This window comes from Chlorocebus sabaeus, chromosome 25 (genome assembly GCF_047675955.1).
Source record: "Chlorocebus sabaeus isolate Y175 chromosome 25, mChlSab1.0.hap1, whole genome shotgun sequence".
NCBI classification, from domain to species: Eukaryota; Metazoa; Chordata; class Mammalia; order Primates; family Cercopithecidae; genus Chlorocebus; species Chlorocebus sabaeus.
In genome coordinates, this window is record NC_132928.1 from 49,605,895 (window position 1) to 49,870,866 (window position 264,972).

Sequence of the window (264,972 nt, forward strand, 5' to 3'; positions counted from 1 at the left end):
TCGATCCCCACCCTCCCACTTCCTGGCTTCCCATCCTTCAGGTCTCATAGAAGCCTCCCCAACACCCTCCCTGCTTGGTCTCTATTCTTCAGAGCCCTCATCATAACCTGTCCTTGCCTCTAGAATGGAAGCCTCACAGCAGCAGGGACCGCATCTCTGTTTCAGCTTGTTTCTAGCCCAGTGCAGCACTGTGAAAATCCTTAATAACATTTTTTAAAAGTTTTTGTTAGAATTTCTTGAATTTTTGTTTGCTGACTTGGCAAGTGCTTTCTCCTCTGCCCGTAACCCTTGCTCCTCCTTATTTCCTTGCTAACACCTACTCATCTTTCAAAGCTCTGTGCCACTATCTCCTTGAGGAAATTGTTCCTGAGCCCCCAATAGGTTAACACACCAGACAGGCGAGATTCTCTGTCCTGCCCCAGACAAGGAGCCTTTGCTATGCAGGGCTCCCCTTGGGACCCTCTCTTGCCAGGGGAGCCTCTAGAGAAGCCTTCTAGAAGGGCATTCCAGACTCAGCAGGCCCCAGCTCCCAGCCTGGCAGACTGGGTGGGGGGAGGGCCCAGCTGGCGGGCGAGGCTAGTTTGTCGATGCTGCGGAGAGCCCTGGGGAAATCAAGGTGAAAGGCAGCCGCGTTGCTGAGGAGGCCCACCCATTTATCAACCAGTGGGGCTGGGGCCGGGCGAAAAGAGGCTCGGCTGCCAGAGGCAGCTGTGAGGTGGGAGGTCCACACCACTTTGTGGGCCTGGAGAATGGGCTACACACTGTGCCGCCCGGGTTGCTGCAACAGCGTTTCCAACGTAGCCCTAATTCTAGGTGACTGAGTTTGGCTTTAGAAATAGGGTCACTGGAGCCACAGGGCTTGCTGACAGAAATCCCCTGCACTTGGCATTGGGCGAGGAGCCCTTAGGGGGTGAGGGACAGGCTTATTCAGTGGCCTTGGTCCAGTGGGCACACAGGGCACTGGCCCTGGGAGCCTCTGTCTCCCTCTTGCAGGCCAGGGTTGGGTCCTGATTGTGGGTTCCCATCTGTCTCTCAGGCCCCCAGCCAGGGCCAGCCCAGGGGAGCAGGAGGTGCAGAGCACAACCAGGAGGATGGACCCGGTGGGTGCCTGGAGCAGGAGCCCAGCAAGGCACTGCAGCTAAAGGGGTCCAGGGAAACATGTAGGGAGACTGCTGTCCCTCCCCCTCCTCAGCTGCCCCATAGCGGGAGTGGCCTTGGCATCCCACCTGCTCCACACAGCGCCCAGGCCATCTGAGCAGAGTGAAGATGTCAAAGAGAAAACCTCAAATCGGATTGAGGCTCCTGCTCCCCCTTAATGAGGTTCATTATCTGCGGCTCTGATCCTTGTAAAACCCAGTAGGCCGGATTAGGGGCAGGCTCTCTAATCCTGGCTGACTCCTCCCCACCGAGTGGCCAGCCCGGCAGCTCTGACAAACAAGCCCTTCCTTCCTAGAGGAGCTGGAAGTAGGCAGGTGCAGACAGGCTCCTCCCTCGCCGGCCCAGGGCGCTGAGGCAGGAGCTCTCAGGGAGGACTGGGGCAGGGGGTGGCAAGGCTGCACATCCAGAAGCCTGTCCCCGTGCAGGAGGAGGCCGTGGAGTTTGGGTACGGACAGCTCTATCGGCAGTCTGTGGCCAGGAGCCGTGTGTGCTGAGGGACATTGAGTCTGGCTGCATTCCAGGTGGGGTTGGTCTCCATGCACTCTGTCCAGACCTGGACACTAGGTCTCCAAGCAGCAAGTTAAAGAACACACCAATGCTTGCCTTAACAAAAATAATTTATTCCACACGCCGCCCAAGCAGGGGGTAGCGTGGGAATCAAGCATGTGTAAGGCACTGCCCCCTCCCTCAGACCCTTCTAACTTCTGCATGCTGGAAGGTGAAACCTGGAAAGAGAAGGCACTCCCCTCCTTAGCTTCTACCCAGCACCCTCCAAAGATGAACATTTATCTTAGAGACCAAAATAAAAAAGGACAAAAGACCAGGCTCAGAGAGGGCAGAGCTCAACGGGGAGAAGCGAAAGCCCCCATCTTCTCCTGCAGCTAAGCCAGGGCCAAGGCACTAGAGACCCACATCCTTCCCATGCCACCAACTCATCAGGTCCCGCCAAGCAAGCCACTCACCCTACAACCCAGCAACCATGGCTTGCCTCACCTGGGAGACCAGCACGACTTCCAGAAGCTTCTAAACCCCACCCTGAAGCCAAACCCCACCCAGGAGGTCTGAGGAACTGGAGGCTGGCCAGGCATAGAGGGCTCGGGGTGGTCCTTCCTCCCAGGGTGCAAAGGCTTCTTCATTGTCCGGAAGGGAGCAGGGTGGGCGGAGCCCAGCAGCTAGTGAGGAGTTCCACTCCAGCCCACCCAGCTCAGGGCACCCTCCTCTGGCTTCACTTGCCCCAATTTAGGGCCAAGACCAAGCAGGAGAGACTGAGACTCCAGTGAGAATGAGGCAGGACTTCAAATAAGCTGAAAAACAGGAATGTGGTGCTGAGAGGCCAGGGACTGAGCTGCCCTTTGCCCGCTGCCCGGGGCTGCCCTCCCTGTGCAGCAGGGAACCTGGACCCTGCTCCTGTCTTTTGTGTCAAAGGAGCTCTCTGTCCTAGCAGCCCCAAGAAGCTTCACTGGAGCAACTGGTTTTCCTGAATTTCCCACACTTCTAGGCCAGACAAGGAGCAAGGGGTGGGAGGGGAAGGAACGGGGTCAGGGGGCTCAAGGAGCCTAACAGATGGCAGCTCCCTCTCCCGCCTCCTCCCCAGGTGGTTCAGGCTGCAGGGTGGCCAGCATGACCCTTCAGGGCCCTTATCTTGGCCCGGAAGTAGGTGTACATGGCCAGCAGGCCCATGAAGGACAGGGAGTAGAGCCCCACACAGAGGCTGATGTCCAGGTGGGAGAAGCCCCCTCCCAGCACCTGCAGCCACTGGCCTCGGCCCCGCCCAGCTTGGGCCTCCAGCTGGCCCTCAGGGAGGTCAACCAGCTGCTTGGAGCTGCGGCCCACGCGCCTGACCTCCGGAGGGCCCCAGAGGCGGTTCTTCTCAGCCAGGGACTCGGCCAGCAATGCAGCCCCTGTGTCTCGCTTGCTCAAGTGCCACTGCCCACGTGGCTGCTCCCGCTCATTCCTCTGAAGCTCTGCCATGTGCTCAGGAGGCTCCTGGCCTGGTGCAGCTCCGAGGCCAGGGCGCAGCTTCGGGGGGCGACTTGCCTCAGGTCTCTCAGCTGGCACATCTGGGGTGGTGTTTGCAGGGGGCTTCATCATCTCAGGCTTCCCAGGGTCCAGAGTTGAATTCCGGCCTTCCAGCTCCAGGGCTCCCATTGCCAGCTCTGGGGCAGCTGCCACATTCTGTGCATCTCTCCGGGCAGCCGACCCAGCTGCAGGGAAGTCCAGGATGATGTTGCTTGGGGAGAAGTGGGCCTTGAGGAAGTTAAGGGTGGCTTCCACGTCCCACACGGGCACATCCAGGCGTTCATTGTGGCAGGCAGAACAAAGTTCACGGGGCGGCCACTGCACCTTGGGGAACTGGGGGTCCTCGCTGGGGGCACCTACAGAGGGAAGCATATATAGGCTGGCGGTGACATCAGTCCCACCCAAAAGCCCAGACCACACTCCTCCACTCAGAATGCCAGCTTCCTTATCTGCAGAAAGGGCTTGCCACTGCCCTTCCAGACGATGGGAAATGAGGAAATACAGATTACAAACACTAGCTCACAGTGGGAGCTCAACAGATGGCAGCCTGGAGGAGGAGGCGGATCCACCTACCCCTCAGCCCTGGCCCTCCGTTGTTTTCCAGGGAAGCGCAAAGAGCGACATCTCAGTCACTTCCCAGTGTTGGCCAGACCCACTGTCCTGCTTTGTGGACTTTACAACCAGCTTGTACCCCAGAACCAGACATGGAAAAGGGCAAGAATACTCATTTTGATCTGTTTTGCAGTCTTTGGTTGGTCGGCTTGTGTTTGTCTTTTTTTTGCCTTTTTCCTACATTTTCCAAATTACAAACTGTGCAAATAGGTTACTTTGTCAATTCAAGGGAAAATGTGTTTTAGAGCAAGAGTCAGCTGCTTATGGCAGTCCTTGCCTTTACCCAGCAGCAGCCCTCTGGGGTAAGGGTGGGCTCCAAGGGGTAGTTTGGGGGAGACCTGAGGGGTACTTGGAAGAGTCAGGATGCTGCTGGGGCTACAGGCTGTTGGTACCCCAGGTGGGGCCAGCCCTCTAGGCAGCCTCTGGATGAGTCCCAGAGGGTGAGCCATGGCCACCAGCCCCTCACACAGTGTTGCCCAGGGAATGCATCAGCCCATCCCTTCTATAGAAGCACCTCTCCTAAAGGTTTTGATAGGGGGACAAGTTGTTGACTACAAGGAAGCAGGAGCAGCAGCAGCAAGTGGCAAGCAAGTCAGAATGGTTACTCTGGGGAGGGGCAACAAGCAGAGTGGAAGGTCCGGTCATGAGTCATAGTGATCAGGCCTTGCGGAGGGGGCTCTCAGCCTGTGCCTGGCAATTTTGAGTTTCTTCTGAAAGGACCCCACCAGAGAGGGGAGGGAACCACTCTGCTTCTGGCCCCTCAGGGAGAGGGCCTGGCTCCTGGCCCTCCAGCAGCAGCTGGGAGCCTGATGAGGTCAAGGGGCTGAAGGGTCAAATGGAGCATTTGGTGGCAGGGGTGGGGCGGGGCAGGGGGAAGGAGAAGACAGGCACGTGTCTTCCTTTCAAAGTTCGATAGGAGGCCCCAGGAGACCACGACCAAGTGCCGGCGCCTGCACCACCACCTGCTCCATTCAGCTCCTTTAACCTCGGCTCCGCCCCGGTCTCCCGCCCCTGAGAGGCTGTCACAGCCACGTGCACCACTCTCTCCCGACACACAGGCTGCCTCCTGTCCACAGATGGCTCCCTCCCCACCCAGCTCCCTGGAGTTTAATGCGTTTGCCTGTTAGAGCCATCAGACTCGTGCGCATAAGGAAAAGGAAGCACCGTAATGAGGGAACGCAGAGGGCAAGGCTCCCTCCTGGGAGCCGGTACCTGGTATTTCCAGGAAGGACCTGGTCTCCTCCAGCCCCTTCTCTCATCAGACCCTTCCCAGGGTGAGAGAACCAGAGCTCCCTCCACCCTAGCAGTTTGAGTAAGGGGCCAACAGCCAGAAGGCAGAGCAGGCGAGGCGGGAGAGGGACCCCAGCAGGCTAGAGAGCGGCCCTAGATCAGGGAAAGTGAGCAACGGCATGGGAAGACCAGGGTCTTACAGTGTTAAAGCCTTGGTTTCCTCATCTCGAAAATGGGGCTGATGATACTGGCATTGGTTAACAGGGCTGGGCTGTGACTGAGGGGACAATGAGTGTCCCTTCCCCAACTTTTGGCCTAAGACTCCAAAGTATCCTCACCCTGTCGTCTCCCACAGGTGACTCCAGTCTTAGGGATGGCCCTCCCTTACCTGCAAGGCGAGCGTTGACCCTGTTGTGGCTAGACCAGAGCCAGAGGACAGCAGCGTTGGGACTCCCCACCCGGTGCATGGAGGCAGCAGCCATCTGCTCAAAGTGGCCAGCGCAGTCTCGGCAGCCAAAGAAGTAGTGCACGTAGCCTCGGATGGCTGGGAGGACCTCCTGGGCCTTGGCTACAGGGGAGAGGAGACATCATGCACCAGCCCTTCAGGCTGCCAGTCCCACAGCCGTTGCCTCCCCAAGCCACCCTGCTGTCCCCTACCCTGCCGTGGCCACCCCTGCACAGGTGCCACACACCCCAGCCTATGCCAGCAGAGGCCCAGTGTCCCCTTGTCTACTTCTCTACCTGCCAGGGTCACTTTACAGGAGACCCCATCCCCCTTAAGCTCCTAAACCTGGATCCCCTTCCCTGCCACTCACCTGGGCGCTTGTCACTCACACCCAGGATAAAGTCCACACTCTTTGGTAGGACACTCGGGCTCTTTGTGACACTGGTGGGAGAGGCCAGCAGGGGCCACAAGGCCACTGCCCTAGCCCCAGGCCCCTCCTCCCCGCCCACTCATGCTGCCTGTATGACTTGCTTCCACCATGCCTCACCTCCCTCGGGCCTGGACCTGGCCTGCGCATGCCCTAATCTGTCTCCGTCTCTCCTCGCTCTCCCCTTCCACTCCCCCCACCCCGCCCACCCACTGGGTCCTCTGGACTGGCATGAGCAAAGGCCTGTTGACCAGCCCCACTTTCTTGCTCTAACTGAAACCAGGCTCCCCGCTGAAGACACCACTCCTACTCAAACACGCCCCTCCTAAGTCCTTCACCCTCAGGCTCCAGGGCTGCTGGTGCCTGCCTCCAAGCTCACTCCTTCCTACCGCAAACCTCCCAGGCCTTTAGAAGCCAATCTCCTGCTTTTACCCCTTCATGCAGCAGGACACTGACACCCTTACTCTTTTGTCACTCCTGGCAAGGTGAGACCCGCAGCAGTCCATGCCTGCCTCTCTCTCTCTCTCCTCTGCCTTCTCAGCTTGGTCTTCCGCACCCAGCACAGGTGCCCACCTCCCCACCACAAGGCCTCACTACACGGCCCTGGTGGTCTCAGCCTCTGTCTCCTCTGCTGCTTGGGCTGCCCTACTCCTCACCTCCTGCAGGATTTCACTCCCGTTAATGTTTTCTTTCTTTACTGTGTCATCCATTTCTCCCCTGATAAGGGATCATTCCAACTGGGGAAAAGGATGATCATAAAGAAGTTCCCTCTAACCCAGTCACACCCCAGTTCCTGCTCACTATCTCCAGAATTTTGCCTCCTGGTCTCTCTTCAGCCAAATCCAACCAGGCCATGACCTCCACTACGCCACTGACACAGCCCTTGCTAGAGATGTCCTCATCTTGCGCCACCTCCAGCAGCCCTGGCCCCAATGACTACACCTCTGTTTGAAACACTGGACTCTGGGCCCCCCTGAAATCACCATGGCCTCTCCCTTTCAGCCTCCTTTGCTGGCGGTTTGATGCTCAGGGCTCAGTCCTCAGCACTCTTCTCTACCTCCCTATCAGGGAGCTCATCCAGTCCCATGGCTTGAGCTCTGATGCTACTAATGACTAAAAGCTGATCTCTCTACCCCAGACCTCTCTCTGGAACTCCAGACTCAGCTGTGCACACCTCCACTGGGAGGTCTACTGACACAAAGTGGGCCATTGATTCCACCCTCCCACCCCGAGCCCCTGACTCCTCAGCTGACAGGACCGTCATCCACCAGAGGCTCAGGCCCCACAACCCGGGAGTCCACCTGAGTCCTGCTTCCCACATACCCTTCCTCCAATCTATCAGTAAGTCCCTCAGCTCTGCCTTTAACATATCCCCAAATCTGACCACTTCCTCCAGGGACACACTGACAACCCCAGTCCAGGCCCCACCACCACTGCTGGGCGAGCTCCGCAGCTCCCTCCTCGGCCGCCCTGCCTCCCCCTGCCCCACAGGAGCCCATCCTCCACCTTTCTAAAGTGTCAACCATCTGTCACTTCTGTTAGACTCTCCAGTGGCTTCTCAAAATGCCAACACCAACCTCCAAACCCTGCCCTCACCAAGGCCTCTGAGCCCTTGAGTGCTCACCTCCACCCCCGGCCTCTCTCTGCAGCCTTGCCTCCCTCCCTCTGGTCACAGCAGCCTTCTTTCGGTGCTGCCCACACACCAGGCTTGTCCTCTGCACCTGCTGGTTCCTGGCCTGTGCTATGGGCCCAATTATGTCCCCCCAAATTCCTATGTTGAAGCCCTAATCCCCAGCCTCTCAGAATGTGGCTGTATTTGGAGACAGGGTCTTTAAAGAGGTAATGAAGGTAAAATGAGGTCATTTGGGTGGGTCCTAATCCAATAGGACTGGTGTCCTTGCAGGAAGAGGAATTTGGACATGGATTGGGAGAGGGACAACTGCACAGAGACACAGGGAGAAGATGACCACCGCGCAGCCAAGGAGAGAGGCTCGAAGAAACCAGCCCCGAGACCTCCACCTCGCACTTCAGTCTCCAGAACTGAGACAACAAACGTCTACTGTCTGAGCCCTAGCCTGACATTCGTCAGCACAGTCCAAGGACACCAATACAGCCTGGGAGGCTCTCTTCCCAGATGTCCCACACTGCCTCCTCCTCTCTACCTGGGTCCCAGCACCAGGCCCTCCACAGGGAAGCTGTTCCCAGACCCCTCTCCAGACAGCACCCACTCCGGCGCTGCTGTGCTTTGTCTTCCTCAGCGTTTGTCATCATTGAAACCATCCCTCTGTGTCTGTCTCCTGCCACTCAGATACTGGCCCTGGGGGGACAGGGACCTGTCCCATATGCTGCTGTGTCCCTGGCTCCTGCAGTGCCACACGGCATGGTGAAGAGGCTCCATACACACTGGCTTCCCACACCACTGCCCGGCAGTTCCTCTGATTCATGGGGCTCTGCACAGGCTGCTCCCTCTGCTGGGATGCTCCTCTCCTGGCAGAATCCCTACTCACCCATCACCCCTCAACTCATCCCGTGAGGCCTGGGGCCCCTTCCCAGTGGCGTCAAGCCCACCCTCTCTTCACCCCCACATCCTTCTCTCTGCCATGGCCCCAGCCCTGGTGCACTGCAGGCCTCTCTGTCCCCGAGCCTCACACTAGCGGTCCACCAAGAGCAGGCACTGTCACCCTTTTCACCCATGTATCTATCCTCCAAGCCAAGTCACAGCCTGATAGAAACCTGATTCCTGAATCAGTGTGGATGTGTGGATTGAATTGGATGCGCACCCTTTCAGTCTTCAAAAGCAGGGTGGGGCAGCGTGGCCAGAGAGTATGGTGGTGCAGTTTGTGGACAATACGAGGCAGTGGGGGAAATGTGTTTCCCCAGCTTCCCCCACGAAATTGTTTTCCAGTGGGAAGCGCAATAAAATTGCTCAAAGTGCCTGCTATGTGTCAGCTATGTAAACTGTGAAACACACATTTCTTTCTTTGTTAAGAGTATAAAAAAACAGAATCACAAATTTTTCATGAAGACTTAAAGCAAAGCAAACTATAAGCCCGGAGAAAGCCAGAGAGAGGCCTCAGCCCCAGAGCTCCCGGGGCCGAGGACAGGACTGGGTGAATTCCCAAAGTCTGTTCCCTCCCGAGATCGGTGCTATTCTGGCCATGTGGGGCTACCTGCAGATACAGCAATCCTGCCGGAGCCCCAAAGCTGACTCTCACCACCCTCTGGCAGTTGGGAGCCAGTGGGGAAATTCAAGGGAGATGCCCTGCTGCCTCTCCCCTTGGAGGGTCGAACACAGCAGGGTCGGAGGCACAGTGGGGTGAACAGGCCCTGGACGTACCTGCTTCCTGTGAGTGATCTACATTTTGCCGAGCTGCCTGCACAGTCAAGAAGTGGAAGAGGACCCACAGGGAGCAGGGAAAGCCCCGGAAATGTGGCTCACTCCCCTGGCAGCCAATCCAGTTCACCTTCTTGGCGAGAACAGCACCCTAAGGGACACACAAGTGTGAGTGCACATATGGAGAATGAAAAGGATGCGAGAGGCAGAGAGAGAAGCTTCTAGGAGACAGAGCCCTAAGACAAATGAGGTCCCTCAGTCTATCACCTCGAAGGTGGCATTTCCCTTTCACCAGCTCCACCCACTGAAGCAGCAGCAGACCTAAAAAGCTGTGACCCAGATCAAGTTGCATCCCGTTTTAGCCTCAACTTCCCCAGCTGTAAAACAAGGGGGTTATTTCTGAGGTCTCTTCGAGATTTGACACCCTACAAGTCTGTAAGGATTTACACCTTTGCTGGCTGCAGTGACCCACTTTTGCAAACAGCAGCATGAGCAGGAGCCCAGAAGGTGCCCTGGAGAGGGCCAGGGAGGCCATGCTGAGCAGCACCACACGCTAAGAGGCAGCACAGGTGTCTCACCAAGTTTTCATCCCAGCCCAAACACTTACTGGCTGCATGATCCCAGACAAGTTGCTTAACCTCTTCAAAGTACTGTTTCTTCATCTGCTAAATGGGGAGAATATCTACCTTCCACTAACGTTATGAGGATTAAATGAGATGTGTGCATAGACAGCTCAATCAATAGTCATTTATTAATTATTAATGGAAGGACCCAACCAAGACCACTGACTCCCTGGTGCAAACTGGCGAAGGAGGTTGGAGATAACAGGGTTACCCCCTTGCACTCTCATAAATATGAAGGATGGAGACATCTTTATTTGCTTCCCATACTCACCTCTTTCCTGTCATCCAGGGCAGTTTTAAAGAAACTGTAGGGAATTTTATTTCTCTTCTGCCTCTTGAGCCATTCATTCACAGAGTGCAGGAAGTTCTGGACTAAGGGCTGGCCAGGGAAATACTGTGGGGAGGAACAAGCAGAAGCTGGAGAGTGAAAAGCAATTCCCCAAGTTCCCCGTCCTGCAGATGGTAGGAAGCTATGCAGAAGCAGGCTGGAGGGGCAGGGACTGGGGGAGATTGTGGAAAGTTCCAAAACCACCAGGAAAACATTCTAACTAAGACACAAATGTGACTTCTGTACTACCTTTGCTCTGGGACACCTGGTAAGGCTAGAAGATGGGGAAGGGAAGGTGCTCACTCTAAGTGGGGTGGGGTCCTGGAAGTCTCCCTCTCTCACACCGCAGGCTCCTGTGCAGCATCCCCCAACCATGTGCCACCACTGGGAGAAAGGCAGGAGTACTTGTGCCCCTTGCCAGGGCTGCTGGGAGCCCTGGGCCACACAGTCCTGTCTTTGGGTGGTCCTCGGATACAGCTGACTTGCCAACTGACTGGCCAGCTGGGCTAGGTGGGCACGAGACCTTTCATTTGGATTCCATGGGCTGCCAGTGAGGACCAGCTAGGCCAGGGGCTCACAGCCAAGATCCAGATCTTGATGGTAACTCCCAGTGGTCTCTGAGGAGCATGAAAAGCTACTCTGACAATAAGTCAACTCAAATCTGATTAGTATCAGCACTTTAAAACCACAAGGACTCCCGGGAGGAGGACGTATGTGTGTATGTGTGTGTGTGTGTCTGCATGCGCATGCACAGCACAAGGGGAGGAGGGCAGGAAAAAGAGGGGCACAGTAGCGAGCTGGTCAGATAAAACCACAAGGCTGGCTGAGGGGATGAGGACCCTGAGAAACTTGCAGCGAAGACAAACATTTGAGAGGAGAAGGGTATATGAGATATGAATGGTAACTAAACAGGAAAACCTGCTAACAGAGCCATTCCTCTGAGAAAGCCATTAAATAGTCCTATCACACGTTGGGCTGGACACCTTCCCCCAGAGTGAGAAGTGGCCGGAAAAGACCATGCTTTGACACGTGCCCTCCTGGTGAGCCCACACGGGCCTCTGGGACTCACACACAAATTTATAGCTTGAAGTCAGCACTTCTCACTGACCTTCACCATCATCCCGACTTGGAAACTTCCCATTCTAAGGCGACAATGCCAGAAGGAAGGATGAATTAAGGAGCTCTGGACAACTGGGAGCACGGAAACTCTGGCGCCCACACGCCACCCAGTGGCCGCTCCCGCCAGCTGCTCACAGGAGGGAGCACAGGCTGGGACAGGCAGGGTGGGAGGGCACCGCCAGGACATGCAGAGGGCCTCCTGACTGACCGGGCACCTGCAGGGCTGGCAGCTCGCCAGGGGGAGCCAGCAGAGTGTGCGCTCGCATCCTTAGGCGTTTGGGCCTGTGAACACCGGGCACTCGGTGGTAATGGGCATGGGCTGGATGCGAGTGGGTGTGGCTCCCTGCCCAGCCCCTCACCAGCTGGAGGACCTTGGCAAGGTGCTTTAGCTCTCTGGGGCTTTGTTTCACCTTCTATGAAACGGAGATCATACTAGAAGCCATGCTGTGGAGTCTGCTCTGAGAAACAGAATGAGGAGCTAATATACAAAGAACACTGCAGGCACCGGCAGGGCTGAAGAAATGGTAGCTGCTAGGATACTACTATTCAGGAAGAAGCTACCCAAGCAAGGCAAGGACCAGAATACTCCGCAGACCCCAGGGGATGTGCGGGCAAAACCCAAACAGAGGGTCTCCAGGCCCGTGCCCCAGGTGCCTCTACTGCTACTGCTGGGCATCCCCGGCTTCCCTCTGTCCTACACCCCACTGCCAGCCCTGCCCTCTCTGAGGGCCCTAGCTCTGGCAGGGCAGGCATCTTCATTTCAAGCTCATTCCCAGCCCTTGCTGAAGGCGGAGACTCAGCAAGCACAGAGAGGGTGATGCTTACGCCTCTACCCAGCTCAGGGACCTGTATCTCATTCTTTCCCCCCATACTGGCTGCAAACAGCCCCACTGGGGACAAAGAAAGTGGCAAGTTTGAGCACAGCTGAGAGATGTGAGCGGTACACAAGCCGATCTTCCTGGGGGTACTGGATAGGGTGGTGGGGTGTCTGAGGCATGCCGGGAAAGCATGCTGGGGGCTCTCCCTCATGGTCAGGAGGAGGGACCGTACATGGGACCGTTCTGGACTTTTCCCCTCTGAGTCTTTAGGTTGACAACCCCAGGTCTCTGCACTGTGAAGACCAAACAGCTCTCAGCCTTGGAGGAAAGGTCTTTATTATGGCAATGGACTGAAGAACAAGAGCTCGTTCTGCATGGGACTTCTGTGAGGGGCAAATGACTGTCCTACCTTAGGCTGAAACGTCCCTGTCAGGCCCTCTGTGTCACCGTGCATGCATGCGACCAAGCCAGGGGGTCAGGACAAGGAGGTGGGAAGAAGGGATCAGGCTGGCAGAAAGTTCCCAAGGAGAGGCACAAATCACCCCGAGGGCAGCCCCAGCTTCCTACAGACCCGCACTGAGGAGGGCGGGCTCAGATCTGGGCCCCAGGGCCAAGGGAGGCTGAGCCCACGGCCAAACCCGAAGCGCCCAGAGCCACATCTGACTCAGCAGTACTGAGCAGCAGAGTCCCGGGTTTCCAGCAAGGACGCACTGGCCAGGATCTGGAACCAAAGGAAAGGGGGCAGAGAGAGAGTGGCAGCCACCTCTCACCTTCAGAGAGGGAGGAGCACAGGCTCAAGGCCTGACCAGAACACCTCCGGGCTGGCAGAATGAAGGCATGGCACTTGAGCTCCCTGGGCCTCTTAAATCGGGGTGGACAAAATAAACCGCCCACCTCACAAAGTAGTTAAGAGGATTAAATCCTAGACAAACATCAGGTCCTCAATAAATAGGAGTTACCCTTCGTGGAGTAGCCACCTTCCCGGGGAAACTATAAAGGAATAAGGCAGGCATGGCCAGGGCCAGAGATCGGGTCAGACTGGGAGGAAAGCAAGGAGTATCAGAAGAGCATCCTCTCCTTCGCTAGGGTGTCCTCAGGGTCCTGCTTTTCCACTGATCACGGCAAGGGGTGGGAAGCCACACTGGGGCTCTGACTGAGGACTCAGGCAGGCAGAGCCACAGTTGCTGAATCAGCTGGAAATATCCCCAGGTGGGAAGCATGGGCCCTGTGTCCCACCCACACTGCTGCATGCGGCAGGGTTGTCCTTGGCAGTGTGCGACTGGTGTGGGGTATGGCTGAGGCTGGAGGGTAGCACCTATGGTGGACAGGGAGAGCTGTGGGTCCAGGTGTCCAGCTAGACCATGGGCTTCTGGAGGGAGGGGCTAACGGGGTGCCCAGCTTACAGGAATGCACACTGACCATCTGTGGAATTGCACAGACAAGGGAGGCCACGGCCCTACTCACCTTGGCCAGCACTGCCACAAACTTTTTCAGGGCCACCAGGCGCTGCCCTTCCAGGACCGGGAACCTGCCCACTTCTATCCGCAGGATGTAGTGCAGTGCAGATTCCAGGTCAGCCATGTAGATCTTGGAGCTGAGGACCCAGAGGGAGGTAGAGAAAGAAAGGGGTATTAACCATGGTGCAGGGGCTGCAAGGAGCATCCAGGGCTAAAGGGAGAGAAGAGGAGGGGCACTGCTGATGGTCACAGTCTTATAAGTTACCACTGGTTTCTGCCAGAAATGTGCTGTGTGACCTTGGGTAAATAACCTAATTTTTCTGAGCCTCAATTCCTCATCTGTAAGATATGAACAATAACACATTGCTCACAGGTAAGTTGCTGAGAGGATCAAATACAAACACAAATGTAAACAACTCTCCGCAGCTCCTGGCAGGGAGTAGGAGTTTTCTCTCTACAAGCCCACAGCCAGCGCCCCAGCAACTCACTCATCAGGACAGCTGAGCCAAGCCCACTAGACACAGTCAGACCAGCAGGTTCAAACACACGACATGGTCTGGAAAAACTGGGCCCTCTCTGAAAGACCAGGGTTTAGCTGCCCACCAAGGCTGGGAAATGGGGGCTGGGGGCAGCAGGGAAAGCAGGGCCTGTGTTTCTTTCAGGGCTGATGTACTCACAGCTGCCAGACCTCATGTCTCAGATGGGCCCATCTCACGCCTCTCCGCAGCCCTCAGGGAAGGGACAGAGGCTCCATGCTGGCTGCTCCGCCCCAGGCCCATCATGCTGGGGTCCAGGCTCAGGGTTCAGATGGCAGGGGCCAGGAAAGTTGGCTGCCTCCTCCCCAGTCTCTTGAGACCTGGGTTCTGGCCTCAGGTTGACCATGAGCTAGTTTTGTGAGCTTGGGCAACTCAGTTGACTTTCCTGGGCCTCAGTCACCTCGCTGTAAAACACATGACTCGCTCCTGCCCCTGCTACCTCCTGAGGTTGGAAAGAGCCAATAAGGTCAACTCACAGGGTACGCACTGTGGCTGCCTATGCTCTCCCTCAGGGCAAGGTCTCCTCTGTGCTCCACTTTGGTGTCCTTGGGCCTCAGTTTACCTCTCCATTCATGTATCCTGCCTCCAGAAGTGGCCCCATGACTGAATGAGGTAACACATGGAAGGTGCCCAGCACACAGCCTGCCACATACACCAGCCCAAGCTATTACAAGTATGTCAATGGTTTGCATAATCGTAATGATTGAATGATTACAATGATCATTCATAACGACGGAATGATCATAATGATCACACCACCTCTCACTCTCTCCTTCTCCCTTGATCTACTAAAAGTCTCTCCATTTGGCACTTTCCACGCTTAAAGTCCCTCATGCTAAGATGCAAAGTCCTTCTTGCCATCACCTTTCCCCCACTGTCTCGTGCATCCCCTTGTGAGGGGCACCGTCCTGACCAGCTCTGAGAAACCTGGCCAGATGTTTCCACCTGGTATGCAGCTGGTACCAGTGCAGAAGGTCTACAGCTCTGTCTCACTGCCCAACCCCAACAGAAGAGCCAAGAAGCCTCAGAGAGAAGAGGGGCGCTCTCATGCTTACGACTGTGGACACACACAGGAGACCTGAAAAGGCAGTGAGCTCACCGACACCACAGGCATTCAAGTGAGGTTGGGTGCCTGCCTAGAAGGGATATGCCGTAGGGTCTGCACAAGCAGGGACTGCATCTGCCTGTACATATCTGCATCCACAGTGCCTAGCACACAGGGAGTACTCAAAAATATTTACTGCAGAAATAACTGCTCGGATGGGAAGCTGGTCTGGAGGCCTCAGAGTGTCCTTCCATGCAGATTCCCTGTCTGTGAGTAGAGTTAAGCTGAAGGAGCATGGGCATGGAAGGTGTTCATTCCCTCGTGAAGGATGGCTGGCAGCGCCAGCCAGCATTCATCACAGTCAGCCCCAGTCCCGCAACAGACACCAGTGGGACCGCAGCTAAATGCCGCTCCCACACATCGAAGGCCCCTGAGCAGGGCCAGCCCCCAGGGTGGGGGACAGCCTGGCTCAGAATGTACACACTAAGCGTATGACAAGGAAGAAGAATGAGCAAGAGGGTGTGGGTGTGAAGGTGTGGTGGTCTGTGACAGAGGAGGGAGAAGATGTGAGGAGAACCAGGCGTGGCCTTACCGATCGGCAAATTTCCAAACAGTGGGAGCTATCTTGTTAGCAGTGGTTGGTGCAACTGTGGTCTGGGCAGCCTCCCTGGTGAGTCCAGAGAGCCTCTGCAGGTAAGCGGTATAAAAGGACCTGGACTCCATGAGCCTGTGAGGGCAAAGAACCAGGGAGGAGAGGCAGTGAGTGCAGAGAACAAGATTAGAGCTAATCAAGGTCAGAAGAGGAAGCAGGGTGGCTCATCAGACAGAAAGTTTATTAAATCTATGAACTAGATTCCATCTTGTCCTCCGTGAGGCCAGAAGATGGCACCCAGGCCTCGCTTTAACCTTTCTAATCACTGCACATGCTCTGGAAAGCCTCTTTGACACCAGTCTGATGTCAAACCTCACCCGGTAAGGCAATTGGGCCTGAGAATTCCCCCAGTGGCCCTCTGGCTCCAGGCAGGGCATGGAAAGGCACAGGACAGCCTGGTGCCCACGGACAGGAACGGCGGGGTGTGACTCCCTTCCCCAAGGACCCCGAGGTTCAAAATGGCAGCTGCCCTTTCATAAGCCTGCCCTGTGGTACTATGAGTGACATTACCCCCTAACAAGTCCAGGGAGTTTGATACGCGATTTTTAAAAAAACAGGTACCAACAATGACAAACAGCCTTCAGAATTCTCTAAATCTTTTTACAGTCCTTTTGGTTTCTTTCTTTTTTCCGACAGGGAGGAGTCCTCTAGGGCACAAGATACCTCCTGAGCACATATTCTTTCTCACCCACGGCTAGGGCCCCTGCAGAGAGAGACGCCAGGCCCAGCAGCAGCATGAGGGCCGCCCCGGGGGAGCTGGCATGGGACGCACAGCTTCCTTCCACTCCATCCTGGCCCAGGGTTTCTCAGTGAGCAGATGGCTTGGGAGGCAGCATCGTCACAAACAATTTTCCCCTCCACCAACTCTGAGAGAGGAGACAATGCCTTCTCTCCCCACCAGCACTGGCACTTTCTGGGCCCGCCCGGAAAGTGAGCATCTCCCTGTCCTCAGTGGCATCGTGCCTCCTGGGCCCTCTAGCAGGTGATTTGGGCCAGGGTGAGGCTAAGTGGCCATCCTGCCTGGCACCGTGTGGGTCAGCACTGAGGGCCCCGAGGAGCACCTCACCAGGCACCACAGGCAAGTCTTGCCTCCCTGGCCCAATGCTCCTGCCTGCAGGGCCTGGCTGACATCAATCATCTGCCCAGGGAGGGCACCAAGGCACCATCTGGTGCCATTAATGGGCCATTCAGCAGTGGGAGCCTGGCAGAGGGGCTGAGGCTGGCCTGATTGTTTTCTCTCGGCATTTTGGAACTTGCTATTGTCTGGCTGCTAATGAACTTTTCTGCAATTAGAAAACCAAAGAGAGGGAGGGTCAAGCATATCTGAGTGCTTGCCGGGCCTGTAGCCTGCCAATGAGTCTGCCTGCAAACAGAATGGGGGGGGGGAAGAGGGCCAGGGCTGTGGTGGGGACATAATGGGGGTGCAGACAACACTGCGTGGGGCGAGCTGAGGCCTCTGAGGTCTCTGAGCTGCGGAGCAGGGTCAGGGTTCCAGGCCCAGGCTCCTGACGGTGGAGGCGCTGGCCCCGCAGACAGCAGACTGCAGTTTCTCCTGCAGGGGGCTCCTCAGAAAGAACATGTTAGCCACTGTGAAAGGTGGGCAGCCCCTCTGGGCAAGAAGGAAGGATGAGCACAGGGAGGGAGGAGAGGGGACACCAGGAGACAGGATACTCACACGGGGACTCGGGAGACAGAGCCGTTCCGGAACAGCAAATAGCAAGAGGGGAAGTCAGTGACACCAAACTTTCTCACCACATCGGCTTCTGTGTTCAGCACCCTGCGCACTGCCATGCCTTTGTGCTGGGACAGGTCCAGAGCCACCTGCAGGGACAGCAGGACATCTGGGGGCCAGGCCACTGGGTGGAGGGAGCCAGGGCTGAGTCTCAGCTCGGTGCCCTGTGAAGGCACCCAGATGGCAGCTGTGCTCCTTCCAGACTCTAAATCTGCAAACAGTGGGCCACAGTGATGCATGAGAGACACTCACCATCAACGGCGGCTAGCCGGCAAGTAACAAGTGCCAACCACTGCCCACGAGGGGAGGCCTTGGAGCTGTGCACAGCACACACGCTTTAATCTCCCACCACAGTCCCAACTGGGTAGCATTTTCCTTCTAATGAAAGCAATTTGTAAAAAGCACAATAAAATGTGGTTTCATTTTAATTCTTGTTTGTTTTTTGTACTGAGCCAGCACGTTCTTGTCCTTAAGACCTTCACACCCCAAGATCTGACTGCTCTCTGATGTCCAGGATTCCCCAGGGCCTTCTCATAACATTTTTCTAAAAGGAAAATATCCCTTTAGAAATTACTAATCATTGTTTGTTTGAAATATCAATTGGTGGGGGCAAGAGCAGTCTTCCTCATGGAAGCCTGAGTCACAGATGTTTAAAGAACTGTGATTTTATTGTGTCCAAATACATATGGTAACAAACTTCATGGTTAGGATACAAACAAAATAAACCTTTGGAACTGGGCAAATTTCTAAACAGCAGGCTAACTCTGAGCGCAGTATGTGCAGCAGTCAGAGGGGCCCTTTGGTCAATGTGTATAGTTATAAGATCTGAAAACGCTTCTTAACGTGGGGCTCTCTGAAGGCAACAAGAGGCCTTGTTGAGAATGACAATGTCTCCACATTAGAAATGGGAAGAGAAGTTCTGAGCATAATCAGACAGGCCAACTGCAAATGGCAGGCACGAGCTTCTATTACTGACCTCTCACGCCTCACATGGCCCCCTAGCCTTTATTCTTATATTTATAACGCTTTCTATCTAGACTCCAAATTAGAAAAATACACTTCTCAGTCATCATTATTTTTTTTAGAAAGAAATAAGAGAAAGCACTAGCTAACACATATTGTGTAGGTATCATGTAGTATCCACACGGATCGCCTCATTTATCTTCAGAGAAACACTGAAATAGCAGCTATTCTCAGGAGACTAAGAGATGCGGCGCCGTACGCTACAGTCGCCTGCATTGGAATCCTGGCGCCACTGCACCGAAACACTCCCTGACCCAATTTCCGTACTTGCAAAATAATAACAACAACAATAATAATACCACCAACTTCAGGGGGGCTGTTCTGAGAACGGAAGGGGTTAACTTTACTAAAATGCTATAACAGTGACTAGTACATAGTAGGTACGTTAAGTGTTTACTTAAAAATAAAGCTCCCAGGCCGGGCTTGGTGGCTCACGCCTGTAATCCCAGCACTTTGGGAGGCTGAGGCGGGTAGATCACGAGGTCAGGAGATCAAGACCATCCTCACCAACACAGTGAAACCCCATCTCTACTAAAAATACAAAACAATTAGCCTGGCGTGGTGGTGGACGCTTGTAGTCCCAGCTACTTGGGAGGCTGAGGCAGGAGAATGGCACGAACCCAGGAGGTAGAGCTTGCAGTGAGCCGAGATCACGCCACTGCACTCCAGCCTGGGCGACAGAGCGAGACTCCATCTCAAAATAATAAAAAAAAGCTCTAGTTGGGCTCAGTGGCTCACATCTGTAATCCCAGCACTTTGGGAGGCCGAGGTGGGCAGATGACCTGAGGTCAGGAGTTTGAGAACCAGTCTGACCAAAATGGTGAAACCCTGTCTCTACTGAAAATACAAAATTAGCAAGGCATGGTGGAACATGCCTGTAATCCCAGTTACTTGGGAGGCTGAGGAAGGAAAAACGCTTGAACCTGGGAGGTGGAGGTTGCAGTGAGCCAAGACAGTGCCATTGCATTCTAGCCTGGGCAACAAGTGAAACTTCATCTCAAAAAAATCAAAATAAATAAATAAAGCTCCTATCTTGTAGCTGCAGAAACGGAGGCTTAGAAGTGAAACCATGCCTCCAGCTCACACAGCTTGCCTATGTCTGAACTGTGCTACAAATCCCAGCTTAGTGTGGCTCCAGAACCTGGGCCCTTAGTCACTGGTCCCATGCTGAGCACCCCTGTGTGGACATGGGGCACTTGGCTCCAACCACTGGGACCCCTGCCTGTAGGTACTCAAGGGACTGTGGTGGGAGGGGAGGGAGAAGACCTGATTCCAATCACAATTTATCACCTCTACGTAACATGTATGACCCCAGGCATGAACTGGGACCCTAGAGGGACAGGCACTCCTTCAGCCAAGCTGTCTTTCCCCTCCACAACCCCTGTGCCTCCCCTCTCAGGGCTGAGAGGCCTGGAGACAGCATCTGGCTTCCGCTCAGACTCTCAGCTGTGCTTGATAAGTTTCAGCAGCAAAATCACTCAGGCCGACAGGGCAGTTTAATTTCCTGCCTACTCTCATGCCTGTTTCCCTGCACTGCCTTGGAGCATCTCCCGTGTACTGGCACATCCCACCTTTGCAGCTGGGAAAAGCTCACAAGTAGACTATGGAGAAATCCATGAACCAATGGCAGAATGGTGAGCTCTCTGCGTTAGGCGAGGGGAATGGATCTTTATAAAGCACCTACTATGTGTCAGCTGCAATCCAGGCCCTTTACATAAACTGCTGCATTTGACTCTCCCAACAATACTATGAAGAAACGTCATCATCCCCGCTCTCTAGACAGGGCACTGCAGGAAGCGCCAGGGAGATGGCTCACAGACACCCCACATGAGACAGAGCAGCACCTGGGTGAAGGACCCCATTTCCTCTGGTGGCACTAGTGCATCGCTAATGCTCCCTCCCTCCCAAATATTTCACTCTAATCCCATGGGGTGGGACATTGTGGAAACAACATTGGCTTTGGAGCCAGAAGGACCTGGTTCAAAGCCGCCTTCTACCAACTTACTAGCTGTGTGATCTTGGGCATTCTATTTGATCACCTTCATTAATTTTGGGGATTAGCAGCTACGTGTGTCAGCAATCTGGTCCAATGCTCAATAACAGCAGGTGTTACATTTGGTTTCCATGAAGGAGATAAGAATAAACAGAAAGGTTTTTAAATGTGAAGGTCCAGCCCCTGCACTTCCCACGGCTCCCAGCAGGGGTCAGGCCAATGCCAGGCTAAAAGACCCAGGCAGCCAACACCCTAGAATTGGCAGGAAAAGCCCTTTTCCCAAACTGGGGCTCTCTCTCCATGGCTATCCAGGAATTGCAGGGAACTTCAGGGCAGCTCACCTCTCTACCCAGGTAGGAGCCTCCCTTTTCAAAGATCAGGGCCAGGTACTCTTCCTTGTTTCTCGCAAAGAATCCATCAATCTCCTCCAGCCTGCAAGAGACAACTCTGGCAGTCACTCTGCACAGCCAGCAGAAATAAGACAAAACCGCTGGCAACGCCTGCTGGTGATGCAGTGCTGCTGGTACGGCCATCCCACCCTCCTCCGCTTCCACACAGGGCCCTCCAAGGAAGTCAACCAAACCTTTAGTCCTAAAAGATGTTGCCCTTGTTATCTAACCCTGGCTCTTCATCTGACCTACCTTGGGTGCTTGGTTTTGTTTTTGCTTCCTGTCTCTTTTAAGAGTCAGGAGTGGGCCGGGTGCGGGGGCTCACACCTGTAATCCCAACACTTTGGGAGGCTGAGGCGGGCGGATCACCTGAGGTCTAGAGTTAGAGACCAGTCTGGCCAACATGGTGCAACCCCGTCTCTACTAAAAATACAAAAATTAGCCGGGTGTGGTGGCGGGCACCTGTAATCCCAGCTACTCGGGAGGCTGAGGCAGGAGAATCACTTGAACCCTGGGGGTGGAGGTTGCAGTGAGCTGAGATCGTACCACTGCACTCCAGCCTGGGCTACAAGAGCAAAACTCCTTCTCAAAAAAAAAAAAAAAAAAAAAAAAAAAAAAAAAAGTCAGGAGTGGGTAGGAGGCCCTGTGGGGAGGGGGACTGGGAAGGGCTGCTTTGAGCCAGTTGTCTCCATGTGCTGGGGCAGGCCCAGGCTGACTGGATGTGGTTTTTATTGCTCCCCTGACAGCTGGGGGTATTAGAACCCAACAGCTGTAAGTCTAAACTGTGACAAGTCACGACCAAGTGGGAGATGGGCTCTTTTGATCCTAAAGCAGGCATTAAAAAGGAATGAAAGAATCAGAAAGCCTTGGGTTCAGGAGACCTTAGGAGCCATCTATATATCTAACCCAATCTCCTTATTTTAAGATGAGGAAACTGAGGCCCAGTTTCCAAAACAAAACAAATGAAAACATGGCACTGATGCTGGAGCCCAGCCAGTGACAGTCCAAATGGATATGACAGACAGGTGATCACCTGAGTGCACCCCACTAGGGTGGAGGGAAGGAGGCACTGAGCCTTTAGGGTGGCATCAGGTAGCCAGCCTTTCAGACCACTTCCCTAAGCTGGCAGAAGAGCACAACCTTCATGCGGGCCAGTACCCCTTTCCCCACTCCCACCCTCAGATTTCTGAAAGGGGCAGCTCACCTTTCATCACACATCTCTGCCTCCTTCCTAAAGTTCTTTAAAAGGATAGCTTTGGGCTGGGTGCGGTGGCTCACGCCTGTAATCCTAGTACTTTGGGAGGCCGAGGCAGGAGGATTGCCTGAGCTCAGGAGTTTGAGACCACCCTGGGCAACATGGTGAAACCCCATCTCTACTAAAAATACAAAAAATTAGCCAGGCTTGGTGGCAGGCACCTGTAGTCCCAGCTACTTGGGAGGCTGAGGCAGCAGAATCGCTTGAACCCAGGAGGTGGAGGTTGCAGCGAGCTGAGATCACGCCACTGCACTCCTGGCCTGGGCGACAGAGCGAGATTCTGTCTTCAAAAAAAAAAAGGATCACTTTGAGAGACCTTGGTAGGTTTGCTTGATCTGTTGCTTTTGAGATACCCCATTGAAAATGTGCCATGAGGGATGTACATGTGTGTGGAAGGAGGGAGATGGAAACACAGTCATTGAGAAATGGAAGAAGCAAGGGCCAGGACACAGGCTGACATGGGTGTTTTCTGGAGAGACAGGGTCTGGCTGCAGAATCCCAAACCACATAAAGACTATGCTGCATCCAGGGTTCCCCGAAGGCCCTCTGGAGGATGGAAAATTGGGAAAGATGACAAAGGAGTCATTGTGAGTTGGATTCAACCCCAACTGACACTTGGAAACACAATCTCTCAGCAGGGCCATGGCTCTGAGAGCACCTGCACACAAAATTTTAAGAGAGCCTCTGCGCACCAACAGTGGCCTTGTGAGGCCTTCTTAGCACCTGGGGCCTCCACTGTGTTCAAGACTGGGCATGGATTTGTTCCTTCTTGGCAAGAGTCCTCTGAGGTGTGCATTATCCTATCTTGAGTTCTGATCCAGAAGTGGGGGGCCTAGTGTTTTTAACCTAGCTGCCTCCTTCTTTGGGAGAGTATGGGCAAGACCCCATGCACCTTACTGTCTTCATTTTCCTGGAAAAGAGGCAAGCTGGGAAGCTTGCCTGGTCGACAGATACAGAGCACCAGCCACTGCACCTGACGCTCTGCCGTACAGTCAGGGGCCACCCCCATGCTCCAGGCATAACCACCTTCTCTCCACCTCCCCTCCATTTCCCTCAAAATATTTGATCTCCTTTTTCCTCCTCATGCCATTCTGACTTTCAGTGGCCTTTCCGGGGATAGAGCATGTGAAAATCTGCTGCGTCCGCCAAACATTTTGAGGGCAGGAGGCAAGAAACAACAGCAGGTACAACCTGGAGAAACCCCACCCATCTTTTCCTTCCCACCTGTGGGATGGATCCTTGCACCCATCAGTCAGCCCCAGGACAACAGGGCTCTTCAGTAGGACCTGCGCGGTAGGAAGCCCACCACCAGCCATCAGCTGCCACTTGGTTCTGGAGTAGCTCCAGCAGACTGGGGTGTGAGCCCCACAGGCAAAGGCAGCAAAGAGAATAAACTGGGGTCCCCGCCCTGCTATTCCCACCACCCTCTCACTCCTAGGCCTGGGATCCTGGCCCACTATGCACTAAACCTGCCCCAGCCCAAAGTACTTGGCAGGCTCCAGTGGTGGACAGGCTGGGGGCCACATGTCATGATGGGACTCCAGGGCGTCAATGAGCCTCTCCCGCAGCGTCTGCACGTCAGCACCAGCCACTATAAATGAAAACAGGCGTGAGCGGGGTGTCAGGAGAGCAGAGCTGCTTTCACAGCACACTTGCCACCTTCACTCTCAGAAACAAAGGGCTGAGGGCACAGCCAGCTCTGACAGAGACAGACGAGGCATCAGTCCTTCCCTGTGCTAGAAGAATGGGGCTTGAGGGGTCCTCCTGTGGCCCCAAGCAATGCAAGGACACCCATCGCTCAGACAGGAAAGAATCTCTCAGAACTGGGAGCCATCAAGACATTCCCCAAGGGCTCTGGTCTGGTCTCTGGGTACCAACCCCATTGTGAGAGGAGAGCTCTTCTGGGAATATGGTGCCCTTGCCCCGACCCTAGGGCCCTGGATACGTCCAACCTGAAGGGCTTCTTCAACCTGCCTTTCCCTAAGGCTGACTGAGAGAACAGTTGTAGGAAGACACAAGTTAGACTTCCCGTGGGGAGCACCTCACCCTCGACCCTGCCGACTGCCAGGGCTTTCTCCACCCCAATAGAAACCCAGGCGAAGAGGGAGGTTGGGGGAGGAAGATGCTAACAGGACAACCAGAGTTGGGCACCCACCTGGAAATACTGCTCCCGAGCCGTTCTTGGAAAAGGCCTTGAAGAACTAGAAGCAAACACACAGGCGGGCATCAGTGATAGATAGTGGCCAAGAATGCAGCCACTTACTGCTCTGAAAATCTGCCTACTTATTCAATGCGGTAGTTGGGCAAATCACTTAATGTTGTTGAGACTATCTCTTTTTTTTTTTTTTTTTTTTTTTTTTTTTTTTTTTTTTGTGACAGAGTCTTGCTCTGTTACTCAGGCTGGAGTGCAGTGGCATGATCTTGGCTGACTGCAACCTCCGCCTCCCGGATTCAAGGGATTCTCCTGCCTCAGCTTCCCAAGTAGCTGGGACCACAGGTGCCCGCCACCACACCTAATTTTTTTTTTGTATTTTTAGTAGAGATGGGGTTCACCATACTGGCAAGGCTGATCTCGAACTCCTGACCTCAACCTCCCAAAGTGCTGGGATTACAGGCATGAGCCACTGTGCCCAGCCGAGCCTGTTTCTTCATCTGTAAAATGGTGAGTTGGGGGGAGGTTGCTCTAGGAGCTGGACACTGGCTCCCTCCCATTACCCTCCCATCCACCCCTCGGAAGCATCCAGGGATCCTGTGGGCAGCAGTTCATACACTTTTCTCCACGAGGGCCATTTCTGGCCAAACGTGGTGACATGCACCTGTATCCCAGCTACTCAGGAGGCTGAGGCAGCACAGTACCTAGCATGTAATTATTGACAAATACTTACCATATGGATGAGTGATGAAGTACCATTGCTGTTTTCCTTTGCAGACCCATCTGAAAATATGAAGTGCAGGCACTTCCTACATCCCTTGGGAAATGTCAGCTTGCTTCTATGTCAATGTGCCCTTGCTCCTTACTTGGGAAAAGGGGCTTAGAGGCTGGTGTGTCTGTCCACTGAGATGTCCCAGCCCAACACAGCAGACACAATCAAGGAAGGGATCTCCAGAACAGATCCTCTTGAAGGGAGAGCCTGAGTCCCTGGAAAACATGCCTTGCTACAGACTAGCTGATTTAACACATCACTTTGTCCTCTTTTCCCACGTACATGACACTCCAGGCCTAGTCTGTCACCTCCTTGGGGCACGAGGACAGAGAGAACAGAGCCTGACTCCTGGCAATCTGGGCTTCTGCCCAGGTGGCAACACAGCTGCCAAGGCTTTTGCCTGCACTCTTCCGATTCAGGAGGGAACACAGTTGAGTTGTCCTGGAAGCCGGCCACTGAACTGCCTAGGGGAGAGCCTGCAGGCTGGGAAGAGGCTTCTCCTGTGGGACCCTAGCCTCAGGGCCACTTTTCACTACCTTGGGCTTCTGCCTCCAACAGCCAAACACTGGTTTCCTTCTCCCTCCTTGGGATAGAGCTGTTTGGCCTTATCCTAAGCTGGTGGCTGAGAACAGGCCCTGGGCTCCGGCAGACCTGGTTCAAGGACTGGTTCTGCTTTTCTCTTGCTGTGTGACCTTAGGCAATGCATCAACTGCTCCGAACCTTCGCATTCTCATCTTTGAAATGAGGATGACGCCATCTACCTTGAAGACTTGTGAGGATTCCATGACCACATACCTAAAATGCTTAGCACGGTACCTGGTGCACACCACAAGGAACCGGTAAACGTTAACGGCATCATCATCACCCACCATCAGCATCCCCTTCCCTCCTTCATACCTTTTAAACACTAGGAACCATGATCAGCTAGGACTTGTCTGTTACAGCCATTTGTAGGCAGAAAATCTGGAAGCCACCTGCTACCCTCTCCCACATGAGGAACAAAGGCTGCAGAGGAGCCACCTGTCTCTCCCCACCTGCAACCTTCTGCTCCCTGTGACCTCCCCTGGCCCCTTACTCCTGCTCACTGCTTTACTCTCTCTTTTCAAAACATTAATACAAACTTTTATCGTGGATGAAAACCATCCACTTATACATACCACACATATTTAAATAGTGTTCTTTACAGTTATTTAATTTTATTTGCCTAATACAATTGTTATTCTAATACTTATGAAAATCATAAATTTCCTTGATTATGAGATATTGATAATGTAAGTTACAGTATTTATGGACTGATACTTTTTCATAAACAAAATTGAGGATACATCTATTTGAGGTTTGGTTTGCCGACAAATAATAAACCAGGTCAGGTGCAGCGGCTCACACCTGTATTCCCAGCACTTTGGGAGACCTAGGAGGGAGGATCACTTGAACCCTGGAGTTCAAGACCACCCTAGGCAACACAGTGAGCCCCCATCTCTACAAAAAGTTAAAAATTAAAAATAAGCCGGGCACGGTGGCTCAAGCCTGTAATCCCAGCACTTTGGGAGGCCGAGACGGGTGGATCATGAGGTCAGGAGATCGAGACCATCCTGGCTAACACAGTAAAACCCCGTCTCCACTAACAAATACAAAACAAACAAACAAACAAAAAACTAGCTGGGTGAGGTGGCGGGCGCCTGTAGTCCCAGCTACTTGGGAGACTGAGGCAGGAGAATGGCATAAACCGGGGAGGCGGAGCTTGCAGTGAGCTGAGATCCGGCCACTGCACTCCAGCCTGGGCGACAGAGCGAGACTCCATCTCAAAAAAAAATTAAAAAAAATAAAAATAAAAATAAAATAAAATAAAATAAAAAAGAAACCCGAGGGAGATGTTGTGCTGCAGTTATTCATAATGATGGTGCTCTTGTTTATTTACAGACAGGTTACACTTTGACTAGCTTCTACACACGAGAACAACACTGACATCATGAAGCCTTGAACTGGGTGGCTTTCCCACAGCTACAGCTGTTATTTTCACCTCTGAAAAGTAATATGGTCATTTTTTGTCATCAACCATCAGGTCACCCACATCTGAGCAGGTACCCACATTAAAAGGGCCTTGCATTACTTCCACCAAAAGGCAGCCTCTCCAGGCTGGGTGTGGGGGCTCACACCTGTAACCCCAGCACTTTGGGAGGCCGAGGTGGGTGGATCACTTGAGGTCAGGAGTTTGAGACCAGCCTGGCCAACATGGTAAAACCCTGTCTCTACTAAAAATACAAAAATTAGCCAAATGGGGTGACGTGCACCTGTATCCCAGCTACTCAGGAGGCTGAGGCAGGAGAATTGCTTGAACCTGGGAGGTGGAGGTTACGGTGAGCCAAGATCACGCCACTGCACTCCAGCCTGGGTGACAGAGAGAGACTCTGTCTCAAAAAATTAAAAAATTTTAAAAAGGCAACCTCTCAAGATCCCAGCAACTACATGCAGCTTGGAGTCTGACCAGGAAGCTCGGTCAGCCAGAGTGGCCCAGCGGGGTGCAGGGACCCCAAGAGCCTCTCCCCAGGACACAGGCTGAAGGGAAGGCCCTGCTGCACCTCAGCTGTTCCCTCTGTCCTCGGAAGCTTCGCACCCACCTCCCAGGCCAATGTCTCCTCCAAGCTCTGGCTCCCACGCCTCACACTCCTCAGGAACTTCTTCCTAGCCACCTCACATCATTCCTCTTTTCTACCACAGCCCCCCCAGGCCTACAAAGAGATTAGAATCCTTCTAGTCTAAACCTTAAAAAAGGAAAGGATGGGAAGGGAAGGAGGATGGGGATGAAGAAAGGCCCTCCCTCCTTCTCCAGCAACCGCATTTCCTTCCCGTGTCCCCATGCTGCCAACATTCCTGGAACAGTGTCTGCCCTTGCTCCTTGGACTGCTCTCTCGCTATCCCCACGACCCTCAGCTGAAGCCGTTCTAAGGAAGCTCTGTGGTGACTTTCTCTTCAGCCACTGCAGTGATCTCTCCCCACCCTCCCGGCCTCTCTGTGGTAGTGTTATTACTGCCTGCTTTGTCCTCCCATGGCGAGCATTCGTCATCTTTTGTGCCACATTTCGTGGTTGCTCTCCCTCATTGCCTTCATGTTGCCACCCTTCCCTGGTTGGCTTGACACTGACCAGCCCTACTTGGCCACCCTTGCCCTGGTCCTAGCTTCACTTTCGACTGCTCTCCTGTGCCCACTGCCCACCCCCATCTCCTACCCCGGTCTCTCCTACAGCCACACGTCAGGTCCTGACACTCTTCTATTTAAAAAGCTGTTGAAAGCAGTGTCACAAAGAAGTTGCTCAATCTTGTTTCTAAATGAATGAGTGGATAAAGGGATCAATGAACAAACCTATCATTTCTCCCTTGCCAAAGCCAATGACTTTGTTTGTCCAAATGATTTGCCAGCTAAACCCTCTGCATCTCAGTGCTCCCCTGTCCTAGACTCCTGGTTCTTTCTGGTGGCCTCCACCCAGATGTCAGGATGCATCCCCTTCCCCACCATCCCCAAGACTGAGTCACCCCTCTCCCAACCTGCTTTGCCACCTGTGTTTACCTCACCCAGCGACCGGTCCTCCTCCCTGCCACCCACACCATCCCCCTCTTCAAAAACCTGTCATCCAGTTAGCTGACAAGTTCTGTGAATTTGACCTCCGTGTTACCTCTTCAAAAGTCCTCTCCTCCACCTGCCTTGTCTAGACCAGGCCTGACAGACGATGATGTATTTTTGGGTCACCACATCAGTCTCCACCTTTAATGCTCTCAGAAGTTTTAGTATACTCAATCTTTTCATTCTCCAGCCATCTTCCTCACTGCTACTAAGGTTAGTTTTCTAACGCACAGTTCTGGTCTGAACATTTTGCTCCTCCTCAAATTTCTTCCATGACTCCCCACTGTCAATGAATAATGTCCAAACTCACTGCATTCAAGGCCGTCCAGACTCCAAACCCAAACTAACCTTACACTGCCCTCCATTCCCACCACTCCAGCTGCAATGAACTTCAACCTGAATCCACTACCCACCCATGCACCCACCTTTGACCAGGAGGCAGGATGACATTTTATTTATCTCTGCAAGCTCCACAGTGTCTGGCATCTCTCAATAGACATCTGTTCAGCTGAACAGAGAATCTCTGCCCTTTGATCACCCTGGAAGCTCATGTGGAAATCAAGTCAGGGCACATTTTTGTCCTCTGATGAAAATGTATCCTTATTAAGTCAACCATGGAGGTGTGTGCCCTGCCCAAGGGAAACCACCACAGCTCCCTGGAAGCAGACAATTAAGACTTCGGGAGTGTGTTTCTTTTCTCAGGAGCAGTCATCACCCATCCCTTTTCTTTCATCACTTTACACAGGAGCTTCTGGAAGACCTCCAGCCGCTCCCTAATGGCAGAAAACCAGGCAACACCCAGCTGGTCTTCACGAAACTACGGAGTGACTGCTTTCTTGGGGTCAAAAGAGCTCAAGAGAAAGCACACTTCCCAGGGGTGACACCGATGGCATTCAATTCCAGCTTTTATAACATGTTTTAAGGAAAATGGTCTAGCCTCCAGATATTTATGGTAAGCCCATGAGGATCCACCTTAACCACTTCCAACACTGTGGATGATCCTTGGAGAAGACCCCAAAAACAGCACCTGACTGCTGAGAAAGGGGCCCACTTCCTTTTTCCAGAGAGAGACAGGAGACATCCTGGAGTCCTGCCTTCCTCCCCGACATCTCACCTTCTAGCAAAAGCCACAAAAGGTAACAGCCCAGATTCTGTACAGGGCATCCCCGCTCCCAAACCTGCATTCAAGGACCTGCCATTTCTGGGCTCCCTCCTCCCCCAGCTCTGCCTGATCCTTCAACATGAGCCTCTGCCCAGCTGGACAAGTCTCCTCAACACGCCACCTCACCCTGCCCACACAGGGCCTTGGCTCTCACCTTCTTGCCTGTGAGGCCCACCTACACTCCTCTCTCCTAGCCAAACCCCAATACCAAGTTGAAGTCCCCTCCTACACGAACTGCTTTCTGACGAGTGAAAGAGCTCCGTGAGCCCAGCAAACTCCTGTGGCATTCCCTGGGAACCTGTTGCTGGCTGCCTCTCACTGGCCATGGGCTCTGGGGATCTCACGCTCCTGGCCTCGCCTGCAGTGGTGAGTGTGGTGCTGGGCACCCAGCAAGCATGCCCGCAGCGGCTGCTGACAGACAGATGGACTGCCACACAGTCCAGCAGCGGCCACAGAGCAGGCACCAGCAGCCCCATGGGTGGCCCAGGAGGGAGATGGGACAACACGAAGGAAGCAAACTTTTACTGAAGTCCAAATCACACCAGCGTGGTGTGGTGGCACTTTCATATGGAAGACCTCACTTCACACTTGGCAACGGTCCTCTTAGGTGGATGTTATCACCCCATGTTTACAGACAAGGAAACTGGGGTCCACGGCTGGGGCACTGATAAGTGACTTTCCAAGCCACATACAGTAAGCAGTGAGGCCAGGATTTGAAACATCACTGATCTCCTCAGAGCCTTGAAGAGGCAAGATCCGCCCTTCCCCACCCCTATGCTGCTGTGCTGTGTACCCTTTGTTCCGGCCAGGCCTCCGGCCATCAAAAGTCCCATTCTATACCCACTGAAGGGCACTCCTAAGGCCCAAGGAGAAGTCCCTTGACTCGGAAGTTCCAGCCTCTAGGTCACCAAGCTCCAGTCAGAACCTGCAGCCAACCAGCCCCTCCCTCTCGCACACCTTTGTTTCCTTCCAGTTGGACTCTGGCTCCAGCCTGATGGGGACCTGACACAGCCAGCCTGCCCTTCAGGCCCAGGTGTTTACTAAACAGGCTGGGCTGGTAGAAGCTCACTGTTTGCTCATGTTGGCAAGTGGCCGGAGGCAGGTCAGTCACACATGCCACTGGGGGAGGCCAGACTCTTGTGTGTGGGCCTGTCCCCATACCAAAAGCACTCTCTCCTCCCCCTGCTTCACACGGGTCCTCACCTTTCAGCTCTTCATGGGCAGAGTGCAAGGACAGGCTCCAGCCCCCAGGGGGCAGCAGGCAGGGCAACAGGGCTATGTCTTTGCCCACCAGCGGTCCCCAGGGCAGCTCTGCTACCTAAGGATCTGGCCACGATGCCCAAGGGCACCCAGGCTCTTCAAGGACCCGAATCTCTGGAGATTGGAATCTGTTTGAGTAGTGTTTTCCAAACACTAGAAACAACCTTGTAATGAGCTGTCAAATCAATGTATTTAATCACAGCCGTATTAAAAAAAATAGAACAGAAAATATCACAGTTTAACTGCACTCAGGAAGAATTCATCTGAAACTTGTGTTCTAGTGATAATAGACACATACCAACTTTGGGATCACAATGTAAAAATGTGTACTGCTTACAGTTGGTCACAGTAAGAAACTATTTGAGAACTGCTGCATAGGACCTCAGAGCAGGGACCTGCCAGCTCAAGCCATTTGGCCTACGGACTGGGCACTGAGTCCCCCCTGGCCAAAACTGAGCTGCAGGTTCCTCAGGAGAGGCAGGAAAGGCTGTGCCGGGTGAGGCTACCGTGTTGGTCTGTGGACAGATGACTACCAGACTGGCCCTGCCAGGTGCTGCCCGTCTGGAGACAGGGGAGGGCTGAGGAGCGCAGCGAGGGCCCTCCCAGCGCCCCTCCCACAGCCAGCCAGGCAGTTCAGGAGATGGTGACTCTCACCTGAGGCATCCAGGCTGCGTGCGCTGCGTGACATGGGGTGGCGCTGAGGAGCCTCTGACCTGCTGAGCCTAGGCCACCTCCTTCATCCCTGCTGTGCCCAGCTTCTTCCAGGCAGAGTCAGAAAGCCCAGGTATCAGGCCCTGGCTGTCAATTGGTCATCCTGCCCCGGCTGCTGTACCAGTGTCAACCCCTCCCCTGGGGGCTGGGCAGTGGCTGTACCCCTGTGCCCCACGCTCACTGTGAGAAAAACATCAGCCTGTGAATGATGGTTCCTGCTGCCACACTAATTTGCCCACAGCTTCCCATTGAGGGCTGCTCACCTGGTTCAGCCAAAGGAACAGAGTGCCCTGTTTGAATATTTTCAATTATAAACCTTAGGGCCAAGGATAGCGCCATGTCCCTGCCGGGAAGGCCTTTTATTTCAAAGGGATGATTGGCATGCACTCTCTCTGCTGCCACTTTTCAATGATGTGGCAGTAGCTGTTGGTTCACCACACTGTCTGGAGACCAACCCGGTCTCAGCTAAACCCGGGGCCTGGGGGGCCCTGACCCTATGTGGTAACAGTTTAGGAAGGGACTTCTATTAGGTGTGGAAACCCTCAGTCCAGGGGGCGTTGCACTGGGCTTGAGGAACAGAAAGGTCACGTGGAGTTAGAGCTGGACGTTCCTGGTGGAGCCACAGCCTTACTTCCCGGATGGATGCTGCTGGGGTAATTAAGCTGTGTTCTGGCTCACAGTTCTGTTTGAAACTTGGCCACCCCCACCCCCAGCTCAGAGGTATCTTGTTCCAGGGACAATCCTTGGCATTTCAGCTTTCAAAGGCATTTCCTAATTATTCTTAATGGCTACAGAGGAAACTGCTTTTCTAGATGCCATTCTGGTGGAAGGGTACATATTATTTATAGCTGGTGATACAGAGACAGAGATTTGAATTTGGCTTCTCTAATCTGGAAGAAAACTAATTGGATTAGAGCCAGGCCTCAGCCTAGGGGAGGGCCCTCACCATAACTGCAGCAGCCTTGCTGCCCTGGACTATCCAAGGCCTCCTATTTGAAAGCCTTGGAAGCTGTTCAGACATTAATTAAGCTGTTGATGCCCTGCGGTGGGCAGGCTGGCAGGTAAGGCATCATCAGAGATCTCGTGCCACTTTCCACCAGAGCTGGGGTGACAGAGCCCTCATGCCTTGGGTATGATAATTCCCGTGCTGGGGATCCCTGCTGCCTGAGGCACTGACATTCTGACAGTGGGGTGAAGCTATCCTGACAGGTCCCTTCTCAGCTACCTGTGGTTCAAGGCATTTGCCTGAGGAGGCTGAGGCTTGCCAGAGTGTCTGGGGTCCCTTTGTGGGGAACCACTAGGCTCCTAGAGTCTGACCCTGCCCACAGATGGGTCAGAGCCTGAATCCTGGTTTTATAGAGTTAGGTCAGACCTCCAAGGCTTGGAGGTCAGGAGGGAGAGCAATTGAAGAGGACCTTGGGAGCTGGGAGCTCTCACCAGCCCAAGTGATGATCACCTCCCAGCTCAAATCAGAGCAGCCGAAATCTGCCCATCCAGACACATCCCACATGGCCCCTTTCCCTTATAAAGGGAAACAAAGCAGGCCTAGCCTGCCTTCCCCTCCTGTCAGTCACACACCCTCACAGTCGGGAAGCCAGGGATGTTGAAGTCTCTGCAGACTGCGCTGTTGGTCTCCTCAGCACAGTCCAGGGCGGCGAGATTCAGGGCCGGCCTCCAGGCTGAAAAGACAAAAAACCCAAGGGTAAATAAGAGGGGCTGGCACCCCCTCTGCCCACCCATCTCCCCCAGTGCAATGCCTCACCCCTGCCAACCCCACAGCACCTGATCCCAAAGCTCTTATGACAAAGGTCACACCTTCCTTGGAAAAGGACCTCTGAGATATTCCAGCTGGTCTGCATTACGCTAGCATCTCACAAAACGGAACCTGTGTTTTGGATGATTAGCATAAGTAACACTGCCTCACAATGGTATCTGTTTCCCCATTACTACTATGTGAGGTCAGGGATAGGGGATGAGAGATGTTGAAGGAGTCTGTCCCGCTCCTCGCCACCCCCCACCCTCCCCCCACCCAGGGAAAAGCCCTGGTATTGCCTCTGTCCCTGGGGCCCTAAATGGGATCAGTTCAGAAGGGTGGAGAACATGCCTTAGGGGATTTGGAATTCCCCAGGGGACCCTTGGGGAAGGTTCCTGGGGCCAGAGGTACTGGTAGTGGGCAGAGCTTGAGTGACTGGGGTAAAGGGTATCAGGAACTGGGTCCCCAGCCAGAAATGAGAGCATCTGGAATCCAGGAACTGCAGGGAAAGAAGCCTTGAGGCCAGAGTCTGGCAAATTAACCTTGCCCCTGCATCAGGCCCCAGGTCACAAGGCTGCTGGCTGCTGAAACATTGGCAGAGAGAATAATGGCACCATTCTGGGCCACAGCCCAGGATCTGAGAAGAAACAAGCTCATATACCAGGCAGCTCTCCTGAGCTCAGATTCCAGGTCAGGTGCCCCATGAGCATCTACCAAAGTTCCACCTACATGGAGGCTGCTCCAGCTGGAAGCCAAGGTGCGCACAGAGGAAGTCACACAAGCCGTGAGAGGGCAGTGACAGGGGCCAAATCACGTGGCACAGAACTCTCAAGTTTGGACCCAGCCAGGAGAGGTCGGCCCTGCAGACCAAGGCATGGGCTCAGCAGGAAAGGTGGAAACAGAGCTGAACCTAGACCGTCGGTCCAGGGGGAGGGAACTTCCTGAGCAAGGTGGAGGAGGACAGGATGAGCAAAGACCATGCTGCCTGGACAGGAGGGTTTTTGGGAGGCACGGGAGCCAGAATAGAAGGGAGCAAGAAGGGGCCAGACTTGGGAGTGTTTGCCTGGACAGTTCAGGATGACCTCCATGGCAGCTGGACCCACCTGCGTCTCTGCGGCAGATGAGAGGAGAAGGAGGCCTGCCTGGTGGCAAGCGCAACTCCCATTTGAAGCTCATGCCCCAGGGGCAGGGAATGGAATTTACACAGGCAGCCCACCTAGCACCCATTACGTACAGAATACTAACATCTGAAAAACACTCCTGATGGTCACAGTTTTAGCAGGACCTCTGACCCTACCTGATATGGTTTGGATCTTGTCTCCTCCAAATTTCATGTTGAAATGTGATCTCCAATGTTAGATGAGGTGAGGTACAGTGAAAGGTATTAGACCATGGGGGCAGATCCCTCATGAACAGCTCGGCACTGTGCCCTTGGTAATGAGTGAGTTCTCACTCTGACTTCTTGTAATATCCGATTGTTTAAAATAGGGTGGCACTTCCCAACCCCCTCCTGCTTCCTCTCCTGCTTTGCCTTCTGTCATGAGTAAAAGCTCCCTGAGGCCTCCCCAGAAGCTAAGCAGATGCTGTGTACAACCTCCAGAACCCTGAGCCAATTAAACCTCTTTTCTTTATAAATTACCCAGCCTCAGGTACTTATTTTTAGCAATGCAAAAACACCCTAATACTCCACCCTAGAACTTAACTCCTTACAATGTCTGAGAAGAACACAATTGCAGAAGGTATCAGAGCTCCTAAGAACACCTTATGCCTGGGGAAGGAGTGTTACCCTCACCTCCATGAGACAGATGCAGGAAAAGCCTGGCACACCCTGATGCATCCCTGGAAAGAAGGTAACTAAGTTGGCCCTTCTTGGGGCTGATACAAGGGAGGGGGCTCTGGGAGCTTGAAGGAAGGCCTGTGGCCACAACACCCCCTTCTTTCCCCACCTTTTTTGCTGGTAGTCTGCTTTTGGCATTGCAGCTTCTGGACTCCTTGGTAAGAGGGAAGTGGCTGGGGAGTTGGGGAGAGGAAGTGGATGGAGGTATTTACCAGAGTCAGACTTCAAAAGTATTTAGCAGAGTCAGGTGAGCCACATCCTAGGATGCCATTTCCCCAACTTCCTCAACACACCCCCACCACACACTTTTTGGGGAGCTTTCTTGACTCCCTTAGCACACAAGGATAGCAACCTGAGCCTATCCAAGTATCTGCAAGCTGGGGTGCATCCTTTGGCTTTAAACCTCACCTCCAAGGTAGCCTGCACAAAGGCAGGTATGGTCAGCGCCTGCTGCATGCCAGGCCCAGGATGCAATCCCTCTGCCCCTACCATGGAATTGCTGATCCCAACCTGCCTCCACATCCTGTCCACTCTACCTGTGAAATCTCTTCCCCCACCCAAACCTCCATCTCCTCATGCCTGTCCTAGGTTGGCATGAACCCATGATCTGGTTTTTTACTGACCTCACCTCCAACCTACCCTCCGTGTCCCATGAGCTAGTACACGTTCTCACAGCAGGGCCTCCAGAGAAATATCAACATATTATTTCTCTCCTGGTGAGGTTCTAATGTGCTCCACCCCTCACTGGCCTCTCTAGCCATCAAATGATCTTTTCTTTCTGTGGATCTGAGTATGTCAATCTCTATTCAACAGTCTGTGGGGGCTCTAACTAACTTTAGAAGAAAACCTACAACCAGAAGGTGGTTCTTCATTTGGCTGCTGTCCACATATCCAGCCTCTTCTTACAGTTATTTTACATTAAATTAAGTCACAGATATTCATAAAATAACATTTCCAAGTAAATTAAAATACTGAAACATTAATTGCTGAACATAAGTTTAAAGTATATATGCTTTGGCATCTTGTTTTTGTATGGCATAGAGAATACAATCGGGTCTGTAATAAGCATGAAAAGTTGAGGAAACATGTTTCTAGAAATTATGAAATGGTGAATGTTAATGGAAGACAGTTCACAATGCTTGCTAGTTTTCATTAGAAACTAAGATTACTAAGGAGTAAAAACTAATTAATATAAGCAACTAAAACTAGAAATAATAAGGAACATAATTCCATATGCAAGGGAAGTATGGCGTGGTTTACAAAGGAAGTCATAAAATACAAGGATGTATTTTGATTAAGGGAAAAAGAGTCATTTTGTTCTAGAGTGACTGGTTATTTCACAACGAGAAAGAGGAAGAGTACAGGACAAACTAACAGATACAAGGAAGTTGTGAAGAGAAAAGAACTTCAAGTGTGGTCAAATGGGCTAACTTATAGTTTTTGTGTGTTTTTTTAATGAGCCTTAATATCAAAAGTACACTGATGAAAAATCAGAATTTGGTCCTCTCTGTTAAAACAAGGTTTTCTTGAAGTATTGATCTGTTCTTAAAAGGAAATAGTGAAAGGTTTTTCTGTACCTTGTAGGTAATTATCCTAAGAAAGAAGGATCCTTTGTTTTATCAAGATGATTCCCTGTGCTTCATGTTGTCTTTATTAGATCTTTGATCACTTAAGAAAATGGAGTCCTCCCTATAAAAGAGCTAAGATTTTTTTCTGCAACAGTGTAACATTCTATATTTTCCTTTTGAAGTCTTTTAATTATCATTCTGGTTAGATAAATGACTGTGACTTAACAGTGACCTGTGATCCAGTTTGATCAAGTGATTTTTTTTGTTTTGCTTCTTTGTTTTTGTTTTGAGATAAAGTCTCACTATGTCATCCAGGCTGGAGTGCAGTGATGCGATCATGGCTCACTTGTCCGCCACCTCCCGGGCTCAAGTAATTCTCCATTTCAGCTGCGTAAGCAGCTGGGACCACAGGTGCACACCACCACACCTGGCTAATTTTTTAAAATTTTTCTGTAGAAATGGGGTCTCCCTATTTTGCCCAGACTGGTCTCGAACCCATAGGCTCAAGGTATCCTCCTGCCTCGGCCTCCCAAAGTGTTGAGATTATCATCATGAGCCACTATGCCCAGCCTGATTAAGTGTTTTAATTTTAAACCTTCGATATTTTGTACAAACTTCCCAAAATCAAATTCTAAATTAAGGCTTTCTGAACTTGAAGTAACTTTGAAACATTCCAGAGGGCCCTGGAACATCTCAAAGATTCTGCAAAGCAGAGATACTAAACTAGTTAGGCTCATTTGATGTATTAATTATATGCGAAGCATTGTCAAACAAGAAATGATGTTTAATCTTCTTTGAGTTATATTTATTAATGTATATTTACAATTGTTACTAATGTGTATCCCCAAAATTATATGATATGCCTAGAAATATGATGTATTATCAGCCTTAATTTCAGTTATTAGGTTAAAATGTTGTATGCACAGCAATAACCAAATTTCCTTGTCAATTGTGTCATTATTATTATGAACTCTCATCAGATTTTTACCACAAACATTTTAAGTCTTATTGTCTACAGTTAATTGCTTTATTCTGTTTTTCTAAAAGCTTTTTTCTAAGCAACTATAATCCTAAAGTGCTTCATCTTCAAGGAGATCCACGGAAAAGTCTCTGATAAGTACCATTTCTGATAACTTCGAGATAATATGATTGGACTGTCAAAGAATTTCCAGAACTCTAATGAAAAAAACCGATGGGTCTGCAAAACTGATAACCAAGATCAAGCAGAACAAGAATTAATTACATGAGACTAAATGAACCAATGAAGAATTATGGGTTGTTATGGTTTTTAAATTTGAAATGTTGTTGGTTCTTTCTAATGTTTTGTTGTCCTTATTTAAGAAAACTTATTTTCTTTTAAGCTATCTATAGTTTTCAGCAAGTTGGTAAGTATACTCTTGTGAACAAAAATGGAAACATTTTCTCCCTATAAGACCTCTCTGGAATTCAGAAACTATTTGTGAATATTCTTATTTTTATGGCAATACTGTTATCTGCATAAGTTCAATAAGCATCTGCTCTCTTTAAAACAGGATACAATAGGAAACACTGGTGATGTTACCGAGGTTTTGAGTGTGATGCCATACTTGAGAATATACGTACGATGAATCTACAGGTACTGCAGGTGAAATCTGAAGTTGGGCTTGGTTTGGCTTCCTAGCCTTGAGAGGTTGTTAAAAGTCCAATCTGAGATTTCCTATAGATAAGTTCCAGCAAAGCAAACTTAAGATGAGCCTATGTGATCAATCACTATTCTTGCCACACTTATGTAAATAATCAGGCCAAGTTTGATGAGACTAAACATATTCTGCGAGCAAATTAGTCTTACCCTGACTATTCTATTCTATTCTATTCTATTCTATTCTATTCTATTCTATTCTATTCTATTTTGGATGGAGTCTTGCTCTGTCATCTAGGCTGGAGTGCATTGGCGCGATCTCGGCTCACTGTGACCTCTGCCTCTCGCTTACCCTGATTATCTTTGGTAGAAATGGGGGTGACTACAGAGAGAAAAAATACATTCCTGAAGACAAACTATAGTACACCTGTTATTAGATTGTAGCCTTGTTGATCATTTTCAAGTTTTTATCATCTACCTATAAGACGGATTGCATCCTGAATTCTTCCAGTTTCTTCCAATAACTAGCTACAATTCTCCAACTAAGAACAAGAACTCTTCTGTGCCTAGAGCCCTAGAAGCAGAAGCTGAACAACTTCAAGGGACAAGTCTCATGCCTGATGTGTAAGCCACACAAAGAGTTCACCAAAATGCCCAATGCCATAACCAGAGACAATCAAACTGCAAACTAGGACAAGAAGTTGACAATTTCATGCTTTCCTAAAACATCTGAACAAGAGATTCATTGGAATAAGTCTTCCACTTTATCCTTGATTACGTCTACCTTTTTTTGTCTGGCAGGATAATGCTGTGGTCAGAATTTCACAATCAGTGGCTTCTGGGGGTAACTTCATGAAATGTTGGATTTGTAACGCTCAACCCAGATCTTTACATAACCAAAGGGATCCTTTAGTCCACCCAGGGGGTAACTTCCGCAACATCCCTAACACAACTATTGTTCAAACTGTACTAGTGGTCCCTTTTATAGAGTCAGACTTTTAGACCCATGTGTTCTTACTCCTTGCTTTAATTTAACCCAGTCATGGGATGCTAGATAATAGAAATGCTACCTATTAGCTGAACAGGGAATCGGTGCAATTGCTGACACTTTTTGTTGCACATGGATAGATACATAGGGTATTGAGACTCAGTCGCAAAAAATGAACAAATAGTACTTGGTTAAAAAGGGTAGATTCCTCATCTGGCTCGCTCTTTCATCTGTTCGATTTTAGCTGGTTTGCTTCATGGGTCCATGGCTAGGCGACATATTGTAAACTCTCAGTATCATCCTGGGGAGAGTCATTATAGTAGTTTCCCTGTTATACTATATCCTCTCAAAAAGTCTTAAACATCTTTATGCAGCCATCTGCCGAATGCTAAATGGTCTCTCTCCAGAGTGAATGATCAAAACTCCAAGTAACATGTGATAATGAGCGTACCTTAACCTATAAATGATGTGTTAAGACTGAAAACCCAAAATGATGATTACTGAGAGTAGTGCTGATGCCCTGTTTTAGTAACACTCTCACCTAGGTGAGAACCTGACCAAAAGGGGAGAATTGTTAAATATTTCTAGGAGGCCATTGGTTGGGACTGAGTTCCTGCACAAGGCCCGAGACCAAACCACGATGGAGTCCCTCAAGCTGAAGTCCCACGCCACCAAGCCAAAACTAAGCTGTTGATCTGACCTTTCAAGAAATCAGGAGAGAGTGAGATAACAGCCAAATCTCCAAACAAGCCAGTTTCAGCCAACATAAGGAAGTCTCCTCTGCTTTAACCTTTAAAAGCAACCGAAATAACCCATCTGATTTTTGATCTGTTTCTGCTTTCTTCAGCCTTTTTCTGTCTATAAAGCCAAACTCTTCTGCTCAGCTCATCAGAATACTCATTTTGTAAGACAGAATGTGCTGTTGCCTGATTCTAGAATCACAATAAAAGCCAGTTAAGATTTTTTAATGTGGTGTAATTTTGTCTTTTGACAAGTAACAGGAGATGGAATAGAGAAGGTCCTTATCTGAGTGCTCCATTGTTAAAGCAAAGCTGCATTTAAGCTTTACTGTCAAAGCAAAGCAGAGTTGAGTGACAGAGACTTTCTGAAGTGTCAGGTGACTCAAATGCCTAACACCAAAATGATCACTAGTATCAGTCCAGCTCTACCAGTGGGGAGAAAACCTTTTCCTGGTGCAATTATTGCTCTGAACAGGGTAATTTTTGTACCAACAACAGAATAAATGGACTAATGGAGAGGGGAAGGGTGGCAAGGCAAGAGAAGCTGGACAGCTGTAAATTTTGGAGTGATGGGTGAGAGGATGCCCTGTAGTGAGGGTGTTGTGGGGATTCTGCTGAGTCCCCACCGGGGGCTTGGTCTGGAGTCAAGGGCAGCATCCCCTGCCCCACTCACAAGCTCAGGGAAGGCACTGGGTGGAGTAGGAAGCCTTGCTTGGAGTTTAACTGGCTGCAGCACCGTGAGCTCCACATGTCTCTCTGGGCCTCTGCTTCCTCCTGGATCAGCAAGGGCCAGGATGAATGATCTCTAATGCCCCTTCCAGCTCTGACAGCCATTCAGGTGCTGGATGGCAAACAACTCTTAACAAGAAATATGCAGCCTCCGAGTGTTAAGTGGGTCTGGGCTTCCGTGAAGGCAGAGGCACAGATGTACCCAAACCACAAAGAGCCAGCGAGACCTGGTGGTCTAGTGACCAGAAGCTACCAACCCTCAGCTCTGGACTCTACACCGAAGTCTTCAGGAGTTCTCCTGACACAGAGTTGGTTTATGCCCTGTCCAGCTAGTCAGCACTATGCGGTCACCAACTCATGCCTTCCTTCCTCCTTGCTGACAGTTTCTGGGCAGTGACATCACTGGATGGACAAAATGCCTTCCCTACCCCTCACACCTGGCTGACACCCCCAGTCTGAGTCAAGATGATCCACGGCACCAGCAGAAGGTTCTACACTCACACTGTCATTTGGAATCCTGTGAGGCTCAGGCCACTGGCCACCATGAACTTGCAGTGGGCTCCTACTCTGTACCAAGCTCTGGTGCTGGGAATCACAGGTACACATAGCAGATGTGGCCTGTGGCCTGTGCCCTGGAAGAGAAGGGGGACAAAACCAACACTGCTCACTGTCACTCAAACACACACCTTACGAACCTCACCTTCATAGCTTGGCACACACTGTTTTTCCACCTGGAGTATCCTTCCTCCTCCACCCACCTCTCTACCTGCCCAGGCTCCAGAGAGCCAAAAAGAGCTGGAGTCAATGGCCTCCTCCAGCATCTGTGTAAACCTGGCAAGTTACTTATCTGTTTTAAAAAAAGAGGAAGACAATATCCATAGCTCAGATATTTTCCGGGGTAAGGATTGTCATAATAATGGCCTGTGAAGGCCCTTAGCAAACTGCTGGCATAAGGCAAGCGTGTAATAAATAACTACTGGCATGAAGGCCTTTGGTGATCAGATTAGCCCTCTGTGACTTTCCTCCCCTGAGTTCCTACAAGAAATGGCTGAACCACTCCTTTGGCCTTTTTCAAACACAGCTTTGTAACAATTGCCAATTTTCCTTCTGTGAGTAGTTCATTTCCCCAACTGCAATGCAAACAATGCTTATCACTCAACAAATATTTGCTGATTGATTAGCCAGTGAATAGCAATGAAGGCCTAAATTGGATACTACCAATTTCCCAAACATATGGTGGGAGCTGCTCTGTAATAGAAAGGGGGTGAACCAGGTGCTCAGAAACACATGCTCTGCCCCAGGGCAGCACTGCCCTAGAGAATCTACTGCCCTAGTCACTGAAGAAATGAACCCTATTCAGTCAGACTAAATGCCTGAAGCCAGCCAAGTATGGCTGCAAAATTCTTCTCTCTCCCCGTGACCTTCACTCTGTCTCTGTTTCCGCCTCAAGATACAGGTGTTCTCAGCAGAGAGCATGGGCCATACTCACACAGCCCACGGTGGGATGAGAGCAGCCCTCTGTGGGCCCACAACCAATCTTTCTCAAGAAACCTCAGGACAGAGATGAAGCGAGACCAATCCGAGCTTCTCAGCAGGGCCTTACCAGGGAATACCCCTTTGGGTTAGAGTGGAGGACATTCTTCATTGCAGGCTGACAGCAGATTCTGCCAGTGCCCTCCCAACACGATCTGGCTCAAGGGCTGACACACCAACGGCTCACAGGAGACCTCCAGCTTCCAATGAAATCTCCCACCTCCCATTTACCCTGGATCATCCCCACAGACTTTGACCCTTTCATTTCCTTTTCAGAGGTTAAATTCTGATTTCACTTTCTTATTTTAAAGAAAGGCTCCATGCACTGGGGAATACCGTTTGGAAGTGGTAACCCTCATCCAGGAGCAGACTGGGTTAGTATCTAGATATGCAACTCATGGGAAAACTAAAACTCTGCATTGCAAGAGGCTAAACATGTGAGTCAGCTGGAAGCTAATCTTTCCCTCCAGCACTCTCAAGAAGGAAGAAATTCAAGACGAAGTCCATCTGCAGCCATTGAACACCTCTTGTAGCCTCAAAGTGGAACATGATCAGGGAATTTTTATGATGTTCATGCCCACAATGTCCCCTGAGATTTACCTTCTCTTAGGTGTTCCAGTTCCATGATCCGTGTTCTTTCTTCCTCCTCCCCTGACCAGATGTGTTGACATCACTCCTCCCCTGACCAAATGTGTTGAAATGGTGTGAAGCACTGCTCAGAAAGGCTGGTTCAGCTAATGGGACCAGTGGGTATGTGGGCAAGTGTAAACTGGAGGTCAAAACAGCTTATAAGTTTCATTTAAAAATAATTTTCCAGGACCATATGGCTAAAAGACGTACACATGGTTCCATCTAGCCACTTCAGAAACCAATCTGCAAGCTGCTCAGGAAAAGAAGGAGGGTGAGTCTGAAAACTAACATCTACAAAGGCATTATCCTACCACAAAGAGTTGAATTTATCAAGAAACACCAACAGCAGAGAAGGGGAACAATGGTTCCAGTTCCGCTTTCTCTAGAAAGAGGCCTATTTCCAAAGATGCCTACAGTTCTCATTCAGTGACCATTTCAGGGCAGGAGCCCGTGCTAGCGACCTAGCACCAGAATCAGGAAGTAGCTCCATTCAGAGGCAGCAAGTCAAGAACAAATCACTATCACTACACCACTCCTGCCTGCCAAACGCCCACTGCCTGGGTTAGATGGATGTGTGACACCACAGGAATCTTTAAATTGTGGAAAGGAAACTATGAGACAATGTATGCCCAGTACTTAGTAAGGTGCCTGAAATGACAGGTGCTCCGTAAATATTAATTACTATTATTACCATATTTCCTCGACTCTGTCTTAAGTGTTTCAAAATTTTAGCATTTCTGTAATAGAGTTCCCCTTAAAATCTCTATACATGTAGTGGTTTTTTCCTATCCTTCTACCTCTTGGGCTGTCACAAAATGAACAGTGTGTCTCACAGCTGATGTCTTGGAATCCAGGAAATAGTTTTGATGCCCCAACCTGTGATTGGGAACACGGAGCAAGAGCCAAACACACACCAAAGGCCTCTGGGTGCATGGGGTTAAAACATTAGGGTCTGGGCGGGGGAAGAGAGAGAAGGATGTGGCCCGGAAGCTAAGGAGCTGGAGGCGGCAGGTCAGGAGAGGCCCAGAACAGAGATACCCCCAACAAAGACAAAAATGAGAAAGGAAGTCTATGTATCACTTCGGTCAACCAGTCGAGGGAGTGGAGAAAGGTGGTGGGGAGGCAAAATGAATGCCCGTTCCCTTTTCTCCCCAGCACTGACCCACAGCAGCTAAGGAACCTGGCAGGAAAGCGACATGGGTCCCTGGACGAGAGGAAGAGGACTGCCACAAGGCTGGACCAGGAAGCCGTAAGGTGTCAGCGGACCATGCGGAGGAAGGAACAAAGGAGACCCCTCTCTGGGGAGGAGGCAGTAACCTGGCGGGGGATGAACCGGGCAAGCAGGGCAGGGCTGGCAGACCAGGCCGCGGAGAGGGGAGAGAAGCTCGGGATGAGGGCCAAGGGGAAAAGGCAAGGGAGCGGGAGCCAAAAATGGAGATGAGAAACATGAAGGTGGGGGTCGCGGGATGCGCGGAGAGGAAGAGGTGGGCGGAGGTGACTGAAAGAGGGACGTGCTCCCGCAGTAAGGGGCTGCCCGCGGGGCAGGTGGAGGTGTCGGGGCGGCGGGGCACGGGGTAGCGGGCCGCCGCCGCTTCTCACCTTTGACGTCTTCGGCCAGCGCCTTCCACGTCGGGGCGAAGGCGATGCAGTGGCCGCACCAGGAGGCGAAGAACTCCACGGCCCAAGCGCCGCGAGAGCCCAGCACCGCGCCGCGCACCGTGTCCGCCTGCAGCAGCGTCAGCGGGTCGGAAGGCGAGTAGAGCGCCGAGCGCGGGGCCGCGCCAGCGCCGGGAACCGCGAGCAGCAACAGTAGCAGCAGCAGCAGCGACGGCAGCGGCCCGGAGCCGCGGCCGCACCTCCCCATCCTCGGCGCTGCGCTCACCACCACACGCAAGTACCGGATGAGTCGGGTCCCGGCGCCGCGGCACCGCCTGCCTCCGCCCGCAAGGAGGAGCCACGTGGCCCCGCCCCTGAGCCCCCGCCCTCCGTGGCCGGCCCCGTCCCCCCACCCCCTGCCCCGCCCCTCCGGCCGCGCCTGGGCCCAGGAGCGGGAGGGGCTGAGCTTGCTGCCGGGGCTGGCCGTGGCCGGGTGGTGAGCCATCCTTTCGCGGTCCGCCGAGGCCTCAGAGCTGCGCAAGCCGGGTTCCCGCCTCAGGCCCCAGGAGGCGAGGTGTACAGTCCGGTCCCTGGAGCTCCATCCCCAAGGAAAGGAATGGAGCGCCCGCTGAGCAGTCGCTGCGGGGGCCTCGCGGAGGTTGTTTGGCCTGTCACGGCCCCCGTATCCAACGGAAGAGGAGTCCGTTGGAATAGACGACCTGGATTTCTGCTGTTTTAGGGCAGTTCCTGGGCTCCCGCAAAGCGATGAGACGTTGTGAATTAGATGCAGGTGGGAGAGAAGAGGGACGCGTGGTCTGCGACCACCAAGACCCCACAGGATCAGATGCACCCACCCCTGCTGATGTCCGTGACCATCTAAAGGGGAACATCATTTGAGGGGCCCTACTCATGGATCAGAAGCCCCTTCTCTACTGTGGGGTGTGCTGGGTTGGCGGGCTGTTGCCGTGGAATCAGTTTCCTCAGGACCCACATCTGGCCACCTTCATAAGGTTGTTAGGGCGATTCCAAGATTCGGGGTTCCCGGCAGCCCAGATCCCCCACATCCGACTCTTCAGCCCACTCAGAACTCTCCACGCTGACTCACATATCCCTGTCACAGGTAGCCTGAACAACTCACCTGGTGTTCATGGGCACTAAGGTGTTAATGGATTTTCTCTAGTTACCTTTGCAGCACCACTGTTTTGAGTGATTTATTTTAAGGGGAGAAGGTACTCCTCAGAGGGTTGTCACGGTAATATTTTTCCTTTGTGTCTGCCAGGTTAGTCCCCTTCACCTGTAAAGGGCTTTGAACTTAGATTTGTTACTTATACAAGTTTTACTGAGTGGTGTCATGCCAGGCACTTGTTTAGGTATAAGGATAAGGCAGTAAACAAAATATAGACTCTAGGGATGTGGAACTTACATTCCAGTAGGGGTAAAGAGATGATACATAAGTAAATGTAAATCAGATGGTGACCGATGTTATGAAGAAATGTAGACTAGGGTAAGAATAGAGTGGCAGAGGAGGTGCTATTTTATACACGAAGATCAGGCACAGGTCTTCCTTTAATATTTGCTAGAATTGAGTCAGTAGTACAAACGGAGGCCCACATACCATGTCTACATATTTTAAAACTACAAATTAAACTGTAATGCAAAATTCCTATCTTTTTATCTTGACATGTATACCTTCATCATAATCTGGAAAGCCACATTTAAGTTTAGGATTCTTGGACCCTTCCGAGATATGCCCTTGAATGCAGTGCTTTGGAGGGGGAACATGTCCTTGGCCCTCAGCCTTCCTTCTCTTGGCACCCCAACACTGTCCCATACTTCAAATGGCCTTGTGCCCACACCTATAACAAATACATCTGCACATCAAAGTTTTGTCCACACCTCCTACAAATAGCCTCCCCTTAACCACCCCTTGCTCCTCAGGAGGACAGACCTTGGGAAAGGCTGATGTAGCCCGTAGCTGGTGACCTGTTGCTATTGGGGCACTAGGTTCTAGGGTCCCAGGTACTCACAGTATGCTATAAAAACGGGAGAGGGGCAAGACCTTTCAGTGAGTACATCCCGTTGGCCTGTGGGCTTCTTGCTCTATGTAAAGGAGCATGGACGAAAGAGAATCAGGTGCTCAGAGCCCTAGACTGGAGCTCCTCTTGCCCCAGTCTTAAGGCAGTTCTAAAGAGGTAACATTTGAGCCAAAGACCTAAATGAAGTATGGGAGGAAGCCCTGTGGAAGTCTGGGTTAGGAGCATTCCAGGAAGTGGTCCAGAGGTTGGAGTTTTTATTACCTTCATGTGTTCATATTCTGTCTTCCCAAAGTCTTAAGCTGCGTAAAGAATTATGTGTTAACCAATTGGAGTGTTAGTACCTTGCTGACTCTCCTCCCCATGACCCAGCCAATTCCAGTTGCTGGGTACTCCTCCCTGGTACTCAGTCCCTGTACAGCTTCTGCTGTCCAACTTTTCTCACTCCTAGCAGCCTCTGGGACCAGAATGGACAGTCCTCTAGTAGCGTTGGATTCCATGGGTTGGAAGTACTGCAGCGGCTGGATCCGGTACCAGTAAAGTTTGGTACCTTCAAATGCCTCTATTGTTAAACAGTGTTGTAGTTATCTTTCCCATGGGCCTAGAAATTAAGGAGATAATGTCTACTGAACATGCTGAGTGCCTGAGAAAGACACCCCAGATAAATACACAAAGACTTGCTTGTTTGAATATGTGTTTCAGAGCATCAGAAATGGAAAAGAATACAAACTATTTGAATGGAATAGAGAAAAGGTTGTTGGCAGTGGTGCCAAAGAGGGTTAGGACTGAGAGTTTTAAAGTCTGAGGTTTCTGTATTTCATCAGAAGAGGGATTTTCAACTCTTTAAAGTCTTGGAAACCTTTTTTCAAAGAGAATCTTGAAACTTAAACAGATAAGAGCAATAACAAAGATATAACCTAGAGCAAAACCCACTTTCTGTGGTCAGTGGGGCTCCCTAGGCCTCTATTTGACAATCACTGGTTTAGAATTAAGAGCAGAAAACATAAGAATCAGAACTTGCCCTTCTTGCACTTCCTGGAACTTCCTGGGATGAAAAGATTGCAGAAAAGGAAATCTACTCAGAAGTGGGTGTTGAGAGAGGAAGGTGTGCTGAGGAAAGCCCCGGAAGCTGGAGGGAGCACTTAGAAATTCTTATCCAAGTCCCTTTTTCCGCCTTCCTACATATAAATTGTAGGAAAGGGGGCTGAGATGAATCAGATGAGCAAATACTCATAGTATGAGCTAGCACTTTGCACCTGCTGCTCTAAGCATTTACAGCTGGTACTCATTTAGTCCTCACACCAACCCTCAATCTGAGGTTGATATTATACCAACTCTCAACCTCAACATGAGGTTGATAAACCATTTTTACAGATGGGGACTGAAGCGGAAGGGGCCCTGTTGACTTTCCCACTTGTGAATCGTTCATGTGTTATACATGAATAAAGGAGAGGGAATTTGGAAGTCTGCCACCCAAAAATGAAATAGACTGTGAGAGGAACGCAGCTTATATACAATTCACATAATTATAGTGAGCAATAGAAGAGTGTTTGGTGAAATATGTCACCCAGTAGCATTAGATGACTTTCCCCTTAATCATTCACACCAAGGATCAGAGAAGATGTATGCAGCTGGAGGCAAGTGCCCAGCAACAGAAAAGAGACCCTTGCTTTGTCCCTTCAAAACTCTAGGTCTTTCAGATGAACCTTTCCACAGCTGGGAGCAGTTAGAACCCTAATTCTGAAAGTTGGAAGAAAAATAGCAAGAGTCTGTATCGGTTAGATATGGCAGGAAAGAGAAGGCACATTCCAAGGGTCTACTGAAAATGGTTTACTGGAAGAACTATTCACGGGGGTGTGTGCAGGGCAGAGGGAACTAATCTAGGGACTGGCAACAGCAAAAAGCCTTTCTAGCACTCCTGGACTAGAGCAGAGAAAGGGAGGGAACTTTGTGATGAAAACCAGTGACCGCAGGAAGTGAGGGAGAGAGGCTGCCCAACTTTCGTTGCAACCACGCAATGCCACCACTGCCAGAAACACAGGGAGGCACTGGGAGAGTATGACTTACACTTTTTTCTCCTCCAGTCCTCCAGTTTCTTGCCATTGTCTCCCACTGGCCAAACCCAATCAAAACCAGAGGGTGAATATGCCCTCATTATATAGTTTGTAGAAGTTGGCTTCCAAGACAAAAGGCAGGACAGTGGAGGGTGGAGAATAATGTACCTAGTACAGGGTCCCCAAATTTGGGCCCTTCAAGGCCTTAGAAATAAGAATGGAAAACACAGAAATCCCTAAACATCCTTCTGTGAGTCTCCCAAGTAGGAGTTGGGGGTAGAAATCTATCTGACCACTAGAGAAAGCAAGGCGGAGGAAGAGGGTAACAGAGATTCCTTCCCAGCACCTCATCCTTTCCTATTCATACTTGGTCTAATTGCCCTAGTCTATATCTGTGAAGGAAACTGAGGCCCAGAAAAGTGGAGCGTCTTGCTCAAGGCCATTTACCAAGGTAATGGTAGAGCCATTTTTGCCAGGCTTTCCAATACAGTCAGAAGTATTGAGAAGGGGACGTCTGTGAAAGGGATATGTGGGGCAGACTCCCATGTTCAGGTCAACCTTCCTGGGTCCCCAGGTCACCTGATGGCACTTCAAAGGGCATAGGTACACCCCCGCCACCCCCCCCCCCCACACACACACACCACACACACACACACAGCTAATTATTTAGAGCAGAATGAAGGTACGAGACTATAGACTCAAGAAGACCTTGTTGTCTGTGGTCTTTAGCTTAGTATCAGGGGTGAGGCCTTTTGGGAACCTGCAAGTCATCAAATGAGGCCTAAAGTCAGAGGCAGGAAGGCCACATTGTTGATTTGCTAGGATACAGGGTGCCAGCCTTCCCCAGAGAAGATTTCTGGGGACCTTGGCAACATTGTGATGGTATGATAAGATTTATTTGGGGGAACTTTAAGCTTCTGGAGTAGATGTTCTAATTTGGAATATTGCCTGCCGTGACTTAAGGGTGTATACGGCAGTTCTTCTATAACAGATAAATACCTACAACTCTAAATAAGATACTATACAACACTATGACTGCAAAAGGACAGAATTTATCAACTTTTTAAATAACAAGGGCATTCTCAGAATTTCACTGAAGAGAAGGTAATAATGTTATCAGTACATGTTAGAAGCTGTATTAAATGTGTGTGTGGAGGGAGAAGGGTGGGAGGAGCAGGCACAAGTTGAAAGAGGGCAGTCAACTGAAGCTAGGTTGGGGTCACCCTCTTTCTTCCCCAGAGCCACCAGTTTAACTCTCGTGGTAGATGCTGGGGTATGGTAGATGAACACTTGGTCTTTGAAGTCAGGATATTTGGGTCTCAGTCCTTGGCAACTCTCTGAGCTTCAGTTCCCTCATCTGTAAAATGGGTAAGCAGTCATTTTAAGTGGGTAGTTCCCATCTATGAGTGCTGTGGTGATTGTTGTGTGTTCAGCTCTGGCTCTACTAGTGGTTCCCGTTACTAGTCCCTAGCCTAGTCTAGATGCCTGACAGAGTTTACCAGTACAAGGGTGGTGAAAAGCAGTTTTCTTTTCTTTTTCTTTCTTTTTCTTTTTTTTTTTTTTTTTGTTTGTTTGTTTTTGGGACAGAGTGTCACTCAGTTGCCTAGGCTGGAGTGCAGTGGCACAATATTGGCTCACTACAACCTTTGCTTCCGGGGTTCAAGCAATTCTCATGCCTCAGCCTCATGAGCAGCTGGGATTACAGATGTGCACCACCACGCCCAGCTAACTTTTGTATTTTTAGTAGAGATGAGATTTTGCCATGTTGGCCATGCTGGTCTCGAACTCCTGACCTCAAGTGATCTGCCCATCTCCATCTCAGCCTCCCAAAGTGCTGGGATTACAGGCGTGAGTCACTGTGCCTGGCCTGGAAAGCAGTTTTCTATTTTTCCAATTTTTAGAATATTAAATGTTTCTTTTAAAAATACAGTGATGGAGAGAAGGGAATGAATAGGTAGAATACAGAGACTTTGTAAGGCATTGAACTTAACTGGCATCACCTTGTGTTATCTTTGGAGAGGTTGTGTAAAGAAGGAAAATTTTAATTTTCTGACTCTGTTTCATTAAAAAATTTTTTCATGCCCATATATTACTTTTAAAAATCAACTTTGTTAATGTATAATTTACATACAGTAAAATTCACCCACTTTAAGTTCACATTTCCATGTGTTTTGAGAAATATGCATACCTATATAACCAACAGTGCAATCAAAATGTAGATCAGGCTGGGCTCGGTGGCTCACTCCTGTAATCCCAGCACTTTGGGAGGCCAAGGCAGGTGGATCACCTGAGGTCAGGAGTTTGAGACCAGCCTGGCCAACATGGTGAAACCCCATCTCTACTAAAAATACCCAAATTAGCCGGGCATGGTGGCGCAAGCCTGTAATCCCAGCTACTTGGGAGGCTGAGGTAGGAGAATTGCTTGAACCTGGGAGGTGGAGGTTGCAATGAACCAAAATTACACCATTACATTCCAGCCTGGGCGATGAGCACAAAACTCCATCTCAAAAAAAAAATATATATATATATATACACACACACACACACACACACTTACATATATTTATATATTATATATGTTATATATATTTATATGTGTATATTATATATACACATATATATGTAGAACATTTCTGTATCCCATATCGTTCCCCCATGCACTTTGAAGTCTATTGCCACCATCACCCCAGCCCCCGGCCAGCACTGACCTGCGTTACCTTTTGCATGTGGCTGTTTCTGTGAAGCATAAGTTTGAGATTGATACAGGGTTTTGCTCTATTGTCCGGAGTGCAGTGGCATGACCTCAGCTCACTGCAGCCTCAGTTTCCTGGGGTCAAGTGATCTTCTTGCCTCAGCCTCCTGAGTAGTTGAGACTGCATGTGCACAACACCATGCCTGGCTATTTTTGTATTTTCTGTAGGGACAGGGTCTTGCCATGTTGCCCAGGCTGATCTTGAACTCCTGGGCTCAAGTGATCTGCCCACCTCAGCCTCCCAAGATACTGGGATTACAGGTGTGAGCCACTGCTCCTGGCTGAGATGAAATTCTTTTTGTTGGAGGTCCTTGAAAAGTTAAACATCGTTTATCCGTTCATCAGCTCTGGGCATCTGGATTGTCTCCACCTTTTGACTGTTATGAATAATGCTGCTATGAACATTCATGTATAAGGTTTTCTTTTCTGAATGCATGTTCCAGTTCTCTTGGGCATATTCCTAGGCAAGGAATTGCCGAATTAAAAATTAAATGATAACTCTATGTTTAACTTTTTCAGAAATTGACACAGTAATTTTCTAGTAATTCTTTTTTATTAGATAGTATTCCATCCTATAAATATGCCACAGTTTGTTCTCCTGTTGATGGACACTGGGTTGTTTCCAGTTTGGGGCTATTATCAGTAAAGCAGTTGTGAATATTCTTGTACAAGTCTTTTTATATGTACCTTTGTTTTTTTTTTATCTTACAAACATACCTAGGAGTGGAGTCTCTGGGTCATAGGTTTGGTGTATATTTAGTATTTGGCTGGGCGTGGTGACTTGCAGCTGTAATCCCAGCACTTTGGGAGGCTGAGGTGGGCTGATCACCTGAGATCAAGAGTTCGAGACCAGCCTGACCAACATAGCGAAATCCCATCTCTACTAAAAATATAGGAAATTAGCTGGGTGTGGTGACGCATTCCTGTATCCAGTTACTCAGGAGGCTACGGTGGGAGGATCGCTAGAACTCCGGGAGGCAGAAGTTGCAGTGAGCTGAAATCATGCCACTGCACTCCAGCCTGGGTGGCACAGGGACACCCTATCAAAAAGAAAAAAAGAAATCATCAGACCTTTTCTTGAGGTGATTATGCCACTTTATATTCCTGCCAACAATGTAGGAGAGTTCTGGATGCACAACATGCTTGCCAATATTTGGTGGTGTCAGTCTTTAGTTGAGTGTTAATCATTCTGGTAGGTGGGTAGTACATCTCATTTAGGTTGTAATTTGCATTTCCCTGATAACTAACAGTTAAACATCTTTTCATGGCTATTCTTTTTTTTTTTTTTTTTTTTTTTTTTTTTTGAGAGGGAGTCTCGCGCTGTCGCCCAGGCTGGAGTGCAGTGGCCGGATCTCAGCTCACTGCAAGCTCCGCCTCCCGGGTTTGCGCCATTCTCCTGCCTCAGCCTCCCGAGTAGCTGGGGCTACAGGCGCCCGCCACCTCGCCCGGCTAGTTTTTTGTATTTTTTAGTAGAGACGGGGTTTCACTGTGTTAGCCAGGATGGTCTCGATCTCCTGACCTCGTGATCCGCCCGTCTCGGCCTCCCAAAGTGCTGGGATTACAGGCTTGAGCCACCGCGCCCGGCCTTCATGGCTATTCTTAAATATTTGTGTGTGTGTGTGTAAAGTATCTGTTGAAATATTTTGCTGCTTTTAAAAAGTTGGTTGTCTTATTACTGAGTTGTAAGAGTTCTGTATGTATAGGTATGTTTGTACTTATATTTACATATATATATATGCTGGATGCAGATCCTTTGTCAGATGTATGTTTTGCAAACATTTTCTATCAGTCAATAGCTTGTGTATTAATCTTCTTCCTTTTTTTTTGAGACAGAGTCTTGCTCTGTCGCCCAGGCTGGAGTGCAGTGGCTCAATCTCGACTCACTGCAAACTCCACCTCCCGCATTCAAGTGATTCTCCTGCCTCAGCCTCCCAAGTAGCTAGGATTACAGGCACACGCCACCATGCCTGGCTAATTGTGTATTTCTAGTAGAGATGGGGTTTCACCATGTTGACCAGGCTGGTCTCGAACTCCTGACCTCAGGTGATCCACCTGCCTCAGCTTCCCAAAGTGCTGGGATTACAGGCATGAGCCACCATGCCCAGCCTTTTCTTATATGTTTTCTTTTATAAATTTTATAGTTTTAACTCTTACATTTAGGTCTTTGAGTCATATTAAGTTAATTTTTGTGTATGAGGGTAAGGGTCAAAGTTCATTTATCTCCAAAGAAATATCCAGTTGTCTTAGCAACATTTGTTGAAACGACTATCTTTTCCTTGTGGAACTGCCTTGGCAGATTTTTCAAAAAATAATTTACCATATATGTGTGAACCTATTTCTAGACACAGTTCTGTTCATCTAAAATACATGTGTATGTGACACATATGGTATCCTTGTGCTGGTATCACACTGCTGTGATTACTATAGCTTCATAGTAAGTCTTTTAATGAGATAAAATTTATATACCATAAAATTTACCCCTTTAAAGTATACAATTCAGTGATTTTTAGTATATTCACAAAGTTGTGCCACCGTCATCATTATCTAACAGAACATTTTTATGACTCCAAAATTGCTAATAGGTTAGCAATTACTCCCTACTTCCCGTTGACCCTTGAAAACCACTAACCTAATTTCTGTGTCTATGGATTTGCCTATTAGGGACACTTCATATAAATGGAATCTTAGAATGTGTAGCCTTTTGTGTTTGGATGCTTTTACTTAGCATAATATTTTCGAGGGTTATCCCTGTTGGAGCACGTATCAGCATTTCATTCCTTTAAGTGACCCAGTAACATTCCATTGAGTTTTATTAGTTGAGTTGTTTTCACCTTTTGGCTATATAAATAATGCTGCTATGAACATTTGTGTATATGTTTTTGTATGAACATATATTTCAGTCCACTTGGGTATATTACTAGGCGTGGAATTGCTTTTTTTGTTTTTTTTTTTTGAGACAGAGTTTCATTCTTGTTGCCCAGGCTGGAGTACAGTGGCGCAGTCTGAGCTCACGGCAACTTCCGTCTCCCGGGTTCAAGCGATTCTTCTGCCTCAGCCTCCCCAGTAGCTGGGATTACAGGCATGCACCACCACACCTGGCTAATTTTTGTATTTTTAGTAGAGACGGGGTTTTGCCGTGTTGGCCAGGCTGGTCTCAAATTCCTGATCTCAGGTGATCCACCCGCCTCGGCCTCCCAAAGTGCTGAGATCACAGGCGTGAGCCACTGTGCCTGGCCTGTAATTCTTTATGTTAATTGCTAGCAATCCTCTAGTTTTATTTCTCTTTTTTGAATTGTTTTGGCTACTAGTGTTCTTAGTATTTCCATATGAATTTTAGAATCAGCTTATTGGCTTCTTTTAAAAAATAGGAAGCCTATTGAGATTTTGATTGGGATTGCATTATATTTATAGATCAATTTAGTTTGCTACATTTTAATTTTTTAATTAGTTAATTTTTTAAACCATGTCCTCCATGTGGGATCAGACTCATAGTTAAGAAGCCAGGAATCCAGACTGGATTGCTAAAATATTTTGCCACATCTTCAGGATGACAATAAAGCAATTTTCAGACAGCTCATGAGGTAGAATAGGCCCGCAGGCCCCAAAGCAATCTAGCTGAAGACTTCTCTATCATCTTGTCTGTTTTGTACGTTTGTTAACTCATGTTGTTTGTTTCCTTGCTGTTACTCCTCAGAATTTTAGTCAGTTCTTTGATAATCTACCCTGTCTTAACAGTGCTAACATGGATATTTGGTTCAGAGCTCTGAGCATTTGGTTCAGAGATCTGTGCTGGAGCCAGTGTGGAGGGGGAAGCTAAGGAGGAAGCAAGAGAACTTCAAGGGCATGTCAGACTCGGGAACAAAAGTTGAGCCTCTTGCCAGCTGAAGGGGCTCCCTGAGATTCTGGGATTTGTCTGTATAAAGGAGTGTCTTAGACAGGACTCTCCGTTACACTGAAAAAGATGCTAAATTGAACTAACTGAGGAGGAAAGGGGAATCGATTGCCTCAAAGAGTCAAATAGAGGGTGGGGGAAGGCTGTGACACCATCTTTCCTCTCTGCACTTTTAGTCTCTGTACTTTGGCTTCATTCTCTCAGCCCAGCTGCTTCCAGAAGGCTAGAACTCTGGTCACATGCTTTCATTTTTGAGGTCAGAGAGAAAAGACAGAGCTTCTCGGCTGACCCTAGTTAGAAAAACACTGGGGGGAACTGATTGGCCAGGCTTGGGTTATGTGTTCATGCCTAGATCAGTCGCTATAGTCAGGGAGATGGCTCATCCGGGGCAGTGTGCTCATTCCTATAGGTAGGAGGTAAGCACTGTAATTGGCAGCCTTCACTGGTACTGTATGTTTGGAGTAAGGAAGGTGTACTGCTACCAGAGGAAGCGGTCACGTGGGGCTGTGCAGATCAAAGTGGGCAGTGACCACCACTGGGAGGGATAAGGTTGTAGGGATCAAATATGAGAATGAAAGAGTCTAGCACAGGGCCTGAGACAGAATAGGGCTAAACTCATAGGAAAGGCTGAGGTATGAGTACATCTGGAGGCCACAATACCCATGTTAAGATGCGTCATGAATGTAGCTGAGATTTCCAGGTGTTTAGGAAAATTTGACGTAAGCCACTTGGGTGCAAAAAAAGGGGAGAGAAGTATACAGAGAAAAAAGAATATCTTGCAAGAATTTGCCTCGCCCACACAGGCATTCAAGTAATGCTTGCTGAATAATCGCCCAAATGAAATATTGAGTGTTTTATGGTTCCGGGTAATGACCACATTAGCATCAAAAAAAAAAAAAAAAAAAAAGTAATGACAGTTGTGATTGTCTCCCTTACCATTCCATTCACTGATTGTGTGAGACCAGACCTCTTTTGTCCTTGCTTGTCTTTTCACGTCCTTGTAGATGCTCAGGAAATGTTGGTTTAAAATAAAAGCTATCATAATAGCCATGAATCACTGAGCATCTGTATAACCAGCGTGATGCCAGGGGCTGGAAATATAGTGATGAACAAAGGTGGGCATATTGAGCGGCTAATGAAGATGAAGCTCACCCGCAAAGCCCATGGGAGTGCTCGGAGGTGTAGAATTAACAGGTAGAGAGAGGAAGCCTGGTTACCGTCAGAAAACGCTTCAGTGTTTCTGCTAAATTGTCTAATTGAACTCCTCAAAGGGGACCTAAACCTCTTAAGATCTAGGAATTTGTTGTGATCTTGATTCTCTAAATGAATACTCATTTATATTTAATTTTGTATTTGTAATTGTGTGTTTATTTTCTTAAAGAGAGCCTCCCTCCCCACCAACCCCTGTCCCCCTGCTTCCCCAGTGGTAAAATATTCAGGCGCAGAAAACCCAAATCTGCCCCGGTAGTAAATGCAAGACATGATCCTTGCTCTCAAGTAGTTTATAGTTTAGAGGAAGAGACACTGATCAAAGAGTTGCACAAACAAGTATATCATTGTAAAGTGTGAGAAGGTAACGAAGAACTGTGGAGTGCCGGGCGTGCAGTAATAGAGAAGGAGTCAGAGAAGCTTCCCTAGGCTGAGAGCTGAAGTTGGGGGAGTAGGCAGCAGTTAGGCAGGGGAGGGGATTCTTTTTTGAGACGGAATTTCCCTCTGTTGCCCAGGATGGAGTGCAATGGTACGATCTCGGCTCACTGCAACCTCCCCTCCCGGGTTCAAGCGGTTCTCCTGCCTCAGCCTCCCAAGTACCTGGAATTACAGGCATGGGCCACCACGCCTAGCTAATTTTTGTATTTTTAGTGGAGATGAGGTTTCGCCATGTTGGCCAGGCTGGTCTCAAACTCCTGACCTCAAGGGATCCGCCGCGTCAGCCTCCCAAAGTGCTAAGATTACAGGTGTGAACCACCATGCCCAGCCAGGAGGGGATTCTTAATTTTTCTGCTGCACTGTCACCGGAGTTCTGTGCCCAACTCTGATCTGAAGTGGGTTTCTAGGACACAGAGAGGCAGAGAGGCTGTCCTAGCCTGTTGGTCCCAGAATTCTTCCTGGTCTCTCCCTCTAGAATCTTTCCCAGAGCGCCTCAGTCCCTGCTTAAAACTTTCCAGTGACTTTCCATCCACTTAGAAAATTCACATTCTGTGTAGACCTACAGGTACTGCCTGCCTCGCAGACAGGGTCTCCCACTCTCCCTGCCCTGCTCCTCGCATGCCACACCACCAACCGTGACCACTGGGGTGGTCTTAAGACTACCATTGGCCCTAAGTAGTTTGAACTTCGTAGCCCCTCCCTCATGTCATATTCAAATGCACTACCATCTTTCAATTTTTTTTTTCCGAATTAAATAAACTCTTTGGAAGCATTGTTTAGAATTTTGCTTTGGATAACTTTGAGAAACTCCTCTATTTTATAATTGGCTATGATTTCTCAGCAGTTACTTTGCACATGGAGAAGTTACTACAGAGCCAGAAAGTCTAACGAATGAATTGTGCTCAAATGTAATGCAGTTTTTTAATGATTAATACATGTAACAGGTAGTGAAGACTTAATTACATCTAGACCATTTAGATAGACATTTATTAATATGAATTTTGTGAGATCATTCCCTCTCCTCATCTGCAGGTATGTTCTGAAGGCCTAGGAAAGCCACCGGCCCGGGTGCTGTGGCCGCCATGCCTACAGGATGTCTCTGCTGGCTCCTGCCTCCGGCCCCTGTCCCCACTGTTCTTTCTGCCTGCATGCCTTTCCTGTGGCTCCTTGAAACAAGTCAGGGAAGGGGAGTCCCAAGTTGCCCACTCTCCTGATTTACTCCCTTACTCAAATAGTTTTCTTGGGCTGCCCTTAACAAAGTTCCACAAACCGGGTGACTTCAATGAGGCCAGAAGTTCAAGATGAGTGCTTTGAAAATATATTTGCTCATAGGTCTGGAGCCAGAAGGCCCAAATCCAAGTGTCTTCAGGGTTGGTTTCTTCTGAGGGCTGCGAGGGAGGGTGTGTTCAGGCCTCCCGGGTAGCTCGGACTCTCTCTTCGTTTCAGCCATTCCCTGGCTTGCAGATGCAGGCTCCTGGTGCTTCCAGAACTTTGTCTCCAAAGTTCTCCTTTGTGTAAAGATACTGTCATATGGGATTAGGACCATCCCAATGACCTCATCTTAACTCGATTACCACTATAAAGATCCTATCTCCAAATAAGGTCACATTCTGAGATATGGGGTGGAGTTAGTACTTCAGTTTTGTTTTTTATTTTTGAGGCAAGGCAGGGTCTTGCTCTGCTGCCCAGGCTGGAGTGCAGTAGTAAGATCATGGCTCACTGCAGCCTGGAATTCCCGAGTTTAAGCAATCCTCCGGCCTCTAGCTTCCCAGGTAGCTGGGACTACAGATGTGCACCACCACACCCAGCTTATTTATTTATTTATTTATTTTAGAGGGGATATTTCACCATGTTGCCCAGGCTGGTCTGGGCTCAAGTGATCTACCCACCTTGGCCTCACAAAGTGCTGGGATTACAGGCATGAGCCACCGGGCCCCAGCCTAGGACCGCGACATCTTTTGGGGAAGTCCGATTCAACCCCTAACACGTTTGTTTATTTGATTTTATAATTGGCCTTCTGTTCTGTACCCAAGGATTCAACCAACCATGGATTGCAAATGTTCAGGGTGAAAAAGTTCCATAAAGTTCAAAAAGTAAAACTTGAATTTGCTGGTGCTGATTACTACACTGACTCCACATAAATGGAGTGATGTGGAGGCATTGTAATAGGTACTATAAGCAATCTGGAGATGATTTAAAGTATATGGGAAGATGTGCATATGTTATGTGCAAATACTATGCCATTTTATATCAGGCACTTGAGCATCTGTGGATTTGGATATCTTCAGGGGTCCTGGAACCAATCCCCCATGGATAGAGAGGGACAACTGTATACCTCCTCATTAATTAGGTCTTAGTTCAAATGTTCTCTCCTGAGAGCTTTTTGTCACCAGCCTCTTTAGAATCCCCTGCCTCCTGCCTTACTATGTCTTTTCTTTAGCAATGTCACGGTGACAAGAAGCCTCTACATTGGTACTTATACACTTCTAATTCCATGTTCAAATAAATATATTTCCCTCCCTACACTGGCTTAAAAAATGTTTATTCTGATTTTCTATGTGTTGTTTTCTTTGAGCCGTGAATTATTGAGAAATAAATTATTTAATTTCCAAATGTTTGGGATTTTCTTAAATATTTTAATGTGATTAATTTCCAATTTTATTGTATTGGGGTGTTATTTTATTTTGTTAATTATAGAGTCAGAGTCTCACCCTGTCACCCAGGCAGAGTGCAGTGGCATAATCATAGCTCACTGTGGCCTCAACCTCCCGTACTTAATTAAGCGATCCTCCTGCCTCAGCCTCCCAAGTAGCTGGGACTACAGCAATGCACCACTACAACTGGATAATTTTTTAAATTTAGTTTTTATAGAGATGGGGTCTTACTATGTCACCCAGGCTGGTCTTGAACTCCTGGCCTCGAGGGATCCTCCCACCTTGGTCTCTGGAAGCATGGGGATCATGGGCATGAGCCACTGCATCCGGCCTGAAGTTGTATTTTAAAATGTGTATAGTTTTAACTCTTCTCAATTTCTTGAGCTTGGTTTTTGTGGTCCTGCATATGGTCACTCTTGGTAAAGATCCCACACTGACTTTAGAGTGATGTGCATTCTACGATTGTTGAGTGTTGTGTTCTGTAATTATCAGTTAGGTCAAGGCAGTTAACAGTGTTGTCCAACCATCTTGTCTTTACTGACTTGTTCTATCAATTGCTGAGAGAGAGAGAGATTAAAAATCTCTTACTGTACTTGTGGGACGGAATTTTTCTCTTTGGTTGATTTTTTTTTTTGAGACGGAGTCTTGCTCTGACGCCCAGGCTGGAGTGCAGTGGCATGATCTCAGCTCACTGCAACCTCCACCTCCTGGGTTCAAGCGGTTCTCCTGCCTCAGCCTCCCTAGTGCTGGGACCACAGGCGCGTGCCACCATGACTGCCTAATTTTTTGTATTTTTAGTAGGGACAGAGTTTCATCGTGTTAGCCAGGATGGTCTTGATCTCCTGACCTTGTGATCTGCCCTCCTCGGCCTCCCAAAGTGCTGGGATTACAGGTGTGAGCCACCATGCCTGGCCTTTCTGTTGACTTTTGCTTCATGTATCTTAGTCTCTGTTATGAAGAAGAATGCACACGTTTATAACTGTTATGGCTTCCTGATGAATTGATCCTTCTATCATTACAAACTGTCTGTTTTTATCTTTGGTAATATTTCTTAACCTTGAATTCTATTTTATCTGTTATTAATATATCCACTGTATTACTGCTGATAAAGGAGGATATATATAGGAGGAGTGTGTATATATATACACACACACACACACACACACACACACTGCAGTCTTCTCAATCTTTTACAGTTTACGTGGCATAGCTTTTTCTATTCTTTTACTTTCAGGTTGTTTATGTCTTCATATTAAAAGTATGTCTTTTGAGACAACATGTAGTTGGGTCTTGCTTTTTCATTCATTCTCACAATCTCTGCCTTTTAATTGGCGTATTCAATTAACTAACAATGCAATTCTGATATGGTTGGATTTATGTCTTGCTTTATTATCTTCTGTTTTACTCTTCTGTTGTTTGTTTTTCCCTTTCCTGCCTTCTTTTGTACTATGTGAATGTTTTCTAGAATTCCATTGTAATGTATCTATTGGCTTTTTGGTTATGCCTCTGCAATTTTCGTGGTTACCTTAGGGTGTTGGTTCTTATGAGGGGGCAGTGGACATTTGCCCCTCCAGTGGACAGTTGGCAATGTCTGGAGGCATTTTTAGTTGACACAACTGGGGAGAGTGGCACTACTGGCATTTAGTGGGTAGGGGTAGAAGCTAGAGATGCTGATAAACATCTTTCATTACTCAGGACAGTCCCCCACCACAAAGAATTATCTGGCCAAAATGTAAATAGTGCTGCTATTGAGAGACACTAACTTCTCACAGTCCACTTAGAGTTAATACTATACATAAACTCTTCACAGTCTATTTAGAGCTAATATTATACTTCACATAAAATGCAGAAACTTTCACAATTGTGTAAGTCCATCTGCTACCCTGCTGCCTGTGTTCTTTATAACAGTGGTTCCTGTTATAAAGAACAGTTCCTGCCTGCTGCATATTTTGTACGTAAAGTTTTATTGGAAAACAGCCAGGGCTATTATTTTTGTTTTTTATATGGCTACAAGTGGCAGAGTTGAGTCCTTATGACAGAGATTCTATGGCCCCAATCCAAATATTTACTATCTTGCCCTTTACAACTCCCACTTTATATTATAGTTGTCATATCTATTAATTATATCTACTTATAAAACCACCCACAAAAATATTAGTTTTTAAAATTCAAATTGTAGTCATATATTTTTAAAGGAATTAAGAGGAAAAATAGTCTTTTCTATTTATTTAGATAGTAAAAATTTTCAATACCCTCTATTCTTCCTTGAAGATCTGAGTGTTGATCTGGTATTTTCCTTTAGCATGAAGAAAAACTTTATCATTTCTTGTAGAGCTCTGATGGCAATGAGTTTTCTCAATTTTGTTTTATCTGAAAATGTATTTATTTGCCCCCATTCTTGAAGGATATTTTCATTAGCTATAGAATTGAATGTATTTTTTTCTTTCAGTACTTTAAGGATGTTTTTATGACTATTGATGAGAAATTAGCAGTCATTCACATATTTGTTCCTTGTATGTAATATGTTGTTTTTCTCTGACTGCTATATCATTCATTTTGCTTTTCAATAGTTTGACTATGATGTGCTTAGACATGGTCCTGTTCATAATTATTCTGCCTCAGGTTTATTGAGTTTCTTGAATCAATAAATTTATGTCTTTCATCATATTTGGGAATGGTTCAGCCATTATTTCTTCAAATATTTTTTGTTACATTCTCTCATTCTTCTCCTTCTCTGACTTCAACTATAAGTATGTCAGACACAGGTTCCACAAGTTCCACAGGTCTCTGAAATGCTTTTCAGATTTTTTTCAATTTTGTTTTTCTCTCTGTTCTCAGACTGAGTAATTTCTGTTGACCCAACCTCAAGTTTATGGAATTTTTCTTGATTCATCATCATTCTGTTAAGCCCATTCCATAATTTTTTCTTTTAGATATTGTAATTTTTAGTCCTAGAATTTTATTTAATTACTTTTATGATGTCTATAGAAACTCTCGTAGATTCTTCTGAGATTCCCTACTTTTCCATTTATTGCAGGTATGTTTCTTCTTACATCATCAATCATGCTTATATAGCTGCTTTAAAGTTGTGTTTCTTGATTCCAGGATCTGAGTCATTTTGTGATTCTTTTCTGTTGAGAATAGACCACATTTTCCCGGTTCTTTATATGTCAGATATTCTTGGATTTTTTCCTAGACATTGTCAGTGTTATGCTGTGGAGACTTTGGATTCTGTTGTTTTTTCCAAAGAGTTGGCTTTTTGGTTTGATTTGGTTTTAGGAACAAGCAAGTTAACTTGGCTGGATGTTAGCTACAAATGCTGTATCTTGGGCGGCAGCTCAAAATCAGTTCACGTCTTCTAGCTCAAGCTGGGCTGGTTTGAATCTGTACCACATATGTGTGATCCAGGGGCAGCCAGAGATTCAGGCAGTTTATACACAGAACTTGAGACTTTCCTTCTCTGACTCTCACTTCTGGGATTCCGTCCTCATTTTCTAAATGGCTTTAGGTGCCCTAAACTGTGTCTCCTGGTCTTCAGGCTAGAAAATATTGCTAATTTCCCACCATAGTTTTAGCTGCTCTACACACAGTACCAACTGCAGCCTGCCTTCAAATTAACTGTCATAAAAATGGTACACTTTATTTTACGCTGTTTCCCTCTTCCAAATGTTGACTCTGCTTCAGAATCTGCCTGCCTTTTTCAGTCTCCAGTGTCTGTATGCAGTGTGTGTGTGTGTATTTTCCAGAGATTATAGTTTGTATATGTGAGAGGATGAATTCACAGGAAATTATTTGGTCATAGTGAAAACAGAAGACCAGCTTTAAACATTTTAAAAATGTGTTTTTATATAAATAAGACTTTAGCAATAAGCAGAGCTTGAAATTAAAAAAAAATTTATCCACAATCTTTTTTCAGCTCATCTATAGTCCCTTCCATGTCTTATATTTATATTCATTTTTCACATTGTTATGACAATGGTACACTTATAACTTTATATCTTTTTTATATATACCACTGTACCAATGGTGTGCTGGAAAATGTTTAACAACTTGCTCTCTGAGGATGAGGTGAGCCCTAATTGGGAGTGTTTGCCAATTTCTCTGGTGTAAATACTCCCACCATGGCTGATTTCATGCTACTGACATGACATCATGGAATGCAGAGTTGGGAAGAATGCACTCAATTGGCTCTCTCAAGCCAGTATGGGCTGAGTCCAGCACACCACTAATTATAGTGGTTGTAAAATATTCTGCCATATGAGTGGGTAACAGTTTACTCCGTTATGCCTATAACATTGAATATTATGGTTATTTTTAATGTTTAATAGTCATAAACATTTATGCATATCTTTGGTGTTTATCTCTTTTTCCTCAGAAAGTTCATTAGGTCAAAATATATATGAACAATTTTGTGGTTCATGGTACACATTGTTGTGGACAAGAGTGACTTTTTTTTTGAGACAGGGTTTTGTTCTGTCCCCCATGCTGGAGTACAGTGGCGTGATCTTAATTCACTGCAACCCTGACCTCCTGGGCTCAAACGATCCTCCTGCCTCAGCCGCCTGAATACCTGGGATTGCAGATGTGTGCCACCATACCCAGCTACTTTTTAAATTTCTTTTAATAGAGATGAAGTCTTGCTATGTTGCCCAGCGTGGTCTCAAACTCCTTGGCTCAAGTGATCCTTCCACCTCGGCCTCCCAAAGTGCTGGAACTTACAGGCATTAGTCATTGTGCCCAGCCAAGAGTGACTTTATTTTAAATGCTAATCCACCTGACTAACTTCAAGTCCAGGAACAAAATGGCTAGTTGATGTATTACTCTTTCTGTGGGAATACCTATTCATTTCAAGTTTTGCTTTTTCTCCAAAGCAACCCTTGATGCTGTTGCAGAAATAGGCTGTGATGCCGGTAGCCACCTACACTTCCCAGAGTACACATACTTCCAGATACATTATATTCCACATATACTTTCAGAGCACATACACTTTTCCCCCAAGATAGGAGCCCTGGGTTTTGGGGGTTGCAGTACAGAGACCTACATATCTTGTGGCTGCCCAAGAGCATGCTTCTGTCTTTAAGTTGCCCTTATAAGTGACCTAAAACCAACAAACAGGATTTGACAGCCTCCTGCTTTGGTTTCTGGACTTCTTTGGCATTTGGGCATCACTTTGCATATATGGCCCTTTCACGGAACAATTATAATTTCCAAAAGTATTGTGCCAATTTATAGGACCACAGCTCTGTACAAAGGTACCAACAATTTTTTAAAAGGGTGCCAACACCTTTTACCAGGATTCCACTGTAAATATAAAATAAATATTATCAGTGTATTCATTCTCTTCTCATTTCTTTATTAAGATTCTAACATAAAACTGTGCCAGAGGAAAGTTCTGAGCTCAACATTATGTTCTTCCCTAGCTCCTTTTGGGAAACTTGGCCTTGAACAATGCAACAGTAAGCTCATAGAGCTGCCACATAACCAGCTTACGTCATCTAGAAATATCACAAGTGGATAAAGAGCAGAAGTGAAGTGTTTGGCAAGATCCCTTGGAGGGGCTGTCTGCTTGTTTCTCTTTATATACCTTATCCAGTTTCTTTCATGTGCCTTTCTCCTCCACTGTTTGAATGTTTCTGTGAGACCTGAAGGAGTTCCATTTCACTTTCATCTCCCTAATAGTATGTGTGTATGTATGTATGTATGTACTTATTTATTTATTTATTTATTTATTGAGACGGCGTCTTGCTCTGTTGCCCAGGCTGGAGTGCAGTGGTGTGATCTTGGCTCACTGCAACCTCTGTCTTCTGGGTTCAAGCGATCCTCTGCCACAGCCTCCCGAGTTGCTGGGATTACAGGCGCGCACCACCACACCTGGCTATTTTTTGTATTTTTAGCTGAGACAGATTTTCACCATGTTTGTTAGGCTGGTCTCAAACTCCTGACCTTGTGATCTGCCCGCCTCAGCCTCCCAAAGTGCTGGGATTACAGGTGTGAGCCACCACGGCCGGCCTCATCTCCCTGATAGTTATCTCCTATTTTCCATTTCGGGGGAAAATGGCATTAGGGGACTGAGAGGAGGAGGAGGAGAGAAGGTATTTGGAGAGGAGAATGTACTATCTACTTGTGTTGTTATTTTCCTGATCCTTTTATCTTTGGTGACAGGATGACATGTTGAACTCAGCATGGCTTTCAGTGAGAGCATACCTGCTTCCCATAAACCTCGGACTGGCAGGGGTTAATCATGAAACAGCTCTGTCATTATTAGACTGAGAGGTTCTCGGCCATCTAGGGGTGCTCCTTCCCCCACCGTGTCCTGCAAAGAGCAGGACCCCTGGTAAGCGAGCGCTTGGTAAATGCTAGCTCCTTCCCTCCTCTTCCCTTTGGTGGGACGCAGGCAGGCTGGTTGGATCCAGGGAAGCAGTTTCGTATGGTAGAATAAAACATGAACTTGGAGTCAAGTCGAACTAATTGGATTCCCGGGTCCTCAGCTGACCTGTGTTTGATCCTGTACAAAGTCCTTGAGCTCCCTGACTCCTGCTTTTCACTGGAAGAACGCCACCTCTCTTTGGTCACAGTGAGGCTTATTGATTTATTTTTGTTTTGTTTTGTTTCTAGATGGGGTTTTGCTCTGTTGCCCAGGCTGGAGTATAGTGGCACAATTACAGCTCACTGCAGCCTTGACCTCCCAGACTCAAGTGATCCTTCTATCTCAGCCTCTTGAGTAGCTGGGACCACAGGCACAGGCTACCAGGCCTGGCTAATTTTAAAATTTTTTTTGTAGAGGTGGGGTCTTGTTATGTTGCTCAGGCTGTTCTTAAACTCCTGGGCTCAAGTAATCCTCCCACCTTGGCTGTCAGGAGTCCTGGGATTAGAGGCATGAGCCACCTGCACAGCTTATCTGATTTTTGTAAATTTGCCCCTTCCCAAATCAAATACACAAAAGGCCCTACGTTGCCAAAGAGCTTTTACAGGGAACTCATATTGGAAGACTTATTGCTTCTTCTTGGGCTACCCTGGAAGGTGACATTCAGCAAGTGGCAGGACAGCATCAGGCCCTGTTTTCCCTTCATCTAGCCAGATGACAGCTGCAGACACTATGGCTGGAGGAGCACCCCATGGAGACCAAGCCTCGATGTGGATTCATATGACTATTGCTCCAGGAAAGCAAACCCAGGCTGGGAATCTGTCAGGCCTGTTGGGGACTGGGTGGAGGTGGAAGTTACTGCTTGTGCTTAGGAAGGAAGCTATCTCAGAAGGCAGAGGCCACTGCTGCGAGCTAGACAGACATGCTCCCTCCCTGCTCATCTCCGGCCTGCTGGGGATCTCCTCACTGGCCAGCTATTACAGGATGGACCCCATCTATAAGGAAAAAACCACGACTCCCACTCAGACAGCACCTGACTGTCCATGCAGCACTTGCTGCCTCCTTTGATGGAAGTAGGTGGGGCAAGCTTGACTAAGATGATGGTGGTGAAGAGACCAAGGCTAGAAAAACTGCTCGGGTTACCTGCCTAGTGAGTAAGAACATATTCCACAGCCGAACCTGAACCCAGCAGACCACCCCCAGGCCCGCGCCAGGAAGGAGAAAGAGACGCAGAGGCCGGTTCCCTCCTGGGGCAGCGCTGCTCCATTTCTATCATCAGGCTGCTTCCCAGGCTCCACGGTGAGCCAGTTTATACCCTTTTCTCACTCCTCAAGCCTCCAGCATGCTTTGTTCCCCCTTGAACCTTTACGCAAGACCTCACTTCCGTCACTGTGATGACAAAATAGAAGCCATCAGACTGGAACCCCTTTTCCTCCCACCATCAAGCTAGAAGCCACCTTGAGCCGGGACTCATCTTCTTTCATCCCCCCTGCCCCCTCCTCCCATCAACACCGGCCCCTCTACCTGTGCTCTGGGTCCCACTTTGCTGCTGACCCCCCAACCCCACTCGCAAATCTCACTTTTTCTCCCCAAAAGGTCCATTCCTTCAGCAAACAACCTGCTCTCGGTCTCTCACTAAAACAAAGCAGAACTCTTGTATGAACATACACCCTTCTCCAGATACTGCCCCATTTCCTCCCCCCTCTTCAAACCTTGACAAGAATTGTCTGTCTGCACTGCATCATCACCCTAACCTCCACGGCCTGCCCCACTCCCGTCTGCGTTCCAACCTCACCATTCCACTGAAACTGCTGGTCGAGGTCAGCGGCAGTCTCTGTGTTGCCCCATTCGAAAGTTATGTCTGTCTTCCTCTGACTCAACCTCTCAGCAGCTTGTGACACAGCTGATGGCCCCCTCCTTCCTGAAACACGTTCTTCCTTCAACTTTTAGTTTAAACCACATACATTCATTGGCTTGCTGCAGTAACAGATTACCACAGATTTTGTGGCTTACAATGATGCAGATTTATTGTTTTACAGTTCTGTAGTTCAGAAATCCAACATAGGGCTCACTGGGCTAAAATCAGAGTGTTGGCAGAGTTAGATTCTTTGCCAGAAGTTCTAAGGGAAAATCCATTTCCTTCCTCATTTGGCTTATTGGAAGAATTCAGTCCTTGCGGCTGAAGGACTGAGGTCCTGTGTCTGGGCTGGCTATCAGCTGAGGGCCATGCCCAGTTTCTAGAGGTCACCTGAATTTTTGGCTTCTCCATCTTGAGAGCTGGCAGTGGTGGGTCAAGCCTTCCTCATGTTTCACATCTTCTGGGCCCTTCCATCATCACATCTCTCTGACACCCACTGGTGCCTTGTGTATTTGTAAAGAATCAGGTGGTTAGATTGGGCCCACTGAGATATCCAGGATATTTTCTCCATCCCAAACTCCTTAACCTCAGTTGCATCTGCAAGGTCACTTTTGTCACCTAAGGTAACATATTCACACATTCCTCAGATTAGGGTATGGACATTCTGGCGCCCACTGTTGGGCCTACCATGTCATCTGCTTGTTCTCTTCCTACTTCCCCAGCAACTCCTTCTCAGTCTCCTTTACTGGCTGTTAATCATCCCACAGCTCTAAATGTGAGAGGCCTTCAGTCCTCAGCCTTCAGCCCTCATCTCCTACACGTTGTCTGTAAGCAATCCCATCTGATTTTGTCCCTTGAAAATACCATCTGCAGGCTGGCATGGTGGCTCATGCCTGTAATCCCAGCACTTTGGAAGCTAAGGTGAGTGGATTGCTTGAGTTCAGGAGTTTGAGACCAGCCTGGGCAACATGGAGAAACCCTGTCTCCACTAAAAATACAAAAAATTAAGTGTGGTGGCATGCACCTGTAGTCCCAGCTTCTCAGGAGGCTAAGGTGGGAGGATGGCTTGAGCCCAGAAGATGCCACTGCACTCCAACCTGGGTGACAGCAAGACTCTGTCTCAAATAATAATAATAATAATAAAATAAAATAAATAAATGCATCTGTGAACCAGTGCCCCAAAATTTATATTTTTAACCCTAAATTCACTCTTGAGTTCAAAATTCATGTATCTGACTCAATATTGCCATTGGAATAAATGACTGCCATCTTGAAGTTGACATGTCCTAACTGAAACTGTGGGTTTTCTTTACAAACTCTGTTTCTCCCTTAGTCTTGACCCATTCAGTAAAGACATCACACCAGTTTGCTACTCAGGCCCCAAATGTAGGAGTCATGCTGGAGCCCTGTTTCTTTTTCTTTTTTCTTTTTTTTTTTTTTTTGAAATAGAGTCTCGCTCTGTCACCCAGGCTGGAGTGCAGTGGCATGATCTCAGCTCACTGCAAGCTCTGCCTCCCAGGTTCATGCCATTCTCCTGCCTCAGCCTCCCAAGTAGCTGGGACTACGGGCACCCGCCACCACGCCCGGCTAATTTTTTGCATTTTTAGTAGAGACAGGATTTCACTGTGTTAGCCAGGATGGTCTCGATCTCCTGACCTCGTGATCCACCTGCCTAGGCCTCCCAAAGTGCTGGGATTACAGGCGTGAGCCACCGCGCCCGGCTGATAATACTTATTTCTTTGCTTCCTTGTTAAATATCTTCCTTCTCACCTCCCACCCTGACTCTTGCACCAAGAAGGTGAATGAAGGCAAGAATCACCATCTGTCTTTCTCACTCCTCTTAGACCGGGGGCCTAGAAACGTGCCTCCCTAGTGCATGTTTTTCGAGTGGCTTTGCAGCGAATGCCCCACGTTCCCTCTATCCCACTGCCTTCTGCTCCCTGCTTTCCCACACTTTCTCTTCCTTTACAAGCTCTGGCCTGAGAACGGATGAGGTTTTTTTTTTTTCTCCCAGCACTCAATCTGTTAACAACTTTGAAGATCCCTGACTAAAACCAAATTAATAATTACACTAATTACACTTAATTGTGAGCATTTATATCACACTTACTATTTCCGAGCACCGCCGTAAGCACCTTACTCATCCTGAATAGGCACAGTGTTCCCAAGAGTAACCAGTCATGACATGGTTATTCCTCACTGTCATCATCTGCATTCACAGAGGAGGAAAGCGAGGCACAGAGAGACTAACGTGCCTGAAGTTCCACAATAAGGAAATGGTGGCAGCAACCTCCCGAGAACCAGGCCTGAGGGGCCTCTGCCAGGGCCCCACGCTTTAGATGGCCTGCTCTGGCCCCTGTCTGGCGGTGCCCTCCCCACAGGGCAAGGAGTCCTTGGAGCCAAGGGGAAGGCTCACCTCCTGCTTGTGGACTGCACTTGGGGAGCATACACTGTGGAATTCCGGCCCACACAGCCGTGAGGCTGCTGCCAGGGCCTCTCCCCAGGCCTGTCTTCCTTTGGGTGCACACTGCCACCTCAGTGGGCCCAAATGGTGGCTGCAGGGCAGGTCTTTATGAAAAGTGTGGACAGAACTTGAACCGGCAGTCTCACTGTCCACATGTGGCCCCTTTGAAGGTGTGACAGAGCAGGGCATGCGAAGAGGAGGGCAAGCCATGGCTCCCCACACTTCCTCCTTCAGACACAGAATTGTGTGGAACCCCAGAGTTCTACGTTCAAACCTGGCCTTCCAGGTCATTGAGAAGGTTTATGTGTCAAGATGGGAGGGTGGAATGTATTCTCCTTATGTCTGTTGGCTTGACTGACAGTTAAAATATTTGAAATATTTAGACATGTGGTCTGTGGCCTCCTTTCACCCTCCCCGCCGGGCCCACAGATACTGGGCCCACAGATACTGGGGTGGGTCTGAGTGGCAGAGCTCGGTGTGGATCCCAGAAGCCTGGCCTGGGCTCCCTGCCATGCTGCACCCGGGAAGCCTCTGTGTTCCAAGCCACGCACCTTCCCAGAGGACGCCCCGCATGGTGGCTGTGCAGTCCTGTCCCCCACTTGCTTCTCTCCTGGGAGCTCAAATATTGGTCATTTCCACCATATCCAGCAAACTCCGCGATGGCCTCTCCCGGGAGACTTGCCCTCGCCGGCATCCTGAGCGGGTCCCCAGTGATCCGTAGAGTGGTTCGAAGTGTATGTTTTGGATTTGAATGCCAGTTCCACCACTTATTAACTGTGACATGAGGTCAATTATGTAACCTCTTAGCCTATTTTGTGTTCTGTTTCCAAGGATTAAACGGGAATGTCTACGCACTCAGTAAATGCTTGTCACCGTCATGGCACTCCACCGTTTGCTCTGTGATCTGGGGACAATGCCCTGTGGCTCAGCCGTTTCTCCAGGAAGCTGCCTCAGGTGGATGCCAAGCACAGAGCTGGCAGGAACAGGGACTAAAATAAAGAGCCACAGAGCCCCCAGTGGGAAGTCCTAGGCCCTGGGCACAGCTGAGCTGGAAGGGATGAGGTGACCTGTTTTCCCTGCAGTGCTTAAAGTGGGATTCTTTTTTTTTTGAGACGGAGCCTATATCTGTCGCCCAGGCTGGAGTGCAGTGGTGCGATCTTGACTCACTGCAACCTCCGCCTCCCGGGTTCACTCCATTCTTCTGCCGAGTAGCTGGGACTACAGGTGCCCGCCACAACGCCCGGCTGATTTTTTGTGTTTTTGGTAGAGACGGGGTTTCACCGGGTTAGCCAGGATGGTCTCGATCTCCTGATCTCGTGATCCGCCCGCCTCGGCCTCCCAAAGTGCTGGGATTACAGGTGTGAGCCACCGCGCCCGGCCTAAAGTAGGATTCTTATGAGCTGCTGGGAGCCATGAGGTCCTGCAACATGGCAGGCATGCCACCACCTTAAGGATTCTCTGTGTACTTCCCTGCAAAATTCTTCTGCCTGTGACATGTGCCACCTGTCACCTTCCCCTTTGCTAATGATGATTGCACCACACACTCAGACACAAACACACATTCACAGACATGCAAATTGTTTTCGGTTCTTTTTAATGGCTAAATATAAAGCATCCCTTGACAAGAGTTTAATTTGTCATATTGAGAAATGAAGGCTGCCTTTCAACTCACTCTGAAACCTACCTTGAGCAAGTATTACAGTGGGTGGGGCTGAGGAAGAAAGCAGCAGGGATTTCTAAAGAACAAGATGTTGAGGCTGACATTCTTTTCTTTACCCTATTTGGGAAGAAGTGGGGTCTGAATTCATGTGGCAGAACTGAACCTGCACCGTCCTAACCTGGGCCCGTTGGCTCTTGGGAGGGCCTGGTCCCACTGCAGGCTGCAGACCCAGTTGGTCTTCTCGCTTCTCTGCTCCAACACCTGGAAATCAGGCCTGAGTCATCTGTTTTCAGCAGAGAACAAGCTTTAGATCCGAGATGTGAACCTGCTGGGCGTCTGGGGATAGACGTGACAAATGGTTTCTGATCCAGCTCCACTACTTACTAGCTGATGATATTGAGCAAGTTAATTACCCTCCCAGTGCCTCAACCATCTTGTCTATTAACTATGTCTACTAACAGTATCTGGTTCTCAGGGCCATCTGTGGATTAATTGAACAAATACTTGTAAAACAAGTGACTAGCAAGAGTAAACAGTCATGTTCTTTTTTTTTTTTTTTTTTTTGAGACGGAGTCTTGCTCTGTAGCCCGGGCTGGAGTGCAGTGGCTGGATCTCAGCTCACTGCAAGCTCTGCCTCCTGGGTTTACGCCATTCTCCTGCCTCAGCCTCCGGAGTAGCTGGGACTACAGGCGCCCGCCACCTCGCCTGGCTAGTTTTTTGTATTTTTTAGTAGAGACGGGCTTTCACCGTGTTAGCCAGGATGGTCTCGATCTCCTGACCTCGTGATCCGCCCGTCTTGGCCTCCCAAAGTGCTGGGATTACAGGCTTGAGCCACCGCGCCCGGCCCCAACAGTCGTGTTCTTTATCATCACTATTAACAATGCCAAGAGACCAGGCCAGAGGCTGGGGAAATGGTGCCACCATATTTGCATTTTCAATAGCCCTCAAGTGATCCCAATGCTGGCCTGAGGAAGGTGTGTTGTGGGGACACGAACCCAGGCTCTAGGGGACGCCTTGCAGCCCGCTAGGGCCTTGGCTTCTATTCTGAACAAACGAGGTGGCATGTAAAGATTCTAGTTTTGCCATGGAGAGTCCTTCGGGTCTTTCTAGGATGCGGTGGTCTGGCTGGCGACTGAGGGTGTCCTCTCAGAAGTGCCAAAGGAGGAGGTGGAACGTGTTCTGAGGCCCGAGGAAGATGTTCCAAGAAACAATGGGTGAATACAAACAGAGGAGTAAAGACGTCTGGAGAGGGCCTGGCTGTGGGAGCCAGACAGACCCAGGTGAGGCCAGGTTGTGTCACTCACAAGCTCTGTGTTCTTGAGCAAGATCCTTAACCTTTTGAACTTCAGTTCCCTCACCTGTAGAATGGGGCTGACCTCAGAAGGTGGTCGTGAGGGTTGCAGATGATGACGTAAGCCAAGGGCTTCCACGAGGTAAGCTCAGCGGGCAGCCCTATCTGTTGTGAAGGTTTTTTTTTTTTTTTTTTTTTTTTTTTTTTGAGACAGAGTCCTGCTTTATTGCCCAGGCTGGAGTGCAGTGGCAAAATCTCAGCTCTCTGCAACCTCTGTCTCCTGGGTTCAAGCGCATTCTCCTGCCTCAGCCTCCCGAGTAGCTGGTATTACAGGCACGTCCCACCACATCTGGTTGATTTTTGTATTTTTAGTAGAGATGGGGTTTCACCATGTTGGCCAGGCTGGTCTCGAACTCCTGACCTCAGGTGATCCACCCACCTCGGCCTCCCGAAGTGCTGGGATTACAGGTGTGAGCCACCGCACCCGGCTTGTTGTGAAGGTTTTTCCTGGGCAGTTGGAAAGGCGAACGCGGCGGCCGTGAGGGTCCGCATCGTCCAGGAGGGAGAGAGGTGGCATGGAGACAGGAGCAGCCCAGGCATGAGTGGGAAGAGAGGATTTCCCGGGCCCACCATGCCTGGGTGAAATACTCCTTAAGACTTGACTCCATTTCTGTGCTCACCAAACTTACCACTAATTATTGCTGCAGCCTCGGGGGATGGGCAAGGAGAGGGGTATGGCTGTGGAAAGAGGATGGGGCAATTGGGATTCACTCTGAGTTACTAACGTGGCTTTCTGGCTCATTCTTCCAAGTCACACGACTTACTCTGACTTCTCCAGAACGCCTGCTCATCTGTGGGAGCACAGATATGTTCTGGTTTCTGGTCTCTAACCCTATCAGGCTGGGGGGCAGACCCTGGTGGTGGCAAATTGTCCCAAGTAGTTAAGGCCCCTCAGTGAGGCCTCTTGACAGTGGCTAGTGGACCCTCCCCCAGCCACCTGCCTCCCACCACGCAGACGCTCTTCCCTGCCAGCGCAGTTGTCACTGTGGGGTTGCTGAAGAACTGACGGGAGAAATCGTTTGTTAAATGAAGCTTCAAATGTCCATGGTGTGGTCCCATCACATCTCTTCAGCCCCATCGCCCCAGACGTCCAATAAAAATAGCCTGCCTTTCTGCTTCTGCTCACACTTCCCTTCGCATGAAACACCTCCTATGCCTCCTCTGGAAAGGGCTCTTAGTACCACAGGCCACAGTTGTCTTTCCCACCGCGGAAGAACCTGAATCTATACTTATTAACACGTGTGTGTTTTGTCTCCACACCCTGATCTTAAGTCATGCCAGGGCAAGGGCTGTCCTCCTGGGAAATTTGAAGACCTTCTGGTCAATGAACGAGGTCAAGAAAGATGGCTTCTTCCCTGGTGCTTTAGGCTGGAGAAATTGCTCCATTTAGGGGCTGTTTGACATGCAGTTGTGCCCAAGGGTGGAGGGATGGAAAAGATGAGTGTTCAAGGCCCTTCTGGTCATAGTAGAACATGCGGAAGGGTGTTGGTGTGATGATGCCACAGGTCGGCAATGACTACTCAGTTACACCTTTATTTATTCATAAACTCATGATTTTGCCAAGAAAGTCAGCAGCTGAGGATACATTTATTCACTGGCAGACACTGCTGGTTGTGAAATTGACAGCTGTTTCCCCACCCTTCTTCCTTACCCAAGGAACCTACCTTCTACTTTACAGACCAGAGTTCTAGACACTTGCTCTCTGAGTCTCCCTTACGATTCGTGGTGGTCATTGTGGGCCCCACTCCTGGCCAATGACACATGAGGGGAAGTTTGCCAGGGACTCCTAAAAACTTTTTTTTTAAATTTAAAATAATTATTTTTTAAGCTTTTTTGCTCTTATGAATACTTTCCTAACACATTAATTTTCTAATGTTATTTTCAAAATTGTCCATTTTAAAAAAAATTATGTGATTTCTTTTTAAAGGTGTAATTTCTCGGAATAACTTTACTCTCTGATGAAAGGAGGGAATAAGGTAATGAGAAGTCCCCTCCCTCCGTTCTCACCTTGGACCTTGTGTGAGGACGGGACCCTGGAGCTGCTGTGGCCACCTGGGCCAAGAGAACCAAGGAGGTGCTGACCCAAACCCTGATGCTGCAAAGCCCCTGACCAGCGCTGGCGTTGTCTGCCTCTGGAGTCCTTGGTACAAGAGAATTATAAACTCCTGTTGTTAAGACTTTGAGGCAGGTAATTTGTTTCTTACAGTCAAATGCATATTAGCTTGCCTCGGGTCTTCTGAGTAATTTACTTTTCATAATGGTTATTTCACACACTGAGATCCTCAGCTTATTTATTATTTATGTATATATTTATTTATTTTTAGAGAAGCAAAGAAACAAAAGAATGGCTACTCCATAGGCAGAGCATCCCTTAGCTCTTTTTATAAACAAAGATGTAGAAACCGAAATGATCTTGTTTCCATTTGCTGGCCCCTCTTTGAAGAGCAAAACCCTTCAAGGGTTCAGCTTCTTCATTGGAAACCAGCAAATCCTCCCGTCTTCTGTTCTGGGTCTCCCCAAATCATAAAAATCCTGCAAACACCTCTTAAACCCTCATGTTATGTATAGTTTGGGAAGTAGAATTAACAAGATAATGATCCCTCAGGTCAGAAGCAGGGATAATACAGTCTTGCAGCTCCCAAGGAATTCTTTATTTTCGATTTTTTAGTTTTTTGAGGCAGGGTCTCATTCTGAGACCTCATTTGAGGCAGGCTGGAGTGCAGTGGCCTAATCGCAGCTCACTGCAGCCTTGATCTTAGCACCCACCGACCCCAGTAGCTGGGGCTACAGGGACACTCTGCCAAGTCCAGCTAACTTTTCTTTTACTTTTAGTAGAGACGAGGTCTTACTATGTTGCCCAGGATGGTCTTGAATGCCTGAGCTCAAGCGATCCTCCCCCCTTGTCCTCTCAAAGTGCTGGGATTACAGGTGGGAGCCACCACTGCCAGTCAGAATTCTGGAGTAAGTGCCTTTTCTACTGCTTTCTCTAAGTGAAGAAGTTCAACTTTGAGACTTGCAGTAGGAATTTAAAGTTCTAATTCCATTTGGCTCATCTAATTGTTTGAATTAATTTTTTCAAAACAGTAGCAGGAGCACTGACAGACCAGTTGGGGAGGTTATTTAGATGATTATTATTTTAAAAAATATTTCCACTGTATTTAAAATGGGTCATCACACATACCTGTTTGTGTTGTGGAAACTAAGAATCCTGGAATGCATTTAGAGTTAAAAGAGTGGTTTTGAGTTTCCTGACATGCATTCTTCAGGTGAAAAGATAAGTTGCATAAAACATATTTTCACGTAGTACCCCCTTTTTTTTTGTTTGTTTGAGACAGAGTCTTCCTCACTGCAACCTCTGCCTCCCAGGTTCAAGTGATTTTCCTGCCTCAGCCTCCCGAGTAGCTGGGATTACAGGGGCATGCCACCACACCCAGCTAATTTTTATATTTTTTAGTAGAGATGAGGTTTCACCCTGTTGGCCAGGCTGGTCTTGAACTCCTGACCTCAAGTGATCCACCCACTTTGGCCTCCCAGAATGCTGGGATTACAGGCATGAGCAACCGTGCCCAGCCCATGTGGTATTCTTGTTCAAAACAGAAGCACAAGAAAATGTGATATATACTCGCAAAAGATGCCAGTATCACAACAAAATATACTTTAATAGAAAATAGAGTCACAGGCCGGGTGCGATTGTTCACACCTATAATCCCGGCACTTTGGGAGGCTGAGGCGGACAGATCACCTGAGGTCAGGAGTTCGAGACCAGCCTGGCCAACATGATGAAACCCCATCTCTACTAAAAATACAAAATTATCCAGGCATGGTTGTGGGTGCCTGTGATCCCAGCTACTCGGGAGGCTGAGGCAGGAGAATTGCTTGAACCAGAGGTGGAGGTTGCAGTAAGCCAAGATCGACCCATTGTATTCCAGCCTGGGCAACAAGAGCAAAACTCCGTCAAATAATAATAATAATAATAATAATAATAATTACAGAACCAAGAGAAAGAAATCTTGGCCTCCCTAGTGTAGTTCTACACAGATTGACACACGGAGGCTGCTGGTTAGTGACACAACCTGACAATTCTTTTCCCTATACTGTCTGCCTACCACCAAATGCACATCTTTTTCTTTTAATACAAAAAAGCACTAAGAATGCTTGAATTGTGTTAAATATACCACTTAAATTATGCGTGACAGCAAAGCTTTTTAATTACTTTGAGTCTAATTTATACTTGAAATAAAAAATATTTAAGTTAAAAAGCCCCAACCCAAATTTAACTTCTTAATTTCAGCAGATAATAGAATTGGAGTAGTTTTTAGGTTATAAAAGGGAGTATAATTTTATCTAAATGTACCCCCTGCAGCACTTAGCAGAGAGGGAAATTAAGACATGTGGAATATGTCCTCTTTGGTGATGCTTTGTTATTTGGGAGAGAATATTAATTTTTATTATCAGATGATACTTGTACATAGCAAAAAAGGTTTTTACACACACACACACACACACAGACACACACACACACACACACACAGACACACACACACACACACAGACACACACACACACACACAGACACACACACAGACACACACACACACAGACACACACACACACACAGACACACACACACACAGACACACACACACACACACACACACACACACAGAGCCCCATTCCTCTCATCGTCATCACCCTACTTGCCAGGGCGTGCATTGTTAACCATTTCATTTAACATCTTTGTTCTGGTGCTCACCTCTGTATTAAAAATATATATATACTGGCTGGGCTCGGTGGCTCACATCTGTAATCCCAGCACTTTGGGAGGCCAAGGCGGGCGGATCATCTGAGGTCAGGAGTTCAAGGCCAGCCTGGCCAACATGGTGAAACCCTGTCTACTAAAAATACAAAAATTAGCTGGGCGTGGTGTAATCCCAGCTACTCGGGAGGCTGAGGCAGGACAATTCGCTTGAACCCGGGAGGTGGAGGTTGCAGTGAGCCAAGACTGGGCCACTAAACTTCAGCCTGGGTAACAGAGCAAGACTCCCTCTCAAAATAATAATAATAATAAATAAAATAAAAATAAAAAATATATATGCTGACTCCTGAGTCATTAGCTTCAGACTTTAGCTACTGACTTCCTGTATTACTTAAGGTTCCCCAGATAACAGAACCAGTAGGATTTGTATGTGTGTATACATATACACGCATTTGTGTGTGTGTGTGTGCACGTGTGAATTGGCTCCTGCGGTTGTGAGGGCTAGCAAGAAGCAAACTTGCGGAGCACGCTGGCAGGTTGGAGACCCAGGAAAGAGTTGATGTGCAGCTGGAGGCTGCAGGCAGAGGCCCACCACATTATGGAGGGGAATCTGCTTTATTCAAAGTCTACCTGTTTAACTGTTAATCTTATCTGAAAAATATCTTCAAAGAGACATCTGGACCGATGTTTGACCAAATAGCTGGGTATTGTTGTCTGGCCAAGTTGATACGTAAAATTAACCGTCATGCCTCCTAATAGGGTGAACGCAGACTTAGCTGATACTTCTCTTCCTCCATCTTCCCAGTATAGTGACACCGCAGTGCTCAATGTTTATATTACTGTAACTATAAATATTGCTCATTGCTGAGCCAAGAAGTGCACTAGGATTGTTCCTTACTTGTATGGTGCTTTGTTTTTCCTTTAATTATTATTTTTGAGACAATCTTGCTCTGTCACTCAGGCTGGAGTGCAGTGGCGTGATCTTGGCTCACTGCAACTTCCACCTCCTGGGCTCAAGCGATTCTCCTGTCTCAGCCTCCCGAGTAGTGGGGACTATAGGTGTTTATCATCATGGCTGGCTAATTTCTGTATGTTTTGTGGAGATGGGGTTTCACCATGTTGGCCAGGCTGGTCTCAAATCCTCATTTTTTCATTACTTGCTCTTCTTGGAACCTATTATTCTTTCCTCACCCTTTTTTCCTCATGTTGTTAAAAAATGAGTATTTGCTCCCTTCTCCCTTCTTGTGGGAGACCTTCCTTCCTGTTCTGGACTGGACTGCTGGCTCTCTAGGCCTGCCAGACAGCAGTCATCCTGGGAATGCCCCTCGTGCTTTCCCTGGGTTGGATTCCCTGCTTCTAGACCTCAAGTCTTTATGCTTCATGGTTGATGCCCTCTGAGAAAGGAAGCGTGGGGAGCAAGGGCCCTGCATTTCTGAAAAAGCCCATATTCTACCTTTACACTGGATTCGTAGGTTGGCTGAAATTATTTTTACTGTTTTTGAAAATGTTGCTCTATTTTCTTAAGCCTCCACTGCTGCTCTTCAGGACAGGAAAGACATTTTGTTCCTAACCTTTTACATGTGGTGTTTTATTTTTCCTCTTCAGAAACTTTTACGACAATTTTTTTTTTTTTTTTTTTTTTTTTAGATAGAGTGTCCCTCTGTCTGTCACCCTGGCTGGAGTGCAGTGGCACAAACTTGGTTTGCTGCAACCTCTGCCTCCTGGGTTCAAGTGATTCTCCTACCTCAGCCTCCTGAGTAGCTGGGATTACAGAACTGCACCACCACGCCCGGCTAATTTTTGTATTTTTAGTAGAGATGGGGTTTCACCATGTTGGTCAGGCTGGTCTCAAACTCCTGACCTCGTGATCCACCTGCCTCGGCCTCCGAAAGTGTTGGGATTACAGGCGTGAGTCACCGCGTCCAGCCAGATAATTTCTTTACCTATGGAGTTGACATTTCACAATGAATGTCCTAGTGTGGGTTTATTTTCAGCATAATAGCTGGGTACTCATTAGACCATTTCCAACTGGAAAATCACATATTTAAGTTCTGGAATTTTTTCTTTTATAGTTTCGTGTTTTCTCTGTTCTTTTTAGATATCCAGTTAATTTGACATTGGATTTCCTGGATTGGTTCTCTAATTTTATCTATTTTTTGTTGTTTTACTTTCTAGATTTCTTCAATTTTATTTTCAGACTTTCTATTGAATTTTAAATTATGGTTGCTATACTTTTAATTTTCAAGAGCTTAACCATGTCTTCTGACTCATTAATCTCTTAGAGCATCCTAATCCTATTTCATGATGCAATATTATTTGAGCTGAGAATTTTATTTATAGTTTTTAAATCTCTTATGAGATTCGTCTTCTGTGCCATGCGGTTGTTTCACCAGAATCCCTCTTTTTTCTTTTTAATTTGGTCTATTTCATGTTGGTGGCGTCCCTCCGAAGTCTGGAGACGGGTTCACTTGTTCACTTACGGGTGATGTGCTAAAAATGTGATGAGCAACTCCGTGCGCATGGGTGGGGCTTTTTGGCTGATGGATTTCATGGGAAGGGGATCGAGGGCAAGCCAGCTTTTTCTGTGGAGGCCTCTCCAAATGACAGTAACTATAGGCCTTTCCTCTGTGGCCAGTTTTTCCAGAGGAGGGTCCTCCAGTCTCCTTCCTGTGGGAGAGGGTTGTGGCTAAGCCTGGCTGGGTCCCTTACTCCGTCCATCCACTTTAACTTCATCCTTATCTTCAGTCTGTTGCCTGACTTCCATGCTTCATTGTGTCTGGGTCCTCAAGTTCAGGGCCTCTCTGGTTCAACTTCTCCAGGTAATTACTCACCTCCTGAGAGCACTGAAGAGAGCACAGGCAGTGCCTGGATCCACTGGGAGGGGTGGCTACCTGGGTGGTCTAACTGTTCCGATCAGACTTGCCATCAACTTCTCTATTTTCTTCCCTGTTGGGAAAAGCAATCATGTCCAGCTTCCTGCTCCTGCACAATCACGTGAGAATGGGCCTGGAAAACTTCCTCACTGAGATGTAAGAGCACTACAGGCTGTGCGGGGCTTATCTCCATGAGTGGGAACATCTTGCCCTATTGCAGACTCAGTGTGTACTCCTTTGTTCTGCTTAAGCTCATGTGTCAATGGCCCTCATACACACCCAGCTTTCTGCCTTTCAGACCCCCTGGCGGAGGGGGAGGGTCCTTCCACTGCAGCACTAAGTGGGGCACTTGCAGTCACATCGCCTTTGTTCCCTGTGGAGCAGATCTACTGCCCTTGTAGGGCTGATGCATTGCAAGGGGCTGAACCTCCTGCACTGTCTCCTCTTGGTGTAAGTAAACACTGTGCCACCTGAGCCTGGTGTGTGTGTTGTCTGTCCTCAGTGACCTTGAGTCATGCACTGGTCTCTTCCCTGGGAGGCACGTATCTGCCTTTTGACCTTGGCTGCACAGCCTGGATACCCAGCAAACGGTGAAACAATCGCCGTGTTTCGCACCTTTTACCGTGGCAGCCAGTGCCTCCAATTCCTGAGCTTTGCTGGGATTTTGTAGGGCATTAGCTGTTTCTCCTCAGTAGAGTCATGCATGCTTAACCACTGGGATATGTTCTGAGAAATGCATCGTTAGGTGACTTCATTGTTGTGGGAACATCGTAGAATGCACTTACACAAACCTAAATGGTACAGCTTGCTACACACCTACGCTACATGGTGTTGTCTATTGCTCCTAGACTACAAATCTGTACAGCATGTTACTGTACTGAACACTGTAGGCAGCTGTAACACAAATGGTAAGAATTTGTGGTATCTAAACAAACTTAAATATAGAAAATAGTAAAATCACAGTATAAAAGATAGAAAATGGAGTGTGTATATAGGGCACTTACCATGAATGGAGCTTGCAGGACTGGAGGCTGCTGTGGGTGAGTTGGGAGTGAATGTGAATGGCTAGGACATTACTATATACTTTTTATACAACTGGCAGCACAGGTTTGTTTACACCAGCCAGCGTCACCATAATCTCGTAATGTGCCACACTACAATGTTAGCCATGGCTATGACCTCCTTAGGTGACAGAACACTTTCAGCTCCATTATACAGAATCTTCCGGGCCCACGGCTGTACATATGGTCCATTGTTGACCACTATGTGGGGCATGACTGGCTTCCCTTCTGTAGGCACTCACCACTGTACTTCTCCCCAGTGTAGGTCTCATTGTTCTTGGCTCTGCCGTATCAACTGCCATCCTCTTGACTGCCACTTTCATATAGTTTGATTCAAGGTTACAGGTATTTGGTCTTTTTTCCAAGAGTCTATTTGTTATTACTATTGTACTATTGTGTCCTCAGCACCAACCACAGTATCTGGCACATAGTAGGCACTCAAATAATCTGATTTCCTTTTTCTGAGACAGGTTTCACTCTGTTGCTCAGGCTGGAGTATAGTGGCATGAACACGGCTCACTGCAGCCTTGACCTCCTGGGTTTAAGCGATTCTCTCACCTCAGCCTCCCAACTAGTTGGGACCACAGGTGTGTGCCACTGTGCCCCACTAATTAAAAAAAAAAAGTTTTTTGGAGAGATGGGGCCTCGCTATGTTGCCCAGGCTGGTCTCGAACTTCTGGGCTCAAGGAATCTTCCCGCCTTGGCTTCTCAAAGTGCTGGGATTACAGGTGTGAGCCACCATGCCCAGTCTCAACTATCTGTTTTATGAGAGGAAGAATTTCTTAGGACCTATTGTAATTTGGGGCCAATTTTTTTCTGAGAATTTCCGCAATGTTCATGGTTGTGGTAGGGGTTAAAGATATAGCAAGGTGGCCATCTAGGGGCAACTAGAAGAATTTAGGTAAGATGAATTCTTCTAATTTGTTGGACCACAGACAATTCATTATCCTCAGTGCTGTGCATTTCCATCCTTGGATTGTTTTTATTCTTCTATCACTTCAGCTCCATTCTCCTCCAAGCTCGTATTTCCAGAAATAAGTTACAGCCTCCACACCTGGGCATCAGCTGGTTGCACTTCTTTGTGGTCCACTTGAGTATGACTTTTCCATGTGTTATTTTGCAAGGGTTATCAAAATTTAGGTCATTTGGGAGAAATGGCATTTGCCATGAATTAGAAGGAAGAAACTAATAAAAGTTATTATTATAAGTTATAATTTATCAGAGAACTCTTCCCTGACTCACTCCTACCCTTATTGGGTCCTTTTATTAAGATATTCTCAAATCCTACGTATGCTTCCTGTGCAGCACTTGTTAGAACTTGTCACACAGGTTTTCAAAATATCTTTTGGTGGCTTTCATTAGACATTAAGATTCTTGAGGTCAGGGACCATGTCTGTCTTTTTTGCTATGTTCCCAGCACTCAGCACAGTACTCAGAACATGAAGGTGGTGGTCAGTGGCTATCTGCTGAATCAATGAGTGTGGGACCAAAGCCCAGGCTGCTCAGATGTATGTGCTGATGGCATTTCTGTGCAGGTAAACAGCTCTTATCCACAGCTTACCTTATTCTACTGTCCAAGTATCAGCATCCTGTGACTAAATAAGAAATCAGAAATAAGTGAATTTTATGGGGACTAATTTTCTGAAGTTGGCTCAGGAGGGGAAAAACGGAGACCTGACATAAAATTAATTTATAAATCAGTTTATTTACAGATTTTATCTTTTCTTAAAGTATATTTCAGTTAACAAATCTATTTACACAGGTATACATGGGAATTCATCCCAGTTATTTTACAGATCATACTTACAAACCACACCCTTAAGTGTTCGGTGCAAAATTGCACTGGATGTGACTATTGGCTGAAAATGGCCTGATGACCAGGCTATTTACACGCACACAGTAAACGGGTTTATTTTTTCATGTCTGCACAGTACAGTACACACAAGGAGGCTGAACCTCCCACAGAATGCTTTGCAATGTGTTTACCAAGAAGGCTTTGCAAAGTTCAGAAGGAAAAGCTATTAAACATAGATTAATTAAAATGACAGTACCTCCTTTACATCAGTTTACATTTTTTCTTCACATTTTTATAATACAAAGATATTTTACTGAATTGCTGCACAACCAGTTGAAGATGATTTGTAAACATGTAAATTCCTACAATTTGCATTAAACGTCATTGTAGTTTCTATAATTTGCTCTTTGAATTAATGTTTTACTCACTAGTATTCTTAAGGTAGTAAAAGGAAGATGTAAGTTTGTATTTCTTGCAGAAAAGTTATGAGTCTCTAATGCTGTGCTACAGAAATTCTTTTGCGAGTACACACTTTATTCAAGTATTGCAAAAAGCTAAGGCCACTTTTTTTCAAGACAAGAAAGTGAACAAAATTGTTTTTATCAATAGGCCACAACACTCTTATGAGCAATGAAATCTCTTTTGAAAGATAATTTCTCAGAGACCTGTAGTCACAGAAGGAATTTTATTTTCTTTTAGGTAAAAGAAAAACAAATTACCTTCCTTATTAACTACGTTTGAGCTCTCCCCACTTTTCCCTACGGTAAAAATTCCTGTGTAGACCTGAAGAGGGAATCTATACCCTGTACTTGTTTAACCCAGAGTTAACTACTCTGGATAGCACAAACTGTTTTGGACTCAGAAGTAAATCTGAAGCCTATATGTTGGTTTACTACTAAATTCTGATAGTGCTATTCTAAAAGATATTACTGCTGATGCAAAGATTTTTTTTTTTTAGAGGAATTATGAAGGAAGAGTGAAAGAGGACAAGGATGTAGGGAGAAGGAACAAAGATTAGAAAGAGGGAATATTTAGGTTCTTGATTAAGAGGCAGAGCTGATTTAAAAGATACCAACATGGAACGAGTGGCTGGGTATCCACATCTATCTTTCTTAATCCTAAGAATAAAGCCATTTCAATTAGGTCCAAATAGTTAATAAGAAATCTGCTAATTATGTTTTTTTTTTTTTTTTTTTTTTTTTTTGCTACCAAACTACAGATAATCATTTCTAGCAAAGAATAAGACTGATCCATTTCTGCCTCTCATGTGGAGCCTAGGATTCTTCAGATAGTAAAGACAGTTGGAGTCTGTCAGGACAGCTACTGCCACATTCTTGGCAGCACTTCTTACCAGATTGCTGATTCCATGACTTGTATTATTATTATTTTTTCTCTTTCTGAAGTCATAATGTCATAAAGAATAAACTTTCTTATTAAAAACTGGTTTTAGGTCCAAATAATGAAGATGTAGAAAAACAACCTACAGTCCCATTATAACATTTTGAGATTCATTTATAAAAAATTTACAGCAGCTGTAAAGTTTCAGTATCATAAGGACAACGTGATCCCACAAACAGCCAAAGGATGCAGACAAGATGTTTTTCTGTCTTCCAAATAACACAAACTGAAAAGAAAAGCCTTTGCTTTTCCTTGACCACATAAAAATAGTATTTCCACACTACTGGTTAATAACCCCAAGAAACCTTTGCTTTTCTTAGTCAATATGCTCATTATGGCTACAAGACTACAGCTCAACATCACAAGCCCAGAAGAAATGCTGGTAAGACATCAATCTGAGCATTTCCCGAGACCCAATCACAACATTTCAGTGCTTTCCTTATTTGTCAAGAGCTATCATACCAGTCACTGTGCAAAATGCAAATATTCCAATGATTATTTCAGTACGTTTCTAATAACGACAAGATGAAACCCAAGAAGAATGGGAGTGTGCATAGTGAAATATTTAAGATGCAAAGGCAAGTTTGGAGGGAAGATGCAGAAATGAACGAACGTGCACACTTAAAGATTATACCATCTTTGGGGTTTTTCTAACACATTTTGAAGCTATAACATTCCAGGATATTTGTAAATATGAATCCAGTGGATGTCTTGGATCATGCTTCTAACCAGGACCTTCAATATTAAGGCATTTACATTCACGCCTAAGAGTTTCCACATTCTTCTAGATTACTTGAAGAGGGACAGGACTGATGAACAGAAACCAGTCAAGAAGGCAGGGTACTGAGGTCCCAGGAGAGCATCTCTTATGCTCTAATGTAGCAGCTGGAGTCTATAGATTTTTTTTTCAGATGCAGGTAATAGTTGTGAGAAGCAATGCTGCAAGAGAGGCAGAGTTAAATTGTACAGTGTCTTTAAATCATTTTATCCCATCCTGCTACTGCAGGTCATCTTGGAAAAGCCCATCTTCGTTTCACTGAATTAAAATGACTTCTTCAATATGTGTATTGGTTTGTTAAAACCATAGGTTCCTGTGCAAAGACTGAACCACAGAAGCTTCAAGATGGAGGTTTAACTATTACAAGAAGAATCTTTCACTTCTGAATAGGGACATACATTTCAACTTAATAATTTATCTTAAAATAAATTAAAAAATGTTCCATAGCACAAAACAAGCACACGAACTACAGACAATATCTTTTTGTCTTTGGTGCACACACTCATTTCCTAAATCATTCAAGTAACAGCATCTCTAACTTCTTGGGGAAAGATGGGAGTTGAAGGTTTGAAGGCCAAAATGAATTATTTCCACTTTGCCATGCCTGGATGCCTGAGATGGTCCTGAGTATCTGTGATTCTGGGAGCAGCTGGTAGAGATTCAGAACGAGTAAGAAAAGTGCAGGAGTAAACCAAGGGGTAGAAGAACCAGCCCTGCATTGGTCCTTTTGAGCCCAGTCTTCAGTAGGGGCATTTCTTTGTTTTTACGCCCACACAGAGAACACTAAACATAATGCAGAGGTTTAAAATTCTTTAGATGGTGCTCAGAAAGTAAGGCTACCACTTATTCCTGTTAGCCTGACAGTCCACTTGGTGCTGCTCAACTACAATAATGGAAGAAAATGGTCTTCAAAAAGAAATGAAATAAACTCCAGAATGTGAAGTTGGCAGACATTATTAAGCTTGCCTATTTTAGAAGCGGTTAAGGGTTTAATACTGTTTAGAGACTATAATGTCCATTTATGACTTCCATGGTATAGACCAGAATTACATTTCAAAAGTGATGTGATGCATTGATCTATACCTCTCTCACTTGACTTCAGACTCAAATAAGTGATACCCTAGTCTAAACTCAGAGGTAAGTCTGCTGTTTTTGGCCCTCTCTGAGACCCAGTGGGGTTGCTAGCGAGAGGTATACAATCACACTGTACAACTCTGCCCACCGAAAATAACCAATTAATCCAGTGGATAGTCTCGAAAGGCAAAGGCTGTAATACCAGATATACCACATTGTCCTATGAACTCCATACTGGTAGTCTTTAAGAATAAGTACAAGGTCCAGAAGCACTCTTGCTATGATGGCGATGGGGTGTACAGCAGGAGGCAGAAAGGCCCAGGACTCACATTAGCACTCAGTGTTCGATTTATTTGCAAGATGTCACACAAGTAGCATTCTCCCCTGCTTTTCACTGATCTGATTCAGAACATCAATAGTATCTTTGATCAGGGTCTCAAAGATCCCGTCGGCGAGCTGCATCTTCACACACAATTCATCCTCATCATAGTTCACCCACTGTGCCTCCTCCTCATGGAGCTCCTGAACCTAGGATTTAGAAGACAACAAACTTAGAAAATTCCTGTCACACAAAAGCTAGAAAATATAATTGCTGACTTTGTAGTCCTATCCATAGGAATACAGCCCAAGGAAATAAACCAGAGAAAAAAGGTAATTCATATGACATCAATACCCCTTTTAAAATTGCAAAAAGTTTTAAAAACCTCAATTGCCAAATAATATCAAGATGACTTCAAAAATACATTTGACAATTTTGGAGTATTTCATAGATATTAAAGATTACCAGTATGTTGTCTATGTCAACGTAAGGGAATATGTATTCCATAAGGAATTCCATACCATAAGGGAATAAGGAATTTAATGGAAGGAGAACACAAAATATTAGACAGAAATGTTCCTCTACTTACAATGAAGTTATGTCCAATAAATTCGCTGTAAAGTGAAAATATCATTAAGTCAAAAATGCAGTGAATACACCTAACTTACTGAACATATAGCTTGGCCTAGTCCATCTGAAACATGCTCAGAACATGTACATGGACCTAAAGTTGGGCAGAATCATCTGCATCACAGTCGACAGGAGAGTACTGGTGTTCCCTCATGATGGTATGGCTGACTGTGAGCTACAGCTCACTGCTGCTGCCCCCATACCACTTATCACTAGCCCAGGAAAAGATCAAAATTCAAAAAATCGAAGTACTGTTTCTAGTGAGTGTGTGTTGCTTTCATACCATTGTAATGTTGAAAAACAGTTAAGTCGAACCTTCATTACGTAGGGGACATCTGTATATGGATTTACAATTATAAAATGCATATATTAAAATATTGAATGTGATTTTGGAGTATTATAATAAATGAATAACACTTGTTATAAATAAGTTTATCCTTATGGTAGTTTTCAAATGTAATATTGCTTAAGTTTATTTTTCGAATCACTGTTATATTAATACAATACTTGCTCTTTTTGCATTTTAGGATTCTTAGGTAAATAAAAACTAATCAAATAGAAATAACCTCCCCAGATTTATTGCTTGTTTATAATACATGGAAAAAAACCTACTTTATTCTAAAAGAAATACATTAGATTGGCTGGGTGCGGTGGCTCACGCCTGTAATCCTAGCACTTTGGAAGGCCTACGTGGGTGGTTCACCTGAGGTCAGGAGTTCGAGATGAGCCTGGCCAACATGGCAAAACCCCGTCTCTACTAAAAATACAAAAATCTGCCAGACATGGTGGCACGTGCCCGTAGTCCCAGCTACTAGGGAGGCTGAGGCAGGATAATCGCTTGAACCCAGGGGGCGGAGGTGGCAGTGGGCCAAGATTGCACCACTTCACTGTAGCCTGGGCGACAGAGTGAAACTCTGTTAAAAAACAAAATAAAACAAAAACAAACAAAAAAACCACATTAGATTTGCTATACAAAATAACACTGTGAATGGGATGGAGGCCAGATAGGGAAGTGAACCCTGATCTAGTCACAAATTCAGCAAAATTAATTGCAGTGACAGGGGTCTCTAACTAGAAGTCTTACTTGGCAAAAAGCCAAGTGACAACATGCTCCTGGCTTGCCCGGATCATAGTTTCATCTTTAAAAAAGCATAGAAAGTGGGCCGGCGTGGTGGCTCATGCCTGTACTTCTAGCACTTTGGGAGGTGGAGGCGGGTGGATCACGCGGTCAGGAGTTCAAGACCAACCTGACCAACATGGTGAAACCCTGTCTCTACTAAAAATACAAAAATTAGTAGGGTGTGGTGGTGTGAGCCTGTAATCGCAGCTACTTAGGAGGCTAAGTCAGGAGAATCGCTTGAACCCGGGAGGCAGAGGTTGTAGTGAGCCGAGACTGTGCCACTGCACTCCAGCCTAGGCCACAGAGTGACTCCTTCTCCAAAAAAAAAAAGCAGAGAAAGTGAACAGGGGAACTTGTACTCTGGTTTGCCGTATGAGGAAACAAGAAGACTCTAGCAAAAAAGAGACTACATCATCCTGAAGCTTGAGAGAGTAAGACAGGGCAAGAATAGTATTGTCCAACATATGTCCTTGGCTGGAGTTGACAAATATGTAACAGGGTGGCTGCCACATTCTTTCTCTTTTAGAAAGGTTGTTTGGGGGATATGTAAACATTCATTCCTGTGTTCCCTAACGTACCACCAAAAAGGGTTCTATGGCCAAATAAGTTCTGGAGAACTCCCTCTGGGACAGTTACATTGTAATTAAGCCTATAAGACAGAAGCCCACCAGTAAAGAAACTTGTCTTACTTAGCGTTTCCTATATTTAATTGACCACAGAATCATGGGTATCTACGAAATACTTGTCAACCTACCATGGAATTGGTGTTCCTCTCTTATGAAGGATGCTATAATAAACAGCCTCATATAAGACTTCTTGAACTTGTGCTGAGGGATGGTCTAGGTGTGTGCACAAAAAATTTCACATCTCCAATGAATTTGTTATTCAAAATTGTGCAGCATTCCTTTCTACAACAGTTCTTGCAGACCCCCCCACCTGTTTTTTTGTTTGTTTGTTTTGAGACAGGGTCTCACTCTGTCACCCAGGCTGGAGCGCAGTAGCACAATCTCAGCTCACTGTAACCTCCACCTCCCAAGCTCAAGCTATCTAGCCTGCCTTGGTCTTCCAAAGTGCTGGGATTACAGATATGAGCCATGCTGCACAGCCTCTCTTGGCCTGTAATATTATATCTGTTCTTTGAGCAATTTCCTCCACAATAACAAAATTTAGGAAACACTAAGGAAACCTTTTGTGCGCCTGCAGTAGAAATATATGCTCATGACATTTTTTATTCTTTCTCTCGGTGTAACCTCAATGCAGCCCCCACTGAAACTAAGATTTCAGTGTTGGCAAAAGCTTTGTTTCTACGTAAGAACAGGAACTATTTCTCTGTCACTCAGAAAGAACATGAACTTTTCCATTTCTCTTTGGCCTTTAGAAAGCTCAGAGTCTAATCTGGAACTTCAACTATAACAACTGAGGGATCTCATAGCCTGCAAATTTGCCTCTATTTTTTTTCTTCTGATCTTATTATATTCTATGACTCATTTCCCCGATCCTGCTCCTGAAGATATATGTATGCATATGTAAAAATTAACACATTTAAAATATAAACAGCCTAATTAATTACATCTAAAAGACTAACAGTTTTTTTGTTTTCTTTTGTTTTTTGGGAGCGGGGAAGGAGACAGGGTATTAGGCTAGTGGAATAGAGAAATGTAGTAAATAGAATGTGGCCCAATTTCAGCAAGCAGATGCCAGGGTCTTTCACTGTATCCTTGTGAACAAGTTGGGAAAAAAGAGACAGGTCAGTTAGGTAGATTTACACTTGTTTGAGACAGAGTCTCGCTCTGTCACCAGGCTGGAGTGCAGTGGTGCGATCTTGGCTCACTGCAACCTCCGCCTCCCGGGTTCAAGTGATCCTCCTGCCTCAGTCTCCCGAGTAGCTGGGATTACAGGCATGCGCCACTGTGCCCAGCAAATTTTGGTATTTTCAGAGAGATGGGGTTTTGCCATGTTGGCCAGGCTGGTCTCAAACTCCTGACCTCAGGTGACCCAGCTGCCCCGGCTTCCCAAAGTGTTAGGATTAGGTGAGCCACTGCACCTGGCTAATTTACACTCTTTTGATTAAAGGACAGCCCTCAACCTGGAAGGAAGTTTCTGACTTGAAGACTCAGGGAGTTTTTCCTCTACACTCCCATTCTATTTTCTTCATATTCCATTATAGCAATTATCATGCTAAATTATATTCTGTGTATCTGTTTTCCCACTAGGCTGTGAGCTCTTAAAGGGCTGTTTCTTTTTATTTATGATTCCCTCGTGACTAGGACAGTCCAAATAGAAGGTGCTACATAAGTATCTGGTATATAGAATAGATCATTTTTGTGAATAGTGAAAGGCTGTCTTTAGCTCTACTTCATTGTTTTTAGCAATGACCTAGATGAAGGCAGGTACATCAATTTTAGAAATGACATGAAGCTGGGAAATATAATAACTACGTTCAAAGAAAGAATCAAGAAATGTGGTGGTAGCCTGGAACAATGGGCCACATTTAACAAGATGAAGGAATAAATAAAGTTCTGTAATAGGGTCCAAAAACAATCACTACAAAAGCACAGGTTGAGCACAGGTTGGTCTTGGGGTTTCCTCAGCTCCTGTAAGTACTCTAAGTATGATACAGGTAAATAAACAAAAGAAATATGTTCATAAACTGCACTAATCAAAATATAGTATCTAGAAAAAAATAGGTTGAATGACTACTAATTAAATAATACACAAGTCTGGGCGTGGTGATACATCCCTATAATCCTAGTGCTTTGGAAGACTGAGGCAGGAGGATCCCTTGAGCCCAGGAGTCCAAGGCTGCAGTGATCTACCATCATGCCACTGCACTCCAGCCTGGGTGACAGAACAAGACCTTGTATCTAAAAACAAAACCATGAAACATTATAAGGCTAATTCTGAGCACTGTATTTAAAGAGGGACACTGACAGAGCTACAGTTATGTTGAAGGGCTCAAAACTATATCAGACAACAGGAGACAATACTAATGTTTTATAAGGAGAAAAGACTTGGGTGAAACATGATAGCTGTTTCAAAAGGGTGTAGAAAAATTAAAGTTGTTACGTAAAACCCCAAAGCTGTAGAAGCAAATTGTAATTAATTGTGTGAAAGCCAACTTAGGCTTAATACGAGAAAGAACGCAGAGACAGGAGGAACTCAGAAGTGCTGAGTATCCTTCTTATCAGCTCCCAGGCTATAAACTATAAAGGAGATTTATCATCTTAGGTGCAATTCTACCTACAGTACAGAGATTTTTCAAGGCTACTGTACATAAAGGTTATACAAACAGTGCTCTAATTACTTGCTACTCATTCCACAGCATCTATACTTTGAGAATGTACTGCTAAAAATAGCTTGAATTCTTAGCTAACCTAAGATATAAATTAATCAATGCCTTTGTGAAGGAAAAAAAGGGCAGTGAATGAGAACTAGAGGTGAAAGATTTCTCTTCTTGTTTGGCTAACAGAAGCCTTTATGTCTAAAAAATTATTTGCATTTTATTCACCTGAAATAATGCCTGAAGACACAAATATAGTTAGATTGATTAGGGACATTCTCAGTCCAAGCAACAGCTAAAATATACATTTTCTTAAATTGGAAGAAGCAACTGTTTATTATGAAATGTTTAGTAAGATAGTTTATCATGCTACAAATATTTTAAAATGGGGTAATTAAGATTTGATAAAAGAATCACCACGATCAAGTGGGATTTACTGCATACACAATCAATAAATATGACACACCACATTAACAAAATGAAGGATAAAAATCAGAGGATCATTTAAATAAATGCAGAAAAAGCCTTTGATACCCTTTCATGATAAAACTCTCAACAGATTGGTATAGAGGAAATACACCTCAGTAGAAAGGCCATACATGACAAACCCAGAGCTAACGTAATTCTCAGAAGTTGTTTTGAACATGTGAAATTTGAGATGTCTAACAGACATCCAAACGCAGATACTGAGTAGGGAAATGGCTATATGCATCTAGAGTCAAGCAAGAATCCTAGGCTGGAGATATGAATTTGGGAGTGGTGAACATACAGATCGTAGTCAAAGCCATGAGACTGAGAAGGAGTGTAGACAAAGAAGAGGTCCGTTGGCTGATTCCAGGAGCACGTCAATGTTTCAATGTGAGGATGAACCAACAAAGGAGACTGAGGAGCAGCAGCCAGTGAGGGAGCAGAGAGTCAGGTTTCAAGGAAAAGGGAGGGATCAACTGTGCTGAATGCTGCCAATGGTTCGAGGAACACAGGAAGTGAGATTTCCCACTGGGTTCATCAATCCAAGCAGTTTTGGTGGCATGGATGAGGTAAAAGCTTGACTGGAGTTGGTTCCATAAGAGAAAGACAGATTAGGGAGAGTAAAAATGGACATGTTAAAGGAGTTTTATTGTAAAGAGAAAATTGGAGGGGGAAGTGATGACAAGAGAGTTATTTTAGCTTTAAAGAAATATGCAGTTTGTATGCTAATGGAAAAGACTCAGTAGAGAAAATGTGTAATGCAGGGGAGGTGATGGTCTATGCTTATTATTAGTCCAAGTGCTTTTGCCTTCAAGAATGCTGTATCAGGTGGCAGATTAAAAATGCTACATCTGAAATAGCTTTAAGTGCAAGGAAAAAACTACTGTGTATCAATGAAAATAATTACATTAATAATATCTAATATTTTTGAGAGCTTCTTATATGCCACTTAATACATATTAGATCTCGGTTAATCATCCCAACTCTACAAGGTTGCTACTTTAAAGAGGGGGAGACTGAGAAAGACAGAGAGGTGAGAGAACTCACCCAAAGTCACATTGTTAATAAGTGGTAAAGACAAGACTGGACACTTACAAGCTGTCTGATTCCAGAGACTTTGCTTGTTATATGCCATTCTCTTCATTTATAAAATAATCCCCATGAGAGAACTTTGGGGTTTACTACATGCAAAAATACTGAAGGAGGCTCAGGAAGTTTCAGAAACTTTTAAAACTAGAGATCCTAAGCAAAATTCCCAATAGTCAAAACTCTAGAAAAACAATAAAAAACATCAATTTTATAGGGAAAGATGACTTCCTTTTATCTATAGTATTGTGTTGTCTAAAATATTAACCACTGTCTTCTCCTGCTCTTTTAAACTACAATATCCAAATATTAATTACAGATAAAATTGGAAACACTCTTGGAGTATATCAAAAAACAACTCTATGAGAAAACTACAGTTGTCAAGATTCAGTTCCAGCAAAAATGGTAAAGTAAGATAATGCCAAAAAAGTCCTCATATAAATATGTAGACGTATTAGATAAGATATAACATAAACATCTGTAATGTATAAAGAAATTTTGAGAAAGGAGGGAAAATCCTAAGTAACAAATAGTGATTTAAAAGAGGGGCAAGTGCTATGACTACCTAGGGGAGGAGTTAAGAGCCATGGAAAGAGAATAAGGGCAAAGATGTCTAAAGAAGTTTCACAGAGAATTGGGAAAGTTGGGAAGAAGCAATCTTTTTTAAAAGACAATAGCTGAGAAATTTCCAAAACTGAGTAAAGATATGAATCTATAGATTCAATAAGCACAATGAGTCTAAAGCAGAATAAAAACAAATCCACATTTAGACATATCCAGAAAAATTAGAGAACAAACACACACACACACAATCTTAAATGGAAAACAGAAGAGACCAATTCTCCATAAAGAACCGTCAGCAGACTTCTCAAAAGCAACAAGAGAGGTCAGAATGATATAAAAGTTAAAAAAGAAATTACTTAAGCAGATAGGGTAAGGAAGTCCTTGGAAGTCCTTGGTAAGGTTTTCCTTTTAATGAAAAGCAGCCCCCAAATCAGTTTCTTTTCTAATGAAGAACAGCCTGTAAAATCAAGCTGCAGACATAGACAAGCAAGCTGGAAGCTTGCACAAGCGAATGCTAGCAATTGTGACAACAGAAAAAACTACCTGTGGAATAGGCATATTCAAAATGGCGGCTCCATTCTCTCTTCTTTTTGCCACGTGTACAGTAAGGAGCAGGCAAGATGGCACTGGCCAAGTAGAAAATCCATTTGCCTAATAAGATTAGGGTGGGGTGACCAGCCTTTCCCGCACCAGTAAACATCACACCTGGTGGAACCAATCTGTGGGCCCCATGTAAATCAGACACCACCTCTTGAAGCCTGCCTGTAAAATCTGCTGTGGTCCACCGCTTTTCCTTTTTTGGAACACCTCTCTTTCATAAGAGAGACAGATGCTCTCCTCTCGCATTCCTTCTGCCTATTAAACTTTCCACTCCTTAACCCACTTCATGTATGTGTGTGTGTGTGTCGTTAATTTTCTCAGCTCGAGACGACGAACCCTGGGTATTCACCCCAGAAAACAATGCTGCTTCAAAATTACAATGAAATATCTTCAAACTGCTTAGGTAAAAAGAGTACCAACTTAAAATTTTATATAGAGCTAAAATATAACTCAAAAGTAAGAGCTGAAATACAGACATTTTTAAACAAAGACTGAGAGTTTACATTAAAGGCCTGAAGTTAATGGAATACTAAGTGTGTACTTTGGGTAGATGCAACCAAGCTCAGAATGAAGGACAAGGATGCAGAAACAATGCACTCTATAATATTTTCTACTTTTTTATACTTTAAAAATATTTCATAATTAAACATGTAAAAGACTTAGAAAACCAATAACGGGTGAAAAGTGTTAACAAAATCATAGAGCAAAATAAGCTCATTCTTTTAGTAAAAACTTAAAAAATGGCTAATAATTCCCATAGCCCTTGTTATAGTCTTATTAAAATGTGGGGGGTTGGCCAGGTGCAGTGGCTCACACCAGTAATCCCAGCACTATGGGAGGCCGAGACAGGTGGATCACCTGAAGTCAGGAGTTTGAGACCAGCCTGGCCAACATGGTGAAACCCCGTCTCTACTAAAAATACAAAAATTAGCCAGGCACGGTGGCATGCGCCTGTAATCCCAGCTACTCCAGAGGCTGAGACAGGAGAGAGGAGAATCGCTTGAACCTGGGAGGCGGAGGTTATAGTGAGCCGAGGTGGCACCACTGCACTCCAGCCTGGGTAACCGAGCGAGACTGTCTTGCAAAAAACAATAATAAATAAATAAAATAAAATGTCAAGGGTGTTAGGCCTCAGCGGCAGGCCTGCCCTCCTTCCATTCTAATGTTCCCCTGCCTTTCTGATTGTAGGTCTTAAGGCCCTCCCATGAGAGGGTCCAACCAAATCTTGGGGCAAGGAATGCTGATGTCATGAAGCTTCCAGAAAAACCCAAGAGCAAAGAGTTCAGGGAGCTTCTGGATAGCTAAACCTGGAGGTTCCTGGAGGGTGGCAGCCCAGGGAAGGCATGGAAGTTCTGTGCCCCTTCCCCATACCCCACCCTATGTGTCTCTGTATCCTTTGCAATATCCTTCCTAATAAACCAGTAAACCTAAGTAAGTGTTTCCTGAGTTCTGTGAGCTGCTCCATCAAATTAATTGAACCCAAAGTTGGGAGCCCCAACTTGAAGCTGGTCCATCAGAAGTTCTGGAGGCCTGGACTTGCAACTGGTATGTGTGTGTGGAGGGGACAGGGGCAGTCTTGGGGACTGAGCACTCAATCTGTGGGATGTGACACTATTTCTGGGTAGAGAGTATCAGAACTGATTCAGAGGACACCCAGCTGGTGTCCACTGCTTGATGTGTATGGGAAAAGTCCACACACATATGGTCACAGAAGTTTTCTTGTGTGGTGATGATTGTTGTGATGTGAGAGTAGAGGGAAAACGTGGTTTGAGAAAAATTTTATGTGTTATTTAAAAAATTGTTGTTTTAAATCTCAATCCCCCTAAAATGTAAAAACATTAGAATCTGAAAATACAAGGTTGACCAAATCTAATCATGGGAGAGGAGACTAGTTCATTTAGCATTTCTTGTTAATAATTAGCTCAAGAAGCTGACAGTATCATTTTGTTAAAAACAAATTAAGAAGAATGAGCTCATGCAAAAAATTATATAGGTCAGGTCTCTCTGTAGGAAGCTAAAAAACATTTTACAACCAGCAAAGGGGAAAGTCACATAATATATACTTTATTATTGTTGTTTACCAGTTGCTAAATTGCTTCAATTCTTATGTACAGTACTCCCCTCACCCAAACTATAATAACCTTACCCCTGAAAAACAAATATTTTGTTTAGTATTTGAGAATTTCTGATAACTGTTAGAGAGATGTCTCTGCTTAACTGACCCTATTTGGCACCTACTGGAAGCCTCTGCTGTCAGGGTACTGATATGGTTTGACTGTGTCCTCACCTAAATCTCAACTTGAATTGTATCTCCCAGAATTCCCACGTGTGTGGGAGGAACCCAGGGGGAGGTAATTGTATCATGGGAGTCTTTCCCCTGCTATTCTTGTGATAGTGAATAAGTCTCGTGAGATCTGATGGGTTTACCAGGGGTTTCCACTTTTGCTTCCTCCTCATTTTCTCTTACTGCTGCCACGTATTCATCTTTAAGATCTGAGCTCAAATGTCACTTCCTCAGAGAAGTCTGCTCTGACCATCCTCATTCAATCAGCTTCCTGTGGTTTTAACAGCTCCCTATTCTTCCATTTGTATGCTTAACTTACAATTATACACTTGTGTGTAAATGATATATTAATGGCTAGTTTCTGCCATCAAACTGGAAATCTATGAAGGTGGGGTCTGTGTCTGTTTTGCTTACTATTGTAACATCAGTCCTTAATTAGCACAATTTTTGACTCAATGTATACACAGAGGTGATATATAAGGGATATCAGCAAATTTAGCTGATAGGTTAGATGAATGCCTCTTAATATGCTTTTTTCTTTAATTCCTAAGAAGTAAAGGAAGTAATAACTTGGAAATTAATAACAATTCAGACTTTAAAACATGATAGAAATATGAGAACAAGTTCACTTTCTTGAGATGCGAAGATCTATGAAGAATTAGTTGATTAAAATCTTGCCTCTTATTTTACTGGGCAAATCACTTGATATTTTTGAATCTAAATTTCCTCATTTGTAAAACAAAGAGCAACATTAGTCCTTCCTACCTCATTTAATTATTGTGAGGATCAAATAAGGCATAAGACACCAGGCGTAATCCCAGTGCCTGTAATCCCAGCACTTTGGGAGGCCAAGGCAGGTGAATCACTTGTGGTCAGGAGTTTGAGACCAGCGTGGCCAACATGGCGAAACCCTGTCTGTACTAAAAATACAAAAATTAGCTGGACGTGGTTGCAGGTGCCTGTAATCCCAGCTACTTGGGAGGTTGAGGCACGAGAATCACTTGAACCTGGGAGGCAGAGGCTGCAGTGAGCGGAGATTGAGCCACTACACTCCAGCCAGGGTGACAGAGAGCGAGACTCTGTCTCAAAAAAAAAAAAAAAAAAAAATCAAATAAGGCATAAGAATGATAAACTATAAAATAGTAAGTAAATGTTATCTAGTACAGTTATTACTGAGTAAATGAAACACTAGAGAGGTACATACATGAGAACGGTGATAAATTTAAGTATTACACTTTTTTCATTATATAAATGTCAATATAGATAAGATAAAAGGTCCAGAATTAAAATGTTTAGAGTTAAACCTGAATTTTTTTTTTTTTGATAAACACTTTTCTAATGTTACAGAAATATACTGCAAAACCAAATAAATCCTATCCAGGGAATGTTCTGGATAATGATAATAGTGATGAGGTAACAGCTAATATTTACTGAATTATATATGAGGAACTATTCTAAGGGCTTTACACATATACTCATTTAATGTTCTTAATAACTTTATCAGGTAAGTACTATTATTGTTACCTTCACTTTGCATAAAAATGTTAGATAAATTTGTCCAAGATTACACATCAAGTAAGTGGCAAAACAAAGATTTAAATGTGGGCAGTCTGGCTCCAGAGTCCACACTGGTCTCTTTTCAATTCACTACCTTAAACTTTGCTTCCATTCGAGTTAATTTCTCAAGTTCTACATAAAATACTACTGATCAAGTTAAATGTTCATCTACTGAGTACAAAAGAAAATAATCAACAAAACTGAGGGGTAGAAATGCAGCAAGTAAAGGCTTTAAGATTTTAATACCACAGACTTAAGAATAATTCTATCCCTTTTCCTTTTAGAATCTAACTACATTCTGAGTTTAAAAGATATGGTCAAAATAAAAACAGTTTGGTTGTACACACTGACCAGGATATGATCCACTCGGTCTCTTTTCTTTCTTCCAAATTTCATCATTTTCTGCCAATCTGTTTTGTGGTTTGGCTCCTTTTTAAGACTGAACAACTTGAGTACTTCACTTGCTATGAAGCTCTGTGGAAATAAGACAAATACACGAAACACAAACAGAATTCCTGAGTTTCATGTGTTTACAATGCAGTAAACAGATTCGTGCTAAGAATATAGTATTTACAATAAAATATCATACAAATTTCTTCCACTTACAGTTCCACATAGCAATTTGAAGGGAAAAGCATTCCAAATGCTGAGACTTTATTCACTTACGAAACATAAAAGTAAAACCTAGCTGGGCACGGTGACTCACGTCTGTAATCCCAGCACTCTGTGACGCCAAGGCAGGAGAATCACTTGAGCCCAAGAGTTGAGACCAGCCTAAGCAACATAGTGAGAGACCTCATCTCTACAAAAAATATATAAAATTAGCTGGGCATGATGGTACATGACTGTAGTTCTGGCTACTCAGGAGGGTGAGGTGGGAGAATTGATTGAGCCCAGGAGGTCCAGACTGTAGTGAGCTGAGATTGCACCACTGCACTCCAGCCTAGGTGACAAAGTGAGATCTTGTCTAAAAATCACAACAATAAAGTAAAACCCGCTGATTAATCTGCAAAGAAAAATTACTTTAGAGTTTACTTAAGAACTACCATGCTGGGTGCGGTGGCTCATGCCTGTAATCCCAGCACTTTGAAAGACTGAGGCGGCGGATCACCGGAGGTCGGGAGATCAAGACCAGCCTGATCAACATGGAGAAACCCCGTCTCTACTAAAAATACAAAATTAGCCGGGTGGGGTAGTGCATGCCTGTAATCCCAGCTACTCGGGAGGCTGAGGCAGAAGAATCGCTTGAACCCCGGAGGCGGAGGTTGCAGTGAGCTGAGAACACGCCATTGTACTCCAGCCTGGGCAGCAAGAGTGAAATGCCATCTCAAACAAAACAAAACAAAACAAAAAAACAAAAAACCTACCATTAGCTAACTTCAAGCTGGCAAAACTACTAAAGAAAGCATAAAATAAATCTCTGAATTGGAAAAATCTCAAAGAAATTTTTGGGGACAATGTAATGTGAGAAAAGCAAAGACTTTATCTGGGATAGTTTATTTTGAAGCACCAAAACTCAAATATGTTAAATTAAAAAATATCAACACTTCAGTATGAGAAGCATAATAATTTTACTACTAACAATATTTGAACTATCACCCTTAAAAACTTTACAAAATGCTATGTCAATACTAAAATTTGTGGGCATTTATTGTACGCTATATTGATGCATGTAGTTTGATTGTTGGTATATATTATGTATCTTGTCTCACCTCAACTTATGTTATTAATAATTTATTTTGTTACTTTTATGGTTGTTCTGTTAAAAAAACAATGTTCTTAACAGGGGAAGGGACACATTTATGAATCAGAATCACCTGGAAAGATTCTCAAAGTACCAATGTGCCTGCAAATTCCATCACTCCCTACCTGTTCACAGACACACATAGCATTCAAGCATTTATCAATTGTGGAAAGGTAGAAGGAATGGAGTATACAGTGTGTTTTTAAAAAGCTACTTACTTTAAGCCAGGGGCTGGCCAACTTTTTCTGTAAAACATCAGACTGTAAATATTGTAGGCTTTGTGGGCCATGTGGTCTTTGTCACAACTATTCAATTCCACTGTTGTAGCAGAAAAGCAGCCATATATAACATGTAAACAAATAGGTATGGCTGCGGTCCAACAAAGCTTTATTTATAAAAACATACAAGGGCCTGGATTTGGCTCAGGGGCCATAGTTTGCCAACCCCTGAGGTAAGCATACATCCCATCTCATAAATATCTGTTAGTGTTCTATCAGTATAAAATATTTTTAAAGGCTTTCTGTGATCAACTAAGTTTGGGAAATACAACTTTAAAGCTTTGTTACTCAGCGTGGTTCTGGGACCAGCAGGACCAGCATGACTTGAGAGCTTGTTGGAAATGTAGAATTTCAGGTCCTACTCCAGACCTACTAAATCAGAATCTCCATTTTAACAAGATCCTCAGATCATTCACATGCACATTAAAAGTTGAGAATCACTGCTCTGGAAATATAACCTTTCCTGTAAGGAAACATGTGACTAGGCAGAACAGATTGCCACCAATGTGACTTTAAAATTCGCAGTCCTTGTAGCTTCTGGGCAAGGGTCTACAACGGTTTCTTAGATAACAAAATAAATATTTTTATGTATTATATTATTATCCTACATAGTTCAAAACCACATTACCAATTTGAAACCTCCAAAGTCAAAGATAGAGAAGTAACACCTATGTGTCCAGGGCTGGCATACCGAAAAGACATATATATGACATGTATTCACATGTACTTTTAGAACATTATACCTGTCTCTAAAGCCCCCCAAACTTACCTAAAACTCCTATGAGTTGCAATAATTTATCTCCCTAGGTATTTCCTAATTTTTCTTAAATATTATAATTATGTATATAGAGAAAATGACTGGTAAATTTTTTTTTTTTTTTTTTTTTTTGCACAAACTTGAGGATTCAGCCCTTTCACTCACTCCAATCTTTCCACTGTTCATGGATTCAGTGAGTCAACAACTCTATTGAATACCCACTATGGAACAGGTCCTGAAGACACAAAGGTTAATAATACAGAAGAGTACCTGCTTGTACAACATTTATAGATATGTGTAAATGAACAGCAAGTCAAAAAAGAAGACACTTTATAGTTTGCAGTTTACCTTGATTTCACCAAGGTTATTTGGATTTTTCACTCGTCGGAAATAACTAGAGTTGATTCTACATGGCTTCATCCAGACAGGCTGATTTAAGTTGGGATCCTCAGCAAATATTTCCTCAAAAATCTCTTTTGTTAAATCAAAAACCGCCTTGATAAAGAAAAACAAAACAAAATGGCTAAGAATCAAATTTCAGACAACGGGCAAGAAGTTTAAAAACTAAAATTATCCTTTTATTTTACCTACCTGTTTGTAGACCCTTTTGCTAGTGCTTTCTATATCTAGACCTTTACTGGCACAGCCAAGCAGTTTTGTAGGAATACTGATGCTATGAAGATCATGGCCTAATTCTTTCCATTTCCAAAGTTCTTCTGCTGCATTATGTACAATAATCTCTACTTCCTCTGCAGTATGGGGGACTGCCAATAATGTTTCACATGGTTGTTGGGTTACTCTTTTAGATTCTGCCATTAGAGGTACAACGGTTGCGTCTGCCTTATTTTTTTGGATCTTGTGAGAAGAGCTCAAACCAAAGTCTTCATCAAACCAGTCTTGATCATCTCCTAATGTGCTCAGGAACTCCCGGCTGAGCTCAAGTTCAGCAAGTCTCTTAGCAAGTTCTTCCTGCCCACTGGCACCAAATACTGGACTCTCCTATAGAAATGGAACCATTCAAACAGAGCACCATTTAGGGACCTCATATCATTTTTGAAAAAAATAAAGACAGAGTAAATGTACTATTTATATATTTAATATTTCTCTGTAAGTAAGCAGAATAAAAAAAATATGGTGGCTACTCATAAACAATCTTAAGAAAAAGTTATCCTGTTCCCTCAATTCTACTTATATAAATCTTACACATAATTGAATTTTTATAAAATGCTTATTGATTAGGGCTCTCCCCGCTTTTTGTATGATCATTATTCTGTTTCTAAACAACTGTCCATCTATGGGATATGGAAATGGGATATAAAATTTCTCACCTCTGGTGACCATCTGGCTCAAGTTACTCAAAGTCATTACTTTTGCTCAACTGTCCATGGGCAACATAAACAAGCTGATGGTCTGAGTGCATGTCATAGTGGATATATTTCATTTTACCAGAATCAACATCACAACTACTAACCTCTGCAGGCCAACCATGACTGAGTAGATATGTAAACAAACAATTTCACAGGCAAAAAAGAATTGGGTGGTGAGCCACTGGAAAACTCCATGGAATGAATTTGTTCAGTGAATCTGGAAGGAGATGTAATTTGTGGACAGTACAGGGGTTGTCAACTAAGCAGTTTAAATGGATATTTTAGTTCCCCAAAACCTGCCAGTGCTTGTGACAACCCTATATTGACTACTCATGACATAATAGAGGACAATTACACTTCAGCCAGGAAAAACAGCTACAAGGCCTTTAAAAACTTGTATAGTGATCCTTCGCTAATAAACAACAAGTCAAGGAAAAAAAAAAACCTATTAGGAGTTACAGAATTAAAATGTACTATATAGGCAAGGTAAGTTGCCTTGTTAAAAGTGTCAAAAGGTATACTGATACTTTTTCTAGATGAAATACTCACCGGTCTGGGACACATATCTGGAGAGGAAATCTCTTCTTTCTCATCTTCCAATTCAGATCTTAAGAAGCAACTTGAAACACTTGGTGACTGTTCCTCAACATTTTGGGATAGGTCTTGGGGTATTACTTTCTTTTGGTCATCACCAAGAAGCTCCTGATTGCTAAGCTGGATTTTCTCATCTCGGGTTTTTTTGATTTGTTGTAGTTGATTGACTGTGTCCTTTACAAAAACTTTTAGTAAACTGTCTGTCAGTAAGCTGATTGTTTCCAGTTGTTCTTTTGACTTTTTTTCCTCATTTAGTGATGACTTCAGTTGGGCTTCCAGCTGGTTTTTTTCTCTTGTTAAAAGATCCAGAAGTGGTGTAGAAAGCTTTTCTGAAGTTTTAGCACATAGGTTGTCGTCCTGTTCTGTAAACTGCTGTTGCTTCTGCAATTCTTCAGAAAAGGTATTGTCTAAAGTATCGTCTTCTGCAGCAATGGAAACCTTTTCTGTGGCATCAGAAATGAGGTCTTTGTTTTCCTTTGAAGAAATCTGTGAATCCACTGAAGACTGCTGGTGAACATGGGCTTCAAGTACCCCAGAAATGTCCTGTACGTTGTCTGTTTCTATTTTAAGGCTTCTATTTCTATTAACTGAGGCTTCTATATCATTCACACTAGGTAGGGATTTCTCATAAAAATATTCACTGGCATCCTTCTCTCTGTCTTTTGGACCCTCTGTATCATTCTGCTCTTGATTATAGTACTGATATTGTTCATCTGAGTAAGAGTCTTCATCTTCATTAATGTCTACATAGTCATCAAAGTTTTCTGGAATGTGAGATATTTTTTGAGGAGGAGCAAAAATACCATGCTTTTCTTTGCACTCAAAATATGCAATGCCATCATATGTTCCATTGTTATTTCCTTCAGGTTTATCTAACTCCACTCCCGCCCAAAATCCTTTAGCAAAACTAGTCTCACCTTTGAATCGAAGAATTCCTGGCTGAACATTTCCAATCAACACCCTATCACCAATGTGGAAATCAAATAACTCATCTGCAGTAGGAACTGAAGCCAAGGAAGGGGATTCAGTAACTTGCTGTTCATGCTCCACATCGCTGCGCTCCTTACTTTTCATCAGCTCAGTAGGGGACTTGAGTTCCAACAGCCTGTCAGAGTGAACACTGCTATGGATAGAAAGGCTTTTCTCACTTAGGCACTCACTGATTTCCTCATTACTACCAAAGCTAGTGGCTCCACTTGTAGAGCTCCTCATTGGCTGTGGCTTATCTCTGCAAGACTGAGAGTCTTTCCTGAGTGACAGCAAAGATGACACCTCAAAATCATCTTTGTATAATTCAGCTGAAATTTCTTTCTTGAAAGAAGACACTTCAAAATCTTCAGAGTATGGTATCTCTTTAGGAGCAAAAAGATGTTCTGACCAAGACAAATCTTTCTCCTTTGTGTTCTTTTGTTCATGAATGTCTTTTCCTGATTGGATGTTTGGACTATGATTCACATCTTGATCTGACTGTCTCTCTTTCAACATTTCCTCACTTTTATGGAGATTTTCAATAGCTAATCCAACTAGGTCTTTCTGAACATTTTCAGAATCCAAAGGAAGATCTTTCTTTGAAAGAATTTCAGATGAGTCTCCCTGTTCTAGGACTAATTTCAGTAAGACACCAGATTTACCTTCTTTATAAAAGGCATCTTCAATCTTACTCTTCCTCAATTTTGTATATTCTATTTCTTGTATTTCTGATTTTTTACTAGATTCTTCAACCTTGCCATCTGACACATCAAGAATTCTACTAGCGGCATTTAATTCTTTGAGAAGATGTAATGCAGGTACATTTTCTAGAGAATCTCCAGATTCTTCCCTGATTTTCCTTGATGATCTGAGAACTGGAGATGGGGTCTGAAAACATTCTGTTCGACTGTCCCATTCATTTACTCTCTTTGCATATGCAGATAAAGACCTTTCTGATACGGATCTCTCAGAATCTGACAGTGAAGCATCTTAAAGAAAAAACAAATCACCACATCAAAATGATTTAATCACAATCTTTCAATTTTGTGGACCAAAGTTTAGAGAAAAGCCAAATTTTAGTGGGGGGGGGAACCCTCTAGTCAATAAATATGACCTGTTTTGGCTACTTTGTAAGTTTTTCTTTTAAGAGAATATCATCTGTATCAACATTTAAAATTGCTTAAAATTCTAAAGTTTGGAATAATTTCTTAAGCATTGTCTTAACTTATAAAGTGAAGAAAAATATATTTAAGTTGATGGAGCCATTGCTTTGCACATTCATCCTCAAATCATGCAAAAATAGAACTGTATGATGGTTATTACAAACATTTTTCAAACAGGAAACTAGTGAAGGAGAAACAGACTTCCATATATACTTCTAAAAGAATACATTTTCCTAGGAGGTTCAACTAAGCTCTTGAATTAAAAAGAAAACAGATCAACTATTTCTGCAAATATAGCACTTTAAGAGCTAAACTTGCAAAATATGATCAAAGTACAATATAATGAGCTAACAAACCAAGAGTTAAAAGTGTTAAATTCAAATATCTTTTTTTTTTTTTTTTTTTTAAGAGCAAGAATCTTGCTCTGTCACCTAAGCTGGAGTGCAGTGGTCACAGCTCTGCGTAGCCTTGAACCTGGGCTCAAGCAATCCTTAGCCTCAGCCTCCTAAGTACCTGGGATTATAGGCACAAGCCACTGTGCCTAGCCAAATCTCTCTTTTGTCACTGATGTTTCTTTGCGCCTCAGTTTTATTTTCTCACTGAATTGCATTTTATTTTTTTGAGATAGTGCCTCACTTTGTCACCCAAGCTGGAGTGCAGTGGCTGATCACAACTCACTTCTTGGGACTTTTTGGGTGTAAGTGATCTTCCTGCCTCAGCCCCACAAATAGCTGGGACTATACATGTGCACCACCATGCCCAGCTAATTTTGTATTTTTTGTAGAGATGGAGTTTCACCAGACTGCCCAGGCTGGTCTCAAACTCCTGAGCTCAAGTGATCTGCCTACTTCAGCCTCTCAAAGTGTGGGGATTATAGGCGTGAGCTGCTGCACCTAGCCTACAACTTTCTTTTGGTTAAACTGAAAAAATGTATACAGCTATTTACCTGAGAAACAGTTAGGCTGAAAATATACATAACCAGATAAAAAATCTGGTTAGGGGAAATTTAGAGATGTTGATGATATACTCAGCTATTTAATCATTATGCTTTGGTTTTTCTAATAAATTTTGAACAATAAAGACTGATTCAGCTGAGTGTGGTGGTTCATGCCTGTAATCTCGGCACTGTGGCTGAAGTGCTGGTAATTTTCAACCAGGCTGAGGTGGGAGGACTCACCAAGAGTTTGAGACCAAGAGACTCTTGAGCCCAAGAGTTCGAGACCAGCCTGGGCAACAATAGTGAGACATCCATCTCTTAAAAAAAAAAAAACAGATGAGCTGGGTGTGGTGGCATGTGCCTGTGATCCTGGTCCTGGTTACTTGGGAGGCTAGGATGGGAGGACTGCTTGAGCCCAGAAGGTCAAGGCTGCAGTAAGCTATGATCATGCCATTGTACTCCAGCTTGGGTGATAAGAGTGAGACCCTGTCTCAAACAACAAAAAAAAAAACCCAAAAAACCAAACCAAACAAACAAAAAGGATTCATATAATTTACACGTAGCCAATAAATCACTTTAAAATATAAAAGTAACTTTAAAATGTTAAATAATGTAATTAAGAAATTCACTTTTTAATAAAAAAGCTATAGAGGTAGAATTTTGTAGGCCTCTGCATAAATCCTTAGACTATGTAGCTACAAGTTAATTATTTTTTCTAGTTACATACCAACATGTTCAGCAATAGACTCCAGGGATCCTCTAGAACGTTCTGAGTCTGTCAGTGATTTCCAATTCTTTGCCGTTTCAGATCTGACGTATAAAAATTAATGAGCAGAAATAAATATATTACTATAATAACTGGTAACAAAAAGCAAACATTCTTAGACAACTGCTTCTTTCCTCTTCTCCACAGTAGGTATGTCAATCTATGCCACTTTCATCAAGCCTATTTCTAATTCTCATCACTCTCACTAAATGAGCTTGCCTTTGTCACTAGATGACAAAAACAGAGGCCATCAGGCATGAACTTTACCTTCAAACTTTTACCTACAAGTTTATCCATATTCACAGCCATCCTAACTGCCTTTCCTCCTGTCTGCAGGATGAAAAGTTGTCTCTCTCTCATTTGTTCAAAGCTATTTGTTCAAACCACTCCCTATTACTGCCCTCTCTTGTTCTTTATAGATAACAGAAGAGGCTACATTCACTCTCTTTATTTTCTTGACTTCATTTGCTAAACTGTAATACTTGGCTTTTACTTCCTACCTTTTTATAATGCCCTAAAATGTTGCTATTTTATCATCTTGAGTACCTGGCTCCCATTTATTCCCTCTGAATGCTATCTCCTCTGGGTGATTTATGGCTTCAACCACTATCTATGTGCTTATCATCCTCATATTTCTAACCCTGTTAACTTTCCACATAGTTTCACTTAAACAACAGGCACTTAAAATTAACACTTAAAACCAAAATCATAAGCCTCCCACAGAAAACCACCTTTTCCATTTACATTAATGAAACCTTGACCCAATCAACTACCTAAGAGAAACCTGGGATTCATCTTAGACTTGCCCTGCTACCCCATCTAGCACTTTAACTAGTCAAGTCTACGTTTTTTGTTTTTTGTTTTTCTTTTTAATCCTTCACTATCCTAAAATATGTCTCCTATTTTCTATTCTTAATACTGGTTACTTGAGGTCTGGCTTCAGACTATTTTTCTTCCTGTTTGCAAGCTTACTCTTTTCTATCTTTCCTCTATATTGTGGTCAGAAAGATTTCTGTAAACACAAATATGACTGTGTCACTCTCTGGTTAAAATCCTTCAGTAGCTTAAGAAAATTACAAAGCCATTCAATAACATATTATGTAGAAATTAAAATGTACACTTCATAATATAATGGAAAAATATATATGTAACAAAAACACACACAAAATCTGAGCATAAAAAATCCTAGAAGGAAACATATCTAATTGTTGACATTTGCTATTTTGGGATACTTAGGTATGATATGATTTAAACTCTTTTCTTTTTACTGCTTCCCTAGAAATAGTAACACCAATAATAGCAGCAGCTAATGCACGATGCTTACTGTGTCCTATGCCCTGTTAAGTCTTTTAACCCTCATAACAAGTGTATTAATCAGGTATTATTATTATTCCTTTTTAATAGGGTATGAATCCCTATTAAAAAACTGAAGCACAGAGGGGTTAAATAACTTGTCCACAGTTACAGAACTAGCTAGAAATGGAGCCAGGATTCAAATTTAGGTAATGCTAAATTAATTGTAATGAGCCTGCAATACCTCTCTAACAAAAATGTCCCAAAATACTTTTTAAAGAAACCTTCAAAGGCTCCACATTTTCTAAAAGGTAAAACACAAACTGCTAAGAACAAATGAGTACAAGGTTTTCAGTTTGGCTTTTATTTATTGTTCCTTCTGCTAACTCCAGCAATATCCTATTATGTTCAGCTTCTATGATATGCCAATCTGTTTTTTTTTTTTTTTTGCTTTTAGTCATTCATGAATAACATTCTTTCTGAAATGACCCCTATTTCTCAATTGAACTGATCTGTCTAACCTTTTTGTTCAAAATTTAGTTTAAATATTATAACCTGACTTCCTAATACACAATATTATATATTCTAATGTTGCAACTTAGTATCTTCTGTATTTGCTTACTGACTGCATACCATTCCATCACTTGCAGAGAACCATCATTTACTGAGTTATTCATCCATTTTTGGACATAAAAATTGTTTTCAATGTTTTATTATATAAAGAATGTTCTGATAAATATATTCATGCAAATAGAGATTTTCAGTACCCCACATTTTCTCAATTTAGACTTCCAGAAATACATTACTGGGTCAAAGGTTACAGATTTATTTTTGACTTTTGAAACATAGCCAAACTGTTTTTTTCAAAGGTCCACATCAACTTATGCTACTACTAGCAATGTCGGAAAGTACCATTTTCATTGTACCCATCAGACTGCAGGATTAAAAATGTATTTTAAAATCCATACCTTACGTATGTAATTTTTAATTGTAATACATAACAGTTTGAATTTACTGACACTAAAAATAGAAAATAATATTTTTACTTCTATAATTTCAGTTACTTAAAAGGTAACTTCTACTGAAAATATTCCCTTATTCCTTTTCCAAACAAGGCAGAATATAGACAGTTATCAAAAATTTCTACCTGTGTAGTGGTGTGAGGGGTTTGATCTTGGGTTTTTCAGAAGCTGAGGAGAGTGTTTTAATCTGAGGCTTGGCTGTTGGTGATGTTTCCAAATCTCGGCTAAGCTCGGCTTCAGTTTTCTTAATAAATTCATCATACGACTAAGTTCAGAAAAATCAGAGGAGTCACTAGGCATAATTTTTAAAACTTATTTTAAATTATAAAATAGTATATTTTAAGGTAAAATACTCAAACAATAAAGAAGATGCAATATAAAATCTCCCTTCTTGCCCCCTCAGCGTCATTCTCCAGAACTCTATAGTTATTTGTACATCCTTCTCAAAATAATCTATAAGCAAGATATATAATTGTAATTCCAGTATCAATTAAGAAACAACATTGTGAATCTACAGAAATTTAATACGATGAAGCAATAATTCATACCTTGCCACATTAAAAAACTTCTTTGACTATATTTGCTAAAGAGTGTACTATTACTTTCATGATATTTTTAAGAAGTTAGCCATTCTGTTCTGAGTTTCAATGGCAGTAAGTTTCTTATGGGCTAAGTAAGGGATACAAATTATAAAAAGAGAAAGGTAGAGTTGACAGTATGATAGTTCAGAAATATAAAGAAAAAAAAACCAAAACTTTCCTGGTTATTACCCATTCTGTAAACAAAACTTTACTAATTTATAATTTGTATGAAATATAAGGGAATCCCTCCATCTCATATTATCATTCTTTAGTTTTCTGGGCTGAAGTCCTTACTTTTACAGCTCTCACTATTTGAAATTAGTGTTTTGTTCAGAACTGTATGTCTGGTACGTAATGTCCTATTCACAATGTCTGGTCCAAAAGCCTATCAATACATATTTATAGAATGAACTAATGGATGGATGGATGCTTGTCAACTGCTACGGATCCCTAAAATCTGGGCTGAAATCACTACTTTTACAACTCTCATCATCCATGTTACCTTCATCTGAATTGTCAACATTTTGTTAAAGTAACTCCTAGTATTAAACCTACACCACAGCTAGGTGTTCTAGCTCAGTAGGTACACCATGAGGACTATGACTACTAAGATCTGAAAGCTATACATTTATGAGTACAGTCCATTTATTAAATCTGTGATCAAATAAAATCCAATAGATTTTTTATATTAACTGCTATGTATTATGTATCTCTCTCTCATATACTGTAATTTTAAAAGTTAAATACAGAATTTTCTTTTGTCTTTGTTTACGCCATTAAGTAGAATGCTGGAAGAGATGGATCATATGGCACTTCTCTAGAGGGCTCTTTTCTGACTGACATAGTTATTAAGGAACATTTTTGAGCAATACTATTCATTCTAATAGTACTTTATCTCCAACAGTTACTTCAATGACTCATTAGTTGACGTATAAGATGAAATCCAAATTCATCAGTTTTACTTCTAAGGTCCTGAATATAATCTGTATTTTTAAATTTTATTTCCACTTCTTTCCAGCATGAACTCCCCGGTATGGTCATTGTATCTTAATCACTTTTCCTACTCTAACCATTGTGTAAGTTACAATCCCTATTCCATCTGTGTACTGTGTACCTGTTTAAATGTTTATTTTCTCCAGATCTATTAACAGGCCTCTTTTCTATGTGGAAGACAATACAATGGTAAAGGCACAGAATTTAAAATTAGAACTAGATTAAAATCCTAGTTTCACCATTTATGAGCTGTGTATCCTTGGATAAATCATTAATCTCACTGAAACTCAGTTTCCTTACCTGTAAAAGAGGGATAATAATACTCACACCTTGTTGTGAGGATTAAATGAAAAATATGTGTAATTAGCTGAGCTCTTGGCACATAAATAGGCATCTGAATATTTGATGATTAAATTAATAGCGGTAGGAGAAGCATGTGTTTGCTGTTATGTAACAAGGACCAAAAGGTGGAAATTGAAAGGACAGAAATTTTGGCTAAATACAACAAAGAGCTCTTCTAATACTTAGAGCACTTAGAGTTTAACATGGAAACCAATTAGCTCGAAATTTTGAAAATTCCTATTACTGGAAGTGTTCAGGTAGAAGTTGAATGATGTTCTCTGGGGATGAGATGAGAAGGGATTCTTGCAATAAGTAGGAGATTCAGTCTGATTCTACAATGAATGTCATGTTCTAGGAACACGGGGCTGGCAGAATGTGTGTAATAGAAAAGCAGAATGTCTGTAATAGAAAAGCAGTGTGAGGCAGAACATCTAAGAGACTACGCAGACAGTAGAGGCAAGAGGTCATAAGGGCCCCAACTAGCCTGGAGGCAGTAGGAATAGAAAGGAACAAACAAGAAACTTTATAAAAAAATCCATGAGAAGTAGTGACTGAATGGACAGGGAAAAACAGAATAAGGAAGACATCCCAGCCTGGGACAGAATCAGGAAGGCTGCTACAGCTTGGGGGAAAATTCAAGTTATCATTTAGAATCTATTCAAATAGTACAAAGAGTTGTACTATTTAATAAGTTGTGTGGCATGAAACACTGTTCTGTGAAATAAGGGAAGAGAAGGGCAAAGGGGAAGGGAAGGGGAAAAGGGAAAGGGGAAGGGGAAGGAGGAAAGAAAAGGAGAAAAAAAGGGGAAAGGGAAGGGGGAAGGAAGAGGAAAGAAGAAAGTTGGGGAAGGGAAGCAGCAACAATTCCAAACGCTGAAATTATTTACCTGGTAGTTCTCTGCTTACAAGGGTATAGATACCAATCTTTCTTTCAAAGGCCTAATCTTTCTCATTTAGGAAAAAAAAAAAAATCTAATACTTTATTTTAATATTTATTTTTTAGAGGTGGGGGTCTTGCTATGTTACCCAGGCTGCAGTGCAGTAGCCATTCACAGGTGCAATCATGGTGCACTACAGCCTCAAACTCCTGGCTTCAAGTAATTCCCCTGCCTCAACCTCCTGAGTATCTGGGACTTCAGAACACACCACTATATATAGCCAATTTTAATATTTATTTTAATACTTATTTTAATATTTAAATTTAAAATTTAATGTTTAGGCCGGGCACGGTGGCTCATGCCTGTAATCCAGCACTTTGGGAGGCCGAGGTGGGTGGATCACGAGGTCAGGAGATCGAGACCATCCTGGCTAACACGATGAAACCCCGTTTCTATGTATTGTATACTAAATATACAAAAAATTAGCCAGGCATGGTGGCAGGCGCCTGTAGTCCCAGCTACTCAGGAGGCTGAGGCAGAAGAATGGTGTGAACCCAGGGGGCGGAGCTTGCAGTGAGCACAAATTGCTCCACTGATCACTCCACTGAACTCCAGCCTGAGCGACAGAGTGGGACTCTGTCTCAAAAAAAATAAAAATAAAAAACAAATAAAATTTAATGTTTTAAGCAAGAATGTCCTTAGACACCCTCAGATTTTCTTTTAAGAGAATAAAATGTGGCACCACACTAATAATGAAGAATCCTAATCCATTACTTTATTAACAACATTAAAAACATTTTAGACGTCACATACACATTAGCCTTGACATTAAACCCCTTTCTTCCTATGTCTAACCTCTAACTGCTTGATCAGACTGGCTTCTTGGGCTTTCAGTCTTTCCTTTTGCCTTTTTTTCTGTTCCTTCTTCAACTGGTTCACAACTGATTTTCTTTTCCGCAATTCATCCTTCAGAGCTCTGATCCTACCTTCAATGTCACTCTGGTCAGATGTAGTTTCTGAAAGAGATACAAAATCTTTTATTTATAATTTTGACTTAAGCATAATGTTAACTCAGTAACTACTAAATAAAAAGCTGTAATATCCCATTTAAATAAAGCCAATCTAATAATTAAAATATGAGCTTCTGAAAAAAATGTATTACTAAAATGCATCCCTATAATTTCCCCCCCTGCCACACACACTTTATTTTTGGCTTGGTTCCTCCTATTTATTTTCACTTTCTAATTGTACTATTTGAAATTATAAATAAATCTTGAGATACGCTGTCTTGGTAAGACATGCAGCTGGAAATTGAGAAATGTTTAGACTGATGAAATTTGGATATTCTGCAAGAAATTACTTCTGGTGACAAGATAATCATATTTAACTGTCTCTTGCCTTGGTTATTAATACATAATTTAATAGTTTTAAAGTCATATTAAAATCAAACTAGAGTTTTACCACTTCAAATTGCTTGTGATTCATTAGCTGATGGCTTAATATCACATTAAAAAGAGAGAAATTATAAAGAAATAGACTCTGCTGTAATCTTTCTTTGAAAGCTCTCAAAATATTTAAAATAAATGAAAGGAAGCTAGTTAAATCTTTCCTCTCCAACAGTTCACATATACAAGACGTCTACTCATAGCAACATCATGAAAAGGATATTTCATTATAATGTGTCATACACATGCTATGAAAACAAACAGGTATCATTTAAAGACACTGCTTATTTCACTACACATGGAAATTACATAGCATAGGAATTACTGTTCCTCACACCTCCCCCAATCACACAATGGTGTCATTTTCATACACTAATGTTGAGTGAGACATTTAAAAGTCTTACAATGGAAATAATATCATACACAAATCTTAAGACTCAGACTTAACATTACGTCAAAGACCAGGATTCTACCAGTTACTTCAGGTCAAACTGCATAAGAGCTAGTTATAGAAGTTATTTAAATGCAAAAAGATTACAAATGTCTTTTTAATAGTGTGGTCGGTCTAAATATCTGAATAAGAAATAATAAAATGTGAGTTCCTGTCACTTCTATGACACTGAGTTAAGGCATACTAGCAAAGTTAGGCTGTTTTATATTAGTGGTGGCATCATACTGAGCCCTTAGCATAGGCAAGGCTCAATTATTTACTTATGTACTTCCAAAATTATTATTTTGATAAGATTTTGTAGACCACTACATTCTTACAGGCCTAGTTTCAATTTTGCCCCCAAAATAACTATTTTAAATTAATATTTAAAAAAATTGTATACACCAGCAGTGATTTTCTAATAAAAAAATATATTTACCATCTATGGTTGAAGATTTAATAGCAGGTGATGAAAAACCTGGGGTTTTTAGATGAAAGACCTTGGAAAATGTTTATGTTTTTAAGTACTAAAGAAACCAAACACAGGCCGGGCGCACTGGCTCACGCCTGTAATCCCAGCAGTTTGGGAGGCCAAGGTGGGCAGACTAATGAGGTCAGGAGTTCGAGACTACCCTAGGCAGCATGGCAAAACCCCATCTCTACCAAAAATACAAAAATTAGCCGGGTGTGGCACCATGCGCCTGTAGTCCCAGCTACTCAGGAGGCTGAGGCAGGAGGATCATTTAAGCCCAGGAGGCAGAGGTTGAAGTAAGCTGAGATCATGCCACACATTCCAGCTTGGGCGACAGGGCTAGAGACTGTCTCAAAACAAAATAACCTGCTAGAATAACTTGTTTTTAAAAAATGAGTTTCTGATTATTTGACACACACTGATTATATTAGCTTGGTTGATAAAACTCTCCATCATTTAAGTAAAGGTATTAAAACTCTACTACATTAATATCTGCCACTTCTACAAATACTGAATATAAATAATGTCATCTTGAATAGGTAGTGAATCTGTTGTTTAGAAACCTCAGAGCTTATCTTTTTTTTTTTTTTTTTTTGAGACGGAGTCTCACTCTGTCACCCAGCCTGGAGTGCAGTGGCGCGATCTCAGCTCACTGCAAGCTTTGCTTCCTGGGTTTACGCCATTCTCCTGCCTCAGTCTCCCGAGTAGCTGGGACTACAGGCGCCCGCCACCTCGCCCGGCTAATTTTTCATATGTTTTAGTAGAGACGGGGTTTCACCGGGTTAGCCAGGATGATTTCGATCTCCTGACCTCGTGATCCGCCCGTCTCGGCCTCCCAAAGTGCTGGGATTACAGGCTTGAGCCACCGCGCCCGGCCTAGAAACCTCAGAGCTACTTTTCTAAAACCATTTATTCTTACTTAAATAAGCGTCACCAATAAAACAGGATCTTACAAACGTTATTATTAATCCTTGGTGCATAACTCATGTAAGGATGGTTGAAACATTATTCCATTGCTAACAAACGAAAAAGATAAGCCAGTTTTGGCAAAGAAACCTGAAAAAGTCACCAGTAAGTAAGAGATCCAGGATAAGAACGCACGTTTCCAAGTATTCAAGTTTATGTCTACTGACAAGTTATTCTCTTGGAAGCAATTTTTCACCAACGTACATAAAAGCAAATATATAAAAACATTAATAAATTTCCACAGAGAAATATGAGACAACATTCTTCAACTGGCCTGACTCAATTATTCTATTCCTAAGAATCTATTCCACACTGAAATATACAAAAAGAATTTTTATCATATATATGATAAACACACATATAAATGACATATGGTATTACACACACACACACGAGTCATGCACCACATATGATGTTTTGGTCAATGACAGACTACATAGCAGACTACATATCATATATTATAAATATATGATAGTGGTCCCAAGATTATAATATTTTTACTACACCTTTTCTATGTTTAGATATACAAATACTTAACATTGTGTTACAATTGCGTATAGTATTCAGTATAGTAATATACTGTACAGGTATTACACTCTAGGAGCAAGAGGCTATACCATATGGCCTGAGAGTGCAGTAAGGCTACACAATCTAGGTTTGTCTAAGTTCATTCTATGAAGTTCACATAATGATGAAATTGCTTAATGACACATTTCTCAGAGCATATCCTGGATGTTAAGTGATGCATGACTACATATATGTGTAAATATTTACATAAAGATGTTTATTATAGCATTATTTGCAACTGTGAAATATTTGAGAAAATCTAAATGGCCATCACTAGGGAAACAGTTAAATAAATTACGGTACATCTACTCTTTGAAATATTATATAGTTACTCAAAGAAGAAAGAAGAACTGTAAATATGGGTGTAGGAAAATTCCATGATTTATAATTGCCTGACACATGGAAAACAAAAGGGTACAACACATAATCAATTACGAAAACAACAACAACAAAAAACAAAGAATAACATTTTTCATGTTTCCTTTACTAAATGTTTACTCTCAAAACTAAAACTGAATTCAAAAAGCAATACACTGGGCCGGGTACAGTGGCTCACACCTGTAATCCCAGCACTTTGGGAAGCTGAGATGGGCAGATCACCTGAGGTCAGAAGTTCGAGACCAGCCTGGCCAACATGGTGAAACCTCGTCTCTACTAAAAAAAAAATACAAAAATTAGCCGGGCGTGGTAATGGGCACCTGTAATCCCACCTTCTCGGGAGGCTGAGGCAGGAGAATCGCTTGACCCTGGGAGGTGGAGGTTGCAGTGAGCCAAGATCGCACCACTGCACTCCAGCCTGAGTGACGGAGTGACACTCCATCTTAGAAAACAACAAAAAAAAGCAATACACTGAATATGCCTAACTCAATATATTCAATATGGCAATACTCAATATGGTATTAATCTTCTTCACAATCCTACATAAACCCACCACTGTCTGTCTACATATGCTTCCTAAAGTCAACAAACTCCTTGAAGCCTTTTAGAGTAGAGGTTGTTCAAATACAACACAAATAAAAACTCCTCATGATTAGTCTTACCTGACTGTGTCATAGATAATGACTCATCTGACCAACTATAACAGTGCTGATGGGACTTGATAGGCAGATGACATTGTCCTCCAGTCCTATGACATCCTTTGCTAGACTCCTGCTTTGACACAGATGTGCAGCTTTTGGGAACTGACTGTTCAAACAGAAAACCAAACAGAAACTATTTTGTGATATAATTGTAAAATTCTATTTAAAATTTGAGATATTAGCCATATAAAGATAATATTTACAAAGAATTTAAGATAACTGTTAGGACCCAAGTGAAAAAAGTTTACAAATTATTCAACCTGGGAAAGCTGATTTTTAAAAAAAGTTTACAAATTATATAAAGGATAAGACCTCAATTTTTTTTTGAAGACATAGAAAAAAATTATAAAAGAGCATGCTTTTAAAAAGTTTTACAATCAATTAGAAGTGATTATTATGTCAGTGATATTTACCCCTCCCCCAATTCTTTTAATTTTGAAAATACTCAGTACGTACTTTTACAGAAAGGAGAGAGGAAGGGAAGAAGAAAACAGAGCATAAGACGTTTGCCCACAAGAGAACAAAAGACAAAATTTCTACCCTGACATCAGGTGGAAGTGAGATGCCTGATTTGATTCCTAGCTACTATCCCTGTGACTTTGGGCAAATTTCCTAGGTTGGGGATTAGAACAGTATCTATAGGATTCTTTCAAGGGTTAAATGAGATAATCCATGTAAGGCACTTGGTAAATACTTTGTAAATAAACACTTAATAAATATTAGCTTTTATTATAAAAACTACTTTAAGATATACTAGTTTTGATTTCCTTGATATATTTTCTTGTGAAAAAAGCTCTAATTTTTAATAGTCAATCAGTTCGTGGCTACTCCGAGCCTCATCAATAATGATGCTAGGTAGAATGTAATTGATTTATAAGAGCTAATAAACTTTTAAGATTGTATAAATACAGTTTGGTTGTAAGTTCCTGGAAGGCAGAAATTTACAGAATAATAGATAATGCTACAAGTAAATTATCTATATAAGTCTAATATTATCATACAATAAATAAGAGACCACTAACATAATTATTAAAAGCCTTTAATAACCTAAAAATGCTGATTTCAAGTATGTGCACAAGGACACTGAAATATTTTTTAACATAATATTGAATAGGCTCTTCAATGAATAAAAAATGTTCTTCTGGCCGGGCACGGTGGCTCACGCCCGTAATCCCAGCACTTTGGGAGGCCAAGGTGGGAGGATCACCTGAGGTCGGGAGTTTGAGACCAGCCTGACCAACATGGAGAAACCCTGTCTCTACTAAAAATACAAAATTAGCTGGGCATAGTGGGCATGCCTGTAATCCCAGCTACTCAGAAGGCTGAGGCAGGAGAATTGCTTAAACCCACGAGGTGGAGGTTGCAGTGAGCAGAGATCGTGCCATTGCACTCCAGCCTGGGCAACAAGAGTGAAACTCCATCTCAGAAAAAAAAATGTTTTTCTTCTAGATCTTCTAGGTGCTGTAACATAAATGAACCTGATTGACTTTTCAATGGGGAAATAAAATTAATTCTTTCCATCACAATAAAAATGGAAGACTCTAACAAAGAATATTCCATTCTGAATTTGGGCAGATCTTTTTTTAAACACAAAGAGGCTTTAACAATGTCTGTGTATACTTTAGTATACCACAGCATACTAAATATTTAACATTGTTATGCTAATTATTTGCTATATTTAAAAAAAACAGTAAAGTTTCTACCTTGAGTTTTTACCAACTAGTTTTTTTTTTTCTATAAAGTACACAATTAAGGACAAGGTAGAAAATCTTAGTCTAATAATGGCCATTATCTTAATTTAAAATCAATAACTATTTCAGACCTGCCTTTAAGAGGTTAAACCATTACTTTTATTCTATGAGTTATACAGAAGTTATTAATTCAGTTACAGTAAAAGTACTCTGGTGTGGTTTAAGATCTTACTGTTTTTGTTATGTGAAAAAACAAACTTCAGAAAGAACTTGTGTTGTTTCCACAAATTGTTTTTCATAAAGACTTTAGAAGTTCCTATTCACTCAATATTAACAGACTTGATAGCAAATGATTTTATAACCTCCACTAATGCCAAAATTCATATATTTGTAAATGAGAAGCTTTCTTTCTTTTCATTTTAGACAGCTTTTTTCCAGAGAATCTTTAAGATATAAATACACATTAACTTACATGTTTACTAGGAGAGGTAGAAGATTCTAGTTCCTGTGAACAAACCATTTCTTCAGTAAGTATACTGTGATCTGGAGTCCCTGGCTGTTCCTGTCCAATAGACTCGGATGGTACATATTCAACAGCAGGGCTGCCTAATTCTTCTGGAATGGAGCTTTCACTGTTTAGATGAGAGTACAGAGGTACTGGAGATTCCTCTTCACTTGCTATTTCTAGAAAGAGAGGGCGAAAACAAGAAAAAAAATATACAATCTTGGTCAATGGGAAAACTATACTGATAAACATTGTTTTTAGCATATTATTACTCGTTGCATTTTTGCCTCCCACAAACAGGAGAGTCATAGCTTCCACAGATGCACAGATCTATTTCTGGGTTATCTGTTTCACAGTCTATTTGTCTCTCTCTGTGCAAATGTATTATTTTAATCACTACAACTTAGAAGTCTTGATATATGGTAAAGTAAGTTTCCGCATTTTGTGGTCCTTCTTTACTAGTGTCTTTGCTTTTTGGTCTTTGTTCTTTCATGTAATATATATATATATATATATTTTTTAGATGGCGTTCCGTTCTTGTTGCCCAGGATGGAGTGCAGTGGCATGATCTCGGCTCACTGTAACCTCTGCTTCCTGGGTTCAAGTGATTCTTCTGCCTCAGCCTCCCAAGTAGCTGGGATTACAGGCACATGTCACCACACCCAGCTAATTTTTGTCTTTTTAATAGAGACGGGGTTTCACCATAGTGGCCAGGCTTGACTCCAACTCTGACCTCAGGTGATCCATCCACCTCGGCCTCCCAAAGTGCTGGGATTACAGGTGTGAACCACCATGCCCGGCCTCATATAAATTTTTTAATGAGCTCGTCAAAGGTTTCCTATGAAGAAACCTTGCTGAGTTTCTGATGTAAATAGTCTTGAATCTACAGATCAGTTTAAGGAGAATTGGTATCTTATGACACTGAATCTGTGAATATGGAATAATGTTCCGTTTATTTTGGCTTTTTTTTTTTTTTTTTTTTTTTTTTACTTTTTGAGACAGGGTCTTGCTTTGTCACCCAGGCTGGAGTGCAGTAGCATGAACAGGGCTCACTGCAGCCTCGACCTCCCAGGAACAAGCAATCCTCCTGCCTCTGCCTCCTAAGTAGCTGGGACTATAGGCCTGTGCCACCATGCCTGGCTAATATTTCTGTAGAGGCAGTGTTTGGTCATGTTGCCCAGGCTTGTCATGAACTCTTGAGCTTAAGCAATGTGCATGCCTCAGCCTCCTAAAGTGTTGGGATTACAGGCATAAGCCACAAAAGCATAAGGCTGTTTTGGTTTTCTTTAATGTTTCCTAATAAAATTCTAAATTTTTCTATATAAAGATCTTGTACACTTTTTGTTAAACGTATTCCTAGGTACTTCATATTTTTTGTTTCTATTATATATTGTTTCTATTTGTATCTTTTTTAAAAAATATTTTTCTAATCAATTTTTGATCTATAGACATGCAATTGAATTTTGTATATGAATTTTATAACCAGAAACCTTGTTAAGCTCACTTATTAATTGTAATAATTAACATGTAAATTCTGGATTATCTATGTGTGTAGCTTTATTAACTGTAAGTAACAAGAATTCTGCTTCTTCTCACTCCTTATAGCTTTTAATTCTTTTTCTAGCCTTAAATGTACTGTGTAGGACCTCTACGCAATGCTGAACAGAGCTAAAAATAAGCATCCTGGTCTTATCTCCAAATCCAAAGGAACTTTCTGTATTTTATCATTAAGTATCTATTATAGGTTTGGTTTTTTGTTTTTGTTAACACCCTTTATCGGGTAAAGAAAGTTCCTTTCTACGGCTACTTTGATCTGAGGTTTATTTATTTTATCACAAATGCTTTTTATTTTTATGTAGTCATTTTTTTTTTCTTTGAGACAGAGTCTCACTCTGTCACCCAGGTTGGAGTGCAGTGGTATGATCTTAGCTCACTGTAACCTCTGCCTCCTGGGCTCAGGTGATTTTCGTGTCTCAGCCTCCTGAGTAGCTGGGACCACAGATGCGTGCCACCATGCTCAACTAATTTTTTTACTTTTGGTAGAGACAGGGTTTTACCATGTTGCCCAGGCTGGTCTCAAACTCCTGGGTTCAAGTGATCCACCCACCTCAGCCTCCCAAAGTGTTGGGATTACAGGCGTATGTCACTGAGTCTGGCCCACAAATGCTTTTAAAATTTTATCAAATGCCTTTCTGAATCCATTGAGATGATCAATTCTTCTCCTTTAATCTGGGTAAGGTAATTCACCACATTATCAACTGTTTAATGTGTGCTAATCCCACTCTGTCATTAAGTATTAGGATTTGCATATATAGTTGAACTTGGTGTGCTAATACATACTTCAGGATAGGTAAGATTGGCCTTTCGTTTTCTGATACTGTCCTTCTATGGACATAATATCAAACTTATATACTAGCCTCATAAAATGAGTTGAGAAATGTCTCTTTTTTTATTCTATGGAAAAGAATTATAATACCATGTTTCACCCCCCCCCCCCTTTTTAATCTAGTATACTGGTAAAGATGGATGAGGTCTTTGTAAAAGGATGCCTAGTTACTGGGGTACAATTCCTTTACTGGTGAAAGAATCAGGAGGGTTCTCTTATCTTACTGAGTAAGCTTTGGTAAGTTGTATTTTTAAGAAGAATTTAGCCATTTCTTCTAAGTTTTCAAGTTTGTATTGGAATAAAGTTATTACAATTTTTTTTTTTTTTCTTGAGAGACGGAGTCTCGCTGTTGCCAGGCTATAGTGCAGTGGTGTGATCTCGGCTCACTGCGACCTCCACCTCTTGGGTTCAAGCAATTCTCCTGCGTCAGTCTCCTGAGTAGCTGGGATTACAGGTGCGTGCCACCACACCCAGCTAATTTCTTTTGTATTTTAGTAGAGACGGGGTTTCACTGTGTTGCTCAGGCTGGTCTCGAACTCCTGAGCTCAGGCAATCCACCTGCCTCAGCCTCCCAAAGTGCAAGGATTACAGTCGTGAGCCACCATGCCTGGCCACAATTTTTTTTTGTCTAATTTCTCCAGCATTTGTGGTTATATCATCTTTCTCATCATTTGCATCACCTCAATCATCTGCATTTTAATTACAATTTTATTTTATTTTTAGAGACAGAGTCTCACTCTGACACACAGCCTGGAGCACAGTGGGGTGATCACAGCTCTCTGTAACCTTGACTTCTTGGGCTCAAGCAAGCCTCTCGCCTCAGTAACTAGGACTATAGGTATGTACCACCATACCCAGCTAACTTTTTAATTTTTTGTAGAATCGGGGTCTGCTATGTCATCCAGGCTGGTCTTGAACTCCTGGCCTCAAGCGATCCTCTGGCCTTGGCCTTCCAAAGTCTTCGGATTACAGGCATGAGCCACTGTGTCCAGCCTCGCATTTTTAAAAGTAATGAAATATATCTTTCAATTATGTTAGGCTTTAGTTTGTAGTGTGAACAGAGTTAGTATTTATTACCTTTCTGTTCTGTTCTCTGGTCCTCCAGTTCTTTCTTAGGAGTTTTGGGTTTTATTAATTCTTTGTCCCAGGCAGCCAAAGCTTGTTTTTCCATTTGACGAATTTCTGCTTCTTCTGCATCTAAACGTCGCTTCCACTCTAGGAGCTCCTCTGCATGTTGTCGCCGTTGCATTAATTTTTGCTCCCGCTTTGTCAGAAACCTATGGTCACACCATGAAGAACAGTTTGAGAGAACAAATCTATAGGCAGAGATCACTATGAGAGCTCTATCACTCACCACCTTATCAACAAGCTGTGCAAAAGCAGAACATTCATACTACTCTTCTTTCTGAAAAAGGCTTGAGATAATATAAGCTTTCATGAGTCAACTTATTCAGAAAATGAGGGAATTTATGTTTTACTCATAATGGTTTGTAAAGTTAGCAAAGGAAAAATAGCAGTATATTGAGAAAAAAAACCCTTCAGAATATCTAGACAACCATAATTGATAATGTTCATATTTATATATTCATTTTTTGTAGGTTATTCTTTTCTATAACAGAAGAGGTAAGGAATTTATTCTGAAGGCTCAGACCAGAAAACACACAAAACCCGAAACAACAAATACCAAAAATAATAAAAAACAAACCCAAAAGCCCCAAAACAAGCAAGCAAACAAAAAACATGTTCATGTCCCTTTTTTACTTTTATTTTAAAGTTCTGCCTGGCTTTGTTTCAGGTCTAATGAATTTTGTTTCTTCCATTACCTAAGAGATGCAATGTGAAGTGGTAAATCTTTTTTTCATGGAGAGAACATTGAGTACCACAGTCCATGTTTTATGCATATAAACCTATTTATTTACTTAAGTAAAGGTATGCATCAAATTCTCAATTTAACCTGATTTCTGAACTTAAATAGCCAATGATATCTTAGGCCCAAAGGGTTAGGAGAAATTACTGAGTTAGGAAAAATTACTTAGTTTAGAGGCTACTAATAAACCATCTTCGAATGTAGATGCCACGACTAAATAAAATGTGGGCTGCTCACATTACTAGTGTTATATCTATAGTGGTAGCTAACCAACAAAAATGCATACATGTATCGCACAAACACTAAAAAGCACAAGAACTGTCACTCTACTTCTTGAGCAATCATCATGTCAAATTAATGTGGAAACAAAAGGTAAAATTTATGGGACATTTGACAAGAGGCCTCCAGGCTGTTAAAAAAAAACAAAAGAGAGAGAGAGAAAAAAAAGCAAACAAAACAAACAAAAAGAACAGAGCATGCTCTATCAAAGAGTGCACTGAAAAAGGTGCAAAGTTACCTGACCAACTGGTTGTAGATATACAGCTGGAATTTGGGATGAAGGTTGGGAAAACAGACACTGAGAGAGGCCCAGTGATGAGACGTAAAGACAGAGAAGAAGTAGTGAACAGGAGAGCAGTGTCTACAAAATAAGGAGGAAGATTTTAAAACCAAGAGATCAAGAGGCAGAAAGAATGAGAAAGGGAAAGCGTGAGCTGAGTAAAGAAATTTTAATATGCTTCCTGAAGAACATTATAAGCGACTCAGTTAAAGCAGGCATTACACTCTGTGTGACATTTTTTAAAGTGTATTTTTATAGATCTTACCAATAATTCCTGAATAAACATGCCTTTCTTCTCAAATGTTGCTTAACTACCATCTGTATTTTCAGTTAAATTTACTTATTTGTGAGTAAATTAATAAGAAGTACACTGTGGGACTAAATTAGTTTTCAATTAAGCTTTAACAGACAGTACAACAATTATGGCCACGAACCTAGTATATCAACAACTCTACACACATACGTAATCCTGAGCAAGTGATTTTTAATCTGTACCTCGTCATGTATTTTAAAATACTACATTTGCCTTACTTAACCTTACCATCACAATCTAGCTTGAAAATAATACAATTTAGTAAACTGATTTACACAAAAATACCTTGTTCACCTCTACAATATAAAACTTACTGCTAAGAGGACCTACTGGAAGTATCTTGCTTTATATCTAACAAAGGCCCACTTAATTAATAATATTGAAATACAATACCCATTCTATAAGATATCAGGATGCATAATTAATAAAGTGAGTTACTCTCAATAAATACTGTCAGTAGAAAAAAAAAACTGATATGGATAGCTCAAGCATAAGGTTAAAGGTAAGAAGAACATTCCATTTTATAGTTATAAAAGCAGGAAAAAAACCCCACATTTTCTTCTTTTGTAATAGTAAATAGATCTGTGCGTGTGTGAATGGATTAAAAAGTCTAGTAGTACCTTTGGAAAGGTTAATTCTCTTTGACAGAGCATGCTCCTGTTCACATGCACACAACAATAACTTGTAGATCAAGGCAACATTTATTGCCTTGGAAGGGCAAGGAGTAATATAGTATGTCATAGAAGTGAGAAGATCTAGGTATAAATCCAGCAATTCATTTGGATTTTAAAAATTATGTATAATCTTGCCTATGTGTATTTTTTGATAACAGACTATTTCATTGTCTGTTTCATCACATATAACTCAGCATTTCATTTCCCCTTCACTTACACACACACACACACACAGACACACGCAAAAACACACACATTCATACCTGGATTGCCTTGATTTTCTGCATTGAAGTTCAAGAAAAACATTTTTGCTAAATTTCAAGTTAAGACATTACAATCTTCCTTGCCATTCTTTATGAACATACAATAAACTTATTTTGATGCCAATTATCAAAATATTATGCAAAACAAAGGTACTTGGCAAAAGGCTCAAAAATCTATTCATAACATTCAAATATTACCCACCCTCTTAAGTGTATAACTGCTAAATGCATGCATGACCTAGTACAAAAAGTAAAATAATATTGGAAAATGTGAAATAAACTTTAAAAATATGCAATTTAAACTTTTCCTCTAGCCCAATACAGAGAACAATAATTTTCCTCTACTAAAGATTAAGCACATTCAAAAGCTCTAGTTTAGGAATGAGGAACGAAATAACTAATTAATAGAAAATGAAAATAAAATAGTTTAAAAAAGTGTAAGAAAAGTTTAACTTAAAGTTAGAACTTCTTTCCATAAACACGTTCCTTATTAAATATAAATACATTCTATAAGGAGTGCCCTTTAAACGTTGAATAAAGTTGAGATAAAAGAGCATTACTTCACAATAGAATAAATAATCCTTCAAGATGCTACACAGAAAAGAAATAAAAATTGTGAATGATGCAGACATAAATGCCGACTAATACAAAATGCTTTTGATTGATGTCAACGCATTGCCCCAACAAGTCCTCTGATGGTAATGGAACACTGGACAAGAATAAGATATACAACAGATTTAGTCTAGTATGGAAATCATTAAGTTTTTTAAATGTTTGAACTTAAGGAATTAATGAGTACTTAATTAGCTCTTTTTTTTTTTTTTTGAGACAGAGTCTTGCTGTGTTGCCCAGGCTGGAGTGCAGTGGCACCATCTCGGTTCACTGCAACCTCCACCTTTCGGGTTCAGCGATTCTCCTGCCCCAGTCTCTGAAGTAGCTGGGATTAAAGGCACCTGCCACCATGCCTGGCTAATTTTTGTATTTTTTTTTTTTAGTAGAGACTGGGTTTCACCATGTTGGCGAGGCTGGTCTTGAACTCCTGACCTCAGGTGATCCACCTGCCTTAGCCTCCCAAAGTGCTGGGATTACAGGCCTGAGCCGCTGTGGCCAGCTTAATTCACTTTTTAAATTTTTTTTTTTTTTTGAGATGGAGTTTCACTTGTTTTGCCCAGACTGGTGTGCAATGGTGCAACCTCAGCTCACTGCAATCTCCGTCTCCCGAGTTCAAGAGATTCTCCTGCCTCAGTCTCTTGAGTAGCTGGGATTACAGGCATGCACCACCACGCCCGGCTAAGTTTTTGGATTTTTAGTAGAGATGGGGTTTTACCATGTGGACCAGGCTGGTCTTCAACTCCTGACCTCAGGTGATCCACCCACCTTGGCCTCCCAAAGTTGTGGGATTACAGGCATGAGCCACTGTGCCTGGCTTAATTCACTTTTTTTTTTTTTGAGATGGAGTCTTGTTCTGTCACCATGCTGGAGTGCAATGGTGTGATCTTGGCTCACTGCAACCTCTGACTCCCTGGTTCAAGCAATTCTCCTGCCTCAGCCTCCCGAGTAGCTGGGATTACAGGCACGTGCCACCACGCCCCGCTAATTTTTATATTTTTGGCAGAGACGGGGTTTCACCATGTTGGCCAGGATGGTCTCGATTTCCTGACCTCATGATCTGCCCACTTCGGCCTCCCAAAATGCTGGGATTACAGGCGTGAGCCACCGCGCTTGGCCTTAATTCACTTTTAAAGTCACACTTTCACATTCTGAACTTGCTCTGTACAGCTATTCAACTCCAGTAATTAGCCATCTAGCACTTTGCTAATTTCAACAAAATACTATTTAGAAGGATCAGTTTCCAATGAAGATAACTTTAAGTCATCAATTTAGGTTTTAAAAAAATCTATGAGGTTGAAAGCAGATATGCTAACTTAACTTTGACTTTAGCTAGCTGAACTCTGGAAAACAAGGTTCTAGTTTCAGCTCTGCCATTCTGCTGTGTGTGTGTGTGACCTGGGGAAAGTTACATAAACTTTGTGGGCCTCAATTTCTTCATGTAAAACAAAGGGACTATATTTTTACGGCTTCCCTAAGAGCCCTTCTAATTTTAACATTTTATGACTCTCCGTTGGACTATTTCCACTTATTTTGTACCTCAAAAGACTGTCAGACCATGTGACTGCTAGACCATGTGATGTAGGTGAGAACTTTTGTTGCCCACTGAGCTGATATAATTGTGGCCACATTCTAACAGATTATAAAATCATTCTATAATTTGAATAAAATTATAATCTAAATTTTAAATAGAACTCCTATGTCTAAAAATCCTTTCATTATAAAAGATATCAAAAAGAAACAAAATCTTAATACCTTCACAGAAGAAACATTTACAGTTCTGTATTTGTTTAGTATGTTACTGTGCTTCCATTATCATTAGTTACTCCACTAGAATACCAAGGAGTCCATGGACACCCTGGAATTGCATGTAAGATTGTATACATGTGTATATATGCATTTTTCTGAGGCAAGGTTCCAAAGCATTCGTCTGATTTACAAGTGAACTCAAGATCCCCAAAAAGTTAAGAATCATTGCTGTATTTGTACTGATCTTGAAGAAAATTACTGCTGCTTTATTAATGAATCCTTATGCAATGCTATGTATCTCCAAACTACTGAGACTACCTAGCTAAACTAAAACATTACTTTTTACTCTTCCCAAAACAAAACTCACAAAAAAACTTAATACCTTAAATCATTTTATTCCTTCTGGGTTTTTAATTCTATTACTGTTATAATTAAAAATGGAACATAGTGCTTTACATTTTAAAACGGATTATTTTGAGTATTTTAGCATCTTTAATAATAAAAAAACAGGAGGACAAATGAGGATACAGACAGTTTTGACCAAAAAGAAAATGTAGCTTAGGTCTGATTTTCTTTTTTCTTTTTTCTTTTTTTTTTTTGAGACGGAGTCTGGCTCTGTCGCCCAGGCTGGAGTGCAGTGGCCAGATCCCAGCTCACTGCAAGCTCCACCTCCCGGGTTCACGCCATTCTCCTGCCTCAGCCTCCTGAGTAACTGGGACTACAGGCGCCGCCACCACGCCCGGCTAATTTTTTGTATTTTTAATAGAGACGGGGTTTCACCATGTTGGCCAGGATGGTCTCGATCTCCTGACTTCGTGATCTGCCCGTCTCGGCCTCCAGGTCTGATTTTCTATAGCAAAATCTATCCTATTACTTAAAATTATCTAATAATTTACATACACCTAAGTAAACAAAATAATACAGCACATTACTCCTGACCTAGGAATTCCTGCAGAGAACAAAAACAAAGTATCAGACTATCAGGATTTATTCAGCTACTATAAGTAGACTAGAATGTTATCTAAGAAAATTCTATTCAATTTAAGGCAATGCTATTTAAGATTATTATTTAAAACAATCTAATTAAAATATCTCCTTTAATGGAATATCAAAAGCCTTCTCTTGAAAATCTTTCATTTTTAAAATTCATATTAATGGTGAAGATTTCGACATTGATCAGACAATAAATTTGGACAGAGACATTTGGACAGAGAAATGTCATAAAATATTTATCTGCTTAACTTTTTGATCAATCATTTAAAACCAAATACATTAATTTTTCTCCTTTAACAGTTTTGTAAGCCAACTGGGAAGTGTAAAAAGAGTATTTAAAATGTTGTGACTAAAGGTTTCATCTTTCTATGCTACCATGGTCTGCAATGAATGACCAAACCAAAAAATAGCTATATACTTTCTGCCCCTTCTTTTGATGTTTGAAAGTACTTACTAATTCAACAATATATTTAACTCCCTCAGGAGGCTGAGTGGGGAGGATCACTTATACCCAGGAGTTTGAATTCAACCCTATTGTGGGCAACATAGTGAGACTCTTAAAAAAAGTACACTCATCCATGAAAATGTCCTTGACATATATCACACTGTCAGTAAGAATTTCTCTTTTCTGAACTTCCTTAACAATTGATCTAGATATACTTCTCTATATGAACCTGCCCCTCATTCTTTTTTATGTCTACACTCCAAGCTTGAGACCAGGGTTTAAGTCTGATTTATCTTGGTAACCCTCAGAACTTAGCATACTCACACAATAATCAATAAACAATTGCTGAGAGAGTAAGTGTATAATTAATAAATAATGTGGAAGAAGCAGCTACTGTTAACGAATGAAAGAAAAAATGCAGTGTCCTATTTTAAGTAATGAAACACTTAAAGATGAAGAAAACACCATTCTTGCAGTGTTTCGCTTGTTCCATAAACAGGAAGAGTCAATCGGGGTGTTTTTTCATGAATATCTGTTTCATGTTTATAGGCAATCCACTTAAATTGTAAATAATATCCCTTGCAGTAATAAAACTCAGATTTCACTTATCAATATAACCAAAAACACTGAGAGATATTCAGTTCATGGCTTATATCTATTGTATGTCTTTTGCAAACATGTTTCCATTATTATTAATGTCTTTCACATTTTGAATATTATTTTTTCCTTTTAATATGCTGATAAATGGAAATTATATGACATTTATAAAATGTCTACTCAACGAAGAGGTCAACAAAAGCCATGTTAGGAATATAACATATGGCTTTTAATATTCAACAAAGGCATTACTGTCTCAGTAAAAAAAAAAAAAAGGAAATCTTTCACTATAGCCAAAAATGATATGATCACTTCAGAAAAATATCTGTCATAAAATCAGAGTTCAGAAAGTTACCAATAAGCAATGACACAAAATGAAAAGGTTTCCCCTAAAAACTAGCTAAATTTACTGAGAAGGATGACTACTCTTTGGTGATTTATAACAATAAAATAGGAATGACTGCCTTTGCAAATCTATGGAACAAATAAGTTCCTGGTCAGGAAGTAGCAGAGGTTCAAATGATTTTGTCGTTAGGTGTCTACTGTAGCAAATGACTATGAAATTAACTGACTCTGTATTTATTGAGCTGACATTGAAGGAGATGAAACTATGGAGCTCTGATAATATAAATGGTATTTAAAAGCTAGTTTTCACATTACTTTGTTTCAGAGACTAAAAAACAGTGCATAACAATACTCTTCCTTTTCTATGCACCACCAATTTTGGAAAATACTTTAGTTCATCCTCAGATTTCTTTTTTTCGAGATTAAGTTTTGTTCTTGTTGCCCAGGCTGGAGTACAGGGGCGTGAGCTCAGCTCACTGCAACCTCCACCTCCCAGGTTCAAGTGATTCTCCTGCCTCAGCCTCCAGAGTAGCTGGGATTACAGCCATGTGTCACCGCGCCTGGCTAATTTTGTATTTTTAGTAGAGATGGGGTTTCACCATGTTGGCCATGGTTGATCTTGAATTCCTGACCACAGGGGATCTGCCCGCTTCGGCCTCCCATAGTGCTGGGATTACAGGCGTGAGCCACCAGGCCCAGCCACATCCTCAGATTTCAGCACCATCATTCAAACATTTCTTTGACACTACTGTCTTTATTCCTATCACAAACACAATTTCACTGCCTCAAACAGATCAAAAAGTCACTGAATGCTTCAATGCCTATTCTCCTTGACAAATCTCTCAAAAATCAATTGCCATAGTTGTCAAGGAAAGGTAGAGGAATAATACACACTCTAGGTGATTAATATTTTGGAGTATATTAAAATAATTAACAAAATTTGGAACAAAGTCAATAAATCCAAACTTAAACTTGTTATTTAGGATTTTTAAAGCTTTAACCAAATCTGAAATAAGCAGCCCAGAAACAGACTGACCTCAAGGGCAGACTAGAATTAACAGCTTTTTTCCTACAAAGGTGGTCAAATTAGGATATCATTCGTAGACACTGGCAATGAAGATTTTACTGAAATAGAACAGCAAGGGATCAATGAAGAAATCACCCTGACACTGTGTTCCCCCAACATTTACCACTCAAAGACATTTGTGGCAGATATAGAATGTCAAATTAGTGATAAAAATAGGAGAGATTATTCTAATTTTTATTTCAAAAGATTGCTGGAACAATACAGTATGCCCATATAGGCTACTGGAAATTTTTATCAGGAAAGGAAGAAAACATGTTTAATCTAAATTTTAATAAATTCCTACTTGAAGAAGCCTTTATCAGTCTATCCCATGGAAATCATCCAAAAGGAACATTCATTCATATATTTGTCAATACTTGGTTTCACCTCTTATATTTTTAATTTTTTAAAGCTATATTTAAGACATTTTCATAATCAATTTAGGTATTTTTAAGTTATGAAATGCCTTTCTTGCAATGAAGTGCCAATATAGAACTGCACCTACAGAAAGTAAGGATTTCACTTACAACTGCTTGACTGTTGCAAAACAAACTAAATCATAGATTGATTTAACATATAAATAGAGCATCATTAAATTTGGTGATGTGTGGTATACTGCCAAAGGTTATCAAATTAAAACTTAAATTCAATCTGTAGTAGTTCAAATTGCGAACTTAAAATGGGTAGTCAACAAAAATTTCTAATGAGTCTCTTTCATATTTAATGGGTTTCGAGGAAGCTAGATATGGGGTGGAGGTTACAGAGGCAAGAATACAGTCCACAAGCAGTTAATTTATAACCGTATTTAATTAAATATATACCCCAAAGAGTAAAAGTCTCACATAAATGTCATTTTATATGGTCAACACTGATGTACACCTGAGCTATATCTAAGTTGGAGTAGCTTTCTTTCAGAGTCTTTACACATTAATTCTTAGAACTATTTTAGAAGAAGGTTAGACTGCCAAATCAACATTCCTGGAAATTTTCAGCCTTTCTGCTTTTAGCTAAGGAACTCATACCTACTCACCAGGTTAAAATTTCATCTATTTGAATAAGCCTGAGAGGTGCCAGAGAGCCACAGGATGAAATGTCAGGATATACCATTAGTTGCTTCCCCAAATTATTAGACATGCCTTTCTTTTAGTAAAAGAAAGGGGAAAACTTTGTTATGGGTACACGTGCAGATACTTTTTTTTTTTTTTTTTTGGAGACAGGGTCTAGCTCTGTCACCCTGGCTGGAGTGCAGTGGCACAATCATAGCTCACTGCAGCCTTGACCTCCTAGGCTCAAAGGATCCTCCCACCTCAGCCTCCCACATAGCTGAGACTACAGGCACATGGCACCATGTCCAGCTAATTTTATTTTTTTGTAGAGACAGGGGTCTCACTATGTTGCCCAGGTTGGTCTTGAACTCCTGGGCTCAGATGATCCTCCTGCCTCAGTTTCTCAAAGTGCTGGGATTATAGGTGTGAGTCACCACTCCGAGCCTTGTTTTTTGGTTTTTTAAAATAAGAAACCTGTTCGTATTAAAATTGTTTTATAAATAAGATCTACAGTTAATTGGCTTCTAACAATTCTGCTAAAATGCTACTGAATCCATAAAATATTTGTCTCAATCTAATGAAGTATATTACAAATGTTATTTGTTGTACTACTTTCAATGTAACTAAACAAGAGATATTTATACAAAACAAATTACTTTTCATCCATGCGGCTTCTCATTTTCTTCAGTTTCTGCATAATGCTGCTAGTTTCACTGCTGGAGATTGAAATGGGAGAAGGACTGCGGGTCTCCAAGTCAGTTGGACCAGGACTGGTTGCCTTATTATCCTTTGTATCTTCATCACTATGAGAGTCCTGCAAAAAAAAAAGAGGCAAAATTGTATTGGACTTTAATAGGACCTTGAAGTCATCATAATACTGTCAATTCAAAATTAAGTTTATCCACAATACAATGTTTATAACAAGAGTTGAAAATAAGATAATAAAGGACAAAATATATCACACACTTAAAAATGGTTAAACTAGTACATTTCACATTATGTATATTTTTACCACCATTTATATATAGAGAGAAAAAGAGAATATCACGTAATATTCGTAAAATATCATGTAAAAAAGAGAATATCATGTAATAATTTTAAAGAAATGTAAGAAATCCAAAAAAGCTTCTGCTATTAGTAATCTAGTATCTACACATCCTCTCTGAGATTTCAAAGTTGAACCACTCAAAAGGAATAAAAAAGTTAGATCTATAACTATATAAAACACACATGTACAGACACAAAGAATGACTGGAAGATGTAACATTTATTTTAATCATATGAGGGCAAGGGTTTTTTCCTTTGAATATTCCTTATGCAAAACTAGGTTTTCAAAAATTAAAAAAGTTTGTAAAGAAAACATCTGGAAACTATTAATCAATATATTATTTCTGATGAGCAAGAAGTAAAACTTTAATTGCTTAGTATGCCTTCCCCACAGTCATTTATTCTCCTAACTTTTCAGGAAGATGGGTAGGGACAGTCATGACTGTTTTTATTTTGTTAAAAAAAAAAAAAAAAAAAGTAGAGCCCTTGAGCTTCCCTTTCTTCCTCCTGAACAGTTCAGTCTTAAAGTCACTGGATGGGACAGAGCAAGGCAGGCATCTCTGTAGGGGTTGAGGGACACAGGGGGGCAAGAGTGGGGTCTCAGAACCTGAGCAGGATGAAGAGGGCATTTAATGCAGGCGGGTGGCTGGTAAGGAGAATCAGAGCCCAAGAAGGCCAACAAGAATGTCACATGGAAGTGACCCCACACACAATTGCAAGCCCAAACACAGTGAGGATGGCCTTACCACAGAGAACTTCCTAGCACAATAGCCAGAGTCCAAAGAGATAAGGAAGAGAAGGTATGAGGAGATGGGAACAGCCCAGTTTGGGGAGTCAGAGCCCAGGTGGAATGAGAAGGGCAATCACTTTTAGGTAGTCTGCAGATTAAGTGGTAGTAATGTCTCAGTATTAATTTGTTGGCAACTTACTCTCAGATAACTCAGGATAATAGAATTTTTTGTACTGTTTGACATTTTTCTGTAAGTTTCAGATTTTTTCAAAATTTAAAGTTTACTTTAAAAATCAAAGCAGAGCGTATTAGGAATTTTAAAAATTATACTGCTATACAGTTTGAGTTTTCTCACACTATAATGACTTTTTTTTTTTTTTTTGAGACAAGGTCTTGCTTTATCACCTAGGCTGGAGTGCAGTGGTGTGATCACAGCTTACTGCAGCCTCGGCCTGCTAGGCTGAAGCAATCCTCCCGCCTCGGCCTTGCAAGTAGCTGGGACTATAGGTGTATGCCACCATGCCCAGTTAATTTTTGTATTTTTTGTAGAGCTGGGTGTTTTGCCCTGTTGCCCAGGCTGATCTCAAACTCCTGAGCTCAAGCGATCTGCCCACCTAGGCCTCCCAAACTGTTGTGATTACAGGCGTGAGCCACGGCACCCAGCCCTACACTGACATTTTATAGTACCTTAGAATAGGTCCACTGAACATGGTGGCTCACACCTGTAATCCCAACACTCTGGGAGGCTAAGGCAGATGGATTGCTTGAGCCCAGGAGTTGGAGACCACCCTGAGCAACATGGCGAAACCCCATCTCTACAAAAAGTTCGCTGGGGGTGGAGGTGCATGCCTATAGTCCCAGCTACTGGGAAGGCTGAGGTGAGAGGATTACTTGACCCCTGGGAGGTCAAGCCTGCTGTGAGCTGTGATTGCACCATTTTATTCCAGTCTAGGTGATGGAGTGAAACCATGTCCTCCCCCGACAAAAAAAAAAAAAAGTTTCAAATTTTGTTTTTGTCTAATATCTCCTTTGAATCATGTATCATTGTATTAAAGTAGCTAAGATGAGTATCATGTAAATAGTAAAACAGTGTCCCCCATTAATTCTGAAGAATATATTTGGATTGATAAATAAGAGCAAAGCCCTCTGTTCCAATTTAGTTTGCAAGTGAAATATATACTAAATTAAACTAATATTGTATAAGAACTATGTGGCCCTTTCAAAATTTGAATATTCCATAGGAAAAAAATAAAACTCTCACTATACATTAGGGCATTACTACGGTTTGAATGTTTGCCCCCTCTGTAGCTCATGTTGAATCTTAATTTTCATTGTAACATTAAGACAGTGGGAAATCAGACTATGGTATTTGAGAGGTAGAACTTTTGAAAGGTAATTAGAAATAGACGATGTCATAAGGGCTGGACTTTAGTGGCTTAATAAGAAAGAGAGGATTGAGTTAGCACGCTCAGCCCCCATGTCATGTGATGCCCTGCATCACCCCTTGGGACTCTGTGGAGAGTCCCTACCAGCAAGAAGGCCCTCACTAGATGTGGCACCTTGACCTTGAACTTCTCACCTTCCAGAACTGTAAGAAAAAATTTTGCTCCTTTATAAATTACCCAGTCTTAGGTATTCAGTTATAGCAACAGAAAATGGACTAAGACTGGCCCATCCATAGAACTTTATCCTAGTTCATTATTGTATCATACTGTTTGAATGACTATCATCTTAGAACATGAGACAGGGTGAGATACTGGCAATCAACCTAAGACAGGAAACAAATAACAACTTCATGTAGTTTACCAATTTACTCTCCCCTGCAGACTTCAACTTCTCCTGCAGTTTTATGGTGGTCTGTCGGATCCTTTCTATCTCCTCCTGCTGTTTAAGAATCAGCTGTCTTTCCTTCCGAGCTGCCTTATTGGCTTCTTGAAGACGTTTTATTTCTGCCTAAGGTTTAAAGAGTTAAGACAGGGATCAAGATTGGGGGAAGACAAGGCCAGAGTAATATTTAAAAAAAAAATCACATATATTAAAAACAAATACATATAGTATTTTATAACAAAAGTATTAATACTGAAAAGTTTAAAAAATAATGAGGGAGGAAATAAATCACATACAATCCCACCATTCTAAAATATTTTAATATGATCCCTTAATTTTATTTAAATTATAATTAGACTGATAATTTAATATCCCATTTTAAAACATACATTTCACATTTTTCCATAATGCTACTTAATGTTTACACTTACTAGTTTAACAGCTGCTTATCAAGTAAACTAATTAATGTAACTATTATTCTATTGCTAAACTTTTAGGCCCCTATAATGTTTTACTATCCCAAATAATGCTTTAATGCCCATACCACAGACTAGTTCTTTAGGAGAGATTTCTAAAAGTAAAATAAACAAGTCAAAGACAATGAATCATTTTATGGTTCTTAAAAACAGTTTTTAAAATTGCTTTCAAAAAAGGACTGCCCCCGCCTACAATGCTACCAGAAACATTTAAGACTACATTGCATCAATCTCTCTCCACACAGAATACTAAGTTTTCAATTGCTATGTGGGCAGAAGATAACACATTTCACTGCTAATAATTGTCAAAATTTAACAGATAATCCTTTTTTAAAAATAAATTTGTTTTAAATCTGTTTTTTTGGTTAGATATGTTGGCTCACACCTGTAATCCTAGCACTTTGGGAGGCCAAGGCAGGCAGATCACTTGAGCCCAGGAGTTGACTAGCCTGGGCAACACGGTGAAACCCCACCTTTACAAAAGATACAAAAATTAGCCAGGCATGGTGGCACTCACCTGTGGTCCCAGCTACTTGGGAGGCTGAGGTGGGAGGATCAACCTGAGCCCAGGAGGTCAAGGTTGCAGTGAGCCAAAATCACGCCACTGCCCTCCAGCCCAGGAAACAGAGTGAGACCCTGTCTTAATCAATCAATCAATCAATCAATCAATCAATGTTTTCTTATTAATAAAGCATAATAAAGACATTAAAATTTGTAGCTATAATTTTTTTAATCATTGAGATTTTTTGAAACTACCTTAAAATGCAAAAAAGTGCTCTGTAAACATCTACACTTCCAAAACATCAAATTAACAATTGTTAATATTCAGTTATATTTTCTCCAAGTCTTTAATCCTGCAAAGAAATAAAACATTACAGATAAAACTAGTCTGCAATCTTGTGCCCCAACTCCTCAGAGGTAACAACTATCATGGGTTTGGTATCTATCCTTCCAGCACATTCTTTTTAAATTATTCTAAAAATATTTGTGCTTATCTGTAAACAAAAAGATACACTATTTGGTTTGTATGTTTAAAAATATTTTATAAATATCATATGTATATGTTTTAAATCTTGCTTTACTAGATATCACTTTTGATATTTTGCCAGCTAATTTATGCCTTTTAATGCTGCATAAAATTAGAGTGGAGAACCATATGTTTATCTATTACCCATATGGTAGGATTATTTTTATTTTTAAAATTTTTTAGAGACAAGGTCTTGCTCTGTTGCCCAGGCTGGAGTACAGTGGCTCAATCACAGCTCAATGCAGCCTCAAACTTGTGGGCTCAAGTGATCTTCCCACCTTAGCCTCCCAAGTAGCTAGGACTACAAGCACGTGCCACCATGCATAGCTAATTTTTATTTTATTTTTTTGTAGACACAGGGTCTTGCTATGTTGCCCAGGGTGGTCTCAAACTCCTGGCCTCAAGTGATGCGTCTGCTTTGGCCTCCCAAAGTACTGGGATTATAGGTGTAGCCACCGTGCCCACCCCATATGGTGAGATTTTAAGGTTGTTGTTTATTTTTTACTATTGTACAAACAATGCTGTAACTGAACAGCCTTATATATTTTGTCTTCTTGGGCACATTTATAAATTTTTCTGGAGTAGTAGTTCTCAAAGTGTGCTCTATGGAGTCCCTGGAAGTCTTGAGACCCTGTCAGGGGACTCTGAGCATCAAACCATTTTTTATAATACTAAATACATTATGAGCAAATATATTATTTGCTCTTTATTCTCATTCCCTAATGAGTATACAATGGTTGTGTACATTTTAAAGAAAGTAACTATATTTTCCAAAACAAAAAATAATTTAGTGAAAAGAATGGTATTTTAGCGTTTTGCATATCTCTTTATCGTCTAGCTTGATTTTTTTTAACATTGTGCATTGATCACTGGGAAAATGTTGGTTCACTAAGTTATGCGGATTTTCTAAATGTTGACACACTTCATTATGCAATATCAAACAGTTATACTCATGAATATCACCATTAATCTCAAAAGAAAAATTATTTTGGGTGGGCAATGGAAATTTTTCAGAATCCTGACTTGTGTGTGAAAGCTTGAATTTTATCATTGGCAATACATGCTGTCAGTTATTTTTTTGAAGTGACAGGGATACTTGCTTCGTTTTTGAGAAAAACATTTGTCAAATAACCAAATCTGAATTAGCACAGTTTGCCTTGAATCATTCTTTCAAGTAAAAATGCTATTCCATGAAAAAAATTTTTAAAAAAAGCTCACAATTCAAACAAGCGCACAAATACTTCTCCTTGAATTAATCACTATATTCTGGTATCGAGCAAAGGTGTCTGATTATGGATTTCCCGTTTCTGTCACACAGAATACAAAAAAGACATGTACTCAAGAGTTTAAGACAATAAAATTAATAATTCTTACTACTCAATCAGGACATTCTAAATGAAACTTGCTTTCTTTAACTGCAAGTAAGTGGCATGAAGAATAAGACAATTACCAATACGGTTTGGTGCCACTGACTTGTGCTAAAGCACCAGCAGTTTTACTCAGCATTGTTTTCTCCTATTTAGTGCAAATGTCAACACAGTGAAAAGGGTAAATTCATATCAGAGTATCATTATGAAAATAGTTTTGATCTTCCAGACCTGTGAAAGGGTCTTAGAGGCCAGAGTTTCACAAAGTACATTTTGAAACTTCCACTAACTTAGGCCTGAGTTTCTGAACCAAATAATGTATAAATTCACCCAATTCAAGCCTAGAAGAAAAAAAAGACAATTTCTAAGGAATACTTGGGAAACAAGGTTTGCTCCTCTTGTAAGAACACACAAAGTTTTACAAATGAATTGCTTACTTTAAAATGGTGAATAGTATAAGTGAATTATTCACTTTATTAAAATAGTTATTTTTATGTGTTATGAATATCACTTCAGGGAGGGTAAAACTAGTAAGACATAGGAAAATACGGTCTCTCTTTTTTGGAAACAGTTGTACCAAATTGCTTAGAGCCAGCCATTTCACTATCAGTCAAAAGAACTCTTTCTGCTACAGTTGCAATAGATATCTTAGCACATATATTCTTACACTTTGGTTCTTTCAACCTTATAAGGCAACTTTTCAGGGGTAACCAATTGGATCAAAGAGTATATTTTGCACATTTACTTAAAAAATTCTTAAGTATTACAAAAAGAAAAAGTAGTCACTCATATCCCTACCACTGGCATCAAACATATTTAACAGTTTGCACATTTGTTTCAAACATGTTATCTATAGATAAACATAGATGAAACCAAACTCCATGCCAATCTCTTCCTCCTTCTTCTCTTCCCCAGAAGTGTATCATTCCTATATGTGGTTTTTTGCTTTTGATGCATGAGTGGTTCCACAGAACATATACTACTAATTGGTTACATTAAAAAAATTTACATGACTGGTATAATACTGTATATATTCTTTGCATCTTGCTTTTCTATAAAAAAGAACATTATGGTTTTTGGTAAAGGAAGATCTACTGCTACACTCTCCAGTATGACAGCTTCTAGCTACATGTGGCTAGTAGCTACAGTATTGGACAACACAGATATAGAAAATTACTATCATTTCAGATACCTCTATAGACAGTGCTGACATCTAATACATTCAGTTTCCTGTAGTACTATACTTTCTTGCAAGAATATGTTTTATTTCATCTATTCTTTTATTGAAGAAATTAAGTTGTTTCCATTTTCCTCTGCACATATGTGAAAGCTTTTTTAGGATATATACCAAGACAGAACTGCTGAGTCATATATCATATATGTCCTCAACTGAACCAGGTAGTGGCAATTGCTCTCAACTCAAAGTGGTTACACCAGTCAACACTCTAACCAGCTATACAGAGCTGCAGTGACAAAACTGGAGACTCAGGAGATCTTAAACTCACATTCTCCTCAAAGCAGTTGTCAAGTTCTGAAGGAGCACATAGAGGGCTAAGGAGTTAACCCAGAAAAGTCTTGAAAGCAGAGCAGAAATCCCCAGTCTCTTGTGCTGAGTAAAAAATTTTATCTGGGTTTCCAGTGAAGCCCAGGAGAGCCCCAACCCAGGGACAATGCAAACCAGATGTAGACTGAGGCTTACCAACTCTACAACCCAACCCTAACCCAGCACAATCTTTGAATTAAGATGAACAGTTGATAACTCTAATAAAATAGCAAAAGGAAGGATAAATCCTCTCTGGGGGAAGAGACCATCAGCTGGAGCCTTTGCAGTTATTTATATACTGCTGTCTAGTACTCAATAAAAAAATTACTAGGCATGCAAAGAAAATGAGCCATACGATAGTTAAAAAAAAAAAAAAAAAAAAGAAAACAGACAATAGTAATAATAGAGGCACAGATGGCTACATATAAGCAGACAGGGAAGAAATAACAGTACAGAAAATTAAAATAACTATGGATAATATGTAGAAAAAGATAGAAAAGTAGGCCGGGCACAGTGGCTCATGCCTGTAATCCCGGCACTTTGGGAAGCCAAGGCGGGTGGATCACCTGAGGTCAGGTGATGGCCAACATGGTGAAACCCCATCTCTACAAAAAATACAAAAAAATTAGCTGGGTGTGGTGGCACACACCTGTAATCCCAGCTACTCAGGAGGCTGAGGCAGGGTTTGCAGTGAGCCAAGATCACACCATTGTACTCTAGCCTAGGCAGGAAGAGTGAAACTCTGTCTCAAAAACAAAAACAAAAACAAAAACAAAAACAAAAACCAAGTAGATTAAAGGGTAGAAAATTTCAACAGACTGAAAATCTATTTTAAAAAGAATAAAATTGGGTATTATAGAACTAAAACACTAAAACAGATCAAATTAAGAACTCACTGGAGAGACTTAGCAGTACATTGGGCAAAGTAGAAGACATACTAATGAATTCAAAGACAGGTCAATAAAAACTTTCCAAACTGAAGCACAGTGTTTTTAGTTTTTAATTTGTTTGTTTTAAGGAATAAAATACAAACAAGACAGAGGAAAGGGATGTGGCAAATGGTCAAAAGGTCTAACCTATGTCTAATTGAAGTCCCTGAAGTAAAAGAGAAAAAGAATGAGGCAGAAGTGGCCAGGCACAGTAGCTCACACCTGTAATCCCAGTACTCTGGGAGGCCAAGGTTGGGGGATCACTTGAGTCTAGGAGTTCAAGACCAGCCTGGGCAACATGGTGAAACCCCATCTCTACAAAAAATTACCTGGCACTGGTGGCGCACACCTGTGGTCCCAGCTACAGGGGAGGCTTGGGTGAGTGGACTGCTTGAGCCCCGGATGCAGAGGTTGCAGTGAGCTGAGATCGTGCCACTGTACTCCAGCCTGGGCAACTGAGTGGGACCTTGTCTCACCAAAAAAAAAAAAAAAAAAGGGGGAGGTGGGAGCAGAAGCAATACACGAAGAGACAGTTTCTGAAAAACTGATTAAATAAAACAACCAATACAAGAAGCTCAGCAAATCTTAAACAGGATGAATACAAAGGAAACCACGCCTACATGCATCATAGTAAAACTACTGAAAAATTGGATAATTTAAAAATAATCTTAAAAGGAACCTTCAAAAGAACAAGATTAAGATAACTGACCTCTCCACATAAACAATAAAAGCAGTAAATAATGGAAAAATATCTTTAAAAGTGCTGAAAGAAAATAATTTTATGCCTATTAAAAATATTCTTCAAACATAAAGGTGAAACAAATACATTTTCAAACTAATCAAAACAAAAAATGTGTTATTAGCAGGCATGCAATAAAATACCAGACGTATTAAAATGAAAAATTTTATACTTCAAAGGATACTATCAAGAAAGTGAAAAGAAACCCCACAGAATGAGGGATAAATTTATAAATCTTGTTTTCATTTTATTTTATAACAGAAAGCTACTGTAACATTATAGAAAGTTATTTACTTATTTTAACTAAGAAAAAATTTTATTTTAAAATCAATTTTTTGGATTAAAAACACACAACTTTTTTTTTAATAGAATTCAGAATTTATTCAAATTCATATCATCTGTAACGTTTCCTGGGATAAACATATAACTAAGTAATAAGCCAATATATAATTCAGATAATTAGGTTCCTAAATCATTTAACATAGTAGCTAGCACCTGACAACAGGTTAATATGGAAAAAAATAACTAGAATCTATTGAATACTTACCAGGCACAGTGAAACACATTTTACATATGTTACCTCATTTAATCCTCACAACCACCATATGAAGTATAATCCCACTCCTACAGATGAGGAAATTAAGTCTCAGAGAGTTACTTAAACTTTGACCGTGATTACACAGTTGCAAGTGACAACACTGGAATTCAAATAATAGCAACTAACATTTATTGAGCACTTACCATTGTGCCACGGTCTGCTCTAAGTTTATTTTATGTATTAACTCACTTATTCCTCAAAACAACCCTATAAAGTATGTTACTATTATTATCTTCAGTTTACAGATGAGGAAACTGAGACACAGAGAACTTAAGTAACTTGTTCCAGGTTATGAAACCAGCAACTGGTAAAGCTGGGATTTTAGCCTAGGAAATCTAACTCCAGAGCCTGAATTCTTTACCACTACACCACCATGCTGCCTCTCCAGAATTCAAAACTAAGGTCTTTCTAAGTCCATTAAGCCAAAATATTTATCAATATGTAATTAATATGTCATGAAAGTCTAGGGAAACAATAATTTAAAATTTAATCCAAATAGATTCTTTTACACATATCTTAATTTTTAAAATATGTATTTCAAAAGAGTATTTTTCTTTTACTTACTACATGAAGGTAGAAAGTTTGCCTGTGTATTTTATTAATCTAGCAGTGACACACAATCCTAATTTGGGAGAAATACAGTCGATTATCAAGCAACCCCTATAAGTATAGTAGTATGAACATAAACAGCGGAAGTATCAACTAAATCTCATTTAAGGCAATAATAAGGAAAAACAATCAGGCAAAATAATAGATTCCATAAACTAACTTGCCTTATAAGCTATCCTAAAGGGGTGTCTTCCCTAACATACCTTTTCTTGCTGCAACCTTAAAAGCAAACCACGCTGTTTCTTCCGGAGTGGGGGCATTTTATCATCCTCTCCTTTGTCTCGTAGATGTCTGCAAATAATATTTTTCATTCAGACAAAGATTTGATTAAATTTCTCTTACCTGAATGTCAAGAATTCTTGACTACTAAAAAGTCTACAAACCAATTTAACATTTTCAAATGTGAAAAGCAGTTGCTACATGTAGCTGTAACCATTCATATCCGAATAAGTATTTTACTGAGGTATATGCAAGCCCTAGAATGTGTCCTCTGAAGACAGAAGGACTTTGGGAAATTTACAATATTGTATCATATGACAACATAAGATTACAGTCAGTTAAGTGGTAAAAGAGGAATGCAAAGAAAATGTTATGTGGGTAGGAGGAGGTCTTGAAAGAAATACAAATCAAATATGACTGCCATACTTCTAGCTTGAGAAACTGGGTTGCTCAAATCAAATCAAATGAGGAAACAAAAACATCTTAAAATATAAAGCATTCTGTTTTATGAAGAAATTAGTGAAAACTCTACTCACTGAAAGAACTTACTTTTTTTGATGCTCTAACCAGGCCAACTCAGCCTTAGTCTTCTCCTTCAAGGCCTTTTCGCGGAGACGCAGGAGTGAAGACTGGTGAGCTGCCCTCATTTCTTCTTCTTTCATATACTGTCGAACCATCTCCATAGTAAATTTAGAAAAGCTATCTTGTCCTCCTGAGAATGGCATGTTCAGTTCCTAAAGTAGATGGTTTCTTTCTTGTTTATCATCATCTAACCTTTTGGTACTTAACTCCACTAAAAGAGGTATGCATTTACAAAAGCAAACTATGTATTTAACAAGGCCATCAACAATGTAAGAGAATATTCTTTAAAAAGGCACATGAGGCAGATTAACATTCATCTGCTAATTTACTCAGCCAATAAAATTTTAATAAACTATTGCAAGCCAATTACTGTCCCAAGGATCCAAAGTGGGATAAGAATTTGTTTCTGCTAACCAAAAAGCATACAATTTGGTAAGAACGAACGTAAATTTCTAAATGGAATTCAGCATTAGAAGAGTGAAGCAAGTACAAAAGCTAGAGAGATAATATTGGCTCAGAACCTCAAAGGCCTCATATATCATTCCAAAAAATAAGTTTGTATTGTACTATGTAAGGAAAGTGAAGCCAGATTTCATAGGAAAACTATAAAATAAAATTGATATCTTAGAAAAATCATTCTAGTAGCTGACAAATGAGACAAGTACAAAATGTTTTCTCATATCTTTGAGAGAACATATCCACAACCATTTACCTCCACAGATAAAGTGAAACACACCTTGGCAGTAGACAGTGTAGTTTTTTCTGGAGAAGCTTCTTCATCAGAGTCATCATGATGACCTCTTCTCTTTTCCATATTAAATCTGCGGTGACTCTCTGAAGGTAGTAATGATCGAAATGATTGTTCTTCTATTTCATCTTCTGTCATGGATTCATCAAATTTCAGAGAATATTCTGTTGCAATAGATGTTGAGTCTAAAAGAATAAGGAGAAAGTAGATTTTATCATTATAACTGTTCTCAGTAGGTATTCAATTAGTAGCCCTTTGCCTCTTTATGGGACAATCCAACATAAATTCATAAAACTGATCACTAAAAAATAGACATGAAATATTAAAATTCATTTGCCTTACAAGCAAGGAAAAAACCTCTAAAAATACCTAGAAATATTAGGTTAAGAAATATAAAGATTAATGTTGCAAAAAATTTAGAGAGCTCTTACAAATCAATTAGAAAACCACTAATGCACCTATAGAAAAATGAAAAAAGGTCAGATCAGATGCTTTACAAAGCAAATATAAATAGTAAAAGTGAAAAACTGTTTAACATTACTATCAATCAAAGAAATGCAAGCAAAAATATCTTTTTAAAAAACTCATTAATTCCAAGTTTAATTAGAATATGACAGCTCTTTCAGGCTGGTTCCTGTGTGCCTTTGACACGGTTTTTTTGTTTTTGTTTTTGTTTTTTTTTTAATTGAATACTTCTTCACTTTCTGGTACTACAAGATACTCCAGGCTCAAATTGTATTTTCCCTACAGCCCTAGAATCAGCTATTTCTCCAAAAAGCTCTTATTTATTTTATTAAGGAATGATACTTAGAAACCACAATCTAGGGGCCAGGCACAGTGGCTCATACCTGCAATCCCAGCATTTTGGGATGCCAAGGTGGGAGGATCCCTCGAGGCCAGGAGTTTGAGACCAGCCTGGGTGACAGAGCAAGACCCCATCTCTTAAAAAAATCAGAAAGAAAGAAAGAATTTGTAGGCACTAGTTGTCCTTGTTACTACGGGTGTATCACTGCTTCTGCACTTGCTCAGTGGACAGAGCTAGGTAATATATGGATGTATATTAATCCATGTGTACAAGTGTGTGCACATACTTACGCACACAATTACAATTGCTTTTGTATCCATTCAGTCAGCCAGCTAAACATGAATTCATACTTATGTCTATGATCCAGTACCAGAGTTCATTCTAGTCTTCCTTTCTTGTGTATCTTCCCTTCCAATACTGAGAAACACGGCTCCCACCATCCAACACTCATTTACTTATTTGTTCAAACCCAATATATACGTAAAGAACTGTTAACCTGTACCCCCGTGAAAAACTATTATCCAACTAGAGTATAGGTTTATGTACCGTTCCTTTTGTATTAGGCTTATATTAACAGTTTCCACTCAAGACACCATTTTCCAAAGTTACTTACTTAGGTCAGCTCTTTTCCCTAACTGCTTCAATGTCGTTATGCCATATATTTGTAATACAGTTAGATCCATTTATCACAGGCTGCGTTCCATTTTGGGATCTCCCAATATCCTGATTCATGTGTGTGTTTGCATGATTAGTTCACAGATACTAAAATTTACTCATTGTGATACACAGTTCCAAGGTTTTGACAAATACACAGCATCATAGAGAACATACATACATACAGAACAACTACTCTATGTAACAGTTCCTTCACCCTAAACGTCCCTCCATGCATCCTCTTTGCAGTCAACTACTTCCTCTTCCCCCTAATGCCTAGAAACCAATTGTTTTCCATCTCTTTAGTTGTGCCTTTTACATACTGTCATATAAATTGAATCATATTATAACAGATAGATTTTTGGGGCCTGCTTTTTCACTTCGTAAAATTCACTTAAAATTCGTCCAAGTGCGCTCCCTTCAATAGCTCCCCTGGTAGAGGGGAGGTCTGGTAGAGCGCAGGACTGTAAAATTTGTCCATGTTGTTGCATGAATCAAAAGATTATTCCTTTTAATAGCTGAATAGTATTTCATCGTATGGATGTACCAGTTTATTTATCCATTTCCCTAGTAAAGGACATCTTGATTGCTTATAGTTCTTAGCAATTATGAATATGCTATGAACATCAGTATATAGGTTTTTATGTAGACGTAAATTTTCAGATTACTCAGTAAATACCCAGGCATGTGATTGCTGGATTGTATGGTTAAGTCTTACAAGACACTATGAAACTATCTTCCACGGTGACCATATAATTTTCCATTCTCACCAACAATGTATGCAAGTTCCTGTTGCTCTGCATCCTTGTCATCAATTTATTATTGTCTGTTTTTCTGATAGTCATTCTAGTAATGTGTTATAGTATCCTGTGATTTCAATTTTAATTTCTCTAATGATATATGTGGTTGAAGACTTTTTCCTGTGTCTATGTGCCATCTGCATATTTTCTTCAATAAAGTATCTGTTCAGATCTTCTGTACATTTTAAAAATTGAGTTGTTTTTCCTATTATTGAAATTTTTTTTTTTTTTTTTTTTTTTTTTTTTTGAGACAGAATCTCTCTCTTGTTGCCCAGGCTGGAGTGCAGTGGCACAATCTCGGCTCACTGCAACCTCCACCTCCAAGGTTTGAGCAATTCTCCTGCTTCAGCCTCCTGAGTAGCTGGGACTACAGGTGCGTACCACCATGCCCAGATAATTTTTGCATTTTTAGTAGAGATGAGGTTTCACCATATTAGCCAGGCTGGTCTCGAAATCCTGACCTTAGGTGATCTGCCTGCCTCAGCCTCCCAAAGTGCTGGGATTTCAGGTATGAGCCACCACACCCAGCCTTCTATTATTGAGTTTCAAGAGTTCTTTACATACTCTAGATAGAAATCCTTTATCAAATACGTGATTTGCAAATATTTTCTCCCAATCTGTGGCTTGTCTTTTCATTCTCTTCACAATGTCTTTCACAGAGTGGAAGTTTTTAAATTCTGATAAAGCACAATTCATCAATTTTTTCTTTCACAGATCATACCTTGAAGTGTTACATACCTGAGAAGTCATCACCAAACCGAATGTTGCCTAGATTTATATTTTCTCCTACGTAGGAGGTTTTTAAGGGTTTCGTTCTTTGGATAGTGGCTGCCCTGTGAATTCTAGCTGTCTTGGCTTCTTCAGATTCCTAACTCAATTTCCTCAACTCAAGAAGACCACTGGGCTCCATGCTCTGTAGTCTGGAAACTCCCTGGGCAGTAAACTGGTAGAACTGTAGCACTCATTTGTTTCCAGTCTCTCATGAATCAACACAATTCACTGCCTGAGGCCCACTGTCTTAAAAGTAGTTACTTCATGTTTTGCCTGATATTTTACTTGCTTTAAGTGGGAAGCAGGCTGGGCGCAGTTGCTCAGACCTGTAATCCCAGCACTTTGGGAGGCCAAGGCGGGCGGATCATGAGTTCAGGAGTTCGAGACCAGCCTGACCAGTACGGTGAAACCCTGTCTCTACTAAAAATACAAAAATTAGCCAGGCGTTGTGGCATATGCCTATAATCCCAGCTACTCAGGAGGCTGAGGCAGGAGAATTGCTTGAACCCAGGAGGCAGAGGTTCCTGTGAGCTGAGATCATGCCACTGCACTCCAGCCTGGTGACAGAGCAAGATTCTGTCTCACAAAAATAAATAAATAAATAAATAAATAAATAAATAAATAAATAATGAAAAAAAAAGAGGGTAAGCAAATCTGGTCCCTGTTGTTCCATCATGGCCAGAAGTAGCAGCAGTCCAACTAATACATTTCTGTTTTTGTATTTCTGCTAGTCAAGTAAAGCACTGGGCAAGTAATTCAATATTGTTTAAAGAAGTTAAATAAAGTCACTGTTCATGATATTTTAAAACAGTCACTTGAAAATTATTTATTCACTGTTATTGGAAGCCCAGGCACCATGGTACAAACAAGTCACACATGGTTACTGTGTTTCCTTCTAAGGCTTACAAATATTATCTACAATTAAATTTGTCATCAGTGCTTTAATTAGAAACACTATATTATTCATGAGATAAAGTTTAGTAAATATTAACGAAATAAAGTTAGAAATCTCCTCAGCTAAGTATCCAAATACATCACTTTTCATGTCTACATTCCAAAATACTAGAACACAGTTGTAGTCAAGTTGTCTGCCACTTTATTTACTTATTTAATTTTTTTTTGAGACAGGGTCTTGCTCTGTTGCCGAAGCTGGAGTGCTATGGTTCAATCACAGCTCACTGTAGACTTGATCTCCTAGGCTAAAGTGATTCTCCCATCTCAGCCTCTCACATACTAGGACCACAGGCTGTGCCACCAAGCCCGGCTAATTTTTAATTGTTTTATAGAGACAGGGGTCTCCCTATGTTTCCCTGGATGGTTTCAAACTCCTAGGCTCAGGCAATTCTCCCACCTCAGCCTCCCAAAGTGCTGGAATTACTGGCATGAGCCACCGCATACAGCTTATTTGCTACTTTATAACAAGGATCCCCTTTTCTCTGGTTTCCGAACAAATGGTTACACATTTATTTGCAAAGAAAGTTACCTTTTTCATCAGGAAGAGACGGAACGCTATCACTTCGTAGAGAATCATCTGCAGCAGTCTGAATCTGTTCATCAATGGAACTCTCTATCTTTTCACCATTAAGTTTCTTCTCATTTTCCTGACAAGATGGAGCTGAAGGACTTTCTTGGCGGCTGTTACCACTACTGCTTCTTTTTATAGATACATGGAAACAACAACAACAAAATTAACAAAATAAGGATTATAGCTTCACAGTAAACTTATTTAGCCAAATGACTGTACTTTATAGTCAAGATAAAAATGAAGAAAGATGTAATATAAAACAGAAAAAGTGAAGTAACATAAGTCTGAGAATATTTTGGAAAAGATGAGAAACATGAGTAGGAAAGAGGAAGGTTTCGTGTTTGAATAATCATAATAGGCAGTGTTGCTAGGTTATCACTCCCTTTTTTCCCTTCGTTTCAAAATCAAACTTCTGGGAAAGGGAGCTACTGCTCACTGTTTCTACATCTTTACTTTTCATTAACATCACAGTTTATCACAATCTGCTTCCATCCCAACTGCTCTACTAAAACTATTCTGAATAAGCTTCATCTATACTTTGAATTGCTAAATCCAATGGATAATTTATTGCTTTGCAACATTAGATGTTGACAATATCTCCTTTAAAAGCTCTACTTGCTAAACAAAATACAGTAAAAGGTTAGGATAATCTGGATGAAAGCTATTTGAGGACTTTCTATTATTCTTGCAACTTTTCTGTAAGCTTGAAATCATGTCAACATTCTTATATCCTATGACTTTACTCTCACCTGCTTCTCTTCCCAACTCTCTAACAAGCTTTCCTTGTTTCTTTCATTTGCTTTAAATTTTTCTGTCTTTCCTTAAATTGATGGTTTTGTTTTGGTCCTTTTCTAACTTTTTTTTTTGAGAAGGAGTCTCACTCTGTCGCCCAGGCTGGAGTGCAGTGGCACGATCTTGGCTAACTGCAACCTCCACTTCCCGGATTCAAGAGATTATCCTGCCTCAGTATCCCGAGTAGCTGGGATTACAGGCATGTGCCACAACACCCAGCTAATTTTTTTTTTGTATTTTTAGTAGAGATTGGGCTTCGCCATGTTGGCCAGGCTGGTCTCCAACCCCTAACCTCAGATGATCCACCCGCCTCGGCCTCCCAAAGTGCTGGTATTACAGATATAAGCTACCACGCCGGCCCTCTTTCTATTTTATACTACATGTTCTCCTTGGGCAATCTTAACCATGACTTCAACTACTATCATTTAGAGTGAGTCTCAAATTTGTATCACTATCTTTGCCCTTTCCTTGATTTTAAGCTTCAAGTGTTGAAATGCCATGTGAACTTCTGATTTTGGCTATTCCTCAGCCAACAAACTAAGCATATATTCCCCCAAGTGTTTTCCTTTCTCCTTCTTACATTTCTTGGTTTATTCATTCATTACACAAGCCAGGTTAATATACTTAGGATCCTCAGCACATACTTATTTCCAAATTGCCCTTGCTGCTCTGTCTGCCTAACGACCTATGGAATTAAATAATCAGTTCAAGTGTTATTTCTGAGAAGACTGCATGGACCCCACCCCAACTCTCAAGGAAGCTTTGGTCACTTCTGACCCTGTGTTCATACTTTTTTGTGTGTGTGTATTTCTGTGATAATACTTATCAGAATACAATGCTATTGTTTGGTTTAATAAGTTTTTGAAAAGATAAATCTTCTAATAAAGCAATAAGGTAAAAGATGTAATGCAGCACACAGTAAGGGACTTTCAAGTCAGAAGGACATGGGGTTGAATCCCAATTCTACCAATTGCCAGCTATGTGCTTATCATTCACTCAGTAAATTTGTAGTAGATTGCCTATCATGTGCTAGGTACTTTGTTAAGTTCTGATGATACAAGTATGCATGGTCCCCTCTTAAGATGGCTATAATAAAAAACACAACAAGCATTGGTGAGGATTGTAGAAAAATTTTACGTAGTGGGAAAATAGTATAAAATGCTGCAGTTACTTTGGAAAACAGTTTTGCAGTTCTTCAAAAAGTTAAACATAGAGCTACCGTACATGATCCAGCAATTCCATTCCTAAATATATACTCAAGAGAAATGAAAACATATCCACACAAAAGGTTGTATGTGAATGTTCACAGCAGTATTACTTACAACAGTCAAAAAGTGGAAACAACCCAAATGTCCACCAACTGATGAATGGATAAATAAAATGTGGGATAGCCATGCAAGAGAAAATAATTTGGCCATATAAACAAAGTAGTGATACATGCTACAACATGCATGAAACTTGAAAACATCATGCTAAGTGGAAGAAGTCAGTCACAAAGGGCCACATACTGTAATGATGCCATTTATATAAAAATCCAGAATAGGCAAATCCATAGAAAATGGAGACAGGGAATAGTGGTTGCCAGAGGAGGGTATAGGGAGTAACTGCTAATGGTTACTGAGTTTCTTTCTGAGGTGATGAAAATGAAGCCCTCAATGAGCTTCTGGTCTAGAATGTAACTGACTAACAAAGAAACATGTACACATAGGGTGGTCAAGATTGTCACAGCTATACTCATAGTGCTGTAGGAGAAAACCTAGGTGAGAGCTAAAGCAGACAGGGTAGGACTGATTCTTGAAAGGTAAATAAAAGTAAACTAAATGAAATGAGGGGATGGTCTAGAAAGAAGGTATATCATATGCAATGGCACGGAAGACAGAAAGCAGGGTTCTTCTAGAGAACTGGAAATAGTTAGAATGAATGGAGTATAGTAAAAGAGGAAAAGCCAAGAGATGGGGCTAGAGATGGACCAAAGGCTCAATTATAAAGAAAGTTTTTATGCCAGGATAAATAATTTGGACCTTAATTTGAATCTTCTGAGGGAATACTGAAGATTTCAAATAGGTGAATAACCAAATTGGCTAGAAATTTTAGAAAAATCACTCTGGTTATCATGTGGCTAACGAATAGAGTAGAGAAAGATTAGAGGATGAGGACAAGTATTAGGAGTTCACCACAGTAATCCAGATGATGGTTGACATGAAGTTTCAGTGAAGGTGTCAGTAAAGGTTAAATGAAAGTCAGATAGTTTCAGAGACATAATAGCTACTCAATAACTTTTGGTACTTTTCCCACATTTTCACGTCTTTTAGTTTCATTATTTAATTTTTTAAATTGGTGTTTTACTATACTTGACAATGTCAGTATGTTACCTGTAAAAATGCTGTAAAGTAGCCTCTAAAATCTTCTAATCCGAGATGGAACCATAATTGAAAGCTATAGCTATTCATATCACACTAACTACCAATGACAAGCTATTCAATTTTCTTTTTCTTTTGAGACAGAGTCTCACTCTGTCACCCAGGCTGGAGTGCAGTGGTGCGATCTTGGCTTATTGCAACCTCTGCCTCCCTAGTTCAAGAGATTCTTGTGCCTCAGCCTCCTGAGTAGCTTACAGGATTACAGGCACATGCCACCACCCATGGCTAATTTTTGTATTTTTAGTAGAGATGGGGCTTCACCATGTTGGCCAGGCTCGTCTTGAACTCCTGACCTCAGGTGATCTGCCCACCTCAGCCTCCCGAAGTGCTGGAATCACAGGCGTGAGCCACCGCACCCAGCCTATTCAATATTTTTTATAACAATAAAAATTTGTAACATCAGGAAATATGAATGTCAGCAAGGAAATGTACAATAAACAACAGTCTTTGAAGGCAGATAAATTAAGGTGCAATTCCTTGATGTATCATTATTTATGTGACCTTGAATGGGTTTCTTAACATCTCCATGAGCTTCAGTTTTCTAACCTGTAAGGATAATACCATCTGCCTTGGAAGGCTGCTGTGAATATTATATGCAGGAAGAACAATTTATACAATGCTTATACAATGTAGGTTCTCAAGGAACAGCAGTTACATTATTACACGGACCAACTATTTTGTAAATTGGCTAATTAGGGAAGCCAGCATTTTGAAGGGAACACACTGTTCTATTTAAATAAACAGTATTAAGAAATCAAAGAAAGCAATGTTTAAGCCATTTATCAGTGTTTACTAAACTGTACTGACAAATCAAATTGTCTTCACCTTCTATCATGATTCTTGTATCCTGAAGACTCAGAATAACTATCGTATGAAGGGGAATACTTTTGATGCTTTGAGTCAAGGGTCCCTTCTTTCCTCCGAGAGAGTGAAACAGATGGACTTTTCCTACAAATAAAATAAAAACTGATTAAACATTCAAAGTCTCTAATAATGGAAAGATTTTAAGTATTGCTTACTAGCAATATGACATAAAATCTTGAACAAATAGATATTATAAAATAACTTACAACACATTAAAGAATGTCTTCTGTTTTACTAGGGAGGTAAACACAAATCACTCCTAGTATCAATGAATGTAAACAGAGACTTAAAATCTAAGAATTAGAAATAGTCAAAATATGATTAAGAAAAACACACACACACAAATATGGTAATATCACCCCGTCCTGCCAAAAATAATTTCCTTAATGACTTCATTGCTCCTAGAATAAACTCCAAAATCCTAAGTCCGCAAGGTCCTATACCATGATCTGATCCCTGCATCATCTCATACCATCTTCTTTGCTCCCTGCCTCCAGCCACAATGGTCTTTATTTCTTTTCTTAAATATGCCATGTTCCTTCTTCCTTTAGGGATTTTCATCTACCTATTCTTTACCTCCTTTACATTACTAACTCCTCATTCATTAGATTGCACCACAAGCTTTACCACAAGCTTTATTTCCTCAGGAAAGCCTCCTCTGACCTGCTGGCACCCCCAGGCTATTCAAATTCCTAAGTTACATATCTCTGAGACATGTGTTCCTTTCTTTCATAACACTTAAATCAGTGTATAAGTATTCATTCACTTAATTGAATATTTGAGTAATATTTATCTTCCCTACCAGATGATGCCCATAACTGTATTCCCAACCAAAAATAATGCCTATGACAACAAATACTCATTACATATTTGCTGAAAGAATATTAACCTAACAGATAGTTATTATATATTTGCTGAATGAATGAATATTAACCTATCTGTTTCAGTTCTGGTCCTCAGCTGTTTCACGAAGTCTGGAAGGTGCTGCCGTTGGTGGTCATACAGTACTGCAAGGGGAGCTCCTGAAGCCATGACAGCATCTGAGATATGAGTTCTAGTCAACTCTGCCATCTAAACATGAACACACACCAGAAAGGCAAATGTCTTAGAAGGTAAGGTCACAGAACTGAGAAGGAGCATAGTGTCTTGGAAAGAAAGATCACTGACTTGAGAGCAAGCAAATTCTGCCAGTAAGAGACGAAATACTGCGGACAAGTCATTTAGCCTCTTTAAGTCTCAACAACTTCATCTTGTAAAAACAGAGTTGCACTACATGATTTCTAAGGTTTCACCTAGCTATAACAATCTATGAATTAGACAGAAAACCTTTTAAAGCATATCATAAGCAGTAATAAGCCAAAAATTAAATCTTCCTTCAAGAATCAATTTAATTACTACTTCCTTTCTAACTCTTTGCTGACCAACAGGTGAAGTACGTTTCCCTACTCTTAACCACTACTGCAAGTGCTGCATGTACTATTCATTCGGTATTTGTTCAAGCACTATTTTGAGCTATTCCTTTTACTAATGACTTAAAGTGTTTTGAAATCTTTGTTAATGTTGTCTACATTAAAATTTTCTTGAGAAAGGAGACTCAATTTTATACTAAAACGTACAACTCCATAATACTCAACATATAGTAGGTTCATGGATTTCCAATAACTAAGTCATTTTACAAATAGTACTAACTTTTGGTTTAAAAACGTGTAACTGCTAAAATAAAGTGAAACTGTATCAATTATGAATTGTGATATCCTATGTAGAGACAGCAATAAAACTACTTCTGGCTGTCCCCCTGTTATAGAAAAGACAGTAACTAATATCATTGTGGGTAAAAATGAAACATCTTCACACAAAGCAGATCAGTGGTTCCCCAGGACTGAGATTAGGGACTGGTTGCAAAGAGACATGAGGAAACTTTTTGAAGTAACAGAAATATGCTATTTCTGGATTGTGGTGATGGTTATAGGGAGATACATGTGTGTGTGTGCGTGTGTGTGTGTGTGAGAGACAGAGAGAGAACTCACCAAACTGCATACTTAAAATGGGTACATTTTATTGCTTATAAATTATACATCAATAAAGTTCATACTTTTCTAAAAAGCTTACCAGAGGGCGGAAATTTAGAGCTCTTCATCTTTTTTCTGCCTCTGTAACATTCACATGTACAACACACCACAGTCAATGGTGCCTCTTACTTCGATAGGGTATGGCTCCCACTAAAAGTCACTAATTCAAAGTATGCATTTACTAAGATATTAGAAACCCATTACTAAAGACCAAAGTTACTCAGATTGACTAAAAAGAACTAAAAAGAGAAGGGTTCTCAATGGCATCTACCTCACAGATTTGACGTGCTGCATCTGTGGTAAGGCGAGCAGTCTCTGACTGCTGAGCTGCTATTTTACATGTTGCTTCCTGTAGGACTTCAGTTACTTCGTGTTGTGATTTAACCACCTGCTGTAATGATTCTGCATGGACCTTTAAATAAAAGGGGTTTAAAAAAGAAGTTATGTTTTAGTTTCCCCGCCTCCCAAATTAATTTTAATTTATAAATTTATTTCATGTCTTATTTGTAGTAAAAAACACTTTACTACAATCCAGATTTCATGATTTAAGTCTTAACTCCACTGTTCACAAGTTACTGTATCTGTGGATAAGTAAATACAATGTACCTCAGTTGCCATTTCCCTAAACTGGAAATGAGTCTTGACAGTTTATTTCAGAAGGTTGTAACAAAAATCAAATGACATGGAATTATCCCACAAAAAGTACTAAAATTTTATTATTTTTTTATATATATATATTTTTTTCTCCTATATAATTAAAAGAATGCTAAAGTAATTTCTAAGATACAAATTTAGGTTTAAAAAACAAGAACCTGCTGCAAAATAAGTTACCTGAGCTGCTTTGTTTCGGGTTTCTTCTAATTGTCTCTGACTCTCCAGAGCCTCTTGTTCAGCCTTCAGTTTCAAGAGAGCCAAGTCTCTTTCATGGCGTTGCTGTTGTGCCTTCAAAGTAATGGTCAAATGTTAATTCTCAAATACTGAACTATTTTAACACAGTGACTATAACACACACCATGCTCTCTTACTAATACAAATCATTTGAAGCAACTAATTAGAACCAAAAGGAAATACAGTAAAAAGAATAGTCAACAGCCACTTACCATTTATCAAAATATTTAATGACCACCTCCCATGTGCCAAATAATGTAGTAATATAAAAAATTTCCAGTGTATATAGGACTAAGAATTAATACCAAAAAGCTGGTTAGAAAGCAAAGGCTATAGCACCCAACTTTTTGGAAGAGATAAAAAAATGTCTTATGTGTAAAAATAAAAATAATGCCTCACGTCTCACAATTTTATGATTCTTTTATTTTGACTTTGAAGTAGTAGTTTCATTAAAAAAAAGATGTCCCCATATAAGGTTTCCTTGTCACCAGGACCCTTTCTTACCACAATTCCACACAATATTATCTATAAATATATATATTTTTTCATCTCCTTTGAAATAGTGCTAAATAATAGAGGTTTTCAAAAGGTGGTAAGGGCTGGGCACAATAGCTCATGTCTGCAATCCCAGCACTTTGGGAGGCCAAGATGGGAGGATCACTTGACGCCAGGAGCTCAAGACCAGCCTGGTCAACATAGTGAGACCCCCCCATCTCTATTTTTTTTTTTTTAATTAAAACAAAACAAAAGAAAACAAAAAATGGTAGTAAGGCTGTATGTAAGGCTGTGGTAATGTTCTGCCCAAATCTGGAAACCCAGAATTATAATGTATGTCCAAAGTGGCAGAAAACCTTCGTGCTGACTCAGATTTCAAGGTCAGTATGGCCCTCCACTACAATGGGGTCATTTCCTCAATACAATGATTCTCCACAAAGTTGGTATTAGTCCCTCCCCACCCTCTACCAGGAAACATCTGGAAATGTCCAGGGAGTTTCTGCTGTCACAATGATTGGACAACACTACTGCTATTTAGCGGGAGGAGGGCAGGAATGATGGTATCTCCGCAAAATATGGGAACAGTACCACACCAAGAACTGTCTGACAAGTCTTTTGGGAAGAACAAACAGAAAAGGAAACTGAAAAAAAAAATAGCATCAAAAATCATAAAACATTTGGGAATAAATTTTAAAATGTATAAGACCTCTACAATGAAAACTGTAATACTAATGAGAGAAATAGTCAAAGATTTAAATAAATAGAAAAATATATCATGTTTATGCATTACAAAAGGCAACACTGTTAAGATGTGAATTCTCCCCAGACTCACTGATCTATAGATTCAATACCATTCTAATCAAAATCCTACCAGGCTTTTTGGTTTTTTTTTTGTAGAAACTGACAAACTGATTCTAAAAGTTACACGGAAATGTAAAAAACCTAGAATAGCCAAAATCATCTTTGAAAAAAAGAAACAAAGTTGGAGGAATTATGTCTTGATTTCAAGACTCACTAAAAAACCACAGTAATAAAGACAAAATGGTACTGACATTACGGATAGATGAATAGATCAATGGAAAATGAGTCTTGAAATAGATCTACACATAATTGATTACTTAATCATTGATAAAGGCATTAAGGTAATTTAAGTCTTTTTAATAAAATGGTGCTGGAACAACTGAATATCCATATTAGGGAAAAACAAACTTTAACTCTCTTCCTCACATCAAATCCCAAAATTAACTTGAGAAGGATTACACACGTAAATATGAAAGCTAAAATTATAAAGCTTTTGGGAAAAAACATAAGAGAATGTTAGGATATCTTAGTATCTTAGCGTAGGATTTCTTTCTTTCCCTTCCCCTCTCCTCCCTCCCCTCCTCTCCTTACCTTTCCCTCCCTTCCTCTCTCCCTCCCTTCCTTCCTTTTTTTGAGACATGGTTTGACTCTGGAGTCCAATGGCACAATCTTGGCTTACTACAACCTCTACCTCCTGGACTCAAGCGATTCTCCTTCCTTAGCCGACCTGCCCCCCCGCCCTGCAAGTAGCTGGGACTACAGGCATACACCACTGTGGACGGCTAATTTTTGTATTTATAGTAGAGACGGGATTTCACCCTGTTGCCCCGGCTGGTCTTGAACTCCTAAACTTAAGTGAGCTGTCTGCCTTGGCTTCCCAAAAAGTCCTGGGATAACAAGCATGAGCCACCACAGTCAGCCCAAAGATTTCTTAGAAAACGAAAGGTACTACCACAAAAGAAAGCAACTAAAAACTGGATTTCATCAAAATTTAAAACTTCTATTTCTCAAAGACACAGTTTAAAAAGTGAAAAGCCAAGACCTGGAATACAATATTTCCAATACATCTGAAAAGGACTTGTTTCCAGAATATATGAACAACTCCTATAAATCAATAATTAAAAAGACAACCCCATAATGAAGGGTGTAAAAGATTTGAACAGGTATTCACAAAAGAATGCTCAATAAATACACAAAAAGACAATCAGTCTTATCAGTAACAAGAGAAATGCAAATTACAACCACAATGAGATACTACTTCACACTCAATAGAATGACTGAAATAAAAGACTGATAATACCAAATGATAGCAGGAATGCAGACAACTGGAATTTTCCTATTTATTACAAGAGTGTAAAGTGTTACAACCATTTTGGAAAACTGTACGGCAGTTTCTTATAAAGTTTCATATACCTGACCCAAGCAATTCCACTCCTAGGTACTTATATAAGAAAAATGAAAACATATGTAGTATGCATAGAGTTGTTTAAAAATGTTCATAGCAGGAATATTCACAACAGCCAAAAGCTGGAAATAATCCAAATATACATCAATAGGAAAACTGATAAATTGTGATATTAATGGAATATTACTCAGCAAAAAACAGAACAAAACAAAAAACTACTGATAAAACAATATGGATAAATCTTAAATTGATATTGAAAATAAGCTAAACACAGAGTTCAAAGTCCACTTCCTTTTATACAAAGTTCTAGAACAGGCAAAAATAAACTATGGTGCCAGAAATCAGAATAGTAATTGCCTTTGGAAGGGGGAGTAATTGAAAATGGGCATGAGTCAACTTTCTGGGGTAACAACGTAAGGGTTGTATATCTTGATTAGGGTGGTTCTTACACAGGTATATACACTGGTCAAAACGCATCAAAACTGGGCCGGGCGCGGTGGCACACGCCTGTAATCCCAGCACTTTGGGAGGCCAAGGCGGGTGGTTCACGAGGTTAGGAGATTGAGTCCATCCTGGCTAACACAGTGAAACCCCGTCTCTACTAAAAATACAGAAAATTAGCCGGGCATTGTGGCGGGGGCCTGTAGTTCCAGCTACTAGGGAGGCTGAGGCAGGAAAATGGTGTGAACCTGGGAGGCAGAGCTTGCAGTGAGCAGAGATCGCGCCACTGCATTCTAACCTGGGCAACCGTAAGACTGTCTCAAAAAAAGCAAAACAAAACAAAACAAAACAAATCTGATCAAAACTGTACACTTAAAATCTGTGTATTTTATACTATGTAGGTAAGAACTCAGGGTTTTGTTGTTGTTGTTGTTGTTGTTTTGTAAAGCAGTTCCACTAACGAAGAGTGCTTAGACCGTCTCCGGATTTTTGTTTGCTAAAGAAAAATCCACATTATCCTGGCTTTCTCAAACACCCGGATTTCAGAAACTTCTCTTTTGGTACAAATAAAGCTTTAAAAAAAAAAAAAAAAAAAACCCTCAGTATTCTCTCACCTCTCAATGAAAAGAGACAATATTAAGAATGTTTGACTAGGCCGGGCGCGGTGGCTCAAGCCTGTAATCCCAGCACTTTGGGAGGCCGAGACGGGTGGATCACAAGGTCAGGAGATCAAGACCATCCTGGCTAACAGGGTGAAACCCCGTCTCTACTAAAAAATACAAAAAACTAGCCGGGCGAGGTGGCGGGTGCCTGTAGTCCCAGCTACTCGGGAGGCTGAGGCAGGAGAATGGTGTGAACCCGGGAGGCAGAACTTGCAGTGAGCTGAGATCCGGCCACTGCACTCCAGCCTGGGCGACAGAGCGAGCCTCCGTCTCAAAAAAAAAAAAAAAAAAAAAGAACGTTTGACTAGATGATTTTTATACTGTTAACTAAGCAAAGCAGAAAACATGGAAAACAAAGTATTTGAGAGAGAATGACTTTATTATTGTTCTGCTGCCAAACACTGTATCTTTTTAGTGTCCTGATAAGTTTTTCCCAGGACTATTTATTTACAGGTGCTATATGGTAGACTATTTTTTTTCTATTTGGCACAGTAGCTTAAGTCATCATTAAGGCTATTTTAAAAAGCAAAGAAAAAAGAAAAACCACAGAAAGCTAAAAAGGAAAACTCCAAAGATACCTTTATGATCTGAGCTAGAGACACACTCTCCTGCTGAGCAAGTGAAATGCCTCTAACTCTTTCCACATCAGACAGTTGGCGCACCGACTCCTCAATGGCATTCAGATAACTGAGTTCTGCTGCCATACGATGATGGAGGCCAGCAGGAGAAAAGCGCTTAGAACCTGGAGGGCATGACAATGGTCAAATGGAAAAGTTAACATGAAATTACACTTCAGATTTCTAACATCTGTCATTTTAAGAGCCAAAATCAACTTTGTTTTCCTATGTAGAAAAAACTGGGACTCAGTAAAGGAATACCTTGGAGATACTGCAGGTTCAGTTCCAGACCAAAGGAATAAATATCAGAATAAAGCAAGTTATACAAATTTTTTGGTTTACCAGTGCATATGAGAGTTATATTTGCACTATACTATAGTCTAGTAAGTGTGTAATAGCATTATGTCTAAAAAAATGTACATACTTTAATTTAAAAATATTGTACTGCTAAAAAATGCTGACGATCATCTGAGCCTTCAGCAAGTACTAATCTTTTTGCTGGTGGAAGGTCATACCTTCCACCAGCTACTGACTGATCAGGGTGGTTGCTGAAGGTTGGAGTGACTGTGGCAATTTCTTAAAATAAGGCAATAACGAAGTTTACTGCATCGATTGACTCTTGCTTTCACAAAAGATTTCTCTGGAGCATGTAATGCTGTTTGGTAGCATTTGACCCACTTTCTGTAGAACTTCTTTCAAAACTGGAGACAATCCTCTCAAACCCTGCCACTGCTTTATCAATTAAAGTTTATGTAATATTCTAAACCATTTTTGTCATTTTGCTAGGAGTAGATTCCATCTCAAGAAACTACTTTCTTTGCTCATGCAAAAGAAGCAACTACTCATTCATTCAACTTTTGTCATGAGACTGCAGCAATTCAGTAACATCTTCAGGATCCAATTATAATTCTAGTTATCTTGTTATTTCCACCATATCTGCAGTTATTTCCTCCACTGAAGTTCTGAACCCCTGAAAGTCATCCAGGAGGGCTGGAATCAACTTCTTCCAAGCTTCTGTTAATGCTCGTATTTTGATCTCCTTCCACGAATCACAAATGTTCTTAATGGCATCTATAATGGTGAATCCTTTCCAGAAGGTGATCAATTTACTTTGCCCAAATCAGCAGAGGAATCACTATCTATGGCAGCTATAGCCTTACACAGTGCATTTCTTAAATAAGAAGACTTTAAAGTTGAAATTACTACTTGATCCATGGGTACAGAATGGATTTTGTGTTAGGGGACATAAAAACATTAATCTCCTTTTTTATGTCCATCAGAGCTCTTGGATGACCAGGTGCATTGTCAATAAGCAGGAATAAATATTTTTTCAAATTTTGAAAAGAACACTTTGAAAAAAAATCTTTCTTTTTCCTGGGCAGTAGGTCTCAACAGTGGGCTTAGAATACTCAGTAAACTTGAGTGCTGTAAACAGATGTGCTGTCATTCAGGCTTTGTTGTTCCATTAATACAGCACAAGCAGAGTAGATTTAGCATAATTCTTAAGGACTCTAGGATTTTCAGAATGGTAAATGAGCCTTGGCTTCAACTTTAAGTTGTCAGCTGTATTAACCCCTAAATAGTCAGCTCATCCTTTGAGCTTTGAAGCCAAGCACTAACTTCTCTCTAGCTATGAAAGTCCTAGATGACATTTTCTTCCAACATAAGGTTGTTTCATCTCGCTGAAAATCTGTTTACTGCAGCCACTTTCATCAATTATCTTCTGGATAACTTGCTGCAACTTCTACCTCAGCACTTCTTGCTTCACCCTGCACTTTTATTTTATAGAGATGGCTTCTTTCTTTAGCCTCTGCTAGCTTCCAACTTTTCTTTTGCAGCTTCCTCACCTCTCCCAGGCTTCATAAAATTGAAGAGGATTAGGGTCTTGCGCTGGATTAAGCTTTGGCTGAAAGATGCCACTGGCTTGATCTTTTATCTCGGTCCCTAAAACTTTCTCCATATCAGCAATAAGGCTATTGTGTTTTCTTATCTTTCATTCATATGATACCTTTCATTTCCTTCAAAAACTTTTCCTTTGCATTCACAAGTTGGCTAACTGGCACAAGAGACCTAGCTTTTGGCATATCTTGGCTTTTGACATCCCTTCCTCACTAAGCTTAATCATTTGTAGCTTCTGATTTAAAGTGAGAGATATGACTCTTCCTTTCACGTGAACACTTAAGAGATCATTGTAGGGTTAGTAACTGGCCTAATTTTAACATTGTTGTGTCTCAGGCAATAAGGAGGCCAGAGGGAGGGTTGAAGAGGGGAACACGGTGAGTTGGTGGAGCAGTCAGAACACACACAACATCGATCCATTAAGTTTGCCCTCTTAAATGGACTGGTTGGTGGCACCCAAAACAATTATTAATACAACAGGAACATCAAAGATCACTAATCACAGATCACCATAACAGATATAGTAATAATGAAAAGCTTGAAATATTGAGAGATTTATCAAAATTGTGGACACAGGGACACGACGTGAGCACATGCTGCTGGAAAAATGGCACTGATGAATTTGTTCAATGCCGTGAGCCTTTAATTTGTAAAAAAAAAAAAAAAAAACAACCAAAAAAACAAAAAACAAACAAACAAACAAAAAAACCCTGCAGCATCTGTGAAATGCAATACAGTCAAGCACAATAAAACAAGGTATGCCTGTACAATGTACTTTACTTCTATGTGTGTGCACAGGCACATGCGTATACATATAAACAGGAGTGCACATACGGGACATAGTTTTCAGATATGATTTGACTAATGCTGGCTGACAAGATGGGAAAAAATCAACATTACTGAATCTCTTGTGCTTTTCAGTATTTAATTTCTGGCAGGTTTTAATACTTGAAAAGTAATCATATTCACTTGAAATAATATTTCTCTATGACTCAACTGAAAGAAAAGGAATTTTGAGAGAAAAAATTTCATATCGTATTCTAAAAATTACAATTGCATGGATCTACTTACCTGGTATTGGAGCCGCATTCTCTGTCGTCGTTCTGCTGGCAGCCAGGTTCAAATCAGTGAGAGCTGCAGTAGGCTTAAATCCTGTTACAGTTGTAGGCATTACTGACGACTTAGATCTTTCTGAAGAAGTTCCTGGAAGGTCAAACTGCAACGATTTCTGGGAACTTGGTGACAGGGGAGAAGGTGGAGTTTTCTGAGATCTTCCCTTATCTGATGAGACACTAGAAATTTTGATCCACAAAAACATTAGAGGAAGGAAAAGTACTTTGTAAACCTGCTAAATCATTCAAAACAACAACAAATAAAAAAACTTTATCAACATTAGCTTTAAAAAGTTGTGATTTAGGCATTTATTCGTTAATACAGTCACTATGCTGAATGAATGACTATGAATATTCCTCTAAATGCTAGAATTACAGTGGTGCACAAGCACGGCACAAACCTTGCCCTAAGTACAATGGAAAGGGAGTAGCTTGATTAAACTAGCACTGAACTGTTCCTTCTACAGTGTACATATATTATGATTCACTCGTTATAGCATGAAGCAAAGTCTTCTAAAATAGACACTCTACAGCAATAAAATTGGAGCCATATATGAGTCTTAAAATACATCTCTGAAAGAGAATCAAATATTTTATGTTAAAAGGTAAGAAAAGACAAAAACTATTCTTTTGTTATACCCTCTTGTTAATCCAAGAGTCTCAGAAAAAATTTTCACACTATCCATCTCGAAATACTTATTTCATTTCTTTATATCTACTTGTTAATACATCTCTTTCTTGAACTTTCTAATAGGTAACATAACAGTTTGTAACAACTCTTAAGGCATTTAATTCAGTACAAGACACGTTGTTAGCCTTTCTTTGAAAAAGTAAGCTCATTAAAGGTATTATTTCTCATAACATCAAGCATGTTGCCTTGCACTGAATATTTATTTACTGAATAAATTATTCAAAGATACTCTATAAAGCATTTTAGCACAGTTATATTCCCAATATACCGAAACAAGTTTGCTTTTAGCTTCTAATAAAATGATGAAATAGTTTTCAAAGGTAAAAATTTCTCTTATATCCAGTATAAAAATATTTGAATAGAAGTAGGCCTGAGAGGCACCCATGTGTTTACCTGACCCTTAATTTTCTATTCATACTTTAGATAAATACTATTTCCAACAGTCTATTTCATGCATGAAACACAAAAAGAATGATCATTTTAACAAATTTCCATTAAATAATTAAAACACAACATCAAACAAAACAAAGTACTCTGCACCTCACCTTAGGGTTTTATAAGATGAATTTATATTTGCTGTGCACATAAAATTTAGCTAGACTAGCATTTCTAAAAGTATATTTCCAATAATGTCAATAAGCTTTCCCAAAAAGAAAGAGAAAGAGCTTGGGGACAAAGAGTGACTACAGCCAAACAAGTTTTAAAAAAAAAAAAAAAAAAGGAGGTTAAACAAGTTTTGAAAAATCTGGACTCCTCCTTATCAAAGCCTCAAATTATTTTATCCCTGTGAATCTCCATGGGTGGGGAAGGGGAAATCTAGATTGCAGTATGGGGCATTGATGAAACTTATTTGGCTATGGATCTCATTAAGAAATGCTTAACTTTGTAAATTTTGTCAAGTTAAATCATCAGAGTAATTCTTAAGGAAAGGTAAAGTTTTCTAAATTCCAAAATCACTGACAAAGAAAATAAAATTTAATTTTAAATACAGAAATAATGGCATTAATGATGCAATATGATGTGTAACATGAAAGCACTAAAAAGTGGTAATCTTTATGTGTCACAGTACTAGAAAAAGCCCAAAGTTACTTTAAAAGGAAAAAATAAATCTGTGTCTTCTCAGAGCCTCTACTTCCAAGATAAAACCAGTGCACAAATGAAAAGTCATATGGACAAATAAGTAGGAACTGTATAGCTAGCAACAACTGAAGGTTATTTATAAGCAACAGACTAAGTGCATCATATACGATATTAGAAAGAATAAAAAAACAGTATGCAAGCTCCATAATCAGTAAGAGTGAGATTTTAAAATCTGCCTGAGTGGTCTAGTAAGTTGAGCAGAAAAGTTCAGAGGAAGAAATAAACAATAAGACAATAAGTATGCGAAGTAGCTGTGTTGGAAGAATGGATGAATAGATGAGAATTGAAATAGATAGACAAAAGAAATGAGATAGTTTGTGGTAGCCCAGTGAAAACACTTCAAGTAGAGTTAGGCACTTAGAATTGATCTATGACCTCACAAAGTACCCCAAGCAAGGTAGCTGCTTAGTCAAAAGATTGAGCCAAGAAAACAACTGTAACAACAGCATTCAGCATAGAAAACGGGGTTGTACTAGAGGGAGAGAATTCCTGAGAAAGAGGTTGTAACAGTTTAGATGATACATGACCATATTCTAATATACAGACCAAGATTAGAGCTGTGAACAAAGCTCTGAAGTCTATTTGTAATATATACAATTTTGTAGTAGCTCAGACATGCACAGTTAAGGAGATTGCTGAGCTAAAATTCATTATATGGATTTTCTGAATATCAATTATATTATAACTTTAATTATATATGAATTCCAGTATAAAGCACACATTAACTTTACCTCACAGAATGTCCAGAAAGATCTTCCAAAGTGCTATCTGTATCAAGAGTATGCTCAAAATCTTTAACAGAAAGTTTGCTGCTGGTCCCAGATTTCTTTCCTTGATGGGAGCCATGTTCTGCTTTTTCCTCATCAAGAAATGAGTTCTGAACATTTCCAGTGAATGAATCCAACCCTGTAAAGCAAATTTCTTATAAAGCTGATTCCCAATATTAGAAGTTATTGAGATAGATAATTGACATATAGATTTCAATAAAATAATAAAAAGTAGAAATCAGAATATTTAAAATTTGACCTATATTATATTCAAAATCTGTTTTCCATATCTAAAATAAAGCAGTTCATCCTTCTGTCTCCATCTAAGGAAAGTGAAGTTTCTTCCATTAATTCCACTTGCTATTAATAATTCATTCTTAGCTCAACTAGTAATAAAAGATAAGCATATTAAATAATAATAAAGTACTAATCTATCCCTATGAAAAAGTAAGCAAAAAGAATTTTTTAAAGGATAAAATCCAGAGCTGGGAGAAAAATCATACCAACTGCTAACTGAACTACATAATTCTTTTGAAAAAGTCTATGGTAAGAACTATGTAGCCTGATTTATAAAAATATTCATATTCTCTGAGTGAATAATTTTACTCATAGGAATATATCTTAAGGAGATGACTGAAACAAAAATTATGCATGTTATTCAAGGTGTAACTCTGTAACTCAAAGAAATTTAATCTACATTTCTAACAAGAGAATACCTGTCTAAATCACACAGATAATAGTAATCTGCACATTTATATAGAACATTGTAATTCAAATGTACTTCATATATAGTACCTTATTGCTCTTAAACATGTTATGAAATAAGTACTATATCCCCAATTTACTGATGAGGCAACTAGAGATCTATGGGGTTTAATAACTTGCTTAACAAGGTATTCTGCTCTGGTCAACAGCAGAAATAGGACACACACTCAGGCCTCCTGACTCTAGTACACTATTCATCCTGATTGTATGTTTAAACAGCAGCATGGGAAAATATTTATTATTACCTTTTAAAAAAAGCAGATTACAAAACTGCCTATAAATTTTAATAGTGGCCCCCCCAAAATTTAAATATAAAATACATATTTTATATATTATATATACTATATGTTTATATATACACATATTTATGTATATATACATATAAATATATAATGTGTATATATACATTAAGTTTTTTGTAAAAATTTATTGTAAAATTACTATACATACTTTATATATATACAAAAAATTTTAAGTTAAATTTTAAAGATATATATGGTTAAAGAGCAAAAGAAAATACAAAAGTGAAAAAAAATTACCCTTTATACTCGTATTCATAGCAGTATTATTCAAAATAGTCAGAAGATGAAAGCAACCCAAGTGTCCATCAACTGATAAATGGACAAACAAAATACGGCTTATACATACAAAGGAATATTATTCGGCCTTAAAAGGAAGGGCATTCTATGCTACAACATAGATGAACCTTGAAGACATTATGCTAAGTGAAATAAGCCAGTCAAAAAAGGACAAATATGATTCCACTTACATGACATAGCTAGAATAGGCAAACTTAGAGAGAGAAAGCAGAACAGTTGTTACTAGGCGTTGGGAGAAGAGAATAAGAGTTATTTTTGAATGGGTATAGATTTTAGTTTGGGATGATGAAAGTGTTCTGGAGATAGATAGTGATCACGATGGCAAAACAATGTGAATGTACTTAATGCTAATGAACTGTACACTTGAAAATGGTTAAATTCCCTAGTGAAATTCATAGAGACAGAAAGTTAGAATGGTGATTGCCAGAACTGAAGGGAGGGAGGAATGGAGAGTTATTGTTGAATGGATACAGAGCTTCAGTATGGGAAACAGAAAGTTCTGAAGCTGAGTGGGGGGGATGGTTGTATAACAGTATAAATGTGCTTAATGCCACTGAACTGTACACCTAAAACAGAATATTATTAATCAAATGGAAAGGACTCTATTATAAAGTCTATTTAGGATCCCGAGGCTAGAAGCAAGCTGTTAATACTGATTATCGCTAATTTTTCTACAATAAAGCTGCACTGCTTTCATAATAAGAATGCTTTATTCACTTAATATTGTTTGTTGACAATACATACACAATTTAAAATTTCTTCTTGACTTTAAACAACTAGAAATTATAGACAAGATAATGTTCTGTGCAAGAAAGGCCTACACTCCAATCAAGGGACCCATATGAAAAGAAAATGCCCTGACATTAAAAGATTGCCAAGTAAAGCCATATTCCATATCTTAAAGCAAAATTTTTTCTTCTTAGGATTACCACTTTAATTTACCAACTACTTTCAACTACACTGGGTAAATTTTTGTACAGAGCATGCAGACACTCTTTTTCACCACCAGATGGAGCATATACAATTAAAATCACACTGATTTTAGAACTTGGGGATGAAGGAGAAACTAAGTTTAAGAAGATGCTGTGGAAAGTGAAATTTATCAGGATTTTTCTGGTACTGCAGGTGAGGATTAGGGAAACTGAAAGCCACAAAACACTACCTATACTTCATCTAATCTGTTTTAGATGATAATGTTTTAAAACTACATTAAATCATATTATTAATACACATATACTCAATATATCATGATTTTTTCTTTTTTTTGAGACAGGTCTTGCTCTGTTGCCCAGGCTGGAGTGCAGTAGCATGATCATGGCTCACTGCAGCCTCAATTTCAGGGACTCAACTGATCCTACCACCTGAGCCTCTCCAATAGCTGGGGCTACAGGTGTATGCCACTATGCCTGGATAATTTTTCTATTTTTTCTAAAGACAGGGCTTCATCATGTTGCCCAGGCTGGTCTTGAACTACAAGAGTTTGAACTCCTGCATCAAATGATCCACCCCTCTCAGCCTCACAAAATGCTGGGATTATAGGAGTGAGCTATCACGCCCAGCCTATATCATGATATTTTAAAATTGTGCAGTATACCATAGCAGAAGATAGACTGGATTTGGGAGTCAGAAGTCAGAATCTGGGCTTTGCCAATAACAAGTTAGTGACCTTAGGTGAGACACTAACTTAGCCAACACTAACAATTGCAAAATAAAAGAATTGAGCAAGATCAGCATTTCCCAAACTGTGTTCAGCTGAATTCTAATGCCATAAAACGATGATTGATGATTCTGTGGTCAAAATACACTTGGAAAATGCTTCATACTACAGCCTCATCCTTATCCTAAAATAAGAAATACACTAGCATATTTACAGTGTTTTTGGGTCTTACAGGAAAGAATCTTGTTTCACTCTAAAAGAATTTCCCAAATTTATGGAACGATGGAGCTCTTTTATTCTCAGAACACAAAACAGTCTATACCACTAAACTTGTATTTCACAAGAAAATACAGAGTTTGGGAAGTGCTGGTAAAATGATGTCTAAACGTCCTACAAAGGCTTTCAGAACACTTCCAAACTGCTTGTATTAGGTTAACGATTTAAAAATAATTTCTCCTAGCACTCTCATTGGAAGTATAAACTGGCACTAACTTTCTGAAAGGCTATTTGGCAAAATGTACCACATTTTAAACATGGCATATTATTTGCCCCATTATCTCACCTCTAGGATTTTCCCCTATAGGAAAAAAACTGACTAATGCATAAAGATGTATTTACAAGGATATTCAATGCAGTAGTATTTATAATAGAAGAAAAAAGAAAATAACCTAAATATCCAGCAATGGGAAAACAGTTAAATTAATTATAATATATTCAAATAACAAGCCAGGTGCAGTGGCTCACGCCTATAATCCCAGCAGTCTGGGAAGCTAAAACAGATGGATTGCTTAAGCCCAGGAGTTTGAGACCAGCCCTGATAATATGGCAGAAGCCGTCGCTACAAAAAAAAAGGAAAAATTAGCCACGTGGGGTGGTATGTGCCTGTAATCCCAGCTACTTGGGAGGCTGAGGTGGAAGGATTGATGGAGCCCAGGGATGTTGAGGCTACGGCGAGCCATAAGCTGTGATCACACCACTGTACTCCAGCCTGGGTGACAGAGTGAGACCCTATCTCAAAAAACAAAACAAAAAAGCAAAAACAGAATAGTATTCTGTTACTTAATGGGTCCAGAGTTTGTTTAGTGGGTAATCCTTACAAATAGTAATCCATATTTACTGACAAAAAAAGATACCCACACCCTATAGACAGAATAAAATTGCATGTAAAATGTGATCCCATACACATAAAATTTCCTATTTGTGTGTGCCTACAAATTGTCTGGAAGGACACTTACTAAAAATGTTAACATTTCACACCCATTAGGATGTCCTATTAACAAAAAAGCAGAAAATATGAAGTGTTGGCATAAATGTAGACAAAATAGAACCCTGTGTATTGCTGGTGGGAATGTAAAATGGTACAGCTGCTATAGAAAACATTATGGCAGTTCCTCAAAAAATTAAACATGGCATTACCATTTGATCTAGCAGTTCTGTATCTGGGTTAAAGCAGGGATTCAAATAGGGTATTGGTACACCAGTGTTCACAGCAACATCATTCACAATAGCTAAAAGGTGGAAAATACCAAAATGTCCATCAACAGATTAATGGACAAACAAAATATGGCCTATACACAGCATGGAATATTATTCAGCAATAAAAATAAATTCTGATACATGCTGTACATAGATGAACGGTGAGTCAGATATTATGCTAAGTGAAATAAGCCAGATAAAAAAGACAAATACTGTATTATTCCACTTATATGAAGTACCTAGAGTAGTCAAATTCATAGGGACAGAAAACACAAGAGTGGTTACCAGCGGCTGAGGAACAGAGGAATGGAGTTATTATTTTCTGGATACAGAGTTCAGCAGGGGAATACGAAAAATTTCTGGAGAGACAGTGATGATGCTTGCAACAATAATGTGCATGTACTTAATGTCACTGAACTGTGTATTTGAAAATGGTTAAAATGATAAATTTCATGTTATGTATATTTTACCACAATTAAAATAGGCAGAGGGCAGTGGCTCATGCCTATAATCACAACACTTTGGGAGGCTGAGGCAGAAGGATCGCTTGAGCCCAGGAGTTTGAGACCAGCCTGGGCAACAAAGTGAGGCCCTCGTCTCTGCAAAATAAATAAGATAAAATGAAATAAATAAATAAAATACTTTTTTTTTTGAGACAGAGTCTCGCTCAGGCTGGAGTGCAATGGTGCAATCTCAGCTCACTGCAACCTCTGCCTCCTGGGTTCAAGCGATCCTCCCGCCTCAGCCTCCCGAGTAGCTGGGATTATAGACACCCACCATCATGCCTGGCTAATTTTTGTACCTTTAGAGACAGGGTTTCACCATATTGGCCAGGCTGGTTTAAATGTTAACATCCGTTATCTCTAAGAGGAAGAACTAGAGGTGATTTACTTTTAAAATATAGGTTTCTATATTTATTGATGTCTTCCTCCTATTCCTGTTCCTTCCACCCCCTGAAGCCTTTTAGCTGAACAAGCAGGATTTATTTTATGTATTTATTTTTTATTTTATGTTCTGGGATACTTGTGCAGAACATGCAGGTTTGTTACAGAGGTATACATGTGCCATGGTGGTTTGCTACACCTATCAACCCATCATCTAGGTTTTAAGCCCCACATGCACTAGGTATTTGTCCTAATGCTCTCCCTTCCCTTGCCCCCCGACCCCGACAGGTTCCAGTGTGTGATGATCCCTTCCCCGTGTCTGTGTGTTTGCATTGTTCAACTCCCACTTATGAATGAGAACACACAGTGTTTGGTTTTCTGTTCCTGTGTTAGTCTGCTGAGAATGACAGCTTCCAGCAAAAACATCTTTGGAAGCAAGAAGCAAAATCATTCCCATAGCTAGACACCATCCTGTGAGTTTACAAAGCCTTTGCCTAATCACTTTATACAGTGATTATCCGTCTCCGTAGGCCTATGGAGCAAATTTAAGCCAAGAGTAGAAATTAGGACATTGAAGGGTATCTCAATCACTCAAAAATATTTACTGAACGCCAATGAATCAGCTACAGTGCTGGGTACCAGAATGTACACATTATCTCCCTTAACTTCATATGAGCTTGAAAATTACCATATAAAGTATCTATTATCTCTACCTTATAGATAAGGAAATCTGGGTATTATATTTAATGATACTCAGAGATGTATATACTATTAAGTTTTTTTAAAAACCCAACTGCAAAGCAATTATTTACATTTGTTTTTAAAATAAAGTCGTGTGTGTATAATTTTATGTATACATCAAAAATGTTAATAGTAGTTAATCTCTGAACAGAAGGCTCAAAGGAAATTTGTCTTTCCTTGAAGAGTGTTTATCTCTAATTTTTAATTCTTTATCACTGCAAATGTACTCCTTTTGTATTACGGAAAAGATTCATAATGTTATATATCAAAAGGTATTACTATAATGATAAATATGAAAGTTAATTACTGTAAGAAATTCTAACTTCTTATGGGATAAAATCACAACTTTAGATTACTACAACAAAATCATTGGTAAGAAAAAAAGTTACCATGTGGAATTCCACTTACATTCTGTCTTTTCCTTTTTTCCTTTCTTTCCTTTAGAAGAAGTAGATGAACGAGACGATGCAGCAGACTGGGCTCCTGATGAATGCTGGGAGGTAACATCCACAGAGGAAGGATCATAGGCAGACTTTCTGTTAGAATGGTCCTCCTGAGGGCCTAAAGTGCTACTGCCAAAGAATAAATAATAGTAGTTCTAGAAAGAAAAGTCTTACAACACAGCTAAATTAAAGATATTTTAAAAATCTATTTAATCACTAGGAGAATATAACTACAATCAAAGATGGCTTCCACTTTATTATTGATTTTTTTAACCACCATCAACCTGGATTGTTCCCTATGGTTCAACTTGTTACTAAGAAAAATCTCAGGTAAGTGAAACCAATAAAAACTAATATTCAGAGAAAAGTATATAATGTTGAATACTGGAATGGCCTCAATTTCTATTCAAATTTATAATTTATATATTATAACTATTTCTCCTCTTATAATCTTATGGAGAACAATAACTTAACATGTTCTTCCTCTACCTGGAAATAAAATGCATCAAATCATATTGATTGGTGATATTAAATGTTACCATAATTAAATCATTGAAAGTTTTTATTTAAAAATTTGATATTTTCTTTAGAGCTCAAAACTTAAAACTATGCTTTTTCTCATATAATTTTCATACCTATTCCTACTAATCTAATTACATTTAACTAATTTTTATAAGATTACCTAATAATTTTACATGGATTACAATTTGTAATATTTGAAAAAGATGATATTAAGTATAAATAATTACAGATAAATGTATACGGTAGCAAAATACAGGGAGAAAATTCTCTCCAACAAAGTCTGATTCACTTACTATGTGACTATGTACAAGTAATTTAACCTCTGCTTCAGTTTGCTCTCTAAAACAGAAATGGTAACAACAATACTTTCCACATCAGGCTATTATAAAAATGAGTTAATATAGGTAAAGTCTCAGTCTTTTCAGTGTCTTGCACACTAAGTGCTCAATAATTATCAGATGTTATAATCATTATAATTATTGTTTTTCAAAGCTTTGCAAATTTTTCAATGTTTTCTTGATTATAAAGAAAATTACTTATTATTTGGAACCATGGAGTCACGTATCTATCTGATCTTCCTCAATTCTATCACAGAAAACCATTTCTCAAGCTTTTTATGTTAGTATACCATGGACTAATTTCCCAATACTCCAATACTCTACTGGGAATTCATGGACTGACTTTATAACCTATACTCTGCTTACTATGTGCCAGGTCCTGTTCTAAGTATGTGATTTACTTTTTTCTTTCTTTTTTTGAGATAGGGTCTAGTTTTGTCACCCAGGCTGGAGTGCAGTGGTGCAATCTCGGCTCACTGCAACTTCCAACTCCCAGGGGTTCAATCAATTTTCGTGCCTCAGCCTCACTATATTTCATTTAATACTCATAACAACTCTATGAGGCAGGCAGGTACTATTAATGTCCCCATTTCACAGAGAAGGAAGCAGAAGCATAGGATGGCTAAGAAATGTGCATAAATACAAACAACTAATAATCAGGAGAGCCTGGATTTAAAACAAAGGCAGTCTGGATCCAGAGCCCCATGCCCTGGGATTTCCACTACGATGTGCAGCCTCTATATGTATCTTTAAACAAGCAAAACTTTGCTAATATTCAGACCAGAGTTCTCATTTGTACATTTTCTCACTCTTCAGAGTTTATTCCATATTGCCAATATTTTCTTACTGAGGTTCAAGAGTTGACTTTTTTTCTGTCAAAGTACCACTCCCTGGAGAGGAGACAAAATCATCTTCATATGAAACACTGCTTAGAGGAGTTGTGGTGGCATTCAAAGGCCGTAATGTTGATGTTCCTCTGTCCAACTTGTCTTCAAACCCTGACAAAAGTAATAATTGAAACATGGTTAAAAATGAAAATCAAGAAACTGTAAGAAAAGCATCCCATTCATGGAGATTAGCAATATGGGGCTTAGGGACATTTTAGTTTCCTTTAATAGTGCTTCTTTTCTATTTACCTTTATATCCAACGATACTTTTTTAAAGCTTTTTATTAGGAAAATTTAAAACATACATAAAAACAGGGAGATTAGTATAATGAAACCGAAGTATTCATCATCTAGCTTCAACAATGACCAATACATCAGCAATCTAGTTTCAAATAAACCTCCTACTACCTTTATCTACCACCCCCCAGACTATTTTAAAGCAAATTGCAGATAACATTTCATTCTCATTTCATCTCTAAATATTTTAGTTTAACTATAAAATCTTAATGAACATTTAATAGAATTTAAGAAACAATTTTCTTATAAAAAAAGATGTTGATTTAAGCACTTTACTTTCATCAAAAGAAATCAAAATAACTTTCAAATCAAAACAAATTTAAAATTACCACTAATAGAAATGTGGCAAAACAAAAGAAAGCAATAGCATATGAAGGTCTATACAAGACCATTAAGAAATACCTAAATATGAATTCTAGGAAAAAGCAATGTGATACCCAGTTGAGCATAAGAGGAACAGATGAAATACATTCACTATATAGAGGGGAAATCTCCGATCCGGAAATTCTAAGATAATGTTACTATAAAATGGGCAGATTCCAAATATAGCAGGAAGGATAGAGAAAGGGACTTGAGGGAATTGAGTCCATCATAGAAAAGGAAAGCCGTGTTACAGGATTTCAGGGATAAGAAGGGAATGTTAGAAGTCATTGTTTCAGGAATCAAATATATAGCTACGTTACTGTTCAAAGTCTGATTGCTATTCAAACTAGTTTTAACAAACATTAACACAGTTGTTTTCATATTAGAAATAAATGTTACTACAGTTATCCCTCTCAATTCTTGATTGCTATATTCCCAAGAATTCACAAATCACCACTGTGGTAAGAAACATACTTAGTTTTTTTTTTTTTTTTTTTTTTTGAGATGGAGTCTCGCTCTGTTGCCCAGGCTGGAGTGCAGTGGCATGATCTCAGCTCACTGCAATGTCTGCCTCCCAGGTTCAAGCGGTTCTCATGCCTCAGCCTCCCGAGTAGCTGGGGTTACAGGTGCATACCACCACATCCAGCTAAATTTTTTTTGTATTGTTAGTAGAGGCGGGGTTTCACCATGTTGGCCAGGCTGGTCTTGAACTCCTAACCTCAAGTGATCCGCCTGTCTTGGACTCTGAAAGTCCTGGGATTACAGGTGTGAGCCACCGTGCCCAGCTTATACTTAGTTTCTATAGAAGTACATAACTATGGTCACAGAAAATGTAGTATATATGTGATATATATCCAATCCTGAACATCATCTATGAATTTCTCTGAACTAGATAAAAATTTCTACAACTACCAGTCAACTATTATTTTATGACAATAACAATTTTTAAATGAAATCTTAAAGATTCAATTACTAATACTCTATTTGAGGCTTGCAGGAAATTTAGAAGATGACTAATATGGACAATAATGTCTCCATTATCCACTCAATGAAAAATGTGTACTAAAGTATATATCTTGTACAGAAATTATAATTCATCTTAATATACAAACAGTACAAGTTATACTTATTTTTCTCACCTTTTCCATATAACTGATAGGATTTTGTAAAAATATTAATGACGCTATGTGGGCTTCCCTTTGCCAATTCTTCCCATGGCCCTTTGCTTTGTGTCCCACCTACGTGCCCAAAAAGTGGCAAGAATTTTTCAGCTTCTTTCTGAAACTCTTTGATGGGTTCATGACTATTTCTTTCTCCAGCACAAAATTCCTTTTCTTTTAAAATTTCTGCTACTTTCAAAAGGGGCTGTCCATGCTGGTCTCCCTCTTCTTCGGAGAGACTCCCCTCACTAAGAAGAGGCCCTTCACTGACTGAATCTATGCTGGAACCAAGAGATATTTTGGCTTTGTCTTGAGAACAGGCTTGCATATCAGAGCTAGAAGAGTCAGTCTGCCTTTTACATAACTGTGCCAGTAGCCCTTCTGGTCTGGGACCAGGGGATCTCACTCTAAAGCTTGATATGGCACTCTGAGGTCTTATCATCTCAGGAAGCTTTTTAAATTCACTGAGATTGCCTACACCAGGAAGATCATCATCAAAAGTTGCATGAGACACACAGGTTCCCAGCATCTTCTGAATTCTGGCAGAGAAAACATCTTCAGTATCATCTTTCACAGGTGGAGTTACAGCCTTGGTCCAAGGTCCATCTTCTTGAGGTGCCTGCTGCACATCATACTCAGTGTTCCATGCTGACCCATAGTTAATGTTGGCCCCAGCTAATTTCTTGGCTTCACTTTCAATTCTGCTGGACAAAGAAGCAGCTGTTGCTTTCAAGGCTTCAATACGATCCAGTTTACTCTTATATTGACTGGCACTAGGTTTTAACAAGGCATCTGTATAAGTAGCTGGTGAGGTCACATATGGTTGAGGTGTAAAAGTTAATGGCCTTGAAGCCATATTATGATTCTTTCTGGTTGGTAAAATAGACTCAAAATCCTTATGCAAAATTCCTACATGCTCTAGACTCAAGAGATGGGAGAGTAAACTTCCAGCTGTTGCAGCAAAAGGCTGTGGTTGAGAATGGTGAACTTGTGGGCTCAATCTGTCAGGCTGCATCCATGTAGATTCCATCAAGTCTTTCCTGGAAATGAAAGTCACAATATGTTAGCTAACTAAACCATCATTTAAAAAAAGTTTTGTTTTTGTCTGATTATAAGAGTAGTGAATATGCACTGCAACAAAATAAGGACAGATAAAAAACAGAAAAAAGATAAAGATCATTCAGCAAAACAATAAAAAAGAGGCACTGTTAATATTTCATTTAGAATTATATCCTTCCAAACATTTTTCTATATGTACATTATGTTTTGGTGGTATTGTTTGTACAAAAATGGGATTTTACCATATATACTGTTTTGCAAACTGCTTTTTTCAACTAAGATGCCATATTTTTAAAAAAAGTATTTAAAAGAAGGCAATAAGATCGTTAAAATTCTATAAACAAAATTCCTTACAATACTGATTATAGTTTTTAAAATAACATTACATAAAAGAGAAATGCTTAAAATTGCTAAATATTAACGCAGACATGATATAGATTATTCTAATCAACAAATATTTACTATATGCTGAACACTTACGTTTAACAATGTACATGCTAAACAGGGCGGTTATTATAACCTACTAATACTTGTGAAAAATTAATGAATGTGAAACAATTAAATGCAAAACTGTGAGTGCCAACTATAAATATGCAACTATAAATATAAATATACAGGGTAGGGTATCCATTAAGTATAGAAACAGAATAAAGATGTCCTAAACAACATTATGTGTATTTACCTCTATCTCTAGACCATAGACTTCCTCTATATTAAGGGATACTACAGAGAGATTACAGGATGACGTCAACTATTAAGAAGACCCTTAGAGGAACAGGCCAGGAACAGTGGCTGATGCCGTAACCCCAGCACTTTGGAAGGCTGAAGCAGGCAGATGACTTGAGGCCAAGAGTTTGAGATCAGCCTGGGCAAAATGGCAAAACCCCATCTCTATTACAAATACAAAAAAATTAGCTGGGCATAGTGGCATGTGCCTGTAGTCCCAGCTACTTGGGAGGTTAAGGCACAAGTATCACTTGAACGCGAGAGGTGGAGGATGCAGTGCCCGAGATCGTGCCACTGCACTCCAGCTGGGAGATACAGTTAAGACTCTGTCTCAAAAAAAAAAAAAAAAAAAAAAAAGGACAACAACATGAGGCTTTGTCCTTGGTCTTGTCCATTATTTTAGGATGATGACATAAAGGTATGCTTATCAAACTTGCAGATGACAGAAAGCTGGGAGGCATGGCTGACCCAACAAATGACCAAATTATGAGACAAATTTATTTTTATAGGCTGCAATCTTAAACCAAACTAATACTGATAAATGTAAAGTTCTGCAACTGGATTAAAATAAGTAATCTGAAGGGGGGTAACCAGGACAATAAGAAGTTGAAAAGCATGTCATTAGAATGAAGGAAGAAAGACTAGAGTACAGATTCTATGCCTTAGAATATAGGCTATTACAAATGCAAAGCATGAGGTTACTGGGGCCTAAACTAAGCTGGTAGTAATGGGAATACAAAGGAAGTTATAATATAAAAGATACTGATGAATAAAAATCCAAGAGCTTTAAATTCAAGTATTTAGAATGCCAATTTTACAGCAGGTGCTATGTTGATGGTAGAGAAACAGGAGACAAAATGGATATACTTAATCCAGTTAATCCTGAGCTGGGCATGGTAGCTCACACCTGTAATTCTACCTACTTGGGAGGCTGAGGCAGAAGAATCAATCACTTGAGGCCAGAAGTTCAAGACCAGTCTGGGCAACATAGCAAGCTCCTCATCTCCAAAAAAATAAAATAAAAATTAGCCAGGCATGGCGGTGCATGCCTACAGTCACAGCTACTTGGGAGGCTGAGGTGGGAGGATCACTTGAATCCAAGAGGTTGAGGCTGCAGTGAGCTATGATCATGCCACTGCACTCCAGCCTGTGTGAAAAAGCAAGACCCTGTCTCCAAATTAAAAACAAGTAAAAAGGCTTCTTTTTTTTTTTTTTTTTTTTTTTTTTAAGACAGAGTCTCGCTCTGTCGCGTAGGCTGGAGTGCAGTGGCCGGATTTCAGCTCACTGCAAGCTCCGCCTCCCGGGTTTACGCCATTCTCCTGCCTCAGCCTCCCGAGTAGCTGGGACTACAGGCGCCCGCCACCTTGCCCGGCTAGTTTTTTTGTACTTTTTAGTAGAGACGGGGTTTCACCGTGTTCGCCAGGATGGTCTCGATCTCCTGATCTCGTGATCCACTCATCTCGGCCTCCCAAAGTGCTGGGATTACAGGCTTGAGCCACCGCGCCCGGCCAAAAGGCTTAATTCTTACACTTTAGGATCTCAAGATCTAGCAGGGATGACAGACTAATAAACAAACAGCTAAAATAAGACATCACAAATACTAAAACAAAGATTTTAAAAGTTCAGTAGGGTATAGATGAAGAAGTAATTAACTCTGCTAGCCAAGGAAAGTGACTGTTAAGTTGGATCTTCAGTTTTCAAGGTCAGATATGGAATCTGGAGTTTTCCAGGTAGCTAACACAATAGGATATGAAGAGCAAGGAAAAATGCCAAATTTTAAGCAAAAAGTAGCATGCTTTTAAACATAAAGTTATGCTAAAACTGCTAACGGAATGGGGGAGCTCAGGAATTGGGTAGCAAGAAAGTGGACACAATAAGTTAGACATCACGAGTCAAAGAAGTTGGATATTAAAAGAAAAGCGAGGAGCTGATACAAGGTAGTATGGTCTAATACTAGATTTGTTTGTGTTTGGTTTGCTTTTAATATTGGATAACTTATTTAAAATTAGAAGGAAATTCAGAGAAAGGTAAAAATTGGAGACATTAATATAGCAGGGTATGTCTGACAACAATAATAGGACTGAGGTGAACTAGAAAGTATCACCTATCTAAAAGCATTCAATCCTCTCCAGAGATGACACTTAGAAAAATAAGTAAATAAATAAATAAAAGCATTCAAATTCAAAACAAAAGTGTTATTTATACTTAAAGTTTGAAATGTATTTAGAACCTTAAGCAAAGCATATGAAATATTTCACTTTTGGGGAGTAGTATATAGAGTTGTTAAAGCACAGGCTTCTACAGTCACACTGGCTAAATTAAAGCCTATCTCTATCATTAATGTTTTGACCTTTGAGAAGGCTCTTTAGGCCTCAATTACCTCTTCTGTAAAACAGGAATAACAACAGTACCTAACTCAAGGAATTACAAGGGTTAAATAAGATAATATATGCAAAGCACTTAGATCATTGCCTGGAACCTAAGAAACACTAATAAATGTTAGCTATTTTTATTGACAGTATTATTCTAGGGACAATGGGGTAAAAAAAGGACTATGCGGGCCAGGTGCAATGGCTCACGCCTGTAATCCCAGCACTTTGGGAGGCTGAGGTGGGTGGATCACTTGAGGTCAGGAGTTTAAGACCAGCCTGGCCAAGATGGTGAAACGCCGTCTCTACTAAAAACACAAAATTAGCCAGGTGGTAATGGCACATGCCTGTAATCCCAGCTATGCAGGAGGTTGAGACAAAAGAATCGCTTGAGTGTGGGAGGCAGAGGTTGCAGTGAACCAAGATTGGCCACTGCACTCCAATCTGGGCAAGAGAGTGAAACCCTGTCTCCAAAAAAACCCATAACCCAATGGATAGTGATTTTGATTTCTATTTACACATTCTCAAAGAATTTCAAAATCTTTCCTTTTCCAAAATGGTTATTATTACAAAGTATAATTTATAACCACGTAATCTAAACATCACCTTTACTTCCAGTTTTTTTGTTTACTTTATTGTAAACAATATATTACAGCAAAAAAAAATTTCTTAAGAAAATTTAAGGTAAAATAGTCTGTTGACTATCTGAAATCAAATCAGATCCCTCCCTAGTCCTTATTAGTAGGTTCACAAGCGTATCCAAAGGTAGCTCTTGAAAGTACAATGGATAAATTGTTCTTACACATAAGAAGAAATCTTAAATAGCAGTGGATACAGAAATCCTGTCTGAAAATTATTAACCACAAACACTTTAAAATTTCACGGTCATTCATTCATCCAACACACTTTTATTGTAAAGGCAAGAGTGCTTCCAGCTAAAAAAGAAACTGACATCTACATTAAAAGGTAAAATTTGAACAATTGGCCTAGGGCATACAGTAAGTACAGATGTGCACTATGCTTAAATTTCAGAAGATATGAACCAATTTCTAAATAAACCTCTCTGCTCTCTTATTCACAAAGGTCAACAAAATTCACTGAACACAGACCACTCCACTAAATTTCATGAAAAGAAAGAATCTTAATCATCTTTCATTCTTCCCTTTTTACCTTGCAAGAGGCTGTGGAGGTTCCGAGAGAGACAGGTCACTACTGGAAGATGCACTTGGGGGACGTTCCTGTATTTTGTTTTCTTTGTCAGATTCTCCAGATGGCTGATACCCTGGTTTGGCCTAGGAGAAAAGGACATCAAATTTATATGAGTTCTATCACAAAGATATATTCAGGTAGCACCTAAGATAAACATTAAGTCACTTCAGCTCTACAAAGATCATAAACTGTACGAGTTTTTTTCTCAAAACCAAAAATTGATTTTGTCTTAAAAACAAACGTTACTAATAGCTAAACGCCATCTAAAATCCAACAAGGAGCCACGCTCTTTGGGAGGCTGAAGTGGGAGGATCACTTGAGTCCAGGTGTTCAAGACCAGCATGGGCAACACAGTGCGACCCTGTCTCTACAAAAAATAAACAATTTCCCAGGCATGGTGGTGCACACCTCCTACCTCCACTTCCACCTCTACCTCTTTTGCCTCTGCCACCCTTGAGACAGCAAGACCAACTCCTCCTCTTCCTCCTCCTCTCAGCCTATTCAACATGAAGATGACGAGGATAAAGACCTTGATGATCCATTTCCACTTAATGAATAGTCAATATATTTTCTCTTCCTTATGATTTTCTTAATAACATTTTCTTTAGTGTATTTCACTGCAAGAATACAGTGCATAATATAGACAACATATAAAATATGTGTTAATCAACATTATGTTATAAGGCTTCCGGTCAACAGTTGGCTATTAGTTAATTAGTTTTTGGAAAATCAAAAGTTACAAGTGGATTTTCAACTGCGAAGGGGTTGGCACCCCAATCCCCACATTGTTCAAGGGTCAACTGTATTTGTTCAGTATTACAATGAAAACTATGCAGGGATTTAACTAATAGCAATGATGAGAGGAAAATAAATCAGTCACAATCACTGTAGGAAATTCTTATTTCAGCTTTTATTTTCCATCACATTTATCACATTACTCCCCATATTTAATACACTTCATGAAGGCCACGATTTTTATTAGTATTATCTGAGCATACTAGGAATGATGGGTAATGTTTAAATAGTATAGCAAATAAGCATTTCCTAACCATGAATGACTCTCCTTTATATATGTCACTACTATTACCTGTGTTTCCTGCGTAACATGTTGATGAGATGGCTCTTCAAGCAAGGTCTTTTCTAGTAGCAATTTGGAGTAAGTCTCCTGTAGTCGCCTAGTTGCTGATGGCTCAGAAGGAGGCACATTTTTTACTTTAGTAAAGGCTTCTTTCTGCTTCCGGTAGAGCTCTTGTAATCGTTTGTTTTTCTGTTCTGTAGCCTCCTTTTGAGCCTTCTTCTCTTCATTTTGCTTTCTCTTCCTTTCCTCTTGCTGCCTAACAATGTACTGTCGTACCTCGTCTGTGTCATAGTGGCGCCTTTTAGAAATAACAGGGGGATCCTCATTAGCTGTTATTTTGTCAGGTTTTCTTTTTACTGGGCTGTGACTCCTAGGAGCGTGTATTGGTGCTGATGACTTCTGATTCTGTAAGTCTCCAGTATCTTGCTTTGCAGTGTGAGCTGTAGAATCTAGCTGTAGGTCATCAAGAATGCCACGAATTTCAACAGGTAAAAAGTCCTTATTTAAGGCAGTATTTTCCTCCTGCTTATTATCTGGAAGAGATGAAGCTAGTTTCTTTATATTATTTTCAGACCGAGATTTACTTCTCGAACGTTCTGAGTTTCGTTGAAGATGTCTATGTAAAACGTCCAACCTGGGATCAGATTCTGCTCTTCCAATGTGACCCCCTGCAAAGTATGAACTGTTAGTGATATACTGAAATTCTATACTCATTCCTAAGATTTAACTGCATTAACAAGAAAATTAGAGAATTTCATTTTAACTTAAACTCAAATTAAAATATCCTATAGTCTTCTGAAGAACATTATAAAAGGAAAGAAAAGCTTCCCTTTTTAGCAGTAAAAGAATCTCAGTCTTCCGGAAAACTGTATTTCCTTGGTTTGTTTTTAAATACAGTTTGAAATATTTCTGGAAAAAAAGGATAGCTCTTATGGTTGTTATTAATATTTAGCATTTCGATTTCTCTCTCATATACATATTTAATGTTACTATTTCTCTCAAAAGGCTGTTAAAAACGTCAACAGTCTTTTTAGTGGAAGGCATCCCAATGAGAAGCAAGGAAATGGAAATGTCTTAATAATCCTAAAAAATGTATTTTTTAAAGCTTTGCAAAGACTAGACTGCATATGCCAAATAATAATGGCACTGAAAATATTAGTTTTTCTGAAAATTCTACAACACTGACCCATTTCATAATTACATGAAATGGCACTATGTTCAGACAAGTTTATCAAAGGATTTCTGAAACTTTATATTTCTCGTTGATATAAGGAAAAGATTAGCATTAGTCTCTCATCTGATCACATTTACATTTTTAAACATCTATATAACAAATGCTCAAATATTCTTAAAATTGTGTGTATTTTACCCTATTTCCAGAGAAAATGGGCAAAGTTTAGCAAGAAACATGAAGAATATAATGATTCCTTTTACTAGAATGCTGCTTCTACAGAGCCAGGGATTGGGTCTATTTTGCTTATTTTGAAGCCCAAGAGATTACAGCAGTGCCTACTATGTAGTGGGCACTCAGTAAATATTTGTTGAATAAATGTTAAGCCTCTACAACTCTCCAGTGAAGGATGGAAAAACTTAAAATATTCAGGAAAAAAAATCATGTTATCATCAAAATATCTGGTAACATGGCTTTAGACTGAGAATACACATGAGCGTATTTACAAGCTAGATAAAAGTGAAGAGGCCCAAATACAAAGTATTGACTTCTATGTGCCAAATTATAGTTGCAACTGCATCTTACTGAATCCATTCCAGAAGTTCACATTAAATTGAAACAAATTTGGCTGCTAAAAAGAAAAACTGGCATATGAGTACTTATTTCACTTCCCAAAATTAGTGTTCATGAAAAAAGCAGTTATTTGAAATAGTGCTCACTCAAGAAACTTTGATAGGAGAAAAACAGTGGACTTGAGGGTCAAACTAAACAGTTCTGCCACCAAATCTGACACCCACTGACTACAAACCCATGGGAAAAATCACTTCTCTTTCGGAGCCTGTTTCCCTAATCTGTCAAATAAAAAAATCTAACCTTGTGAATGTTTGTACATGTTTGCTTGAATATGTTGGGATGAACCAGGTTGGACTTGATTCTCTCTAAGGTCCCTAAAAGTCTAATATGATTTCATTAAAATAATGCTTTCATATTCACGACAGCTAAATGAAATTAATACAACATAAAATTATTCATAAAGATGAACATAACACCTATATGCAGATATTATCCATAAACAAGCCCAATAGAACATTTTTTTCTTTTTTGAGCTACATTCAAAATTATAAAGCAAAGTCCTAACACATTCTTAAGAGTACTTTTTCCTTCTCTAAGTACTTGATAGCAATTTTTAATTGTTTTCTCAACAATTTTAATTATAACTACTTACCAGATTTAACAGTTCTTTCTCTTCCACCTCTGTCACTTGATGCTGTTCTTCGCTGTTTTGGCTCCATTCTGGGTGCAGGTCCCAGAATCTTCTTTACTAATTTTTGCCCATCTCGCCACGAAGATGTACTTATAAGATGACTACTACCTAAAAAAATACATTGCACTGAAATTAAAACGTAAATTTTAATTGCAAGAAGTATATCTACTCAACCATACAGGTTTTATTATTAATCTTATGCTTATCTGTCAAGGTCAAAAGATTTACAAACAATGATATTGTTAAACCCTAACCTCCCCAAGTCAGTTAACCATTTGTTTATATCTTGATTTACCCACACATCTGAAATAAATGTAAAATGCTTTGGAAGTTAAGTACCAAATAATGATTCTTAAACCTCAAGAACTAAGGCACAAGACCGGCCTCGCCAACATGGCAAAACCCTGTCTGTACTAAAAGATACAAAAAATTAGCCAGGCATGGTGGAGGGTGCCTATAATCCCAGTTACCAAGGAGGCTGAGACACGAGAATCGCTTGAACCCAAGCAGCAGAGGTTGCAGTGAGCTGAGATCACACCCCGCTGCACTCTAGCCTGGCGACAGAGCAAAACACCATCTCAAAAAAAAGAACTAAGGCAGCAAATTTGACAAAACAAAAATATGTCTTAACACACAACAAGTGTTTGATTTACCAATATCTAGCACCATACATGGCACACGATAAAATAATACGTTTGCTAAAAAAAAAAAAAGACTTAATCAAAGAACATGTAAAAACTTTTGAGGAAACATATAACAAAGAGTTAACAATGATTACTTTTGAAGGGGATGGTATTACAGGGACTTTCACATTATATTTTACAGGTATATACCAAAAGTACACACCACTTTTCTATGTACAAAACAGTAACATTTAAAAAGTATAATCATTTTAAAAGGTCCTCACATCATAAAAATTCAAAAAAATAAGTGATTCAATAAATACAACTGTTTACCAGGAGAAAAAAGGATTTTCATCCATTAGCTTCAGAATGTAAGAAATTAAAAATTAAGCAATCATCTCAAAATAGACAGTGACTAAAAAAAGTGAAATAAAAGACTGTTTACAAAATAGAAACTACAAAAAATAAACATGGAATAAAAGTGTTTAAATGCAAAATAAGATAAGAAATAGAGGTCAGGCCTGGTGGCTCATGCCTGTAATCCCAGCACTTTGAGAGGCTGAGGTAGGAGAAATGCTTGGGGCCAAGAGTTCGAATCCAGCTTGGGAAACACAGCAAGATCCTGTCTCTACAAAGAATTAAGATTAAAAAAAAATTAGCTGGGTACAGTGATGCGTGCCTGTAGTCACAGCTACCGAGGAGGCTGAGGTGGGAGGATCGCTTGAACCCAGGAGTTCAAGGATACAGTCAGCTAAGATTATGCCACTGTGCTCCAGCCTGGGACACTGAGTGAGATCCTGCCTCCAAAAAAAAAAAGGAAGGAAGAAAAGGAAGGGAGGAAGAAATAGTAGCACTTCAAGCCTAATTAAATTATTATAAACATTTTTACATTAATAGCCAATGCTGATAAAATTATAATAAAATCATTCTGCCTATACATTACTTGCTGAAATATAAGTGGATATAGTTTCTTTTAAAAAAAAAAAAAAAGCAAACATGAGATTATGTGTCACGGACCCCAACAGTATTCATTCCCGTTGATCAATGATCCAACAAACAGAAATGTATATAATATAAATAATCTAAAAGAAAGAAAAAAATAAATGAAAATGTTGACTGTATCATTTTTATACTATCAGAAGTAACTAAATACTGAATAATGGTGAATAATTACTATTTCTATTAGAATATTGTGTGGCCATTACAAATCACAATTTTCATAAGAAACAATAGAAATGTTCCTCTGAGAAGATGCAAAAATCAATGAAATTTTACATATACCAAAAAATGTACATAAACAGTGATTACCACAACATACTATTATAATTTTAAAATGAATGTAAGGAAACATACAAAGTAATACTTGTTCTTTATTTAAGTCTGGATTGTGGTTTTATCTGTTTTCTTCTATTTTCCCAGCTGTCTGTGATGCTATTTTATTGTATTTATAATAAAAGACATTCCATTTAGAGTTTCTTTAAAAAGGGCTTTAATTTGTAAGTTTAAATGGAAGTATCATTTTAATAAAAACATCAATTATAAAAAGGTGAGTTTTAATGTGTGCTGTTTACTTTAGAAATGTTTTTGTACCTTGTTATTAACCTTATACAGTTGACCTAAAATATTTAAAGGGTTTTAAGTATACTGTTCAATCTATTTATAAGAAACTTTATGTTCTTATGTAAAATGAGAGAACAGGCTTCTCTTCAATTTCAGCCTGATTTTCTGAATCAAAAACAAGCAACCATGAATACACTGGGTAGTTATTTATACATGTTGGCATCTGAATATTGAGGGATTATTTCTAAATTCTAACTTTCTGGAAGAGTTACACACAGTCACTGGTTTAAAAAAAAAAAAAAAAAGGACTTCCACTACATAAACTATTAATACAGCTTTAGCACATTTAATGACTCTCTATCTAGCTCATTGCCACAGTGCATATATGAGAATTAGCCTACCACAAAACTGGATGAATACAATTCAAGATCAGTGTTCATAAGTTTTAGTGGTCCCTGTGCTTCATTTCAAACTACGCTTCTGAAAACAGTATTATGTAATGCCACATGAAACACAATACTTCTTAAAAATGTAATTATTGCCTGGGTGCAATGGCTCATGCCTGTAATCCTAACACTTTGGGAGGCTAAGACAGTCGTATTGCTTGAGGCTAGGAGTTCAAGACCAGCCTGGCCAACACGGCAAAACCCCATCTCTACTAAAAATACAAAAATTAGCCGGGCATGGTGGCACATGCTTGTCATTCCAGCTACTCGGGAGGCTGAGGCACGAGAATCATTTGAACCAGGAGGTGGAGATTACAGTGAGCCAAGACTGTGCCACTGTACACCAGCTTGAGTGACAGAGCAAGACTGTCTCAAAAAATAAAGTAAAATAAAATATAATTGATAACTCAATTATCAATTGAGCTCAGATATCAGATATCAAGTTATCAAGTGAGCTCAGATAACTCACGTTTTTGTAACATTTTATTTTTTTATCTGTATGTAGCAAGTGTCACTCTATTATGACATCTAAAGTTAACAATGGGTGTCACAGAATGTGTTATCCGCCATTCTACTGATTAGCGTATGACTAGAAAAACAGATGCCTGATCGAAAACCAGCACCCCGTCAGTTTTGCCCTGCTGTTCTCATAACATCTTGTGACCTCTTACCGCAGCACTCATCATACTTTATTGTAACCGCATATCTATTTCCTGCCAAGACTATAAGCTCCATGAAGGCAGCGGCTAGATGCATCTTGCTTACCAATGTATTGTCTAAGTTTAGTACAGCACAGTACCTCACATACAGCAAATGCTCAAAAATATTAATATTTGTAGAATAAATGAATGAATGAATGAATGTAGAATGTCTCTAAATTGATAGTGACAGGTTCCCAACTTTCTCCATTCTCTTGGTCCAAATTACTCACTGAGATGAATATGACATTCTAAATAGCCATTTTCAGTATGGTCAGAAATAATAATTACTATTATTAATGGAGTCATAGCTAACAGCTGAGTCCTTATCATGTGCCAGGCATATGAGTGCTTTTGGGTATTAACTCCTAGTTCTCAGAACACCCCTGTAGGATAAATACTACTGCTTTCCCATTTTACATATGGGAAAACCAAGGCACACTAAAATTAGCTCATTTACCAAAGGAACAAAGCTAGTCATAAATCTGGGCAATCTGGATGAGGGCCAAAATGTTATGGAACTAGAGAATTATCTTCTTTCTATCCTTGATCAATTCAGAATTCCACCTGACCAATAATGGGATGGAACACCACAGTTCTGATGTGCAACATTTATTATCTTTTGAGAATAAGTGAAAGGATTTAGTGACAATCAGAAACAATCCCCTTGTATATAAATTTCACAACCTAAAAATTACCTTTAATCTGGTTAACTTATATTAAAAATAATCATTAAAAAAACTGGAGGGATGACCAATGTGTTCAGTACGTTGATGAACATATGGTGAACAAATGGTTTCATGGATGTATAAAAATATGAAAATGTATCAAACTATACATTCTAAATATGTGCAGTTTATGTCAATTACACCTTAACACACACACACACGTGCACACACACACGATACATAAAATGTATTAATTTTTCATATGTGCCAAACAATGAGAAATTTGGTAACAGTAATATTTAACTTCAAGATGGATTAAAGACTTAAATGTAAGACCTAAAACCATAAAAACCCTAGAAGAAAACCTAGGCAATACCATTCAGGACACACGCATGGGCAAAGACTTCATGACTAAAACACCAAAAGCAATGGCAACAAAAGCCAAAATTGACAAATAGGGTCTAATTAAACTAAAGAGCTTCTGTACAGCAAAAGAAACCATCATCAGAGTGAACAGGCAACCTACAGAATGGGAGAAAATTTCTGCAATCTATCCATCTGACAAAGGGCTAACATCCAGAATCTACAAGGAACTTAAACAAATTTACAAGAAAAAAACAAACAACCCCATCAAAAAGTGGGCAAACGATATGAACAGACACTTCTCAAAAGAAAACATTTATGCAGCCAAAAACATATGAAAAAAAACTCATCATCACTGGTCATTAGAGAAATGCAAATCAAAACCACAATGAGATACCATCTCATGCCAGTTAGAATGGTGATCATTAAAAATTCAGGAAACAACAGATGTTGGAGAGGATGTGGGGGAATAGGAACGCTTTTACACTGTTGGTGGGAGTGTAAGTTAGTTCAACTATTGTGGAAGACAGTGTGGCAATTTCTCAAGAATCTAGAACTAGAAATACCATTTGACTCAGCATTCCCATTATTGGGTATATACCCAAAGGATTATAAATCATTCTACTATAAAGACACATGCACATGTATGTTTACTGCAGCACCATTCACAACAGAAAAGACTTGGAACCAACCCAAATGTCCATCAATGATAGACTGGATTAAGAAAATGTGGCACATATATACCATGGAATACTATGCAGCCATAAAAAAGGATGAGTTCATGTCCTTTGCAGGGACATGGATGAAGCTGGAAACCATCATTCTCAGCAAACAAACACAGGAACAGAAAACCAAACACCGCATGTTCTCACTCATAAGTGGGAGCTGAACAATGAGAACACATGGACACAGGGAGGAGAACATTACACACCGGGGCCTGTCGGGGGCTGGGGGGCCAGGGGAGGGATAGCATTAGGAAAAATACCTAATGCAGATGATGGGTTGATGGGTACAGCAAACCACCATGGCACGTGCATACCCTGTGTAACAAACCTGCACGTTCTGCACATGTATCCCAGAACTTAAAGTATAATGAAAAAATTAATCAATTTAAAAGAAAAAAAGGATGGATATGTTGAGAAAACTAACCTGTTCTGCATTCTGTACTTGATAACTGTGCTACTTTCTGGACTTTTCGTACTGGCTTGACTACTTTCTTCTCTTTACTTTTTTCAGCAGGTTTCTCCTTTATAGAAATATCATCTGAAAAGCAGAAACATTTACAGCAAATAAAACAATGATTCTCACTCACTTACTTATCCTCCCCCTACAGGAAAAATCAGTGTAAAGTATATGCTGCAGGAAGGGAAAAAGAAACCTACATTGAGGCTATTTCTATGGCCCATATAATACTGACATCAACTCCTTTTATGGAAAAAAGGAGTTGGAAAATATCTAAAGATTATCACTACTCCACTATTGGGTTCCAATCCTTTGTTATTTATTTATTCTTCTAAGAAACTCTTGAGAAATTTACTTAGTTTCACAAATTCTTTCCAAGTCAGGATCATTGCATTTTATAGAATCTCAGAGGTGCGCACTCTCACAGATTCCTATTCCATTTAGAAATTTCTATATAAAAACTTTACAAAATACTCAATAAAATATTCTTAAATTAAGGCTTTATGATGATGCTAGTAAAACATGTCAAGGTATTTTATACATACATTATTACTAATTTTTTAAAAATCCAACTTGCAGAAATAAACTGACTACACATGTTAAGCTTAAAAAATTAACCTCAATTATGGATGTGAATAAATGTACTTTAAAATATGTGTAGAGTTCTGCATTCTGGACAGAGTGGAAATAAGTATAAGTAAAGGCCTTAAAGGAGGACCATACCTAGTATCTAAAAAAAACCAGCAAGCAGGTCAGTGTGAGTGGACTGAACAAAGAAAAGAATAGTAGGAACTAGGGTCAGAGACATAACTAAGGGCCAGATCATGCAGGGCTATTTAGGCCATTGTAAGAATTCCAGGTTTCACTTAAGAGTGAGATGGAAGGTTTTGAGAGATTATGAATAAAGGAGCAACATGATCTAAATTAATTTTTAGCAAGTTATGATGACAATAGACTCATTAGAAGAAGAGCAGATAGAGGAAGACCAGTGAGGAGACTACCAGAATAATCCAGATAGGAAACTGATGGTGCCCTCAATCTAGGTGGTGGTGATAGAAATAGTGAAAGTGATTATATTCTAAGTATATTTCAGACAATATTACATACAAAATATGAGGCAGGGATGTGATACTCAAGAGTGACAAGATTTGGGGGCCTGAACAATTAAAGGGATATAATTAAGTGACATGGAGACACTACCAGAGTAGCAGGTTTAAAGGGTATATCATGACCACATTTATTTAGTTAGTTCCATTTTGGATATATTAAGATTGAGAAATCTATTGTACATCCAAAGGGAGACATGAAAGTAGCAGCTGGATATAAGTTAATTCACAGGGCAAGTGTGGGCCAAAGACATTACTCTGGGAATCACTAGTAACAGGGAACATTTAAAGACCTGAGACTAATTTGTCCTGTGTACATATAGACAAGCTTTAAAAAAAGAAAGAAAAATAGAGTGAGTAGAGGGAGAGAGATTGGAGAGACAGAAAATGAAAGAAAGGGAAGAAAAGGAAGGGGGGAAGGTAAGAAAAAAAAAAGAAATTTTAAAAAAAAGAGAGAGGAGAAAGAAAGAAAGAAAGCCAGCCAGCCTGCCTGCCCAAGCACTGAGGACTGAGGTCAGGGCATCCTGATGATTAGGGAAAAACAACTGAAAAATAATAGTTAGCTTTAGGAGGAAAACCAGATACTTAAAAGTATTCTAGATGTCAAGTGAACAGTTTCAAAGAAGTGATCAATCATGCTGCTGACAGATCATGATAACAAATTAGTATTAAATATTGCATTTAGCAATGCAGAAGTCACTGATGATCTTGATAAACAGGAACAAACACCTATAGAAAGGATTTAAGAGAAAGACAGGAGACAAATTGAAGACAATGAGCATAAGGAAACTTTTCGCAGTTTTGCTGAACACAAGAAACAAACAGGGCAGCAGCTGGAGAAAAGTAAGGCCAAAAGAGGGGTTCTTTTATGATGACTGATATAACAGCACATTATCACATAGTATGTTGATGAGCATGACCTGGTAGAGAGGGAAAACTTGATGATGCAAAAGAAAGGCAATAGGGCTGAAGTAACATCCTTAAATACATAAGAGCAAATGGAATCTAAAACACAAGCAGATGGGTGAGTCTTAGCTAGGCACATCATAGTTCATCTACCATAACAAGAGAGAATGCAGAATATGAAAGTCTTCTGACATAGTCTACTAGTCTACAATGATACTATCCTATGAGATATATTGTTATTATTCCTATTTTACAGATGAGAAAACCAATAAAGAGAAGTCATGTAACACAGCTAATATACTCAACTAATAAGTGACAGAGGCAGAACTGGAACCCTTGAAAGCTGATTCCAAAATCTTTGCTCTTAACTACTACATTATTCTTCCTTTCCACATGAGAAAAAAATTTCTGAATTGAGTGTTGTTGTATAATAATAGCAAGAAAACTGGATTGGACACTTAATGCCACAGAAATGTATTAGTAGAAGCTTTATGAGGGCTTACTACAAAGACCTCACACTTTAGAATCACAGTTGGTTTCGAATCTTGGCTTCCATTCTTAACTACTCTATCCAACCCTAGGAAAATGACTCTTTGAGCCTCCATTTCCTCAACTGTAAAAAATACAAAAGACCACTCAGCATCTTGCCCAAGCTCATACTATTGGGTAGGTAGTACCATTATTAGTATGACCTTCCTATTACCCTCTCCCAGTCTTCCATGGGTTCCTCTTATTTCCAATTCCTAACTTATTCCCTTCCTATAATAATTATTTTTATTTTGGTATCTTGCTCTCATGTAAGTATCTTATCTGCTGCCTGACAAATTACTACGTCGAAGATCTCAGAGGCCTAAGCAGAAGTAAACTTCAACTAAATTCTGCTATGTTTCCTTCAAATCAGGCAGTCCAAACTCTGAAAGTCTCTCAGTTTAAACATAGCCTAGTTTCTGTCTCATTAACCATGTAAGCTAATTTTAACCCTGGAGCTGAGTCTAGAGGCTAACAGAGCCTTATGCCTCAAACCACTACAACTTCAGTATGCCGTGCAGTTAGAGAAGGAAAATATTGTTAGTTTGGTGACAATTTTATATGTAAATATTATAAATTAGAGAGCATGTATGACACTCAAAACATAAGAAAGTTCTATTCTCACCTGCAAAGTGAAGTGCTAAATCTCGATACAGTTCTCTACTCATGTTTTGAAACTCAGCCTCCTGCCACACTTTCCCATCAGGTGTTCGAATCTTGGTCTCTGAAGGGTTGAAACCTAATACACACCAGTAACACAGAATATTCTTATCAAAGTTGCTTTATAAGTTTTGTTTGTTATACTTTTTAAAGTGATATATAATCGACATACATAAAATTCACGCTTAAGTGTACAATTCAGTGGTTTATAGTATAGTCACAAAATTGCAAAACTATTGTCATTATCTAATTCCAGAGCATTTAATCAGCCTGAAAGAAACCCTGTACCTCTTAGCAGTCACTCCTTGTATAACCCACTCCATCCCCTGGCAACTACTAATCTACTTTCTATCTTTACGGATTTTCCTATTCTGGACCTTTCATATAAACCAAATCATATATCATGTGGTCTTTTGTGTCTTATTTTTATCTCACTTTTCATGTTTCCAAGGTTCAACCATCATGTAACATGTATCAGGGCTTTATTCCTTTTTATTGCCAAGTGATAGTCCATTGCATGACCATACCAATACTTTAGCCATTCATCAGCCGATAGACCTTTGGATTTTTTCTACTTTTTGGCTATTATTAATAATGCTGCTATGAACATTCTTGTGTAAGTTTTTGTGTAGACACATTTTCAATTCCCTTGGGTATTATACCTAGAAGTAGAATTGCTGGGTCATACAGTAACTCTATGCTTAACTTATTGAGGAACTACCAAATTTTATTTTATTTATTTTACTTTATCTATCTTATCTATTTTATTTTATTTCATTTTACTTTATTTTTTGAGATAGAGTCTCAGTGTGTCACCCAGGCTGGAGTGCAATGGCATGATCTCAGCTCACTGCAACCTCCGCCTCCTGGGTTCAAGTGATTTTCCTGCCTCAGCCTCTCAAGTAGTTGGTGCTATAGGCACACACCACCATACCCAGATAATTTTTGTATTTTTATTAGAGACAGAGTTTCACCATGTTGGCCAGGCTGGTCTCAAACTCCTGACCTCAAGTGATCCACCCGCCTTGGTCTCCCAAAATGCTGGGATTACAGGCATAAGCCACCGCACCCAGTCTACCAAACTGTTTTCTAAAGCAGCTGTACCATTTTACATTCTCACCAGCAATGTATCGGGGTCCTACTTTTTCAACATCCTTGCCAATACTTATTGTATGGCCACCCTAGTGGGTATAAAGTAGTAACTCATTGTGGTTTTGATTCATATTCCCCTAATAACTAATGATGTTGAGCAGCTTTTCTAAGCTTTTAAAAGAGGAATGCATAATTAGCTACCACATAGTATGTTAACACATACTGTTTAGGAAAAGTAAGCATCAGTGAGACAAAGCAATATACATTCATTCAAAAAGACTAGAAGGGGAGAAGCACTAAATTAAATGATAAAAGAATACCGATCATAAATCATGAATTTCAAAGACACGAACTACCCTTCTCCAGATGAAGGGAGAGACAATACTATGTATTCTTCTTATCTTTGAAGACAGGCATTATAATTGCTACCATCCATCTGTTTTTGCCTATGACTGAACAAATGGGCAAGCTGCTGTTTATTCGGACAAATTGTGTCCAAAGTGTTGAAAATAGGTCTTTCAAACATACTTTTTCAATTTCTCAAGAAACCTTACATATATAGGATTTCCTAGGAATTACCATTTAGGTTTCCACTTCAAATTTTTTTTTTTTTTTTTTTTTTTGAGAAGGAGTCTCGCTCTGCCGCCCAGGCTGGAGTGCAGTGGCCGGACCTCAGCTCACTGCAAGCTCCGCCTCCCGGGTTTACACCATTCTCCTGCCTCAGCCTCCCGAGTAGCTGGGACTACAGGCGCCCACCACCTCGCCCGGCTAGGTTTTTGTATTTTTTAGTAGAGACGGGGTTTCACTGTGTTAGCCAGGATGGTCTTGATCTCCTGACCTCGTGATCCGCCCATCTCGGCCTCCCAAAGTGCTGGGATTACAGGCTTGAGCCACCGCGCCCGGCCCGGTTTCCACTTCAAATTTATCCCTACTCTTTGGCTGGGTACGGTGGCTTACACCTGTAATCCAGCACTTTGGGAGGCTGAGGCGGGTGGATCACTTGAGGCCAGGAGTTTGAGCCTGGCCAACATGGCAAAACCCCATCTCTACCAAAAATACAAAAATTAGCCAGGCATGGTGGTACACGCGTGTAATGCCAGCTACTCTAGAGGCTGAGGCATGAGAATCACTTGAACCCAGGAGGTGGAGGTTGTAGTGAACTGAGACTGCATCACTGCACGCCAGCCTGGGCGACAGACTGAGACTCTGTCTCAAAAAATAAAATAAAATAATCACTATTCTTTTAAGAAATACACTGAACTTTGTTTTGTCAAAAACAATAAAACAATGAATATAGATGATAACCAAAGTAGTACAAAGATTTTTATCTTAAGAGTGGCTCGGCTGGGCATGGTGGCTCACGCCTGTAATTCCAGCACTTTGGAAGGCTAAGGCGGGTGGATCATGAGGTCAGGAGATCAAGACCATTCTGGCTAACACGGTGAAACCCCGTCTCTACTAAAAGTACAAAAAATTAGCTGGGCGTGGTGGCGGGCGCCTGTAGTCCCAGCTACTCAGGAGGCTGAGGCTCAGGAGAATGGCATGAACCCAGGAGGCGGAGCTTGCAGTGAGCCCAGATCACGCCACTGCACTCCAGCCTGGGCAACAGTGTATGACTCCGTCTCAAAAAAAAAAAAAAGATTGGTTCAACTTATCAAAGAATTAGCAACCTATACATAACTGTACAATTAAATCAATGTAAAGAATAGGCTGGAGTAAAAAACTGGTAGTAGTACTTTAAAGGTATAAGAGAAAATGTACTGGTAAATTAATTACATATCTAATAGTAAATAATCTATTCAGCCATTAGGCACAATAGCATAAGTTTAATTTCACCCAACATTTGTGGCAAGGAACACACCATTACATCTGTATCTACATACGAGAAAAAATTTATAAACATAGTGTTGTTTTGCAAAATATAGTATGCCATTAAAAAAGTGTGGCGATTCTGCCTAGCTGCCTGAGGACTGACTGCCATCATGAATGACACAATAACTATTTGTACTAGGAAGTTCATAACCAATCAACTACCTCAGGGAGCACAGTCACAGAAGTCCTTCACCCTGGAAAGGTAACAGTACCAAAGACAGAAATTTGGGGAAAACTAGCCCAAATGTACAAAGCCACACCAATGTCATCTTTGTATTTGGATTCAGAACCCATTTTGCTGGTGACAAGACAAATGGCTTCAGCATGATTTATGATTCCTTGGGTTATGCAATGAAAAATGAGACCAAACACAGACTTCTAAGACATGGCCTGTATGAGAGAAAAAAAGACCCCAAGGAAACAGCAAAAGGAACGTAAGAACAGAATGAATAAAGTCAGGGGGACTGCAAAGGCTAAAAACAGGAGTAAAGATTCTGCAATGACTTTACCTGTGATAACTGCAGATTTTTCATGAGGATTAATAAACTGTAAAAAACTTTCAAAAAAAAAGAAAGTGTGGCAGTTCTATGCAAATGTATTTCTGTCTTCCTCAACTTTCCAATATCACCTAACCCCACTGCTCAACTATTTAACCCTCTTTTTCTCCTCTCTTTAGGAAACATTTATCCCAATGAGAGTCTTTCTTTGCATTCACATCTTGTATGTTAACTTTAAGAAGATTTCACAGCCGGGCGCGGTGGCTCAAGCCTGTAATCCCAGCACTTTGGGAGGCGGAGACGGGTGGATCACGAGGTCAGGAGATCGAGACCATCCTGGCTAACACGGTGAAACCCCGTCTCTACTAAATATTACAAAAAACTAGCCGGGCGAGGTGGCGGGTGCCTGTAGTCCCAGCTACTCGGGAGGCTGAGGCAGGAGAATGGCGTGAACCCGGGAGGCGGAGCTTGCAGTGAGCCGAGATCTGGCCACTGCACTCCAGCCTGGGCGACAGAGCAAGACTCCGTCTCAAAAAAAAAAAAAAAAAAAAAAAAAAGGAGATTTCACTATCTCCATCAGTTTATCTTTCTGTCCCCAAGTCTTTATTTCCATTGCTTTGTCCACTTTTTTTCTTACTGGTTAAATTTATTGAATAAAATAAAAAATTTACTGTGCACTTACTTATGTCCATGACACTGTAACAGGTTCTGAGATAAAATAAGGGTGACCAAGATAGGCTCTTTATCTTCATGGGCATTTATACCAGGAAGAAAAAGATACGCAAACAACTAAATATAGTACAAGAAAGAATCACATAAACACCATTCGTATTCACCATTTCAAATTTTTAAAGCAGAATCATAGAGCACCTCTGTTTCTTTTTAAAAAAACATAAATAAAAAATCAAGGTGTAAAATGAGTTTAGTATGCTAATAACTGTATAGAAAGAGGAAGAAAATAAACAAACACACAAACACACAATACACACAAGCTCCTATTTGCTTATGTTTGCAAAAGTTATTTCTGGAAGGATATACAAATTGTTAACACAAGTAACCTCCAGAAAGGGGGCCAAGCACAAGAGTGACAGAACTTTTCGAGGTACACTCTTCATCATTTGGACTGTGAACAAAATGAATTTATTATGTCTTTAAACAAATGAACTTAAAATGTCATTTCAGAATACAGTATTTTAAGATGCTTTTAATTTACACTACCAAAAAGTTGTCAGAAAAACAGTTTTTCATTGTTGGAAAAAAAAATCCACTGCTTAGGACATTGGAAGCCACATTCTATAATGAGTTCTCAAATGTTTGTTACCTTTTTTAAAGTAACCCCTCCAAAAGTTATATTTATAAAATATTTTAATATAAAAACTAGCACATTAAAAAAATAGTAAAAGGACTATGGGAAATCCAGTTATCAACTCAAAGAAAGTTATATTTAAGATTTTCACTCTCATTCTATAGAATTGTTTTTAACTTTCAGGTTTTTTTTTTTTTTTTTTTTTTTTTGGAGACGGAGTCTCGCTCTGTCGCCCAGGCTGGAGTGCAGTGGCCGGATCTCAGCTCACTGCAAGCTCCGCCTCCCGGGTTCACGCCATTCTCCTGCCTCAGCCTCCTGAGTAGCTGGGACTACAGGTGCCCGCCACCTCGCCCGGCTAGTTTTTTGTATTTTTTAGTAGAGACGGGGTTTCACCGGGTTAGCCAGGATGGTCTCGATCCCCTGACCTTGTGATCCGCCCGTCTCGGCCTCCCAAAGTGCTGGGATTACAGGCTTGAGCCACTGCGCCCGGCCAACTTTCAGGTTTTTACAAATTATTACAAAATATGAATTCAAACTGAACATTTTAACTTTGTCTTAGTGGAATAACCATTGGTATTTCAGAACTTTGACTTGTATAAAGAACAAAACTTAAATGTGTAATCTGTACTTAATGGGTCTGTATTTAATTACAGCAAAGATTTGGGGTAATCACTATCTTGGAACCAACAAAGAATATTTTGACCTCACCATTTGCTATGTGCTGTGTTAATGGTATGGATGTGATACACAAATGACTAGAAAAATATTAAAGAATTGTGTTAATACATTATTAATAAAAAATATTATTACTTATAATATTGAACAATGACAATTCTTCAGTATTCTAGAGTGAATTGGTCACAATTTTCTCGCAAATTAGCTAGAATGAAACGCAAATTATCCATTTTTATCTAATTCACAATGAGGATCACTAGCAAAACATAGTAAACAATACAAAATAAAACTAATAATCAGCGAAAACTATATGCAGTAGATGTGTTTTTAGAGAAAAATGACTAAAGATACCTTAGGTCTACAAAAACTGCAAAACTTATTAGAGAAAAATTAAGAGTCAATACAGAAATACAAAAAAAAACTGTTTACAATAAAAAAAAAAGTGCCCTAGATTGTTACTTAAGATTAATAGAAGAAACAGGCTGGGCGCGGTGATTCACGCCTGTAATTCCAGCACTTTGGGAGGCCGAGGCAGGCGGATCATCTGAGGTCAGGAGTTCAAGACCAGCCTGGCCAACATGGTGAAACCCTGTCTCTACTAAAAATACAAAAATTAGCTGGTCATGGTGGTGGGTGCCTGTAGTTCCAGCTACTCGGGAGGCTGAGGCAGAATTGCTTGAACCCAGGAGGCAGAAGTTGCAGTGAGCCGAGATCATGCCACTGCACTCCAGCCTGGGTGACAGAATGAGACTGTGCCTCAAAAAAAAAAAAAAAAGAAATTAATAGAAGAAACAAATTATTTATTTATATATATATATATAAAAAAGCATATATACAAAAACTACCTAAGCATATATATAAAAACTAAAATTGGAAAAAATACCCACAAAAAAATTAAAAAGGTTACCCTGATAGAAGTTTAAATAACAAAACTCTAACACGAATTAAACTAATCAAGAAATCAACCCTTCATTAAAAAGTTCACATGATGACCCTGTGAAAATAATTTCAGGAACATATAAATAAAAATAGAAAAATAGAAACCTCTTAAAACTACCATATATAAAAACTTGAGTTGGCTTTAAAAAAAAAAAAAAAGCTCTGAAGAGCACTTTCTAATGAAAATCTACCAATGTTGGCACAAATGTGATTTAAATATTGTTTTCTTAAATATGAGGACAGTAAATCATTCATGTTAAAATTAAATATCAACAGGATCAATGCCAATGCCAAAATATTCTGTACTCAAATATTCACTGGAAATGGAATTATCTTTTAAATATTACTTTTCAAATAATTCCTAATAACAATCCAAATACAATGGCAACATAAGGGCAGTATTCTTTCAGTTCTCTGAAAATAGTTTCGGCCCGGCGCGGTGGCTCAAGCCTGTAATCCCAGCACTTTGGGAGGCCGAGACAGGCGGATCATGAGGTCAGGAGATCGAGACCATCCTGGCTAACCCGGTGAAACCCTGTCTCTACTAAAAAAAAAAAATATATATATATATATATATATATACACACACAAAAAACCAGCCGGGTGAGGTGGCGGGCGCCTGTAGTCCCAGCTACTCAGGAGGCTGAGGCAGGAGAATGGCGTAAACCCGGGAGGCGGAGCTTGCAGTGAGCTGAGATCCATCCACCGCACTCCAGCCTGAGCGACAGAGCGAGACTCCGTCTCAAAAAAAAAAAAAAAAAAAAAAAATGAAAATAGTATCAGTTATTATTTGTATAACTTAGTAAATGTTCATATAGTGGTTCTCGAACCACAAGAATCCCCTGAAGGACTCATTAAAAATTCCAATTCTAGACCACAGCCCCAGAAAATCTGACTTAGGACTAGTGTTGGATCTAGGAATCTGTATTTTTAACATGTATATTGAAATAATTTCTTTTTTTTTTTTGAGACGGAGTCTTGCTCTGTCACCCATGCTGGAGTGAGTGGTGCGATCTCGGCTCACTGAAACCCCCGCCTCCCAGGTTCATGCCATTCTCCTGCCTCAGACTCCCAAGTAGCTGGGACTACAGGGGCCCACCACCATGCCCAGCTAATTTTTTTTGTATTTTTAGTAGAGACGGGGTTTCACCATGTTAGCCAGGATGGTCTTGATCTCCTGACCTCATGATCCACCCACCTCGGCCTCCCAAAGTGCTTATGCAGTCAAGAATAACATCCTGTTCTAAAGATGATCCTCCCTATTCAAATACATCCTAGGGAGAAAGAAGAACAAAGAAGCAGGGAGAGGAAGATATAAAGACTGATTACAAACCTTTATATGCTGGAGCAGGGGGTGCTGTTGCCACTTTTCTGACTTTTGCTGTTACTGAGTTATCAACATTAACAATCATTACTGGATGGTCAATATGACCCAGCTTCTGACCGTGGCCATTTGTTTCTTCTGGGTGTTCCCACTGTTTTCTAATCCGTTCCTTAAGTTTTTCCAGTTTGACATCATGTTGTCGCCGCTTTAGAATATCTAATCTTTGGGAATTAGAAGTACTAGTAGAGGATGGAGAAGAGTCAGTTAGTCGTAACACTTTTGGATCAATATCATGGGCCATGTTATTCACAGAAAGCTTCAAATTGTTCTCACTTCCTTTTGTTCTGTTAGGCATTTCTTCTTCAGTTCTCATAGAAGCTCCCATCCTAATCAAACATTCAGAATTTTGCAATGCATCAATTGCTGGTCGATCATTTAAAAACCTAACAACTGTATCATTGATGACAGATGATTGGGAGCTCTCAAAATCACAGCTCCGTATATTCCGTTCTTCTCGACTGCCTATCATCCAGTTACCACTCTCACTCTTTTCTTCATTAACATCTACACAATATACATCCTTTGACTCCAGATGGCTGGAACTCAAATTGGAAGGTGCACCATGGATTTCCCTACAATAAAAAATAATAAGTTCTGTGACTATAAGAAATAACATATTGTATAGTTGAAAATTGCTAAGAGTAGATTTTAAGTGTTTTCACCACAAAAAATAAGAATATGAGGTAATACATGTTAAATAACTTGATTTAGCCATTCCACAAGGTATACATATACCAAAATATCATGTTGTATACTATACATACAGTTTCTACTTGTCAATTTTAAAGCTAAATCTTTTTAAAAGCTTTTCATAAAAGTACAAAAACTAGTCAAATGGAAACCAGTCATACAAACTGAATGAGAACTCTAAGCTAGCATTAGAAACCAAAAAATAAAAAGCCTAGAAATTCCAGTAAGTTAAAGATTGCAAAATAACCATTAGTAATATTATAACTCAATGCTCAATACCCCCTCTATCAAGTAAAATGGCAAATAATCTAAATAACAATCTGCATATTATAAAATAAGGAATATGCAAAAGATATGTAGAGAGATTTCCTAAGAACTCCAGAAAACAGGATTATAATCTGACTTCGGGTATTCACTTGACATTTGTCAATAAAATGTGTTATTTGCTACTCTATAAAATCTTACATACCAGGGAAAGAAGTTCTCAAATACTGGCATTTCATATATGTCACTTCTAAATAAGGAACAAAATTAATAAATAGACTAGGAGTAGAAATATAGTGGAGGTACAATAAATATTTTCCTCCAAATAAATGTGGTTAGTAATGTTAAATCTCTTAACCACAAAGTATTTTTTGGCAGCTTCAAACTTTGTAAAGCGTATCTAGAAAATCAGGAGTAAGCAAAGAAGGCTGGGCAAAGCCGAAGTACCTCTCACAAGTCCATATTCTCTGCTCATAGAAAACACTACCAAAAATCTTCCTCCAGAGACTATTTTTATTTTACATGTCATTCTAATAAGCCTTACTTTAAATTTTATTTATTTATTTATTTATGTATTTATTTTTGAGAAGGATTCTCCCTCTGTCACCCAGGCTGGAGTGCAGTGGCATGATCTCACTCACTGCAACCTCTGCCTCCCAGGTTCAAGTGATTCTCCCGCCTCAGCCTCCCGAGTAGCTGGGATTGCAGACGCGTGCCATCATGCTTGGCTAACTTTTCTATTTTTAGTACAGACGAGGTTTCACCATGTTGGTTGGCCAGGCTAGTCTTGAACTCCTGACCTCAGGTGATCCACCTGCCTCGGCCTTCCAAAGTGCTGGGATTACAGGTGTGAGCCATTGTGCCTGGCTGAGCCTTATTTTAGGAAAGCAGTTCATGAAAAGGGAGGCTAATGAAGACAAATATTTCAGCAGTGAGAAGAGCACATGAATCATGAAAAAAATAGTCAAGAAAATTATAAAGCCAGACATAACAACAGGCTGGACCTGAATGTCTGAAACAGCAGCCACTAGTCACATGTGGCTATTGAGCACATGATATGTGGCTAATCAAAATTGACAGCTGCTGTAATGTAAGTTACATACTGGGTTCTAAAAATTTAGGAATGTAAAATATCTTTTTTGTGTGTGACTACTAAAAATGTTGAATGTGTGGCTCACATTAATGGTTCTATTGTATAGCAATGATCTGATCTAGGGCATTTCAGGTAAAAGCATAAAACCCTAAATACTACAAAGATTTTTAAAGCCACGATAACATAACATAGTAACTGTTTCTATTGAGATCATATGAGCATGTGCATTTTTCTAAGAAAACAGTTTACAGCTGGCCGGGCGCGGTGGCTCATGCCTGTAATCCCAGCACTTTGGGAGGCCAAGGCGGGTGGATCATGAGATCAGGAGATTGAGACCATCCTGGCTAACACAGTGAAACCCTGTCTCTACTAAAAATACAAAAAAATTAGTAGGGCGTGGTGGCAGGCGACAGTAGTCCCACCTACTTGGAAGGCTGAGGCAGGAGAATGGCGTGAACACGGGAGGCGGAGCTTGCAGTGAGCTGAGATCATGCCACTGCACTCCAGCCTGGGCAACAAAGCAAGACTTAGTCAAAGCGAGACTCGGTCTCAAAAAAAAAAAAAAGAACAGTCTACGGCTTTTGTCAGATTCTCACTGGGGTCCATAACCCAAAAAACTTTAGACCCTGTTCTGAGTGGTTGATTTTGAAAAAGATGGGGATCGCCAGGTGTGGTAGCTCACACCTGTAATCCAAGCACTTGTAGAGGCCAAGGTGGGCAGATTGCTTGAGCCCAGGAGTATGAGACTAGCCTGGGCAACACAACAAAAACCTGTCTCTACAAAAAATACGAAAATTAGCTGGGAGTGGTGGTGCTTGTCTGTAGTCCCAGCTACTCTGGAGACTGAGGTGGGAGGATGGCTTGAGCCCAGGGGAACAAGGCTGTAGTGAGCTGTGATTGGGCCACCGGACTCCAGCCTGGGCAACAGAGTGAGGCACTGCCTCAAAAAAAAAAGAAAAAAAGAAAGAGATGGGGCTGTGAAATCAGTCCTAGAGACCGAGGCTAAATGTGATTATTTTCACTATATTAACAAGACTGCAACAATTGACAGTTAAAATAATTTAGTTCTAAAATTAGCACATGCAAAAAATAAAAACATAAAATGGTAGGTTACACATCATGTCCACTCTCAAAAGACAGAAAATTAACACCCCCCAACAAAAAGTAATTTCATACAATCTTTCATTCACTCACTCATTAAATATTTACTGAATACATATAAAGATATTCAGTATATAATTCCTTCAACTTTTCTGTAAATTTCACATTTTTCCTGGTAATAGGTTAGGAAAAAGTATTTAAATATTTAGTACATGCTAGGCATTAAGCTAATGCCATGAGAGTAAGATTTACACCCTTAGATAGACTAATGGGCAGATATGGAACCAAAACATAATGCCACCCGAAAATGTTTTAACAGAGGAAGCTACACAGTACTTTGGGAGCAGAGAGGGATGATGAACTAGGTTGGGAAAATGGGAGTGGGGTAGAAACAGATCTGGCCATTTTTCCCAAAAAAAGTAATGAGTTTTAAGTGAGGAATGGAATCCACCAGGTGGAGGGTATTCCATTCACAGCTATCCTCTGGGTATTTTTTTCTTTTCTTAAAAGATACATAATTTACAGGCCAGCCGCAGTGGCTCACGTCTGTAATCCAAGCACTTTGGGAGGCCGAGGCAGGTAGATCACTTGAGCACATGAGTTCAAGACTCCCTTAGGCAATATGGTGAAACCCCCATCTCTATCAAAAATGCAAAAAAAAAAAATTAGTCGGGCATGGTAGCTCGCGCCTGTAAGTCTCAGCTACTTAGGAAGCTGAGGTGGGAGAATCGCCTGAGTCCGGAAGGCGGAGGTTGCAGTGAGCCATGATCGTGCCACTGCACTCCAGCCTGGGCAACAGAACAAGACCTTGTCTCAAAAACAAAAAACCATAATTTACATACTTCTAAATGTAAAGTAGTATTATTTGCAGGAAGAACACTGAACATAAATATGAAGTGAGCAACTCAGTCTCAATTCTGAAAATGATTATGTCTCTAGGCAAGTTGCTTAATATCTGTGTGTTTAGAGATTCTGAACTTCGATTATTCCTCTTCAAACTTTTCCCTTCTCCTTTTTTTTAAACTCTGAACTTTACCCAGATTATACCCCTGACCTTCTTTCTATATTTTTTCCAGCCCTTCTAGTGCTTCAATACTAGTGATTAACTCCCAGATTTATATTCTCAGCCCTGACCATCCCACATACATTCTTACCCAAATTTTTAAATGCCTACTTAATATTTCCACCTAGATAATTCAAAATTGCATCAAATGCAACATATTAAAAATTGAACTGACAATCCACCTCCATCTCCCAATGTATGTAAAATTTAAGAGTACAAACATACACCTAGAACTACCAAGTATCATCATGAAACTTCTTGATTTGTGTTTAAAACACAAAAAAAGCTTACAAATGAAACAAAAAAAAGGCCCAGTGTTTATTACTTATTAATATTTGCCATACTAAGAATATGAATGCACTGAAATCATTAGTAAAGCGTCTCTCAAATACAAAATTCTGTAAGTTTATCAGTTGAATATCTTAAGCCATGTTAACAAAAATGCAAAGCATTTTATATCATCTATACTATCAAAATTCTTACATCAATCTTGAACATCTAAGTTGCTGAAAGCCATTGGCAACAAAATAAAACAATAAATCAACTCACATTCTCAATAAGAAAGGAATTTTATGTGACTAATTAATGCTCCCCCCTCAAAAAAGAAAAAAAGTTAGCAATATAAAGTTCACTATATAAAATAAATGATCTGAGTTATTAAGAAGAAACAAAAAAGCCATACTTCCAGAGATGGAATAATTTGTTTCTAGGAAACATATTTATTACAATAAAGGTGGCCTGAGGCAACTATTACTATTTCTTTCCCCTTGAATATTTATCTGTAGAAGAGGCCACTGCAGTCAGTATTTCATGTTTGCACTATCTTTTGTAGCCATCTTTTGTGGAGAATGAAAAAGGTAGTAATACTAGAGTATTACACTATTTCACAACCAGAGTGCTGTAAAAAACTCAGAAAACAAAGTATACTCTTACTGTAAATATTACAGGCTAAACCTATTTGATACCTTTTTTTTTCAATACTAACCTATAAGAAACCAAAGGTTCACGAAATTCCACACGATTATTTTTCTTCACATTACTCTCCAGGGTGGTAGCTCTGAGAGGACTACGAGATTTCTCTTTTCGTGATTTAGAGGATTTGGAGATTGGAGCATTAACCCAAGAATCATCCAGGTATCTACCATCTGAAGGAAAAGGAAATCTGTGAGAACATATGATATAAAATACAACTGCTTCTGAATTTGGCTGGTATCTTAAAAAAAATTAGGTATCTATTATTTCTAAGAGTTGGATATTATATAAGTTATCTCTAGTATCTCTAGTTGGATATTATATTATATAAGTAGATGAAAAACATTCAGGTTAAATTGTTAAAGTAACTCCATTGATAGAGAAATTATATTCTGAGAAAACAATGCAAAATAAAATTCTACATATAAAATTTATTTTTGTCATGGCTCTCACTTAAAAGAGAAGTATCAGATACAACCTAACAAACTGCCAGGTTAAAAAAAAAATCTATCTGTCTATATATATATAAAAATATTTATATATATAAATATATCCCAGTTTAGGTAGAAAGTACTGACCTGGAGGTTTTCACCCACCAATTAAAAAACCACAGAATGGCCCAGCATGATGGCTCACACCTGTAATCCCTGCACTTTGGGAGGCCATGGCAGGCGGATCACAAGGTCAGGAGTTCAAGACCAGCCTGACCAACATGGTGAAACCCCATCTCTTCTAAAAATACAAAAATTAGCCAGGCCTAGTGGCACAGCTACTCAGGAGGCTAAGGCAGGAGAATCGCTTGAACCTGGGACGCAGAGGATGCAGTGAGTAGAAATCACACCACTGCACTTTAGCCTGGGCAACAGAGTGAGACTCTGTTTCAAAAAAAGAAAAAAGAAAAAAAAAAGGAAAGAAACCACAAGATCAAAATACAAAAGGTAACCCAAGAAAATATTTGCATTATATCATTTTATAACAGTCACCATATGAAAGAGATTCCATTTATGATTTTAAATCCCAATAAAAATATACATTTTATTAAGTCAACTAAATTTCACTTCCAAAGCACTATTTATCTGTGAATTTAAAAAACAAATCAGACATACATAACCTCAAAATGAAACTCATCGCTAAAAACAAATGAAAACTCATTGTCAAGGGTGATGTAATAGTGCTAAAGTCCCTGATCAAAAGATGGTGAAAACACCATCTACAGTCACTGAACATGAGGCTGTTTCATAGTTACCCAATATCAAAAGAAAAAGATAAAACGCCAGTGTCTCTGACAAAAAAGCAAGCAACACGAGACTATAAGAAGAAATTAAACTGAAACAAAACTACTACATCAACAACTTATATTTAAGGCAGAGTGTGGTAGCTACACCTATAATCCCAGCACTTTAAGGAGTCCAAGATGGGAGGATTACTTAAGGCCAGGAGTTCAAGACAAGCCTGGGCAGCACAGAGAGACTTCGTCTCTACAAAAGATAAAATAAGATTAGCCAGGTGTGGTGGCTAGATCTACAAGCTATACCCCTGTAGATAGAGCTGTCTGTTTTTTCAAAATTTATATTTAATATATGTATATATTTGGAAGTAACTTCATACATACCTTTTCTACTTATTTTTCGGGTAGCACTTGTAGAAGACTTCTTGGTATCCATGACAGAATCACACACAGCTGTACTTGTAGGGGCTACTTCTAATTTATTTTCAATGTGTCTCAGCTAAAGTTTAAATACCATCACAAGACATAAGTTAATTCCATAAATAATCCACCATCAATTTACATGGTTATTTAAAAGTATATTGCCTGATACCTTTTTCCAAAGTAGAAAAAAAACTCAGGAATGCTTTCTTAAAATATTTGTTTTTCATCATTTTTTACTTTAGCTATAATAATATCTGGCATAATGCTCCCCAAATTTAGACAAGAAAAATCAGTAAGATTCTGAAGAATATCAAAGAGTTTCCACTTGATATGTTGACCTATTTTTTAAATTGTTTAGTAAAAAAAAAGTAGTAAATTATCTGACTTTTTTTTTTTGAGACGGTCTTGGTCCATCATGCAGGCTGGAGTGCAGTGACACGATCTCGAGTCACTGCAACCTCCACCTCACGGGTTCAAGAGATTCTCCTTCAGCCTCCCTAGTGGCTGGGATTACAGGCGTGCGCCACCACACCGGGCTAATTTTTGTATTTTTCATAGAGATGGGGTTTCCCCATGTTGGCCAGGCTGTTCTCAAACTCCTGACCTCAGGTGATCCACACGCCTCAGCCTCCCAAAGTGCTGGGATTACAGGCATGAGCCACCATGTTCAGCCAATTATCTGACTTTATATGTGACATACCATTATGCAATATATCCTGTGCATTTTACATGCAAAAATGAGTAAAGAATTATTTACCTGGACCAAAATTTAGGACTATAAGTACTCAAACAGCCACTGTGTTTTACAGTTTTATGTCTATAAAGTAAGTTTCACAATAAAGAGAAAATATAACTCTGTAATATAAGTCAACTTTTGGTTATAACCACCAATGTTCTCAATGACTGAAAAGCATTTTTTCCTAAATAGTAAAATATTACATGCTTACAAGAAAAAACTAGGAAAACAGAAACAATATAAAAAATAAAATTAAAATCATCAAAATTCCATCACATATAGACACTTCATATAAAATTTTGATATATCTTCCTTCAGATTTTTTTTTTTTTTTTTTTTTTTTTTGAGACAGGGTCTCACTCTGTCACCCAGGCTGGAGTGCAGTCACATGATCTCAGCTCACTGCAACCTCTGCATCCTGGGCTCAAGCAATCCTCCCACCTCAGCCTCCCAAGTAGCTGAGACTACAGATGTACACCACTAATTAGCCCAGCTAATTTTGTATTTTTGTAGAGACGGGGTTTAAAATTCAGAATCTGAATTTTAATAAGCTCCCAAATGTCCAGGTTGATCTCGAACTCCCGAGCTCAAGTGATCTACCTGCCTCAGCCTCCCAAAGTGCTGCGATTACAGGCATGAGCGACTGCACCCAGCCTTCCTTCAGATTTTTGCATCCCAATGCATTTTAAAAATTGGAATAATTTTTGATATACTAATAGGTCTACATTAGATTGTCTCCCCACTTATATTCCTTTATCATCCTTAAATGTTCTTCAAAAACACCCAATAGTTTTGAAAAACAACTATTAACAGTTTAACTCTAAATTAGTTTAGCACTAAGTTAAACTGGTGGATAAAAACTATTTCTATACTATACAAAATATAATGCTCAGGTAGAAGAGACAGAATATATATTGCTACATTCATAGGGCCAAAATATGACTCTGCATTGGGACCAAATCTAGGTTATATCACCTTTTCCAGATTTATTTTCAAACTAGTTCTAAAGATTAGAGGACAGAAAATATCACTGAAATACTTAGTAAAGAAGTAGGTGATTCAAAATCAGGTGGTATAGAAAACAAAAAAGGGTATATTAGGAAAGTAATTTGCCCAGAGAGCAAATTAAAAAGAAAAGAGTTTCCCTTTGAATGAACTATTTGCAGCACCTGCCAAACTTGGATTCCTAAACTCTAGACAAGATTGGCCAGAACACAAATGGGAACAGGTTGCCCACAGTCATTCTTCTTCAGTAGTAAGAGAAAAAAACAACCTGTTATTGCCACAAAAAAGAAGTAACTCTTTCAACACTGTTATTCAACATAGTACAGGAAGTCCTAGCTAGAGCAATCAGACAACAGAAAGAAATAAAGGGCATCCAAATTGGAAAGGAAGAATAACTCACAGTCCATTCAAGAAGTTGGTTTCCTTCATTTCCTCCCTAACAATGAGCCTTCTACATAGACAAAGCCACTACCTTCATCCTCTGTTTTAAATTTTTCTTTCTTTTCTTTTTTTTTTTTTTTTTTGAGACAGGATCTCATTCTGTTGCCCAGGCTGGAATGCAGTGGTATGATCACAGCTCACTGCAGCCTTGAGCTCCCGGGCTCAGGTAATCATCCCACCTCAGCCTCCCGAGTGGCTGGGACCACAGGCGCATGCCACCACACCCAGCTAATTTTTGTACTGTTGCAGAAATGGGGTTTTGCCATGTTTTACAGGCTGGTCTTAAACTCCTGGGCTCAAAATGATCCTCCCACCTTGGCCTCCCAAAGTGCTGGGATTACAGGGTGCGCCACTGCATCCAGCTTAAATTCTCTTTTCCACCTACCAAATGAACAAATTTATTAAAGGTGAATAAACAGTACAAATTATTATTATTGCTGAGACAGGGTCTTGCTCTGGCATTCAGGCTAAAGTGCAGTGGCACAATCAAGGGTCTCTGCAACCTCAAAGCCTCAACCTCCCTGGGCCCAAGCAATTCTCCTGCCTCAGCCTCCTGAGTAGCAGGGATTACAGGTGCACACCACCAAGCCTGGCTAATTTTTGTCTTTTTTTGGTAGAGACAGGGCTTTGCCATGTTGCCCAGGCTAATCTCAAACTCCTGGGCTCAAGCTATCTACCCACCTCAACCTCCCAAAGTGCTAGGATTACAGGTGTAAGCCACCACAACCAGTTAATTTTAATACTTTATATGCCATGGTGCTTGTGCTCCTAATCCCTAAAGTAGTATCCTGTTTATTACTTTACCATTTAATAGTTGTCATTTATGTTCATTTTATAATATATAGCGTGTGTGTGTGCGTGTGTATATATATATATATATATATATATAGAGAGAGAGAGAGAGAGAGAGAGAGAGAGAGAGACTAAGAGAGAGAGAGAGAGAGAGAGAGAGGGGATCTCTTGAGCCCAGGAGTTCAAGACCAGCCTGAGCAACACAGTGAGAACCTGTCTGTATAACAAAAAATAAAAATAAAAGTAAATTTTAAAGAACAGTATGGAAAAAATTTTAATCTATTCAATCATAACAGGAAATTGATTTTGATATAGAAATAAATAAATGGACGCTAAAACTACTTACAGCAGCCTTGGTTTGAGAAAGTGCATCCCACGATGTGGTAATATCTCCTGGGAAAAAAAATGATATTTACTATATCAATCAACCAGAATCTCTGAATTAGACCTCAGAATCTGAATATTAATAAGCTCCCAAATGTACTCAAAAGTCTGAAAACTACCTTATTAGGCAGAACAATTCCTCAGCAAATGCTTTGTTATATTGAGTCAAAATGGGTTTTTATCTATAAGATTATTAAGCCAACATTCCCAACATATAGTTTAAAGGTAAATAGACACTGCTACCATTGGACTGGCATTTCCACTCACATCTATATCAGACAGCTCCAAAAATAAGCAGCACCCTCAGTTTACCCCAATGAGCTGAACAAAAATTTTATATTGTACTATATTTTATAATACAATGTGAGAAAGATTAGAAAGCTACTCCAGATTTTGATCTACCAGTAAAAACATAGGTAAAATCCATTCAGTCTTTCAGATAACAACCCTTCAAATAGTTTAAGGTCATGTATTTTCCATAAGTCATCCTTCTTCAGGATAAGTATTTCCACTTCCTCCAAATACTCTTCATATGACTTGATTTCCAGATCTTTCACAAACCCAATAATCTTCCTCCAGATGTACTCTAGTTTGTCAATCTCCCTCAAAAAATATCATGCCTTAAAATTACCTCTAATGCATTATTTTAAAAAGGATTCAGTGAGACTCTTACTATTATTATCTGTAACCCTGTAAGTCTGTAGCTATATTGGGGCTATACCATTTATTGAAATTAGGCCAGAATTTCTGAAAAATTTTACATATACTGGTTCATTTTAAAAAAGGATTCCTGCTTTACAAAACAGTTTACCATAGGATGCTTTTAACATGAAGCACCATGTATATTTAAAATATAAGAGAATTTAAAAATTATTTATCCACTTTCTATAAATGAAAGCATAGGTATAATTTTCATTTATTTATTAGACCAAAATGTAATACACATGACCTAAATGAGGTATTAAGTTCCCTTTAAAAAAACAAAATCATACCTTGAACAGTATCCTTGCTTTGAGAGTTCCTTGGATTTTGTAAAGGCACCTCTTTTGATTTGCTGCTCCTCATCCTGCCAATTTACCTGCAATCACATCAGCATTCACTGAACATCAATCTTATATTATTTTTCCTCAGAAAAATAACTCATTACAAATTATATTATGACTACTTCACACCCATTAGGATGTAAATAGGACAGGCTACTATCAAAAACACACAAAATAGTAACTGCTGGCAAAGATTTGCAAAACTAGAACCCGTGTGTGCTGTTGGTGGTAATGTATAATGGTACAGTCACTATGGAAAACAGTGTGGCAGTTCCTCAAAAAAGTAAAATTAGAATTACCATAAGATCCAGCAATTCTACTTCTAGATATATGATACGGTTTGGTTCTGTGTCTCCGCCCAAATCTCACCCTGAATTGTAATCTCCATAATCCCCAAGTGTCATGGGCAGAACCAGGTAGAAGTAATTGGATCGGGGGGGCAGTTTCCCCTATGCTATTCTCATGATAGTGAGTCTCATGAGATCTAATGGCTTCATAAGTATCTGGCATTTCCCCTGCTTGCACTCATTCTCTCTCCTGCCACCCTCTGAAGAGGTGCCTTCTGCCATGATTGTAAGTTTCCCGAGGCCTCCCCAGCCATGTGGAGCTGTGAACCAATTAAACATCTTTTCTTTATAAATTACCCAGTCTCGGGTAATTTATAGCAGTGTGAGAATGGACAAATATAGTATACAACCAAAAAACTTGTGGAGGCTTGAACTATTTGTACAACCCTGTTCAAAGCAGCATTATTCATAGTAGCTAACATGGAAGTAGCCCAACTATCTATCAACAAATGAATGAATAAGCAAAATGACATTTATATATATAATAGAATATTATTAAGCCTTAAAAGGAAGGAAATCTGATATATCATACAACATGAAAGAATCTTGAGGACATTGTACTAAGTAAAATAAGCCAACCACAAAAAGACAAATACTGTATGATTCCACTTATATGAGACAGTAAGAATAGCCAAAATCATCGAGACAGAAAGTAGAATGGTGGTTGCCAGGGGCTGGGGAAAGAGATGAATGGGAGTTACTGTTTAATGGGTTTCAGTTTTGCAAAATGAAAAGAAGTCTGGAAATGGATGGTGTTAACACCATTGAACTGTATACTTAAGAAATGGTTGTAATGGTAAATTTTATGTTATGTATATTTTACCGTAATAAAAAAATGAAAGGAAAAAAATTACGTCACAACTCAAAGGGAAAGATCATGATCTGCCTATGGTTAGACAGCTTAGTGATAAGTCATACTATATTTTCCTATGAATACAGAGGAACTAGTCTCTTATAAAAATCATGTAACAACACAGAAAGTTTGAAAAATATAAGAAGAAAAACTCATTACTCCCTAAATCCTAATACAATCATTAATAAATAATTTTATTACTATCATCACTGTAACTTCAATTTTGTGCCCTATTTTACCTAACTGCTGGACATTTGTGGTGGTTTTAAAACATATTCAAAATTTGTTTCATACTCCTTTCTTCAAAATGTGGAAATTAATTATTCTCCCACTGAATGTGGTGGGACTTAGAGACTTATTTTAAACTAATATCACATGTGATGAAAGTGACAATATGTGACTTCCAAGACTAGGCTATAAAACACATTCCCTTCTCTCTTTATACCTCAAGGATCCAGGTGTCATGTCCTAAGAACAGTCAAGCAATCCTCTAGATGTCCATGTGGCAAAGAACTGAAGCCGCCTGCCTACAGTTATGTGGGTGAGCTATCCCTTGCAAGTAGATCCTCCAGCCCAAGTCAAATCTTCATAGGACTACAGCTCTACCTGACATCCTGACTGCAACCTCATGAGAGACACTGAGCCAAAATCACCCAGATAAGCTGCTCCTGAATTCCTTACATACACAGAAAGTGTGAGATCGCAAATGTTTTGTTTTAAACTGCTTAAATTGGGGTGGGAGGTTATGAATTACACAACAAGAGATATCCAATACAATATTATGTACCCTTTTCTCTTCTACAAATAATACTGAAATGAACATATTTGTATCTATGAATTTCTGCTTATTTGGATTATTTATCTAGAACAGTATCTGCAAAGTGTGCTAAAACTGAATGAAAGAATGTGAAGAACATGCTGCTCTTGAAACACCATGTCACTGAAATACAATGGGTCTTCCAAGAAGGGCCTACCCATTTCATAAATATCTCAATATTATCTATTCTTTCTACTTTTGCTGATTTAACAGGAAAAAAATGTATGCTTTAATTTGAATTTGGTAGATGCTAGGGGGATAAAACGTTCTGCTCTATATCTTAACCTTAGTGCTTCATTTGTGAATTGTCTTTTCTATCCTTTGCCCACTTACCTACCAGGATCTTAATGTTCTTCTTATCAAGTTGATGAGTTATTTGCCTTACAAATATATTAAACCTGTCATATTTGATAAACATTATTTTCTCCACTTAGTTGTATGCAGAGGCAGTACAGTATGTTGAATATTAAAAACACCAATTTAAATTTAAGAAAAAGAAGGGCTCACCTATTAGGTCAAAATATGTAAAACTAAAAGGTATGGTTAATTTTTAAGGAAGTTAATTTAATCTGATTTATCAGAGTAAATAATCCTCATTTATAAATGTTCCTAGAAAACACCTCAAAAATGTTCTAAAAATAGGGCTGGGCACAGTGGCTCACGCCTGTAATCCCAGCACTTTGGGAGGCTGAGGCAGGTGGATCACCCGAGGTCAGGAGTTCAAAACCAGCCTGGCCAACATGGCGAAACCCAGTCTCTACTAAAAATACAAAAATCAGCCAGGCATGGTGGCGCACATCTGTAAGACCGGCTACTCGGGAGGCTGAGGTAGGAGAACTGCTTGAACCCAGGAAGCACAGGTTATAGTGAGCTGAGATCACACCACTACACTTCAGCCTGGGCAAGAGAGCAAGACCCCATCTCAAAAAAAAAAAAGTTCTAAAAATAAAATTTTTTCATAGATTATAGAATATGGCTCTAAGAAAAGTAAACAAGTTTTCTGAAAATAGAGGAGCATGGTAGAAAAACAACATTTTATCAACCATAAAACTTTAATCTGCCAACACAGTTTAACAAATTAACTCATTTTGGCCTGGTGCAGTGGCTCACGCCTGTAATCCCAGTACTTTGGGAGGCCGCAGCAGGCGGATCATGAGGTCAAGAGATCAAGACCATCCTGGCCAACACAGTGAAACTCCGTCTCTACTAAAAACACAAAAATTAGCCAGGCATGGTGGCAGGTGCCTGTAATCCCAGCTACTCAGGAAGCTGAGGCAGGAGAATTGCTTGAACCAGGGAGTCAGAGGTTGCAGTGAGCTGAGATTGCACCACAGCATTCCAGCCTTGCAACAGAGTAAGACTCTGTCTCAAAAAAAACAAAACAAAACAAAACAAAAAATTAACTCATTTTCCTTTTGATAAAAATATTTTTAATCTAGCCAACTGAAAAATTAAGCAAACACCAGTTATATTACTAGAGTATCTGTCAATGATTAGACAAAAAATTTCTTTGGGCAGACATCTTTTTGCTTTAAATAAAATAAGTGCTGAAATATACAGTGATTATCAATTTTCCAATAGAAAGGATAAATAAATAATCAAAAACTACATATGTGTCCACAATCTCTATGTCTTCTTAGCTAACACTAAGGCTGAGACAGTATAAATGAGTAAACAAGAGAAAATTTATCTGCTTCAAAATAAATACCCTATTAATGGGCAATCATCTTTAATATAAATGACTAAATATTAGAAGTATGACATTTATGTAAAAGTTCATACTATAATTATAGAATATCTCCTACTAATAATGAGACTGAATTACATCTACATGCAAAAAGATAGCTGAATATCACAAACATGTTGTGAAGAATGCCAGAAACAAGAGTAAAAACCATATAGTTCCATTAAATAAAGTATAAAATAAGCAAAAGGAATCTACAGTGATGGAAGTGAGGACAGTCATCACCCTTGAAGTGGCTAGAGAGGTGGCTGAAATTGGAGCAAGGAAGTGCTGCTAATCTTCATGGATTTGGGTGCTGATTTCAAGGGTACGTTCAGTTTAAGAGACTTTATCAACTTGCACATTTATGTGCTTTTTCAATGTATATTATACTTCAAAGGATTTTCAGATAACATGAATTATGTCCTGTTTTAGGTTGCAGTAGTGCAATCAGGGTTCACTGCAGCCTCAACCTCCTGGGCTCAGGTGTTCCTTCCACCTCAGCCTCCCAATAACTGAGGCTACAGGTGCACACCACCATGCCCGGCTAATTTTTTTTTAATTTTTATAGAGATGAGGTCTCACTATGTTGCCTAGGCTGGTCTCAAACTCCTGGGTTCAAGTGATTGTCCCACCTCAGCCTCCCAAAATGCTGGGATCATGGGTGTCAGCCACCACACGCAACCTATAATTATAGTTTTAAATCAGTTTTATGATATCTATTCTCATGAAGTACCTCAATTTGCCAATAACCTACCTTTTAAATCTTTGGTTATCCCATGCCCTGTAAGTGAATATTTTAAATATAAAGTATTTAAGTTGGTCTGTTCTTTATATAAGAATACATTTTTTAAATCACCATTCTTGTAGAAATTGAAAATAGAATTAGTGAAAAAAGTGTAATAAAAAACTTACTTATAATAATAAGATGATCTATCAAAAGGTTTACTATCTTTAAAGTGCAAATCTCAATTTGCATAAGGCCTTTTTCCCAACCACTTTTAAGTGTTTACCAAGTCAAATAGATTATTCAAGATCACTTCCTAGGGAATAATGAAAGCACCTTCCCAGTTAAATCTTTTAGAGATATCATGACAATAACCTTATTCAACACTCATATGGAAAACTTGGATTTATTTATTTGTTGGACATTTATGTATTATCTTTTGTCTACTTAATTTGCCAAGAATTAAGAGATGGACAAAAATTCACCAGAACTACTGAATTTTTGTCCATTTCATATTTCTAAAATACTTAACTCCTAAATAACTTGATATCATTATTTGGCATATAAAAGTTCATGGTTATGCTGTCAATGGATTTTATATTTCATCAATAAAAAATGACTCTGTTTATCCCTAGAGAAATGTGTTTTAGTATTTAATTCTACTTTGCATGCTATTAATAATAAGCAAACATTGCTTTATTGCATCTGCCCTATCCTTTTAATTCTAAGCTTTCTGGATCACTTTCTTTTAAACATATATTGTATTAGAAAAAAGATTTTTTTAACCCAATGTAATAATATTTGTCTTTATGACTAAGAATGAGGAAAGTAAACTTGCATATCAACAGCTTGTACTAACGATGTTTTTTGAGTACCTACTTTGTGCAAAGCATTGTGTGTTACTAAAAAAAACTAAAAAGAAATGGTCCTTACAGATGAAAAAATAGAGAGAGAGAGACAGAGAAAGAGAAAGAGAAAAACGGTTCTGACCTCTACAATCTCACAATGTAGTACAAGTATTCTTAACCTAGTAATCCATGAATGAGCTTTTCCTCTAAGATCTGAAACAAGACAAGGATGACCACTTTTACCACTTTTGTTCAACATAGTTCTGGAAAACTTAGCCACAGTAATTAGGCAAGAGAAAGAAACAAAGGGCATCCAAATTGCAAAGGAGGAAGTCAAATAGTCCCTGTTTTCAGACAATATAATCATACATATAGGAAATCCCAAAGACTCCAGTAAAAAAACTATTAGAACTAATAAATGAATTCAGTAAATTCGTAGGATACAAAATCAACATACAAAAATCAGTAGTGATTCTAAACATAAATAATGAACTACCTTAAAAAGAAATCAAGAAAGCAATCCTATCCACAGTAACTACAAAAAAAAAAATCTGGCTAGGAATAAGTTTAACCAAGGAAGTAAAAAATCTCTACAAAGGAAACTGTAAAACACTGATGAAAAAAGTTAAAAAGATACACAAAAAAGAAAAACATCCTGTGTTCATGAACTAGAAAAATTAATATTGTTAAAATGATCATACAACCCAAAATGATCTACAGGTTCAATACAATCCCTATCAAAATACCAGTGGCATGCTTCACAGAAATAGAAAAAACAATCCTGAAATTCAAATGGAACCACAAAAGACACCAAATTCCCAAAGCAATCCAAAGCAAAAAAAATAAACCTGGAAGCATCACACTACCAGATTTCAAAATATACTACAAAGCTACAGTAACAAAAACAGCATGGTACTGCCATAAAATCAGACATATAGACCAATGGAACAGAATAGAGAACATCCATGTATTTATAGCCAACTAATTTTTTAAAATGGTGCCAAGAACATTCATTGGGGAAAGGATAGTCTCTTCAATAAACAGTGCTGGGAAAACTGAATATCCATATGCAGAAGAATGAAAACAGACCCCCATCTCTCACCCTACACAAAAATCAACTTGAAATGAATTAAAGACTTAAATATAAGACCCCCAAAACTACAAAATAATTAGAAGAAAACATAAGGGAAACAAACAGTTCAGAGCACTGGTCTGGTAAAAGATTTTATGAATAAGACCCCCAAAAGCACAAGAAATAAAAGCAAAAATTAACAAATCGCATTATATCAATCTAAAAAGTTTCTGCACAGCAAAGGAAACAATCAACAGAACAAAAAAACAACATACAAAATGGGAGAAAATATCTGCAAACTACTCATCTGTCAGGGAATTGATATCTAAAACATACTAAACTCATACAACTTAAGAGCAAAAAAAAAAAAACACCCCAAATAATCTAATTAAAAATGGGCAAATACAAATAGTGAAGAAACATGTTTTTAAAAAGCTCAACATCACTAAACATCACGGAAATGCAAATCAATACCACAATATCATCTCACTCCAGTTAGAATGGCTATTACCAAAAAGACAAAAAACAACAAATGCTAGCAAGGATACACAGAAAAAGGAACTCTTATATACTATTGGTGGGAATGTAAACTAGTATATCCACTATGGAAAACAGTATGGAGATTCCTCATAAAACTACAAATAGAACTGTCATATGATCCAGCAATCCCACTACTACATATTTATCCAAGGGAAAGAAAATCAGTATACTGAAGAGCTATCTGCACTTCCATGTTTATAGCAGCATTATTCACAATAACCAAGAAATGGAAACAACCAAGTGTCCGACAACAGATGAACAGATGAAGAAAATATGGAACTACATCCTGTCTATAAGAGACTCACTTTAGATCTAATGACAAAAATAGACTGAAGTTAGCAGGATGAAAAAAGAAACTGCATGTAAACAGTAACCAAATGAGAACATGGGAGGTCACAATTATATTAGGCAAAATACACTTTAAGTCAAAACCATTCACATTTCCATAAAAAAGAAAAGAAAAAACATATATACACAATGGAATACCATTCAGCCTTAAAAAGAAAAAAATTCTGTCATTTACAACAACATGGATGAGCCTGGAGGACGAATATGTTAAGTCAATAAGCCAGGAACAGAAAGTTAAACACAGCATGTTCTCACTCCTATGCAGAAGCTCACAGAAGAGCTCTTCTCGTAGAAGAGCAGAACAGAGGTTAGTAGGGACTGGGAGGGGAGTTAAGGGTGCTTAGGAGAGATTTGTTAAAGGATACAAAATTATAGCTAGATAGAAGGAGTAAGTTCTAGTGTTCTATAGCACTGTAGGATGGCCATAGTTAGCGATAACATATTGTGTATTTTCAAGTAGACAGAAGACAAGATACTGAACGTCCCCAACACAAACAAGTGATAAATATTTGAGATGATGGATATGCTAATCACCCTGATCTGATCACTATACATTGTATCAAAACATCACTATTGCCCCATGAATATGTACAATAATTGTGTCAATTTAAATTTTTTTTAATTTAAAAGATAAAGTTAAGCATTCTATCATATAGTAATAAGCTTGTCACAACATTCTACTTCCATAATGGAAGACAGCCAAAGTTCTCTGTATAGTCATGCCTATGCAATGATGTTTTGGTCAACACAAACCACATATATGACAGTGGCCCCTTAAAACTATATTGGAGCTGAAAAATTTCTATCGCCTAGTATTTACTATATCATATTTTTATTGTTATTATAGAGTGTGCTCCTGCTATTTACTAAAAAATAAAAATACATATTTTACAAATATTTTATTTTGAAAAATATTTTTAAAGCATAAAAAGTAAAAACATAAAAATAAAATTTAAATTGAACAAAAGCTTACAGAATAAGGATATAAACTATTGCTGTACAGCTGTATATTTGTTTTAAGCAAAGAATTATTACAAAAGAGTCAAAAAGTTTTTTAAAAAGTTTATAAAGTAAAAAGTTACAGTAAACTAAGCTTATAACTGAAGAAAGATTTTTAAATCAACTTAGTGTAGCCTAAGTGCACAGTGTTTATAAAGTCTACAGTAGTGTACAGTAATGTTCTAAGCCTTCAATAGCCTGTTGGACTGCTTTATTTTCTGAGGCTTGCTGTCTGCCAAGGTCTAAATTTAAATAATCTTCAATTATCAGAAAACAGCTTTCTTCTTCACATCAAGTGACATAAGAAATAATATAATAAAACACCCATGTACCTACCTCTCAGTTTAAGAAATAAACTATTACCAATTTGGCTGGAGTCCTCTGTGTATCTCTACTCATACTCATCTCTCTCCCCTCATCCAGAAAGAATAACCTCTAGACTGAACTCAGCATTTATCATGTTTAACTTCCTTCAACTCTAACATTTTTCAGAAGTCAAAAAGGCCACCTTCCCACTAGGCACAAAACAACTGATCACAAATTATGCCTTCAAAATGTTCCCATAAAGCTTTGTCAAATGCAACTGTGTAAATACTAAAGATATCAATCACTGTATTTAGCCTACCAATAGTCCTTTTCTCTAAGGAATTACCCCTACCCACTACTGTGATCCACAAAGATCTGCCCCTCACTCCAGCTCTAGCTGATTGGATAAGGACTAAGGAAGTGACTCGAAAGCATCCTATCCAGTCCCCGGAAAAAGAGACTGCAGAGTTTTGGAATTGAAAGGATAAGCAACTGACCCATGAGCTATAAGGAGCCAAGCTGAAAAATACAATGAAAAACAAAGAGGAAAATCAAAGAAAAAGAAAAACAAATTTTAAAAAAGTGGCCCCAAAGGAAAGGAAACAGTGGTCTTGTTCTTGACAATTTTCCAGTTCCCGTAACACTAGTACCTCATTTTCTGCTCTTGCATTCTTGGATGCCTCTCTCTAATTTCCCTTTATTTGAGTTTCCTCACGGGGGAAAAAAAAAGATAAAAACCTACAGAAAAAGAGGATCCAACAAAACAATCATTCATTTCAAACCTCTAAATCATGTACTTAGAGGGGAAAAAAGCTATTAATGAAAAATATATTGGAAATTCATTTCCTGTATTTCATTTCTTATATTTCTTATATTCATATATTTCTTAACACATTTTTTGTAGCATACTGGAAATGAATCTCAAATATACTACACAAAATGTGTTAAGAAATGTACTGTTTTAAAGAGAGAGAATACAGAAAATTCCCCAAAATGAATGACAGTTCCTCTCACAGATATGTGCAGGGTTTTCTCTGGTCATCAAAAAATGTGTTTTTTTTAAGCCCACTGACAAAATGTTGCCTTTATCTTTCACTTTGTTATGAACAGTTCTTCAACTAAAAAGTCCATATTTTTTAAACCAAAAATTGGAGCATAGTCTAAAAAGCTGTATTTTTTTCTGATTTACAGGTTTATTCTTACTAAAGTTTTAGAAAAGCCTTTAAACATTAAAAACATTAAAAAAGAATTGTATCTGTCTAGAAAACCTAGGAAATATGCCTACATTCTAGTAATACAATTTTCCAGTCAACAGGCATTACAACACTAAGTTATTAATATTTGGGATCTTAAACTTTCACCTTAAAACTCTCACTACTTTTGGGATTCGTAAAACATACTTCTCCTGTTTCCCTTGCCTCTTGATTGTTTTATCTCTTACCTCTCAACTCCTGATGGGTTCTCTACTTCTGTCTAATTTATCAATGGTAACATTTCCAAGGCTTTTTCCTAGGCCTCTTCTTCTCCAGCTCCTTCACCCCAGGCAACCTCACATACTTTCATGGCTTTAACTATTTCCTAAATGTTATATTTCTTCCTCAGATCTATTTCTGAGCTCTAGATGCAAGTTTTCAGTCTATTTGATGTCTATCTCCAAGTACCATTGGCACCTCAAATTTTTCATGTTCAAAACCAAATAAATTCATTACCATCTATCTTCAAAATTTTCTTCTTGTACCCTTAATAAATTGGATTAACATGCATCTAGCTCATCTTTGACATTCCTATCTCTCCCACATTCCATCATATACTTAGTTACCATATCATTTATACCTTTGTTTCTCTATTATGATATTTAAAATATGCCTCATACATAAAGCTGTTTGTAAAAAAAAAATTTAAGATGTTTTTCTAATTTTTCTTTCTTCCCCTTGCCTCTGTTCAAAGCATCATCTTTAGCTTACTTCCTAAATTATCCTGCTCCTAAATCCATTCTCCATACTGCAATCTAAGTTATCATTCTAAAACAGAACCTAGCAATTCTGATTTTATAACTCTTCAATGACTGTCATTTATGGGACAGAGCTCCAAACTCCTTAGCATGATGGACACTTGGGGACCTTCACAACATTAATTTACAGTCTCACCTTTTTATTTATTTATTTTTTTAAGCAAAACTGTGTAACTACTTTCCTGTCGAATAGGTATATCTAGAGTACATTCTTTGAATATCCAGAACATTTCATTATCTCCACACTGTCTTTTCCTAAATTTTCTCTGGCAAGAATGCCCTTCAAAGCCAAACTCTAATGTCATCTCCTTAAATCTTTCCCAAACTGGCTCTTAATAAAATTAGTACTTCAATTAGTACTTCTCTGTTTCCTATAGTACTCTTTTCATTTTTTCCTTTTCTTTTTTTTTCTTTTTTAGAGACAGGGTCTTGCTGCGTCACCCAGGCTGGAGTACAGTGGTGCAATCATGGTTCACTGTAGCCTGAAACTCTTGGGCTCAAGCGATCCACCTGCCTCAGCCTCCTGTGTTGCTAGAACTACAGGCATGTGCCATCATGTACAACTAATTTACCTTATTTTTTTTAGAGACAGGTCTCTTTTGTTGCCCAGGCTGTTCTTCAAATCCTGGCCTCAAGCAATCCTCCTGCCTTGGCCTCCCAATGCACTGGGAATACAGGCATGAGCTACCATGGCTGGCCTCTGTTCATTTTTCATAGTTCCTATCATTATATACACATACACACATACATACATTATACATAATTCATTCATTCAATGAACATTCATTGAGCACTTCAGGCTCACAATCAAGTAAAGGAGATACACACATAAATAGTATACAATATAATAAGTGCTATAATAGAGTTACAAATAGCATATATGTATCAGTCTCCCCACAAGGCTGTGTGGTCCTTAAGGACTGTATCTTCTTACTCATCTAGAGATCAACAGAACCTTCAATGAACAAATGAACAAACGACAGCATTAGAAGCTGTTATGAGCTCCATTTAAACAGAAAAAAATAAAGGAGAATCAAAGGCAGGCCTGCCAGTGGAAGGATGAGGTATGATGGGTCAACAGTAGTGTTAAGAAACATGATCTCAGAAGCAGAAGAGGCAGTTAAAGGGCCAGGCTGCAAAACCACTCATAAGAAAGAAAGAGGAACAATTAACATATTTATCACTATGGCAGTAAATGAGGGAGGAAAAAAGAAACTGAAAAAATATAAAATGAAAAGAAATGAAAAATAAGGAAATGAAATTCACATACTATTTTGCAAGTAGCCTGTAAGAATATATAGCAAAACAAACTACAAGGAACACACACAAAAAATTTGACCTGCTGATAACGGCAAAGAAAAGCGCTACGGGTAGTCACATAAGCTAAATATATGATGTCATGGAAATAATGGGAGCCATTTGATAAACGCATGTCATCATTAATGTGCAATAAATCAGAAAACTGGAGTAAAAGATAATGCTACTGCTCTATCACCAAGTAAAAGCCTAATTATGATTACACTAAAAAAAAGTATAATAAATACATATAAATGCTACTGGATACTCATTTATGCACTCACTGACATGAACAGGGTGATTAACAGTTAAACTGGAACAATGAAACATTGCCATCTAGATTCGCTGAACAGCAGAAACTACTCGGAAGGAAACACATTTCTCTCAGCCACCCACTCAAAGCAAACACTGACTACTAGGTCTATGGTTTCAACCTTACAAAAAACGTTAGGGTTTCTTAAAAGGGAATAATGTACGTAGATTATTTGCAGAAATTACTAGAGGGGTACCACTGCTAATTATTAGCTACAACTTAGCAAACATATCTGCCTTGTTAAAAATTTTGTGCCTACTGGGGCCGGGTGCGGTGGCTCACACCTGTAATCCCAGCACTTTGGGAGGCCAAGGTGCGCAGATCATGAGGTCAGGAGATCGAGACCATCCTGGCTCACACAGTGAAACCCCGTCTCTACTAAAAATACGAAAAATTAACCGGGCATGGTGGCAGGCGCCTGTAGTCCCAGCTACTTGGGAGGCTGAGGCAGGAGAATGGCATGAACCCAGGAGGTGGAGCTTGCAGTGAGCCGAGATCGGGCCACTGCACTCCAGCCTGGCAACAGAGTGAGACTCTGTCCCAAAAATACACTCAGTGTCCATTTAGACTCTTGACTCTTCAAGCAATTCCAATGTGGTTGCCATCCCCATTTCTCCACAACTCTCATTAAAATCACCAAAACCTCTTCATCTCCAAATCTAATGGGTATTTTCAATCCTCAATCTACTTGACCTTGACCTCCCGGCAGCTTCATTACAACTGACCATTCTCTAAAAACACTCTTTTCAGCCGGGTGCGGTGGCGCATGCCTGTAATCCCAGCTACTCAGGAGGCTGAGGCAGGAGAATCGCCTGAACCAGGGAGTTGGAGGTTGCGGTGAGCTGAGATTGCATCACTGCACTCCAGCCTGGGTGACAGAGCGAGACTCCATCTCAAAAAAACAAAACAACAACAACAACAAAAAAAACAGCACTCTTTTCCCTTGACTTCTATACACTACACTCCTTTCTCAGTCTCCTTTACTAGCTAGTCTTTCTCTATATGCCTTTTAAACCTTGAAGCTCAGAAGGATGTGACCTTCAGCTTTTTTGCTTCTAACACTATACTCTCTCGCTGGGCAACCTCACTCTTGCAAAAGGCTTTCAAAACCACCTACATGCCAATGACTACCAAAACACCAGATTTTACCTCTGATATCCTAACCCACATATCAAACTGCTTATTTAGAAATCTGAAAGGCACATCAAACTCACCATCTCCAAATGCCAGCTCATGATTAGCCCACAAAAAAACAAATGAAGTATTCCTTATCTCAGTAATCTAGCTGCATAAACCAGAAACAACTACAAGAAAAGATGACCTCAAGAAGAGACGACCATATGACCTGTAAGGTTCTTTCCTACTCTGAATTCATAATCTGTACTACCAGTTCTCAAAGTGTGGTTCAGGGATCTTTGAGGGTCTCTCACACTCTTTCAGGAAGTGTCTTTGAAATCAAAACTATTTCCATAATAATATTAAGACTTTGTCTTTTTTATTCTCATTCTCTTATGAATGTATAATGGAGTTTTCCAAAGACCACATGACATATGATATCACAGCAGACTGAATGCAGACAGAAGCAGATATGAGAATCCAGATGTCTTCTATTAAACCAGACATTAAAAAGAGTTGAAAAACGTCAAACAATGCCACTCACTGCTTTTTACTGTTGAGATACAGGTAGTTATTTTTCATTTAAAAATGTTAAGCCCAGGTGCAGTGGGTCAGGCCTGTAATCCCAGTGTTTTGGGAGGCCAAGATAGGAGGATTGTTTGAGTCCAAGAGTTCAAGACCAGCCTGAACAACATAGTGAGACCCAGTCTCTACAAAAAAAAATTTATTTTAATTAGCCAGGTGTGGTGGCACGCACCTGTAGTCGCAGCTACTAAGAAGGTTGAGGTTGGAGGATCACTTGAGCCTTAAAGGTCAAGACTGCAGTGAGCTATGATTGCACTAATGCATTCCAGCCTGGGCAACGGGGTGAGACCCTGTCTTAAAAACAAAACAAGACAGGGCACAGTGGCTCATGCCTATAATCTCAGCACTTTGGGAGGTCAAGGCAGGCAGATCACCTGCGGTCAGAAGTTCGAGACCAGCCTGGCCAACATGGTGAAACCCGTCTCTACTAAAAATACAAAAATTAGCCGGGTGTGGTGGCATGCGCCTGTAGTCCCAGCTACCTGGGAGGCTGAGGCAGGAGAATTGCTTAAACCCGGGAGGCAGAGGTTGCAATGAGCCAAGATTGCGCCACTGCACTTCAGCCTGGGCAACAGAGCATGATTCTGTTTCCAAAAAAAAAAAAGAAAACAACAGCAACAACAGAAAGTTATTATTTTAACATGCAATATGTTTATCATTATTTTAAATAAACAAGTACATTGAAAATTTCAAATATAGTAAACATCAATAGAGAAATCCCACATGAACAAAATCTTTTTGAGTCTTTCATAACTCAAGTGCATTAGGCGGTCTTAATACCAAAACATTTGCGAAACAATGATCTATACCTGTGGTGTGTATACACAAGTAAGATATAAGATGACATTGTGAAATAGCTAATTCTCAATTATCTTCTAACAGCAAATTTTTGTTTCACATGTATTGAGAGTGTTTTCATTGACTCACATAGTTTCATTTTGCTCAATATTTATTGGCCTCCTACTAAGTGCCAGGCATTAAGGGATAAAAGATGAAAAAATGACTTCATTCCGGCTCTTAGAGAGAATATTTCCCATACTTTCGCTACATTTCAGTTCTCTCATCTATATCAGATCCTATATAACAATCATCTCTGCCTGAAAGGTTAAGAAAAAGACGAGTCTGCAATATTCCTACTATCTATACTCAACATAAAATGGACAAATAGTAAATTTAGTAAGGACCAGCAGACAAAAAAGTGGAAAATACTCAGTTATAACTCAGATCTATTACACTGTTCCAAGTAAATTCCAGAATAACCAACACTCCCATAACATAGTCTAATATACCACTAACCTGAGAATTTAGCCTGACATGTTTCTACTTATAAAACATAAACCTCAACAACTACTTTTACAAAAACGGAGTGACTTACTGTAATCCAGGAAATCCAGAAGATACTATGTAACATTAGTACTACTTTGGCCTTTGCAGCATAGGAGGCAGAGTAAGGATAAAAGAGAACACAATGCCCCACACTGATGAAACAAAGAGTTAAAATTCGTAAACAAGACACCCATAGATTTTTACTTTAGGAGAGCTGAGGGCAGCAAACAGGACCAGGAATAACCAAAAGAAGGGGGGAGCCCTAAAAATAGGCCTACACTTTTGCTTACTATCTAGTTATCCTGAGTACTTTTCTAAATTAATATCAAGGAATATATCTACAAAAAGGAGTCTTACAGTTTGCAAGTCAGGATTATTTTTTGCCTAAAAGTATAAAAGTTTCACTATAGAATTTTCCCTTATACATAAGAAAGTTAATATTGGTTAACTCCAAGGAGAGGAAGTGAGGGTCCAGGATAGGAAGTAGATTTTTCAGTGTATATATTTTTTATTTTTTATTTTTTTTGAAGACAGGGTCTCATTATGTTGCCCAGGCTAGTCTTGTTGAATTCCTGGGCTCAAGCAATCCTCCCACTTCAGCCTCCCAAGCAGCTGGAATTACAGCACACACCACCACGCCCAGCTTCTGCTTCTGAATTCTTTTTTTAAAGCAGACACAATGATCACTTTTTGAGGAAAACTCCAAGGAAAAAAAAAATAATTTCTTTTTGCCTTTTTTAGAAACTGTTGTTAATTTTCCATCAACTCCGTTTCCATGTTGCTTAAGAGTCCATGCAAAAACAGCTTACAACCATTCAGTGATTATTCCTATCCATTCAGTGGCCTGAGCAGTGGGAGCTGTAGACCAGTCTTCTGAGCACTCCAGTCTTTAGTAGGAAACTGCTGAATAGGCACAGAGGGCACCTGCATGCCCTCAGACCAGTCTGCAACCTCAGGCTGAGTAGTGTTAAACTCAGGTGCTGACATAGTCCATTCACCCTAAAATTCTTCCTTGGTCACAGCCTTTTCAGCAGCAGCCTGCTCTGCTTTTTCAGTCTCTTTAAGATCTCTGTAGAAGTAGAGATCAGGCATGAACTCCCACAGGTGTTCACGGGAAATGGTGCCACACACACATAACTTTCCGGGCCAGCACCCACCACATCAAACCCACTGAGTGAGCTCCCTTACTGTTAAATGGGATGGCAATGTCCACACAGTGCAAAGGAGAATCTGTGTTACACAGAGCAATGGTAGGTAGGTTAACCTAAGATGCTTCAGTGAGAGGCTGGTGGTCAAAGCACCACAAGCCATGGCTCCCGGAAGGCTGCCTGGATCTGGTTAGTGAAGGTTCCAGGAGTAAAGTGGTCAGCAATTGGAGTGGCTCCAGTGGCAGCAGCAAACTTCAACACAGCCTTCTGGCCAGTATTTCTGGAGAATATGACGCTGACATCAGCAGGGTTTTCAAAGGTAACAATGGCATGAACTGCCAGCAGAAGCTTCTTTCAGGTCCTCTTCAGATTTATGATGCAGATGCCATCACTTTTCCTTTTATAGATGTACTGTTCCATTCGGAAGTCAAGGCTGGTGCCACCTAAATGGGTTCCTCCTGCGAGGAACTTAAGGACATCCTCCTCCTTCATTTGCAGGACATCTAGGCCTCTGGATATTGTAAACGTTTCCCTTTAAGTTACAATGGGAATCCAGAACAACACTGTAGGCACCCCTCTCTGGGTAGCGCGGAAAGCAAGATCATTTTCAAAAGTCTCCTTCTACATTCAATAACTTAGTCACTGAGAGGCTGTTTAAGGAAATGGAAACAATTTTTCTTTCATTGGAAGCCTTTAATGACTCCTTAATGCAGTATACTTGCTTCCTCTTTATGAATCCATCCACAGAATTTTATCAATTCTCTTTACTCCTCTGTACTATTATTGACATATCTGTCTCTTACATAAAACTGTGGAGATAGTTTATTCCTCTAATTTTTTTTTTTTTTTTTTTTCTTTGAGACAGAGTCTTGCTCTTGTTATCCAGGCTGGAGTACAGTGGCGCAATCTCGGCTCACTGCAACCTCCACCTCCCGGGATCAAGTGATTCCCTTGCCTCAGCCTCCTTAGTAGCTGGGATTACAGGCACGCACCACCATGCCCAACTAATTTTTGTATTTTTAATAGAGATGGGGTTTCGCCATGTTGGCCAGGCTGGTCTCGATCTCCTGACCTCAGGTGATGCACCCGCCTTGGCCTCTCAAAGTGCTGGGATTATAGGCATGAGCCACCACACCTGGCCTTATTCCTCTTTATATCCCTAGTTCATGCACAGTATATAGCCACACTGAGTGCTCCAGACCTGTTTGCCAAATGACATTGATAAGTCTCAGAATCCAACTCTTAAAAGCAAACAGGCACAAATACACATATGAAGCCAGGTATTTTATACAACATGAAAAGGTTAGACATTCCTAAACAGAAAATATCTTACATGGTAACACTTAAAAAAAATAAGTATACATATGCATATGTATTTTATATTTTAAAACAATCTCAAAATTAAAAAGAAATTCTTTCATAAAATATTTTCACTTTTAAAATTTAGACATGAAATCATGAACAAAATGAAGCCAGTAGGGCTCGGTGGCTCACACCTGTAATACCAGCACTTTGGGAGGTCGAGGCCGGCAGATCACCTGGGGTCAGGAGTTTGAGACCACCAGCCTGGCCAACACGGTGAAACCCCGTCTCTATTAAAAATACAAAAATTGGCTGGACGTGGTGGTGCATGTCTGTAATCCCAGCTACCTGGAAGGCTGAGACAGAACTGCTTGAACCTGGAAGGCGGAGGTTGCAGTGAGCCAAGATCGCGTTACTGTACTCCCGCCCAGGCGACAGAGTGAGACTCAGTTTCAAAAAAAAAAAAAAAAGAAAAGAAAAGAAATGAAACCTATTAAGTTATGGCCAGTGCTATTACTATTACTCATCAATGATTTTTAGATATAGTTTTTAAAAAGGAAGGTACCACAATTCCAGAAACAACTTCTACAAGCCCACTAACAACAACAAAAACTATAAATGGCTTTTTTTAAAAATCACCAAAACCCAAACTAATCAAAGATAAATCAGATTTTCTCTTTGGAAAAACATCCTTCTATTTATACAAAGGTCTTCTTTACATCATTATTGCTCTATAACATTTAATAACTTATCATACAAAAATGTAGCAACTACACACATTTTCAGAGATGATCTATTGTATAAAGTGTAGTCTAAGGAGCTTCTCTGAACCTATTCTGGTTTGGAAGCTGACTGATTCATGAACTGTTCTCTGCTCAATCAAATTCTGTTAAATTTAATTTGTCTAAGGTTTTTATTTTAATAGATGGTGTCAGAAGTGGGATCCAAACTAAAGCTTCTAGCAACTCCCAGGAACACCAAGTGACAAAGCAAGGTACCCACTGGACTCATTTTGTCCACTGCTCTCTCAAAGCAGCTGGAGATTGTGGGTAAGTTCTCTCTCAGATTCTGAAGCTCCATGGGTGTGCATCTGAGCTATCTGAGTTTGAGCAAATTTCTGATCCAAACTAGGTTTGGAAGTTACAACAGAAACTGGACTGGGTCCAGGATCCAACTGTATCTAACTGTCTTGGATCTAGTTAAAGGCCTCAGAATGTCTGGCTGGTTTAGACAGAAACTAGTTTAAATGGTAATACTGAAGGGGGTAGCAATTTCAGCTTTCAGAAATTTGCAAAGATTTGTGTGGTCTAGCCCCCTTTATTTCTTTTTTCTTGCATGCTTAGAGAGGGAAAAATCATTAGCTAAGTTGACCAAGGGGATCCGAGAGCCAAAGCCACTATTCAAGGTAAAAATGGGATCCTTATTTCTAAGACCTGAGTACTATACCTTCCAGCTTACACATGCAGTATTGTTAGGTCCCAGAAGCAGCAAATGCTTACAAAAATGGTGAAATCTTACTTAAGGTAATTTAAAATCACAACAGTACATTCCAAATGAACACTGTACTTTAAGAAGTACATTTGAAAATGAGGGCTCCCAAATCAGTTTCATCTAGGGATGCCTGTTGGTGTACAGAAGCTTTTAAAAAGATTTCAATATTTTTATTGCTTTTTAAAAAAAGACTGTTTGTAGAAGGCAAATAAAAAGCTTAAGCAACTAATTGATAAGAAAAATTAAATCTGCTAACCTTTCGGCTCTGTTATTACTCTTCCCTGAAGGTGAAAAGAAAGTTATCCTAGATAGTGTTTATAAAAGGTAGACTGTCAGGTAAAGTAAGCTTCCTCCTTTTTCAGATCTATTCACGCTGAGTCCAGGTACAGAGAAGGCTTTCTTTGCCCTATTCCTTAATGGGCTCCATCCTGAATTTAGTAATTTCACCTAAGAAATAGTAGCCAGGTTAAAAAGATCACCTGTAGGCCGAGCATGGTGGCTCATGCCTGTAATTCCAGCATTCTGGGAGGCTGAGGTGGGTGGATCACCTGAGGTCAGGAGTTCGAGACCAGCCTGGCCAACATGGCAAAACCCGTCTCTACTAAAAGTACAAAAAAAAAATTAGCCAGGTGTGGTGGCAGGCACCTGTAATCCCAGCTACTCAAGAGGCTGAGACAAGAGAACCGGGAGGTGGAGGTTGCAGTAAGCCAAGATTGCGCCACTGCACTCCATCTAGCCTGGGTGACAAGAGTCAGACTCCGTCTCAAAAAAAAAAGATCACCTGTGCAATTAAAATACACTTTTCTGGCATTTAGCTGGCTATTCTGAAATCCTTTTGTAAATGAAATTTACATCTATAAAGGAGATTTCCATTTGTAAATGTATGTGTCTATATACATTAGAAACAGAACGTCAAAGTATAAAACTAACAAAGAAACTCTGGACTTAGACACTTGACCAAATGGACCTAACAGACTTCTACAGAATGCTGTACCTAAAAATCACAGAATATACACTCTCATCTACACATGGAACATTCTCTAAGATGGACCACAAGCTCAGTCATAAAGCAAGTCTCAATACATTCTCAAAAAATGAAATCATGTCAAGCATATTATCAGACTACAGTAGAATAAAATTAGAAATCGACACCAAAAGGAACTCTCAAAACCACAAATACATGGAAACTAAACAACTCGCTCCTAATTAACTTTTGGTTAAACAACAAATTAAGGCAGAAATAAAAAAATTCTTCAAAACAAATGAAAATAGAAAAACAAACACACCAAAACCTCTGGGATACAGCAAAAGCAATGTTAAGGGGAACGTTTATAGCACTAAATGCCTACATCAAAAAGAGTCAGATATCAAATTGACAACTTAATGTTGAACTTAAAGGAACCAGAAAAACAAGAACAAACTAAACCCAAAGCTAGCAGAAAACAAAGAAGTAACTAAGATCAGAGCAGAACTAAATTAATTGATACCATTTAAAAAAAAAAATACAAAGGATCAACAAAACAAAGTTAGTTCTTTGAAAGGATAAGCAAGATACATAAACCTCTAGGTAAATTTAAAAAAAAAAAAAATGAGAAGATCCTAAGAAGCATAATCAGAAATGACAAAGGTGATAGAACTCGTACCATAGAAACACAAAAGAGCCTCAGAGACTACTATGAACATCTTTATGCGCACAAACTAGAAAAACCAGAGGAAATGGATAAATTCTTGGGAACACACAACCTCCCAAGACTGAACCAGGAAGAAGATGAAATCCTGAACAGATCAATAACGATTTACAAAATTGAATCAGTTATTAAAAAAAAAAATCTACAAACCAAAAAAAGCCCTGGATCAGATGCATTCACAGCCAAATTATCCCAGACAAATGAAGAGCTGGTATCAATCTTACTGAAACTATTCCAAAAGATCAAGATCACACTGAATGGACAAAAGTTAGAAGCATCCCATCCCCTCTATGAACTGAAACAAGACAAGGATGTCCACTCTTACAACTCCTATTCAACATAATACTGGAAGTCCTACCCATAGGAATCAGGCAGAAAATTAAAATTTAAAAACAAAGCCATCCATATAGGAAAGGAGAAACTCAAATTATCTCTGTTCAATCCTAAAGAGTCCTTCAAAAAACTCCTAGATCTAAGAAAAAGACCAGTAAAGTTTCAGGATGCAAAATCAACGTACAACAGTCAGTGGCATTTCTACACACCAATAATGTTCAAGCTGAGAATCAAATAAAAAATGCAATCCCATCTATAATAGTCACATGAAAAATAAAATACCCAGGAATAAACTTAACCAGGGAGGTGAAAGATTGCTCCAAGGGGAACTACAAAACACTAATGAAAGAAATAACAGATGACACAAACAAATGGAAAAACATTCCAGGCTCACGGATTGGAAGAATCAATATTTAAATGACCATACTGCCCAAAACAATCTAAAAATTCTATTCCCATCAAATTAGCAACATCATTTTTCACAAATTAGAAAAAACAATTCTAAGATTCATATGGAAACAAAAGAGCCTGAATAGCCAAGCAAAAAGAACACAGTGGCATCACATTACCCAACTTCAAACTATACTACAAGGCTATACTAACCAAAACAGCATGTTACCAATACAAAAACAGACACATGTATCAATGTAACAGAATAGAGAACCCAGAAATAAAGCCACACACCTATAACCAGCTGATCTTGAACAAAGCTGACAAAAGCATTTTTAGCCTAACAACTTAATAGCAGTTCGAAAATATGTATAAATTGAAATAAATATTTTTATTACAAAATTACAACTACTTAATAAGATGTGTGTACCTACTAGACATTACACAAGTTCTCAAATCTTGAAATCATTTTGGACACCACCACCTTCATTTACTGCTCCAAACTGATTTTTGCATAGTACTTGCTTTTTATCACAGCAACCTCCCAAAACCTAGCGTTTGGAAGACACAGTGTCATCAAAAAAAAAGGAAACACAATCTCTTGTGCAGTATCTCAAACTGGTAGTTTGAGCAGTGTCCTATAGATGTCAAATATCCCACAGCTATCTAATATTGCTGTTTCCCTTAAGATTTCTCAAATATCTCATAGTGTCCAGGTGAGTTACTATGGTGCTCCACAGTACAGCAGGTCCTCCATAGCACAGTTTCATTCAATGTCATTTCTTTACAATTTTGATTAGAAAAAAATTTTGATTCCCCACCAGGGCTACCATGTATGAGTTTGCATGTTCTCCCCACATCCGTGTGGCTTTTCTCCATATACTCCAGTTTCCTCCCATATCACAGAGGAGAACGCATTAGGTGAACTGACATGAACTGGCATGTCTAAATGGTCCCAGTCTGAGTGAGAGTGTGTGTGCGCGCGCGTGCGCGTGCGTGTGCGCGCGTGTGTGTAAATGCTACCTGCGATAGAATGGCAGCCTATCTTGTGCCCTACTTGCCGGGACAGGTTCCAGCCCCCTGCCATCCTGATCTGAAATAAGTGGATAAATAATTACCTTGACTTTTCTTAGTATTTCTTAAATGTATGTATAGGTCTCATTTATTTCAATGTTTAATATTAGAGGCATTTGGGGTCTTAGAAGTTGCAGTTTCCGAGAACTTATGGACAACATTAAGTGAGGACTTACTTCAGTGCACAGTTTAGGAATACTGGATTTAAGAAACACTGATCTAGCCTACGGGTTTACTTTGTAAATTAAGAAATAAGACTTAAGGTTACAAAGCTAGCAGAAAAACAAACATATTTATTAGGGATTTTCCTAAATTTCAACCTTCCACCAACAAAAGTATGTTTGTCTGTCTGTTTCGAGACAGAGTCTCACTCTGTCACCTAGGCTGGAGTGCAGTGGTGTAATCTTGGCTCACTGCAACCTCTGCCTCTCAGGTTCAAGCAATTCTCCTGCCTCAGCCTCCCCAGTAGCTGGGATTACAGGCACCTGCCACCATGCCCAGCTAGTTTTTTATTTTTAGTAGAGGTGGGGTTTCCTTATGTTGGCCAAGCTGGTCTCAAACTCCTAATCTCAGGTGATCTGCCTGCCTCAGCCTCCCAAAGTGCTGGGATTATAGGCATGAGACACTGCACCCAACCAACAGAAGTTTTGTTTGTTTGTTTGTTTTGAGATGGAGTCTTGCTCTGTTGCCCAGGCTGGAGTGCAGTGGCACAGTCTTGGCTCGCTGCAACCTCCACCTCCCTGGTTCAAGCAATTCTCCTGACTTGGCCTCCCGAGTAGATGGGATTACAGGCCTACCACCATGCCTGGCTAGTTTTCGTATTTTTAGAAAGAAACGGGTTTCGCCATGTTGGCCAGACCGGTCTCAAACTCCTGACCTCAAGTGACCCACTCGCCTCAGCCTTTCTAAGAGCTGGAATTACAGGCGTGAGTCACCAAGTCCCGGCCCTTCCATCAACAAATGTTTTGACACAGGATCTAATTATGGGATACTCTGTTGATTAAATGTGTATATCTCTAAAAATCACATTCAAAATTACATTTGTAGCATTATTTAATAGAAGAAAAAATTTACTTCAATTTTTTTTAGAAAAAAGTTTCAAAAATTATGAAAATAATTCTTATAATAAAACCATACAAAAATGTCTAAAGTAAAAAAGAAAAGTCATCCACTCCCTCAGGAAAAACACATGTTTAATGGTTTAATGCCTGTCCTTATAGCCCTTTTTTCTATTCACATGCAAAATGAAAACAAAACTACATTTATTTGTCTATGTGTTTTTTAAATGAATCATATTCTATAGTATAGTGCAACTTATTTTTTCACTTAATTTTATATCATGAACATTCTTCCAAGTCAATACATAATAGTAACAGCAAACACGTGAGCTTATTAATGCTTACTTAGGGCATAAGTGTTAACTCATTTAATTCTCATGGTACCCCTGTAAGATGAGAACTATTAGTATATCCAATTTATAGCTGACTTTTAGTGATTCACCAAGAGTCACAGCTAGAAAGTGGTGCAGTTAGGTTTTGAACCCAGAAGGTCCACCGCATGGTCCCAGGAGTTGAAGGATATGCTCAGCCGCTGCTCATGAAGTAAATATAGATACCCTGAAACCTGTTAACAACTGCATAGTAATTCACAGCATAAATATACTAGACTTTTAACTATTAGCCTACCAACAGACATTTAGGACATTTTAAAATTATTTATAAAAGTTATTGACATCCTGGAATAATGCTAATATAAATATTCTTCAAGAATTCCTGTGCTGTGTTAAAATTTATGTAAGATAAACTCCTAAGCAGGAAATGATTCTATCAAAGAATATATATACTTTTAATTTTGATAGGAAATGCCAAATTTCCTTCCAGAAGTTTGCTTCAATGGTATCAATTTATAGTCCCAATTACAAAGGAGAGGGTTCAGATTCATTAATTAACATTTTTGATTCATAAAAAAAAGGCCCATTTTGAGTTTTTAATTAATACTAAATAGACTGCCAGGTTGATCACAATTATGTTCTGATTTTATAATTATCTGACATATTAAACAAATGTAGACTTAGCAGCTGTGCAGTGGATTCTTCTCCCAGTTATGAAATCAACTATGCGTGAGATGTCACCCCTATACAACCCTCTGTTTTCTTATGTATAAAATATGGGAACTGGACTAGCTGGCCTTGAAGAATTTAAACTCCCAATGCTGAGATTAAGAAGTGACTTAAAAGCTATTACAAGCCCATAATTATAGTACTAGTATAACAGGTTAGGGTCTTAAAGTTTCTATTTCCTTTAAATTACCATAACTATTGCCAGAGCGCCTAGGCAAATCACTAAAATAGTAAATAAAGTTTCCACTTGCGGCATACTCCCAGTGGCTTTTTAATCCCAGGCTGTCATTCCCTTGCTACCTAGCAAATTTGAGCATATCTCTGGAATATATTCCCAAGAGTTGAGGTGTGCCTAGGAACTAAGAACTAGTCTTTTGTTTTGCATTTAAAATATTATCCTGGGACCATTCTTTAGTCAATTTCTTCAACTAGTATTTGTTGACTGTATTACCATATGCTAGGCACTGAGTGCATAGTAGTGATTAAAGGATCTCTGCCATCATGGAACTTACAGACTAGATGAGAAAGGCAAAGAATAACTCAAAATAACCACAAATGATAACAATGAACAACAACAACAACAACAACACAGAAAAAAATACTATGCAATCTGTTGTGTTTTTTTAAACTATAACACTAAAATTTTTTGACATGGGAAAAGTCAATAAGGAAAATTATTTCAGTTTGCCTCACATTGCAAAAATAACAATCACAATTATACACAGAGAATTAACTTTTTAAATCATCAGTTGTCTCAACAATAAAATCATCAAGATATTACTACTTTTCAGTTATGTTACTGATCATGTGGCTTGAACGTTTGTTTTACACAACTAAGAGTATAAATGACTGGAAGAATAAAGAGGACAGAACTGAGTATCCAAACAAAGTGAAAGACAAGAAATGAACTACACTTTAAGAATCTTGTTCATACAAAAAGTATATACGTAAAGAAGTAAAGTGATCCATTATAATTCATGACTTGTCAATAATTAACAAAATGTTATAAAAATACTAATGTTTTTTAAAAACTGGCGATTATCAGCATAAGGGGCAAGTGGCATGTAAAAAGGAATAAAAATAGAATAATTTTTTTATATTTTAAAATCATGCCAAATGCCAGAGTACCTATATTAATATTTACTTTAAAATAAAACTAATCCCAGATTATCTGCAGAAATGACAGGCATTCACATAAATGATCTTCCGTATGTGTCAGTTTCCACGACTGCAAAATAAGGATATCTGCCACACATACTTCACAAGATCACTGTGAAAACTAAACAAAATAATGTATATAGAAGCACACCAAAAAATGATGTCAGTTATTTTGGACAACTTCTTTTTTGCTCCCACTATAAATTATAGCAATTCAACAAATAAAATTGATTACAGCAGGACTTCATCTCCTTTCTTCTGCTCATGATATGGTAGAAGTGTTATAAAATGGGCAAAAGACTGACAATCAGAAGCAGAAGGAAAAAACCCAAAAACTTTATAACTCATAAATTGATTGCCCCACAGAAGGTTGGTTGTTTAAGTATTAACGCTCTTACATGACACACACACAAATTAATCTCAGAAAATCAAAGAAATTCGTTCACATATGTATGGAATTTTTTACAAATAGAACTTGCCATCTCTTCATACACCAAGTTCTGCTACTGAGGATGAACAGAAGAGATACAGAGATGCGCATGTATTTATCCACACATATAAGGTATTCTAGCTTGAAGTTTCAGATTACAGTATCTTAAATTTAATGCAATGACAGTTCAAATGATTCAGATTTATTTTATTACATTAAATGAAATTTGTCAATTTAGCACATCGAAACTAATTATTATATGCCCATGGCTTTGAAGCAACTTCCAGCATGGGTCTAACAACTAATCCCTCAAAGTCATAATTCCATGTCATTAGCAGTGCATTTCCTTGTTTAAAAACAATATTTTAAACTAACAAATTTTTAGAATGGAGGGCAACTTTTTGTATTTTATCATTGTTTCTACAGAACTTTTCAGTTTGTTACTAGCTCTACCAAAGAGAGTCTTTCTTTTAAAACTCTTCAAATACAGGGCAGGAGGTATCGTTAACATGGTAACAATAACGACTTCCCCAAATTCAAAACAAGGATCACCATCAAAACAAAACAATCAGGTGGAGTACATGGATACTGATCACTATTTCTGACAACCTGTTTTTTCCCATATGAAGGATCTGCTACTGCATTAAAACATTAAAATCTATGCCTATGTGCAATTTTCTATCTCAAAATTTAAAGTCCAGGCAAATTCCAATTCATATATTGTGACATTGGATGTTGAGCGGCATTTAAAAGGCGGCGGAGGAAAACACTGCTAACTTCCAAAACATAAAGCTTTTTAAATCTCTCCCCAAATTATCTGTGAATAAACCGGTAGACTACCTTCAGTAGCCGCTAGACTAGAGTAGATCAAAGTTTTCCCTATACTTGAGAATGTGATCCCCACCGAAAAGGAACAGAAACTGATCATCCTTGCCACTGGAGTCAGTCCCCGGAATCTCCCCAAATACGCCTGATCGCCAAATGAAGAAGGGACACTTCTCCGGGGAGCAAAGGCTAGAGGTATCTTACCTCTCTGCAGGCTAGAGGAGGGGCAGAGGAGGCGGGAGGACACTGGCAGGTAAGGAAGGAAATTCCGTCTTCAGCAGGCACTGGTGGGACCCGAAACCTAGGTCCCCCAAAAGCTTCAGAACCCAGGGAGGTTCCCCGAGGGGGACGCCAAGCAGGGCCAAAACTCTCCGCGCCCGGCCCCGCCTCTCTCGCCGCCACCGGGGACCCGGGACCGCGGACAGAGACAGTTGAGGGTGAGCGAGAGTCCGCGGTCCAAGCCAGGTCCTACTGGAGCTCACCTGAGAGTGTCGCCTCCGCCCTCGGCTCCCACGGTGCATCCCGCGGGACCTGGCGGAGGGTGCAGTGACGCCGCCCCGACCGGCCCCAGGGCTGCCCGGCCTGGCCTCCCCGCTCTGGGGACGCACCGGGTGCCCGCCTCGCACCGGCTCCGGGGATCCGCCGGTCCGCTGGGAAGGAAGACGAGGCGAAAAGGCTGCCTCCCCTCCCCTAGGGCAAGCCACCCCCCGAGCTGCGGCTCTCTGCAGTTCCCTCTGGCGCAGGTCTGGCCCCGCTCCCCCGCCCGGGAGTCACTTCGGCAGGGGCGGCCCAGTCGCCATTACAGCCCAACAACTGACACGGAGGAGGAGCGGCGCCAGCGGTAGTGGCTGTGGCGGCGGCGCGAGGCAGGGCGGGAACAGTCGGGCCCAGGCAAACCTCGCGAGAACCGTCCTGAGACAGTGCCACAGGAATGCCAACCTTCGGTTAGGGCCATGTTGAGTGTGGCCGAAGGGTGGGAGCGAGATAAAACAAGGAGCGGAACCGCAAGGAAGCCATGTTTGGCGTGGCGAAGTTTAAACTCGTATGACTCGGGAGGAGCCAAGGTATATCCGCAGAAGAGACCACCCCTGCCCTTTGCCTTTGACGCTCATTGGGCGTTTTGGCTGCGCATTTCACCCCGGTCTGAGAAAACAAGCTGGGGATTTGACAAGAATGAACTCAAAAGTCTGGAAACGGCAGCTTCTGAGAGTTTACAATGTTTCACCAATTGTCGTCCAAATAAATCATCACCCCTGTCAGAGTAGTTACAGCTCTGCAGTTACCCACTACTGTCACTGTGGCCGTTTTATTCGCGAGGGTTACAGTTCTGTTTAACATGCACTCTAATGACTTAAGACTCCACGCCAAGTAAAACGGACTTTCCTGCCATTAAGTATTGGCTTTGCTGTAACAGTGCTTTGAGAGGCCCTCTGTGGCCAACATATCTTCTCATATCTTTGTCCTTATTTCCCAGTCTCCGCGTGGTGAAATCATCTGTCAAGACTTGGCTGAAAGGACCTCTCTTCTGCAAATAATGCCACCTTCCTCTAGGTGCTCACTGCACACAGACTCGCCCATCACTTCTGTCCACCCTCTGAACTCCGATAGTTATTTACCCAGAGATTGTTTCTCATCAAGTGTCTTGAAGACGTTAAGGTCTCTTTTATCTCTTTATGCCCCAAAAAGGCCTAGCACAGTAACTAGGACATTGTAGGTGCTCAATAAATGTTTGTCGAATATCAATGACAGCAGGAGGCAGTAATGATCCCTCTTTGTAGGGCCTACAGCTATACCTGAATGGGATGTACAGAAGTCCTGTATACGTGTAAAATGTCTCCAGGAAGCTGCACTGGAGGGGACAGGAAATGTGGGTAATCGTATGGTGCAAGTGGTAGCACAAAAGACAACATAAGGAAAATGTTATTTAGATTTTGCCCAGTCTTGCTGTTTAAAGCCCTGTGTTAGATGCTTTTCATGCGTTATTTTACTGAATGTAAACAACCACCTTATTAAATATATTCACTTTTTTAAAACGAAGAAACACGTACTGGCCGGTCACGGTGGCTCACGCCTATAATCTGAGCACTTCGGGGGGCCGAGGCGGGTGGATCACGAGGTCAGGAGTACAAGACCAGCCTGGCCAAGATGGTGACACCCCGTCTTTACTAAAAATACAAAAATTAGCCGGGCGTGGTAGCGAGTGCCTGTAATCCCAGCTACTCGGGAGGCTGAGGCAGGAGAATCGCTTGAACCTGGGGTGCTGAGGTTGCAGTGAGCCGAGATCGCACCACTGCACTCCAGCCTGGGCTGTTGACAGAGTGAGACTCCCTCTAAAAAAAAAAAAGGAAGAAAGAAAGATAAAAAGAAAAGGAAAGAGAAACAAGTACTGAAAAAGCTAAGTAATTTGCCCAATTTTATACCATCAATCAAAGGGAGATACAAGATTTGGGATCTCCTTTACCCCAAAAGCCCATTTATACTTTTTCAGCCCCATGCTATCCCCTTGGCAACAGAGAAAACACTAAAGTTCTGTCACTGTGCTTTGAGCAGGGTTACCCTAGTATCAGCCTATGCACAATTTCTACTTCTTATACCTTGTGTTGGTCCGTCTTCTCCTTGCCTCCTAAATTCCCCAAGCACATCAATGTCTTTCTTTTCTAATATCCCGTTACTCTTGTGTTTACCCTACAGATTGGCCCTGAGTCTGTCAAGTTTTGTACTAGTTGCGTATAGTTTCATGAGAGTAATTAATCTCTGGAACAAGATTGGAAGCGTAATGCGAAAAGGTTTTTTGCCTTTCCCAGACGTCTCCGCAGTGTTAGGCCAGTAATAGGTGTTCAATATGGCTCCCTATTTCTCCTACTTTTTAGTAGACATTAAGATTGGATTTTTCTTTATATTCTTTGTTGATTACTATGGCCTTGACTCTCACCACTTTTTGGATAACTAGATCTTGGCCCTAGACTCAGATCCAGTGTGGTTTGAATGTAACATTCTCAATCAGTGTATCACTTCCCATTTCGTGACATTAGCTACTGTTTATTTCTGTCTTTTAATGTCAAGCTCTTGACAGATATTATTTCTAATCTTTAAGACAATCCTACAGGGTAAATATCATTGACCTTTATATAGACGAGAAGATTACAATTACCTGTTACCTATCTTCACATAGATACAGAAGCCACCAGCACTTTCAGCTCCCAAATTAAGCTTATCATTTTTCGTCTCCTGAGTCTTACACGACCAGCTCCTCCTCTTTTCCCCTGTATTTCTGTTCATGGCTGTCACAGAACACTCTTCTGAGAACTAAGAGGACCAAAGTTTCAGAAATATTATATACTCCTCTGTATGCCTTGCTCCCACCCAGCCAGTTATTAAGTCTCTAAATACCATTGATGCATATTTCTTATATGTACTTTCCTTTTGTCCAGTTGCACCACTGCCCTCCTAATTTAGACTCTCATTTCTGCTGCCCAAATGATTATAGTAGTATTTCCACAGTTCAGCTTGACTTTTATCTCTACCATGTCTCTACCTGCCAAGGTAAGTAAAAACTTTTCGCCTCAGCCATCAAGGCTTTTCTCAGCATAGCACCAACCTAACTTTCCATCTCCCTGAAGTAAGACAGCACAATAAAATAGAAAGGGCAGGAATGTAACATCAGAAAGACTCTTATGCAAATCTTGGCTCTATCACTTACTTGCCCTGTGACCCTCAAGAACCTCAATCTTCTCTTCTATATCAAGGTCAATGATATTTACCCTCTAGGATTGTCTTAAAGATTAGAAATAATATCTGTCAAGAGCTTGACATTAAAAGACAGAAATAAACAGTAACTAATGTCACGAAATGGGAAGTGATACACTGATTGAGAATGTTACATTCAAACCACACTGGATCTGAGAAACAACCTGTTCATTCCTACCTCTAGGCCTTTGTTCCCTAACCTGGAACACATCTCACCCCAGCTCTCAATTTCTGCTACATTCTCTAAGTGCCAACTGAGAAGTTAACTACTACAGAAAAAAATCCTTGATTGCTCATACTTTCCAGATGCTCTTCCACCCCTGAACTGTGTGATGCTGTGTCTCCTGCTTAGAGCAGTATCTACTATCAATAGTTCTCCTTGTGTCTTATACCTCATGGTCATGTTAGATTCTAAGGACCTTCGTCTCCTACACAGTGGATTAAAAGCATGAATTCTACAAATAGCGAATGACATCATTATATCGCCAAAGCTGTATCTCTCTATTAATTCGTTGTCTAGAGATCAATATCAAATTTTGCATTCCCAGGAAAGAAAACATAACTATTCATCTAGAATTTAAATTCTGGGTTTAAACCTTGGCTGAGGCCAGGTGCGGTGCTCAACCCCCATAATCCCAGCACTTTGGGAGGCCAGGGTGGGTGGATCACTTGAAGGCAGGAGTTTGAGACCAGACTGGCCAACATAATGAAACCCCATCTCTACCAAAAATACAAAAAATTAGCCAGGCATGGTGGTGAACGCCTGTAGTCTCAGCTGCTTGGCAGGCTGAGGCACGAGAATTGCTCGAACCCAGGAGGCACAGGATGCAGCAAGCCAAGATTGCGCCACTGCATTCCAGCCTAGCTGACGGAGTGAGACTCTGTCTCAAATAAATAAATAAATAAATAAATAAATAAAGCCTGGCTGAACCACTTACTAGCCATATAACTTTGGTCAGGGTACTTAACCTCTTCGTGACTCAGTTTCCACTTGTGTATAGTGGAGATTGCAGTGGTACCTACCTCACTGGGTTGTGTAAGTATTAAAAAAAATAACACATGTAGAATATAAAATGTGTTCAGAATATACAAATATATAGACAGAAGGTAGGTAAGTGATTGCCTGGGACTGGGAAGTAGAATAGACATAGGGGAGGGGAGGAGAAATGGGAAATGACTACTAGTGGTTATGGAGTTTCCTTTTATTTTGAGAGGGAGTCTCGCTCTGTCGCCCGGGCTGGAGTGCAATGGTACGATCTCAGCTCACTGCAACCTCCGTCTCCCGGGTTCAAGCAATTCTTCCACTTCAGCTTCCTGAGTAGCTGGGATTACAGGCACCCACCATCATGCCATATGAATTTTTGCATTTTTGTAGAGACAAGGTTTCACCATGTTGGACAGGCTGGTCTTGAACTCCTGACCTCAGGTGATCCGCCTGCCTCAGCCTTCCAAAGTGCTGGGATTACAGGCATGAGCAGGCATGAGCCACCGTACCTTGTCTTTCTTTTTCTTTTCTTTTTTTTTTTTTTTTTAGACAGAGTTTCGCTCTTGTTGTCCAGGCTGGAGTGCAATGGTACGATCTCGGCTCACTGCAACCTCTGCCTCCTGGACTCAAGTGATTCTCCTGCCTCAGCCTCCCCAAGTAGCTGGGATTACAGGCATGCATCACTATGCCCAGCTAATTTTGTATTTTTAGTAGAGATGAAGTTTCTCCATGTTGGTCAGGCTGGTCTCAAATTCCCAACCTCAGGTGATCCGCCCGCCTCAGCCTCCCGAAGTGTTGGGATTACAGGCGTGAGCCACTGCACCTGGCCCCGGAGTTTCTTTTTTACGTGATGAAAATGTTCTAAAATTGATAGTGGCAACGGTCGCACAACTCTGTGAACATACTAAGACCCATTGAATTGTATGCTTTAAGTGGGTGAATTGTATGATATGTGAAGTATGTATCAATAAACCTGTGTTGAAAAAGAAATAACACATGTGAAGGACATATAGTTGGCACATAATAGGTGCTGAAAAATGTTGCTTCTTTTTACTGTTTTTAATACACTGAATTAGTGCCTTGCATATAGTTAGGTATTCAATATTTGTTGAATTAAATTTATTTGTTGAATTTAAATTCTAGGTGAATAGTGATGTTTTCTTTCCTGGGAATGCAAAATTTGATATTGATCTCTACACAACAAACTAAGAAATGGCAGATACAGCTTTGGTGCTGTAATTATGTCATTCACTATTTGTAGTTCATTGAATAAAATTATGTGTCAGGATTAACTAAAGGCATTCCTAAGGAAATGTCAAGCCTAGATGCCAAATCTGGTCTATAATCTTGTCCGCCACGTTTTCAATAATAAATTCAAGCGTAACAAATTTCCCTTTCATTTTAAAACACTATGCAGATACCAAGTTTAGGGATAGGTTTTCTGGTTACTTTTATTTTTTCTAGAGTCGGTCTTTTGGCTTATAATTATTTGTATTATTACTAGAGATAGGGTTTCACCATGTTGGGCAGGCTAGTCTCAAGCTCCTGATCTTAAGTGATCTGCCTGGTTTGGCCTCCCAAAGTGCTGGGATGACAGGCGTGAACCACGCGCCTGGCCCTTAAGATGCACATTTTAGGAGGAGATATATGAGACCAAGTATGTGATTCTTGAACCTCCTCATGCAAGACCCTTCAACCTGGTCACTGATATGAAAGGATGGAGAAATTGTACATTCAAAGGGTTTGACAGGAAGATTTCTTTGGATAGGTAGTGGGGTGTGGAGGTGGCTTCTTCCTTACCTCAAGCTCGTAATAGGGGCATTGAGAAGACAATATGGAGAGCTTGATGCGTGGGCCAGAATCTGAAAGGCAGAGTAGCCTGTAACTGGATTCAGGCCTGAAAAAGGCACAGCAACCTTGATAGCAGAGTAGAGGATGGTGGCAGGGAAGGTAAGTGTTGCTGCTCTGAAATGGGAGTTAGGCCAGCCGCAGTGGCTCATACCTGTAATCCCAACACTTTAGCAGGCTGAGGTGGGCAGGTCACTTGAGCCCAGAGTTCGAGACCAGCCTGGGCAACATGATGAAACTTTGTCTCTACAAAAGATTAGCTGGGCCTGGTGGCATGGTACTGTAGTCCCAGCTACTCAAGAGGCTGAGGTGGGGAGATCACTTGAGCCCAGGAGGTTGAAGCTGCAGTGAGTCATGACTGTGCCACTACACTCCAGCCTGGGTGACAGAGTGAGACCCTGTCACCAAAAAAAGAGAATAGGCATTTTCCTAAAGAAGAAGAAGAAGGAGGAGGAGGAGGATATTAAAATCCCAGCACTTTGGAAGTCCAAGGTGGATGGATCACCTAAGTCAGGAGTTCAAGACCAGCCTAGCCAACATGGCAAAACCCTGTCTCTACTAAAAATACAAAAATTAACTGGGCACGGTGGTGGGCGCCTATAATGCCAGCTAGTCAGGAGGCTGAGGCAGGGAGAATTGTTTAAACTCAGAAGGTGGAGGTTGCAGTGAGCCAAGATTGCACCACTGCACTCTAGCCTAGGTGACAGAGCCAGACTCTGTCTCAAAAAAAAAAAAAAAAAAAAAAAAAAATTAAAATTGAAGGGATCCCCCTAAGGAGGTAGCCTACCAGCGTGAGTGGACCTCAGAGAAAGAGGAATATTTGGCTACGGGACACTGGGAATGGCCACCCAAAGGAGAGGCAATATACACATCCAGAGAGTTGTAGCTGCAGCGGCTGAGCAGGAGAATCTTTAAAGAACCCAGGACCTCTAAGAGAAACAATGGGCTTTACCCATCTACCAAGCCTGAGACAAAGCCACCTTACAACAGTACCAGTCACGTAAGAATGTTCTTGTCTCCCTTACAGCTCTTCCCTGACTCCCCAGTTCCCTGCCTTCCACCCTGGGCAGGGTAGGAATCATAATTAGCAAACCTGAGGAAAGGGATATAGTCCAGACAGGAAAAGAGAAAAGAAGGACCATGCCTCACTTCGTGGAAGGAGGCAGCACTACTGCAGGAAGTCCTAGATCCAAAAGGATAGAAGTTGTACCTTTGTGTAAAGATTAAAATGTTGATTCATATACTGGGCTGAATATTTTTTACTGAATTAATGCTGTGTGTGCAAGCTAATGTAATATAAGACTTTTATGAACTATAATGGATGAGAAAAGTCATGGGGCTAGCCTAAGTTTTTGTGCAGGAGTAAAAGGAATTTCCCCACTAAGGACAGTGGAAGAAGAAAATAAAGTTGCTTCTATTATTACACCCCTGAGTCTTGTTTAGTCGCATGCATGAATAATGACCTTTACCAAAGACATAACCTTTACCAAAAGGAAGGATTCTTTGTTTGCTTTGAGACAGGGTCTCACTCTGTTGTCCGGCGTGGGGTGCAGTCGCGCAGTCAGCTAATTTTTGTATTTCTTGTAGAGATGGGGTGTCGCGGTGTTACCTAGGCTGGTCTTGAACTCCTGGGATTAAGGAGTCCTCCTGCACTGGCCTCCCAAAGTGTTGGGATAACAGGCATGAGCCACTGCAACTGGCCAGAAAAGAAGGATTCTGAGAGAACCTGAGCCAGGAAAAAGTAACGGTAGAGGTAGAAAAGCAGAAAGCCAGTCATAGAAGCATAACATTCCACAGGCAAGAATGAAATGATAAAAGGAGAAAGAAATAGGAAAAAGAGATTAAAAAGCAATAAGCAAACATGGTTTACCTTTGAAACATTGAATAAAAGGAAGAAATGAATAAAGAAAAATTGAAGATTAGCAGCAAAAGTCCAGAAAAGTTCAATGCTTATAAAAACACTAAAAACCATTTTATCTTATCTTATCTGACTTTATTTTATATTTTTTTGAGACAGGGTCTAGCTCTGTCCCCCAGGCTGGAGAGCAGGGGCATGATCTTGGCTCACTGAAACTCCCAGGCTCAAGCTATCCTCTCACCTAAGCTTCCTGAGTAGCTGGGACTACAGGCGTGTGCCACCACACCCGCCTAGTTTTTGTATTTTTTGTAGAGATGGGTTATCACTTCATTGACCAGGCTTGTCTCAAACTCCTGAGCTCAAGTGATCCACCCGCCTCAGCCTCCCAAATTGCTGGGATTACAGGCATGAGTCATTGCATGTGGCCTTATATTTTTTTTTGACACAGGGTTTCACTCTATGGGCCAGGCTGGAGTGGCATGATCACAGCTCACTGTAACCTCAAACTCCTTGGACTCAAGTGATCCTCCCATCTCAGCCTCCCAAGTGAATGGGACCACAGGTACATGCCACCACATCTGGCTAATTTTTATATTTTTAGTAGATATCAGGTCACATTGCCCAGGCTGGTCTTAAACTCTGGGCCCAAGCTATTCTCCCACCTCCACCTTCAAAAGTGCTAGAATTATAGGCATGAGTGGCCACCATGCCCAGCCTAAAAACCAGTTTCTGAAAAATGGCAAGATGCTTTATATCATTAACAATCAAGGAAAGAGAAAATAAAACCACACTGAGAAGCCACTTGATGCTTTTATCAGAGTTTAAGCCAAACTTTATATCCAGATTTGCAAAATTTAAAAGGTCTAATGATATTACATGTTGGCAAAGATGTGAAACAGTGGGAGTTTTTAATTCACTTCTGATGGCTGTGTAAGTTGGTACAATGATTTTATAAAACATTTTGGAAATATGCAGTAAAATTGAAGATATGCCCATGACCCAACAATTTCATTCAAAATAGTCCACATTCTCAAACTCTTTGTTACTAGACCAGTAAGATAAAAAGCTCATGCAAGGATGTAAATCAACTATGTCCCTAAACATACTATTTAGGGACGAGCTGACTTTTTTTTTTTGAGATGGAGTCTCGCTCTGTCACCCAGGCTGGAGTGCAGCGGCATGATCTTGGCTCACTGCAAGCTCCGCCTTCCGGGTTCACGCCATTCTCCTGCCTCAGCCTCCTGAGTAACTGGGACTACAGGTGCCTGCCACCACGCCCAACTAACTTTTTGTATTTTTAGTAGAGATGGGGATTCACCATGTTAGCCAGGCTGGTCTCGATCTCCTGACCTCGTGATTTTTAGTAGAGACGGGGATTCACCATGTTAGCCAGGCTGGTCTTGATCTCCTGACCCGCCTTGGTCTCCCAAAGTGCTGGGATTACAGGCATGAGCCACCACGCCCAGCTAAGCTGACATTTTTTAAGATAAGACTTCCTTAATGAAGGAGACAGTGTGATGATATATATTCTTACACAAACTTCTTATCTCACTGCAGACTTGGATTAAATGGTTCACTGCCATAAGAAACTCACCCAGGTGCACAAGGAGACAAGTACCAGGAATTTTACAGAAGCATCGTTTATAATAGCAAAAATGGGAAATAACATGGCTATCAATAGAAGAATGGGTAGTAAACTGAGGAATATTCATATAATGAAAGACCAAGAAACAGTGAAAATAAGTTTAAGGATGTATCACATAAATATAATTTTTATTTATTTTATTTTTTTATTGTACTTTATGTTCTAGGGTACATGTGCACAATGTGCAGGTTTGTTACATATGTATACATGTGCCATGTTAGTGTGCTGCACCCATTAACTTGTCATTTACATTAGGTATATCTCCTAATGCTAGTCCTCCCTGCTTCCCCCACCCTGCAACAGGCCCCGGTGTGTGATGTTCCCCTTCCTGTGTCCAAGGGTTCTCATTGTTCAATTTCCACCTATGAGTGAGAACATGCAGTGTTTCGTTTTCTGTTCTTGCCATAGTTTGCTGAGAATGATGGTTTGCAGCTGCATCCATGTCCCTACAGTGGACGTGAACTCATCCTTTTCTATGGCTGCATAGTATTCCATGGTGTATATGTGCCACATTGTCTTAATCCAGTCTGTCCTTGATGGACATTTCGATTGGTTCCAAGTCTTTGCTATTGTGAATAGTGCTACAGTAAATATACGTGTGCATGTGTCTTTATAGCAGCATGATTTATAATCCTTTGGGTATATACCCAGTAATGGGATGGCTGGGTCAAATGGTATTTCTAGTTCTAGATCCTTGAGGAGTCGCCACACTGTCTTCCACAATGGTTGAACTAGTTTACAGTCCCACCAACAGTGTAAAAGTGTTCCTATTTCTCCATATCCTCTCTGGCACCTGTTTCCTGACTTTTTAATGATCGCCATTCTAACTGGTGTGAGATGGTATCTCATTGTGGTTTTGATTTGCATTTCTCTGATGGTGAGTGATGATGAGCATTTTTTCATGTGTCTGTTGGCTGCATAAATGTCTTCTTTTGAGAAGTGTCTGTTCATATCGTTTGCCCACTTTTTGATGGGGTTGTTTGATTTTTTCTTGTAAATTTGATTGAATTCTTTGTAGGTTCTGGATATGAGCCCTTTGTCAGATGAGTAGATTGCAAAAATTTTCTCCCATTCTGTAGGTTGCCTGTTCACTCTGATGATAGTTTCTTTTGCTGTGCAGAAGCTCTTTAGTTTAATTAGATCCCATTTGTCAATTTTGGCTTTTGTTGCCATTGCTTTTGGTGTTTTAGATTTGAAGTCCTTTCCCATGCCTATGTCCTGAATGGTATTGCCTGGGTTTTCTTCTAGGGTTTTTATGGTTTTAGGTCTAACATTTTAATCTCTAATCCATCTTGAATTAATTTTTGTATAAGGTGTAAGGAAGGGATGCAGTTTCAGCTTTCTACATATAACTAGCCAGTTTTCCCAGCACTGTTTATTAAATAGGGAATCCTTTCCCCATTTCTTGTTTTTGTCAGGTTTGTCAAAGATCAGATGGTTGTAGATGTGTGGTATTATTTCTGAGGCCTCTGTTCTATCTGTTTTGGTACCAGTACCATGCTGTTTTGGTTACTGTAGCCTTGTAGTACAGTTTGAAGTCAGGTAGCATGATGCCTCCAGCTTTGTTCTTTTGGCTTAGGATTGTCTTGGCAATGTGGGCTCTTTTTTGGTTCCATGTGAACTTTAAAGTAGTTTTTTCCAATTCTGTGAAGAAAGTCATTGGTAGCTTAATGGGGATGGCATTGAATCTATAAATTACCTTGGGAAGTATGGCCATTTTCACAATCACATAAATATAATTTTTAAAAAGCACATTGCAGGCCAGACGTGGTGGCTCACGCCTGTAATCCCAGAACTTTGGGAGGCCGAGGTGGGTGGATCATCTGAGGTCGGGAGTTTGAGACCAGCCTGACCAATATGGAGAAACCCCATCTCTACTAAAAATACAAAAAATTAGCCGGGTGTGGTGGTGCATGCCTATAGTACCAGCTACTCAGGAGGCTGAGACAGGAGAATCGCTTGAATCCGGGAGGCCGAGGTTGACATGAGCCAAGATCACACCATTGCACTCCAGCCTGGGCAACAAGAGCAAAACTCCATCTCAAAAACAAACAAACAAAAACAAAAACAAAAATTAGCTGGGTGTGGTGGTGGGTGCCTGTAATCCCAGCTATTCGGGAGGCTGAGGCAGGAGAATCGCTTGAACCTGGGAGGCAGAGGTTGTAGTGAGCCGAGATCGTGCCACTGCACTCCAGCCTGATGACAGAGCGAGACTCCATCTCAAAAAATAAAAATAAAAAGCAGTTTGCAGATGGATATATATAGTATGTTCCACTTCCATAAAGCTTAAAAGCATGCACAGTACTGGTATAGATTATTTAGGAACATACACAAATGTAGTAAAAGATTTTTAAGTGCTCAGGAATAAAAAATACTAAATTCAGAAAAGCGATTACCTCCTGAGGGAGCAGAAGAGATTATGTGGTAAGGGGTGAACATAGGAAGCTTCAACTATGTTGGTAACATTTGATTTCTTAAGCTAGGTGTGGATACACAGATGAGTGTATTATTATCTTTGTAGCTTTTTTATTTTCAAAATCTTAAATAACAAATTTTTAAAATAAAAATAAATAATAGGAATTTTAATATACGTGTGGGGAATGGGCGAAAGAACAGCCAAGAAGGAGGCATAAAGGTTACAAGAAAATAACTTCACTCAGTTGAAATGATATCCCACTGATTTGAGGCTCAAGAAACTTTTCCTCTTTGTAACACTGAACAGACAAGTATAGTTGTTATGTTTTTGAAAGTTTAAGCCAAAATTTATATCTAAGAAAAATAGCAGCAACTACCTCGAAGGTAAATTAGCAGCAGTTCCAGTAAGAAGTAACTACCCCCTTGGGAATGGTAGGGTAGCATCAACTCTACCTATCCCGGCTCTAAGCTACTTTTTCATACCAACCAAGAGAGGTCATCTTCTTGCCTCAACCCAGCCCCTCCTCTACCTAAATTCCTACCAGAGAAAGAGGCTTGGAAAAGCAGAACAGCTGGTTCTAAGTAAAAAGAGACTCGAAGATAATGCTAACATTGTCCAAATTGGGATTCACTCAAGCCAAACGATTAAATTGTCTTAGATGGCAATTTCGTTAATTGCATTCTCATTACATGTTCTTTTATAAAACAGTTTTGTAGCCTTAAGGGGCACATGAAAACTTCTTAGTTTTACATTGAACTTACTTTGTGTGACTTTAAGAAAAAAAATCAAGATACTAAAATTTAGGGGAATTATGGCCAGGTGCAATGGCTCACACCTGTAATCCCAGCACTTTGGGAGGCTGAGGTGGGTGGGATCACCTGAGGCCAGGAATTTGAGACCAGCCTGGGCAACATGGGGAAATCCCGTCTCTACTAAAAATGCAAAAATTAGCCGGTCCTGGTGGTTCCCAGCTGAGGCAGGAGAATCGCATGAACTGGGAGGCAGAGATTGCAGTGAGCCGAGATTGCACCACTGCACTTCAGCCTAGGCGACAAAGTGAGACACTATCTCAAAAGTAAATAAATAAATAAAAAATTTAGGGGAATTAAAAACTGGAAATTAAGTTTTTCAAGTATATATCTCTCTGATAATAAAATAACCACTTACAGTGAATAAAAGAAAAAAAAAGAATGGTTAACAAGTGGATCTACTCAAAAAGCAGAGCATCAAGCATTAGTAACCCTAAATAAATAGAAAATATGTTTTAGAATTTGAAAACATTAGTGAGGCAGATGGTATTTTTCAAAGATGGCTGCACCAGTATATTTCATCCCACATGTTTTTCTTATAATGTGATGTTGACATTTCTGCATTGAGAGATGGGGTCTGAATTCCCTCTTCTTGAATCTGGGTGGACATTTGTAAAGGCCTCAACCAATAGAAGACATCAAAAATGATACAATGTGACCTCAGAAGTTAAGTCATAAAAAAATTCAGATTCTGCTCTGTTTTCTCTTTCTAGGAACAAATGCCTTTGGAATCCTGATCTGACATGAAAAAAGTTCACCTGAAGCTGCCATCCTGGAAGACTATGAGATGGAGATGCCCAAGAAGCCCCAGGTAGTCCTAATCCCAATTGTTTAAGTCTTTCCAGTGTTAACCACCAGACATGTGATGGAGTAAGGACTTCAGATTATTCCAGTTCCCAGCTGTCTTAGTCAGGGTCCTCCAGAGAAGTTATCACATGATTACAGAGGCTGGCAAGTCTGACATCTGCAGGGTAGACCAGCAAGTTGGAGACCCATGGAAGTTGATGTTGCAGCTTAAGTCCAAAGGCAATCTGCCGGCAGAATCCTCTCTTCTGTTTCCTTAGTGTGTTTTTACTTAAGAAACTGATTGGATGAGCCCCACCCACATTATGGAGGGTAATTTACTTTACTCAAAGTTTACTTATTTAAATGTTAATCTCATTTAAAAAATACCTTCAAAGCAACATCCAGACTGGTGTTTAACCAAATATCTGGGTCCCATGACCTTGCTAAATTGACACATAAAATTAACCATTACATCAACCATCAAGCTACCCTGGCTAACACCAACTGGAACAGCAACAAGCTGCTCCACCAAGTATGCCCAAATTGTAGACTTGTAAGCAAAATATTGTTATTTTAATCCACTAGCTTTCAGGATAATTTGTTATTCAGCATTAGTAGCTAGAAGTGATATTTGTAAACCACAGTCTATTTGTGTATACATTTGTTGTTTCATTCCTTTTTTTTTTTTTTTTTTTGAGATGGAGTCTCGCCCTGTCGCCCAGGCTGGAGTGCAGTGGCGCCATCTCAGCTCACTGCAAGCTCCGCCTCCCTGGGTCAAGCGATTCTCCTGCCTCAGCCTCCCAAGTAGCTGGGAGTACAGGCGCCGGTCACATGCCTAACTAATTTTTGTGTGTGTGTGTGTGTGATGCAATTTCCGCTCTTGTCGCCCAGGCTGGAGTGCAATGGTGCGATCTTGGCTCACTGCAACCTCCACCTCCCGGGTTCAAGTGATTCTCCTGCCTCAGCCTCTCAAGTAGCTGGGATAACAGGTGCCCGCCACCATGCCCGGCTAATTTTATGTAATTTTAGTAGAGACGGGGTTTCACCATGTTGGCCATGTTGGTCTTGAACTCCTGACCTCAGGTGGTCCACCCCTCTAGGCCTCCCAAAGTCCTGGGATTACAGGTGTGAGCCACCGTGTCTGGCCTCATTCACTTTTATTTTCACCTTTGTTTTGGGCAGGAAGGACATTAAAACATAATCACTAAAATTGGGAGCCAATCAGAATGGAGCAGAATCAGAGGCCCTCCTTGTTGGACTGGGTGTAAACTCCTTGGTTGTTAGATGTTGGAAGTCAGCAGCTATTTACCAATCAGTGTGGAATTACGTTAATATTTAAATAACAAAACCAGTGCAGGCTAGGTATCAGTTAAGCATGAGGTATGATACCTTATTGTAGTGTTTTCAGTGGGCTTTAGCCCATTTGTTTAATCATCCTAACAGCCTTAGAAGAAAAACACAGCAAGACTTTGCCTTTGGTGAGAATGCACTGGACAATCTAAGCAGAGTCTGTTTTTCACTGGGCAGATCTCCAGGTATGAGTCTACCTCAACAACATGGTGTTTGTCTCATGATGGATGCTGCTCAGCCCTGAGACAGCAACTCAACTCAAAGGAATTGCCCTGAGATTTTGAGACTCTGTGGGAGGGCACATGATGGAACCTGTTGCTGATCAGACACCTAAAAAACAAAACACAAAAAAAATCATGCAGAATGTACCTCAAAGTTCTTTGAGTATTCAGCCATTCGGAGTCACAGATAAAATACCAGTAAGGAAACAATGTTTGTCTACCACACAGAAAAAGAGAAACTTGAAATTTGAGGTCATCAGTGGCTCAGAGTCTCACTCTCCTAAATGTGAAGTTAACCTGACCATTATGAAAAGCCATAGCTTGGAACAGAAGAAACTCTAATTAAACAGAGTCTAGTAAAATTAAAACAGGGCGCTTTACCTCATTGGCTTTACTTACAATCTCTTGTTGGTAAATATGAAAACAGATGGGTTTTGCTTTATTGCTAGGTAAAAGTGTATTGCTGTCTATGAAAGTCAAGGCATCACTCCAGGAAAAAGATCAGAGAGATCTTCAGTCTACATTGTGCCTAAATGAATTTAGCAACAAACAAGCCCAAATAAGCACAAACTCATTTTCGATGGTCTGGGAATTTATTTCATGACTTTAAAAAAGATCTTAAAATCCACACCCCAAATAATCTATAAATATAATTAATGTTGATTTTGCACAAACCAGATGCTGAAAATGAAATTCTTGTGATAAAATAGCTCAGCGTTTATAAGGGCTTAAAACTTTCATATTTCAGTAGCAGGATATTGTTGATCTAACCTACATCTGATTGCAAACATTGTACTCACAATTACTTGCCCTGTGACTCTAGAATAACGAATTTAACCTCTGTGGACTTAGTATTAGCAGGAGTCCTAATTTTAAGGTATGTATCTTTTTTGAAGTATAGGATACATCTTGAAGATTTGGTGGAACTATAGAACAAACAGCTAAATCCGTGGTAGCACCTATATTTTCTCTACCACCTTGTTTCAGTTATTGGTTCATAGTGGTTGGGAGAGGTAACTAGGATTTAGGAAGTACATCCTGTAATATGTAAAGATGACATAAAAAGAATAAAGATGCCCTTCACAAAATTAGTTCTTCACAATCAAAACTAAAACAACTTGTTAAAATGCAGTGCTGTGCATTTAGCTGACAGTTAATAAAAACTCATTGAATGGGTGGATGAACTAATTCATCCATCAGTGAGGTAAACTAGGAGGAACTAGCTGGAAATCCAAGGCAGAATAAATCCACTTCTTAAGTATCTGGTTGTTCAGAACAAAGTAGTTTTGAGGATTAAATTACATATCAGGAATATTGCTTCAGATCCACGTTTCGCTTTTGTTGGCTAATCGCTCCTTAAGATTAGTAGTGAAGTGCTCTTGGAATAAAGCCAAGCAATGGAGTTAGTTTCTTCCTCCTTTATTTCTGGTAATGTCAAAAGCAAACTGGGATTTAGCAAACCTGAGGCTGGCTTTAAACAAACAAACAAACAAAGACTTCGAATCATAGACTCATTGACTGTAACAGTTGTGAGACAGAAACAATGGGTACATCTTAAAAACGTTTAATGCTTGTTTAAAAAAAGCATTGCTGAGTGAAAAAAAATGAAGTTGCTTAAATGATGTTTGTAGTCTGACATTTACATAAATAAAAGCCAAAATAATTCTATGTATATGTACAAATCTATAACAATATATAAAAATGGTAAATTCTGGTGGTGGGGAGATGAGGCCAATTTTGATCCATTTAATTGCTGTGATTTGCTTCCATTTTGTTAATTTCCTCAACAAGATTTGTGAATCAGACAACCAATATATTTAAATCTAACTACTAAGTCTTTCCTATTTCACTAAATTACGTTTTATACCTGTTAAGAAAAAGAGTACTTCTGAAATGTGTGATTTGGGAATGTTTTTAAGCTTTAAAAATTATATTTTCCTACATTTAATCTTTACAAACCCTCAAAGATTAGTTTCTTTTAATGTTGAGTATCTTCTTTAATACATTCCCTATGGGGGCTTCCTTTAAATAGCGTAGCTCACAGGCAAGGTAATCACTTTAACTATACAAAGGCAATGCCTTTTTCTTAGAACACTCTTAAAAAGAAGAGTGTCTCTCTTAAGAGCATCTCTCTGTTTTGATGCTGATTTATAGCCTAATAATACAAATGAAATATGCAATGGGATATCTTATAGCAAGACAGCTGCAATTTTTTAAAAAGCTGAAGGATATGTCAGAATGAGGTTATATGTAATCAAACCAGGTTATATTTTACAAGGGATGAATCACCCTATTTACAGGCAGTGGAAAGTTTTAAACTTTTGACAGGAGATTTTCTGTGGTCCTTCCAAAAATAGAAAAAGGCAGCTGGGTGCCCAGCCTGGGAGAAGACCCTCAGGTTTTAGTGAGACTCACTGACTACTAAAAACACTCCTGGAATCCCAGGACTGAGTGCACCCACCTGTTGAAAAAGGAATGAGAATCTGTGAGCATTTGGTTACAAATCCTACTGCATTAACAGAAAGCCCACAAAATATTATAAAGGGGGAAAAGCAGCTGAAAAACTGTCAGGCAGAAATAAGAGTAATGATGAAATGGTAGCTGGTTTTGGAAATACACGTGATTACATGTATTATTAAGCAGGAATTGCAAAACTTGTGCAAAGCAAACATTTAATACAATCTAACATATACTGATCATGTATTGAATGTGTATATATTCTAATTTTCATTATATATAAATATATAATTATATATATAATTATATATAAATGGTTCTAACACATATGTATTTTATATAACACATATATGACAAACACTTGTATAACCTCTAATAACCTCAATACTTTCACATACTTTGTCTTGTTTAATTCTTATCAAAATTGATGATATATTACCATAGTCCTCTTTCACAGATAAGGAAATTTATTGGAAAGGTGAAATGATTTGCTTATGGTCACAAGGTTGGAGAAGTGGTATAGCTAGAATTTGAACCTCCATTTTCTGAATCCAGAATGTATAACTATTCCATTACACCATGTGGCTATCAAAGTCATTTTAAGAAGGACTGCCTGCATGTCCTATAAACTTCCACATACAAAAATCAAGAACTTGCCTTGAACCCTTGAACTGGGCCAAACTGTACAACTGCCAACCACAACATCCTGGAAAATATTGATGTTGTCCCATAGATCCCATATACTTTGTTCATTCTTTTTCATTTCTTTTTTCTTTTTTCTCCTCTGACTATATTTTCAAATAATCTGTCTTCAAGCTCACTGGTTCTTCTGTTCGATGAATTCTGCTGTTAATGCTTTCTATTGCATTTTTCATTTCATCTATTGTAATTTGTAGCTCCAGGATTTCTGTTTAATTTTTGTGTTTATTGTTTCAATCTCTTTGTTAAGCTTCTCTGATACATTTTTGAATGGATTTTCAGTGTTTTCTTGAAGTTCATTGAACTTCCTTAAAACAACTATTTTGAATTTTTTGTTGGAGAGATTATATGTCTCCATCACTTTAGGGTCAATCTCTGTCACCTTATTTTGTCTGCTTGGTGAGTTCATATTTCCCTAAATGCTCTTGATGCCTATGTAGATGCAGTGATGTCTGCACATTGAGGGATTAGGTATTTATTTTAGTCTTCACAATCTGGCTTTATCTGTCCCTGTCCTTCTTCAGAGGTCCTTCCAGGGATTCTAAGCAGACTGACTGATGTGTTCCCTTAGGCCTTAGGCTGTGATTACTGCAGCTATCCCAGCACTAGAAGACACTCTGGGCCCAGGCTTGCCATTAGTCTCATGAGGACTCCAAGGTTGATGGGCTTTCCAGATGGACCTGGAGAAGATCCAAGGAGGGTACTGGGACTGTGTGGGAACACTGACAAGGGACCTGGATCCAGAAGACTGTGTGCCAGTGGCCCAGCAGACCTTTGCACAGACAAGATGAGTCCCCAATTGCAGTGAAAGAGGCCATTTTCCCATAGCCTTTTGACTTGGGGAACTCCAGGGCCCTTATCAGTTTCTGTTAGTCCCTTCAGCTCTCATTCACTTAATTGGCTGAAATTTTTCTGGAAGCCCACAAAAGTCACATTTCTTTCTTCCAAAAGAGGGAAATGCAATTACTACTGGAAAAAAACTGCTATAGAGGGAACCCTTGAGGAACTCTCTGTACTTTCCATCTCTATATTTTCAGTTCTTTAAAACAAGGAGAAAATATCACTTAGTGAAACATTTCAAGACCTACTTCCTCTCTACTCTGAAAACTTATGGTCCAAATGCACCACAGATATTGGCTATTTTCATTCAGCACAACCAATTAACACACAAATAGATGAAACAAAAAGACTTCCAAATGTTAAACAATTAGATTCCCTTATGCCAGGAACCCATTCAGGGAATCAAACTAATTATTGAGGACTACCTCAAGCAGAGACTAACTATTCCATGCACTAGCCCATGTAATACCCCCATTCTATGAGTACAAAAAACTAATAACCAGGGATGGAGATCTGTCCTGGACTTAAGAGCCATCAATAACATTTTAATATCCCATCATCCTGTTGTACCTAGCCTGCATACATTACTATCAGCCATACCACCAGGTAGTCAAGTTTTCACTGTGATTGACCTCTGCAGTGCTTTTCTTTCTCTTTCTTTCTTTCTTTCTTTCTTTCTTTCTTTCTTTCTTTCTTTCTTTCTTTCTTTCTTTCTTTCTTTCTTTCTTTCAAATCATCCTGGTTGATCCAGCTAGCCAGTATCTTTTTGCCTTAACATGGAAAGGACAACAATATACCTGGACAGTAATGCCTCTGGGGTATGCTGATAGTCCCAAATACTTCTCCCAAGTCTTAAAAACAGACATAGCAGATTTGGCATTTCCTTTGCATTCTGTTCTCATGAAATATGTGGATGACTTATTACTTTGTTCCTTTACCTTAAAGGCCTCCATAGAGGACAGCCACTGTTGATTAAAGAAATTAGCCGCTAAAAGCCATAAATCTTCAAAAGAGAAGCTACAACTTTCTCTCTCACAAGTGAAATATTTAGGACATCTAATTCCAGGACAGGGTATTTCACTTGATCCCCAAAGAATAAAATCAATCTTGGGCTGGGCGTGGTGGCTCATGCCTGTAATCCCAACATTTTGGGAGGCCAAGGTGGGCAGATCACGAATTCAGGAGATCAAGACCATCTTGGCTAATACAGTGAAACCACATCTCTAAAAATACAAAAAAAAAAAAAAAAAAAAAAAAAAAAAAATTACCTGGGCATGGTGTCATGTGCCTGTAGTCCCAGCTACTTGGGAGGCTGAGGCAGGAAAATTGCTTGAACCTGGGAGGTAGAGGTTGCAGTGAGCCAAGATTGCAACGCTGCACTCCAGCCTGGGCAACAGAGCGAGACTCCATCTCAAAAAAAAAAAAAAAAAAAAAAAAAAATCAGTCTTGGCTTTTCCTGTTCCCATGATCAAAAGACAGCTCTCTGAGTTCTTGAGATTAACAGGGCACTAGAGAGTGGATCCCAAATTTCTCTGCCATGGCTCAGCTTCTGTATTGCCTCCTAAAATGGACCACTTTGAACCCCTACAGTGGCCTGAGAAGCCTCCTCCTCTTTTGAAAATATTGAGGAGAATCTTCTTGAGCTCCCTGCATTAGGGCATTCTAACTGGAGCCACCCCCTTTCTGTTTTTGTTCATGAACAAAATGAAAATGCCTTAGGGGTTTTTACCTGAAGGCATGGAGACCATCAGTCCCCTCAAATATTACAACCAACAGTTAGATCCTGGGGCAACATGACTCCTATCCTGTATGTGAGCTATCATAGCCACCGCAAATTTATTAAGTGCAATCAAATAATTAATGATAGGATCTCCATTAATTTCAATCCATACCCAACTAGTGAGTCACTGCTAGTAGACACACTTCTTACAGATCCTATTATTATCATCCCTCTAATGTAACTGTTGATTGCTGTAACTCTTTGAATCCTGCCACATTATCTCCTCTTCCTTCTGATGAGACACCACATGACTATATAACACTAACTCCCAGAAAAAACCTATCAGGAAGTCCCCATTCCAAATGCTGAATTTGTCTTATTTACTGATGGATTCTACCTTGAAAGACCTCAGGGAGGCCGGGCGCGGTGGCTCACGCCTGTAATCCCAGCACTTTGGGAGGCCGAGGCGGGCGGATCACAAGGTCAGGAGATCGAGACCATGGTGAAACCCCGTCTCTACAAAAAATAGAAAAAATTAGCCGGGCGCGGTGGCAGGCGCCTGTAGTCCCAGCTACTTGGGAGGCTGAGGCAGGAGAATGGCGTGAACCCGGGAGGCGGAGCTTGCAGTGAGCCGAGATTGCGCCACTGCACTCCAGCCTGGGCGACAGAGCTAGACTCCATCTCAAAAAAAAAAAAAGAAAGACCTCAGGGAAATGTCAAGCTGGCTATGCTGTTGTCTCACAGTCTGAAACCATTGAAAGTGGTTCCCTACCCAAGACTACTTCTGCGCAGCAGGCAGAACTCTTTACTCTCTCCCAAGCATCCTGGCAATTAATAAGACTGCAAATACCTATACTAATAGACACTGTGCTTCTGGGGTCACACGTGATTTTGTTATGCTCTGGAAACAAAAAGATTTTCTGAACTCTACTGGCCAAAAGATTAAAAATAATAATAATAATAATAAAAAACCAGTGACTATGTCCTGAAATTACTTGATGCTATCTAAAAATCTAAATCTTTAGCAATAATTAAAATTCCGGGCACAAAAAACTGATACTAAAGAAGGTAAAGGAAATGACTTGACTGACAGAGCTGCAAAAGTTGCAGCTTCTACAAACCAACCACCCAAAACTCAATACCCCTTTAGATCCTCTAATGGCCAATGTAATATAATCAAGACCTGTATCCACAATGCATGACAGCCCCCAAATTGAAAAAAAGATAGGAAAACTGAAGAATGTTTTCATGACTCTAAAATCAGCTGTGATGGTTAATATTAATATTAGGTGTCAACTTGATTGAATTGAAAGATGCTTAGATAGCTGGTAAAGTACTGTTTTTGAGTGTTTTTGTGAGGGTGTTGCCAGAGTCGACTGATGTTTGAGTAGGTAGACTGGGAGAGGAAGACTCACCCTCAATGTAGGTGGGCACCATCCAGTTGGCTGCCAGCATAGCTAGAACAAAGCAGGAGGAAGAAGGTGGGATAAGGTGGCTTGCTGAGTCTTCTGGGTTTCATCTTTCTCCCATGATGGATGCTTCCTTCTGTTCCCCCTGTCCTTGGACATCAGACTCCAGGTCCTTCGGCCTTTGGATTCTTGGACTTTACCAGTGGTTTTCTGGCAGCTCTTGGACCTTCAGCCACAGACTGAAGGCTGCACCGTCAGCTTCTTTGCTTTTGAGGCTTTTGGATTCAGACTGAGTCACTACTGGCTTCTTTCTTTCCCAGCTTGCACATGGCCTGTAGTGGGACTTCGACTTGTGATTGTGTGAGCCAATTCTCCCTAATAAACTCCCTTTCATACATCCTCTGGAGAACCGTGACTAATACACCAGCCTATGGTATGGGCTGCATAAGAGACCAGTCTTGCCAGAGGGCCTCCAAGATCAAATTTTAGATTATATTAATCACTTAACCCATTGAGGATAAAATGATAATATTATTGGAAACCCTCCCCAAAGGTTGCTTCTCAAGTTTAGCAAAGATCCCAAGTCTGTCCCAAACACAACCCTAGAAAACATATTCATAGTTCCATAGGACGTTTTCCTTTAGCTTCAGGATCTTTTGAGATATGACAGATGGATTTTATCCAGTTACTACCATCTCAATGATATAAATTTCTTTTGGTTATGATTTGTCTGTTTTCCCACTGAGTAGAAGCCTTTCCCTATTGCAGACTAACAGCCTAAGCAGTAAGTTAAATCTTATTAGAAAAAAATAATCCCCACATGGGGTGTACCCTTAGAACTGTATAGTGATGAAGGCACTCATTTTGCTGAGCAGATATAAAATCAGTATGTAAAATTTTGCCTATTCTGCATTTCCACTATGCCCACCAGTGATAGTCCTCTTGATTAGTGGAACATACTGATGGGACAATTAAGACTCAATTGGCAAAATTAGTTGAATCTTTCAGTCTGTACTAGCCAAAAGTTTTGCCCTTGGTGCTGTTTAATCTTAGACCTACCCCTTTTGGAAAACATAGGTTATCCTCATTTGAGATGATTACTGGAAGACCTATGCACTTTATGAATCAAATCTAATCAAAGGTCACGTGCTCACCTGCTGTAAAGAACTGGTCCAGGTGTTATAAAAAATATTTTTTTTAAAACT

At 40.8% G+C, this 264,972-nt stretch overlaps 2 protein-coding genes and 2 pseudogenes across 8 annotated transcripts; 1 reads left to right on the forward strand and 3 right to left on the reverse strand.

Moving 5' to 3' along the window:
* Positions 1-1,757: 1,757 nt before the first annotated feature.
* Positions 1,758-45,200, reverse strand: QSOX1 (quiescin sulfhydryl oxidase 1). Of its 2 annotated transcripts, XM_007989312.3 has the most exons (13): positions 44,866-45,199; positions 33,449-33,549; positions 24,351-24,396; positions 23,684-23,786; positions 20,893-20,983; positions 17,479-17,624; positions 15,744-15,878; positions 13,578-13,707; positions 10,120-10,242; positions 9,229-9,376; positions 5,408-5,587; positions 3,196-3,533; positions 1,758-2,462 (listed from the first exon to the last, which is right to left on the reverse strand). In XM_007989312.3, the coding sequence occupies exons 1-13, from the start codon at positions 45,128-45,130 to the stop codon at positions 2,454-2,456; spliced, it is 1,815 nt and encodes a 604-aa protein (XP_007987503.3). In that variant the 5' UTR covers positions 45,131-45,199; the 3' UTR covers positions 1,758-2,453. The 2 variants fall into 2 exon arrangements, with proteins under 2 accessions (XP_007987503.3, XP_007987502.3); XM_007989311.3 differs by having other exon boundaries at positions 1,758-3,533; positions 44,866-45,200.
* Positions 45,201-83,966: 38,766 nt separating this feature from the next.
* Positions 83,967-241,841, reverse strand: CEP350 (centrosomal protein 350). 6 transcript variants are annotated; one of them, XM_073011724.1, is made up of 40 exons: positions 241,460-241,841; positions 213,742-213,827; positions 212,712-212,758; positions 209,353-209,467; positions 207,754-207,913; positions 202,507-203,129; positions 194,758-194,871; positions 191,560-191,673; positions 186,014-186,160; positions 183,627-184,285; positions 182,501-182,622; positions 177,156-178,216; positions 175,317-175,467; positions 173,575-173,738; positions 167,009-167,183; positions 164,406-164,626; positions 161,397-161,560; positions 156,958-157,068; positions 156,398-156,538; positions 154,992-155,128; positions 154,019-154,141; positions 149,940-150,109; positions 146,275-146,367; positions 145,415-145,611; positions 144,646-144,830; positions 144,081-144,168; positions 136,569-136,715; positions 133,642-133,799; positions 123,537-123,736; positions 120,041-120,252; positions 117,839-117,983; positions 113,774-113,934; positions 110,250-110,389; positions 107,771-107,853; positions 103,930-105,932; positions 102,605-103,012; positions 102,362-102,508; positions 99,586-99,708; positions 87,656-87,854; positions 83,967-86,413 (listed from the first exon to the last, which is right to left on the reverse strand). In XM_073011724.1, the coding sequence occupies exons 2-39, from the start codon at positions 213,812-213,814 to the stop codon at positions 87,690-87,692; spliced, it is 9,447 nt and encodes a 3,148-aa protein (XP_072867825.1). In that variant the 5' UTR covers positions 213,815-213,827; positions 241,460-241,841; the 3' UTR covers positions 83,967-86,413; positions 87,656-87,689. The 6 variants fall into 6 exon arrangements, with proteins under 6 accessions (XP_072867825.1, XP_072867826.1, XP_037841797.2 ...); XM_073011725.1 differs by having other exon boundaries at positions 83,967-87,854; positions 149,940-150,103; XM_037985869.2 differs by having other exon boundaries at positions 83,967-87,854.
* On the forward strand, positions 197,516-198,291 carry LOC103230501 (small ribosomal subunit protein eS24 pseudogene; annotated as a pseudogene).
* Positions 223,360-241,175, reverse strand: LOC140710276 (small ribosomal subunit protein uS2-like; annotated as a pseudogene).
* Positions 241,842-264,972: the final 23,131 nt, after the last annotated feature.

What these genes read in the sequence shown, in the direction of transcription:
- QSOX1 (XM_007989311.3), bottom strand. Translation starts at nt 45,130, where the DNA reads ATGGGGAGGTGCGGCCGCGGCTCCGGGCCGCTGCCGTCGCTGCTGCTG. An exon ending in GCTGGCCGAAGACGTCAAAG is followed by an intron (nt 33,550 to 44,865) that starts GTGAGAAGCGGC and finishes TTGTCTTTTCAG; the next exon opens with CCTGGAGGCCGGCCCTGAAT. An exon ending in TCTGTCTCCCGAGTCCCCGT is followed by an intron (nt 15,879 to 17,478) that starts GTGAGTATCCTG and finishes TTGCCCTCACAG; the next exon opens with GCTCATGGAGTCCAGGTCCT.
- CEP350 (XM_073011724.1), bottom strand. Translation starts at nt 213,814, where the DNA reads ATGAGGAGCAGCAAATCAAAAGAGGTGCCTTTACAAAATCCAAGGAAC. An exon ending in GTCTCTTCCTGATGAAAAAG is followed by an intron (nt 146,368 to 149,939) that starts GTAACTTTCTTT and finishes GATTTTTTTAAG; the next exon opens with AGATGGGGTCTTGCTCTGTC. An exon ending in CCCCTCACACCACTACACAG is followed by an intron (nt 107,854 to 110,249) that starts GTAGAAATTTTT and finishes TTTATACGTCAG; the next exon opens with ATCTGAAACGGCAAAGAATT.